This window comes from Vombatus ursinus, unplaced genomic scaffold (genome assembly GCF_900497805.2).
Source record: "Vombatus ursinus unplaced genomic scaffold, bare-nosed wombat genome assembly UNPS02014793.1, whole genome shotgun sequence".
NCBI lineage: Eukaryota > Metazoa > Chordata > Mammalia > Diprotodontia > Vombatidae > Vombatus > Vombatus ursinus.
In genome coordinates, this window is record NW_020954571.1 from 1,612,484 (window position 1) to 1,900,841 (window position 288,358).

At 40.0% G+C, this 288,358-nt stretch overlaps 8 protein-coding genes and 2 long non-coding RNA genes across 28 annotated transcripts in view; 4 read left to right on the forward strand and 6 right to left on the reverse strand.

The window, feature by feature from the left end:
- The window catches only part of GPSM1 (G protein signaling modulator 1), a 142,610-nt gene extending 116,159 nt beyond the window's left edge, over nucleotides 1–26,451 (forward strand). For both annotated transcript variants that reach the window (XM_027869690.1, XM_027869689.1), the window contains exons 12-14: nucleotides 12,208–12,364; nucleotides 14,087–14,295; nucleotides 22,863–26,451. In XM_027869690.1, the coding sequence (XP_027725491.1) occupies nucleotides 12,208–12,364; nucleotides 14,087–14,295; nucleotides 22,863–23,072 (576 nt within the window). In that variant the 3' untranslated portion in view covers nucleotides 23,073–26,451. The remainder of the gene's footprint in view (nucleotides 1–12,207; nucleotides 12,365–14,086; nucleotides 14,296–22,862) is intronic.
- Nucleotides 26,452–48,920: 22,469 nt separating this feature from the next.
- Nucleotides 48,921–53,980, reverse strand: DNLZ (DNL-type zinc finger). Its single transcript, XM_027869564.1, has 3 exons — nucleotides 53,723–53,980; nucleotides 51,654–51,793; nucleotides 48,921–49,686 (listed from the first exon to the last, which is right to left on the reverse strand). The coding sequence occupies exons 1-3, from the start codon at nucleotides 53,963–53,965 to the stop codon at nucleotides 49,518–49,520; spliced, it is 552 nt and encodes a 183-aa protein (XP_027725365.1). The 5' UTR covers nucleotides 53,966–53,980; the 3' UTR covers nucleotides 48,921–49,517.
- A 7,419-nt stretch (nucleotides 53,981–61,399) lies between these two features.
- CARD9 (caspase recruitment domain family member 9) lies at nucleotides 61,400–97,135 on the reverse strand. Of its 7 annotated transcripts, none has more exons than XM_027869499.1 (15): nucleotides 96,762–96,991; nucleotides 95,171–95,235; nucleotides 90,765–90,918; nucleotides 84,605–84,828; nucleotides 84,133–84,270; nucleotides 82,415–82,719; nucleotides 81,593–81,772; nucleotides 78,007–78,150; nucleotides 76,109–76,234; nucleotides 74,571–74,762; nucleotides 69,954–69,995; nucleotides 68,587–68,635; nucleotides 63,467–63,540; nucleotides 62,389–62,465; nucleotides 61,400–62,122 (listed from the first exon to the last, which is right to left on the reverse strand). In XM_027869499.1, exons 4-15 carry the CDS (start codon nucleotides 84,786–84,788, stop codon nucleotides 62,023–62,025), a joined length of 1,611 nt encoding a protein of 536 aa, XP_027725300.1. In that variant the 5' UTR covers nucleotides 84,789–84,828; nucleotides 90,765–90,918; nucleotides 95,171–95,235; nucleotides 96,762–96,991; the 3' UTR covers nucleotides 61,400–62,022. The 7 variants fall into 7 exon arrangements, with proteins under 7 accessions (XP_027725300.1, XP_027725299.1, XP_027725301.1 ...); XM_027869498.1 differs by having other exon boundaries at nucleotides 84,605–84,862; XM_027869500.1 differs by lacking the exon at nucleotides 78,007–78,150 and having other exon boundaries at nucleotides 84,605–84,862.
- On the forward strand, nucleotides 97,133–131,513 carry LOC114048525. Its single transcript, XR_003569773.1, has 3 exons — nucleotides 97,133–97,212; nucleotides 128,134–128,332; nucleotides 131,430–131,513. It is a non-coding gene; the product is annotated as an uncharacterized LOC114048525 (long non-coding RNA).
- Nucleotides 97,159–146,122, reverse strand: SNAPC4 (small nuclear RNA activating complex polypeptide 4). Of its 4 annotated transcripts, none has more exons than XM_027869495.1 (24): nucleotides 145,881–146,122; nucleotides 140,244–140,391; nucleotides 137,670–137,710; nucleotides 135,816–135,980; nucleotides 134,510–134,635; nucleotides 133,819–133,897; nucleotides 132,988–133,069; nucleotides 131,466–131,570; nucleotides 131,299–131,371; nucleotides 129,640–129,804; nucleotides 125,599–125,746; nucleotides 125,193–125,299; nucleotides 124,563–124,657; nucleotides 121,969–122,063; nucleotides 121,113–121,192; nucleotides 120,156–120,611; nucleotides 119,674–119,766; nucleotides 118,581–118,827; nucleotides 116,515–116,585; nucleotides 112,653–112,760; nucleotides 112,087–112,114; nucleotides 108,651–110,671; nucleotides 103,785–103,909; nucleotides 97,159–97,232 (listed from the first exon to the last, which is right to left on the reverse strand). In XM_027869495.1, exons 1-23 carry the CDS (start codon nucleotides 146,007–146,009, stop codon nucleotides 103,799–103,801), a joined length of 4,773 nt encoding a protein of 1,590 aa, XP_027725296.1. In that variant the 5' UTR covers nucleotides 146,010–146,122; the 3' UTR covers nucleotides 97,159–97,232; nucleotides 103,785–103,798. The 4 variants fall into 4 exon arrangements, with proteins under 4 accessions (XP_027725296.1, XP_027725297.1, XP_027725295.1 ...); XM_027869496.1 differs by lacking the exon at nucleotides 97,159–97,232 and adding an exon at nucleotides 100,257–100,314; XM_027869494.1 differs by lacking the exon at nucleotides 97,159–97,232 and adding an exon at nucleotides 102,487–103,340.
- Nucleotides 146,123–148,620: 2,498 nt separating this feature from the next.
- On the reverse strand, nucleotides 148,621–158,840 carry ENTR1 (endosome associated trafficking regulator 1). The gene is made up of 8 exons (XM_027869505.1): nucleotides 158,609–158,840; nucleotides 156,253–156,368; nucleotides 155,472–155,882; nucleotides 155,000–155,073; nucleotides 153,698–153,809; nucleotides 151,484–151,546; nucleotides 150,256–150,395; nucleotides 148,621–149,718 (listed from the first exon to the last, which is right to left on the reverse strand). The coding sequence occupies exons 1-8, from the start codon at nucleotides 158,676–158,678 to the stop codon at nucleotides 149,628–149,630; spliced, it is 1,077 nt and encodes a 358-aa protein (XP_027725306.1). The 5' UTR covers nucleotides 158,679–158,840; the 3' UTR covers nucleotides 148,621–149,627.
- A 132-nt stretch (nucleotides 158,841–158,972) lies between these two features.
- PMPCA (peptidase, mitochondrial processing alpha subunit) lies at nucleotides 158,973–178,402 on the forward strand. 3 transcript variants are annotated; one of them, XM_027869462.1, is made up of 13 exons: nucleotides 158,973–159,073; nucleotides 164,292–164,494; nucleotides 164,730–164,809; nucleotides 166,000–166,082; nucleotides 167,197–167,291; nucleotides 168,592–168,692; nucleotides 169,575–169,838; nucleotides 170,655–170,747; nucleotides 170,838–170,956; nucleotides 171,130–171,220; nucleotides 171,774–171,836; nucleotides 176,393–176,537; nucleotides 177,298–178,402. In XM_027869462.1, the coding sequence occupies exons 1-13, from the start codon at nucleotides 158,988–158,990 to the stop codon at nucleotides 177,465–177,467; spliced, it is 1,593 nt and encodes a 530-aa protein (XP_027725263.1). In that variant the 5' UTR covers nucleotides 158,973–158,987; the 3' UTR covers nucleotides 177,468–178,402. The 3 variants fall into 3 exon arrangements, with proteins under 3 accessions (XP_027725263.1, XP_027725264.1, XP_027725262.1); XM_027869463.1 differs by lacking the exon at nucleotides 158,973–159,073 and having other exon boundaries at nucleotides 164,402–164,494; nucleotides 166,000–166,086; XM_027869461.1 differs by lacking the exons at nucleotides 158,973–159,073; nucleotides 167,197–167,291 and having other exon boundaries at nucleotides 164,402–164,494.
- A 7,011-nt stretch (nucleotides 178,403–185,413) lies between these two features.
- INPP5E (inositol polyphosphate-5-phosphatase E) lies at nucleotides 185,414–204,993 on the reverse strand. 2 transcript variants are annotated; one of them, XM_027869814.1, is made up of 11 exons: nucleotides 204,916–204,993; nucleotides 201,520–202,613; nucleotides 198,496–198,619; nucleotides 196,952–197,049; nucleotides 195,647–195,771; nucleotides 194,620–194,739; nucleotides 192,181–192,288; nucleotides 190,979–191,140; nucleotides 190,719–190,834; nucleotides 187,700–187,836; nucleotides 185,414–185,888 (listed from the first exon to the last, which is right to left on the reverse strand). In XM_027869814.1, the coding sequence occupies exons 2-11, from the start codon at nucleotides 202,368–202,370 to the stop codon at nucleotides 185,756–185,758; spliced, it is 1,974 nt and encodes a 657-aa protein (XP_027725615.1). In that variant the 5' UTR covers nucleotides 202,371–202,613; nucleotides 204,916–204,993; the 3' UTR covers nucleotides 185,414–185,755. The 2 variants fall into 2 exon arrangements, with proteins under 2 accessions (XP_027725615.1, XP_027725616.1); XM_027869815.1 differs by lacking the exon at nucleotides 204,916–204,993 and adding an exon at nucleotides 204,424–204,511.
- A 1,386-nt stretch (nucleotides 204,994–206,379) lies between these two features.
- On the reverse strand, nucleotides 206,380–255,036 carry SEC16A (SEC16 homolog A, endoplasmic reticulum export factor). 6 transcript variants are annotated; one of them, XM_027869343.1, is made up of 33 exons: nucleotides 254,932–255,035; nucleotides 244,616–247,189; nucleotides 243,413–243,832; nucleotides 241,586–241,722; nucleotides 238,156–238,253; nucleotides 234,252–234,378; nucleotides 232,804–232,996; nucleotides 232,115–232,289; nucleotides 231,057–231,199; nucleotides 230,543–230,604; nucleotides 230,286–230,424; nucleotides 229,528–229,773; nucleotides 228,452–228,549; nucleotides 227,068–227,149; nucleotides 226,768–226,885; nucleotides 226,460–226,571; nucleotides 226,040–226,145; nucleotides 224,519–224,659; nucleotides 223,399–223,512; nucleotides 222,906–223,098; nucleotides 220,328–220,591; nucleotides 219,340–219,422; nucleotides 216,822–216,869; nucleotides 216,490–216,642; nucleotides 215,784–215,864; nucleotides 215,215–215,271; nucleotides 213,558–213,672; nucleotides 212,383–212,529; nucleotides 211,936–212,021; nucleotides 211,448–211,522; nucleotides 210,775–210,834; nucleotides 209,770–209,844; nucleotides 206,380–208,039 (listed from the first exon to the last, which is right to left on the reverse strand). In XM_027869343.1, exons 2-33 carry the CDS (start codon nucleotides 247,112–247,114, stop codon nucleotides 207,971–207,973), a joined length of 6,516 nt encoding a protein of 2,171 aa, XP_027725144.1. In that variant the 5' UTR covers nucleotides 247,115–247,189; nucleotides 254,932–255,035; the 3' UTR covers nucleotides 206,380–207,970. The 6 variants fall into 6 exon arrangements, with proteins under 6 accessions (XP_027725144.1, XP_027725140.1, XP_027725139.1 ...); XM_027869339.1 differs by having other exon boundaries at nucleotides 212,383–212,526; nucleotides 243,413–247,189; nucleotides 254,932–255,036; XM_027869338.1 differs by having other exon boundaries at nucleotides 243,413–247,189; nucleotides 254,932–255,036.
- A 206-nt stretch (nucleotides 255,037–255,242) lies between these two features.
- Nucleotides 255,243–263,340, forward strand: LOC114048419. The gene is made up of 3 exons (XR_003569757.1): nucleotides 255,243–255,313; nucleotides 259,693–259,818; nucleotides 263,128–263,340. It is a non-coding gene; the product is annotated as an uncharacterized LOC114048419 (long non-coding RNA).
- The last annotated feature ends 25,018 nt before the right edge of the window (nucleotides 263,341–288,358 follow it).

Here is a 288,358-nt window from a genome sequence, read left to right on the forward strand (position 1 = left end):
TTCAGAGACAAGATCTGGGCCAAGGGAAATAAAGGTGATCAATGTGTCAATTCTCATATCACTGAAATCAGTTCATTTTCAGAACAATAAAACAGCTCATTGTTATATAGGGTTTTAGGGTTTACAGAGCTCTTTCCTCACAACAACCCTGTGATATAAGGAGTACAAGTTTTATTATTCCCATTTTACAGATGATGAAGCAGGTTCTGAGGGGAACAGTGACTTCCATATGGACACAAAGCTATTGAGTGTCTGAGGCAGGATTTAAATCCAGGTCACCTTAATTTAAGTCTAGCGTGATAGCTCTCCACATCAACACCCTCTTCCATGCTGCTCAGTCTCAATTTAGGGTATGAAAATACTAAACCCTACAGCTACACCAGGCCTGGTGACTACCACCATCAGTTCTTTCCTTTGCCTTCTTTTAATAAGGAAATACAGTATTTTCAAATATACTGAATTTGACCAGTCAGAACAGTAGGTGGGAGCCTGGGGTCCAACAAAGACTACAAGCTTGGTTTGAAATAATAAGGTTCATTAGTAGTCTTCCTTTCATCCCAGTGAGCTTCAGTTTCTCCATTTGTACAAACGGCCTGACTAGATGGTATGCAAATTACCTTCTAAGTCCATACAGTTTCTATAAGAGCCAATCAAGTCTCCCCACTGTTTCAAAGCACCCCTTTCAATAAAAGGTTGAGATAACTAGAGGGTTTAGCCTGTCCCCCCCACCTCAGCTTTTTTTTAAAATAAAATTTTACTAACATATTTTGGTTTTATATCACTTAAAATGCTCATTGTATACCCTTTCCGTTTTCCTTACCAGAGCTATGCCTTATAACAAAGGTTTTGTTTTGTTTTTTTTGCAAAAAGACAAGAGACAGAGAAAAAAATCTGCAAAATAGATCAACACTTAGAAAAAAAATTTGATAGTAAATGCAACGTTACACACCCGTGGACCCCCTCCTCCCCAGAAGTGTGAGGAGGTATTGCTCTCATATCTCTTCTTTGGGCCCAGGTTTGTTCTTTTCACTACCCAAGGGCAGGACGGGATTTTATATTTCCTAGAACTCAGGATAGGTGGGGTGGGGCTTTTGGAGGGAAAAGAAGTCCATCTCAGATCCATTTTGCTGTTGGAGTGAGGGTGGCAAGCAAAGAAACCAAAGGATGCCTCCAGCTCTAACACGCGGGTCCCGGAGGGGCTAGGGTAGGGGTTGGTGGAGGTTCGGCTCAGTCTCTGTGTCCAGAGGGCTGAGCCCCTGCTGCATTTGAGGAGATCATCCTTTTGAATCGGTTTTGAATCGGTTTGTAAGGGGTCTGTGTGCGCGTGGAGAAGGTGGGCGGAGAGCTTTGGAGTGGGAGGGACCCCGCGCAGTCCCAGCTCCGAGCGCCTGTAAAAAGCAGAGAATACAATTCCCTGGCTCCGGGAGAGCTCGGCTGTGTCTTTAAGCTTCTGGCGGCAGCGTTGGCGGTGCCCGTGGCGGCTGCACCCCCCCGGCAGCCGCGAGTGAATCTTGGCACAGGGGTCGCCTTTCACATGGCTGGGGCGCTCCAGCTGCCTGTGCCCTCGCCGCGGCTGCCGCACGAGATGGGCTGTCCAGCGGCGAGGAGCGCTAACTAACCCAAGATCAGCCGAGCACTGCCTTGCGCCCGGAGTCCGGCCCCAGCTTTGGCCCTCGGCGGACTACAGAAAGAAGCAATTGGAGATTCTGAGTGAGTGGCCCGGGGTCCCTGGGAAGGTGAGAACGCTGACAGATGGAGACGTGGGGGGGGAGGGGCATTGTTCCTTTTGTTATGTAGAATTCGGTCCCTGTAGAATATGCCCCCCTCCCGGGGAAATTCCAAAACTCCTCTGCCCGCGGAAAACTTTGTCGGACAGTTCTCGCTAGGTGGAATAATAATGACCTCGCCTTTCCCTGGGGAGGGGGGAACCAGGGACTGGGGACGTTTGTACTGTCTGTGGGGTGCTGCGTTATCCTTCCAGCCGTATGTGTATTTAATCAACTGGGGCTGTGCGTGCGCTGAAAGGTCAGAGCTTACAAGAAAAGTGCCCCAAAGCCAGTCTCCCTCCCTTTTGTCAGGAAAGACATTTGCATCTGAGTGAGTGCCCATTATCTGCTGTTTTTACCCTGCAGTTGAAGAGTTAGATTCTCTGAGCCTGGTTGGTATGGCTAAGGAATCTGGCTGTTTGAGGAGCAGGGCGGGGGAGAAGTGGAGGGAATTTGTAGTCTACAAAGTTTAAGAGAGTTTGCATTTTCCCCAGGTTCCCTCGGGATCTATACCTGCTGTTAGAGAGGAGGGCTGGGCAGGGGGTGGGAAAGAGAGAGAAAAAGACTGCCACCTAAAAGACACTAGGATTGTTTAGTCAGAAGAGGAGGGGGCTGTGGGGTGATTCTCTTCTAAGACTTGAATGCAGCAAAGAGCTTGTGTGAGAGGGCTGCTAGGCAGTTTATACATGGGATGGAGGGGGAGCTTGTATGAAAGGGATGCTAGACACTTTACCCAGGAAGGGAGGTGGGGATGGGGAGAGAATGGGGAGCAGCTCAAATTCAAGCAAGAGAGATTTGAATAACACCTTAAGGAAGAACTTCATGACCATTTGGGTTTAGCCCTAAGCATCATAGAGCTGAGAGGGAAGGGACCTTAAAGACCGTCTTCTCCAGATCCTCTATTTTACAGATGATGAAATGAGGCCCAGAGGGGTTAAATGACTTGCCCAAAGTCACCCAGGTAACTGAGTTGGGATTTGAATCCTGGTCTTCTTACTCCAAATCTGTGCTCATTCCTCTGTACCATGTAGGTGATTTACATAGTCACCCACCTGTAGGCAGTGAGGCTAAAATAGATGAGCTCTCAAAGTCCCTTCGGACTCTCAAATTCTCAGATTTTCATGAGAAACTCGCAGTCACCCAAGCATGCCACTGATTGTTCCTCAAGATACAGACATGTTAAATTTTGTATGTTCCTCATGTAAAGGATGTTGGAGAGGGAGGGGTTTCAAGTCAGAGACTGGGGCTGGGGGTGGGGATAAGAGATTTCAGTGCCAGGTGCCGTCTCCACAATATTTTTGCTTGCATCTGGCCATGGCGTCATCAACAGTAGCTGAACAGCATCTTTGATCCCGGAATGGAAGCAGAACCAAGGGAAGTGATCCTCACTGTTAGGTTTAGAAACTTGGTGAAATAATAAACAACTTTAGCAAAGTTGCAGGTTATAAAATAAACCCATACAAATCATCAGCATTTCTATATATTACCAACAAAGCCCAACAGCAAGAGATAGAGAAATTCCATTTAAAGTTACTGTGGACATTATAAAATATTTAGGAGTCTACCTGCCGAAACAAACCCTGGAACTATATGAACACAATTACAAAAATAAAGTCGTATCTAAATAATTGGAAAAACATCAGTTGCTCATGGGTAGGCTGAGCTAATATAATAAAAATGACAATTCTACGTGTTAATTATTCAGCCCCATACCAGTCAAACTACCCAAAAAAATGTTGTATAGAGCTAGAAAAATAATAGAACAAAAGGTCCAGAATATCAAAGGAACTAATGAAAAGAAATGCTAGGGAAAGTGGCCTAGCCGTTCCAGATCTTAAATTGTATTATAAAGCAGCATTCATCAAAACTACTTAATACTGGCTAAGAAACAGAGGTGGTGGATCAGTGAAATAGGTTAGGTAAGCAAGACACAGTAGTCAATGACTATAGTAATCTACTGTTTGATAAACCCAGAGACCCCAGCTTCTGGGATAAAAACTCACTATTTGACAACAACTGCTGGGAAAACTGGAAAAGGGTATGGCAGAAACTAGGCATAGACCAAAATCTTACACCATATACCAAAATAAAGTCAAAATGGGTTCAGAAACTTGGAAATTGGAAGTATTTGATTCTAACCCTGTTTTTCTCACTAACGTTTTGGGGCCATAGAATTTAAACCTATGAGGGTCTGGGATGCACAGTCTATTTTCCTCCGTAGCTTTTCAGGAGGCAAGAGTAGACCTTCTGGATCAACTGAAGGAAGAGAACTCTTTCATTTTTTCCAAGAGAGAACTCTTTCTTAGCTGTTACTGAGCACTGAGGGAAAATATCATACATCCTCCCTTCCCCCACCATGATCCTGCAGAAAGACTCCCTTCACAGGTTCATAATGGCCTGTCTTTCATCAATGAGGCATGGAACTGTGGGCATTTTGGCTTATAGAATGAGGGGTCAGGATATGAATATTTTGACACTTCTATCCGAAACAAGTAGTATAAATTGAGACCTATTCATGCCTTCTCATTCTGTGCTATTCTTGTTGATAACCTTGTGAGGAAGAAAAGAAAGAAGGAAGGAAGGAAAGATGGATTGATTAAATGCCTACTATATGACCAAGTACTTTATAGATAAGATTTCATTTGATCTTCACAACAACTTTGTGAGGTAGGTGCTGTTAATGATCCCCATTTTATAGTTGAGGAGACTGAGGCAGACAGAGATTAATTGACTCACCCAGGATCACAAAGCTAATTAAGTCTCTGAGCCTAGATTTGAGTTCAGGTCTTCCAGACTTCAGGCCTAGCCAGCTGTACCACTTAGCTAGGAATTTCCTTAAGTTGGTCTTTTAACATTTTGGGGATACCAGGACAATAATCAGTCTATCTATATGTGATCTCTTGCTTTTGCTACATGACCTGTGTACCTCTTTTACCAATAATATATCTCCTTGATGATATACGATATGCTGTTTTTCACATGTAAATTGTCATTAGTAATATACAGGGTCCTACTTTCCACAATGTGTCTTTCTGGTACTGTTTGAGTCATCTGTAATTTTATTTCTTTTTTTAAAAATCCTCCTATTGATGTTCTTTTTTACATGGCTGTCACTTCCCAATGACTCTCCTCCACCCCCACCTCCTCCCACTCCACATAGAAGAACCCTCATTTGTAAAAAATACAATTTTGATTTTTCTGAGCTATGGTATTGTATGGTTTGTAGACTTCAACAACACTAGAGGAAAAAATATTAGTGCTAAGGATATGGGCTAATACTAATAAATCACATTTCCATAGAACAAGCTAATAAGCAGGTGATCATTAGGGTTATTATTGCCATTTTGTCTGTGAGAAAACTGAGGCTCACAGGGATTAGGTGATTTACCCATGACTACACAGCTAATAAGTAACTGATCTAGAATTTACAGCCAAGGTGAGTAGCTTTCTTTCTACTACTTCAGAAACACCCTAGCTATATGTTTTCTTGATTCAAAATCAGGACAGCATCAGTTCTTTGGTGTGTGAGTGAGTACACCTGTCTCTTTATCCTTCTGCCTAATGGGTCAAATTTCTGCTCAACTCCTAAGCCTGCCTGGGATGAAAGTGGACATAACTAAGTAACTAGAGTCATTAGTTGTTAGTAAATTGCACTGGTAGCTGGGATAGGGATATGGATTGACCTTAGAAATGTGTAGAGACCTTGTGTGTGCTCTAAAATGTTAACATTCTGTGTGTAACCTTGTCTATGTTTAGAAAGGAACCTTGACTCAGCCTCACTGATAGAAAGATATCCAGGTCTGGGCAGTGGAGGATGGGGAGGAGGGATGGTTTTTGAGAAAGACACAAATACCAGATGGAAGGGAAGCTCCCTCAGGTCTACTGTGAGTAAACATTCTATAACTTGCAGCTGGCTCAGGACCAACTTTACCTCTGGTGAGGACCACAGGACATCCTGAAAATGAATCCCCAGCTTCATTTAGTCTGAGTGATGAATGGGTGAAAGACTCCAAGGCCAGGCAGAGTTGGGACACCCACAACTGAGTCTCCCCTGGCGTTTCCATAAGAGAAAATATCTTGGTCTGAGGAATCTTAGATCTCTCTGAAGGGCATCTTGGGTGCTATTAGATATAGAAAACACCACAATCTCACAGTCAGAAAAGGAAGAAAAAGGGAATTACCCAGGGCAGATTTGGGAATGGGGGTGGAGGGGAGTGAGATTGGAGCCTGAAACACTGAGCAGCCCAGACTACAATGGGAATGGAGCGGACTAAACATCTTGCCTGGCCTCTTCCTGGAAGGTGCCATCCTAACATCAGCTCAGTCCTTTGGCACTTCTTGCTTTACCAAGATTCCTTCAGTATATGGAACAGGTGTCATTTTTGTCCTGTACCTCCTATTCAGGAAACCCCCAGAACTGGGAGTTCAAATCCTAGGTTTATAGGATCTAGTAAAAATCCTGCACCCATCCTGAAGCTTGTATACAGATTCTAATAAGAAACTGAAAGGTCTGTGTGCTGTGCCAGAAACTCCCCAGGAGTGGAAAAATTGGAAAGGGAATATGCCTCTCCAATCCTGAGGTCTGGTCAAAGCACACCCATCAACCCATCAGAAGTGAGATGGAGCCTGCTCTAGGCTCCACCTCACTACTGCCTGCTTCTTCCAGGTCTGCTGGTGACAAAACAGTGAAAATTCCCCCTGAGGCAGCTAAGGCCTCTTTAGCATCTTATCCTGGGCCAAGTGCCCAGGAAAAACAAACTGTTCAATGGCCACCTGGTCTCCTCCCAGGTCAGCACCATTCTCTGTCCCCCAAAGATTTTAAACACAGTCCTTAACCCTAACTCTCAAGGAGAAAGTGGGTGGGAGAACTCCTGCCATTACCAAGAATGCCAGAGAGATGTGATGGAAAAGAGTGATGTCAGCAAGGTTTGTCTTCTGGGCCTCCCCTGCCTCTCTGTACCGTTTTTTGAATTGCATTTCCCACCACTGGGCACCCCCTTCATCGAAGGTCCTTGGTGCTCTCAAACTGTTTCAGTCTTCTTTCTGTCAAAGAAGCAAGGTAACATCTGAAACTCAGTCGCCCTTTTGGTGTTACAGCCTTGGGCATGTGCTCTTTTCCAGGGGATTTGGATTTTCAAGGAATTGAAAGAGCAGTGCATAAGAAATGAACCTCCAATTGTAGAATCCAGGAAATGCAGTCCTCTGAGTGTCAGAGGGATTTGGAGCTGCCACAAACCTAAAAATGTGAAGACACATCCCTGATTCCACATTTCCTTTGGTGACCATGGTCAGTTCTCAATTTTAGAGGCAGAAAGATGGCAGAGTGTGCTAGGCCTGGAGTCAGGGAGACCAGAGTTCAAATCCAGCCTCAAATACTAGCTGTGTGACCCTGGGCAAGTCTCTTAACCTCTGTCTTCCTCAGTTTCCTCAACTTGGGAATCATGTGTAGGGTTGTGTGAAGCACAAATGATATAATATTTGTAAAGTGCTTAGCATAGTGCCTGGAACATAATAGGTGCTTAATAAATACTTACTCCCTCACTCCCTAAATGCTCATACCTCTTCCTCTATCCTTTCCATTCCAAGGGCTACAGGAAATTTTGCCGATTGGGATCTAAACCTAAGTTTGGAAGGGTCCAAGTCAGTCAGATTGAGCCATAGATAGGTTGGGGGTGGGGGGAGGGGGGGGAATAAGCTAGTGGAATAGCCAGTGTGACTTTGGGCTAAACACCCTCTTTAATGGTCAGAAAAAATACACTTCTACTCCTCCTTGACCTTCACTGCAAAAATAGATGGTCCTCTCAATAGTTCCGTTTCCCTCTAGGCCACTATCTGCTTGGGTCAGGGACAAATATTTCTGTTTCTGGTACAGTCCCTCCCCTGGGATTAGTTGCACCGGGAGTTTCCTGGTACCTCCAGAAGAGTGGTTGTGGGTCAGGAGATTTGGGGCTTGTGGAGGTGGCCCCACCCTTCACCCCAGAGGGAAGGAAACATTTGGGGATTACTTGGATATGGAGAACTGGAGATCCTCAGGATGTGGGTAACACCCTGTGGGGTCAGCCTCACCCTCCCTCCAAGCCAAGTTCCTGACTCCACCTAAAGGGCAATTTGTAGTAAGCTGGGATCACCACCTGATACCATCACACATGTTAGGGACATCCCCAAACATCCCTAACTTTCATTATAACCTGCCATGAATCTGTCATCCAGGGATTTACCTAAACCGTCTGGAGCCTGTTTACACTCCCCTTCTGTTTCACCTCTTGGGGAACTAGTTTCCTAAGTTTCTTCCTTGCTGAGTAAAAGCAGGACATCCTATGTGGTTGGTTTTAAAACTGCCTCCTTCAGGTTGCAAGGGGCTCCTAATTCTCCTAAGACCGGGTCCCTTTCCCTGTAGCTTGGAAGGAGCCAAGTCTGGCAGCTAGGTGGTACAGTGGATAGAGGGCTTGGCCTTAGATCAGGAAAACTAATCCTGCCTCAGATACTTACTAGCTGTGTGATCCTGAGCAAGTCACTTAACCTCCCTGTGCCTCAGTTTCCTCAACTGTAAAATGGGGATAAGTACAGTACTGATGTACTCGTGAGGATCTAATGAAATATCTGCAAAGTTAGTGCAGTGCCAAGCACATAGTAAGTGCTTAATAAATGCTTATTCCCTTCCCCTTCCCTAATCTCTAGATTTCGCTCTTAGCCTTTCTCAGTTGATACCTCTTCAGATTGAAGAAGCTTCACCTAGTCTTTCCTCTTGAGGAGAAGTAGAATCCTGGAGTGTTATATATAATCTTAAAATCTCAAAATCACGAATCGGGACAGAATATGCTGGAGCCAGAGAAGACCTTAATGAACACCTAGTCCAAAAATCTCATTTTGCTGAGGAGAGACCTGATGCCCAGAGAGAGGAAGGCTGGTCACACAGTAGATTCGTAACAGAAAAGAGACTAGAACCCAAGTGTCCTAATTCCCAGTCTCTGAGACTCTAAAACGCTGTGATCTTTAAAAAAAAAAATCCAGAATAATCCCCCAATCAGGATGTACCCTAAAAGTCCAGCTTGTTCCTGCTTCTGTCTCCAACTCCCTGTTCCATCTAGCCTGTGTTCTCTTTCTTCAAGCAGCCCCCTCCACCCTTAACTTGAGGAGCCTCAGAAATGCTCTGTTTATAGACTCAGTCAGGATGATGGCTGAGAGCACTTAGAAAAGGGATCTCCAGAAACAGCAGAAGCAGCAGCAGCTCTCTTCTGAATCTGCTTTCCTGTTCTCCTCTCTCATCTTCCCTTTCCCACCCTCTGCCCCAGATATAGATTTTAGGGGAAGAACAAGTGATATTTTCTCAGTGTTGGCATCCAAAACTGGGAGCAGAGTGGTGTGACCCTGAGAATCAGACCAGGAGACATTGCTTTCTACTTCTGTTAAATTAGATGGAACACCTGGAGTGGGGGGCAGGTGGCTAAGGAGGGAAACCTGAGGACTTGACTCTTTGGCTTGTCCTGAGGTTGGGGGCTGGGTAATGAGCTCCTAGCAAGTCTTTTTGGTAATGATCATAAGATCATAGAGAGCTGAAAAGAACCTTGTTGCTCATTCATTTCAGTTGTGTCTGACTCTTTCTGACCCTGTTTGGGGTTCTCTTGGCAAAGATATTGGAGTGATTTGCCATTTGGAAACTGAGGCAAACAGAGTTAAGTGACTTACCCAGGGTCACATAGCTAGTAAGTGTCTGAAACCAGATTTGAACTCAGGAAGATGAGTTTTCCTGACTCCAGACCCAGCATTCTATCTACTGCACCACCCAGCTGCCCCAAAAGAGACCTTAGACGCCATCATTTCCAATCCTCTCATTTTATGGATGAGGAAAGTGAGTCACAGAAAGACATAAGTTACTCAGGGTCACACAACTATTAAGTGCCTAAGGTCTTCCCAACTCTAATACAAGAAAAGGACCCTGGTTCTAGTCCTATCCTGGCCACATGTCCTTAGACAAGTCATTTCTTCCTTCTAGACTCTACTTTCCTCATTTGTAAAACAGGAATAGTAATCCTTCAAAACACTCATCCATCATCTATGAGCATTTATTAATTGACTACCATGTGCTAGGCACTAAAGATATAAAGGCAAAAAGGAAACTGCCTATACTTTCATGGAACTTACTTTCAACATAGCAGACAAAATATATATATGGAAATATGCAAAATAAATCATAAGTAATTGGAGAGAGTGGGGGAGGGAGAGAAGCATTAGCAGCTGGAAGGATGAAGAGAAGCCTCACGGAGGAGACATCATTTGAGCAGAGTTTTGAGGGAAGCTTTGGAAAATACGGTTTTTCACACTGGTGAGTGAGTATTATTCTAACGACAACCCAAAGGTGCTCCGTCAGATGGTAGGAAGGAAGATAACTTGCAGGAGAAGGGAGTGCTCTTCTCAGGGCTTCGGAGCCCCCGGAATGCTTCTCTGTGGTCAGGGTGGGCTGGCTTCTGAGGCTCCAAAACCCTGATCCGTCCAGTTTGGTCAAGCTGGCAGCTGTGGCTTTTCCGGGGGCCCAGACTAAATATATGATAGTAGTCATTTAGGACTCCCTTACAGAAGCCTTCAAACCTACAATTTGGTGCCAGTGAGTCTGATGTTTGTAACCGGTGGGACAGGAGTTTGGGGGAAGGGTAGTTCCTCAGAGGAATGGCACCCAGCAGTCAGATTCTCCGGAGAAGGCTCTGGATCATAGTTTCTGCCCTGGACTCTATTGTCTGCAATGGGTAGCTAGCCAGAGAAGGAATCAAACATAGGGAGAGCCCTACATTAGATTTGGGGATCCCAGTCAGTATCCATTTCACAGACAGTGCATGCACATGGCTATTCCCCATCTTCTTTTTTTCCTTTTTCAACCCTTTAATACTCTCCTCTTCAGTTACTGAGAACAATTTCCACCCACCCACACCCACACCCCCTTGCAGACCCTTTATGAAGCCTGTTATAGGCAACACGGGATGGTGGCTAGACAGTTGGCTTCCAAGCCAGGAAGGCCTGGATACAAGGGCAGCCTCTGACACTTGCTACTGTGGGACCCAGGGTGAGTCACAATCTCTCAATGCTATTGAAGGAAGGAGTCTTCTGTACTATGGAAATTACTATCCGATCTCTTTTTCACCATCCTGCTTTCATCACTTGTCCTATTACAGTCTTTATGCAGAAGTATGTACTGAGAGTATCTGGTTAAACCTGGACCAAATTTAGAGAATAGTATAGTGCTGTTCAAAACCTTTAGAATCTTTAGGTCCAGCACAGGATAAACAAGATAAACCCTCACCTAGGTAGAACTAGACAGATTGGTTTTCTTTACTTTTCAGACTCAACCAAAGAAGTGTTTTAAAAGCTTCTTGCTTTCAGGCACTTGAAAACAATTGAAAAACCAATTGTTTGTTCTGCTTATCACAAGTTAGAGGCAACTTGGCCTTCACATTGTACTCCATCAGCTCTCTTTCCAAGAATGTTGGTATGATACTCTGATTGATTCTGAATGACCATAAATGGCTGCCTGACTTGAGAAGGCTGGGCCTGAGCTATCTGCATATTGTCCCAATGGAGTTTTCTCCTCCATTTGGTGCTCAATAAATGTTTGAATGAATTTTGGGCATAACATACAGATGCATAGATTTATGCTGCCTTAGGAGTCAAGCAAGAAAATAAAGAATTAACTTTAGCTCACATTCCTGAGGTCATCCAGGATGGTACTGAATTATTGGGGAGATTTGATTTACACCAGTCACCGATTACTGCCTTCGCTTCCCACAACCCAATTTTGGTCCACAACACTGAACAAGGATAGAGGAGCATAAAGGCATAGGGGACATGGTAGGGGGCTGGGCCTAGAAGTAAAAAAAAAAAAAAAGCATCAGGGACTTCAAGACCAACACTCTTCTCCCCACATCACTTATTTGCTGTCTACTGGCATAAAATCTTCAATGAATTAAATGAATTGGCTTTTCGGGTGATGACCCACCCATGACCTGGTCTGACTTGAAGTCAGGGGCCATATCTTTATTTCAGTTTATCTCCCTACATTGAACAATGGTGTTCTATTTATAAACAACTCTAAATAGATTAACCAGTAGATATTTACTGAATACCTACTACTTGAGTCCTAATATGTTCCAAGTGCTGAGAGAGACGACGATGACAACAAAAAAGACAAGAGAGTCACTCTGGAAAAGATTGAGGTGTACTTGACTGTCCCAGAAAGAGGACCATAGGATTATAGCAACAGAAGAAGAACTAAGCCTGGTTTCATTAGCCTATACTCCAGTCATTGAGCTGACTCTATCTAGAGCCCAAGTGAGAGACAGCGAAGAGATGGAGGAAAGAATAGCTTTCTTCAGGATATAAATTTATTCCCCTTCCTCTTTTACCATTTTGACTTCTCTTCCTTCTTTTTTTTTCATCTCTCCTTTCTTTCCAGAAAATCCCACGGGCCCCATCTGATGAGGAATGTTTCTTTGACCTACTGAGTAAGTTTCAGAGCAACCGGATGGATGACCAACGCTGCCCCCTGGAAGAGGGCCAAGCTGGGGCAGCTGAGGCTAACATCCCTACTTCCACCCTGGAGGAAAGAATATGTAAGTAGGAAATCAGGCTGAGGGAGGAATTAGGGTCGTGGAACCATAGGATCTAGAGTTACAGAATGTTGGAGCTGTCAGAGACCTGAAGCGTCATCAGACCCCTCATTTTACAGATGGGGAAACAGAGGCCAAAATTCCAGAACTGGATTGCCAAGGTGACAGATTTATTCAGTGAAAGATCTAGAACTAAAACTCAAGTTTCTTCATTTCTAGTCTGTTGTTTATTCCACTAATCTGGGCTGTTTCTCAATCCATTATTTCATTTCTGGGCAGAAGTATTTCTGCCCCAAAGATATCAGAATCTTCTCTCAGTGAGTCTAATTTGAACTGGACCAAACTGGGAAGCTTACCTGGGGGACTGGATTCAAAGGCTCCTGGCCTCAACCACAACAACATAGATGTTTTCATCCATGTGGATGGAGGCAGCATCAGCACCAGAGATTCTGAGACGGGGGATTAAAGAGCTAGGGAAAGGGCAGGCAGATGGGTGAATCATGCAATCTTGCTTTTCCCTTTGCTGATTAGAGGACTATAATTACAACTGGTTCCTTGTAATCATTGGGTGTCTGTTAACCAGGTTGTGTATGTGCAGAACAGAAAGCTGCTCGATTTGCAAAGAAAGAACCCATGCAAATCAATTGCAAAGGGCTTTTTGAAAGTAATATCACATCCCTCCCCCACCCCCAACCCATCCCCCATATCCTAAAGTTAGGCTTAATAATGGGGAAAAGCATGTAATTACCTTGTTCCCTACCCCCCCAGCCTTGCTGGCACACTCCTACAATCAGGGCACAGGAGACATATCCCTGGAGCATGTGTGGGAGGAGAAAGGCCATCCCTCTCTGTCACCTTCTGACAGGCTAAGGAGCTGGGGCCAGGGGACACACAGATGTGCTGAGATTCCCAGTGAACCCAGATGGAAAAGCAACTCTGGTTTTGCACACACAGTTGCAAGGGAAATTATCACTATTTCAACAGCTGTAGGGAATATCCTTTGTCCATGCATTCACGTGAGTGTGAGGAGAACAGAATAAAGCTAACTGGCCCACTCTGGGATTGAACTCATGACCTTCACTTTATGTCTGCTGCCCTTTTCCTCCCCTCCTCACTAACCATTGAAGAAACCTTAGTTGACACTTGAAAATTCTGCAGCAGGTCATGAAGGTACCTGTCTCAAAGAGGCCTTTGAACCCAGCCCCCTCGGTTCCCAATTCTGAAACTCCTGTGGGGAGTAGAGCCAATATGACTGAGACAAGAAGATTGACCGAGTTCAGGAGAGATACCAGGGTGAGACTCCTGACACCTGCCTGGGCCCTCTCTGTGGCAGAGGCACTGATCCTGGGAGATCAATGGGGTGATAGGATAATGCCTGTTTGGCAAATATTCTTGTGCTATCTAGATTTCCCTAAAACTGAGCCTTTTTGGATGGCATAATGGAAAGAACATTTGGCCGGGATTCAGGAAACCTAGGTCATAGACCCATCTGTTCTACTGATTTGAATAAGCCCCTCCTCCCCTCTGTTTCTCAGTTTCCCAATCTGTAAAATTGAGACAGTGATCTTAGCCCTGCCTACTTCAGAAGGTTCTGGTGACTCCAAGTGAAGCCAAGAATACGAAAGTACTTGAGAAAAGTTTAGAGTTGGAAGCTCCAGGAAGGGTCCAGCCAGGGCGGAGCCTTCCCTGCTTCATTCACTTCTTACGGTTGTATCTCTCCACCAGCTCAGTCATCCTTGATGGCCTCCCCTCAGACAGAGGAGTTCTTTGACCTCATTGCCAGCTCCCAGAGCCGTCGGCTGGATGACCAGCGTGCCAGTGTGGGCAGCCTGCCGGGCCTTCGGATCACCCATAACAACTTGGGCCACCTTCGTGGGGAGGGGGATGCTCAGGAGCCCGGAGATGAATTCTTCAACATGCTTATCAAGTGCCAGGTAGGATCATAAGATAATAAATAGATTTAGAACCAAACAGGGCTTTAGAGATATCTAGACCAGGGACTCTTAACTTTTTCTGTGTCATAGATCCCTTTGGCTATTCAGAAAAATGTACTTGCCCCTCTGGAAATAACATTTTTATTTAATTATTTTTAAATTAATAGTTTTTTCCAATTACATGTAAAAACAATTCTTTAACATTAGCTATTTTTTTTTTAAATTTTGAGTTCTAAATTTTCTCCCTCCCTCCCTCCCTTTTCTCTCCCCTTCTTAAGAAGGCAGACAATTTGATATAGGTTATACATGTGCAGTCATGCAAAACATATTTCCATATTAGCCATCTTACCAAAAAAAAAAAAAAAACCACAAGAGGCAGCTAGGTGGCACAGTAGATAGAGCACTGGCCCTGGAGTCAGAAGACCTGAGTTCAAATCTGGCCTCAGACACTTGACATTTACCAGCTGTGTGATCCTGGGCAAGTCACTTAACCTAGATTGCCTCACCAAAAAAAAAAAAAAAAACCACACACAAAAAACCACAAATAAACAAAAAAAAGAGAAAGAAAGGAAAATAAAAAGTATGCTTCAATCTACACTCAAACTCTATCAGTTCTTTCTCTGGAGGTGGATAGCATTTTCCATCATAGGTTCTTCAGAATTGTCTTGGATCATTTTATTGCTGAGAATAGCTAAGTCATTCACAATTGATCATCATACAATATTGCTGTTACTGTGTACAATGTTTTCCTGGTTCTACTCACTTCATTTTGCATCAGTTCATGTAAGTCTTCCAGGTTTTTCTGAAGTCCACCTGCTCATCATTTCTTATAGCACAATAGTATTCCATCATAATCATATACCATACACAACTTGTTCAACCATCTACCAATTGATAGGCATCCCTTCAGTTTCCAATTCTTTGCCCCATAAAAAGAGCTGCTATATTTTTGTACATATAGGTCATTTTCCATTTTTTTCCCCAATCTTTGGGATACAAACCTAATAGTGATATTGCTGGCTCAAAGGGTATATGCCCTTTGGGCATAGTTCCAAATTGCTGTCCAGAATGGTTGAATCAGTTCACAATTCTACCAACGGAGAATTAGTGTCTCAATTTTCCCACATCCCCTTTAACATTTATCATTTTCCTTTTCTGTCATGTTAGCCAATATGATGGGTGTGGAGTGGTACCTCAGAATTGTTTTAATTTGCATTTCTCTGATAATAGTGATTTAGAGCATTTTTCATATGACTATAGATAGCTTTGATTACTTCATCTAAAAACCTTCTGTTCATATGCTTTGACCATTTATCAATTGGGGAAAGACTTGTGTTCTTTTCCTTGTGTGTGTTTGTTTTTGTTTTTGGTTTTGTTTTGTTTTTTGTATGTGTGAGGCAATTGAGGTTAAGTGACTTGTCCAGAGTCACACAGCTAGTGAGTGTTATGTGTCGGGGGCTGGATTTGAACTCAGGTCCTCCTTACTCCAGGGCCAGTGCTAAGACTTGTGTTCTTTTAAATTTGACTCCATTCTCTATATATTGGAGAAGTGAGGCATTTATCAGAGCAACTTGCTGTAAAAATTTTTCACAATTATGATTACTGTGTGTTTCACTCTATCCCATTCCCCGCCCCTGTTTTTCCTACTGTCTCTCTCCTGTCACCCTATCTTCAAAAGTGGTTTGCTTTTGACTGGCACTTCACCAACCTACCCTCCCTTCTATCAGCCCTTCCCCTTCTCTTACCCCTTTCCCCTCCTACTTTCCTATATGGTAAGATGGATTTCTATACCCAACTCTGTGTGTGTGTGGTATTCCCTCTTTGAGCCATTTCCAGTGAGGGTAAGCTTCAAGTGCCTCTCCTCCCCCTGCCTCCTCCATCTTCTCCTCCACTGTAGAAACTCTTTCATGTCCCTTTTATGTGAGATAATTTACCTTATTCTACCTCTCCCTTCCCTCTTCTCCCACTGCATTCCTCTTTCTTACCCCTTAATTTAATTTTTTTAGCTATCATTCCATCATATTCAATTCACACCTGTGCTTTCTATGTATACTCCTTTTAACTGCCCTAATAATGATAAAGTTCTTAGGAATTATAAGTATCATCTTCCCATGTAGGAATATAAACAGTTTAGTCTTATTGTATTCCTTGTGATTTCTCTTTACTATTTACTTTTTTACGCTTCTCTTGAGTCTTGTATTTGAAAGTCAGATTTTCTATTCAGCTTTGGTCTTTTCATCAGGAATGTTTGAAAGTCCTCCAGTTCATTGAATGTCTGCTTTTCCCCCCCCCAAGGGATTATACTCAGTTTTGCTGGGTAGGTGATTTCTTGGTTGTAACCCTAGATTCTTTGCTTCCTGGAATATCATATTTTAAGCTCTCTAGTCCTTTCACGTGAAAGCTGCTAAATTTTGTATTAACTGTCTCTGGCCCCACAACATTTGAATTGTTTCTTTTAGGCTGCTAGCAATATTTTTTCCTCAATCTGGGAGCTCTGGAATTTAGCTATAATATTCCTGGGAGTTTTCATTTTGAGATGTCTTTCAGGGGGTGATCAGTGGATTTTTTCCATTTCTATTTTACAGTCTTGTTCTAGAATATCAGGGCAGTTTTCCTTGATAATTTCTTGAAAGACAGTGTCTAGGCTCTTTCTTTGATCATGGCTTTCTGTTATCTCCCCTTGATCTATTTTACAAGTCAGTTCTTTTTTCCAATGAGATATTTCACATTTTCTTCTATTTTTTTTTTCATTTTTGTGATTTTGTTTTATTGTTTCTTGATGTCTCATGGAGTCATAAGCTTCCACTTGCCCAATTCTAATTTTTAAGAAATTATGTTTTTCAATGAGTTTTTGTACCTCCTTTTCCACTTGGCCAATTCTACTTTTTAAGGAGTTCTTTTCTTAAGTGAATTTTTGTACATCTTTTCCCACATGGCCAATTTTGCTTTTTAAGGAGTTCTCTTCATTGAATTTTTGTGTGTCCTTTACCATTTGACCTATTCGGTTTTTTAAAATGTTTTCTTCAGTATTTTTTGTGCCTCCTTTCCTGTTGACTCTTTTTTTCATTACTTTCTTGTATCACTCATTTCTTTTCCCAATTTTTTCTCTACCTCCTTATTTGAATTTTAAAATCCTTTTTCAGCTCTTCCAGGAATTCTTTTTGGGCCTGAGACAGTTCACATTTTTCTTTGAGGCTTTATGTTGTAGCAGTTTTGTTGTCTTCTTCTGAGTTTGTGTTTTGCTCTTCCCTGTCACCATAGTAACTTTCAATGGTCAGATTCTTTTTTTCTTGTTTGCTCATTTTCCCAACCAATTTCTTGACTTTTCACTTTATATTAAAGTTTGGGTTCTGCCCCTTGGATGGAGGGAATACTGTCCCAAGTTTTAGGGTTTTTGTGCATCTGTTGTCAGAGCTAATTATGGATGTTTGTAAGTTTTCAGTTCTTCCAAGATGGTATGATTTAAGGAGAGGTGTATTTACTACTCTCCTGGCCTGTGCTCTGGTCTATGAGTGACCACATGCTGTGTTTTCCACCCTAGAACTATGAACAGGTCTCTGCTTCCTTATGGCCAAAAACTCGGGTGCGCTAGTGCTTCTTCTTACTCTGAGACTGTGACCCTGGTCCATATATGGGCAATGCAACAGAGTCCTGCACCCAGTGCCAGCAGAGGAACCCCTCAGTTGTCCAGTCCCCTTACTGTCTGTGGTCTGAGAGCTTTGGAAGCAACTGCTGCTGATTCAGTTACCCCCAAGGCCTGCTGCTGGCTTGCCAGGGTGTTCCATGCACCTATGTAGCAGACCTTTCCTGCCAACCTTCTAGGTTGTCTTGGACTGGAAAATTATTTCACCCCATCCTTTTGTCGGTTCTGCTGCTCTAGAATTCATTTTAAAGAATTATTTTAAAGTTGTTTGGAGGGGAATTTGGGAGAGCTCAGGCAAGTCCCTGCCTTCTCTCTGACATCTTGGGTCTGCCCTCTAGAATAACATTTTTAAATGTGTAGAACTACAAAGAATACCAATTATACTGAAATATAATTTTAAAAACATTTAAAAAGCAAGTTCATGAACTCCAGGTTATGAATCCCTTGATCTAGTCCAATACTTACTCATCTGAAAGATAAGGAAACTGCAGTTAAGTTACTTGTCTGGGGTCAAACAGCTAGTAAGTCTCTGATGGCCAGATTTGAACTCAGATCTGACTCTAGCGCTAATCTACTGCACCACCAGCTTCATGGGATTCATATTTGGGTCCCCCAATTCCAGTTCTAACAGTCCCCTGTACTATGCAGCAGTGTAAAGAGGTCCTGGAAGCTAGCTGGAAGAACCCTTTGCCCCACTTCTCCCTTCTTCCTCTTATCCCATAGGTCTTGGATAAAGGGACTCATTCACAACAGCTAGTGTACATTGGCAAGAGGATCTTGAACAAGCAGAGAACAGGGTAGGCAAGATAAAGATATAGGAGGTAAATCAATCAATCAGCATTTAGGCAGTATCTTTGCTGCTAGTTACATGACCTTGAGTATGTCTTTACCCTTCTCAGCATCAGTTCTACTATATTTAAAATGAAAAATTGGGGCTAGATGAGCTTTAAAATCCCTTTCTATGATCCTATGGACCATCTCCAATTATGACGTTACATGCTTAAAATGGAAACAGCCCTATTATGGGTAGTGTGGCTTGCCATCCTATGGGCCATCAAGGCAGAAAGTGATTTTAGAGGTCATTTGATCCCACTTCCTCATTTTAAATATGGAGTGTGTTATAGGAGCGATAGTCATGCATTCTTAACTTCCCAGGATTGTTCTGATTTCTAGAAAAGAAAGTGTACTTTTACGAGGCTTTGAGAAAGGAATGTCCTTGTCAGACAGTGTGTTTGGAAAAAATGATCTCCATAGCCCTCGTGGATTAATCCATTCTGGCTCACAGGAAAATAAGAACTTAGAATTGGAAGGGACCATAGAAACCATCTAGTTCAGGTGTTCTTAGCTTTTTTGTGTGTGACATGGACCCCTTTGGCACTCCAGTGAGATCTATGGATCCTTTCTCAGAATGGTTTTAAATGCATAAAATAAAATACATAGTGTTACAAAAGAAACTAAGTATACTGAAATATGGTTATAAAAATATATTTTTTAGAAAGTTCATGAACCCCAGGTTAGATCCCTTATTCTAGTCCAACCACATCATTTTGTAGAGGAGGAAATTGAGGCCCAGAGATAGCAAGGGACTTGGCTAGTTACCCATTCAACAAGCATTTACTAGCACCTGCTGTGTTCTTGGTTCTGCAACAAATTATGTTTTGGGGAAGACAAAGAAGGAGGAGACACAATGCTTCCCCTTGTAGAACTCATAGTCTCATTGGGGAGATGAGAGACACACATGGAAAATTCGAAAGACAGGCCAAGAGCACAGGAGAGACTACAAGGCAGGCTGTGCTAAAAACCCCAAGTCGAAGTCCAAGCAAGTCCACAGAGAGACGTCCTTGTCCCAGCCTGTTCTCTGAAAAGCCACAGAGCGAAAAGGTCTGTTAGGATAAATAGAAGCAATAAATGCTTTAGGAACTCAGAGGAGCAAATGGTTCCAGGTATATTAAAATTCCTGCCCCTATGAAATTTACAGTCTCCCTAGGAAAGATAAAGTTAACGTACTTAGAATAATCAGAGAGCAATAAAGATAGTCCATAATGATTTGCCAAACTTCCCTAAGAGCTCAAGGAAAAGAATCATTGCGGGTTAGAACAGTTAAGGCAGGCTTCATGGGGCAGAAGCAAATTTTCCCAAGTGCCTTTTATGTGCCTAGCCCCCATGTTAGATGCAGTAGAAGATACAAAGATGAGTAAGCCACAGTGTTTCCCCTTACGTGATTCAATTAGGTAGGATTCGGATAGTTGGAGAGGGAGGAAGAAGAAAGCTGTCCCAGGCAAGGAGAACAGCAGAAACCAGGAAAGAACAGCTGCGGAGATAGGAATCATAGGTTTAGACCCAGAAGGAAAAGAAATGGGGAAGAAAGGAAGGTTCTACTACATTTGGCTTTCTGAAAAAGATTGTGACATGTCAGGGTCTGCTGGCTTAAGCTGGCAATTATGGAGGGCAGGGCTATGTTCCACCAGGCACAGAATTCATTCATTTCAACAGAAAATAAACAAACTAATAAAATACAAGTTTCAGCAAGCCAACAGAGGAACCCCTGTGGCCCAAACTTATTTCAGAAAAAAAAAAGAGGGGAGGAAAAAAAATAGAAAAAAAAATTCTAGAAACAAAGAAACCCAGATGCGTTGAATCATGAAATCTACATATGTAAATGCTGCCTACTTAAATTTTCCTCATCATACTAAGTCAATATGAGGCCCCCTGGGATCCTTATGCAGGGGTTAGGGGCCTCCATTTCTATTTGCTTGACACCACTCCATCCACTGAACCACACTGCCTCATTGTCAAAGTTGCACATTAAGATAGATGCAGTAAGTTAGTTTAGTCAGGACTAGAACCCTGGTCCTCTGAATGTCCTTGGACTCAAGTCTGGTGTGCCATGTAGCTTTGGGGGTGATCCCCCTCATACCTGGCTGCCCCACCGCCATTTGGACGTCAGTGAAGTGTGAGCACTACCTTTTTCCATCATGGACAATTTATGCTGAGGTTGCAGGAGGCCCCAGGGCGGGAGCTGTCCATAAATTATGCTTAGGGAGAGCCAAGCTAAGCCCAGAGGACAAGCAAAGCCCCTCATCTCCAGCTGTCAGGTTTGGGCTCTGGGATGAAACACCATCAATCCTGTCCCTGATGCAGCTCTCTCAAACCGGATAAATGGGGTTAGATAAATGAGGAGTTCTCTTCCTGAAACCCTGGCTCCATTCTTCTCTCGATGTTTATTTCTTTCACTGTCTAGCTGCTCTCCAGTTATGACGTTACATGCTCAAACAGCCCTATTATGGGTAGTGTGGCTTGTGGGAAGTTTTAGCTCTGGTAATATAGTTTATATTGGCTGGACCCCCTCTGGTGACTGTGTGGAAGGATGTTTTTGAGAATGCCCAGGTACTCCTAATTGTGTAAGATGATGGATCCATTTAAAATAGTAACAAACTTCACTGGCCCCTGTGATTTAAAGGACACACAAAGGAGGGGAAGACCCACCCCACCTACATCTGGGTTCCTAAAGTTCCACCATTAAGAGATTCATTTTACTAAGTGTTGAAAATGTTTAAGCATACCTGGTAAAACTTCCCCGGGGAAGGGTAATACCATCCACCATTATGAGCCACTAATTTAATTAATTCCTCAAGAGGAATTTTGACATGACAGAGATGAGAGAGAGGCATGTAGGTGCTAGGGAGGGGAAGAAGGAGACAGGAGTATCGGTATGGCAGGAGTCCCAAAACAAGAGGTGGAAAGTACCAAAGATGAACTTTGCCAACTTCACAATTTTGCTCAGGACTAGCCCTTATGCCTTCTAGAGTCTAAAAACAGTTCCTATTGTTTGCTACCCACAATGGTCCATGAATTGACTGCCCTTCTCATTCTGAGCTACAAAATTTGGAGTATTGCAATTTTGTCACAAGAAGATAAGGGACATAGAACCCTACTGTATAAATGACAATCTAATTAGAACAGATTACAATAATTAAAATACCTTACACTTATAAAGAAAGGGCTTTGTAAATCTGTATATGCTATACATATGTTAGTAGTTGTTGCCATTATTATCAGATTGGTTGACAGTCACCTAGCAGAGAGCAAGGTTTCTAAGGGGAATGGGAAATGGAAGGGTGAATTTTGATAGGGAGAATGGGGCTCAACAAAGACCTGAACCTATCAGGGGAACCCAGCCCAAACTGTGTACAGTAGTTTTGTTTTGTTTTATTTTGTTTTGATGACCCCAGCTTCATAATAGCGAAAAAGAGAAGTAGAGTGAGTGACCACTGGAGTCCAGAACCATGATTCAAGATTGGTTTCTGATGTTTCCTCTACTGATGAAGACCACAAATTGAATATAAATTAAATATTAAGTTAATTAATAATTAAATATTAAGCAGAGAGGTAGCACAGTGGATAGGGCACTGGGCCTGGAGTCAGAAAGACCTGAATGCAAATCCAGCCTTAGACACTTACTAGCTGTGTGACCCTGGGCAAGTTACTTAACCTTTGTCTACCTCAGTTTCCTCAACTGGGAATAATATTTAAACATTAAATCAAGTTAAATATTAGATTGCCCACAACTTGAATCCAAGGCACCTCTGGGGAAGGAATGTGAATGTTCTTGCCATATTTCATGTGAGAAGAAAGGCAGGAAAGCTGGTCAATTCATGAGGCACACACTACCTTGCTCTGTGTTTTCTCTGCATTCATGACTCAGTATAAATATACATGTGCTTAAAGGTCAGCCTCAGAGAGAATTCTATTAGGTTATTACTGAGTATTAGTCATCTGTGTGGCACAAAAGGAAGAGGAGCCCTGGACACCAGAAACAAACAAAAAAAACCCAAGTTTTACCAGCACCTGCCCGAGTGTAAAGTGTGTGTGCCCAGGTGAGGAGTGTCTTTAACTGTGCCTTTATTTCCTTGCTTTGGTACAGTCCTCCAGAATAGATGACCAGCGCTGTGCCCCACCTGACACGGTGCCCCGTGGCCCCACCATGCCAGATGAAGACTTCTTCAGCCTCATACAGAGGGTACAGGCCAAGCGGATGGATGAGCAGCGAGTGGATCTTGCCTCTGGCCAAGAGGAGGAAGCGGCCAGCATGCGGTCAGATACCCCACAGCAATGCCGGCCCAGTGCCAGCTAAGGCCCTCCATTGGAGGACACCCCAGGACAGGTGCAGCTGGAACACACCTGTGCATCCCTGAGCCCTCACCTAGGATCTGGGGAAAGAGAGACCTTCTTACTTTCTTCCGCCTGTCTCCAGGCACTAGGGGAAACCACCAACCATGTGCAGATCCTCTTGTCCCAGGAGAGGCCAAGAAACTCCAGTGGACATATGGCTGAGCTTGACAAGGTGATGGCTAGTCACTGGAACCCCAAATAGATGTGAACAGCTGGCTCTTCTTACCATAGCCTCAGAGGGCATTTCCTGGGGTCAAGGGTAGATGTCTCGGGAGACAGCATATGCTAGAATCTTACAAGGGAGTGACTAGTCCTCTCCTTCACCCTGTTGAGCCCAAAAATCCCAGACTAAGTATGGTGAAGGATGGGCCCCTCCCTGTGCAGATGGCCCTGTCCCTGCTGCTTTCCCTGACCTGGTATATGAGTAGCAAGAGGCAGGCAGAAGCTGCCTTGACAAAGCAGCCAAGCTGGCCCTAGCTCTCTGCCCAGCTAATCCCCTTTTGCCGCTCGTCCCCTCGGCCCAACCTCCAACCATCCCACCGAGACCAGAAACCAGAAACCTGACAAAGTGCAATATAGTATCAGCCCCCTCTGAGCCATCTGTGCCCCTCAGCTCACCAGGTTCCTCTCCTGTCCCTGAGTAAGTGTGAACCCACTGGGCATGCCAACAGTGGAGATTCACCAGAGGATTCCCGTATCATAACGAAAATCTTCTCCCAAGGAGCCTCAGGACTAAGGTGTGGAAGACATTTCTGTCCAGTTCATAGTCCACGTGCTAGGTGTGTACCCACTGAGGGTCATTGGCTAAGTGATGGTGCAACCCTCAGGCATCCATTCCAGGTCTGAATCAACAGCCAAAGGACTGTCCGCAGCTTCAAGCCTGGACTCCTTCCTCCCATCTCCTCTGTGGTTGTCAGTTTTCCCAGCATCCATTTGAACTCCCCAGGAGCCAAGAGCAGCAAAAAGAGGGTCCCCCACCAACAGGGCATTATTGGTATTGCCAAGATAGTGGACAGGAAAAGATGGGGACAGAGGAGAGACATCCCCACCAGCAGCCTAGCAGTACTGCCAGTTCAGCCATAGAACTGTAAACCCCTAGAGTGGGTGGTGGGATGTGGATTGATAGGGCCTGGGTAGGTGTCATGTGACAGTCATGGGGGCAGGAGGCAAAGACCAGTGCACCATGCCTTTCCAGGTTATTAGGATGCCTTCATGAGTCTCCTTCCACCAGCTAGGGTCCACTGTCCTAGCATTGGTCAGGACTGCTTCCTTACCCACTGCCCCTGAGTCTTATTCCCCAGGAGTGTGGAGCTGAGTGGTCCAAGTAGCCTGGACCTGTAAGGACTTAGTTCTTCAGCTCCTAAAGCAAGAGTGGAACATGAAGGCACTGCTGGAGGAAGGGCTGCTTCTGGCTTCAATTTTTTTTTTAAGCTTGGAAAAGGAGCCCACATCAACATCCATCCAGTTTAAACACTGGACTGTGATAAATCCAGGCAGTGTTTTCAAAGCCCAGGAATGCAAACGCAGCTGGTACTCTGTTTATCCATTACCCCTGGTGTTTGTGGGTTCCTCTGACTTTCAAAGATATTCATCTGTTGCCCAAACTCTTGGAAGGTCTAGTTGGGGCGCAGAAGACTAACCGTGAACTTGGGCTTAAAAGGCTGCTGGCAGATTGAATCTCCACCCGCTCTGTCCTGAGCTCCCAGATCCTCTAGGAAGGTGAATTTAGGCTGAGTTAACTTAGCTCTCCCACAGCAACCCTGGCCCTCCACTCTTCCTAAATCAGCAAGGTCAAGGAAGGGATATGAAATGTGCTCATCCTCTGTGTCTCAATTCCTGTAGTTTTTAAAGGGCATTCTAATTTTCACCCTTGGTTGACTTCGGGGTAAGCATAGAAGTTCTTCATCCTACCAACTTAAAAAAAAAATGAGTCAACTTCCCCTCCGGCTAAATCCCAAGAGGAAAACTGTTGGGTAGAAACAGAGGGAGGATGATTTGGAGTCATAGGGAGAGGAGTTGACTTGTGACCCTGAACCTTCCCACGTGCTCTTCAAAAGGACAGTTTGGGATTTTGACAGCAACTCAGCACTTGCTCCTCAGAGATAACAACAGCTGCAGTTGGTTATTGGCCAAGGCCAGTTCCTTATGCTCCGGGACTTTTTTTTTGCAAATAGCCCCTCCCACTGCTTGGCTCCCAGCGGGAGTGTTTACCTTGACACAGAGATTCTATAAAACAAGAATTCACCCAGGATTTTAAGAAAGCGGCTGACTGGCTCTAGCTGCCCTGGATCAGTTGGGAAAGGCTAGAATGGGCTTTCCTCAGCTGACTTGCAGAGATCTTCCCAGTGACTGAGACATGTAGTTCTTAAAAGGGCAGTGGCCCAGAAATAGGGTCTCCCCACTGGGAATAAGAAATCTGGGTTAGAGCAATTGTGGGAGATGGAGCTCAGGGCCAAGATTTCCCTTGCTGTATTTCAATTCACCACATCCCACTTCCACCCACACCTACCCCTCCAGATTTCAATCTCTTAGGCCACATCCTACTATTCAAAGCTTGGGGAGATGAGAAAATGAGACAGAAGAGGAAAGCACAGTCCTTTCTCTCACAAAGCTGACAGTCCAGTATCTGTCTTTGCTTTTCTGGTTTCATCTCAAGGTCCTAGATGAACGGTTAGATGGGCTTCTGAGTTATCCTAAAGAGATATAGTAACAATAAAGATGGTAAAACATCAATTTCACAATCATTGTGTTATTTGATTGTCACAAAAGCCCTGGGAAGTTGGTAAGACAGGCCCCAAAATGAAAGAATTAAAAGAAAATGGCCCAAGGTCATGCAGCAAGTTCATAGAGTTTGAACCCACATTTGCTGATTGACAATCCATTCCCCTCTCTGCTATCCTGGGCCCAAGAGAATAGGTTCAGATGATACCTAAGACTGGGCCTGACTTATTTGCAATCAAACCATGAATGAAAAGGAACCTTTTTCCAGGCACCAAAGGACAAAATCTAAGAGTCTGGGCCAAAGTAGGACATAGCTCCACCTAAGCAAAAAAGAAGCGGAACTAGAGAGACTGGCTTTCCAAAAAAAAAGGGGGGGGGGAATTATAATAAAAAAAAAACAAGCAAAACATTAGTAATTACCATATACTTGAATGTTTAAGCTTATTTATTTTTTACATCTGCGTTGGTTGTGTTGTAAGTGGGTCATTCCCAATCCTGGAGGTACATTTTGTTTTCTCTAAAAATAAATAATAAGATCTGCCAAATGAATTAATATATGTGTAAGTATGTAATTAAAGCCTTTGGGGTTTTGTGCATAATAAAAGATTTTTGTGGTTTAACCTGCATTCGACAAGACTCAGTTCCCTTCTGAACCAATGTGACTGTTCCTACCTGTCAGGCACCTGGTTTGAGAGGACATTAGGACACATGGAGTACATCCAATCCTTGGGGCTGCTCAGTCTTCTTCATCAGACTGACCTGGTTTGACCTCGCATACTAGAACTCCCTCTATATCAAGCGGCAAGGTCAGTTTGAACTGCTGACAAGTCTGAATTGCAGAATTTTTTTCAATTTTACAGAAATGAAGCTTGTTCCTTTTCAAACACATGAAGAAACCAGAGCTATCTTGGTAGAGCTTCTTAAAAGATCTGCTTTAATGAACAGATGAGGAATGTATTCATGTATTAATTGTATCAGATGGGTGCTTGAAACATTCCCTTAAATGGGTTCTATAATGCTGTAATTTTGTTGCCTATGTTAATTTACTTAGTAAGTCATGTATTTATTGAAGCAACACAAAGGAAATTTTAGTTTTTCCCTTGCCTGTAAAAAACGCCAAATTCTGAATTGATGAATATTTAGTGTATTAGGAGCAGCATGGAACAAAACTGAGGACCGGAACTTATAAAAGGGAAGAAGTTATCATTTTATGAGGTTCTGATAGCCCCTGGGAGAAGCAATTTAATGAGATAATTTGATTCTGAAGTTGCAGGAAGACCCATATCCACTATTAACTACCAGTGTTCAAGGTAGTATGAGTTTATAGGGCCTCCCTAATAGTTATCATTAAAATCCAAGCAATTTATGTAGTGACCTTAGTTGGAACTCTTTTGTTATCCAACCCTATAGTAGCCAAGAGTCTGCCTTAACTTTATCAGTTCATCCTATAGGTGTATTAGCAGATAAAGAACAGCACACTGGAGATCAGGAGATACTTGGGTTCTAGACTTACGCACAGATAACTTTACTGTATTGGGAAAATCACTTCTCAGTTAACTCATCTGTAAAATGGGGATGATACTAATTTCCAAAGGATTCCTTGAGAAATAAAAAAAAATTTTGAGGAATAGATGCAAAAATAAAAGCTCTGAGTGGTAAGGAAAGCTATACCAATGTACTCTTTTTTTTAAGCAGCATCATTTATGAAATTTATTTTCTTACAATTATGTATCTCTCTGGACAGATAGCCTTTACCTTACTGCACTAATAGTACATCCGCAATACCAAGCTACAAGACATTTTAACGAGAGTTTGTATTCTTCAACATAGCTCTTGTATACCAGGCACTCTGGAGAGGCTAGGGATGGGGAAGCTACCAGTTTCCCCTAACGGGATCTTCTGGGAAGAGGGAAAGGATGCCTTTGTAACAGAACTCCCAGGAAGGGCAACATGCAAAGCTCACAAAAGAACTCTAGGGAAGAACTGGGAGGGCATGTTAAAAAGCTGACAAACCCAATGCACCCTGCAGCTCAGCTCCACTTGTTCTGGAAATTTAACTCTGATGGAAGCAGGGCCTTATCTCTGAAGTCACCCTGGCCTAATTGTGTGCTTTAAAGTGGTGGGTGAGCTACAGTTGTCAGAATTAGCAATTAAAAATATGTCATATACTGACTAAGGTGGATTCTATCCTGTGCCACAGAACATAGGTGGGAAATGAAAGCCATGTATGTCCCAGTGATTTGTGCCAGATCAAGGGCTAGGGCTGCTTTGGTGGCAGTCCCAAATCGAGCTTGGATCTGAAGCTGCTTATTAGGCACAGAGGTCCCTTGGACTACACTCACAGTGTGAACAAATAGAAAACTCTGGTGTTTGGTCACCATTGGTCAAAGCTGTAATGAGACAGTACAGTAGAAGCAGAGTGAAGGGGACCCCTGGGTTGAATGGGGGAGGACCACAGGAATGCTCTGAGGGGCAACACGCAGTGATTGAAACATGATTGGGCTCTCCTTGCAGATGGAGATTCTAGGTGGGGTGGGGAGGCTGGCAGGGACAAGGTTCTGGGAAAATTGCTAGCCCCTGGAGCTCCCTTTATTCCCTATTTGATGTACATTCAGGACAAACTGATCTTATACTCCAAAGAACATTCTAGACACAGGGGTGGAAAGAGCAAGGGAAAGCAGTGATTTGGTATGGAGTGCTGCACCAAGTTAGGCCTTCATGAGGGCAGGTGCCACAGCTTTGGCATTAAGGCCACACAGGTAACTATAAGGCTGGCCAGTCCCAACAAAGACAATGAGTTTGCTTGTGATGTATGTCATAGAAATGGCAATACCCATCTTGTCATCAGTGGTATCGGATTTGGTCAGAACAATGACATCAATGAGCCGGGGTGTTTGAACCATAGAATGATCAACCAGAACTTTGTTGGATTTTACCAGCTGATTCACAACCTCATTTCCCACCAACACCTCCCCAACAAACATCACCGTGTGAGGCGTGTTGACAGGAATGAGTTTAGCCAGAGTATACCAGTGTGGACAGCTAAGTGGCCCAGTAATTAGAATACTGGGCTTGGAATCAGGAAGACTCATCTTAATAAGTTCAAATCTAGCCTTAGACACTCACTAGCTGTGTGACCTGGGCAAGTCATTTAACCTTGTTTGCCTCGGTTCTTCATCTGTAAAACTCATTTGGGGTTTTCTTGGCAAAGATACTGAAGTGGTTTGCCATTTTCTTCTCTAGCTCATATTACAGATAAGGCAGACAGGGTTAAGTGACTTGCCCAGAGTCACACAGCTAGTAAGTGTCTGAGCCTAGTTGAATTCAGGTCCTCCTGACTCTAGGCCTAGCACTCTATCCACTGTGCCACCTACCTGCCCACCTTACACCATGCTGCTTCTCAAAAACCTGAGACTTGCCTACGCTTACCCAGCTAGAAAATGGACTCATAGTATACCACTCCATTCACTGTGCCCGTCCAGACTGTTTAAGTCTGGGAGAAACTAACACTGTTTTTATCAGAAAGCTTGGTCACATCTTACTCCAACAGATGAGAAACCAACATGAGGTCTCATCCAGAGGATGTGGGGAATAGAGAAGGACCTGCCCCAGGTTTTATTACCAAACCTCTATTGAGCATCTACTATATTTAGTGGACTTTGAAGGAAATAATGATAAGGTGGGGGAAAGGACTAATTAAGAAAAATGTATAGGAAGGGTCAGGACTTTAAAAAAAAAAAAAAAAGGTTCCATGGTCTCCAGTCCCCAGGCCGAGTGGGAGAGAACATTTCTGGGCCAAAGGTTTGCCCTTCCTCTCTGGTTCCCAGAGCAGGACAGTGTGAAGTACTGAAAAAGCTGGGCAGGGGCTGCAAATAGGACAAAGAACTGTGCCCTTCCGGGCTCCTTCTCCCAACCCCAGAATGGTACCTACTGGGGATTCAGAAGAAGGGGTGCCCTGATTAATATTCATGAGATCTCATTCATAATTTGGCAAGTCAGTCATCTCTTCCTTCAGTGCATGATCTTTCCCTTTACAACTGTGGAAGGCCAGGCTGGGCTGCTACTTCTGCTACTCCTGCCCCCTCCCCCCAATACTGAAAGAGGTTTGGAGGGTGGAGGAGAATCTGCCACTTGACAAGGCAGGAGGATGAAGAGTCAGAGAAGCAGCTGGCCCCACTAAAGTAGTGGGCTCTGCCTTTTGACCAAAGAACTGTGGGCCAGGGCTCTGAATCTTCTACCAATTTAGAATATTTCAGGAACTTGGTAACAGCTCAGGGCCTGGGTTGCTGCAGATCAACTAGACGTTGAACAAGGAGATGATAATAGGAAGGATTAATGAAACTCCTGTCTTTGATGGAAGTAACTAGATCATGCTGCCCTATAAAAAGGATGATGGAGGGCGGAGTCAAGATGGTGGAGTAAAAGCAGTGACTTGTTTGAACTCTCCCCCAAACCCCTCCAAATACTTGTTAAAAAATGGCTCTAAACAAATTCTAGAGCAGCAGAACCCACAAAAAGACAGAGTGAAACAAATTGCCAGCCCAAGACAACCTGGATGGTTGATTGGAAAGGTCTATCGTGCTGGGCTGGGAGAGGAAAGCAGTTCAGCATGGGTTCGAGCACAGGCAAAGATCAGGCCTCAGCAAACCTGGAGCAGGCCTCAGGGGACTGAATCACAGGCAACTGTGGCAGTTTCCAGACTTCTCAACCCACAAATGCCAAAGACAACTTAGAAGGTCAGTAGGAAAAGTCTGTGACCACGATGAGAGAGAAGCTCTGTCCTAACCCCAATCCCGGCATGGCCCTGGGATTATATTATATGTACACATAAAATATATTAATATAATATATTAATTAATATAATATATATTAAATTACATGTATAGATAGAGGGTACGGGGTGAGTTGAAGATGAAGGGGTGATATCTGGAGAATAAAATTAAGGGGTGAGAGGATTATACTGGGAGAAGGAGAAAGGGAGAGGTAGAATGGGGTAAATTATCTCACATAAAACAGACAAGAAAAGACTTTTACAAACTGGAGGGGAAGTGGGGGAAGGTGAGAAGAAATGAGTGAATCTTATTGGATTTAGCTTAAGGATTTACACTCAATTGGGTATGGAAATCTATCTTACCCTACAGGAAAATAGTGGGGAAGGGGATGGGGGGAATGATAGAGGGGAGAGCAGATTGGGGGGAGGGCATAATCAGAAGCAACCACTTCTGAGGAGGGACAGGGTCAAAAGATGGAATAGAATAAACAGGTGACAGGATAGGATGAAGGGAAATATAGTTAGTTTTTCATAACATGACTACTATGTAAGTGTTTTGCATGACTACACATGTATAACCTGTGTCGAGTTGCTTGCCTTCTCAATGAGGGTGGGTGGGGAGGGAGGAAGGGAGAAAATTTGGAACCCAAAGTTTTAAAAACAAATGTTAAAAATTGTTTTCACATGCAACTGGGAAATAAGATACAGGCAATGGGGTATAGAAATCTATCCTGCCCTACAGGAAAATAGAAGAGGAAGGGGATAAGGGAAGGGATGGGGGGAGATAGAAGGGAAGGCAGATTAGGGGAAGGGGTCTTCAGAATGCATGCAGTATTGGGGTGAGGGGAGGGGCAAAATGGGGAGAAAATTTGGAACTCAAAATCTTGTGGAAGTGAATGTTGAAAACTAAAAATAAATAAATTTTAAAATTAAAAAAAAAAAGGGATGATGAATATGACAGCCACTGTGGCAAAGAACAGTCACAGGCAGTGAGGATGATCTGTAATTTAAAGACAGGTTCAAAATTGCTCGCCTCTCTGAAAAGCGGGGCAAAATTCAAGAACATTTCTACCTCTTAGAAGGTTGAAAGGCAGCAGGTGGCTAGTGGATAGAGTATTGGACCTGGAGTTGGGAAAACCTGAGTTCAAATCCAGCCTCAGAGACTTATTAGCTGTGTAACTCTGAACAAGTCACTTAATCTCTGTTTGACTCAGTTTCCTTTGTTTGACCTTGAATTTAACCTCTATTTGCCTCAGTTTTCTCAACTGTGAAAATGGGAATAATAATAGCACCTACTTCATAAGCTTATTGTGAGGATCAAATGGGATATTCCTAAAAAGTAATTAGTACAGTGTTTGGCACATAGTAGGTCCTTTATAAATGATTTTTCCTTTCCCTCTTTGAGATGGACAGTAGTCTAACTTTCGCATCTCAGAATGGGCTCTATCTTTCTTCTGTCCATATCACTGGGTGTTTCTTATACCAAAGGTTGGTGGACAGTTGAGATTTTATATGCTGAGTGTGCATGTCCGGGGATGGGCAGCTTGAAGAATTAAAAGTGAAGTATGAGCACCAGCTATCAATGTGATTGTACTTTATATCCAGCCTCTCCCTCAACCCCCAAACCAAAGCATCTTCAGCCAGCTTTCTTTAACCACTACTCCATCTCTTCTTTCAGTCATTTAAAAAATTCTAGTTTGCTTTTTTTGAATGTATTTAAATTTATTATTTACTTATTTTAAACATTCTCTTTTTTGAGTTCCAAATTCTCTCTCCCTCCAGCCTGTACCCCACCCTTTGAAAAAGCAAGTAATAATGATATCAGTTATACATTTGAAATCATGCAAAACATATTTCCATATTAGCCATGTTGCAAAAAAAAAGTAAAAAAAAAAACAGAAATAAAGATAGCAAGAAAATTATACTTCAATGTGCACTCAGATTTCATCAGTTCTCTCTCTGGAGGTGAAGGGCATTTTTTATCATAAGTCCTTCAGAAATATCTTGGATCAAGAGTTCCTTGGAATTGTCTTGAATCGTTGTATTGCTAAGAAGAGCTAAGTCATTCATAATGGATCATCATACAATGTTGCTGTTACTGTATACAATGTTCTCCTGGTTCTATCACTTCACTTTGCATCAGTTCATATAAGGCTTTCTAGGTTTTTTCTGAAATCCTCCTGCTCATCATTTTTTATAGCACAATAGTATCCCATTACATTCACATACCACAACTTGTTTAGCCATTTCTCATTTGATGGGCATCCCCTCAATTTCCAGTTCTTTGCCACCACGAAAAAGAGCTGCTATAAATATTTTTGTACATGTAGGTCCTTTCCCTTTTTCTTTGATCTCTTTGGAATACAGAACTAGTAGTGGTCTTCTAGTTTCCTTTTAATTTTAATTCTGCATTCTATCCACTAAGCTGCTTTCCCTCAGCTCCGCGTTGACACTTGTTAACACTTTGGGGTCTGTTACCATCACTGGCTTAGAAAAATGTGCCTAGAAGGGAGTACTTCTTTTAGGCCAAAGGTCACACAGGGTTGGAGAAGGACTACCTTGCATAGAAGGGAGTGGGAGGTGAATATGGTTTGGGAATGAACAAGACAGTAGAGTTTCCTAGCCTTTTTATTATACTTTCAATGTTTGGCTCATCTGTGAGACACTGCATTATTAAAAAGTAGATGTATTGGGTTTTGTGCTGTCATGCTTTCCCCCACACCTGCTCAGTGTCCACAAGAGTCTAGAAGGAGTCCTCTGCTACTTGAGACACCTTTGCAATGATTGGCACTTCCAAGTTCCTGAATTTAGTCTAGACCCAAGGAAAGCCCCCAGGCTCTGTTGGCTGCCTCTGAGAACATAACCATAAGAGGTGAATTTTTCTAGGCTACAGTTTTGTGAGTTATCACCAGGTCATTTGTTGACTTAGTGGGAACCTCTTACCTTGGAATAAGATGTAGGTTATGATCTTATCACTTCACATTCAGTCGAAAAGCCCCAATCCAGAAACAAGAAAGGGGAAGTAAAACTGATAAGTCCTTGTGGTCACATTGGCTTCTGAAAGGGGAAATGAACTGTGCCTGGGGTGGTGGGTTTAGTAGAGGAGGAATTGTTGTTTTTTCTGGTTGTAGAAACTGGTGAAGATTTTCTTATTTCCTAAGATATACTCCCACCCCTCTGTAAATATGGCCCTTCCCTAAGTATGTCATTCATCTTCTACAAAAATGGCCCCGATGAAAATGGAAGCAGGTGTAGAGCCTGGAATCCCACTTTCAAGGGTTTTTGTTGTTGTGTCATTTTTTACTCTTCGTGACCCTATTTAGGGTTTTCTTGGCAAAGACACTAGAGTTGTTTGCTATTTCCTTCTCCAGCTCATTTTATAGGTGAGGAAACTGAGGCAAACAGGGTTAAGTGACTTGCCCAGGGTCACACAGATAGTAAGTGTCTGAGGCCAGATTTGAAGGAAGTTGAGGCTTCCTTACCCCCGGTTCAGCACTCTATCATCACACCACCTAGCTGCCAAGGGTGGGAAGCTACTAACATCACCTTTGCTGGTTCAGAGAGGGAAAAGTGTCTCTTCCATGATGTTTCTGGGGCAGCTAAATGTTTTCATTTCTTCTTCTAGTGCCTCCCTTTTCTGATCTGATGGAGATGGCCCAGAAACGGGGCTAATCTTTCTTTGGCTAATAAGCCTCCTCTGGCCAATCAAGGGCAAAATAAATATAGACAGAAAATTTATCTTTGTTTTTTTAAAAATTTATTATTTATATATATATATATATATATATTTTTTAATTATTGCTTGAACATTTTTTCCTTTGAAAATAGGAAAATTAGGGGCAGCTAGGTGGCGCAGTGGATAGATTACTGGCCCTGGATTCAGGAGGACCTGAGTTCAAATCTGGCCTCAGACACATAACATTTACTAGCTGTGTGACCCTGGGCAAGTCACTTAACCCCATTGCCTAGCCAAAAAAAAAAAAAAAGAAAAGAAAAGAAAATAGGAAAATTGAAGTCATAAAATCAGCAGGAATTTTGTGTGTATGTTTTTTTTTCCCCACCATCTGCCTTATCCTAGTGTTTTAAAATAAGGCAAAGCCCAAGCCACTTTTTGAATAAAAAAAACTTCAAAAAATTAAAAGGACAAATGTTTAGCCCAATACAAATGCCAAGCTGACTGTTTTGACTTTGTAACCCCAGCATTTAGTGTAGTGCCTTGCACATTACAAATTCTTAAACATTTAGTGGATTGAACTGGGTCTCTTCTGTGACCCCTTTTAGGAGCAGTAAAGGTAATTCTCAGTTGTTATATATGGAATGGGTTCCTGAAATTGTCAAGGGTCTCTTAACTGCACAAATGCAGAAGAGCAAGAAGTGGTAGAGAACAGCCCAGATGTGTAGGTCACAGCAACCCCATGCCTTTTCAGAAGTCTGTGTCCTCTCTGCAGTGGGTGAAGGGTATCTCATAAGTTGTGTGGATGCGGCTGGAGTACAAAGGCTGTCCCTCTATTTTCTAGGTGGCAGCTAGGTGGTGCAGTGGAGAGAGTTCAAGGCCTAGAGTCAGGGAGACTCCTCTTCCTGAGTTCAAATCTGGCCTCAGACACATAACACTTACTAGCTGTGTGACCCTGGGCAAGTCACTTAACCCTGTTTGCCTCAGTTTCCTCATCTGTAAAATAAGCTGGAGAAAGTACTGGCAAATCACTCCAGTATTTTTGCCAAGAAAACCCCAAATGGGGTCATGAAGAGCTGGATACAACAACAAACAGCTCTATTTTCTATCTTGATCCATGACTGGTTCCGCCTCTTCTTCTGCTCGTATATCCACTTGACGCAATCCTGAGAATGCTATCCTCATCAATGGTAGAAACAGTAGAGTGAAACAAAACAAAACACAGTCCTGGGTAGAAGAAGCTGATGCAATAGAAACAGCATTGTTCAGAGTGTCCTCAAAGTCTGCACTATGACTTTGGGGCTACCCTGTTGAACCAGAGTTCAAATCCCAGCTATGTCAGTTACTGCCTGGATGACCTTAAACAAATTGCTTAATTTCTCTAGGTCTCAGTTTCCTCATTTGTAAAGTGAGAGGATTAGATTACATGACCTATAAGATCCTTTCCAGTTCTGCATTTTTGATCCTAGAGTATAAAAGGAAAGAAATCTGGACTCAGTCAGTCAGTCAGTCAGTCAATAAGCATTTGTTATGTGCCTACTATGTGCTAAGTTATGAGCTCGAGTCCCACTGGCCCCTCTTGAGCTCCATTCTGTGAATCCCCTGTTACAAGGTAAGGTCCTTTACAGTAGAAATAGTTTCATTCATTGCTGTTGTATCCCCAGAACTTAGTCGATTGTCTGGTACAGAGTAGGGCTTAATAAATGCTTGTTTGCTTGCTTGCTTAATTGGGCAAGTCACTTAATCTTCTGAGCCTGTTCTGTAAAACAAGGATAATACCACTCTGCCTACCTTACAGAATGTCAGATTAAGGACAATGGATGAGGAGGTGCTTTGTAAACTATAAAATGCTATACAAATATATGATATTATTATCATCCGACACCAAGTGGGGTTTGTAAGACATGCTGCTTTAAATTTCATGAGGCTGTAGAGAAACCACATGGTGAAGATAGAAACTGGTCTTCTATGAATCAGCCAAGGTAATTCCCATGGCAAAGCCCTTGTGTGTAGGCTTGGAGTTGGGTCCATTTCATTAAACCCTGGATAATTAACTCCATGTAACCTAAAGGTCAATGGAAAAATGTGTGTGATGGCCATGAATAAGCTGTAGCAAATTATTTACCAATGAGGAATTATACACCAAAGACCACGGGAAGGATGGCATCTAGCATCAATGAGGATCAGGAAAGGCCGCTGGTGGAAGGTGGCTTTTCAGCTGAGGTTTGAATGAAACTAGAGGTTCTGAAGGGTGGAGATGAAGAAGTGTACTTCAGGAAGGAGAGGTAGCAATTAACTCTGAGTCTGAGCTTGGGCAGGTCTCTTTTCCTTCTCAGGGGCTCAGTTTCCCACCTGCAAAATGAGATGGTTAGACTAGATGATCTTTACAATGTCTTCCTTACCTCTGACATTCTAGGAACCAGTGCAAAGGAAGGCTGCTGAACCCAAAGCCACACCAAGAAGGTGATGGCTGAACTAGTCCTGGAACCCAGGAAACCCACAGGCTCCCAGTCCTGTGTTCTCTCCACCATTTGTCTCATGCTGGAATGAAGCACAGAACGTGAATACAGTTACCCCTTCCACACTGCAACTTTCCCCATCATGGTTTCAATATATCACGGATCAGCATATGAAATTAAATGAAAATTTGGGGGGAGTTTTGAGGAAGCCACAGATAATGTGAAGGCCAACAGAAAAAGTTTAAAAATTCAGAAATGCATAAAACATGTGTATAGTATTGCAGAACATCCACATATTTTATCTTTTAATACCATAATAATTCAGACTTCTTCTCTGGTACAAAGAGAGGGCCAAAAAATTTTACGAGGATTTTCCAGATCATGGGGCCATCTTGCCTCTAAGCCCATTGATCGGGAAGGGATAACTGTAATGTGTTAGGAGGTGGGGAAAGGAGGAAGAAGGGAAAGATGGGAAGCCTAGAGCTTAGCTGAGCTAACTGGAGTCTTTGGGAGCTCCAGCAGATGGAATGAGGGCGCTGAAAACAAACTTTGATGACTTACCATCTCTGCGCTTGGTTCGCCTAGGTTACCAAGGCTACTTGGGCCCTATGAGTCCAAGTGAGTCAGTGGTGCGACATGAGAGCCAACAGAGCAAATCCGACCTTAGGCTACATTAATAAAAGTCTGGTGTCCAGGACAAAGGAGGCTGGAGTTCCATTCTCTGCCTCCATCAGACAGACAGACAGACGGACTGAATGTACAGCGGTGTGTCTATTTAGCTGGCCCATTTTAGGAAGGTATCCTAGTCCCTAACAGCAGTTATGAGACCACAGAGGAGGTTCCATAAAAGAAACAGGCAGAACAACACTATAAAAATAATAATAGCTAGCATTGATCTAGAGCCTTAAGGTTTGCAAAGTAATTTACAAGCAATGTCTCTAACCCTGGGAGGTAAGTGCTGTTATTATCCCCATTATACAGATGAGGAAACTAAAGTTAAGTAACTTACCCAGAGTCACACAGCTAGCAAGTAGCTGAGGCCATGTCTGAATTAAGGTATTCCCATCTACTGCACGACTTTCCTGCCATTATAAAGAAGAGATTTTTTAATCATGCATGTTAATACATGGGGAAGTTCAAGGTGTAACAAAAAATATGGAGTGTGTATGTGTGTGTGTGTGTGAGTGTGTGTGTGTGTAGCCAGGGAAGAGTTACAGAGGAGGGGTAATGTGAGAAGAAAGGCTTACAGCAAAGAATATTACTGGGTCTCCAAAGTGGTTGATCACCAGAGCTTCAGGTGCAATGGTTTTTTGGCCATGTCAGGAAGGGGATAAAGAGGGTTGGATCACTAATAAATCACCCTTGGCTTCGATCCACCTAGCTCTGTCAAGCTCTCCATCAGTCCTTCTAATCAATGCGTGATGTCTATGTGAAATCAGTATAGGATATATAGGAGTCTTGGTATATGCCCTATATGATTCCTATGACACTGTACTAGTGTAAACAGCCCACAGACTCTCATGTGATGCCTTCCTTGAGCCTACAGAAGGCCAGGTGTCACTTTGTTAATTATCTAACAAGGGAGTGCAACATCTGGGCTGTCCAAAAGATGGTACCATACTCAAGCCACCAGTCAAGTGATCTTTTCAGAATTGCTCTGGCCCCTGCTTAGAATAGCCTTCCCTGAAAATTACAATATCCCCACTGACCACCAAAGAGTATTAGACTTGCAAGTGTTATTTCACATGGCTTCTCATTTAGGTTCTGAATTTTGAGTAGTAAATGACGAAATATTCATACTAACTGCTAGCATTGATTAAAGAGCTTTAAGGCTTGTAAAGTATTTACAAATAGTACCTCATTTTATAACAACCTTGGGAGTTAGGTGCTATTTTGATTCCCCATTGTACAGGTGAGGAAACCAAGGCAGACAAAAGGTTAAGTGACTTGCCCAGGGTCACACAGCTCTTACATATCTATGGGCTCACTTCCACCATTCACTGTCTTTGCCCAGTGGCTCTTCCAAACCTTTTCATCCTTCTTCAAATCTTCCGTGGCTCTCCTTCCACTCTCTCAGCTGAGAACCTTACCTCAGATTTTAGAGAAAAAATTGTGAGTTCCCCCTTCTCTCTCCTTCATCTCAGATGTCTTCTGACACTTTCTCCTCCTTCACACCTGTCTCACATGATGAGTTTGCCTTACTCCTGACCAAGGCTAACCCCTCTACCTGGTTCAAGCTATCCCATTACATCCAATCTCCTCCAACAGATCAAATCCTCTGTCATCCCCTCTTGGCTTCAGTCTCTTCCTGTCTACTGGCTCATTTCCTACTGCTTATGACCATGCCCATATCTCTCCCATCAGGAAAAAAACCTCACTTGATTCTTCTATCCCTGCTAATTATAGTCCTATATGTTTTCTGCTCTTTCTAGCTTTATTGTTTAAAACTGTCCTAAGATTTTTAGGACATCCTGTATATACAGTGTAGACTAAATACACAATGTAGACTTAAAACCCATCCACACCCTCTAATCCTATACAATTGATGTTCATATCTTTCCATAAATCTTCCCTAGAAAAGCTGCCCAGTGCGCTAGAGGCCTCCCTCTGATTCTTTTAATATTTTGCAGACACCAGTGGAATTCTTGGGCTGCTCTATCTGTCATCCCTCATTCTAGATATATGAGCAGCCCTCTCCTGGTCATACATATGACTAGAATCAGGATTGTGGACTTAGAAGTGGAAGGGGCCCTTTGAAGTCATCTGGTTCGATCCCCCCAATTTATAGGTAGAGTCAGAAGAACGGCTGGTCTGTGAGGACAACCCTTGGAGAACGTGTGGATGTTCACTGCCTGATTTCAGTCCAAGAGACCAGGTGGATGATTTGTAATGAAGGATTTATAATGTAGAGTGATAAAAAATCTTCTAATTGTCTGTAGAACTGGAATAACTGATGACCCATGGGTTTGTTGAGCCAGGACTGAATGGGCATACAAAGGGGCAATCTGCCCCTTCATTGTTTTCATTCCCTGGTGACTACGAGAAGGCAACTTAAAGCTGGTCCTGAGAACTGGACGAGGAAAAGGCAGCAGCTCTATTTCCCACCTGGCACATGTTTACCCTTTATCTTTTGTGTTTGCTTCCTTGATTAGGTGATTGAACAGCAACCTTGAGCGATAGATGATGAACATACATAGGCAGCAATCTTATGAGCATTGCAAAAGCTGGAGAGCCTGCAGGAAAACAGCTGGTATCTTTCCTTTCCCAGACACATGAGCAGAAGGTGAGGAGAGAAAACCAGCAATAGCCAAGTGACCTAGCGCATTACACCAAAGTGGCCTGGCTGAACCACAGATTGGCCCAGTCCATCCAGCAGAGATGCCACACTCTTAGAAAATCTGGCCCAGCTGATCAACAGAGTAACTTATCCATCACTGATACCATGAACCACAGCAAACTTCATGAGGGCTCCACGAGGAAAAAAGGACTTCTAGACCCAGGAGTCTAGAGATATTCTTTTGCCACACAATTTTTTCTCTCCATGTGTCTGACTACCACAGTGCTTTAAGTTAATCCCTATTCTCCCCAGTAGTCTGTGCGTATGCCTCAAACTCTTAAGAGGAATGTTTCAACTGTTCTTGCTATACTTTCTCAGTAAATAAGTCTGATTGTGGATGATTGTGGATGGAGTGGGGCACCACTGGGGACTCAGCAACAATAGTATTGGAACTATAGCCATTTGTGGTGGCCTGCTCTAAGACTATTAGAGTATGAGTAGCACTTCCCTGAGGTACACAACTGCTAGTGGAAGTACATGCTGGAGGACTAACTCCAAAGGAGGTGCTACATATTTACATAGAAACTGAAACCCAGAGAAATGAAGTGACCTGACCAAGGTCATATGGTCACAGTTTGAAATGTTCTGACTCCAAATCTAGCATTCTTTACACTGTGCCGTTCATTGTAGGGCTTGGATGGGTGAGAGGTAACTAATCTGGAAGTAAGAGAGAACATGTTAATAATACCAAACCCCAATGTGGTCTAAAAAAAGAAGAAACATACCCAGAAGGGTACCTCAGGTGACAAGGGTCCAGGAGAGGAGGAAAGCAGGAGGAAATTTAAAAGAGGTGAGAATTTTTGTTTTGGAGATTTAAAATTCAGAAGGGATATTCCTGGGGTATCTCAGATAAAGGTTTCGACTGAGAAAAGGGATCACCAGACCCAGAACCAAAAGATCTAGAGTCAAATCCTGATTTTGCCATTTATTACTTCTGGCAATAAGAGTGATAATAATAATAAGTAATAATAAAAGAAAGCACCTTCAGTCTCGAAATTCAGTGGCTATTGACCTGTGTTTTCCAGCCTCTGTGCTTCTTCCTGCACTCCTTACCTTTCCATCTCTCTTCCCTATCTCTTCCAAAAGCAACATCACCCTTCTAATTATCTAGGATTATAACATTAGTTGACTCTTCCCCTCTCTATTCTTCCCCAACCCCACCCAGATCAGCTGCCAAGTCCAGTTGATTCTATCTCCACAACATCTCTTACATCTGTCCCTTTCTCTCCGCTCATAGTACCACCAACCTAGTTAAAGCCATCATCACCTCTTGCCTGATTTCACTAGAATCTCCTCCCAACTGGATTCCCTGCTTCTATCTCTACTCTCTCCAATTCATCAGCCACACAGCTGCCAAATTAGGTCTGCCCTGGTCACTCTCCTATACTCAAAAAATGTTCAGTGGCTCCCTAGTGCTTCTGGAATAAAACACAAATACCTCAGGATGGCATTTAAAGCCCTCCATTTTCTGGTTAAGAATGACTCCAGACCACATGCCAGTGGAGGCACTTTCTGTACCAGGGCAGACCTCAGGACAGACCTGTTCCTTCTGCTTCCCCTCTGCTGGATCCTGGGCTGCCACTACCCCCCTCCCAGATCCTAAGTCCCTCCCATCTATTTCCCTAGACTGGCTGTTTTTTCACCAGGGTGGGGTAGACTGACTTGTTTTCTGGTCTGAGCAACCATTCCAGGTGGTGATGCAAGGGACCAGCAGAAAAGGGCTCTGGCTGTTTTCTCCTTACCTTGCCCCCTTTCAAGTAAAACCAGCACTAGTTATCCCTTGTCCCTGTCCTCCTTTGCCTTCTATTTCCACTATGTCCTTTGGATACCTCCCCTACTGTAGAGGAATGGAAAGATCTCTGCACTTGACAGTGGAGGATCTGAGATCAAATCCTGACTCACTCTGCTACTTATTAGTTATATGACCTTTCAAAAGTCACTTCCTCTCTCTCTGAGCCTCAATTTCCTCTTCTTTAAAATGAGGGAGCTGAACTTTATGATCTTTCTGTCATCCTATGATCCTAGATACTTCCTGTCACATTCCTTCTATCTTCTGGTAATTAAGCTTTTTCCTGAAGATGCCATATTTCTAATTTCTCCAAGACCAACTGCTCCTTTTCTCATACCCTCCGGCACAGAGGGCACAGTGGAAAAGTTGATGTATTCCTCTTTATCTAACTACCCCAAGGACATTCTCCCTTCTTTCTCAATGAGTTCAGTACCGGGCTCATAACCTCCCTCTCCCCCAACTCTGCCTCATACTAAGGGATTTAATATCCATGGTGATATTCCCTCAAATACCCTAACTTTCCACTTCTTTTATCTACTTACCTCCCATGACCTACTCTCCTGCTCTACCTTACCTACACATGCGTGAGTGCAAGCACACACACACACACACACACACACACACGCACAGTCATAACCTAATTCTTGCCATCACCCACAAACGTTCCACCTCCATGTTCAATAATTCTGAAATTCCTTTATCTAATTATAATCTTTTATCATTTTATTTCTGTTAAGCCTTATTACTCTTAAACCCATTCTTCATTCTCACAATGACTTCCAGTCCTTCCACACCATAGTACTTTCTTAGCCATCAACCCTTCCTAACTCCCCTGCAGGTCTTCTCTCATGTATATTGTCTTCTCTCATTAAAATGTAAGCTCCTTTGAGGGCAGACACTTTCTTGCTTGCTTGCTTGTATTTGTATCTGCTCTGATGCTTAGCACAGTACCTGGAATAATAATTGTACCTATGCATTAATATTTATTCAGCACTTCAAGGTTTGTAAAATATCGTATATATGTTATCTCATTTGAACTTCACAACTACCCTGCAAGGTAGGGGTTATTATTATCCCCATTTTATAGATGAGAAAACTAAGGCTGAGAGAGCTTAAGTGTCACCCAGGATCATGAAGCTATTAAATATCTGAGGCAGGATTTAAACTCAAATTTTCCTGAAGCCAAGTCCAACATTCTATCTACTGCACCACCTAGCTGCCTACTTAATATATGTTGTATCTATCTATAATTATCAAAATTCACATTTATGTAACAATAATGAGATTAGATTAAAAGCACTTTACATATATTATCCCATTTGATCCTCATATAGCCTTTCAAAGTAGGTAATGCAAGTATTTTTACCCCCTACTTTACTGATGATGAAATTAAGGCCTAGAAAAGTCAAACAATCTGCCAAAGATCTCTGCGCTCTTAAGTGGCAGAGCAAGTGTCTGTCCCAATTCTGGGGCTCTTGTTACGGCACATTGCCTTCTTGCTTTAAGAGCTAATTTAATTTAACAAATGTTTATTAAGTATCTATTAAGTGAAATGGTCTGTGTTCAGAACTGAGGGTCAGAGAGGGCAGAAACAAAATACAAAACTCTGACCTCAGAGGGATCATTGTCTAGCCCAGAAATCATGTTTGCACACAAAAAGTATAGTACAAGGCACAATTCAAGGTCGAAATGAGTGACAGGGATAGGAAAATCTTACAGAAGTTCAGAAGAGGCTCCCACTTGTCAAAGGTCCAAAGGGAGAGAGTCTGGGCTGGCTGGCTCTGTACAATCTAACCCCAACCTAAAATTTCTGCGTCTACTAGGCTTCGCCTTCACTGAAGGAGAGGTAGCTCTTTAGCTATAGCCAGGTCTTCAATTAAGTTTAAAAAATATTTATTAAGCATCTACTATGTCCCAGGCACTGGGGATACAAAGTAAAAGACCAAAGAGTCCCTGCCCTCAAGGAGTTTACATTCTCCTCACAGAAGGGCACATACACAAATAAGTAAATACAAAGTAACTCCAAGAGGGAGACAGCACTAACAGTTCCAAAGATCAAGAAAGGCTTCGATAGGAGGGAACAGGTGAGCAGAGCCTTGAAGGAAGGATGCTGAGAGGAAAACGTGAGGGGGAATTGCACCCAAGGTGAAGAACTGAATTAGAGCGACCCCGGGAGGAATCGTGGGCTTGCACTTTCTCTAGTACGTGCTCCATGGACTCTCTGCCACGTAGGCATGGGAGACATCCTGTGGAGCTATTCAATTCAATATGCATATGTTTAGTACCTGCCATGAACCTGCCCTCAAAGAGCTTATAGTCCATTTATATTTGACTGTGGCTGTGATGTAAGTAGAGCCATAACTAGGAATTGCAGCTCGGGCCTCTCTCTCCAGTTCACCTCAAACCCTCACAGGTGTATTTGTTCCTTGCATCTTCCCATTCCCAGTTTGCTTCATTTGAATGAAAAAGTTTTTATCAAGAACTTACTGTGTACTAACCACCAGGCTAAGGACTGTATATATAAATAGAAAAGTGAGATAGTAACTGATCTCAGGGAGTTCATACCCCAATTGAGGTATGAGTGCCAGAAAACTTGGGAGCATTGAATGAATATTGTAGTGAGGAAACCAAGGATTGATCTCAGAGATCCTGGCCCCTTGTTAACCCCAGAGTAGGACCAGAAGCGTTGATTCTTCCTACTGACCAAGTAGCCACAGGGAGTTGGATTTGCTGGCATTTCCTCAAGCTCTCTGGTTACCCACCCCTAAAATTCTAGATCCTCCTCAAAAACAAAAGCTTTCCTAAATCGTTGGCTCCTGTTGGAGCCTTCCATGATCATTCAGTTTTGAGATCTCAGCTATGTGGGGTAACTCAAGACACAAGGTTCTGAAGATTACCTTGTCACCTTAGTACTGACTAGACAACTAAAACAGAACAGCCCAAGTCTAAAATAAATGGGTTCAGGCTTAGTATCACTTAAAAAAATAGAGACATTGTCTCCCTTCTCACCCAAGTGGTATGAGCAGCTATGGTGCTTTCCATCCCGGTAACCATAGGTCATCTCCTGGTATTTTAAGGAACATATTGTTGTTCGGTCATTTCAGTCACATCCAACTCTGTGACCCCATTTGGGGTTTTCTTGGCAAAGATACTGGAGCAGTTTGCCATTTTTTTTTCCTCCAGTTGATTAAGGCAAACAGAGGTTAAGTGACTTGCCCCCTCCCAATCCCATGATCCTAAGACTCAATAACTAGATCGACAAGGAGGGCATGGAACCAAGTAAAGGATTAAGAGTGAGGTCATGTCCAGACTCCAGATCCTAAAGTCCAGAATAAGGTTGTTGAGGCAAAGTCAATAGGCAAGCTTGTTATTCCACTCCAACTATCTTCCTGCCAAGCACCCTTTAGCTGCTGTTTTACCCTGAGACACAGAGACCATACCCTGTAATTGATAGCTCAAACAGAAATTAGAAAGCATTAATGAGACTATTGTGGGAGAAATATCTCCTCTCTGAGTTCATACGGTGTGTAACTGCTGCCAAAATATATTTACTACCATGCAGAAATGATAGAGACAAAAACCTAGGTTTTATTATGTTCAAGCATAGGTTTAGCCCTCAGAGAAAACCTAAACAATCAATAGGATTCAGACAAGGTCTCTTACAGGCAAAATTATGCCATTGACAGAGGAATAATTTGTCTACATATTGCAGTCTTGTACATTCCTTTTAGGCCATAAAATCTAAAGAAAAAATAAATTCATAATAGCATACTTCCTTCAGTGTCATAAAAGTTGAACAAACAGTTAAGCAGAGTCATAATCTCACACATCCCCTAAGGAAACACACTTTATTAAACAAACCCTATGGGTAAACTAAGTTAGGTTACAGATTAAACTACATTTAGAGGGGTCACAAATAGGTTGACTGAAGAGAAAGATTTACATGTGGCCAAGGAGTCAGAGATAGCTGAGATTCTTCTCCAGGCTTTTTAACTAAGGAATGTTGAAGGCTTTAAGTACATTTTCACACCCCACGAGACAGGTTTTGGGTCAACTCAACAACCTTTCAATTAGGAGAAATGGCCTTGACCTTCCCTTAACATTATTATTCCATGAGTCAGGTTTTGGTCAGGCAAGGTTAATATTAACAGAAGACAGATTATTAGTTAAACAAAATTTGCAGGAGGAATGGCCCAGAGTCCCAAATAATAAAAGGAAATACAGAGACACTAATCCCCAGAATTAATAAACGAATTTGCTTTCCTCATTAGACAATTGGCCTAATTTGCTTCTTTTTCTTTCTTTCCTTTTTTTTTTTTTTTTAAAATAGGGGATGGAGGCTTGGAACTCTTACCTGAAGTTATGCTGTCTCAACTGGTGAGTTCTCACAAAGCCAACTCTATCTAGGCAGCCACAGACCACAGACAATACTTCATTCCACCAACCTTCTGGCTATCCTGCCATTCACATTATGCCTTTGCCCCCTTTACATCTCTTGATCAGAGAAGAGTAGTAAAATTAACACTATTCACTGCTTCTGGAAAGGGTTTGTAATAGCTTTCTCTATGGCTCCGCTATCCCTGTGACTTCCCAGAACAAAACACCCTTCCTGGCCACCATTCACCCTATATCTGTTGTCTCTCCCACCAGAATGGAAACTCCTTGAAGGGAAGGGCTATTCATCTTTTTTATTTGTATCCCTAATATTCAGCATGGTGCCTGCCTTAATAAATGCTTTTTTCATTCACGATTCAAAGTAACATGCCCCATCCAACCTCTTTTACCTCATCTAGAGGAGTCTATTTCTGGATCTATCAACTTGGGAAAGACAAGACCTTTAGAAAACAGCTAGAAGGAATAAACAATATTGAATTTTAAGTCAGAAGTCCTGGGTTCAAATCACATCTCTGCTATGTGACCTGCATGACCTTGGGCAAACCATTTTACTTATCTGGGCCTCAATTTTTCATCTGTACAATTAAAAGGTTGAACTAGATGATCTCTGACGTGCGCCTATAAACATGAGGTTGGCAGTTGATGACATAGGAATTGCTCAGCTTCAGGAAGAAAAGAGCAAAGGACATGATAATAGACTTCCTACCCCCACTACCCCAAACCTCCCATCTGGCTAAAGGTTACCATCGAGGGAAATAATAGCTAGTTGTTCACCAAGGGAAGGACAGGGGGGTAATAGATACCAAGTACAACTCCCCCCAAAACACACAGAGAACAATGGAGAACCATTATTCTGCCTCCCACCCGTGGCACTACACCTCCCTCCCCCAGGCCTATTCCCGGGCAAGAATAATTGCCTAGGCATTCTGGGACCACTGTGTTTATTTAAATTGCTAATTCTCCAGCTCAGTGACTTCAGTAGAGTGAAAATCTGTAGGAGAGTGCTCTCGGTAATTAATGCTGAAGGGCACACGTCCCAGGGCACTTGTGGAAATAAATACATTTTCAGCATCTTGTAAAGCCAGGGAGACAGAGATGCATTCAAGAAGATGGTTTACTTACATAGTCTAGCAGAAAGAGTACTGGACTAGCCCTGGATTGGAAGTTAGATCTGGGTTTGAGCCCAGGCTCTGCTATTTATTGGGTGACCCTGGGGGAGTCACTTTACCCTTCTAAATGTGTCTCCTCATCTATGGAAAAGGGATACCGACCCTTGCCTTGCTCACTTCATAGGGTCTTTATGAGGATCAAATGACACAAAAGTGTCTAAAATACCTTTTGATTGTAAAGTGTGATAATCACATGTAAGTTGCAAATGGAGTTTCCTAAAGCAAGATATGGCTGCATCTTGAGTGGGAAAACAGGGAGCCAGCCCTGTGTCATGTGGAGAGCACTGCCCTGGGACACACAGCCCCTCAACCCAGGAGCATGGCACAGTTAATATTAGACTTGAGGGAGGAAAAACGCCAACAAAATCCTGTCTGAAGCTCACTACCAGCATGACCACCAGAAGGACAACCTCCCTGAGTCTGCTTCCAAATTCATGTTGATGTTCCCATCTGGTCAAGCTACTTTGTTGTTCAGACTCAATTTCCTCATTTGTAAACAATGGCTCACATTTATATGGCATTATACAGTTTGCAAAGCACTTCTAATCCAGTGTCCCAAAACTCGTAGTTCAGTTTCAAGCTTTAATATGCTTAAAATTTACATGTAAGCTTTAATAAGTGTAAAACTGGGACAGCTAAATGGTACAGTGAATAGTGTACCAGCCCTGATCAGGAAGCCCTAAATTCAAATCTGGCCTCAGATACGTACTTGCTGCATGACACTGGGCAAGTCACTTAACCCTGTTTGCCTCAGTTTCCGCCATCTACAAAATGAGCTGGAGAAGGAAATGGCAATCCACTATCTTTGCCAAGAAAACTACAAAAAGGTTCATGAAAAGTCAGACATGACTGAAAAACAATTAAAAAAGTGCAAAACTTCAGTAAGACTTTGGGGACACCCCTGTAGATGGTCTCCTTTGATCCTCACAACTTCACTAACTGATTAGGAGGCCAGTGCATCAAAATGCTTTATCATTATTGTCATTCTGCTACTACTTCCAGCATCTTTAGTAGGGATAGCCCCATAGTAGATGGTACCTTTGAGCTGTGTGGTTGGAAACATTCATTCCCTGGTTGGCCGGCCATCCCTGGGATGAAGAAGAACCTCTTCACATCTTCACATCTGGCCTGGGCCAGTCCTTGGATGCCTCCTGGCACCTCCATGCCACAAAGCAGCTCTGAACAAAATTATATAGTGGATGACTACTCCACGGCACTCCAAGCCTTACCATCTGCCTTGCCCTTATGGCTTGTAAATCTCTAGGACTTACATGGTAATTTGACTTGCTGATATAACCTAAGGGTCTTTAGGCCTTGCCATGGGCCCCAGTACAGCTCCCTCGGGACTTCTTCCCATCCCTGCACCTGAGTTTTCTTTTAGGTATGGTCTCTCCAAATTAGAATGTCTGATGAGGTCTCACTTTGAGAATGAGAATTGGGGGTCAACTTTTTCTGTTCCTATCCCCAGCACTAGCACTGGGCCTCACACACAATAAGCACTTAATAAAGGCTTATTTATTTTTGGTAGATGATAACAATGAACGAGGATACTTGTTAAACCAAATCCCTGGCTTAACTGGTGGAAACAGGTAATGCAAGAAATAAAAAAGGGGACAGAGAAGTTTTAAACAAAATCACTCAGACTGAGACCTCAGCTCCCTCTGGATGTGTGACCACTACACACACACTAACCTCCCATTGCCTGAAATACAGGGGTCAGGCCAGACCGCCTCCCACCCACACAGCCACTTTTGGCAAGCTGCTATTTCCTGAACTATACAAATGTATCACAACATTATTCTGATTATTGTGAAGAAGGCATATGTCTATGACTTGAGTACCCTGGGGCCCATACAGGCCAGTGTGGAGGGTACCCAAGGCCTAAGAATATTCCCAGAGTTCTGATTTTTCTCAGAGTTCTAATACCTGAATCCAAATGGCTTATGAAATCTCAAAACTGACACTGTACACTGAAATTTGAAGGTGATTAATTTTTGTTTATAAAAACAAAGGCAACACCAAGCAAAGATCGCTTTCTTTTCCAGCATAAAATAAAATGGAGAAAATGGAAAAAAGCCAACATTTCCTCTGAATCAGGTTGGGTCCTTTCTTGTGGCATCTGTAGGGTCTGAGACACTATCCCCCTCGGAGGGCGAAGCAGATTTTGGTCCATCCTCAGCCTCTGAAACAATTTCAAGAATCTCCTCACCCGTCACATGCCTCACCTTCTCTCCTCGAGCTGCCAGGATTTCTTCAATGTTCCTAAAGGCAAAATACCCCAACGTGAGGCTGTGGTTGTCAGCTTTCCTTCATGGTCAACTAGAATTACACATGAAATCTGCACCTGAAGATTGAAGCTTCAGCTACTAGCTGCAAATGCATCACCCTATTCCTGCTGACTCTCTAGAAGGCAGTAACTGCCAGGTCTCTGCCTGCTTTGCCACCTCTCTCTCTCCAAGAGTGCACAAATACAGGAAGTGCTAAAAGGGTTTTTGTTAAATGAACAAGCAAATCAAATTAACACCCTGAATGCCTGGATCTGCAAACAGGGAGCCATGTAGTACCAGAAGGAAGAGAAGATGGAAGTATTTAATCACTCTTTCCTAAGCTCAGGGCTAGCCCTGAGCAAAATTTTCAAATAGGGAAAGTTAATTTCATATTCTCCTACATCTCTTCCCGCACACCTCTCTCACTAACTAGGGAACCTTCTATCCAGGCTCCTGGGCCCTTGGTGTGCCCATGAAGCCTTAAGCATGCAGGTTTACCATCTCAAAATAGGATTAACTTGAGCAAAGGCAAAGAGCTCCAAATTCCAAAACACCTTTTTAGGCCGCTTGATGGCACAGTGGATAGGGTGCTGGACCAGCAGTCAGGAAGACCTGAGTTCAAATCCAGCCTCGGACACTTACTAGCTTTGTGACCCTGTCAAGTTACTTAACCGCTATCCGCCTCAGTTTCTTCAATTGTAAAAATGGGGATAATAATAGCACCTACCTCCCAGGGATGATAAGGGACAACAGGCACTTTATCAATGCTTTGTTCTCTACCTCCCCACCTCTACTTCCCTTAATCAAAAACAGTCATTCCTTAAGTGGAGCTGTCAAAAATAAGTGCCTAGAGAAAACCTAGCTGCCTGAACTAATTCTCACTAAAGTATAACTTACTGACATCCTCTTAAATCTCAAAAGGCAGGACATTCATTTTTTAACATGATGCTCATTGAACCAAATCATCTGTAGTTGTCGGCTTTCCAGGAAGCTTAACAAAGGAAGTGAAAAACTCGGGGGAGGTGGCAGGCAGAGGCACAACACTCTCAGGGAGAGGGGCCACCCCACAGGAAAGCAGCCATGCCAGGAATCCGCCCCTCGTGTGAGCAGGTCTACCAATAAGTTCCGGCTTTTCACAATGCCAATCAGTGGAAGGAGCCCTGGCATGGAGTCCGTCCTGGCAGTGACAGCTGTCTGGACCTACAACACATCTTCTGGGTGGTTGGATAGTGAGGGTCCTCTGTATGGCCAACTGCAGAATAACAAGATAGCTTTTTTTCTTTTAAAGAAAAACTTTGATATTTTATTTTTTTTCCAATTACATTTTTAAAAATTCTTTAAAAAAATTTTTTTGAGTTCCAAATTCTCTCCTTTACTCTCTTCCCAGCCCCTCATTGAGAAGGCAAGAAATCTGAAATAGGAATAACAAGTTATCTTAATTTTTTTTTTCTTATAATGATTTTAATTGGTTTCTGAGTATTTCAAATGGTATAGGTGTTACTGTGGGGGAAATAAACAAAGTTCACACTCCATTTGGGGAAGACAGCATACTAGAGTGGGTGTCAGGAGACCCAGGTTCCAGCCAGAACTGCCATTTACCAGCTGTTTAACTGTGGCCAAGTCACTTGACTTTTCTAGTCAAGCCTCAGTTTTCTTTAAAATGGGGATAATACTTGCACTGCCTACCTCTCATGATTACTATGAAGAAAACACTTGGTAACCCTTTAAAAGGTTAAAGAAATGGCAATTATTATCATTATTAAGTGCATCTGTTTTTAACACAAACATGAATGTTTTGCTATCAGAATTCTGGCTACTGATGAGTCTGTGAATCAGGATTCCATGTGACAAGCTTCCTCCTGAAAAACCAAAAAGAACTCATTTCTGGATTATCACTGGGACTGATTCCAACACTTATACCCAAAGGGACTTAATCGATTTTCATGAAAACTGAACACTCACTTCTTCCCATCCAGGTCTGAAAACCAGCCCAGGTTGTCAGCAATGACATGATGGTTCTGACAGCTGGGACATGTCACAATCACCACGCCATTATGGTAGGCAAGCTTGGAGATCCTTTTAGTTGACCTCATCCAACAGACCTGAGGGAGAGAGCAGCACTGTCAACCGGTCACCATCACTAACTCCCACTACATATCCCCACAACATTCTGCCCCTGAAACAGCATGGCCTCAGCCCGATTACCCTCTACGGGGAGAACTATGCACTAAGAGAGAGGGGGCATGATGTAGTCAGTGGAAACAATACTGGACTTGGTGTTGAGACCTGGATTCTAATCTGGTGCTGCTGTTGTGTGACCCTGGGAAAATTTCCTTGCTGAAACTGAGCTTCAATTTCCTCACCTGTAAAATGGGTATAATACTTACACTACCTCCCTCTGGGGTTGTGATGAAAGTGCTATGTAAAATGTAAAGGACTAGATAAATTCAAACAGTTTTATTATTATTACTTCTCCTTTGGATGCCTTGGTCAGGGTGCTTCCAAAATTCACCTAATGCTTTATGAGCATCCTAGGTCAACAAAGACCTCCTTATACTTACCCATATCCCTCCTGCCCAGTGCTGTCTCACCTCACCCCTAATCTTCCCATCTCTGTCTTGCAGGCCAGTCACACAGCCTGTCCCTGCTCTTCCACCATTAGTCATGACAAATAATAGTAACACCTCACATTTACAGTGCTTTTAAAGTTTACAAAGACTCCCCCCACACCCACCCAGTAACCTGGTAGGTAGATGGTACAAGTACTGTTTCCATTCTACAGATGGGTAAACTAAAAATCAGAGGGAAGAAGAGGCTTGCCCACCTCCACCTGTGCCGTGGACCCCACTAACTGTTCCACATCCTTAGCCCCATTACTCACTCTTACTTTCTTCCTAATACCCATTCTTATTGTGCTTCCACTACTAATAATAGCTAATATTTATATTATGTGCCAAGCATTGTGCTAAGTGTTCCAAGGAGGGAAAGAGTCCCATTCCTTCCCTCTTATTCACCTTTCATCCCTCAATCCCGTGTGCCCCGAGCTACACCTTCCCGTATATTCAAGTCAAATCAAATAAGCATTTATTAAGCACCTATTATATGCCAAGCACTGTGCCAAACTATTTCCCCAAATCTCTCAGTCCCACTTCTCTGCTTCCTCTTATCTCCCGGCCCTCTTATTCAGCCATGGGCCTGCCCCACAAGCCCCAATCTCTACATCCCCTGGTCCTGTAGGTCTTCTTCCCCCCACTTAAAGACCTATACCTCTCTTCCCTTCCCCTAGACCAAAGGACTTTGATACCTTTAAAGCGATAGAAATGAGGGTTATCACTGAGCCTTTTTCCCTGAGCCCTTAGCCCAAGTCTTCCCTTCCCTAGAGGCAGCTAGATGGTGCAGTGGAGTCGGGAAGACCTGAGTTCAGATCCAACCTCAGACCCTTATTAGTTGTGTGACCCTAGGCAAGTCATTTAAACTTGTTTGCCTCAATTTCCTCATCTGTAAAATGGGGATAACAATAGCATCTACCTTCCAGGGTTGTTGTGAGAATGAGATAATAATTGTCAAACACTTAGTACAATACCTGGCACATAGTGACATAGAAATGTTAGCTACTATTATTAACAGAACGAAATGGAAATGCCCTAAGCCTAGGTCGGCGGCTCTCCTACTGCGGCGCGGGAATCCTGGAAGGTCACAGCTATTTCCCTAATACTCCTACGGCGCTTTGGAGGCCATCGCGGCAGAGCGCGCAGACAGAGGCCCAGGCCAGGCTCTCGGAGGCTGCTCCGGCTCGGCGGGGGCGGGGGCGCAGCAGCTCCGGGCCCCGCCCCCTCGGCGGCGGCGGCGGGGAGGGGGGGTCTTCGGGGAGGAGGGGGGTTCGTCAGTTTCACGCCCGCACCGCTTCCGCTCCGCTGTCCACGAGGTTCGAACGCCCCGCGGCCTAACGTTCCGCGCCCCGCCCCACTCAGGTTCCAGAAACCGCCCCCCTCCACAAACCTAGCCTCCGCCTCTGTAGGCCAGGGGCCCACCTTGCAGGTGTAGACCAGCTGGTAGTGAGAGGCCTGTACCCGGCCCAGCGCAGCGGCAGGCAGGGGCCCCGAGTCTGGCCCGGAACTCAGCGGGCGCCGCCAGCACCGCAGCCCGCCCGTCGGACCGGGCCACGGCTGCCTCTTCCCGATGCCGTCTCGGATGCATCCCTGACGAGAGCCAGAAGCAGTGCCAGGGACCGAGGCTCGCGCCAGCCGCCAGCCCCACGCCGCGGCCCGCTGCATACTTCCGCCTACTCCCGCATGGGCAGACGAAGCCGTGCCGCCGCCATCTTGGAGTTGGGCAACGCCGTCGCCTATGGCAACGCCAGCCTGGAGAGCTGACCTCCAGCTGCTCTGCCCCCTGCCGGCATGAGCGGCTCACTGCAGCGCCCTCCTGGGGCAAAGGGCCAGAAAGTCCAGCTCCAGTCTTCAAAGTTCTGGGCGTTCTAGTTTAAGGATACTGACAGCCTGGAAAATGTCCAGAGGACAGCAGCCAGGATGGAGAAGGGCTTTGAGTCCGTTGTCTTAAGAGGATTTGTTGAAGGAGAGTAGACTGCAGGGGAGTCAAACCTGGTAGCAGTCTTCATGCATTTGAAGGGCTGCCCTGTGGAGGACACAGACTTGTTTCTATCAAGCCCCAGAGGGCAGAGCCAGGAACTATGGGTAGAAGTTGCAAAGTGGCTAATTTCAGCTTGTTAGGAAAAACTTGCTAATACTTAAAACTGGCCAGAAGTAGAATGCGTTCCCTCCGGAGGTGGTGGGGTCCCCTCCCCCTTGGAATCAGAGGCTGGGTGATCACTTTGTCACATGTGTTATAGTGCAGATTTCTTTTATATATGGATTGGGCTAAATGGCTGATGAGATCAATCAAACGCTTCCATTCAAACTTTCCAATGCTGTGACAGGACCATAGACTAGAAAAGATCATAAGATGATAGCTTTAGAGCTGGGAGGGACCTCAGAGGCCAGCTATTCCAACCCTCTCCTTTTACAAATGAGGGAACTGAGGCTCAGGGAGGTAAGGTTACTTGCCCAAGGTCACACAGGTAGGAAGCATCAGAAATGAGACTTTGAACCCGGGTCCTCTAACTCCAGAGTCAGAGCTTATTTTGGTATACTCCACCACTTCTCTGTGCCTCAGTTTCCACATCTATAAAATGAGGTTGCACTAGACGCTCCTAGGGTCCCTTACAGCTCTAGAGCGTATCGTCTTTCCAGCTTGCTTCCCATAGCTCTCTTGTGACCAGCATTCATGAGACAGTTTGTGACAGGGGTTATGACTTCCTCTTAGAGCTGGAAGCATTGGGATCTGCTCGAGAGGAGTAACAACTCTTGTTTTGATGGTTTTTAAGTGCCTACTCTGATCTAGACACAGCAGAAAAGATACACTGCTCAGTCATTGCCCTCGGAGCACCACACCTTGATCAAGAAGAAAAGTCCAACGAGGACCTCTCTGACCTATCATTTCCCTCCAGGTGACACAACACCCTCTGAAGTCTGAATCTCCAACACCCACCCAGGGAAGGCAGGTGTTTGGGATTTGTCCACTCTGCTGGCTTAACAACTGCAGATAGGGTGAGAGCATCATAGGATCATCGGAAGATCTAGGCTGTAGGAAGGCAACAATTCAGGTGCATATTATCAACCAAACAACAAGCATTTATAGCAAGCACCTACTATGTGCTAGGCACTTTGCTAGGCACTGGGGATACAAAGACAAAGTGAAAACAGTCTCTCCCCTCTAGGAGCATACAGTTAAGGCTGGAGAGACGTGTCCATATTTAGGTAAGATACAAAATTGATACAAGGGAATTTTGAGGGGAAGGCATTAGTAGTCAGGTGCATCAGGTAAGGCATCATGTAGAAGGTGGCAATTGAGCTAAGCCTTGAAGGAAGCCAACGATTCTGAGAGAAAAAGATGGAGAGGGAGTAGCTTCCCAGGTATGGAAGACAGCTGTGCAAAGAAAGGCATGGAACCAGGAGACAGTATCATAGGATGAGGAAGTAAGATGGCCTGTTCAACAAGAGTACAGTGTGAGGGGCAGCTAGGTGGTGCAGTACATAGAGCTCCAACCTTGGAATCAGGAGGACCTGAGTTCAAATCTAGCCTCAGACACTTGACACTTAGTAGCTGTGTGACCCTGGGCAAGTCACTTAACCCTGATTGCTTCACCAAAAAGCAAAAAAAGTGTGCACAAAGAAATAATCTTCAAAAAAGATGGCAAGGGAAACCATAACAAGGTTGTGGAGGGCTTTAAAGACCAAACAGAAGAGCTTAGGTTTGATCCTGGAGGTAACAGGGAACCTTGTACTCTTCCTTAACTATCTGGAAAATAAGCACTGGACATCAAGAAACTGAGTGCTGCAGGAGTCCCAGTGAAGCAGGACAGGACTTGACATGATGTGGTTCTGGGGTTAACAGCTGCTCATTCACAGAAGCCTTCCACTTGTTTCTTATTTGAAATAAGCATTTGTTAAGTTCTTTCAGGAGCTGGTTGAAAAGGTGCAGACATTTCTTCCATTAGGGCATAAGCCTGTCACATTCCTTCATTTTTTTTTTTTTTTGTAAGCATTCAAAGTACCTTTTCCCAAAGTGTTCAGGGTAAATGGATAAACAAAGTTGTGACCTGCTTTCTAGCCTCACCATTCCTCTGAAACCGTCCTTTCCAGTTACTAATGGTCTCAATAGTCAAATCTAAATGCTTTTTCTCAATTTTCTTTGTTCTTGACTGCTCTGCATCATTTCACTGTTGACCACCTTTCCTTCCTGCATTCTCCTCCCTCACTTCTTCTATCTGATGGACCACTTCTCCTCAGTCTCCTTTGCTGGATTGTCTTCTATATCTCACCTCTTAACTGTGTTTGTACCTCAGAGTTTTGTTCTGGGTTCTTCTCTTTCTCTATATTCTACCTCTTGATGACATCATCAGTTCCCATAAGTTTAATTAACCATTTCGACGCAAATGACTCCCAGACCTATACATCCATCCCTAGTCTGTCTCCTGAGCTCCAGCCCTACAATATCAACTAACTAACCACTGGACATTTTGAATTATAGATTTCTCAAATTTAACCTGTCCAAAACAGAATTCATTATCTTTCTCCAAAAGTTCACCTGTCTTCTGAACTTCTCTCCTTTTGTCAAGGGCATCACCATCTTTCCAGTTATACAAGTTTAGAAACTGGGAGTCATGCCTGACTCCTCACTCTTCCTCCCCCTACCCCATCCACTCACTTTCCATTCTCTCTGCACAGCATTTGTTGCATATGACACCTCTTCACTCACACAGCCACCACTTTAGTTAAGTCCTCAACACAAGGTCCAGTAGCCTCCTAACTGGTTTCCTTGCCTTGAGTCTCTTCCCCTGCTCACCTCCCCCTCTCACAATTCTTTCAAAACTTTGCTCATGTCATTTCCTACCAGAAGCCTTTCCTGATATGACACCTCCCTCCTCCCCCAAATGCTAATACCTCCCCCCCTCAAAAAATTAACTTGTATTTGTTTTGCATACACTTATTTGTATACAGGCAGGGACTGTTCAATTTCTATCTTTGCATCCCAGAACTTACTATAGTAAGAGCTTATTGATTATTAAAGGGTGGTCCTGAAAGCTGCTCATTTGTAAATGAAATGGTGCTGATTATAAAATTTCACAAACCAATACATATCTAAGTAGGAAGAGTTTATCACTGGGGAGCAGAGAGAAGAGCAGGATTTCAAGCCTGGCACGTTTATAAACAGATGCTCTGTCAGTGCCCGATGGCCTATTTCCATACATCAAGATCTTTTACTAATCATTCTCTTCTCCCTCTACACCATTTTATTTAGTGATCTCATCAGCTCCCAAGGATTTAATTAGCATCTCTATGCTGCTGATGCTCAGAACTACTTATCCTGCCCTAATCTCTCTCCTGAGCACCAGTCTCATATTTCTAATTGCCTATTGGGCATCTAGTTAGGTGGTTCAGTGAATAGAGCCCTAGGCCTGGAGTCAGGAAAGCTGAGTTCCAATGCGGCCTCAGACACTAGCTGTATGACTAGCAAGTCACTTAACCTCTGTTTACCTTATGTGGAGAAGGATATGACAAACCACTGGAGTGTCTTTACCAGGAAAATCCCATGGATGGTGTTGGTGTCCATGGAGTTATCAAGAGTTGGATGTGACTGAATGACTAAACAACAGCATTGGACATCTCAAAATGGATTACCTATAGACACCTGTCTACTCCAGGCCCAGCACTCTATCCACTGAGTCACCTATCTGCCTGTTGTATTTATTTTATACACAGATACCTGTAACTCCCCAGTAAAATGTAAGCTCTTTGAAAGTAAGCATAACCTCCTTTCTGTCTTTATATCCCCAGTACAATTACTTGTCTATCATAGATATTTAATAAGATTTGTAAATGGGATTCTTAATACTATAATTGTTTGAACCGGATTTATTATTGCATCATTTTAAGGAACTCTTGTGTAGAAACTGCCTTCTCTGATGCAGAATGGTGACATATCTTTAATTTAGACCATAGAGAATGCTTAGGGCTCTGAGAATGCCCTAGCTCAACTTACCCATGGTGACAGAGCTAGTATGTGTCAGAAGAAAGACTTGTACGAAGGTCTTCCTGCCATAAGGCTGGCCCTCCACCCCCTGAGCCAAGAGTTTTCCAACCTCGTTTTGTGTCATAGACCATAGTGAAACCTATGGACTCCTCAGAATAATGTCAATAATTCCAAAGGAAATTAATTTTATTGAAGTATACTTATCAAAATATTTTTTAAAGTTCACAAACTCCAGGTTAAGAACCTTTGCCTTAAGCTATGTATTACTGATGGTGATTACTGTAATTATGATTGTAATTATTATTATTACCCTAATAGCCTCTTCCTGTGCTTCTTTATGTTGTGGAGGTGATCCTGGGTTACACCAGGAAAGTACAAGCTCTGGAAAGTCCTCCCAAGGTGCAACGGCTGCTCATACACAGGTTGACCAAGAGGTGATGAATTTTATGGCCTCAGTAATTTATGGAACCATTTCCCAAGGCATGGAGGGGCTGGGATCCAAGGGAGAAAATGTCTTCACACCATATGTCCTATCCATCCGTTTCCCTTCGTGTACACTGCCAGTATCCAAATTCAGGCCCCCGTCACCTCTCAACTCTATTGTTATAGTGTTCTAATGGGTCTTTCTCCTTCCAGTTTATCCTCTTCCACAGAGCTGCCAATAGAATCCTCCTAAAGGATAATAAGTAGGACCATGTCACTCCCCCTGATTAAAAATCTTCAGTAGCTCCCTATTGCCTCTTTTTTTTGGTAAATTTTTTTTTTATTTTACACTTAAATACAAAGTGAGAAAAGAAAAAAATTGCCATATACACAGCAGACTGTAAGAGATGATTCAATATAAAACAATTTCCATTTCAAGAAAACCTATATAATAAATACTACACATTGTTTTCAAAGCTGTCCAGCTTTTCTTTGCTTCCTTGTTGGTTTTCCTTTGTCTTCTGCTGTGTACTTTTTCCTTTATTTTTCCCCCTTCCTCCTCCCCCCACCCTGAAGAATGCTACAATTAAGCATGAATCTATATACATATACATAGATATCTATAAACATAGACATATATGTACATAAATATACACATATATGTAAAACTGTACTGTGCTTATTTCTTTTTACTATGTTTCTCTGAAGGTGGATAGCATCTTCCTTCATAAGTCCAAGTCTTTCCATGTTTTCCTAAATCAACCAGGTCATCATTTCCTACACCACAACAATATTCCTTTTTGGATTCAAACAGCATCTTTCCTCATAGGATCTTTAAGGTTAATCTGGGTATCTATAATAATCAGAATGACTTGGTTGATCAAAGGTGTTCTTAAAACAATACTGCTGTTACTCTATACAGCGTTCCCTTGGTTCTGCTCGTTTTGCTCTTCCTTACTCCGTGGAGGTGTCTCCATGCTTTTCTAAAATCATTGAATTCATCATTTCTTAGAGCAGAGTAATATTCCATCATAAACATACACCACAATTTGTTTAACCATTTCCCAATTGATGGGCATCCCCACAATTTCCACTTCTTTGCCACCACAAAGAGAGCTGCTATAAATATTTTAGAACATGTGGGTTCTTTTCCATTTTCACTAATCTTCTTGGGAAACAGACATAATAGTTTTATGGCTGGGTCAAAGGGTAGAGGCAGTTTAACTCTTTGAGCATAATTCCATATCTCCAAAATGATTGGATCAGCTCACAGATCCACCAACAATGAATTAAGGTCCCAATTTTTCCACATCCCCTCCAACATCTGTCATTTTCCCCTTCTATCATTTTAGCCAATCTGATAGGTATAATATGATATCTCAAGGTTGTTTTAATTTGCATTCTTCCTCTTGCCTCTAAGATAGAATACAGAATCCTCAGTTTGGCATTTAAAGCCCTTCATACTCTGGCTTCTACCTATCATTGCATACTGCACAGCATCACACTTCCTGCTCCATGCTTTGGTATAAGCTAATCCGCATGCCTGAAATAAACTCTCTTCTTGTGACTCTTTGGCTTAGGAACCTTAACTTCTTAATAATAATAGCTAGCATCTAGATGGTATTTTGGTTTGCAAAGTACTTTACTTTTCTCATTTGATCCTCACAACTCTCTGAGGCAGATACTATTATCCCCATTTTACAAATGAGGAAACTGAGGCAAACAGGATTAAGTGACTTGCGCAGGGTCACAAACCTAATAAGTATCTGAGGCCAGATCTGAACTCGGGAAGATGAATTTTCCTGTCTCCAGGCCCAGCACTCTATCCACTTCACTATCTTATATTTAATTATCTGTGTATATATTGTATCTCCTCCATAGAATGTAAACTTCTCAAAAGCAGGAATTGTTTCATTTTTGGTTTTGTATCCCCAGCTTCCAGCACAGTCCCTGGCACAGAGTAGATGCTTAATAAATGTTTGTTGAATCAAATCAATGTAATGATAAATCTTTTGAAGTATTCAAGCAGTTCATTAAAAAACATAACTCACATGGATATAACATTTTAAGATTTAAAAAGCATTTTCCTCCCAATTATCCCATGAAGTAGGTAGTACACATATTATTACCCCCATTTTATAGATGAGGAAACAGTTTCAGACACATAAAATAATTTGCCTGGGATTACTTCCCTAATCTCTAGTGCCCACTCCCTACCCCTCAATTTATCCTGTATATCTCGTTTACACATCTTTGTTTGCATGTTGTCTCTTCTGGTAAACTGTAAGCTCTTTGAGGACAGGAACTGTTTTTTTTGCCTTTCTTTGTATCCCTATCGCTTAGCACCAAGTCTAACACATAGTAGGAATTAATTCTAGTTGACTGACTGATTAGTGTCACACAACCATTAAGAGTCAGAATTCAAACTCAGCTTTCTCCTGGCTCAAACTTTAGTGCACTTTCTATAGTCTCACAATTCCAATTATTATTATAAACAATTGATTTCCCTACAACCAGATAAGCAAAGAAATCAGTAGAGCACATCCAGATCTTTTTGCAAGCAAACCAGTAAAGTTGCAGTAAATTTTCAATTATCTGCTTTGTGATTATTAAGAAAATTAGTTATAACACTGTCCGTGGAAGACAGTTTGCTAGTTGCCCTTACTGTTCATTGCTTTTTTAGCACAAATCCATTTCCTTTTAATACATTTTTATTTTTTATTTTGACACAGCACATATGCCAACAAACAAACTCTGTATGTATATGAGCCCCAGATAATTGAGCAAAATGGCTTCAAAGGCTTACAAATCACTTTCTATGTCTTGCAGTTTTCTGTTTGTTAACATAAAGGGTGGCTGGTTGGCTCCTTCAGCTTTAATAATTTGGTACCATTGTTTTCCATCGGATTTGACCCGTTTTGTTGCTGTTTAATGTTGTCTTTATTCACACTGTTATTGTAATTGTTCTTTGCTTCTGTCTTCTTTATCCTATACTGCTTAAATAAGTCTTCTTGTCTTTCTCAGAATTCTTCATATCCGTCCTTCATTATGGCCACAAAATCATTTTAATGCCAATCTACGTTGATCTTAATTCAGATCTTAAAGCCTTGGGTTCAGCAATCCAAAATACATGACTTTCCTTCTGAATCTAAACCACACAGAGATGGTTTTGAGGCTTAAATGATGTTTTTGATCTTTGACATCCCTGTTCAATTCCATCCATATGAGTGATGGTAGATTGACTAGGCCTGTCAGAGAGGTTAAGTAAACTGGCTGGGGGGATTTAGGGCCTTGGGTTCAGCAGGCAAATATAGCCTTAGGAGCCCTCCGTATCTGTGTTGTCACTTCCTGTGGTGTTTTCCCAGTCTACTTCTCCCTGCCGGGTGCTATGGTGAACCTTTCTGTGCGCCCACTTCCTGTGAAAATGAGAAATGGGTACAAGAGTAAGAACACATCTCTGTGATTCATTGAGTCTGAACCACAAATAAAGGACTGATGGTAACTCAACTAGGGGCAAATTATAAGGTAATTTATAACCCAATCCCCTCAATTTACAGATAGGGAAACTGAGGCCCAGAAAGGCATAGTGATTTGCTCAAGGTTATACAGGTGGGAACTTGTTAGGAGCATTAAAAACCCAAATACATGGTACCCTTCTCGCTTTGAACCAGGTCAGTCTTACCTACGATAGTTCTCAAAGCTTTCTTTGATACGGCGCCGTTCCTTCTCTTGTGGATCCCCATTGCTCAGTCCACCTCCCTAGAAAGAAAAAAGAATAAGGTGGAAGGAAGTGCAAGTGAGGTGGGTCTGGGCTAAAAACTGGCACCATTTCAGTGTGTCATGAATGAGGATGATTTGGATTCCTTGTTGTTTCTTTTTTTCTTCCCATCTTCTAGTCCCTCTCCCATGGTCAGTCCTATAGTCTATTACTCCAGCCATGAATCTCTTGTTCAGCTCAGATGAGTTGGTCAGAGAAAGACCTCTGAAGGTTTTTTTTTTTAAACAAGCATTTATTAAGCACCTACTATGTGCCAGGTACTGTGCTAAGCACTTTACAAATACTATCTCATTTGATCTTCACAACAACCCTGGAAGGTAGGTGCTGTCATTATCCCCATTTTACAGATGTGAAAACAGGCAGAGACTTTCCCAGGGTCACACAGATAGTAAATGTGTAGATAGTAAGGCTGGATTTGAACTTAGATTTTCCTGACTCCAAGTCCAGAGCTCTATCCACTGAGCCACTCTACTCTATATAAATTTGAAGGAAGTGAAGGTTGTATTATTATCCTTAGTACATACTTAGGAAGTACTTCCCAGAGTGTGACCCTGTTCATTGGATCATATATTTAGAATTGGAAGGGGCCCTAGAAGCCATCTAGTCAGCCCCCTTATTTTGGGCAAATGACTTGCCCAGGTTCAATCAGATAGTGAGTAGTGGAGCTGGGATAAAAAACTCAGGCCCTTTGACTCCAAATCCAACTCTGCACTAAAGGAGCTTATAATCACAATCATAATTACACACGGGTACAAATGCAAACACAGATCACAAGCATGGACGGAAGTATTTCCAACATACGTCCGTAAAGACACCAAACTGCACACATCAACACACATACACACACACACACACACACAAAAGTATAATCCCACATGTATACTACTGTACACACAAGAATGACGTGTATGAGCTAAGATCTAGCCCAGGGGAAGCTTGCATTTAGTCTCGATCCGTCCTGGGGTCACTCAGTTTCTCTTACATTTTGGGCCAGAAAAAGCTTCTCCTTTGTGGTGGCGAAGGGCTGTTCTAGGAGCCTCTCCTTAGCTGGATGACCTGAAACATATAATTGGTCCCATACTCTCATTAGATCATGGGACCGGGCATGGAATCCAATAAGCCCACTCCACTCCCAGTCTCCTATCAGCAAGCCAGATAGAATATGATGATACTAACAATAGCAAAAATTTATGCAGTGCTTTAAAAATGTTACCTCATTTGATACTTATAAAACCCTTTGGGAATATGTATATTATTTCCATATTACAGATGAGCAAACTGAGCCTTAAAAGAGCACAAGTGATTTACCCAGGGTCAAGTGACTTAGTGTCTGAGGAAGGGTTTGAACTCAGGTCTTCCTGACTCCAAGTCCAGCACTCTATCCACCACACCACATAGGTTCCTCTATTCCCCAAAAGGGTCAAAGACAGAGGGAAAGGATCCCTGTGAATATCTGTAGCAGCACCTTTATTTTGTAATAGCAAAGAACTGGAATCAAGGTGGGGACAAAAAATGGATAAACTCTCCCTCCTCATCTCTACCTCCTGGCTTCTCTGGCTTCTTCCCAAATCCAGCTAAAATCCCATCTTCTACAAAAAGTCTTCCTAATTCCACTTAATAATAGTGCTTTCTTTCTACAGACTACCTCCAATTTATCTGGTTTATGTTTGCACATTGCCTCCTCCATTAGACTGTGAGTTCCTTGAGGGCAGGGACTGTCTTTTGCCTTTCTGCGTATCCCCAGGGCTTAGCATAGTGCCTACCATAGTAGGCATTTAATAAATGCTTGTTGACTGATAGACTGACATGAAGGGAATAGAATATTGCCATGCCAATATAAATGAGAGCAGCATTATGGGTAGAAAGCAACCCTTGGAGTCAGAAGAGACCTGGGTTTCAGTCCAGCTTCTGACACATAAAAGCTGTGGGACCAAAGGCTAGGCATGGCCTCTTTGTGCTCATGCAACTCTGTGAGACTCTCAGTCACCAAGCAGCTGCCAATCTGCAATGGTCAGAGAGAGTTTCCCCACTGGGAATTATTTATACCAATGGAATCACAGGTCTGGTTAAAAAAAAAAAAAGAAGAAGAAGAAAATGACAAATTCAGCAAGCTGTACTGAAGATATAAAATGAAATGTGTACATTTGCTGACATAGTCAACAGGTTGACTTGTCTTGCTTGACTTTATTTGTTACAAGGAAGGTTTCAGGAGGTGAGGAGTTAGTGGGAAGAGACAGATACACACAAAAAAAAGAAAATACTATCAATAACATTAAAAATAAAGAGAAAAATCAAAAAATCAAAAAATAAAACTATACAGAAGGAACAAACAGAAGTTCAGAAAGGGACACAAACAGTATAGTTTTATGACTACTTTGCTCAATTTAATCTGTCCTTTCTGACAATGAGCTAGGCACTGGATAGATTGCTGGGATGGGCTCAAAATCCCGAGTTCAAATCTAGCCTCAAACACTTACTAGTTGTGGGACCCTGGGCAAGTCACTTAATCTCTGTTTGCCTCAGCTTTTTCAATTGTAAAAATGGGGATAATGATAGCAACTACCCTTCAGGGTTGCTGTGAAGATCAGATAAGATATTCAGAAAGAGTGCTTAGCATAGTGCCTGGCATATAGCAAGTGCTAGGTAAATGTGTGGGTTTTTTTCTTTTTAAAATTATACAGCTCATTGCTTCACACACAATTCTCTTTTTTATTCTTTATATAATGGAATGTTTGTTGAAGGCTGTTATATTCATAATGAAAAAGAACTTTTTTTTTTTTTACAAAAGGGAAAAAAACCCAAAACATTGTGTCTGGCAAGATCCAAAAGCAAAAATATCCCCTTATTATCACACTCCCTGTAGTGGCTGTTCCAAATTTCTTTTTGACTAAGGTTCTCTCTACCATTGGTTCTTCCTACCCTTTCGATAGAATACCTCACCTCCTATTTTACTGAGAAAACAAGATCCATCCATCTTTCTCTTCTACTTCACACCTCAAAACCTTTCTACATTTTCCATTTCCTCTTCCTTTGTCCCAGTCTTTGAAGAGGTGACCCTCCTCCTTGTCAATGCCAACCTCTCTGTTTATGCCCTTGATTCTCTCTCTTCTCTCATCCAGAAGCTTACTGATTCAATCATTCCTTTTCTTTCTTTCTCTCATTTTCAACTTCTTTTTTTATTGGTTCTTTCCATGCTCCCTACAAACCCATGCCCATGTCTCCTTCATTCTTAAAAAACAAAACAAAACAAAACAAAAAACCTCATTCGACCCTGCCATCTTCTCAAGGCACTATATAAAATGATACTTTCTCCCTTCCATAATCAAACTCCAAGAAAAAAGTGATCTACACTTGTTACTTCCACCTCCTTACCTCCCACTCATGCCTTGCAATCTGACTATTGGCCCTACAATTCAACTGGACATTTATCTCTATCCAATCAAGTTTTGTAGGTTTTACCTCTATAACATCCATGGCACCCTTCCTCTCCTTTCCACTCACATGGCCATCACTCTGTAGTTCAGGACCTTACCACCTTTTGCCTGAGCTATTGAAACACTCTTTCTTTCAGCCTCTTCCTTTTTCTAATTCATCCCCTATACAGCTGCCAAAATATTTTAAGTCTGTGCATGTCTACTTTTTGCCCCAAGAGCTTCAATGGCTCCCAATTTCCTGTAGGACAAAATTCAGAGTCTTCATCTGTTCATTTGCAGACCTCCATGATCTGGCTCCAATTTGCCTTCCCTGACTTATTTCATTCTATTCCCCAAAATACTTTCTTCATTTCAGCCAAACTTGAATGCTAGCTATTCCGCTCTCTAGGCTGTTGTCCCCCATGCCTAGAATGCACTGAGTACCTCATCTCTGCCCCCAGAATCCCCAACTTCCCTCAAGGTTTAGCTCTGGCACCCTGGTAGTACCCACTCCCTCCTCAAATGGCTTTATCTTTACTTACCTCTTACAACTTGTTTCCTCCTCACCCCCAATCCCACCCACAGTGGAATAGGTGCTCTTTGAGGGCAAGGACCATTTCACTTTTCATCTTTGTATCCCCAACACCTAACATAGTCCCTTGCACATAGTAGGCATTTACTGAATGCTTGTTGAATTGAACTGAATTGGGTATAATTTAACCATCTTCAGACATTTTCTGATAACATTGGTCTCTTCCCTACTGGTTGCCATTTTTTTTTAGTAAAGATGTTAATAAATTTGTGTGTTTAGAGGAAGATGAACAAAGTGGTAAGGAAACTAGAGATTAACCAATCAACCAATTTAATAAACATATATTACACACCTATTATGTGCCAGGCAATCTTAGGCTCTGGATACAAAGATGAAAAAAAAAAACCCAAAAAACCAAAACAATCTCTGCCCTAAGGGAACTTATTTTCTATGGGAGGTGGATTCTATGACAATGTATACAAACAAAATAGACACAAATACAAATAATTTTGGAGGGCACTAGTAACTGGGAACATCGAGGAAGGCTTCATGTAGGAGGTGATACCTGAGCTGAGCTCTGAAGGGAACGAGGGATTTCAAGTAGAGGTGAGTTCATTTAAGTATAAGGGGTAGCTTGTGCAAAAACACCTGAAGATCATGCTGTCTGAGGACTGGTGGAGGGAATGGGGGCTGTTTTGCCCCAAGAAGACTTAGGAGGGGACATAATCACTGCTTCTAAGTATTAAAAGTCCATCATTTGGAAGAGCAATTAGACTTGTTCTCCTTGGCCCCAGAGAACAGAGCAAGGGACATCTGGCGGAACTTACAACATGATTACATTAAGCTAAATGTCAGGAAAAACGTTGTAACAACGAGAGCTGCCCTAAAGAGAAAGGGGCTTCTTCCAGTCTCCGGAGGTTCTCAAGTAAAAGGTTGGATGACCGCTTCCTGGGGAAGAGGCAGAGGTGGCAGGAACATCCAGATCTATAGGAGTGGGTTGAATTAGATGAGTCTCTGAGGTCCCATCCCACTGTGAGATCGTGATCATGTCCCCTCTTTCCTTAGGTCCCCTCATAGTATGCTTTCTCCTAGCAGGAGATCACCTTTTAGAAGGAGCTGCGCATGCTGGAAGGACTGAGAAGTCCATACCACAAGCTACCTTCCCTGGACCGTGGCCCCCGGGGCTCAGATCTGCAGCCTTCTCAGAGCCCTGCCAAACAAGAAGTCACCCTCAGAAGGGGTATTCCTCCAGGCCAAAGATGCTATTTCCTCCTGCCCTAGGACATACATCTCCCAGGCTACGCTGGTCAACTCTGTGCCTGCTTTCATTCTTCCTCAAACCCTCCTGCTCTGACCAGAATAGTCCAGCTATTGTAGGAAGAAGTAAAACTCAATTCCTTTCTGGTTCCCCTCCTGGACACAGCTGAGTAACAGCTGATCAGCCAGTTATCCTCCACATGGGCGTTTCTCTTTTTGACACCTTCACTCTGCATGGTGGGGGAAATGTGAATGGTTCCCCTTTTAACTCCTCTGTCTTTAGAAATCAGAGTCGATGTCACGCATGGACAGATATGTGAAATGGGGGAAACTGTTCACAGGCCTTTGCTACTTCCCCCCACCACCCACCCCCAGTTGCTGCCAAGATGGAAAGAATGTGTCAGAAATCATACTAAAAGTGAAAGTGACTGACAGTCATGACTTAGCAACTTCTCTCTCCTTGGGGTAATTAATTACAATTGAACCAGGCTTTCACTGTCTTAACCCAAAGAAGTGACTCTAATGGTAGTATTTTAGGCATCAGCGACAGGCTGATAGTGGGGTGAGAAGGAAGCCTAGGACCTCTCAGTTCATACCACATTACCAGTTCTACCTATATATAAGTCAGGCTCTCCCAGTCTCCCAAGGTGGTTGCTTAATCACATAGGACGGCCACAGGATTTAAGGTGAAAGAGACCTTAGACAGAGATCAGTTAGCCCAACTCTCTCATTTCACTCATTAAGGAAACCAGTCCCAGGGAGACTGAATTACTTGCCCAAAGACAAACAGGTAGTAGACATCAGAGTGGGATTTGAACACCCAGGTCCTCGGACTACAGAGTTAGCGCCCTTTCCACTGTACCACACTGCTGGGGAATTGAAGTGTAGAGGCGCGCTCACTTTTGTTGGAAAGCTGGGCATTCTCCTCCAGGTCCCTGGGAAGAGTTAACTTTGGGAAAAAGACAAATAGCCTAGTTTAGACTTCAATACTGGTCCTCACCCATAACCACTGAAACTGGGTTTCAATCATTTCCACCAACTTTGTCCCCTTTCAGACTCTCTCCAAGGTACACCTCCCACCAAATCTATTGATACATTTGAGACTCTCCAAAACGTGATGTAACAAGACCCCAGGAATGTGAAACAGGTATACCCAGAGGGAAGTGAGGGCCTGCTGGTCCTTCACTCCTCCTCTTATCTCATGTTCAATAGACCTTTTGGGACAGTGCTAAACTCCCTTTCTCCTCCCCTATTCCCGTCACCCTTGACATCCAATGGACCACCATGATAGAGAGTTTTTCTTTTTTTGTGCCTGTGACTGAACCATAACCTCTCTGAGTTATAAATCCAGCAGCTTGTCCCTTCTACATTTCTACCAGCCTGGCCCAACCTCTAAACTTCCCACTGGCTTAATACTTTCTCCTTTGAAAAGTGCTTTCTTTTCTTTTCTTTTCTTTTTTTTTTGGTGAGGCAATTGGGGTTAAGTGACATGCCCAGAGTCACACAGCTAGTGAGTGTTATGTGTCTGAGGCCGGATTTGAACTCAAGTCCTCCTGACTCCAGGGCCAGTGCTCTATCCACTGTGCCACCTAGCTGCCCCCTAAAAAGTGCTTTCTCACATGACTTTCCTCAATTCCCCCAACATCCCCAGGAGGCAAAGAGTACCAAAACTTAGAGATAATGGAGAGGGTTTTAGACTTGGAGCCAGCAGAGAACTGGGTTCTAATTCTGGTTTTGACATTTATAGTGGTGTCTTATAAACAACAGACCCTTAAATCTTTGTTAAATCGAACTGAATTACGAGCTGTATGATCATGAAGAAGACATTTCACCTCTCTAATCCTCAATTTCCTGATTTGGAAAATGGGAATAATAATATTTCTACTACCCACCTCACAGGCAAGGCTTTATAAACCTTAAAGTGCTATGGAAATGTGTTGCAGCTATTATTTTGAAGGAAGAATGGAAGCTCCAAAGTGGAGTGATTTACCCATGGTCTTCCAGCTATTAGATGGCAGAGTTGGGACCAGAATTTAGGTCTTCTTCTGACTCTAAAGTCCTTGCTTTTTATATGACAGCCATTGCCCTGTCCTTCTGGGCCAATAGTTAGACACTGGATAATCCATCAACAAATCTCTTTAGAGCCTGACCCCAGCAATGAGGAAGAAGAAAGGTGGCTCCCAACTAGGTCCTGCTCTAGGCAAAGCTATGGGTCTGGTGAGGAAGCAAAGGGTAATACTCAGAATTAAACAAATCATGACACTCACCTCCTGAGAATTCCTGGGTGAGCTGTCATCTAAGTCCGAACTCTGGGTCACAAGAAAAGAGAGAAAACTTGTCAGGGCCTTTATCCCTCCTGGATATACCTTCAGAGTGTGAGGAGGGGGTGGTAGAGAAGAGAATTGGCTTGGAACAGTAGATAGCACAATGGGGCTTGGGATACAATTCACAGACATTTTCAAAAACCATTTAAAAAAATAAGGAAGGAAAGAAGAAAGAAAATACTGCCCATGTAGTATTCCTAATTCTGTAGTTAGGAGTTCTTAACCTGGGGACCATGAACTTGGCTTTTAAAAAATATTTTGGGGGCAGCTAGGTGGCACAGTGGATAGAGCACTGGCCCTGAAGTCAGGAAGACCTGAGTTCAAATCCAGCCTCAGACCAAACACTTGACACGTACTAGCTGTGTGACCTTGGGCAAGTCACTTAACCCCGACTGCCTTACCAAAAAAAAAAAAAAAATTTGATTGGCTTACTTTGTAATCCTATGCATTTTATTTAACACATTCGAAAACTTGTTGCCTTACCTCCCACGATTCATGGTCACATACCTTCCACTCAGCTTACCCTCACCCCTCAACACACACACACACACCAGGCTAATAATACCTGCCTCCTCCTGCCCTAATTCATGCCATTCCCCTGACTTTCCTATTCTGTCCCCCCACCATACTCCCTGCCTCTCGCTGTTGGACCTTCCCCTCTGCACCTATATTGTACATACCTACTTATATGTTGTCTTCCTCGTTAGAATGTAAGCTCCTTGAAGGCAAGGACTGTTTTTGCTTTTCTTGTATCTCCTAAAATTTAGCACAGAGCTTGGCACATAACAATAAATGCCTGTTGGTTTATTGGTTGCCTATAATTGCCAGCACAGAGCAACTTTGACCTCTTGCTGCCAACCCAATCTTCCAATTGGGATGTGGAGTAATTCTTCTTTGGACTTCAAGCCTCCCATCTCCTGCTATGCCTGTGCTTCGAGAAAAGAGGAGTGACACCCTCCTCTCAATGGTGAACATTCTCACACATGGTCATACCCTTCATATACCAGTGACTGAACTCCCATCGATCATCATCCAAACCCTATTCCACACTACCCACCACCCAATTCTTCATTCCTATCCCCCTCAACCAGCCTACCTCAAAGTTTTAAATTAACTCCACCCAACTCTTCCACTGTGTCTCCTGGAATGCCCATTCCTTAGATAACAAACTTCCCTTAATCTTAAATCTTCTCCTCTTCCATCTACTAGCTCTTGCTGAGACCTGGCTTGCCCCTTATGGCACAGCCTTCCTGACCACCCTTTCCAGTACTAACTACACCTTCTCTCATTTCCCTCTGCTCACTGATCAAGGAAGGAAGTTGGAATGCTCTTGCTCTCCATTGTCACTTCCAGGTTCTCCCCCTTCCTCCATCACTCAGTAATCTCTCCTCCTTTGAGCTTCATGATATTCTTCTGTACCACTCCCCCACCCCGAGTCAAAATCTTGGTAGCTTGATTCCAGACTCCTAGATCACTCTCCTTGCTTTTTCATTGAGTTCAGTACATATACATGGCTTACAATTTTTCTCTCCTCCCCTTGATTGCCCTTATACTAGGACACTTCAATATACATATTGACTCTCTCTCAAATATCCTAACCACTCAGTTCCTCAACCAACTCACTTCCCATGAGCTGCAACTCTACCCCTCCCCAGCCACACACCAAGATGGTCATACCCTCAATCTTGCCATCACCTACAACTGTACCACCTCTATGTTCAAGAATTCTGAAATCCTTTTACTGACCATAATCTATTGGCTTTTCACCTCTTTCTCTGCCTTCCCTTACACAACCCTACTCTTCCTCACCATCACCTCTATTCCCTTGACCCCTCAATTCCCTCCTAGGTCATCTCCTTTTAGTAGCCACCCTCTTCTCCATATCTTGACTCTTTGGTGAACCAATTCAATTCTACACTATCATCCGCTCTTGAATCCCTCTCTGACTGCATCTTCTCTCTCTCTTTTGCTGGACTCTCATCTAGGTCACACCCTCTAATTGTAGGTATCTCTCAGGATTTTGTACTGGGCTTTCTTCTCTTCTTCTTCTATACTACTTCACTTGGATGTCATCAGCTCCCATGGATTTAATTACCATCTCTCTGCTGATGATTCTCAAATCTACCTATCCTGCTCCAAATTCTCTGCTGACCTCCAGTCTCCCATCTCCAATGACCTCTCAGACATCTCAAACTAGATGTTTAGTAGACATCTTATGCTTAACTTGTCCAAAACAAAATTCAATATCTTTCCCCAAAAACTCTTCCCCAACACCAGCCTAACTTCCCTACTACGGTAGAGGGCAACACCATCCAGTCTCTCAGGCTGTCAACCTAGGACACAATCCTGGATTCCTCACTATCTCATCCCCCATATCTAAGGCCTGTTGATTTCATCTTTGCAGCATCTCTTGTATATGCCCCTTTCTCTTCTCTGACATCACCACCACCCTAGTACAGGTCCTCACTACCTCACACCTGGACTACTGCAATAGTGTGCTGGTGGGTCTGTCTGCCTCAAGTCTCTCCCCAGTGCAATCCATTCTCCATTCAGCCACTAGCGATTTTCCCAAAGCACAGGTCTGACTATGTCTCTCTCTTTCTCTCTCTCTCTCATACACACACGCACACACACACACACACACACAGACACACACACACACACACACACACACACAGAGTAAATTCCAGTAGTTCCCTATTGCTTCCAGTATCAAATATAAAATGCTCTATTTGGCGTTCAATGCCCTTCATAACCTAGCCCCCTCCTATCTCTCTAGCCTTCTTATGCCTCGCTCCCCAACAAGTACTTTTTGATCCAATGACATTGGTCTCCTGGCTGTTGCAGGAAAAAGACATTCTATCTCTCATCTCCAGGTATTTTCTCTGTCTGACCCCCATGCCTGGAATACTCTCCTTCCTTTGCTCTGACTACTGGTCTCCTTGGCTTCTATCTTCTACAGGAAGGTAACCATAACCTCTCTTAATTCCAATGTCTTCCCTCTATTAATTATTTTCTATTTATCCTGTATATAGCTTTCTTTGTATATATTTGTTTGCATGCTGTCTCTCCCATTAGACTGCAAGCTCCTTGAGGGCAGAGGACAGTCTTTTGCCACTTCTTGCATCCTCAGGGCTTAGCACAGTGCCTGGCATGTAGTAGGTCTTAATGAATATTGACTGATTGAATATCCTCTTCCCTCTTTTCTATTTACCAATTCCCAATTCTTTCTATCCTTTAAAGCTCCCAGCTTAAGTCCTACCTCTGATTCCTTCCCTAAATTAAATTTAGTACTTAATTACTACTTCCTATTGTTCCCTTATTTTGTTTACACGTTCGCTGACAGCCAGCTTTGTGTGAGGACCCTATATTAGGGATTGTTTCTCTTGTGGGTCAGTCTCATTTCCCCCACTCTATTATAAGTTTCTCCCTTCAGTTTCCCCTTCTCTCTCATCTCCCCTTCAATGACAAACACTGAGCTGGGCTCGCAGAAGGCCCCAGTATGGTTGGTTGAATCATTCATTAAATTGTTGATGAAGTACTTACTATATTCCAAGCTTGAGATACAAAGAAAGGCAAAAGGATGAAAAAAGTCCCTGGCCCAAGGAGTTTACATACTAATGGGAAAGATAACCTGTAAATCAGTAGGTTTCTACAAGAGAAATAAAGAGTAGAAAGACCATAATTTTATAGGAAAAGGGACAGGTAGGTGGGGCGAAGGGGATTGAGGACAGGGAAGACCAGGAAGGCTCCTAATGGTAATATTTGAACTGATTCTTGAAGGAAGCCAGGGATGTCAAGAGGTGAGGAGGGAAAGCTTTCTAGGCAGAGAGGACAGCCAGTGCAAAGGTGGTATCACATGTGAGGAACAGCAAGTAGGCTAATATTACTATGGGTTTGTAGAGAATAAGCAGGGGAGTAAAGTGTGAAAAGACTAGAAAGACAGGACAGGATCAAGTGGTCAAGAGCCTTGAATTCCAAAGAGAGGATTTTATATTTGATTTTGGAGGTAACAGAGATCTGCTGGAATTTATTGAGGAAATATGAGTTACATGATCAGACTTATGGTTTAGGAAGATCACTTTGGCAACTATGTGGTGGATGAATTGGAGTGGAAAAACTGGAGGCAGGGAGTCAAATTAGAAGGCTTTTATAATAGACCAGTCAAGAAGTGATGAGGGCCTGGATGATCTTTGCATCAAAAAGTCTTAGAACATCAGTTGTAGAATGAACTAGACCAACCTTTCCATTTTATAGATAGGGAAACTGAGGCCCCCAGAGGGGCAATGGCTTGCCATGGTCACAGGTGAGTTAGTAGCAGAGCCAGAACTAGAACCTAGGTCCCTGGACCCTCAAAGAAGTGTCCTCAGTCATGACTGACTGATAAAAAGTAGACCACAGAGGTAAGAGAATCCTAGGGTCCCATAATCCATTGCGGGACATGATGAGATAACTGAGCCTACTCCCTGGCCTTTGGGAAAGACCATAACTACATCCACCAGGTCTGGAGAGGAGAGTTCTGGGAGCTCTGATGCTACCATTCCCCCAGTAAAAACATACCAGAATGGGTGTCTCCGACTGCAGCCTCTTTAGCTTGCTCTCCATAGACAGTAACTGCCCCTCTTTCTTAAACAGCTGTAACTGCAACTCATCATACTTTTCACCCAGCTCCCGGATCTGCTTCCGGAGCTCATCCTTCTCCTTCAGACTATTCGAATACTGCAGGTGGAATTCCTCCCTTGTCATGATGGCCTGGTGGGGGGAGGAAGGGTCGCACAAACAGAAGCTGGGTTGAAGCCCCTCAGGAAGAGATGTCCCGGTACCCCAGTGCCCAGAATACAGTCCTTACTCCCGCAGGAGGCACCGTGACTGCCCAAACGTATCCTGAACTCTGGACAGAAACAGGCATCAGGGACTGACTTCCCCAGTGACAACACTGCGGCCAAATTTTGTTGCTGTTGTTTCAGTTGTATCAGACTCTTCCTGACCCCTTTTGAGGTTTTCTTAGCAAAGACACTAGAGTGGATTGCCATTTCCTTCTCCAACTCATTTTACAGATGAGGAAACTGAGGCAAACGGTTATGTGACTTGCTCAGGGTCACACAGCTGGTAAGTATCTGAGGCTGGATTTGAACTCATGTAGAGGAGTCTTCCTGACTCCAGGCCTGATGCACTGAACCACCCTGGCCGTCCTGTCGCCAAATAGCAGGGTTCATTATATGGGAGGTAGTGTAGAAAGAGCACAAGCTCCGGAGTCCAAGGACCAAGGTTCGAATCCTGCCTCTGGCACTTATAGCTATGTGACCATGGACATGTCACAACCTCCCTTGACCTCAGTTTCTCCATATGTACAATGAGGGAGTTGAACTAGATGTCCTCTAAGGTCCCTTCCAGTTCTAGATCTGTTATGAAAATAGCTTTTTTTAAAAACAGATATAGGATACCAGCGCCGGAAGGAAGGCCAATAATTTCAGCCCCTTCATCATATACATGGAGAAACTAGACCAGAAGAGGGGAAATGACTTTCCTAAGGCCATAAAGCCTGAGTGATACCAGAACCCAGGTCCCCTGAATCAACATCCATTGTTATTTCTATTGCCCCTCCTTCCCTTTCTCATGAGGCAGAACATTTTCCCAACCTCAGACAGATGAGAAAAGTCCTAGAATCACAGAATGAGAGCTGGAAGGGACTTCAGAGGTCATCTCATCTCCACCCACCATACTGAGGAAACTAACTCGCCCAAACTCACACAGGTGAGTGGCAGACCCAGGGCTTCCCTTCCCCTTTCACTATATGACTCTCCCAGTGATCAAAGGCCTCTGCACATTGAAGGCTGCAGGGTGGGGAAGAATTGGGCACAACACCACTGCCTCTACTCTGCCTGGGAGAACTCCACTGTCCCCTGCCAGAAATGGGGTGCTCTTGCAAAGGAGACCGCATGCCTCACTCGTTTCACTGAGAAATCAGCTTAACCTCCCACTGGTATTTCTCTGATCACGATGTGCAGGTGCCTGGGAACGCCAACTTCATTTCTTCTGTCAGCACTTTCAGGTGCTGGCTGCCGAGAGACGGGCCTGGGTGGCCTGCCTGCACATACCTGGTCCCTTTCTATAGCTACTTCCTCCATCTGCTGCAAGATAGCTTCGATGCGTTCTTTGTACATCTTCGAATCCTTGCGCAGGGCCATGCCCTGTAGCTCAAACATCTCCTTCTCTTCTATGCTCTAAGGAGAAAAGGGAAGTCATTGGAGTCAGTAAGTTTCTGGCCCCACTTCTTCCCTCAACTTCTCTGAGCATAGCGCAAGGATCATCTAACGTCTAAACCAAGCTTTTCCCTCTTCTTCACCCCTCGCCCCCAGCCCAACAATTCTGTAAGAAGGTAGGTGGCATCATTCCCAGAAGCAGCGTGACAGATCAGATTAAGGAAGGGAAAATAGGAAGTAAGAACAGGAAAAGGAGGGTGTGGGGGCAGGAGGGAACAAAACTGTATGAAAATGAGCTTGCTGTGTATGAAGAGGGCTTCTTCTTATGAATATGTATACATATACATATAGCTGGAGGAGGTAGCCCTCTCACCTACTTTTTATTGATTTGAAGGCCTCATACCCACAAGGATCTCCCTACCTCAGCCTGTCCCAGTACCTGAAGCCCCCAATTATTGCTTCATTCCATGGGCATTCAGTACTGCCCTCTTCTGACTTCTCTTCTAAGACACAAATCCCCCTGGAAAGGATCATATATTCAGTCCCTCATACTTCAGTATGAAGGAGTTTGTGAGGGGTGAGGGGGAAAGGAAGAAAAAAAGAGAGCTGAAAGGCAGAAGAAAAGTACACAGACATGAATTTTACAGGAACCAAAGACAAGTATTGGGTATAAAAGTGCTTTGAAGAGTTAAAAAGAATCAATATAAATTATATTTTATATTTATATTTTTTTAATATTATTAAACATACTAAACATATATTAGCCATGTAAGATATTTATATTTACTTGATAAATTATATTTAAATATATACAAATAGAAATATTTTGTTTTATATTTATATTAAAATTATTAAACATATAATAATGTATTATAAAATATATTAAGCATATAATATGGTAAATATATTATTAGATATTTATATATTTATATTTACTTGATAAGTTCTATTATATTTAAATACAAAAATTATTTTGTTTTATATTTATATTTTATTAAATATATTAAGCATGTAATATGTTAAATATATTACTAACTATATATTTATGTTTCCTCAATGAATTCTATTATATTTAAATACACACAGACATAAACTGTTTTATTATTTTGCCTAGTGTCTCCTGGCTGTTGGCAAAGTAAACCAATGAGTTAGACTTGAATAGGTCAGAGACATGCAACCGATGGTATGTGAATAAATAAAAAAGGAAAGAGAAGAGCCGGCCAGAGCTCGCTCACTCGCTCACTCGCTCCCTCCCTACCTCCTCAGGAGAAGGTGAAGACATCTCTTCTCCAAGCACCTCCCTCTCTCCCAAGGTGCAGCTCCTCACAAAACCTCAGAGTCGGAAGGAATCTCACAGCCGTCCAATTCAACCAACACTCCTTTGGTTGACTCTTCTAGGATATTCCCAACAAATGCCCATCAAGCCTCCACTCCAAACCCTCCAACAAGAGAGAACCTCCTTCCCGAGTGGCTGATGGGGCCTTGGACAGCTCTATTTGTTACGAAGCTTTTCCTTACATCAATTCTAAATCTGTCTCTTCAACCTCCAAGCCTTTCCTCCCCATTCTGGGGCCAACCTCCTATCTGAGAAGGGTCCAATGCGGGACATGGAGCTCAGGAGGCCCTGACTACCTGGCTGACCCCAGGACTGGCCAGAGCGGTCAGTGTCTGTGTCCAGAGTTAGCACAGCTGAGCTCTGGGTTGGCTAGTTTCAGGACAAGTGACCAAGCTGTAGAGGTGACCCTGCTCTGAGGAGGACATAGCCTGATTCTCCAAGGCCTCAGTCAGCCCACCTTGTTCCGGAGTGCCTCGGCTTGCCGCAGATCCTTTCGTAGGTGGAAAATTATGTTTTCCTTTTCCTGGTGATCCTTCAGAGTCTGTCTCCAGTCTTCCTCCAGAATCTGGATGTAAGCATTATTCTTGTCCCGCTTTCCTTTCTGAATGATGTGGGGGCCAGGAGGGAGGTAACAGCTTAATAATCATAATCATTTGCATTTCAACAAACCCTTTGATGTAACTAGCATAAATATTATCCCCATTTTATAGATAAGAAAACTGAGGCAGAAAGAAGGCAAATTACTTGTCTGAGGTCATATAGACAGTAGTCAAGCTAGGACATGACCCAGGTCATAAGAATCAAGGATCTCAGATTTACAGGCAGAAGGGACATTGGAAATCATCCAATCCAACCCCTTCATTTTACAAAGAAGGAGACTGAGGCCCAAAGAGATTACATGACTTATCCAAGGTCACACAGATAGTAAGTGGCAGAGCCAGGATTTGAACCCAGGTCCTCTGACTCTATCAGTAACTCCTTCCACTGAATTATGCTGCTTGATCCCAAAACAAGTAGATAGGTCTGCCACTTAAAAATATCTCCCTATACCCACCTATCCCAGTGCATGAAATCCTACCATTCATGATTAATTTTTTTTCTGAATCTTTCTGCTATACCAACAGTGGCCTTCAAGTCTGGAGTGGTCTGTAGGACAAAGGAGACATTAGGAGAGACTGAGGTAGTTAGGGGCAGGGGAGGGGTGGACCAGGTTGAGGGGAAGGGAGGAGACTTTCCCTCAGAAGACAATGGAAAATGTGTCCCGAAAGGAGGCAAGGAGGAACCCTCCCCTGATGGCCCTTTCTTGAACAAGGTAAGTGAGAGGGGTGCAGCACATTCAAGGAAGGCCCCCAGGCCAACCATCTCCTCATTTCCCATCTGGTTACTCTGTTGGACTTTCCCATCATGCCTCAGAGCTGGTACCTTCTCTTCCTCTTTCCCTTTGTAGCTTCTTCTCCCAGTAGATTGTAAGTTCTTTGAGGGCAGGATTTTTTTTTTAAGTATTTGTATCCTGGCGCTTTCTGAGCCTTTTCCCTTTCCCGTCTTCTTCCCTGCTGTGGCTTTTAGGAATGGCTTCTTTCTGTGACTGGCCTTTCAATAAATTCTCTCTCTGATCCCAGAGAAGCTGGTCTGTACCTCTCTCTCTCTCTCTCTCCTCATCTTCTTTTTCTCTTTCCTCCCCAATCTCTTTCCCCATTCCATTTCTTTTCCTCCTCTATTTTCATCTGCCTGCCACCCTCCCCTTTCCATCCTCCCCTCCTGGCTACCTTTGTTCTACTGGCTTCCTCATGATGCTCATTTGTCATTAAAAAAAACCGGGGAACTTTTAGGTGTTAGAGGAAGACTTTGGTCAGGAAGACTCACCTTTCTGAGTTCAAATCTGGCCTCAGACACTTACTAGCTGTGTAACCCTGGGCAAGCCACTTAACCCTGTTTGCCTCAGTTTCCTCATCTGTAAATTGGACTGGAGAAGAAAACCATACCATTATGTTTGCTAAGAAAACCCCAGATGGGGTCATGAAGACTCAGATACAGCTAAAAAACAAAACAGAACAAAACAAAAACAGAAAAAGTTTCCCCAGCATTTAGCACAGTGCCTTACACACAGTAGGATCTTAGTAAATGTTTATTGGCTGACTGACTGCTGTCCAGTGAGTGGATTGGTTTCCTGGAGATCAGAGGGTTTAGAGATGAAAGAACTGTTTGAAGCAGGGAGGGCATTTCTGTAGTCCAGGGCTGTGTTTCTCAATCTTGAAAAAGGTCAATTTGTGAAAAGTGAACCTTGCCTCTTCTTCAGTGCCAGAAATCCACTAGAATTCGGAGCAATGGCAGCAGAGAAGGGAAGGACCCCAATGACTGATTTTGCCAACTTCACATATTCATTATGGGGGTGGCTCTGGGCAGTACATCCTCTACCTTTCTGATTTTACACTGCCAAAAGAACACCCAGGAACCCAAGATACCATTCATTTGATAAACATTTATTAAGCACTTACTGTGTGCCGGGCACTGTGCTAAGCACTGGGGATACAAAAAGAGGCAAAAGATAGTCCCTGTCCTCAAGAAGCTTACAATCTAATATTCTGAAGAGTCATCTATTCATTTATTTATTTTAAGATATATTTGTTGAGCAGCTAAAGCACTAAACTTGGGTTGCAGAAGATCTGGCTTTGAATAGTGACTTTTCCTAGCTGCGTGACCCTGAGCAAGTCACATCACATTTCTGAGTTTCATTTTCCTCATCTGCAAAAAATGGGGCTAATAATACTTGTACTACCTACATGACAGGCATTTGAGGAAACTGCTTAGCCAACTTTAAAGCACCATCAAAATGTGAGTCAGTAAGTTAATACCATTATTACTATTATTTGTCTATTTAAGTCTACTCTGATGTCTCCTCATGGCTTAGACTTCCCCCTGGGTTCCTGAAAGCGACGCCAGAAGGATGCAAGCTCTGGTGGGTTGTGTGAAACTGGAGAGGCTTCCAGTAAAGGCTCAGTAAGGGAATATACACCTGTTCAAGACTCATCACCAGAAGGCTGGCAGTACATTTTGGGGGGGGCAGGGAAGGGAAGGAAAAGGGGTTTTAAGAACTCTCAAAACCATCTTCAAAGTCACAGAGAGGCTATGAGCTACATTAGCAGGTGGGGGCTGCAAGAAGTTAGGGTTAGGGCCACGAAATCAAAAATCTTTGACATCAAAATAGGATGTAATAATAATAACAATGACTATTATTATTAATATTATCAGGAAAAGTGTGGGAAATATAAAGACATATAAGATATGGGTCCTACCCTCAGAAGGCCTGTGATCTGGTTCACCTATTTGTGACATGGGTCTTTGAGCTTTCAGGGGGATCCCAAACCTATAATATTCTTTCTGCCTTTTTAAAAAAATTCAATTTTATTTCATTTTTAGGTCTTCATTCTTTCTGTTCTGTCTCCCCCCCACTACCACCAAAACTGAGAAAGCAAAAAAAAAAAAAAAAAACCCTGTTCCAAAAATACGCAGTCAAGCAAAACAAATTGCCGCATTTGCCATGTCCCAAAAAATATGTTTCAATCTATGCTCTGAATCTATCACTTCTCTATCAGGAAGTGAATAGCATGTTTTCATCATGAGTATTTTGGAATTATGGCTAGTCATTTGTTGATCAGAATTCCTAAGTCTGTCTTTGTAAAGACAGAATTGTTTGTCTTTGCAATATCGTTGTTATATAAATGGTTCCAGTTCTTCTCACTTCACTTTGCATCAGTTCATACAAGTCTTCCCAAGCTTCTCTGAAACCATGTCCTTCATCATTTCTTATAGCATGATAGTATTCCATCACATTCACGTATCAAAACTTGTTCAGCCATCCTCCAATTGATTGGTACTCCCTCAGTTTCCAATTCTTTGTCATCACAAAAAGAGCTTCTAGAAATACTTTGTACATATGAATATTCCCTCTGCCTTGAAGATCATTCCCCAAAGATACCCCCATGGCATTCTCCTAATTCTCCTCAGAATAAGACTCCAACCTCGGAGCCAGGTGGCTGACCTACCTTCATGGAGCTCTCCAGTTCTTGGATCTTTGCTTGAAGAAGATCCTTCTCCTGCTGGATCTCCCACATGACCTCCTGACTCGGCCTCTGCTCCATAGCATGCCTGAGTTTCATTGTGTGCTTCCTCTCTACCTTGCAGTCATCCTCAGCCTTCATCAGGTTGTGCCTTAGTCGGTCTATCTGCAAGAAGACCGTTCACCCCCATGAGATTCTTCCCATACCCTCTAGGACACTCCGTTCTTGCTGGTTTTGCCTCTGCTCCCTGAGAGGTCAAAGAGGAAAAGATTCTCACTCACCTTGCAAATTGTTACATCTGCTCCCACCTTGGCTTTTACCCAGAAACAATTGCCATGGTGCCTCTGTTAAGCCTAGAAGGCTATTTGATGAGAGCGTGTGAATGGCATTACTGGGATGAAAGTTACCAATTGGCTAGGGAGCTACTCTAGTTTCAAAGTGTCAGAGAGGATCAAACCCCACCCCCTGTAGACCATCCTGACAACTAGGAAAAATGGAAGACCAACAAAGACATATACACATTAAATCAAGATAGGCTCAGAGTCTGAGATATAGACACCAATAAATGAACCTAGATTCAGAGGCAGACAAAAGGATAGAGACAGACCTATAGATCCAGAAGCAGACCCAGAGATGGACATAGGAACGGATCTAGGCCCAGAGACAGAAATAAACCCCAACCTAGAGTTAGACAAACAGAAGCGCAAGAATTGACATTGAGAGACACAGAGCCAGAGGGAGACCTAGAGACGGATAAATCTCACCCCAGAGACAGCCAGAACATGCAGGGGGCAGGAGATGGCGCACCTCAAGCTGAAGATCACGGTTCCTCATAAGCGCAGCGTTTTTTTCCTCACTCTGCCTGGCGTAGAGCATGGCCAAGTCATAGTTCTCATCCTTGCACCTCTTGAGCTCCCGGCTAAATGCCTCACAATCATCCTTCATCTTCTGTACCCGTTCCTGGTGCTTACGCAGCATGCTGTCCTTCACCCGCATTTCCTTGATAAAGTCATCTTTGGCACTCAGCATCACGTTCAGATCTTGCACTTTCTTCTGCAGCTTCATGACTTCATTCATGAGCAGCTGTGTCAGGCCTGACTCCCCAGAAGCATCTGTCCAGCCACAGGGATTGTCAAACACACAGTTATGTCCCTCTTGGCCCAAGTCCATCTTCCCACCCCACTCTACCCCCGATTTTTCTGTCAACAGAGGCTCATACGTGTATCCATTATTCATAATTGTATACAGTTAATAACTTTTGCTGCTTCAGAGAAAACAAAGGCATAACACCCTCCTCAGGAGGCCAGGTAGAAGTTTAAGAATCAAGACCATTTTGGTTCCATCTCCTCCCTCATGAAAAATCACAAATACAACAGCTTTCAAATCCTCCTAGGAGATGATTTAACACTTTCAATGGCTATACTGCCCATTTCAGAGATGGGAAAACCAAGGCCCTGCATTATCATCTCTATGATTTGATTTAGTAAGTATATGTCATTACCCTTCTCCAATATGCTCAGAGTACTAAAAATGCAGTATTAGTTTAATGATCAGAAGACCTGAGTCCAAACCTCAGCTCTAACAATGATTAGCTATGTGAATATGGACATCCCAACCTCTTTGAACTACAATTTCTTCATCTGTAAAATGGGGATGGTATTACTCAGGGTCTATCTACCTTACATAGTTGTTGTAAGAAAAGTGCTTTAATATGACAAACATGGAAAAATGTTTTGCATGACTTCACATGTAAAATGGGTATCATATTGCTTGTCTTCTTAATGGGTGGAGGAGGGGTGGGAGGGAAAGAATTTGAAACTCAAAAATTTTTAAATGAATTTTTTTTAGAGAAAGAAAAGTGCTTTATAAATCTTAAAGAACTGGAGAAATGGGGGCCATTAACATTGCCTGTTTTCGTTCATTAACAACAAAAAAAAAGGACCCAAGATTCTTATGTGAGGCAGCATTCATCTTCCAAACACCCCTACCCAAGGCAAGGTCCAAGATACTTAAATACATTTTACTGATAAGAAAACTCAAGCAAGGAAGGATTGGATGATATGGTTGAGAATGGAACTCTTGTCCATCTGATCAACTTTCTAAATGGCTGCTAAATAAGGCCCACTCCCACCCCACCCTAAATAACCTAAAGGAAACATTACTTTGTAGAAAACTCTCTGGATTATTCATGTCCTCAGACTCTTTCATTAGCATGGACAAATGAAGATCAGTTAAAAGTACCAATTGTGTACTCTTGTATAGAACCTTTAACATCTCAGAATGTTTTTACCTCCATTAACTCACATGATATTCACAATAGTGCTGGGAGGTAGGCAGGGATTATAATCTCCATTTTACAGAGTGGGAAATTGAAACCCTGAGAGTTTAGATTATTTGGCCAAGCTCACAGAAAGTCAGCAGCAGAGATAAGATTGGAACTCAAGACTCCTGGCTAACCTTAAACCATCGCTCCTTCTACTATTCCAAGCTGAGTCAGTTCTCCTTACTCTCTGAATCAACCTTACCTATTATCATGGAGAAGACCCTGGTGGGCTCCTTCCCAGTGACTTTCTTATATAGCTGTGGGTAATAAAGTTCTAGACTCTCCAGGAAGGCCACATACCCCTTATGACCAGTCCTTTGGAGGATGTCCAAAAGAACACCTAAAAAACAGAGAGAATAAAAAAAAAACAAAAACAAAAACAGAGAGAAATAGAAGTAAAACCAGAGACAATTTTCCTAAAACATGTTCCCCTTGGACAGGGCTGAGCTGTGTTCTTAAATGCTTGGTTTGGGCCAGAAACTGTCCAAGTCTGGGCACTTGAAGCCCACAGTACATTAACTATCTTCTAGGAATGCTTCATGGCCAAATGTCTACATATATGTGTAGTAAATTTTCAAGGGAAGCTGCTGCTTGGCACAGCTGATCTGTGCCAATGAATCCCAAGTTGGAATGGGGGTGGATAGGGACGGTTAGAGAAGGAGGGCAATACTGACCCACTTTCCTTTTTCGAATGACCAGGTTGGGATCATTGAGAACTTGTTCTTCATCATCAAGGTTAATGACCTTACACTGTCGGAGGTATGGTGTGATCCTAGAAGGGTCGATGATGGAGATAAGCTTCACCCGAAAGCTCTCGAGCATATTCCAACACTCCTCATCATTTTCATAGTCTGACATGGCGGAGAGAAGACGATTTTCTGGGAAACACCCACTGCCACTGGAGAGAGCCAAACAGAAGGTGGACAAAGCACCTGTGGGCAGGTATAAAGAACTTCAGATACTTCATTACACTGTCCATTCCTCAAAGACCACAGAGGTGTAAGGACTTAGAGTGATGAAGGACCAGAGAGAAAATCTAACCAGCCTGTCCTCCCACTTTGCAGACAAGGAAAACTGAGACAGATACTGCCAAAAGGTACTTGAAGATTGGTATGTATCAGCAGAGCATAACTAAGAATTCTGGCTTCTGGAGCATATTTAGTTAAAGGAGTAGGGTCTTAGATGTAATGATTCCTGCGCATGGTTAGGGTAACCTGGAAACACAGGTCATGGGAGGGAAGGAGGTTGAAGACATAGAAAGCCAAGATGCTGGGGGGGGGGGGGGGGGGGACGGGGCAGGGCAGGGCAGGAAGGGAAGGGAATGACCCTGAGCCAGGTACTGAACTTACTGGGAGTGGGAGTGAATGAGCATATGGGTCCCTAAATGGCAACAAAAGGGTCTGGATAGGATACAATGAACTTTAAAGAAAGAGCATAGGGGCAGCTAGATGGTGAAGTGGATAGAGCATCTGCCCTGGATTCAGGAAGACCTGAGTTCAAATCTGGCCTCAGACATTTGACACGTACTAGTTGTATGACCCTGGGCAAGTCACTTGACTCCACTGTCTCGACAGAAAAAAAGGGGGGATGGAGAAAGAGTGCAGAGGTGGGAAAGGTGATTGCTTAGTAACAATGGCAGAGGAAGAGTCAGAAAATAAGGGTGGAGAAGAAAGATGAGGGCATCTTTTCTTCTTGGTCCCTGGTTATCTAGGGGCAAGAAGAAAGGAGTATCTGGCCTTGAAAATGGCACCAAGAGATGTGGTGTCTTCAGAAGAAAGCTACTCCTGGTAATGAGTAGCAGGAGAAGGAAGTTTGAGAGGAGGACCCCTGGAATGAAGGGTAGTTTGTTAACAATAAAAGACAATTCTAGAGGGCACAATGGGAAGGGAGGACAGAGGATGCATGGGGACTGAGGGCTAGGGCTGGCTGAGTTTACTAAGTGGGGATGGAGAGGCCCATCTGATGCTCCTCCTTCCCCCCACTCCTGCATCTGTTTGGTACTGGCTCCAGGTCAGGCCACACCATAGGGAAAATCCGTCCAGATGGGAATGTGGGCCCCAGAAGACAGACTTGACAGTTATTCGAACCTGAGGATGAGCGTACATCTACACAGAGGCTGGTCATGGGATTAGATTGGCAAGCTGGTGTTCTGCTAGGCAGGAGGAAGCTCATTATCTTACATGATGGTACGTGGGGCAAAATTGCCTGTGCTAGTTCCAGCTCTGGGGAGTCAGACACAGAAATGCAAAAAGGAGTGCTAAAGAGCTTCAGAAGGCCTTTATTGGAAGGCCCGTATGCACTTAAAATGGAAAACTTGTCCATTAACAATGTATGAATGTATAAGGCCCTTGGATAATCACCATGGGGATATAGTGAGTATGGAGGATCTTTAAAGCATGTCAATCAGTCAGTAAACATTGCTAATCAATTGCCCTTATATTGCACTAAGGAGAAGGTTTTGAAGAACTGGCTGAAAGAATAGTCCCTCAACTGTTAATATCTGTTGGTTGACCCACAGATCCCATTACCAGGCATATATCCCAAAAAAGTCAAAGGCAGAAAGAAAGTTCCTGTATATCCAAAAATATTTATAGAAAGACTTTTTGTGGTTCCAACCAACAAAAACAACAAAAAGGTAAACAGAATAGTATTGTGCCATAAGAAACAATGAACATGAGGAAATTCAGAGATGGGATTTGAAGTGATGCAGACTGAAGTAAGCAGATCCAAAAAAACACTATCTAAAATGCCTACAATGATGTAAGCAAAAAGAACATTAAAATAAAGTCAAACACTTGTAATTATAGTGCCCAATCTTGGCCCTATAGAAGAGATTTGGAAAAATTCCCTCTACTTTTATTAGAGATATGAGAAGCTATGGAGGTGGATTGTATGTACATATGCTGGGAGATGTGGTCACCACGTTGGTTAGTTTTGCTTAATTATTTTTCTTTGCTCCAATAGACATCACTGAAATGGAAGGTGGAGGAGAAGTATATTTGGAAATGACTCGTAAAAACTGAAAGTATCACTAAAATTTACTTTAGAAAAACAAAGCATAGTTCTGTCAGTTCAATTCTTTTCTTTCAGTTTCGTTAATTTTTTATGTCCAGAATTTCCATTGTCATGTTGAGTTCATTCATTCCTCTCCATGATGTGCTCCTGACTCCCTGAACTATACTTTCTCTACCATGCCATAGAAACTTCTCCACCCAGGCAAGCTCACTCCACCTTTGCACACTTCACACTTGGAAGGGTCCCTGCACCTTCTATTTGGCTGATTCCTCCTAGAACCTTTATTTTAAGAAGATCACCCAGGGCCAACTATGTCTTTATTCCTTTCTAAGCTGCACTCCTGACTCTTCTAGACTTTCTCTAGCTTAATACCTTTATCTCTTCTCTACCCTGATGCTTTTCAGTTTGGTAGACTGTGAGTTCCTTGAGAGCAGGGACTATCTTTCTGCATGTATTTGTATTCACAGTGCTTAGCACAGTGCCTGGCATATAGTAAATAAACACTTACTAAATGCTTGTTGACTTGACTAGGGTTTTTTTCTTTTCATTTGTTGATACTCTAGTTTTGTTTTGTTTTTTAGTTGCATGTCCAATTTGTTTATTTCTTCTTTCTCTCTTTTGTTGAGGTTTAGTGATATAAAAGGATTCCTTTGGCCACATCCCCCCAATTTTGGTATGTTGTCTAATTATTGCCATTTACTCTGATGAAATTATGTGTTGTTTCTCTGATTTGTTCTTTGACCCACAAATTCTTCAAGCTTAAGTTATTTAGTCATCATTGAAGTTTGAATCCTTTCATGAAAGGCTCTCTGTTAATTATAATTTTTATTGTGGTATGGTTGAATCAAGGATGTTTTTTATTATTTTTGCTTTTCTGCATTTGTTTCTGAAGTTTCTAATGCCTTAGCACAAGGACAATGATTATGAAAGTGCCAGTCATAGCTGAGAACATTTTAAATTCCTTCCTATTGCTATTCACTACCAAAGATCTATCATATGGTACCTCATTTTTCTAAAGTCCTTAACTCTTTTCTTGTTATCTTTTTTCGTTAAATCTGTCTTTGTTTGAGAGTACACTGAAGTTCCCAAAATGACTTTTGCTGTCTATTTCTTCTAGTAATCCTATTTAACTTTGGTTTTTGTTTTTTTTTTAAGATGCTGGGATATTTAGTACACATTATATTAAGTACTGATGTTGCTTCATTATCTATAATGCTTTTAATCATAATGTAGTTTCTTTGTTTATTTCTTTGGAGCACCTGAAGCATCATATTAGCTTGTGTTTACATAATACTTTATGTACACATGCCCATGTATGTGTTTTCAATCCTCCTTTGTCCAGTTCAGATGAAAGTGAGCTTCACGTAATGCTCACTTTCCTTTCCTTTTCCTCTATGTTTCTATGCTCTTCTCAAAGCACCCCAATCATGGGTCATAGATAAGAAGATCACTAATGCCTCTCTTTGAGTTGGTAATTTTTGATATGGTGCCCTTTTTGGATCATTGCTAGGGTATGTGTGGGAGAGTTGGGCCTCCTCTGTGCCCTTTCATGATGCTGGTCTCTCCTCTTACCTGTCTAACACTTCTCAGTCTCCTTTGCTGGATCATCATCCATGTCCTGTTCTCTAACTCTGAGAAAAGATAACCCCACTCTTCAAGTTGCTGAAATTTCCGTTCATTGTTCCTTCTCCTAGTCAAGCAGGACAATGCCATAATACCTATTTTATGACTTCCTTTAGATTCTTGAATGCAGTGATTTTGTCTGTCCTAAGATTTTTCTTCTCTGCTAAATGTCCTCAGCATCTTGTATGCTGCAAGTAGAATGTACCACCTTGAGGGTACTACCAGTACCCCACACAATGCCTTGCATACAGTAGGCACTTAATAAATGTTTGCTAAATAGAATTCAACCAAATCTTGCACGGCATGGTGATCCTCTAACCCTACTCTGGATTCTCTCCAATTTGCCAGTGGGCTTCTTAAAATGTAGAGCATAGGACTAAATGCAAAAATCTCACTCTTGGTCTGACCAAGCAGAGGACTGTAGGACTATCCTGTCTCTCTGAAAGCTGCTTTAGAGGATCAGTTTCAGAGTTGGGAGGAGGAGGAGGGTTGATAAAAAATGTTTTTAAAGTGGGTAAAATGGAAGGGTCTGGATGCTTCTGTGCTTTCCCAGCCCAAAGAGGCAATGTGAGTATAGCATTGGGACATACCCTTTCATAATGGACCCCCAGAAAAGCAATCTCCGGTTCAAGGAATTCCATTGTTCCATATTCACTCATGATCATAGCCTAGGAGTCTCTACCAGAAGACACAATTAGTTGAAAGTAAAGATGGCTAACGAAATAGAAGAAAAGAAGAAGAAGAGAAAGGGGAAGAGGAAGAGAAGAGGAGATTCCTTCTCTGGAAACTTTGTGGTTTAATCTCCTAAAAATATCTTACCATTAGTGGGAAGAGTGGATATGCATGGGGGACATTCATTGTCTGGCCAGGACATCTGATTCTTCCCATTGGACTTTGTGTCATATATACCTGCCAATTTCGGTCTCTTGGCTTGCCAGTTCTTTTACATGTCAAATAAGTTTCTCCCTCACCTTCAGTCTATCCACACAGGGCTTTGACTAGTCTCCCAGGTATCTGTCCTTGCCGTTTCTTCCTCATCCAAGCCTTTGGGGAAAGGAATTAGAGGAAACCGCTGATCTAATTGTCTAACACACAGTTGGGGAATGTGATTAGATTAGCCAGAATCCAGAGTTGGAGAGAAAAGTGGTTGGGGAAAGGTTTCCCCAGAGGGCAATGGGAACACTCTGCCCCCTTAGCACTTTGGGAGCAGGGGTGAGAAAAACAAAGGGAACTTCTTTGGTGAACAATGCTAGTGAGTGCAGAATTTGAAGTCAGAAGATGGGAGGGCATGAAGAAAACCAATTGTCACAGAATTTTAATAGTCAAAGACTGATTTATGGGGAGGATACCCTTTCCTCTGACAACTTAGAATAATCTAACAGGACTGGTCAACAAGGGGTCAATCCTGGGTGCATGCCAACGGTGAGATTACTTCTGGAAGTACTTGATAATACATAATAGAGGGGTCCAGTTCTTCACTTTTAAGCATATGCTGCTATTCTAGGACTGCTTCCTGACCAATTATTGTGTGGCCAAAAAAAAAAAAAAGATGGATTGTGTGGTTGGCTGCTGTGCTGGAACTGGATATGTGTGTCTATAAAAGGTTCCAGCAACTAGACGTTTTGCATTTTTCCACCTTAGCTGCATTTAGGTGAGGAGGACAAACTGCTGTGCTGTTCTCCCACCCTCTCTCCTCCACCATGCTCCTAGGGCTCCCCATTACAATAATAACAATAGCACACATGCATACATAGCCCTTTAAAGTTGCTTTTACCCTAGCATTCGCCAGATCTAGCAAGGATAGTCACTAATACCCAAGGCTGCAGCTTTGGTCTCAATAGAATACTTCACATTTCTATGGTGCCATCCCCTTATATGTTCTTGCTAGTAAAGAGACCAAGCAACATGCATGCTTTCTGGGCCTGGCTAGTCTAAGGGATTAATGTCTTTCCACTGCCCCTCTAAGTTCTCTGGAATACCTACTCTTCCTCTTCTTCTTCCCCTGTCCTGAGGTGGGTGTAAAAGGTTGCAATACAGGAAGTGGTAAAGCATTGTAGAGGACTAAATGACTGATGGAAGGATTCAGGGTAGATAGAAGGAAGAGCTTCCTGAGAGTGTGACTTATTGTGAGACTCAGGGAGTCTCCGTCTTCAGAAAATTGTGCAATTGGGGAGAGCAATTCCTGGAGGGCCTTACCCCTTGTGGTCACATGGAATCAGATCAGCCTCGGAATGGTGGAAGAGGGCCTCTCCTGGTTTGCGGGTGTGGGCCTTGGAGGCTGAATTTTGGCAGGAAGGGAGAAGGCTGGTTACCCCAGGCCTGTTCTTGACCAGTCCTGCCTCTTGGGTTCCTACAGAACAAGAATTGGTTCCAGCTCAGTAAGAATAGTCCTTGGTCCTGATATAGGAATGGCACTGGTCTCTTGAGGAATCCACAGGGATATGGAAAACATGATTTTGCTAAAGCTCAGGGTTGGCCATGTCATTTCCCTGCTCAATAAGCTTCAGTGGATCCTTACTGGCTTTAGGATAAAATGGAGAATCATCTGTGTGATAGTTAAAGCTCTTCACAATGTGGCTCCAACCTCACTTTCCAAGCTTACTCCAGACTCCCCTTCATACACACTATAGTCTAGCCCAGGGGTGGGGAACCTGCAGCCTCAAGGCCACATGTGGCCTTCTAGGTCTTTGGGTGTGGCCTTTTGACTGAGTCCAAGTTTTATAGAACAAATCCTTTTATTAAGGAGATTTGTTCTGTGAAGTTTGGATTCAAAGGACTGCACTTGAGGACCTAGAGGGCCACATGTGGCCTCAAGGCTGCAGGCTCTCCACCCCTGGTGAGCCAAACTGGCTCCACACTTTTGCACTGACTGTTCCCCATGCCTAGAATTCCCTCTTTCTTTACCTCTGCCTCTTGGGATCCCTTTTTCCTGTGAAACTTAGTTCTATGCAGAGCCCTTCACAATCTTCTCAGCTACTGGATGGGATGGCATCCCCCAACAGAATCACCTAGTATTCATTTTGTATAAATGTACATGTTGTCTCCTCCACAGAATGTAAACTCCAGAATAATTTCCTAGCCTAGCACAGTGCTTGGCACATTTTTGTTGTTTAGTCATTTCAGTCATGTCGGACTCTCTGTAACTCCATTTGAAGTTTTCTTGGCAGAGATACTAGAGCGGTTTGCCATTTCCTTCTCCAGCTCATTTTACAGATGAGGAACTGAGGCCAACAGGGTTAAATGACTTACCCAGGGTCACACAGCTAGTAAGTGTCTGAGGCTGGATTTGAACTCAGGCCCAGCAGTTAGTCTACACTTTATGCATACTTATGGACTGATTGATTAAGCCATGCAACAGTCTTAATGTGCTTTCTTGAGATGAGGTAAGAGAGAAAAGAGAAACAACTTCAAATTGTGGTCCTATTATTTTCTACCTCTGTAATCTTGGGAAAGTTTCTTAACCTTTCATCACCTATAAAATGAAGGGGTTCCATTAAATCAGAGGCCACAATGGGGCTGGTAACATTTCCAAGTGCTGCCAAACCAGATTAAAAAGTACCTCAGAAATATTTAACAAAATAAATACAAATACAAGAGAACATAAATAATGTTAATATATGGTTTTCTAAGTCAATTTTCACCTGTGGAGATCCTTATGTACAGTTTGGTGGTCCCTGTTTCTATTTGAGTTTAACATTACGGGACCAGTTAACATTACTGGACCTCAAATTCTCTCCTAGCATTGAATTTATAATCCCGTATTCGGATGGACATGTGGGCACCACGACCTTGTACGTTTTCTTCATTTAACCTTCATAACTACTCCCCCTTACGCTCCCCCTCTCTGCAAACACATACTCAGGTTCTACCTCCTAGGCTCCTCTTTAATTTACACCTGTCTGCACGCACCTGCTGGACTGAGACCCAGCGGGGACATGCAAGCATATTTAAAAGCAGATGCCCAGTAGGAGAACACCAATCAAACCACCATGACCACCATCTTCTCGCAAACTCCTCTGGGGTGGTGGAGAGAGTATTAATTCTGGAGTCTGAAGCCCTGGGTTCAACTTGCCCCTGATGTTTAGTATCTGTGTGACCCTGGACCTCAGTTTCCTCATCTATAAAATGGCCTCTGAGGTCCCTTCCAGCCCTATAATCCTTGATAAACTTTGGTTTCCTGCTGAATTACAAAATCTGACCCATTTACTTAGTTACTGATTCCAGACTCCAGATAAAAAAAGAACCAAGCTATCACCTTTAGATGATCCCAAGCTAGGAGTTGACATTGCTCTCAGGCAAGTCTTTGTTTAAGCCAGAGTGTGTCCCAGACTCAGTAAGAGCTACCTGCACAGTCAGGTGTGGGGTGGAGATTCCAGATGTGTCAGGGGCTGTTTAGGGAAAAGATTCAAAGAGAGGTGCCTTCTGTAAGGCAGAAGGGCTTGCTGCCTGGAATGCCCACTCTGATTTCCCTTTGCTCAGCCTAGTTCTACTGATTAGTTAGGTTGCATTCCAACTCATTTAATTAAATATTAAAAAAAGAATAAGCATCTACTGAGTACAGAGCTGTAACTGGGAATTCCAACATCTCAGGCAAATTTTATTGTAAGGATTGGGGGCAGAGCAAGGGAGAGAGAGAGAGAGACTTCCATTAGATTGTAAGCTCCTTGAGGGCAAGGACTATCTTTTGCCTCTTGTTTCCTGAGTGTTTAGCATGTTGCATGGCACACAGTAGTGTGTAATAAATGTTTATTGATTAATTAACTGGACAGCACAAGACCTTGTGGGGTCATCATTGCAACTTGTTCCACCACTGATGCTGGTCATTACCTATGACACGAGTCCCCCAGTCCAGGTAGTTTGGGAGCTATCTGCCCCAGCTGGGTATAATGATACCGACTTGGTGGGGAGAGGGGGAATGGACTAGAAGAGGAAGATGATAGCAACAGGTCTCTTGGGGTGGAGGGTTTGGGGCTTGGAGGGGTGGATGTACTTCTTTCAGAGTACCAACATCCAACCAAGATGGGTTTCTTCCCTGGGGTGATCCTTAATAGGATCCTTAGGACTGGCAGTCTACCCCCCTCTCCCCAAGGGGAAGAAGGATGTGCCCTTGGATGTTAGCACCCTGCAATAAGAAAACATCTTTTCCTGTACTAGTGACCCTTCGTCCCACTAGTTACAGCTTTGTGTGTATCTGAAACAGTTTGCTAGGTGCTGGGGGAGACACAAAAATTAACATGATCCCTGATTCTAGTTCACAGTCCAGTAGGGACATCTCCAGTCCAAGGATGACACAAACACATGCTTAGAAAACACAATCTTCCGTGATTTCGTGTTGAGGAAGCACTATGTGAGGGCTGAGCAAAGAAGCCTTCTCCAACCTCACTGACCTCAGGCTTCCCTGTACTCCCTGGGGCTCGTATTCTCTATGCCACACAATCTGTTTTGCACTGTTCCATTCACTTTAAATGTCTCCCCAACAAGATCTTAAGCATTGGGCATGTGGTAGGTGCATGGATAAATACTAGCCAGATTGATTTCTCTTTGCCAAACCTGTTGTCCTGTGGGAACTGGGGAGCCTTCCACATTTTGAAAGCAACCTTCCCACTATTTACAGCTGATAAAGCAAATTAGCTGCACCAGGCAACTTCCTCATGAGTGAGGCAGTGACCCTGCTATCTCTGGTCTCTGATTTACAGCAAACTCACTTCCTCTAATTCTTTTCCATTGCATTTTTCCATTCTTGTTGCCTGGCTATGGAGTGATGAAATATTTCTTTTTATGGTCCCTGTTACCCAAGAAGTCAGGTCATTAAGACTGGCCCTTCAGCAGAAAGAAAGTGTGCTGGATGAGTATTAAATATAGATATTCAGACACTCATTTCCCCTAATCTGCTTTTTTATAGAGCTAGCCTAATTTCTCTCTAAAAAAAAAAAAAGACTTCAGAAGCACATGGCATGTCCACCCTGCTGGTCTGTTAAAGAGATAGCACAGTGTATTAGAAGGGAAACTGGACTCAACTCCAGAAGACCTGGGATCATGTTCTGGTTCTGCCACTTAAGAGCTATGGCCAAGTCACGTAACCTCACAGGGCCATTGTGCTCTCATCTATAAAATAAGGTGATTCATTGGATTAGATTATCTCTAAGATTCTAATTCCAGCTGTAATAGTCTATGGTTCTGGTGACTTTTTCCTGTTCTGAACTTTACCTTTATAGAATCCAGTGAAAATACTAACTTAATCACTTACCCCAAACTATGTAGTAGCAGACTTTGTTGCAATTGTGGGCAGTTTTGTGAAAATTATTATTTTTTAAAATTGTTACCTTTTGTTTTTATACCACAATTATTTTTTCTTAATCTGTCTCTTCCCTGCCCACCCCCAACCAATAACGCTAACATTTCAGCAGAGTCAACAAGCAAAGTATCTCATTTCATGGCATTATCACATCCCTCATCTATGGTCTCCTTACCCCTTTACTTGAGAGGAAGGTATGTTTCATGAGCAATTTTCCAGTACTGAGATTGTTTTCATAAATTCATCATCATTTTTAGAATGCTATTTCTGTTATTATTACAAGCTGTGTAAATTCTTCTCCACTCACCAGGGAAGTTGAAGATCTTCACCAGCTGAGTGACTCAAGAGGAGAATCTTTGCAAAGGCTATAGACTGTAAAAACAGAGACTTTCATTAGATTTTAAGCTCCCTCAGAGCAGGGATTGCCTTTTGCCTCTTTTTCTGTCCCCAGTGCTTAGCACAGTGCCTGACATTGTGAACCAGTGACTTTGCTTAACCCAGGTGAAACCTTGGCTTTTGTGTGCATCAACCTGCTGGCCTCCAGAGCAGATTTTTGGCTCAAGTTATCTATTTACCCTTGAAAACCCTCCCCAGGCAGCTTTGGCTGACTGAATCTGCAAATGGCCTCTATCTTAGTTTCTTAATTTTCACCTATGCTTCCTTTTCATATGGGACTTCAGTCAAAAATGAGATATGATTCTTACAATCAATGAGAAACAAGCACAGAGAACTTTCTAGCTCTTTCTGTCAAAGGGACTTGCTAGATGAACCTTCTCATTCTTCTTGATGGACTAAAATCCAAATGCATTACACTCAACTTTGTGACATTTCATTTGATTCAAGGTACCAAGAAGATATTGAACATCTGAAATCCAGCATTCTAATCAGGTGTGAGAGGAGTAAGCAGAAGATATGGGTCCTGCCTGGGAATGACTAGCTTGGCTGGTTCCCTGGGGACATGACACATAGGGTCAACTGCTTGGAAAAGGAAGGACAAAAATTGATTGAAGAAAATGACTTCTTAAAAAGTACAATTGGCTGAATGGAAAAGGAGGTACAAAAATACACTGAGGAAAAGAATTCCTTAAAAAGTAGAACTGGTCAAATGGAAAAGGAGGTGTAAAAGCTAACTGAAGAAAACAATTGGTTAAAAATTATAATTGAGCAAGTGAAAGCTAACGACTCTGAGACATCAAGAATCGCCAAACAAAATCAGAAGAATGAAAAAATAGAGGACAATGTAAAATATCTCATTGGAAAAATGACTGACCAGGAAAATAGATCCAGGAGAGATAATTTAAGAATTATTGAAAGTCACAATAAAAAAAAAAAGAGCCTGGACAGCATCTTTCAAGAAATTATCAAGGAAAACTGCCCCAATGTCCTAGAACCAGAGGGTAAAATAGTCATTGAAAGAATCCACCGATCACCTCCTGAAAGAGATCCCAAAATCAAAACACTAAGGAATATTGTAGCCAAATTCCGGAATTATTAGGTCAAGGAATAAATACTGTAAGCAGCCAGAATGAAACAATTTAAATATCATAGGATCCTAGAGAGAGCCTTAGAGGTAGAAGGGATTTCAGAAATCATCTAGTCCAACCCCATATTACATATGAGGAAACTGAGGACCAAGAGACATGGCCAAAGTCACACAGGTAGAAAGTTTCAGAAGCAGGATTTGAACTCCATTCCTCTGGCTTGAGAGGCATTGCTTTTTCCACTATGCCAAACTGCCTATCCATAAGTGGCCATCTATACTATGAGACTACTCAGGGAGAGGTTAGTGACCCTTCCTTGCTTTGAGTTAATTCCTTCCGGCCAAACATCCCTCCTCCACTTCCCCCACTTATCCACACTCTCCCATACTCTCCCTTAGGATATCAAAGCCCTCATACCTCTCAGTTTGCTCTTGGAGCTCCCAGCTTGGCTCTAACTCCGTCTTCCATGTGCTGAAGCCAGCTCATTTCCTTGGTCCTGAGAACTTGATAGGAAACCCTACTGGCTACGCAGGAACTTGAGGGAGGGGAGAGTCAGCTGGGAAAACTTCTGCTGTGAAGCACTTCCTGACGGGCCTACGGCCAAGACATTTCTTGATGATATTTCTTCTGATTGGTCCATCAGAGTTCTGGGAGGGAGAAACGGGGAGGGCGGAGTATAGGAAAGGAGAAGTAACCTCTTTCTGGGGAGAACTTGAGGCCGATGGCATCTTAACAGCCTCTGGCATACCATTTTGCATAATCAGCACTTCTGGGCTCCTCAGGTGTGTCACCATGGCTCAGTGGGAATTGATACCCACACAGAAACACTGTATTCTGGCTTGGCATCATAACACGCATAACACGCAAGGTAAGTGTCCTGCCATGTACCTAGATAGAGCAAGTATTAATAAGAATAACCAGCCATCTGTGCTGCTGTCTGGAGGATTCAGGCATTAACAAGTGTCTTCAGTAGGAAGGACAGATGCACCTGGGCTGTCCTGTCCCTTTTATAAACAATAATCGTAACTTGGGTAGGATAATCAGGGCTTTACTTCAGAGCACCAACATTTTGTGGCTAAGGAGAAGATCCTCTTCCTTCTCTCTTCTCTCTTTCTCCTTCTCCTCCAGAGACCCCCACCCCACTATCTCACACCTCAAGGGCTTTGGCTGGCTTGTGCAACCTTGCTTCCTCACCAGGTTCTGTCACCAGCGTGTTCCTTGTCTGGAGCTATCCCAAAGGGGGCATAGACAGTATTTCCTGTCTCCTCTCCCAGTACAACTGGTCTGATGGGCAAACTGTTGCCTGAGCTGTCACTGCCACCCCCAATTCCCCTGGTCAGACCATCCTTTATGTGACTCTACCTTTAGCATTCCTCCCCCACCTCACACAACTCCCTGAATTGCTTTTGTCCCAGGTAAAAGAATTTCTAGTTACAACTCTGGTTAAGGAATAGCCAGGGAAAAAAGAACAAAGCCAAAACCACACACAAAATTAAACCCTGACCATGGCCTTGTTAGCACCACATTTTACTTTATTTTTTTTTAGGCAATTGGGGTTAAGTGACTTGCCCAGGGTCACACAGGTAGTGTCAAGCGCTTGGTCTGAGGCTGGATTTGAACTGAGGTCCTCCTGACTTCAGGGTTGGTGCTCTACCTACTGTGCCACCTAGCACCACATTTTAACTAGCCATTGGTGCATTTGTGTGTGTGTGTGTGGCATTATCAATAAACCTGCCAATGCCATAAGTCATGGCAGACCTAGAGGTTAGCAACTTATGGTTTACTTAGGTGCCAAAGATGGCCCGCATGCTGATTTTCATCAGCGCATAGGCACATAGGTTTCTGTGATTATACCCTTACCACCTCCTGATATCTGAAAGAGCCATAGGTGGCCTCAAATTGACAGCTGACATACATTCAAAGATAGAATTTCCCCTCAGGCTTTGCTCAAAAGCTGCCAGCAGCCGTAACTTCCCCGTCCTACCTTGCAGGTCAGAAGGAAGAGTTGGAATCCTAGGACTATAGATTGAGAGAATGCTTAGAGTTTACCTAGTCCAGCTTCCCCTTTATGAATGAGGAAACTGAGGCCCAAAGAGGTTTAAGGGACTTGTCAAAGTAGTAAATGGTAGTAATAGTGGTATCAGGATTCAAACCCCGGTCTTTTGATTCCAAAATCAGTTCATGGGGCACACTACTATCTGGGACAAGTGGAATGGAATGTACCCTAAAATCACCTTTGTAATGACGTGGAAATACTAGAAATAACGAAGAGAAATTCAGCTGAGTGGGAGGGTGAACTTGTTGCTTCAGTGCCTTTGGAAGGGACCCCAGAGGTGATCTGGTTCAGCCTATGAGATCTAAAGCCCCACACTCTCTATTCCATCAGAATAGGCCTTGGGGAGGTTCCTTGTCACATATCCTGAAGGAGAGAAAGTAACACCAGGGCTCCTTACTCAACCTTGATTAGGGACGGAGGGGGTCAGAAATGTCATGACAGTAAAGGTTGGTCCCTTTGGAAGAAAGGTGACGGCCTGAAGAGAGGACGGGGTAGGGATGAAGGAGATTTTTTTTTTTTAAGAGACAGGAGACAGGTATAGAGCAAAGAAGCTTTGGTCTCTGTCCCCATAACTGCCGAGAATCCTAACCACCTCTTCACCATTCCCTGGCTAGCTCTTGAGATCCCATCCCTTCTAGTCAGCTGAAGTTAATTTTTCATCAATCTGCTAACTTTTTCACTGTCTGCATATTCTACGCAAGTGCAAAAGCTCAGCTTCACCTTTCCCACTGCAGCACGCTGCCTGCCTTGGCAGACTACTTTTAAGGCACATGTGACCTCTCGGCTCCTATGTGAGCCAACATAATTTACAACTCCAATAGTCCTAGCCATCTTACACTGATTTGGAAGCCTTTCCTGATCCTCTCAACTCCCTCCCTCTCAAACTATCTTGAATTTAACTACTTTGTATTTGTATTTATTCACTTTATACAGGGTGTACTTTCGGGAGAACCTGTAATTATGCTGTATTTTTAGTTATTTGTTTTCTCCCCCATTATAAGTAAGTTCCTGGAGAGCAGGGATTGTTTCATTCTTGTATCCCTAGTAATTAACACAGTTATCTGGCACATAGTAGGGAATTACTAAATACTTGTTGATTTTCTAGGAATTCTGTGGAGGGCAACAGAAGAGTATGGGGCAAGAATGCCCAAATATGGTATTTCAGGGCAGCTAGGTGGCACAGTGGATGGTGCACTGGCCCTGGAATCAGGAGGCCCTGAGTTCAAATGTGGCCTCAGACACATAACACTCACTAGCTGTGTGACCCTGCGCAAGTCACTTAACCCCATTGCCTGACCAAGAAAAAAAAAAAGACAATCAAATATGGTGTTTCTTTATGCAGCAATGGTGAATGACAGAATTTGGGACAGGTATGTAGCGTGAATATCTATCAACTATTGAGCTGACATTGGTTGGACATTGCAGTATCTCAAACAAGGAAGAGTAGGACCCAAAAGTCCATTAATATTAATGCCTAGTTAACCCAGTTAAACTAAACTCCTCCTCTTAGACATTTTCCTAGCTAATGTAGGCTAACATGAAAGGGAGTGGATATGGTGTTCAGGGGAGGGAGAAGTAGAAGCTACAGTCATGATGTAAGACTTTTTTACCTGGTCCCACCCTAAGACAATTTTACCTCTCACCTAGTTGTTTTCCAGTCTGTTTCCTTGAACAAGCTTCTTGGAGGAATTGCCCTTGGAACTTTTGCTTGTGGGCCTTCAATTGCTATTAATAAGATACATGGGAATGTTCTGTATATCTATACAGAGGAGTTACCCTCAGTTGTGAATCGTCTGCAACATCCTGGGTTTCCCCACATTCCAGCTGCTGTAAATGAAAGGGCAGGCTTGAAAAGGACTGGAAGGGGATGTTTCAAGGTAAGAGACCAAAAATGGGCAAAGATTTGTAGGGATTCTGTAGGTAGAGAAAAGAGCAGAGAAGTGATAATAAATGAAGATAAAAAAAAAATGCTAATAGTGAAGCATCAATGACTCTCTATTCCCCCAACTCCATTTGCTTCTCCAGGCAATGATTTAGCCATTGCAAAACAAGGCTCTTTAGACAATAGCAAAATACCTGCCCTACTCACCTCACAGGAATGTGAATGCAACTTAAGAAACAAAAACAATTATAATAGTTTATCAGAGCCAACAGAACCAGGAAGACCTGAGCTCGTCTTGCCTCTGTTATTAGTTGTTTTACCGTAATTACATCTTCTCAGTGCCCCTCCTAACTCTTTAAAAGGTCCACATGAATTGGTCTGCATCAGTGAAGAGAGTTTCCTTATGGAGATTAAATCACAAGACCACACAAAAACAAATCACCAGGTATTATTTTTATCGAGGGAAAACTAAAAGATAAGAGTTCTGTTATCCTAAGTTTGGTCAGGTGTCCAAAGAAAAGCAACCTAAGCATGATTTACCAAGCGGGCAACAAAAAGAAAATGTGAGAATGATTTAGCTTTGAAAATCATCAGTCTTCCAGGGGTGTCATGTTTCAGCAATGTGAGTCAACACCTGGAGTGGCTTAAAGTACCCTGGTGTCATTCTGTTGTACAGAATCACACTGTACCAAAACCTAGCTACCCTAAGATTCTAAGAAAACAGGAATGATGTCAGTCTGTGTGGTCTGGAGAGGAGAAGGAAATGGAGACATCTTCCTCTTTGTTGTATAGTGAACTGGGAGGACGGCATTTGAGCCCTCTTCAAGGGATGCCTTAACTTCATGTCCCACTTAGCCTGGTCTCATGCCTTGATTTCTATCCAGAGGCACTTGGCTACTTTCTCAAAAATTTCTAGCCTTGGGGCAGCTAGGTGGCTCAGTGGATAGAACTCTGCCCCTAGAGTCAGGAGGACCTGAGTTCAAATCTGGCCTCAGACACTTGACATTTGCTAGCTGTGTGACCCTGGGCAAGTCACTTAAGCCCAACTGCCTCACTAAAAAAGAGCAAAAAAAAAATTTTTTTCTAGCCTATTAGAACACCCCAGTTTTTGACAATAATAACAAAATCAACATGCTTCCACCTTTTCCCTAACAAAAACAAAAAAACTCAAAAGTTCAGAATGGCTAGTCACTTATGTATATGAAGACAAGGACCCAGACCAGATTTTAGGGTTACAGGATTGAGAGCTAGAAGATACTTTGGAGATTGAGTCCAGTGGTGTCAAACTAATCCATACACAAAGACCCCATAACTTAATTTTAAAATGTAATCTATGTTTTATTATATTTTTATTTATTTTGTTAAATATTCCTAATCACATTTTTATCTGACTGGAACTGCACCTGGTAGAGTTATGGGCAACATATTTGACACCTCTGATCTAGTCTAACACCCTTATTTTATAGATAATTAATAACTGGCATTTATATAGTTATAAAGTTTACAAAACATTTTCCCTACATAAGCCCTGTGAGGTAGGCAGTGCGAGTATTATTCTTCCCCATTCTTAACATATGAAAAAACGGAGGCCCAGAGTCATTAAATGTCTTGTAAGAGATCAGAGCCATAACAAGGGTAAGGTAACCGAAGCTTTGTACCAGGTCTCTAACAGGGGACAGAGGGAAGGCATGATCCGCCATGTATGTTCCTTTCCCAGGGCTCATTATTACCACCAAACCCTTCAGAGACAGTGGCAGGACTCAAGAGGGCTGGACTGTCCTTTATGCACATAACCCACCCACTGTCTGCTAGACTGTTTTCTCTGTACCAGTATTACTGTCCAACCCTGTCAGACTGATACTCATGGTGTACCTCTCTCCTCCACCTTCCCAATCTCCCACTCCTAACTGGTTTGGCTTCAGAAGATAAAATTCCCGGTTACAGCTCTACTCAAGATTCCACAGCTAGGAAATGACAGAGCCAAGATTCATACCCATGACCCTTTGGGGCCCATTCTAACTTTCAGATTTAGCCATTTCACATGTATGTGATTGACTGGAAAGTATGGCAGACCTTTAGCATCAACCTAAGGCCTTTATGTACAGTTTCATCTTGACAAGGGTGGGGCTGAACCTGAGAGAGTGTATGTATATTTATAGTGTGCCCTTGAGAAAATAAAGCTAAAGGTTTTTTTGTTTTGTTTTTTAATGAAAAATAGAACATCTAGCATCTATACACAGACACATAAATATTTATATCTTTCCCTCCAAACATTTAGACTTGTTATTTGCATAAAAAAATAAACCCTCCAGTTAAAGAAGTGTTATCACTTCAAAGCAGCCAAGGGACCATTCATTACCAACATCACTGAAGGTGGAATGACTGAGAATCCCAGTCACCTCTTCTGATCCAGAATCAAGCGATCACACAAAATAAAGCTTTGACAGCAAAAATAAATAACTTTCTATTTCTCTCTTCCTCCTCCTCCCTATCCCGTAGCCCCCCCCAGGTTCTCTCCTCCCCTCGTTCTAGTGCAACAAAGCAGTGGCATGAGCCTCTTGCAGAAGAGTCCAATTTCCAGGGTTTACAGTACAAGTGATAATCCAGGGTGGTTAGTGTGATAATTGGTCTTCAGTGAGGAGCTATGTGAGAAGTGTTGACTCAATACTGTCTGTACAGAGGAAGCCTTTATGACAAAGAGGCTTTCTTATCCTTCATGGTTTCTTGACTTTTTTTTTTAAAATTTTTGCAAGGTCAGTTGGTTTTAAGCAAGTTTTCCTTGGCTCCAGAGGCAGTTTTCATGGCCAGGAATCCTGCAATAGAAGAACATGCAGGGGTTCCCAAGGATGCTTTCATCCAGCTGTTTCCACACCTTTAGACAATGCCTTCAGCAAAAGTCAAGGTCTATAAATGCAGAAGACAATCAAGCTGACAGAATGGAGGATGGCGAGATGCACTGCTAGGGACTTTGTTATGTAGACAGCTCCAGACAAATTGGTTGTCCAAAAAGCTTCCTGAAAGCCAGTGGTTCTTAACCTTTTTTGTGTCTTGGACCTCTCTAGCAATCAGATGAAGCCAGAATAATGTTTTTATTTAAGTAAAATATGTAGAATTGAAAAGGAAATAAATTATGTTGAAATACAACTGTCAAAATATCAAAAACCAATTTCAAAGACCCAAAATTAAGAGCCTGTGCCCTCGGGGTTTACAAATAAGTGCAAGAGAACAGAGAACTGCTTCTGAGAGCAGAGCAGTGAATGGGGCCTCAGGCCTTCTCTTCCTCATCTGTATGAAAAGAGCAGTGGGATTTTCTTGTTATTTGGGAGCAGAACTTGTCTGCTCCCAAAATCAAATGGCAAAGTGATTTCAGGGGAAGGGACAAGGAGGAGAAGGGAGGTGCGAAGGAGGACAAGTGTACAAAATCCCCTGGCAGGCTGTAAGATACCAGTGTGACATTATTTCTGTGTCCAGGGCCGTTCAACCTCATGTGCAATCATCTTACCTCCAGCCTCCTCCTCACACCTTCCTTCGCTTCCTGGCATGCGTGGCATTTCTGGTCTTCAACACATTGAAGTCTTCAGCATCTAGGGTACTGGATATGGCGTGTGGGACAGGATGGGGAGAGCCCTAAAGCAAGGTCCAAAAGAGAAATAACAGTGATCAGAGATCTGAGAATGACAAGGGGGAAAGTAGAGGGAAAGGAATTCCCCTTTCAAGGCTAGAAGAAAGACAAGATCTGGCCCAATGGCCTGCTAGTCCCCTGTTCCCTAGCCCCAAACACAGGGAATGTTTAAAGAAATTTCTACAAATAGAATCTAGAGCTGCAGGTTCACCTCACATTTAGCTTTGGTGGTTGGGAGCAGCTAGTGACGATGGACAGAAGACTAGAGGAAGAGAGAAAGGCATCTTCCCTTCTCTTGTGCTCAGGTATGTCATGGTCTGAAAAGAGCTTAGCAATGCTGACCTAAGGAGACAGGTTTTCAAGGAGCAGTCCTTTTTTATTGGTGGTGGTTTAAAAAAAATTTTTTAATTAATCTTTAGGGGTTATATTACTTATATTTTACAATTTATTCTAACCTCCTTTTCCACGCTGAGAGTCATCCTTTACAACAACAAATAAAGAGGAAAGAGACCAGTTAGCTAAACTAACCAACATAATGAAAAAGTCTGACACTATATGCAGCACTCCTCCCCGACAGTCCCTACTTTTGCAAAAGAAGGGGAGGTGACCGGAGGAGTATTTCTGAAAGAGGTTCTTTCTAATTGCTTGTTGCCTCCCCCACAATATCTTAAAAACCTCAAAGAGAGTAGATAGGCAAGTTCTTGTTCCTGCCTTTTCCTTCCACAAAAGCCCTGAGAGAGCAGGAGGCCATCGAACTCTATGACTCATGTGAGTAGTGTTTGCCCACATTCTTCAGAACATCCCTGATATAGTACAATGAGCTGCTTTTGCTCTGACCACCTAAGAAAATGCTAAGGGAGGAAGTCTCTATGGTAAAAATGTCATTTCCAAAACAACTACCTCTGGGAAAAATTATCATTCTGGGGATGGGAACTAGGAAGGTATGTCTAATCTCAAGGTGAAAACTATGATTAAGACAAACATGGAATTCTGATTAAACATCACCAATAAAACAGGACTAGATACTGGAAAAACACATTATCTGGAGTTCTCTCGAGATAGTGATCAAACAAGACACTGTGCTTGGAAAGCAGGAATTACATTAAAATACTAACACAATTTATAACTGAAAAGAACCTTAGTGATCATTTAGTCTAACCCAGGGGTGGAGAACCTCTGCCTCGAGGCCACATGTGGTCCTCTAGGTCCTTGGATGCGGCCTTTCGACCGAGCCCAAGTTTTACAGAAGAAATCCTTTTATTAAGGAGATTTGTTCTGTGAAGTTAGGATTCAGTCAAAGGGTGACACTTGAGGACTTGGAGGGCCACATGTGGCCTTGAGGCCACAGTTTCCCCACCCCTGGAGCCCCTTTATTTTCTAGTTAGAACAGAAAGACACCTTGGCTTGTCCAAGATCACCTAGTGAGCCTGTGACGGCTGGTCAGGTCTCTTGGTGTCAATCTAGTAATCATTACACCATTACATTGCCTCACACTGAGACTCTGTTCCTCTATCAAAACACAAGTTATGCAACTTATACTTCTGAAGTTTAAGCATATTACTTCCTACTGATAGGGAGCAACCACAATAAGAAAAAGGGGAAACTTTGGTTTGAACAAATGACTACAGCTGTCAGTTGATATTTAAACACGAACACTTATATATCTATATCTATTTATCTATAGCTACTACAAGCACAAAGTTCAAGACTGCAAGAGCTAGAAAAGACCTTAATAGGGGGCAGCTAGGTGGCACAGTGGATAGAGCACCGGCCCTGAAGTCAGGAGGACCTGAGCTCAAATCCGGTCTCAAACTCATAACACTCACTAGCTGTGTGACTCTGGGCAAGTCACTTAACCCCAAATGCCTCATATAATAATAATTAAAAAAATAATAATAGAAAAGACTTAATGATCTCTTGAAGCAAAGGTTCTGAACACAGTGTCCATGAACTTTTTTGTTAGTGTGGTAATAACTATTTCAATGTAATTGGTTTGTTTTGTGATCCTATGTATTTTATTTTATGTATTTAAAAACACTGTTCTAAGAGGGGTCTACAGGCTTCACCAGACCCAGAGAGGAGTCCAAGATACTGGAAAGTTAAGAATCCCTGATCTAGAGTCATTTTATAGATGAGCCCAGGAGGCTGACTTACACAAGGTTATAATCAATAAGTCACTCAACAAGCATTTGTTAAGCACTTACTACATATCATGCACTGCCAATCATACAAAACTTAAAAGAAAACAGCCTCTGCTGTCAAGGAGCATACATTTTGTTAGGGGAAAAAATTACACATATACAAGTAAATATAAAAAAATATACACAGTAACTTTGCATCTGAGCCCCTAGGGGCTCAGGTAAGGCCTTGTGAAGATGGTAGCACTTGAGTTGGGCTGTGATAGAAGCCAAGGATTCTAAGAAGTAGGGCATTGGAGGAAGTGGAAAGAGGTGCATTTTAGATAGGATCATAGCCGGTCCAATGCTATATTACAACAAGTGGGTCAATTTGGCTGTAATGCAAGAAGGGGAGTAGGATGTAACAAGCCTGGAAAAATAGGCTGAGGCCAGGTTGTGAAGGTCTTTAAATGCCAAAAAAGAGGAGCTTTTATTTTATCCTACAAACAATAAAGAGCCACTGAATCTCTCTGGGCAGAAGAGGGACATGATCCAACAAACTTGTGCTTTTGGAGTACCCCTTTGGCAGTTGTGTGGGGGATGGACTAGAGAGGGGAAAGAAGACTAGAGGCTGAGAGGTCAAGTAAGAGGCTATTTTCATAGTTCCAGTGAGAGGTAAGAAGGTCCCGAACTAGGGTAGTGACAATGTGAGTGAAGAGAAGCACAGACGCAAGAGATGTTGTGGAAGCAAAACTGACAAGACTTGGCAACTGCTTGGATATGAGGGAGTGAAAGAGAGTCAAGAGTCTTGGATAATTCTGAGGCTTCAAACTTGGGTGACTTGAAGGACACAGTGCCCTTGACAGCAACAACTGAGAAAGAAGTGTAAGTTTTAGGGGATAAAAAACAAGTTCTGTTACGGACACATTAAGTCTGAGGTGCCTATGGGACGTCCATTTGGAAACATCTAATGGGCAGTTGTGGACATGAGACTGGAGCTCAGTAAACAGACTAGGGATGACTATATAAATCTGGGAGTCATCTACATAGAGATGATAACCAAATTCCTGGGAGCCAATGAGATCACTAAGACAGAGACAGAAGAAGTCTCAGGACAGAGATGTGGGGCATACTCATAAAAGGAGACTGAAGAGTGGACATCCAGATAGGCAGGAGAAATAAGGGAGAGTGATGTTATGAAAACCAAGAGGGGTGAGAGTATTCAAGAGGAGAGGGTGAATCAACCATGTCAATTACTGCAGAGGAGTCAGGAAGGATGAAGAGTCAGAAAAGGCTATTACCTAGGTGGCACAGTGGATAGAGTGGATAGATACCGGCCTTGGAGTCAGGAGAACCTGAGTTCAAATCTGGCCTCAGACACCCAACACTTACTAGCTGTGTGATCCTGGGCAAGTCACTTAACCCCACTGCCTAGCAAAAAAAAAAAAAAGAAAGAAAAAAGAGAAAGAAAAGGCCATTAGATCTGATAATTAAAGAGACCTTTGGTAACTTGGGAGACAATAGTTTAATGATGAGATCATATAGAATTCAAGGGATTAAGAAGAAAGGAAAAGGAGAAGTGGTCAAGAAGCACAGGAACACAAATACTTTTTATAGGCACCTGGCTGTAATGAGGAGATATATAGGACAGAAGAAGCAAGATAAGGTTTGTTTTTTTAAAGGATGCAAAACCTGGACATTTTTGTAGGTAGCAGCAGGGAAAGGGAGTCAGTAGGTAGTGAAATATTAAAGAATAGAGAGACAGAGAGGATGATCGTATGGAAAATCTCCTGAAGTCGACAGAAGGGATGGTGTTACAAGTACAAGTAAAGAGGTTGACCGTGGCAAAAGGGAGTCACCTTTTAATCAAAGAATGGAACAAAGGAGAAGGACTGAGAGTAACAGACCTAGGACCTGAACACAGATCTTCACTTCTAAGTCCAGTGTTATCATTTCCTTAATACTAGAGAAATTATTATAAACAATACACCTAAACTATAAGACTTCATCTAAAGAAAAGGGGGAAAATGGACCTACTACTGCCAAAGAAATAATTCAGAAGTCAAGAACAGTCAAGAATAAAGTGTTGCAGAAAAAAAATCTTCAAATTATGCGCTGTATTTCTATTTTAGGGAAAAAAAAGAGTCCTTTCTCTAAAAAAAATTTTTTCTTGGAAAACAAGGCTAGCAAAGATTGTTAAAGACCCTAATGTGGCTTTCTGTTCTGCACAGGCAGAGCAGCACTCACTCATCTTTAAATCCTCGATGAATTCTGGAGGCAATGCTTACACAAATTTAGGTGGGTTTGGAACAGGCTGCTTTTTCTTCAAAAGAAATGAAATCACAGACACGTGCTAAATGAAAGCAGTATTCAAACAAGGCTGTTTCCCATTCCTGGCCACCTCTTTGTAGCTCTGGGTCAAAGTTGAGCTCTGGTCTGTGTAGATGGTAAACAAAACTGGGCAAAGATGTTGGAAAAATATTTTTGCCCTCCCTAATCTAATGTGATTATCAGGATGGCAGCCAGGAATCCACTAAGGTTTAAAGAAATGGAATTCTTCCTCTTCAGATCCCCATGTCCTTCCTCACCTCCCTGGACAGCAGACTCCCTCTCCAGTTATTGACCTTACCTGGAAAGAGGATGTGATCTCTGGGGTGGACTGGGTATCTCCAGCTGTGTTTGCCAGCTGTTCGTTCCCAGCACAATCGCTGTCTTTGGACCTTGTCTCTGACTGTGAGCACTCCTCCTCTGGCTCTTCCTCTTTTTCCTCCTCACTCCCACTGTATCTGTCCATGGTCTGTGAAAGGGTGGTTGAGACCCTAGGTGGGGGAAGAGTGGCAAGAAAAGCTGGAAGGGCAAAAGCTGCCAAAAACCTGGCTTTCAGGAGGAGGTATGCAGGGTTCTCCTTAAGTTGCTGTTGCACCAGATACCGAGCTGCCTGAATGTCCTGTGTGGATACGTCATTCTTGTCCTGGACTCCTCCCTGTGCCACTATGGTAGCGGCTCTTTGCTCCAGGGATTTCTTTTGGAGCAGAAGCCCTGATAGGGTCTTTAAATTGCACAGAAAGGGAGGCAGGTAGGGCAGTGTGCTCTGAAGTGGGGGCAAGCAGACGCCCTGCTTCCCTTTGAGCCACTCCCTTACAGAAGCCTCGTTCTCCAATGAGAGGAGACTCAGGTCCAGAATGCTTTTCCCAGGCTCCAGGGCTTTGGGCTGATTGTCTTGGGCTGCCATCCCTTCTTGTGGCTGGGTAATGGGCTTAGGTGTCCCTGTTGGGGTGGGAAATGATTTCTCAGGACTGCCATTCTGAACAGGAAGATTGTCTTTTGTCTCCACAGGATCTTGGCCTCCTGTATTCACTCGAGCTGGGCTCTCTGCTTCTGGGGTGGGTGCATCCCTTGGTTGGCTTGTGGGGTTCTCGGTCTGGGACTGTGTTTCAGGCTGGGGAGAGGGTGCAGATATCTCTCCAGCTGTCCTCACTTCTCTGGGAGAAGGTTCATCTCCAGGAAGACTGGTTTTTTCTGAGTGATTTCCTGTATCTGATGAAGCTGTGGTGGGAAGATGTGTTGGAAGGCTTGCTCCAGCTGTCCCTGAGGCCAGATCTCCTTTAAGAGTTTTATTGGCAATAAGTGGCCTTTTGGCTAAAGTAGGGCTTGGTTCAGGGGCCCTGGGGCTCTGCTTGACTGCTGATGAAGGCAACAGCCTCAGAGTGGTCTGACTCCTGGCCACTCCCCCAAGGATGGGGAGCACAGGGGTTCCAGCTGGCTTGCCTGGTCCAGGGAGGCCTACAAAGGTTGACATGGACATAGGGACAAGCCCTTGTGCAGTAACAACCCATGTGATAGGCAAAATGTTGCTGGACATAACTTGTGGGCCACAGGTAGGAACTGAAAGGGTAGGCACCAGGCTAATGGGTTTGGGCTGCTGCATAGAGACTTGAGCTGGAGCAAGAAAAGGAGGTACCTTGGGCAGTTCCTGCTTCCCTGAGGTGGTAGTGACTTGAGCAGACAGGAGGCTAGCTGGCCCTGAGCTGGTGGAAATCTGGCTTACTCCAAGGGCTGGATTAGCTGCTCTTCCAGGGACTGGGCTCTCACTAGAAGTAGAGTGCCCTTCAGCCCCCATCAATGAAGAAGATTGGCCTGAGGCAAGCACCCCAACCTGGGGGGCAGAGGACCCATCTGTTCTATTTACTTTCTCTTCAACAATGACCTCATTCCCCTGGGAGGAGCCAGAGTTATTGGTGATAGAATTTTTTTCAGGGGACTTGGTGGAAGCTATGATGGGGGAAGGTGTTTGGAATGTGGCTGCTGGGCTTGAAGCCATGGCAACTGGTTTTCCAGCTGACCCTGATCCCAGTGGCTGGGCCGTGGCAAGTGTGGAAGGGAGAAATGGTTGCAGAGGTTGCTGAAGGATCACAGGTGGGGTGACTAGCACCTGAGGGGCAAGGATCACTGTGTTCTCCAAGGCCTTACTGGCTCGGGATTCCCTTAGCCGCTTCTCCCTCAGGAGTTCTGAGACGGTCTTTGGTTTTGGTTTGGGGCCTAAAGAAGTCGGTAACACCACTGGCCCTGGCTGGCCAGCCTCTGGCAAATTTTTCATCTTAGAGGCAGTAGATTTCCTTTGGGCTTCTTTGCCCTTCATCAGCAGGCAGCCTGCAAGAGAGAGACACACACACACACATACACACACACAATAAATATGCAGACAGGGCAGACCAACCATAATCCAATCTCAGAAGCCTCTGGCTATACAAAACTTGCACCTCTCAAGAAGTGCTTATTATGCACCTAGAGTATGCTCAGCCCTATGTCACGTACTGTGAGACAGATAAGAGGCAGGAGAGAATCTTTGTTCTTTTTGTTTTTGGTGAGGCAATCAGGGTTAAGTGACTTGCCCAGGGTCACACACCTAGTAAGTGTCAAGTGTCTGAGGCCAAATTTGAACTCAGGTCCTCCTGACTCCAAGGTTGGAGCTCTATTCACTTCACCACCTAGTTGCCCCTAGAATCTTTTTTCTTAAGGAGTTTAGAGTCTAGTTATGGGAGAAGGCAGCTTCGTTATACACTGCGCTGAGCTTCAGAGCTGGGCCAGAATGGGGCAAATGTGAAAGGGACCATATCTTAACAAGTGTGGGATCGTGCCTGAAAAAATGGAGAGTAACCATGATTCAAGGCCAGAAAAGAATTTAATGGTAGGTATATCTGGCAGATGCTTATACTTTTCCCTCTGTACCAGAAACTTTACTTATTATCTTTAGGTACTACATAAACTCCAAAAACACAGCTGTTTTATAATCAGCTCAAAGTTTTTCTTTTTGTTTTTTTGGCAGGGGTGGTATGGGGGGGGAGTGGGCGCAGATGTTTAGGTCAAATATGCCTATCTAGTTTTTAAAACTAACTTCTGAATATCCAAATATTGGCTATCAAATTCAAATGTTTATTCCCAGACTGGCTTCCCTGCATATTCAGCATGCTTCTCGGGCTTTGTGTCCCAGAGTTAGTCAGCATGGATTCAAAGAACAGAAATTCACTTTAATCTTAGCCTGAGCCAAGTGTGAGCAAAGTAAATCCTTTACCTCAAAAAATAATTTCACCAAGCATCCCAAAGACAAATTACTCTGAGATTATACGAAACAGGGTCCCCTTCCACTATCATGGAAAAGTGACTAATGACGAACACAGCTAATGCAGGATCCCAAACTCCATTCTCATTTTGCTAAAACAAGCAGTGTTGGGAGTGCTAGAGTTTTCCTTCTCTGGGTCAAAAGGAGGAGACCAGGAGGTAACGAATGACAAGCTGTGTTGAGGAGATCTCAGCAGATGCTGTGTGGATGACTGCTGTTTCCATTTAAGAGAATCAATACAACCTTGTTGAAGTCTAGCACTCGGCTCTGCTGATTTGAGACAACATAACCAGGAGCTGGTTGCCAGGGTGGAAAGAAGGCAGGGAAAGGAATCACACATTGGGAGGCATTAAGCCACAGTGCTCAGTGAGAAATCCAAACTCTATTTGTGGAAATTCCTCTGCAGGATGTGAATGACAAAAAGCAAGTAGAAATGCAACTGTACCTGAAGATTTCTGTAAACTGGAGGATGCCTAGAAAAATAGGAGAGATGCAAACTAATTAACAATGTTAATTATCAAGGCATTTCTAGGCTTACAGCTTACAAAAAAATTCTTTCAAGTTATAGACTGACAAGAAAAGCATGATCATTTATGAGGTACTCAGATATAGTCATATTCACTGGGATGACAGGCAGGATAGCACAAAGGTACCAACTGTCAAACTGCCATCCTCTGCCAACCTCCCCCCCCATCCAATTAGTATGAAGTGGAATTCATAAATTGTGTGATTTAGATTGGGGAGAAAACGTCAGGTGATAATCTGGTCTGGCCACCTGCTTGCAGGCAAGTAGGTAAGGTTCTCTATTTCACCAACAAGGCAAATGATGCCCAGAGGTTCACTGACCCATCCAAGGTCCATTCCACCACAGCCCACATCCTGATTCACTCAGTTGGTTATAGCCATGCCCAATTTTAAAGGACAGTACAGGTAAGTAAGATGTGCAGACAAAGCACTTAGCCCCAAGTTTTAAAAAATAAAACTCAAGTATTCCATTCTCCGCTCCTCTACCTGCTGAGGTCGCCGTGGATTTCCGCTAATAGCCAAGAGCAGCTCTGACTGCTTGGACTTCCTTTCTCCAATCACCTTCATGCAGCCATCAGTATCAATCTGAAACAACTAAAGGCAGAACACATTAGTTAGTGTGTAAAAGAAGGGAGAAGATACTCTTCTGAACACCTGTGACTTGGTAACCGAAGCCTGCCAAAAGGCTAAGATCATGATGTAGACCTGCTAGGGTTTACACAACACTCAGAACACTCAAAACCAGCAGAATGTCAGTGGGTGGGCATTTCAGTTTCAGGCCTTCCTGAAATGCTTAAGGGACCAGGGACTTAAAAGTAAGTTCAAGTGAGACTAAACAAGGTCCACAAGAGTAATGCAAAAAAGTGGGGAGACTAACCAGGAGAATGGGGTAGCAGTATAGCCCAGCTCCTCCAACAATTACTCCAACAAAAATCTGAGAATGCCAGACTGAGCAGTGATAGGAAATCTATGGAGAAACCAGTGGATCATCTTTCTAGCAAAGGTCACAAATTTTACCACAGGCAAATGACCAGAGCAGGCACCGTGGAAGAGAGGTGGGCTGGGATCACAGAGTCAGACCCAGAGAGCAGAAGAGGGCTCCAGCATTGTCTCTCTGACCCTAGAGAGGAGACTGAGATCTCAGACTTAGTTCTTGGATGCAGGGACTGAGGTGCTGCTTCTAGCCAGACTTTGGGTGCAGAAGATGGCCAAAGCACTATTGCTTGAACCCAAGAAAGGAGATCTTGAAGTCAGACCCTGGAAACAGAAGAGGGCCAAAATGCTATTGTTCTGATGCCAACAGGAGGACATCAGATAAGATGGGCCAAGGCAATAAAGGGCAATGCCAGTTCCACCAGAAGTTTGGAAGGCCCAGCCTTAACACAAAATCCAAATCCAAGAAGAAAGGATGGAAGAATGAGTTTAAAAAAAAAAAAAAAAGGTAGGGTACTATTATGATGTCAGGAGGAATGGTCAAGAAACAAACCCAAAAGAATAACTCCAAAACACCTATGAGCAAAGCTTCAAAGAAAAACACAAAATGAAGAATTAAAAAATATTATAAATGAAACAAGGCCTCTAGAGGAAAGGATAGAAAAAATAAATAACTATGGAAGCAAGACTTGAAAAGAGAATTAACAGCTTTGCAAAAGAGGTACAAAATCTCATCTAAGTAACAGACTGTCCGAAAATTAGAATGTACTAAAGAAAAGTTAATGACTTCATGAGACAACAAGAAATATTAAAACAAAGTCAAAGACTAAAAAAATAGAAGAAAATATAAGGTATTTCATATCATTGTTTTTGGATTGTGATTTTGGATTTGTCATTGTGATCTAGAATTTAAGCAACACTGAATTATCTGAAAGCCATGATCAAAGAGCCTATACATCATATTTCAAGAAACTGTGAAAGAAAAATGCCTGGACATATTAGAATAATAGGATAAAGTGAAAGTTCCAAAAGATATAGGTACCTATATCCCAGAACAACCTACCACTTAAAATTGAATATAATGCTATGGGGGGCAAGGAGAGAACATAAAACTTTAATGAAACAGAGAACATGTGAGCATTACTGATGAAAAGACCAGAGCTGGGTAGAAACTTCAAATATGAATCAAGAAAAACATAAATGGGGTAGCTAGGCGGCACAGTGGATAGAGCTCTGGCCTTGGAGTCAGGAGGACCTGAGTTCAAATCCGGCCTCAGACACTTTGACACTTAACTAGCTGTGTGACCTAGAGCAAGTCACTTAACCCCGATTGCCTAGCCAAAAAAAAAAAAAAGAAAGAAAGAAAGAAAGAAAAAGATAAACATAAAACAAGTGAGCCACTGGATAAGACTTTATGAGGATGAAGTGTCTGCATTCTAATGGGGAAATGGGGTCATACAAGCATCTCCTGAGAAACTGTAACGTCAGTAGGGGTCAGAAAGGCAGTCAAGGACATGAGAGTGGTTTTGATTTATTTTGATGAGCTTAAAACAAGAAAGGAAAAGGAAGGAAAAAAGGATATATTAGGGGAAAAGGGGGAGGGAAAGAAAGGGAAACTCATCTCCCATTATCAGGATGTGCAAGTAGAAGTTTATACAAATGAGGAAGAGGTGGGGGGAGCAGATGATACTTGCATCTCCCTTTCATTTAAACTGGTCAAAGGGGAATAGAACACACACATACACAAAGAATTTGGTGTAAATACAAACAGGAGAAGAATGGGGAAAGGGGAGAAGAAGGGAACAAGAAGGCAGTAGTCATAAACAAAACAAATTTTAAGCTGGAGGAAGAGATCATGAAGAGAGGTTTACATGACCAAGGTGAGAATGTTTTGCTTGACTACACTTACATGTTATAAGAGTTTTTTCTTCCAAGTTTTTTTGGGGAGTGGGAGGAGGGATATGGTGAGAAAAAAAATTGATGACTGAAGAGTTAATTAAAAAAAAGTTTGCAAAAGCAAACAAAATTGTCTTACAGTTTGCCTTCATTTTTATACAAAAGAGTGACCCAATTAAATTCATTACAAAAAAAATTTAAGTTCCTACTCTTGGCAAGGCAAAATGCTAGGTGCACAGGACAAAAATAAAACAGGATCTGCGCTGAAGGAGTTTATATTTGGGAACCACTCACCTTTCATTGAGGAAGGGGCTAACACAATCAAACCTGCACCTCAGTAAGACAATTTTGGCAGTTTTATGTCGAATGAATAAGAGAGAAGAGACTGGATTCAAGGAGACCAATTAGGAAGCTACTACAACAGTCTCGAAGAGAGACAAAGCTCAGGAAGGTCAATTAAGCTGACCATGGTCACACAGCTGCTCGGTGTCAGAGGTAGGATTTGAACCTAACTCTTCATGATTCCAAGTTGAGCACTCTATGCACTATGCCATACTACCTCAGAGAAAGAAGAACTGAAGATGAGTTTAAAGTGATGCACTTGGGTAACAGGAAAGGAGAATGGAATTCTCAACAGGAAGAGGAAGGTTTAGAGGAAGGGTGGGTGTGGGGAGATGATGAGTTTAGTTTTTGTACATGTTAAATTTGAAATTCTGAAATATCCAAATGGAGACGTCTTCAAGTGAAAATGAAGTTCAGGATAAAGATTAAGTCTGAATGTACAGATCTGGGAGTCACCTGAATAGGGATGATAAATGAAACCAAAGGAACATATGAGATTATAAAGGAATATGGAAAGAAGACAGAAAGAGATCCAGGCCAAAAGCCTGAGGGATACCCATGCTTAGGGAGCAGAAGATAATGGATGACCCAGCAAAACAGACCAAAGAATGTTCAGACAGGAAGATGAACCAGGAGAAAGTGGTGCTAGGAAGCCAAGAGAGGAGAAAGTATCCAAAGTGAGGAGAACCCAAAGTCACCAAGAGTCCCTGGGTGTAATGCTCCTACATTTCACAGATGCTCCACTGTATCCAACTTGGATTTAGATCCCTGACTTCAAGGGATGGGCTTAATTATTCATCTTTGCTTTCAGTTTCATTTACATTTTCATGGTATTTAGACAGGAATCCTAGGGACATCACTTCTGACAATTTCTGGTGGTAGCATCCTACTAGTACAAGATCCATGAACTACTATTTCCCTCCCTTCCTTTTATTTTCCCCTTGTCTTTCGATATTATGCCTTAGCTTGTCTGGGCTCCCTATAGGCAATCCTTACTCGACAGTGGATTGGGAACTACAGAAGTTGCTCACCCTGCACTGAGGCATTAAATGGTAAGAGTGGTGGGACCTCAGAATTTTCAGCTATGCATCAGATCACTTTTAAAAGCAGTTCCTTTAGAGAACAGATTTAGTGTAAACTTCAAAAGCTCACAGGAGCAAAGTCAACCTCTGCTTACCTGAATAAACAATGTAAACACAGGTGTACTTGTCAGATGGACAGTCTGCAACTTTGTCATGATGGTTTCTGCTGTGGAAAGGAAAAAGTCTAATATAAAAAATAACTCTAACACAAAGCCTCTCTCCTTCAACAATCCCAAGGGGCTCCTTGGATTGTAAACTAAGGCAGGAAGTGCCAGGTACAGGAGACACAAAGAAAGAGACAAAGTCTCTACCCTTGAGGAAGTTAATTCTAGTTAAAACAACCATTGACAGGCCCCTGTTCTGTGATATTCATTTTATGTTTTTATTTTTATTTATTCTTTTTTTTTTTTTTGCAAGGCAATTGGGATTAAATGACTTGCTCAGAGTCACAGAGCTAGCGAGTATCATGTGCCTGAGGGTGGATTTGAACTCAGGTCCTCCTGACTCCAGGGCTGGTGCTCTATCCACTGCGCCACCTACCTGCCCACATTTTATATTTTTAAAAAAATAAATTGACTGCTACACTAAGCAGCACCATCAGAACACTGGGCCTATTTCCATCCCAGTCCCTGTAGCCATCATCCAGAGAATCAACCTGGATCAATCAACTACAGCAACAGCTTCTGCAAAGGTTGTAGCCACTGCCTCCTCAGCAGCCACAGTGACTGAAGGCCTTTAAAAGAAAGTTCTCCTGACCAAAGTCCTTGGCTATGTCAAAGGCTAAACATCAGAAAGGAAAGTTTTTATATATAACATATGTATAACATAAATATAACACAAAAGAAGAGGCTTTATGATATGCTTTGCTGCTGCACTCTAAGAACCACAGGGCCTTCTACCAGACCAAATGCTGAAGCTTCGTTTGTTTGCTATGCCCCCGTCCTGGCCCAATCAGAATATCCATGAGTGACTATCTTGCTTTCTTACTTAAACCTCAGTGCTCAGCACCTCAGTGGTTACTAAATGTTTCTTCTTTTATTCTTTCTGGTATGTATACAGTATAGAACAGGATCACAGGCTTTAGAGCCAATGAAACAAATATTTGAAAGACCATACTGTCTTCTCCAAGTTCCCATTCCAATGAAATAGGATGCACAAAGAACCAGTCTTTTAGTGTGAGGATACCTTAGAAGCCATTAAGTCCAGCCTCCCACCTAGTGTCAGAATACACTCTGTATGAAAATACCTGATAGCTGGTTTAGCTAGCTCCTCTTTTTTTCAACCCTCCTAGTGACTGGAATTTCTACTTCACAAAGGAGTTTGCTCCATTTTTGGACAGTTAAGTTTCTTCCTTATATTGAACTAAAATCTGCTTCCCTGGGTCTTCTACCCACCAGTCCCATTCTGTTCTCTGAAACTATCCTGTCTTCCATGTGACAGTTCTTCAAAATTTTAAAGGCAACTACTAAGTATATTTTACATCACCATACAATTTTCTTCTCTTTCAGTCTAAACACATCCAATTTCACCTACTTACTAGCTGTTTTATGTTAGGTCAGTCACTTAACATCTCTGGGATTCACTTTCCTAGCTCTAAAATGAAGAGATTGGACTAGATCAGCAGATCTCAAATTTTTAGGTCACAGGACCCTTTCACACTCTTAAAAACTGAGGACATGCCCCCTCCCCCAAACTTGGGGAGATGTTTTCATTAGTATTATTATGAAAATAGTTTTGGCTTTGTGGAGCCCCTGAGAAGGATTTGGGGACCAAATTCAGAGAACCTCTACACTAGATATTCTCTATGTTGTTCCCTCCACTCCTACCCCCTACCCCCACTCCAAATCCCATTACCCTTTAAACATTCTGCACGTATGATTTCATGCATATTCACTACTCCGGTCACCTAGGAACTTAATGCGTTTTTTTCCTCTTTCATGTTTTGGGGCTTTCCCCCAAAATTTTAATTTTCTTAAAACATTTTTGGAACATTAGAAAAATGTGTATTCTCTTAAAAATGGTTATCTCCTCAGATCACCTAATTCACTAATCCTCTGATTTCTGCGAGCACCAGTCCAAAAGATATATACCATTTGACTCCATCTAGACCCAGAAAAGGAAACCCCTGACTGCCCCCTGCTCCCTTACCCCTATGTGGTACCTCGAGTCAGGACTGTTACAGCCTTCCTGGAACTCCAACAAGGGATGAGGACATCACCCACCCAGGGAGTCACAGCCATCAAGAGCTTGCGGTCCAGCCTCTTCCTCTGTATGCCAATCTTCTGTTGCCGCTGTCTATTCAGAAAAGTTTTGTGCCATACCTGCACCACTTTTTCGATGGCCATTCCACCGTCAATTTTGGATACCAGAGATGAGGTGAACAGATGGGTCTTCTTCAGCCTCTCTTTCTATGAAGCAGGAAATGGGGGGGAGGGGTTCTTAGATGTATTTTTTTTTTCCCCACTCAATTACTGCTATTTTAATGGGTAATGCAAACAACAAGAAATTATTAGAACGCTGAAGAGTTTCTCATCATAGCATGTTAGACCCAGAATGGATGTATATCTTAGGCTTATCTTAAAATACCACAGCGCTCCTTAGAAGTACTGTTTGGACACATACCATATAAGACATTTCCCCCAAACTTCCTGTGTGATTCTTTTATTTGGGGTAAGTTCCAAACATGGACTTGAATCAAAGTCAGGAGAATCAGGTGGGGAGTTGGTTCCCACTTTACTCTGGTCACCCTCAATTCGGTCAGCGGACACCTACCCTGTAGCCATCTACTCTCAGCTGCCAGAAACAGAGACTTGGCCAGAACAAAGGGAATGGTATTGATGAGAAATGCTGGGGTTGGAGGAGAGATAGTAGCCTATGGTAGAACACGTGCCTCTAGGCCCAGGTGATGATAGTGGTGTTTGCTTTCCAAAAGTCACCTTTCACTCTCAATTCCTGCTCTCCTCATCCGTTTCCCTATTATATCACAAAGTGGCCTTACTGCCCACTCCATCTTTCTTATACAAATTGGAACCCCCTGGGAAAAAAATCTGTCCAAGCACAGAATAGATCCAAAATGAAAAAGAGTCTTTAAAGGACACTCAAATGGAGGCAAAGCAACAAAGCCAACATAGGTTATATATTCTTTGTCACGGTTATGACTAGGAAGAAAGGTGAAGCTGGTCGAAATTGAGCAATATGAAGATTGGATGTCCTTAGGAAAAGTAAGAAAAATCAAACTACACTAAGGGCCTTACCAGTTTCTGGTATTCCAAACAGGTATTGATCCTTATCACTTTCTTCACATCATTCAGGGCAACTTTTAGGACACGCTTTCCAGTTGTGGAGGCCTGGTCCATAAAGCAAATGAACATGATGAGGAGAAAAAAACTGTAGCTAGCTCTATTTACCAACTGTAGAAAAACCCTTCATTCACTGTATTGCAATGAATACTTTTTTCTTCCCAGAAAGGTAAGACTTTCCCAGGTACTGCTGTACTATATACATAAAATCTGCATTATACTTCTGAAGTTTGTACTCCATACCCAGAAGGATACACTGGCTGCTTTCTCTACCAAGCTACAAGAAGAGTATCAGATTCAGTAAATACTGAGTCTAAACTCAAGGGTCAGTAACTGTCAAGGAATATGAAAAGCCCTTTCTCACTTCTACACACAATGAAATCCCTTGTTTTGGACAGTATACACTGCTACATCTGAAGGCTGGTCAAATGGCTTACCTCTTCTAATCCTTCCTGTGACTTCTCCAGACCAACATCAGCTGAATGTGTGCACTCTGTGTCCATGGGGACAGTGCCGCGGTCCAAAGTGTTCTTGTCCCAGTGGGAGTCCTTTCTCATTGCCATGGCTACATTTGGAATTGTCTTGCTCCCTTCTTTGGAGGCTACTCTGGAGGACCCAGATGCTTTGGAAAGGCAAGGGGAAATAGTGGAGAGTCTGGGATAGCCCCTTCTTGGATCCTTCCACAGCTCAGCGTGACTCTGTCTGGTGGGGACCCACATGTCTATGCTGGGCACTGTGTACTGGCATGCCTCTGTTGCCCCTTTGGCATCTCTCTCTTTCTCCAGGTCATTATGCCACTCCAGTTCAGCATCCTCACTGCTGCTGCTGCTACTGCTAGAGGAGCTGGAGCTGTACTTCTTCCTGGACTTCTGCCGTTTTCGGGGCTTCTTTTTCTGTGGGGAAGGAAATGGTTGGCTTCTACCTTTTTCCGGTCTCTATTCCTCCCTCATTTTTTAAGAAACAACAGTAAAGTCCAATTCTACAAATGGCTCTAACAAAAGGAGACTTCAAGGAGTAGAGGATTTCCTCAGAGGAGACTTCATCAGGATTGGCACTGGACAGACAGCCCCTTTTACAAAGCAACAACGTCAGTGCTATGTTACTTGGGGCTTGTGCAGAGACACAACAGCACATCCTAGCTCAAAGCCAAGCTAAAAACCCCAAAGGGGTTTTGGCTTAGGCAAACACTCTTTTGCTTATGAATCAACAGGGTTAAGAAGCCTTGTTTCTGCAAGGAAAAGCTCCTTGACTAAAGACTCTCCACCATTCCTTCCTGGACGTTGCCTTCCAGCTCTAAAGACAATAGACTTCTCTGTCAGATGATGTGCTCCGAGGTCTTGGAAAAGGAAGATATTTGTTTGAAAACCAAAAAGCAAAAAACTCCCACACCTTACCCTAATCAAGGCTTTCCATTTGCTCAGACATTGGGAGCCTGTCCGATGAGGCAACTCAGAGGCTATCTTTGCCCAGTGACCTAACGACATCAAAAAAAAAACAACAGAAAATCTTTCTTGAGGGACTGGGGCTTACAGACCAGAGCAAAAAAATCTATACTTGAAGCTTAACTTTCTAGTGAGTGGCTTTATGCTTTCTGAAACTTTAGAAAGTGGCTATTTTAGAGCCTCTCATGGAACAGCTATGCCATGCTCCTTCAGTTATATGTGCAACAATTTGATTGGAAAAGCTCAAGTGAATTAGAGACCAGATTTAGTGACCAATCTACTGGGGGACAGAAGGGGAATCTTCTCCCTTAACAATTTTACCCTTCACCCAAGTTCTGGCAATTACATAATTAGGGAGAAGAAAACAACTCCCTACATCACTCATGAATTTCATTTGTAGCCTGGAAGTGATTTCTGTACACCTGCTGCAACCACTATTTTCAGATCTAGAATTCCCTACCTCTTTCCCATGATAACCTTCCCAGGAGATCATAAAGTGGGACAGCAAGGATTATGTCTATGTTCATCTCTGTATCCCCTAGTGAATAACACAAAGCTTGCAGAAAGCAGAATTTGCTGAATTTAACTGAATTGATTTGAAATTACATGCCTAATATTTGAACCTCCATCTTCTACTAGGAAATGAGAATTGCAGCATGTAAAATGACAAAGAAGACATGCTGCAGACTGTGACATGTTTCTCGATTCAAAGCTGTCACTACTATAACTTTTCCCAACCTTTTAATACAAATGGAAATGAATTCAAACTTGTTAGATAATGAAAGAGAATACATGAGTACTAACTTACCAGCACCATATTTTTCTATTAATTCAATTAACTTTTCTTCTTCCTTTGCATTCCACCTTCCTTTCTTCAAGCTAAAATGTAATCTTCTTAGATATCTAAAAGTAAAAGACAGATAATGGACATTTTAGAAGCTGAGATAGCTGTTTGCTCCTGCTCCTCATTTTCTACAAGCTAGTTATGTCTTAAAGAAGTACAAGTTCTATTTTCTTCCTTTATTCTCTCTTAGGATTATATTTTTCTTTGTTGCATTATTCTTAGTTATAATTTCTTCACTAAAAATCTAGACTCCAGGAAGTAAGATCTACCTGACGCTACCTTTCCTGACCCACCATAAGCAATCTTTTAAAAGTATTGCCACAGCAAAAGAAACAGATTTGAATGACCCATCTGCATTCTCTCATTCTGCATGTGATCAGCAGCGCATGGGAGAAAATTTGATGAGATCAGGCATTCAGCTCCGGGGCTGGGTTTAAGTCACAACTTGGGGGAAAGGAGAAAAATTAACTAGAACATAATGATCATCACTACCATGTTCCAAGCAACTGTGAGAGAGAGCCTAAAAAGAGATTCATCTATAAGAACAAGACAAAAACTGCACTCTGCTCTCTGAAACAGGCTATTACAATAGCCCAAGCATGAAGTGATGACAGCCTGCACCAGAGTGGTGGCACTATCAAGAGGAGAGAAGGGGGCATAATGGAGAGATGTTACAAAGGTGAAATCTTCAGGCCTTGGCAACAGCTTGGATATGGGGGATGAGAGTGAGGAATCTATGATGATCCCTAAGCTGTGAGTCTAAGAGACTAGGAAAATGCATCGCCCTCAACTATAACAGGGAAGGTTAGGAAGAAAGATAATGAGTTCTGTTTTGGACACGTCAAATTTAAGACGACTACTGGAAAGCCGATCTGATTTGTCTGAAAAGAAGTTAGAAATGCAAAATCGGAGTTCAGCACTATCATCACAATATGATAAGTGAACAAGGACTCAAGAAAAGAAGACAGGACAGAGTTGAACTGGTTCACCAAGGGGTTAAGACAGCAAAAAGAGGAAAGAGTGGCTAGGGCAGGGGACAAGGCCTAGGGAAGAAATAAGATGTCAGGCTGTGAATGAAGAGTAGGGTTTGGTAAGGTAAGGCAGTGGAAGAGATGAAAAGCCCACAGAGTATGGTCAGATAAGGGAGATGGCGTATTTGTGGGTGATCGCAACATCACGGATATGACCGTCACTGCACGTGGCTGAGGTGAGGTGGAGATCATGGAAAGAGTGGTGAGAGTATTTAAGGGACAGTCAACACATATGCTGAAGTGCCCAGGTATGAGAACAACAGTTGGGGAGGAGAGAAAAATTATGAGTCAGGTACCAGACTCGTTGAGGAAGGAAAGGGAGTCACCTGGGGGTCTCGAGACAACAGTTCCCAGCACCTACTATGTGCCAAGTATTGCATTTAGAGTCAGAGGTACTAAGACAAACATACAATAATCTCTGTCTTCAAGAAGCTTACATTCATTTTATTGTGGAAGGGGAAAGAAAACACATACATAGAGAATTAAGCAAAACACATACAAAGTAATTACCAGGAGGTGATCACCAGCAACTGGGACAGATTAAATTAGGCTTCCTGTAAGAGGCAACATTTGAGCTTAGCTTTGAAGGAATCTAGGGATTCTAAGTGAGGAAGAATATATTCTAGGCATGGTAGGGACAGCCTGTGCAAAAACACAAAGAAGAAAGATGCAGTGCTGCATACTGTGAGCAGCAAGCAGGCTAGTTTGGAACAAACTGCACGGTGATGAAGAATAATGGATGTATGTCACATCAAATTTCTATGGACTGATGAAAAGGAAAGAAGACCATGAACAACTTGGGTTTAAAAAGTTAACTCCTTTGGAGAAACTTAAAGCAGTTTCAGATAGATTACCTCATTTGCTCTGACAAGGGGGAGAGCAAGGCATGATTACTCAATTTTCATGTGGGAAAATATAGGAGAGATAGCTGTTCTAGGGTCATTGTGCTCAATGCTGAGAATACACTGCCAAGTTAGCTTTAAATACTGTTCTCAATCCAATTAAGAACAGTGCACTTTGCCCAAAAATCATTCCATCAAAAAAAATGACCTCTTCAGTCAGTCGGTGACCTTAGCAAACAGAGTTGAGCCAAGAAGGTTGGTGTTCTGAGGTGAGACAGAAAGCTGTCCCTTAGTTGGCTCTATATCTAGTTCCAAGAAGGCAAGTTAAATGAAAATAAATAGCAATGGCTACTTTTATGAATGCCATCTGACCAACTTTTCATGTCACGACCTTGTGCCTCCAATGGCAGCCATCTTCCCGTAACACTATCAAGAAATCACTTTGCTAATCTGGCCTCAGATGCTTGACACTTACTAGCTGTGTGACACTGGGCAAGTCACTTAACCCTGACTGCCTCACCAAAAAGGAAAAAAACAAACAAACCCTATACAAGAAATTACTTTGCTACAAACAACCACAGGCCCTCTACTTCACATTGGATAAATCTTCCTACTCTCTTGAAACATTTTTAAATTAAACAAAAACAGGTAGATTGAATTTGCTACAGAGCTCAGTCCAACTCACCGATCTCGACACTGGGCATCACTCCTACCTGGCACCTCTTCCCTAATTTTAAACCAATCACGTTCTCCATATTTGGCAACAGCTTGGAGTAATTTCTGTAAACAGGAATACACAAATCAACAAGCAAATTCCCAATTTACCCAATTCAGTTTTCAAATCAATGGAAAGTGGTTTAGAAAAGACCTAAAAAGCCAGAAACAGCAGCAAAGACAGAATTAACTACTTAGACCAATGGTGTCATACTCAAATAGAAACAGCCCAATAACAGGATCCCTGCACACACTGACTTAGAAAATCACATATAAACATTATCTATGTTTTATTGTGTTGCTATTTATTTTGTTAAATATGTCCCAATTACATTTTAATCTGGTTTGGGCTGCACTCAAGTGTGTTGTGAGCCACATATAGCCCACAGGCAATGTTTCTGACATCTCTGACTTACACAACACTCTAAGCAGAACTTTATGGAGGACAATCAAGCTTTGCCACAAAAAGGCCCCTGGAATCACGGATGGAATCAGCATATTGGCCTAAATAATTTTTCTGGCACAGATGCATACATGTATAGCTGAAACATGAGGAGGGGATAGGTACAGACAATAGAGAACAGAGTATAGGCAAACTTACAGCATCTTCTTCTGGGGTCCAGAATCCTTTTTTCAAATTGGGATTTAGGCTCTTGGTCCAACGATAGATCAACTGCATTGAATCTCTACCCTCCATGTAGTAGACAACTAGGAAACAAGAGTCTTTTGAAACAAATTCTGAAAAGCATATTTCTAGACTGACAGCTAAATGCAATTATCATGACTTATTAAAATATGTAAGTTTTGCTTATGCACATTTTTCATTTATTTATTAGAACTCCCTTAATAAAAGAACAATATTCATAAGGAACATTTTATGTCAAATAAAGGAGGCATTAGACTATGTCAGGATGCAACATTTAAGACTCCCCCTAACCACAGACATTCGACAGCAGAGTGTTACCTCGAGAAGTAGAATAGGAGGACCTGAGAAGTAACAGACTTACTTTTCCGATAAGGGATGTGGCTTCCAACTCTCATTTCCTCAACTAGTTGTGTGAGCATGTGGTCTTCTTCTTTTGTCCATTCCTTCCGCTTCAAGTCTTTGTTATACTGTTGGTACATCTGCAGACACTGGAAGGCACTTCGGTTGGTCTTTTGAAGGAACCCAAATAAAAAATGAAGAGGAAATTATTCTACTCTTTGAGTTGAAGAGGAAAGAGTATATAGCATCCCCCTCTTAAATTGCTTGCGCCAATTCTCAAGAGCCCTTAACACTAAGTTTGGTGTGACTGACAACGCAGCTGTATGAGGAGAGACGACTAAGTGAAGGAATAGTAATTACTCAGATCCAGATACACAGAAATGGTGAACAACTTCCTGAGAAGTCATACAGTAACTTATATACATCAAATCATATTTAATCAGTGATTGCCATTTTAAAACTGGAGATGTATTCCCAGGGGAAAAAATGCTGTGCGTAAGAATTGGGGGGGAAGGGGAGGGAGCACACAGGGAAACAACAACAAAAAAAAATCACTTAAGAATGTAGTATATTTTAAATTGCATCTAGGAAAAAGTTCTCTGATGCCTCCTCCTCGTTGAAGTGATTCTGGGTTCTTGAAAGCTGGCCAGCAGGGGGCACAAGCTCTGATGGCTTCCACCAAGCTTTGAGCATGGTCCTGGTAACAGACTGAGAACTAGTACAAGTACAAAGCCTCATCACCAGGAGGGTGGTGACTACTTCGGCTGTGTTCACTTTTGAAATTTCTGATAAAATATTAACTAATATTCAATAGGTCACAAAAGACCAATACCATACCACAAATTAAAAGAGTAAAAACCTTAACACTTCTAGGCTAAAACTAGAGGAGATTAGACACCCATGATGTATGTTATATGACCCTTTAAAAGCAATCTAAAACTTTATTTCTTTCCAAAGTAAATAATCTCAAACTTTCAGCTGATACCACAAGCTCCTTAATAAGTATCTAATTTGTTTAATAGTTCTTGTGTCTGATACCTAGCAGTTATAAGCACCTCTGAAGAGGATTTGTTTAATATCCCTTTGTATATTATTTGCATCCTATCTTTTGGGTTTAGGCCTTTCTGGTTCAGCTGTAATTTCCATTTTTGTAGTCTGTGAGCACCAGAATGCAATTATAATGAACTATTTTTTTTAACAAACCTGATAAATGAATGTAAGGATGCTTCCTTAAAATTGATTACTTCCTAACTTCTGCACGCCTTTCCTTTCAGGGAGCAAATCTTCAATGCAAAGCATTTTTCTGCCCCTACATACCTCTGCATAGATCTTAAGAATTTTTTAAGGAATGTCTAATATTACTGGCATCTATATTTTTTTTTTTGCAAACCACCTAACCCAGAGAAGAACAATGTGTTTATCTAAGTTTGTTGCAATTTTTACAGGTACGCTACTCAGTACTCCTCAAGAACTCCACGTCAGGAGTTGAAAATAGATTGTCTTAAGTTCTTTGAATAACAGAAATTAATAACTCAATCATTTATACTGAGCTATTATTCTTCCTACTGCAAGCTTTTACTAACTCCTACTACCTAACAACACTTTGAACCTTGTACATATCCACATATTTAATACAAACTCCTCTGTTCAGCATTTGCAGCCCTCCTCAGTCTGGCTCCAGTCTCTACCCTTCCAGGCTGATCACACAGTATCATGCCTCTCAAGTACTCTATGCTTTCACCAAACTGGTTAACTGCTGTTTCCTTTACATGACATTCCATCATCTCCAGCATCAGTGCCTGTGCAGGCTGGGAATGTGTTCTCATTTTCACCTCCTGGAACCTCCAGCTCCCTTTAAGAGGTCCTTACTGATTCTCATCAGTTTCACCCTCCAAGCCCCTGCCAAAATCAATATGTATTTATTTCCTATATTTACATATGTGTTTATATTCTGTGTTTGCTTATCTGTTAACATGTAGTATCCCTGCAGTAGACTGTAAGTTTCTTGAGGGCAGGAGCTGTCTCATTTTTGTATCTGTATTCCCAGTAGTTGGCCTAATAAATGCTTGCTGACTGACTGAAAAATAATACTGTAGATGAAATGAATACTATCTCTCCACCTGGAAGTGTTTCACTTCTAAGTGTAGACAACCCCTTGACTACTAGAGAAAAAAATTACTCCTACTACTCAGTAAGTTTAAACCTACTAGTTCATAATCATCAGCTAAATATTCCACAGCCAAACTGCCCTTAAATCAAACCACATATGTGGGCTGCCCTCTAACAGTAAAAATATAAACTGTTGGAGTCAAAGTTTGCCAGAAGAAACCCATCTCTTCTCATGAAAAGAGGGATTTAAGGAGCTGAGAAGGAGAAAGGGAAGTTTGCAAAGCGGAAATGAGCCTCCCCCCAACCCCTTAGCAAAGGCTTTTAAAAGATCAAGCAATTTGGGCAGTTTCAGGTTAGACACAGAAGTTAATTGTTCCAACTACTTCATTTTATAGATGTACAGAACCAGAAGTCATTCATCTTAATTTTTAAAAATATTCTTCTACAGATAACAAATATTAAGTTCCATTTTGCCTGAGGGCCATAGCTGTGGTGACCAAAGTGAGAACTTCTACATGAGAGAATAACTTTCATGGAACCAAAGGACTGCTGGATCTTTGTATTTGCTCTTTCTTTCCTACAACCCTGAGCAGCGCACGGCTCTAACCCTGTAATGAGTGATTCCCTGAAGATCACAAATTTTTAAGGTAAGAAAGTCATTATAACCTTCCCTGATGTTGCATTTAGTGTTCTGCACAATTCTTAGCACAAACATCTTCCTAATGTTTAACCTAAATCATCCTGGTACAATTTTAGGCCATTGACTCTTTTTCTGTCCTTACTGAATGAGAGCTCCTCCTTCCTGGGCCATTGCATTTCAAGAACAGAAGAAATAATTAAGGCAGGGTGGCTGGCCTCAGATAGTATTATAGAAATCATTCAAAGACAAAGGATTCTTTCCAAGTTGATATGGCCCTGTGCTTGCATGGATAGCATCTAACACTGAAGTCTAGCTAGCATGCTGAAGACATTTCTCACATTCAAAACACAATGCTGGCTTTAACAATTTGAAATTATGCCCAAGTAGTAAATAAACTGTGAATACCCTTTGACCTACTGATATCACTGTATATCCCATAGAGATCAAAGAAAGAGGAAAAGGGCTCAGATCTACAAAACTATTTACAAGTAGCTCTTTTTGTAGTAACAAAGAATTACAAACTAAGGTGATGCCCATCAACTGGAAAACAGCTAGATAAATACAAATGATCATACAATGACCACGATTGTAGAGAACTGATGATGAACCGTGTTATTAACTTTCCACCAGAGAGGTGATGGACTCAGGGTGCAAAATGAGACATTTAAAAAAATATTTAATATATTTATATTGGATATTTTGGATATATTGGATATATTTATATTGGATATTTTTTTAAAAAAATTTGTTTTGGCCTTTCTTTGTATCCCCAGCATTTAGCACAGTGCCTGGCACATGGTAGGTGCTTAACAAATGCTAGTTTACTTACTGACTGCACACGGCAAATGTGGGAATTTGTTTTGCATAACTATGAATATTTTGTTATTAAGAGTTTTTCCCCCAATGATGGGAAGGGTGTAAGAGAAAATTATTTTTGTTAATTAAAAAAAAAACCCTCTGGTTTTAAGAAAAAACATAAAGAGTATAAAATTTCCCTAAGGGCAAAGTGGCTTGTGCCCTGCATCAGTGTCTGAGAGCAGAAGACCTATACATTTCCCATAGTGAAGAGAACAGCATATGCACTGCCCCCATATGCACTGCCTCTTATGACCACACTAGCTTTGGGGAAATTTTTCTGTTCCAATGGAAGGTCCCTGTCCTAGCAACCTAGAAGACAGAGTAAGTCAGCAATACAGTAGAAAGTCAGTAGTATGGTGGAAAGCTTCCTTCCCTCTAATGACCAGCCCTCTTAATTCTCCAGAGAAGTAACAATGGCAGCCTAGTCTGCTAGGACCACGATGTCAAGAGCCTTACCCCCAGCTCTGCTGCAATCTTCTGCCACTCCAAATAATTGTACTTCGCTGCAATCTCTTTCAGACGCTTGGTCTCTTCCTCAACCCATGCTTGCTTGTTGATGCTTGGGTGTTCACAGTTCTGCCAGAACTTCCTAATCTCATCAGCACTTCGGCTGCCTTCAAACTTCACCAAAACAAAACATGGCCAAATTAATTTTTATGCCATTAACACTTGTGCACATGGTACTTGGAATAATACAAAGAGGGTTAATATAGACATGGTTTTCGTTTTTCAGAGGACTTCAATAGCAGTCTTCTGCATGGTAGTAATAAAGCAGGTGTCTGTTGCAGAGTTAATCACTATAAATTGTTTAGTTCAGCACAGAGAAAAATCTAGGTTTCATTCCAATAACACAGACAGAAAATGTGGTTCTATATAGTTATTTAATAAATGTACGTTATGGGTCAAGAAACAGACTAGGCAAAAGGCCAGAACTAAAGAGAAAATTTGACCTTCAAAGCATAAAAAGGTAAACATGAAAGAGAATCATAAGGTACTCAATACAGTTAAAATGTATGCCATTCTATAGGAGAAGATGATACATGTATCTTCTAAGACTTTTATCATTATTAGCGCAGTTAGAATGATTCTATATAGAAAGAAGGTATGGGAGTCTAATTATGTTGAGATGATGTGAGAAAAAATTGGATAAGAAAGAAAGAGGGATGCCCCTGGAGGGGAAAGGAAGAAAAAGAATGGGAAAATTACCTCATACAAAAGAAGCACAAAAGGAAGAGAGTAAGGGAAAACATATAGTGTAAGGGAAAATGGGAAGGAAAAGGTGCAGGCAATGCTTGAACCTCACTCACAACTAAATTGGTTCTAAAAGGGAAAATATATATACATATTCATAATAAGACTCATCTTCCTGAGTTCAAATCTGGCCTCAAACACTTACTTGCTCTGTGACCCTGAGCAAGTCACTTAACCCTGTTTATTCAGTTCTTCATCTGTAAAATGAGCTAGAGAAGGAAGTGGCAAAACACTCCAGTATCTTTGCCAAGAAAAACCCAAATGGGGTTCTCCAAAGAGTTAGACATGACTGAAAAATGACTCAATATGAAAATGTTTTGCATGACCTCACATGTATAATCAAAATCAAACTGTTTGCCTTCTCAAGGAGGAGGGAAGGTTGGAAGAGAGAAAATTTGGAACTCAAAAACAAAATTAAATTTTTTTTTTACATGTAATAGGGAAATATTTAATGAAATGATTTTTTCTTTTGGGGGGGGTGGAGGCAATTGGGGTTAAGTGACTTGCCCAGGGTCACACAGCTAGTAAGCCTCAAGTGTCTGAGGCCAGATTTGAACTCAGGTCCTTCTGACTCCAGCGTTGGTTCTCTATTCACTGTGCTACCTAGTTGCCCCCGAAATGAAAATAATTAAAAAAAAAAAAAGAGATACTAGGCAAGGGAAGATGTCATCCCCACTATTGAAGACAAAATTAAAAGCTCATATTCTAGTGACACTGGGTCAGGACTTTCACATATGCAAATAAGACAGCATATTTTCACAGTCTGAATCCACCAATAGCAACACTGCCAAATTTCCCTAGTTCTCCATGACACAGTGCTATTTTTTAACCTGGGGTGGCTTAAATTACATCATATCTACTCACATTAATGTTGGAGATCTTCTCCCAATCTCGCTCATCCAGTCTATCCCCCAACAAAGACTCTTCTGGTAGCTGACTAGAACAGGGGACAAAAGCAACACTATTAATTCTGGCATATCTATTACTATTTACAGGTAAAGAAATTAAGGCAGAGTAAAGTTTCATCTCACTTGATGTCCTCGATTTCCTTCTCCGTGTTCTTTATTTGCTTCTCCAAGATCTGCTTCTCCATTGAATTACTGACTTTTTCAAGTTTTTGATTTAAGTATTCAAGCCTGTTGAAGAAGTAGACAATATGATGAAGTGGGATTAAAATGAAGGAGTTGGCAAGCTATGTTGTAACCTCTCTGGTGGTGCTTTGTGGAATCATGTGATCTCCAAGTTGGAAGGGATCTCACACACCATCTAGTCCAAGTGTTCCCAAAGTATGGTCCCCAAGACATTTTCAGGAGGCTTGTGAGGTCAAAACTATTTTCATAGTAATACTAAGATGTTATTTGCTGATTAAAATACGCCTCCTTTTTCTAATACATATCTGTGTGAGGCCAGATTTTCTTCAGATACTTCAATCAAAACAACATACTGTAAAAGACTGAATGCAAAAGCAGATATGCTAAATCTAGCTGTCTTCTGTTATGCCAGATATTAGAGAGATTTGTAAAAATATGTAAAACAATACTACTCTTTTCATTAAATTTTTTCAGTTTTGGAAACCAGTTTTTTTATACAAAAAATATTATTTATGTCAACATGTAATGGATTTATTATTGTTATTTTTAGATGAATTAACTATTTTAAAAATTTGTGAGTTTCAATTTCTAATATGGTAGCTATGATAGATAAAACACATAAATGAAAGCTCTTTAAGGTCTTCAATATTTTTAAAAGATTAAAGGGTCCTTAGACTAAAAAGTCTGAGAACCATTAATCTAGTCTAATACATATCTGAAGCAGGAATGGCCTCCCCTACATCCACTAGCCTCTGTGTCCCAATGATTAAACAAGGTCATAGAGTCCTTCCAGGTCAGGGTAGTGAGAGGGCTACTTTTTGAAAATCTGCAGCTGCTTAGTGAAGTAAACTATAATTTTCAATTCAAAACAAGTAAGAGATGCCAGAACTAAGTCCTCTCCACTACCATATTTCAACAGTTAACTTTTGACTGAAGCTAGGATGTCAGTCTTCTAACTTGGACTCCAACTTCCAAATTAGACTGAAAAGACATCTATCCATCATTTTATTTTTCTGATCCCAAACGTTGAATAAAGCATTGCATAGAGTAAAAACTTACACTTCTAACAATTGCTCAAATGCTACAGAACATATAGTCTTTAATAGTTGGCTAGGTCTGTGTGCACAGGACCAAAGAACCAAGCTAGTCATCTCAGCTAGTTAAAAACATGGCCTTTACAGAGTATGAGTTTATGGTGTGACACATGAGATTTTTCTCTTTTCCCAAGCACTACACTTATCTAACACTTAACCAATTTCCCATATTTACACTGATCACAAACATTTCTTCAAAAGAGTAGTTATATCAAGTCATCCAAAACCACTATGGGACAAGAAGTATGAATCAGATAATCAAAAATTTCCCTGTGTCCTTTAGAGACCAGCAAAGGGAAGAGATAAGGTAAATTAGACTAGGTAATCCAATATTAGCTGGAAACTAAACAAACACATAAACATCTTACTTTAACAATTTGGGCTGCAGCAAACGTTGCAGATGGTCACTCATCACTGACTTCCTAAGTAAAGTCTTTTCCCAAGTTTTCCCTGGGGGAAAAAAAAAACCACAAGTATTATGTGTTTGGGCAATGACTTTGAAAAAGGTGAGGAGGTCCCACCCCAGCTCTTTACCATTTATAGCATGAGGCCAGTCTCAACAAATTATGCTTTCTTGAAGTATAAATTTCCCTCACCAAAGCAGGAAGAGACTAACTGAAAATAAAAGGAGAAAGCAGGAATAATACTAGCACCACACTACTTTATTTCTCCCAGGTCCTACCACAAATCCATTATCACAAGGACTTCAGTAATTATAGAGGTTAGTAAAAAATGTGACTGGGCAGCTAGGTGGTGCAGTAGATAGAATGCTAGGCCTAAAGGCAGAAGACTTACCCAGTTCAAATCTGGTCTCAGACACTTATCAGCTGTGTGACCCTGGGCAAGTCACTTAACCCTGTTTGCCTCAGTTTCCTCATCTGTAAAATGAGCTGGAGAAGGAAATGGCAAACCACTCCAATATCTTTGCCAAGAAAACCCCAAATGGGGTCTGAAGAGTTGGACACGACTGAAAACAACTGAACAGAACAACAAAAATGTGACTGGGCCAAGAGTACCTGCACAGCTACAAGTAAAAGTATGTCTACAACTGCAGTGGTCTCCTGTGAGGGTTACATCACCAATCAGCTTGAGCCAAAGCTCCAAAGAAAAACTTCAGGGAAGAGAACTAGCAGTATTGGTCTATTGGTGAAAGTAAAAGTTAAGCTCAGTTCAGTCCCCAAGTAACCCCAAGCTCTTACATTTGGTCACAATCAGTTCTTCAAAAGACTTGATGCCCTGTGTTGCCTTTTCCCGAGTATCTTCATTGGCTGGAGGTCCCTGATGAAAAATATAGTGGAGGTCAGTGCTAACCTAAGGATTCAACACAGGCACATCTCAGGATCCCAAGCTAATAGTCAGTTTCCCTTCATTTGGAATGTCATAGGAGATAACAGTAACTGCTTTTCTTAAAAGCAAACATACAGTTTAACTTTCCCTAGCCATTGGCGGTACCTCCACTATTTAGCCTCACCTAAGTAACACAGAGCATTTGGATTGGATTAGCTAAACCATCCCCACATAGCCCAACTAAGTTGTGGTTTGTCTTTTTTAATGAAAATACTGACTCCAGGTTACTAAAATTCCCAGACTCCAGACAACCCACTCACCACCGTGATTGAATTTTCTAGCAGGAACAAGATCTAGGCAAGTTATTCACACACAGTAGGTTCTAAAGTTGCATTAACATTAGGAAGACTTGGCTACTTCAAGGTGACTTAAAACACATACGTATAACATTTTTAAGGTGAGATGAAGAGTTACACTGAATTTCAACACGCTCATTAACAGAAACGAATGAAAGGATATCCACATAAAACAGTGATATTAAAAGAAAGAATTTACAAAATCCATATTCTTTTCACAGCCACACAAGAGGCACAAGTCACTCACAATTCCTGTGACTTTATCCTTGAAGTACGGTTTCATAAAATGACCCACAAAAACATTTGAAGGGAGGCTCTTTCCATCTTTGGTCTTTGGAGTTTTAGAACCAGCCAGATCCCACATGACTTCTTCCTGTGACATAGACATAGATGGAAATTACTCAAAGTAGTTAATATGAAATCATTGGGACCAATCAAAACTGCTCTTGGGACCTAAAAGAAATTCAATCAGTATTTATTTAGCATTTACTCCATGCCAGGTACCGGGGATACAAATACAATGAAACAATTCCTGCTCTTCAGGAGCTTACATTCTAACAGGGGAGATGACAATTATATAAATAAGTATCCAGGAAATAAATATAAGGCGACTGAATACAAATAAATACAAAGTAGCTCAATACAAGGTGGTTTGGGAGGGAGGGCAGCACTAGAGTTGAGGAGATAAATAAAAAAGGCTTAGTTAGAAGATGATGCTTGATCTGAGCTTTGAAGAGAAGGATTCAACATGGTAGTGGTAATGAGGTAGTTGCATTCCAGGAATGAAGACAGGAGATGGGACAGTGTGAAGGACAGAAAGGCCATTTTGGCTGGATTGCAGAGTGGATATAACAAGGCTGGATATAATGGTATGATGATCATAAGGCCAAGTTGTGAAGGGCTTTAATAGAGGAGTTTACAGTTGATCCTAGAGGAAATAGGAAGCCACTGGAATTTATTGAGCAAGGGAGAGATATGGTCAGAAAATCATTTTGGCAGTAGTGAGAAAGATGAACTGAAACAGGGAGAGACATGAAGCAAGGTGACCAATTAGGAGGCAGTTACGATAACCTAGGCAAGAGGTAATAAGAGTCTAAACTAAGGTGGTAACTGTATGGGTATAGAGAAGGGGTGAGAACTGAAACATGTCACAGAAGCAGAAACAGCAAGATGATACCTAACTGGATGTGAGGAATCAAAGAAAACATCAAGATTATGAACTGGGGAAAGGGAAAAATGGTGATGCCTTTGACAGAAAGTCTAAAAGATAAGTGGGTTTGGGCAGAAAGGTAATAAGTTCTGTTTTGCACATATAGTTTAAAAAAAAAACCAATAGACAACTAACTGGTAATACAGGATTGAAGCTTGGGAAACAGATCGAGATTGGACAGTGCTGGGCATCACTGGCATGCAGAGATCTTTTTTAAGTCACATGACTGGTACCATCAGATACAACTGCATTGGTAAGTATGGAAAAGACTGGAGAAGGTTTCACTTGGTTTAAAACTATCTGCAAAGTCAAGAATATATCCACCCATCAACAGCAGCCATACCTGTTGCTGTTTATTCTGAGCCAGCAGTAAGTCAATTTCTGCTATTTTCTCCTGAAGGACTTCCTGATATACCATGTTCAACTGTAAACAGGTCTCTGGGTCTTTGGGAAGGGCTTGGTCCTTTGAGTCATCATCTTCATCGCTTTCTGCCCAGCTTTCTTCCTCCTGATTAAAAGCAGAAAATCATGTGCAAGAAAATGAAACATATTCCCCCTCTGAACTCTCTAGTCCCAACTTCTGACAAGCTCCTCTTCCTGAATCAAATTAATACCCTATCTTTCCTTCTGTGGTTGCTTTTGTTAACGGGATTTTACAGAGCCAGTCTTTAACCTGAGAATGGCGAAACAGCAGGCCAGAGACAGAGTGCCAGTATTTAGGTAGCCATTTAATTAATTAGTTTTGTTATGAGGAACAGATATGCAAACCGGAAATTCTCCTGATCAGAATTCCACCTTGCTGAAGTGAACACACAGATTGTATACATAAATCGCAAGTGGGAAGGGAAAGGGGAGGGTGGATGACAATCATTTCCACGGCTTGAGCAGTTTCCCATGACAAGCCCCCAAGCGGAAGACAATACAACAATTGCGAAGCCCTGTAGGAGCAATATTGCTTGAGAGGTTGGGGGTTGTTTCTTGGTGGGCCACAGGACCAGAGTTCTGTGACAGGAACAGGTTCTACAGTTTGATTTGCTTCACTTAAGGTACTACACAGGCACAAGAATGAGAACACTGTCAAGGTTTGATTGATTATTTCAAGCTAAATTGTAACTCTGACTCACAAGAGAGGCAATTCTGAAAAATCTAGTCTATTAGTACATTCATTACACACATATCGATTATTATAAAAATCTAATTCCCTTCACACTTTCTATAACTGTTTTATAGAGCAGTACCTTTAAGATATGTCTCATACTGAATATTTTCAGCCCACTCTTAAAGAATCACAAAATCTTAGAACTGGAAGTGATCTCAGATGTCATCTAATTCAATCCCCACCCAAAGCATGAATCCTTTCCATAATGTATGTTACAAGTGACCATCTAATTTCTATCTGAACATCTCCAAAATGCTTCCTCCTCCCAAGGAAGTTACTATATTAACTTCCCAGTAGCTGTCATACAAAACAGGTTTTCCTTATAATTCCAGCTCTGGTTCCTTCACTACACGAAGGCTTTCTTCAACCAGGGGCCTATATACCCAGCAGGAAGATTAGAAAGTAGATTCCAGATGGTAATATGAATTCCAACAGATTTCAATATACTCTCATCATAGAAGGTCACCTAGTCTAACCCCTAACAGGTACACTAATCCAAATTTTAAATGGGCTAGAAGCAAAGACCTTAGTGTAGCATTCGAGCCAAACAATAGCTACATTTTTTGGTTAAGTTATGTTTGTTATCACCTGTACCACAGGTTGCCAAATATAAACTTGGAATTAGTTCACACACTACCCAAATTTTTAAAGGACACAAAAGCAACTTAACAAGTTGTTGTATGCATCTTAATAAATTGAATTGAACAAGAGACAACAAAAATATGGAAGTTGAAAAATACTGCCCACTTCTGGAATGAATGGGTATTTATAGTGAGACATAGGACACTTTGGTCATCCTGGGAAAATACTGGAGTCCTAAGTATTTTAAAGATGCAGACTTACTGAAATCTGAAGATTCTTTCTCCTATTTCATTCATCCCATGATCTCTATCTCTCAAAAGCATTTACATCTGCACAAACTCTCCCTCCCTGAAGATTCCTGACAAGCTCAAGCTGATCCCAGAACACTCTGCCTCTTTCCTCTCTAATGACCCAGAGGACATCATCATTTGATAATGGGTAAGGCAGTTAGATTACCATAGGAACGTGTTCATCCCAGTTGTCATCTCCCAGGGAATCTGTCAGGAATGCAAGTAAAGAGCTTAGGTGAATGAACAGTAAAAACATGACATACTGTAAAGTAATATGCCTTACTTGGATAAGCTGTTTTTCTACGCCCTCTACTCATGCATTTTTTAAAAAATTAATACATATATTAGAATCACATTATGATTACAGACATAGTTAAGTCTTTAAGGGCAGGGATGTATCTGATTTATCTTATGAATCCCCAGTGCATAGCAAGTGCTCTGTATTATAATAGGTACCTAATACAAGTTTGGGGGTAGCAAAGTGGTGCAGTGGATAGAGTACTGAGCCTGGAGTCAGGAAGACTCATCTTCCTGAATTCAAATCTGGCCTCAGACACTTCTAGCCAAGTCACTTAATCCCCTTTGCCACAGTTTCCTCATCTGTAAAATGAGCTAGAGAAGGAAATGGCAAGCCACGGCAAGCCACTCCAGTATTTTTGCCAAGAATACCCCAAAATGGGGTCTTGGAAAGTTGAACTGAAACAACTGAGCGACAACAAAATATAAATTTAATCAATCAACTAACAAGCAATTAGTAAAACAAGCACTTACAATATTCCAGGAACTGTGCAAAATGCTGGGGATACAAAGACAAATGTTAAAGAGTCCCTGTTCTCAAGAAACTTCCATTCCTTTAGGGAAAATATACAAAATGAATACAAAATAGTATGGGGAGTCACTAGCAGGTAGCTGGGCAGGAAGAAAGGAAGAGAAATCAGGAAAGGACTCATGAAATGGACGCCTCAGTTGAATCTTAAAGGAAACCAAGGATTCCAAGAGGTACAAATAAGGAGGAAATGTATTCTAAGCATAGAGGAAAGTGAGTTGTAAAGGTGTGGAGACAGGAAGTGAAGCATCATGGGTACAGAGTACAGTGTAGGCCAATAATATCTGGATTACAGAGTACATATTGAGGAGTAGAGTGAGTGAGTGAGTGAGTGAGTGAGTGAGTGAGTGAGTGAGTGTGTGTGTGTGTGTGTGTGTGTGTGTGTGTGTGTAAGACTAGAAAACTAGGAATGAGCCAGGCTGTAAAGAGCTTTCAATATCGGGAATTTATAGTTGATCCTAGAGGTAAAAGGAAACTTCTGGAGTTGATTGTGTAGAAAGAGTGACATGATGAGACCTGTGCTTTAGCAAATCATTTTGGTAGCTGTGATAGATTGGAGGGGAGAACACATGAAACAAGAAGACCACCCAGAAGACCACTGTAACAGTCCAGGCATGAGGTGATAAGGGTCTGAAATGAAGTGGTAGCTTTCAAGTACAAAGAAAGGGACATAGTCAAGGGACGTTGTAAAGAGAAATGACAAGATTCAGCAACTGACTGGATATGTCCAATAGTGAGAATGAGCTGGCATTTATTTATATAGTGCTTTAAAGTTTGCAAAGCACTTTTACTCATGTTATCTCATTTGACCATCACAATAACCCCATGAGGTAAGTGCTATTATTATTCCAGTTTTACAGAGGAGAAAACTGAGGCCAAGGAACATTAAGTGAACAACTTGTCCAAGGTCACAGTTATTAAGCACCTGAGGTAGGACTTGAACTCAAGTCTTCCTGACTTCCAAGTCCAATATTCTATCTACTAAACCTATGTTTCGCACATGGTGAATCAAATTACAAACTTCTGGAATCAGCAAAGGTCTTATGTTTTAGAGCTCATTCTTGTGACAGGTGGTACGAGGGTTTGCTCACAGCAGGCACTCAACACACAGGCTATCTGACATGCAAAACCTCCATGATTTTCTATTATCCTTTAAGGTTAAGGGACCTGCTCAATGAAGACAGCTTAGGCACAGAACTATCTTATTAACCATGAACGTAGGTTCAAGCCCTAAAGCCTTCTAGGTGCAAACAATGATCAATAATCTCACTCCTAAGGAAAGAGGAACAGTTTCTCTTTCCTTTCCCCCCACTTTGGTTAAAGGATGTGGTCACAGTAAACAGAAATGGCCACTAAATTTGAAAACATCTGAATCTTGAAACATGGTCTTGTTATCAAGGTCATCTTAGCCAAAGCATGTGATTTTTTTTTAAGTAAAAAAAGCTCTAAAGCTACACAATCATAGTTTAAAAGCAATCTGTCCAAAAGTAATCATAAAGACAGACCTATCTGAAAGCCCAAAGGAAGCCCTCAACTTTGTACCTTGAAGGAGAGTATCACTGTGGTACTATAGATTGGTATAGATAGTCTTTAAGGTTCTTCAAAATTCTAAATCTATAAGCCTATGCTCTATGACAGGCAGCTAGGCGGCACAGTGTCAGGTCTGGAATCAGGAAGATTCCTCTTCCCGAGTTCAAATCTGGCCTCAGACACTTACTACCTGTGTGACCCTGGGCAAAGTCATTTAATCCTATTTGCCTCAGTTTCCTCATCTGCAAAATGAGCTGGAGTAGGACACGGTAAACCACTCCAGTATCTTTGCCAAGAAAACCCCAAATAGGGGTCCAACATGACCAAAACCACTGAACAACAACAGATAATCTATGGCAAAAAGAAAGTCAGATATAAACTCACCTGCTTCTGAATTAGAATCAAGATTCGAATCGGAGACAACGACCTCAATTGTTGCAATGTTAGGATCCAAAATCCTTTCTAGATTCTTGATTTGTTTTGTGATTTTCTCTGTTTCTGCGTCTAAATCCATGTCTGACATAACTTTGGCCTGCCCCAAAAATATAAAAGACATTAATATTAACACAAATCCCAATTAATTTCTTAATCTGAGATGAATGCGGCTAAAATATATTTTTAGATGGGACAACTTTACCTTAACAATGACTCTCCATTAACTTTCATAAAAAAAATTAAAATTAATTTAGTATAACACCATTACCAACAAATTGTAACAATGTGGTCCCTGTCTACTTTGAACTTAATTCACTACTTTAAGGATTTATTAATTTCATCAGTGTGGGTATTCCCTCCAGTCACACAGATCACAACCCCTCTGTGAGAGCAGATAGTCTTTGAAAATTGCAGCCCACTAATGCCCTGTTTAGTTTTGAACTGATCCAACCAGCAGTTTAGAACTGTGTTCAATGTGCATGGGCACATTTGACCCAGTGATACGACTACTAGGCTTAGTAAGAGGTCAAAGAAAGAAAAAGACTCATGGCTATAAAAAATATTTATAGTAGTTCATTTTTTAGATGTAAAAACTGGAAACTAAAGGAGGTCCCATCGCCTGGAGAATGGCTAAACAAATAATGGCATATGAATGTAATGGAATGTTATTGTGCCATGAGGATGAAATGGATAGTTTCAAAAGTCCTATATGAACTAATTCAAAATGAAGTGAGCAGAATGAGGACAATAACTACTTTATAAAGAAAAATCACTCTGAAAGACTTGAGAACACTGATCAATACAATGACAAACCACACTTTTCTAGAGGACTGAAGATGAGCTTGCTCTCCTTCTCCTGCCAGAGCCCAGAGATGGGCTCAAGGTGTAGAATGAGACATATATTTTTGGACATGGGCAACACAGGAATTGGCTTTGCTTGAGTATGCATATTTGTTGGGAGAATTTTCTTTTTCTTCCTCTAAAAAAAGATGTAGGAGATTAAGAGGAAGAAAAAACAAATACTTCTGAAATGAACAAAATAATAAAGTTATAATCATCATGTGGCCAGCCCAGGGATGAGCCACTCCAAACTTATTCCTCTCAGGTTAATCTCTCACTTCTAATCTCAACACCATGCTGCCCACTCAAGCCTTGACTAAGACCACCACCCTCTAAGCCTCCTTTCCCCTCTAACAAATTCCTACCATAGTCTTCCTTGATAGACGGCAGAAACCGAACTTTTGGGGCTCACTCCACTTTGTTATCTGCTGCTCTGCCTGGTTTCAACTTGAGCCAACAAGATGCCCCAAGCTGGGTACCAACTCCATTGTGTCCTCCTTCCTACTTTTCCCGCCTCCTTTTGTGTGCTGTATCCCCCCATTATATTGTAAGCCCTTTGAAGGCAGGGAATGTCTTTTCTTTTTATTATATCCCCAGCACTTAACACAGTGCTTGGCACATAGTTCAAGCTTAATAAATATTGAATTGGATTAGAAAAGAAATGATCAATTGAATACAATCCATTATGAGTTCTGTCACAAAAAGCAACTTCTCTTAATGACATATTTCACTTGGTCTCTCTCCAAGTTCTTCTAACTTCAACAGGATGAATACATAGACTTTAAACTCTTTTAAGGTATGGATTATATCTTATTTCATTTTTATCTTCCGATGTCACATGAACAAAAAGAATTTAATAAACTTCTACCGAAAAGACCCACCCTCCGTTTTCCCAAGGAACAGAAAGAACATTGCCAACCATAATCAGTGCTACCAGGGTCCCAATATCCTGCAAGGACTCACAACAGGGGCTTGGACCTCTGTTATTACCCCTAGATCTTACACAGTACTTTTTTGTACCTCTCCTAAGGACTGTTTTTTGGATTAGACTTGTGATTTCACCAATACAGGAAACTCCAAGTGAAAAAACTCACTCTACCAATGCAGATGGGAAGCTGGTCTGCAATTTATACTCTTAAAAATCTCTCTGGGATACAGAGAGGTTAAGTGATTTTGCCCAGTATCACATAGCTAGTAACATATCAGAAGTGGGACTTGAACCCTGGTCTTCCTGACTCCTGGGTTAGCTCTCTATCCACTAAGCCAAGTTACCTTCCAAGGACTTATTCTGTCCAATATCATATTACGTGTATTTGTGAGTCTAATCTACCCTACTGGACTATAAGTAAGCTCCATGAGCAAAGGACATTAGGGTAAAAAATAAGAAAGTCTAGTCACTGCCCTAATAATGATAACAATGAAACAGAGAACAACAACAAATGACTTACTCTAGTAGAGTGATAGGAGGATGGGACTTAGGAGTCAGATGTGTATTCCTGTGCCAACTCTAACGAGTGGTAGTAGTGTGACCTTGGACAAATTGTCCAAGGCCTTCTCCCTCTTGGCCTCAGTTTCACTGTTCCCCAAAAGGGGTAACATTTATACTCTTTGACCTCCCAGGTTGGTAAAGTGAGATAAGAGACATAAGCACGCTTTGTAACTGTAAGGTACCTCGTAAATGAGCTATAGGGGCAGCTAGGTGGCGAAGTGGATAGAGCACCAGCCCTGAAGTCTGGAAGACCTGAGTTCAAATCCAGCCTCCGACCAAACACTTGACACTTACAAGCTGTGTGACCCTGGACAAGTCACTTAACCTCAATTGCCTAAAAAATAAATAAATAAATGAGCTATTAATTTGCATTTGCTATAAACTTTTAAAATACACTTATAATAATTTTTTAAAAACTTAAGCTGGAAGTATTTCCTTGTGGAAAATATCATAGAACTAATTTAAACATTATATAGATGTTTCTATGTTCATTAAATATTTTTTTTTTAATGAAAAGGTTTCATGGTCCATTCACTTCCTTAAGAGCAGGGACTGTTACATTTTTGTATTTTTAACTTCAGCACCTACCACAGGGCCTGGCACATAGTAAGTAGGTGCTCAAAAACGCTTCTTGATTGAATTGGGGGGGAAAAAGTACGTGGACCAATCCTCTCAGGCTACACATTGTGGTGAGCTACTGTTGAGAAGGGAACAAGTGTAACTACAAGAACTGTATTCTAGGAGTCCGAGACACTAGTACTGATTCTCTGATTTTAGACAAGTCACTACTCCAACATGGGTCTGGGTTAAGCTACATAAAATGGAAATAGTCCTGGGACCTCTTCTCTCCCTTTGTACTTTTTCTCTTGGTGAACTCACTAGCACCCAGAGATGTAATGATCAACTCTATGCAAATAAGACCTATTCATGCAACCCTGATCTCTCTCCTGACCTCCATTCTCACATCTTCAACTGCCTATTGGACATCTCAAAATGGATATCCTGTAGACAGGCTCTCAACTCGTCCATCCCAAAGTGAACTCATTTCTTTTCCCCCAAAAGATCTGCCTTTTCCTAACTTTATTATTACTATCCTTTACTATTATTGTGGAGAGCATCATTATCTTACTAGTCACCAAGGCTCACAATCTAGATGTCGTCACTCCTCTTACTTCCCATAACCAACCTACTGCCAAGTCCTCTGACACTGCCACCAGACTGGTGCAGCCCCTCATTATCTCATGCCTGGAACTGCAGTAGCCTTCTGGGTGATCAGCCTGCCACAAGTCTCTCATCACTCCAGTCCATCTGCCACTTAGCTGTCAAAGTGATCTTCCTAAAGTGCAGGTCTAACTATCACCACTTCTCCCCTCCTCTCTATTCAATAAACAACAGTGGCTCTCAATTACAGGATCAAATATAAAATCCTGTTTGGCTTTTAAAGCCCTTCCTACCTCTCCAGTTTCCTTACTCCTCCTACTTTACTATCTAATGACACTGGCCTTGTTATTTCTTGAACAAGACATTTCATCTTTTTACTCCTGGAATTTTCAATGATGGCTCCCCATACCTGGAATTCTCTCCCTTTTCAACTCAGCCTTCCTTCAAGTGTGAACCAAAATCCTACCTTCTGCAAGAAGCCCAGGCTGATTTTGCTTAACGCTACCGCCATTCTTCTAGTTGATTATCTCTGAGTTATCCTGTATATTTCATTTATACACAGCTGTTTTCTGCCCCGTTAAAATGTGAGCTTTTTGAAGGAAGGGCAGGGACAGTGTTTGCCTTTCGTTGTATCCCTAGTGCTTGGCATACAGTAGACGTTTATAAATGCTTGTTGATTTTACTTGATTTGTTAACTTAAATCAAGGTAGCGGGTCATGCCACACTTCATGTTCCTTGCCCAAGAAAATGACAACGTAACTCACAGTTGTCTAGCACCTTAAGGTTTATAAAATGCTTTCTTCTCAACCCCTCGAGGTAGGTAGTACAAATATCTCCATTCTGCTGCTGAGGAAACTGAGGGTCAGAGAAAAGTGACTAGCCCATGGTCACGTTAGGAAAGACAGATGAACCATAAGGAATCTTGGGTTCGAGTTCTGGCTTTGTTACTTGCACGTGCCTTGGGGCAAATCTCTCCCCTCGAAGCATTTTATTCTGCTGCAAACTGCCCCCAACCTCCATCTCAGGCCTCCTTCCTCCTCTCCGCCTGCGCCTCCCCCTCTTCACTTCGCAATTCACCCACCCCAAACATTTATTCCGCTTTGGTTGCCTTCCCGCCTCGCCCCAAGGTCCTCTTCCCCCTTCCCCTCGCCCCCATCCAGTCCCGCCACCTTGGAGCGTCGCTGCTCACCTTCCAGCGCCAGGGGAGCCCGAGGAAGGAGCCTGCTTAACTGTCTTCCGGCTTTGAGCGGAAGTCGCTCCACGCCCCCCCGCCCCCCTCCCCGCCGTACCGGAAGGCCCGCCCCCGGCTGCGGAGGGGCTGGGCTAAGGTCCGCGCTGCCGAGGGACGCCGGGGCAGAGGAGGAGGGGAAGGAAACTCGGAAGCCGAGAGCTGGTGGGGACCCAAGGCGACCCTCCCCCAAAGTAGAGCCTTTCTGTTCCCCGAGGAAGGCCCAGGCCCCGGGCAGTCGCAGCTCACATCCCCCGCCCGGCCCAGGACGGCCGCTTCCCATCTCCACGGGGATGGCGCCGAGTGAATCGCCGGTGCTTGGGAGGTCGCGCGTGTCCTCGTGCCTGCTGCACTGGTCACTTGAAGAGGCCGCCTCGGGCGGGCAGCGGAGAGCTGGCCTCAAGTCCATGAGATTTTTCAGCACGGCACCTCCCCTTTCCCTGCTTAGGGCTCCAGGTTCTGGAGCAAATGCTGACTTAATTGGTCCAGGGCTTTTCCCCCCGGGCGCTCTCCCCGAACCCCTGAAATCACAATCCAGGCCTTATGCCCTGAATGTGAGGGGGGCTTCTTCACAAGCCCGTGAGATCGGGAAGCAGCGCTTCCTTTAATACTGCTGAAGAAAAGCCCTAGCCCTCAGCCAGTGCTGCGGGCAGCCCTCGAAAGCCAAAGCCTCCCAAAGCACCCGCCTGGCTAATCTTAGGCTTCAGAGTCCCGTGGAATTGGGGCGGGGTGGGGGGGCAGTCTAACACCTAAATACTTAAAGAACTGTAATTTCAGTAGTTTGGGTACTATTCCTTCAGCAACAAAGGGTGTAACCATTATATAATTCAGTAGTCTTGGGAAACTTCTGTGGCTGAAAATTATTCACCCTGCGGCCATTCTTGTCCATGAGCTTCTCCAAACTGAACTGGATTGGTGCTGGAACCGGAGACCTGTAGTCCATCAATGGGCCCGTATCCCCAACACTTTCCAGCTTGATGAAATCGCTGCCACTCATGACACAGCTTTCAAGAACTCAGGATCACTTCCATGCTATCCATTTTGAGTCGTTAGAGTAGGACTTAAGTGGAGAGAAAGGAAAATGTGTAAAGGTTAACAAATAAAATGTGAGTAGGCTTGGAGTGTTGAAAAAATATTAATACTAATACTATGAGACTTAGGTTTAAGTCTTCTAGAAATAATTTAATTCAACATTAATCTGTATCTGAGCATTTTTTAGTTTGGAGAAATATCCAATCTGGCATAGTCCCCAACATCCTCAAACAGAACTGCCGCAAGATTTCAAATAACATAGGAATCTTGTACTTGGAAAAGAGATCTTAAAATACGTCCTGGGTTAACATTCCAGAATCAGGTAAACAAGTTTACTATCCCATTCCTCCTGGACCACTGTCCTTTTTGTTCAATCATGTCTGACTCTTTGTGACTCCATTTGGGGTTTTCTTGGCAAAGATACTTGGAGTAGTTTGCCATTTCCTTCTCTTAAATCATTTTACAAATGCGGAAACTGAGGCAAACAAGGTTAAATGACTTGCTCAGGGTCACACAGCTAGTGTCTGAGGCTAGATTTGAACTCAGGTCTTTCTGACTCCAGGCCAGGCACTCTATCCACCTAGCTGCCCAACCACAGCCCTTACTCCTGGAATTAAACTAAGTGACCTTTTCCTTTCCATAGATAATAGAATCCTTTCCAAATGAAGATTGGGTACTAACCAGCATATCACACAGGTCAAGAGGAGACTGCCCATAGATGAGTCAGTGATCAAAATACTTCAGGGGGAGGGAAGGCAATAATTGTAAAGATTAGCATCTATTCTTTGTTTAAAAGATTTGGTACCACCTTTAGTCCATTTCCCTAGGAAAACGTAGTTCATTCTGATCTATCATCCATCTTTCCAAGGGCCTTTTTTCTGGAATCTGGAAAGGGAAATAGTACTTTTTGACATTTTCAACTTTACTATAGACAAAGTTTTAGATACGTTTCTACAGGGGTCAAATTCTTTTGGGATTGGAATGATGAGGTTCCTGGGAAAGAAGGGAAATCTACCAGAAACACAGAATGTCAAAGCTAATCAGGACCCTAAAGAGGCAGCCTGGCCATAGTGGATATACTTGGGAGCCTGAAAGACCTGGTTTCAGATTCCAACTCTGACGCTTTGATAACAGAATTTATCACTTAACTAGTAAGTAGCAGAGCTAAGTTGGAATCCAAGCCCTCTAACTCCAAATCAAGCATTTCCTTCCTTAATAGTTTCCTAGCTGATATTCCTAGAAGTTTACAACAGGTCCTTCTGGTTGTTCCTACAGGATGTGGCCAGAAGCTACCTCAACAGTTTTCAAGTGGTGCTTAATAAATACTTGATTGACTAACAATGGTGGTAGTTTGTCTCTGAAATCAGCTGACTGCTTGGGAGTTGGGGTTCAAGAGGAAAGGGGAAATTAGTATTTGGTGTTGATGGGGCCCAGTTAAAAAACAATTCTATATTTACCCTAACTACTCATCTTTTGTTAAATGTATCCTGGTAATTCCTGCCAACTGCTAAATGAAAGCCTGTGAGCCTGAAGGTATGTCTTTGAAGTAAGATAACTGAAGAGAAGAGACATCCCATTACCATTATACTGCAGGACATTCTTAGAAAAAACTGTCTGATTAGAAGCAGTATGTGGCAACCATATGATAAATACTTACTTTGTAGCCTTAGCCCTTTCACACGGTCTCATTCTCATTCTATCAGTAAGGGGACTTAGCTTAGGTACTATACTCTTTTACAAATGGGCAAAGAGTCCAAGAAGTTAAAAGTATATCATCTTAGATGGAACTGCTTAGAACTCAAGTCTCCTAGACTCTGGTTCAGTGCTTTTCCTACTAGAACACACTGTCAGAGACAGAAGTCCACTTTGATAACAGAAACATTATATTTTAACAGCTGTATCCATCATGTTAGGTAGTCTATACTCTGTATTCAGCAGTCAGTGTACTTTGACTACCATTTCTGTAAGCCAGAATTATAATGCCTAGCAGTAGTGGGTATGTATACTGTGTATTTTACACACTGTTGTTTGAAATCCAATTTCTTTACTTCAGTAAAACCAATCTGATCTGCAAGAATCAAAAGTGCAAAAAGTTGGATACAGCACAGTGCTAATAAGGCCACCGTCATGGGTTAGACATTCCCATGTGGATCAGTTAGCTTCACTATTCTTTTTTCTGTGAATGTTTAGTTTTTTTTCCCCTCTATCAATTTATTTATTTTTAGTTTTCAACATTCACTTCCACAAGATTTTGAGTTCCAAATTTTCTCCCCATCTCGTCCCTCCCCCCACCCCAAGATGGCGTGCATTCTGAATAAGCTTCACTATTTGATAACCAGACTGTATTTCTAGTCCCAACCAGCTGTCTTGCAGATTCACCTTGCTGGTCCCAAGCATCAGACAAAGTCACAGTTAGTAAAAAATCAATCAATCAATCAATTTGTGAATCAACAAAGTAAATGCCCTTCTGGTGATGAAGTAGTAACATAATGTTTGAACATGAAGGGCAGCTGGTTTTGTAAGAAACGAAGTTGCAAACACATCGTAATTTAGCAAATATCAAAGCTGTCACGTTATACAGGTGGAAAAAAACTACAATTTATTTAAAAAAAATTCACATCAAACAGCAAAAGACCTGTAGAATTTTAGTGCCCTTATCCACATCATAGAAAAGTTGTGGAAAGGCGCAGGATAGAATGTTCCCATGCCAACCTGGAAAGGTCTTAAAACCCTTGCATCCTAAATTTTGTTGTATAAAATGTCATTTAAAAAGTTTAGCAATACACCACAGCAGAAGAGTTGGTATTTAAATATTAAGAAACCTGGTAAAAGAGTACACTTAGAGTTCAACATTATGGAATATTAACTGAACAATTCCTGCAGCAAACTTAGAAGAGCAGCACATTGGTGCTTAGCAGGTCTGTTACTACTTGTAGCACTTTAATTGGTAACTGGTACTTATAGCCTGCATATATGTATATAACTATGTTTTTAAATTATATTTTTTGAAGGCACAAGTGTGAACCCTCAAGTTTTTAGAAACATTGGGAGATATTTAAGAGGCACAGATACCCTAGGCAAAATTCAGTAGTCTCTATTATGTACATTTTGTGTTATGATTTTTATTGTTTTTTTTTTCTTTAAAGGAGTGTTAACAAAAGACACTCAAGTTAGGCTCATCTTGCATTAAAAATTAATATCCAGGAAATACTATAACAGACAGTAAAAAGTAATACTTATTCCAGAACTCATTTTCATGTTTAGAAAATTCCCTAGAAACAGATTAATATTCCCCTTTCTCAACTGTTGGTAAGAGACTCTTTGTTTATCAGTATTTGTGAAATATGACAGTTCACTTAAAAGAGTTAATATAAACTGTAGACCCACCTCAAGTCCAACAATTGCCACCCAATTGAGTTTTAAGGCTAATAACCCTGTTTTAGGTCATGAAATCTGTATTTCATGATGAGTACTGAGCAAGATGACTGTATATTTAAAGACACAATTGTATTCCCCAAGCAAAGCAAAAAGTGATTTCAGCATTTAAGTAGAACTTTAAGCTAAAAGACATTTCAGCAGTTTGTCAAGGCTCTTCTTTAATTTCGGAAATTCTGTCTATGGATTTAAGGATTTCAGCAACAAGATTCAATGTTTCAGCTCCAGAAAGCAACTGCCTAGAACAAAAACATAAAAAGATGTAAAATGTACAATTTTCTCTCCTTATTTGATTGTAAGCTCCTTGGGGCAAATCTCATTCATCTTTACTTCTTCCACCCTGGCAGAGCCCTGTACATAGTAGGCATGCAATAAATATTTGCAAAGTTAATCCATGTATGTCATTTACAGTGCCCAACTGTAATAAGAAAGACATTAAAAGCAAGGCAGAGAATTCTAGAATCCAAGAAAAAGATCAAATAAAATAGAAAAAATTTAGATTAGCTCATGTTTTTTAAAAAACTAACAAGATGGATTAATGAGCTCCCTCAAAAGATGACAATTATACTATTCCTATTTTCCTATGACTAAAAAAAATCACCAATTCCATTTTATCTATCTTTGAGTACATCAGAGGTGACATAGGAAGAGCAGTATATTTCTTATTCCCATTAAGCTTGCTCACCATATCAGCTGTCCTAGGAAGACTTTTTTTTAAAAAAACTGAACGTCCCCACCATTGCAGCAATGTTCCATATACCATATAGAAAACTTACTTTATCGAACTATGTGCATTGTTCATGACCACTCGGAGATTTTGCAAGGCAACATCTGTGTTTTGTTTAACTACTGTCAAATCGGCACACTGACCGGATCGCAGGGCTTCATTGTCTCTCTTATAATTAGTAAGCTGAGCCTTTAGAAGAAATATGATAGGGTTTAATTAAGATTAGTTAGGACAATTAAGACATATGATACAAAGTAAAATACTGGGCAAAACAGCAGGCCTATGGTATCTTTCTCATTAGAAACCTCAAAATAGAGCGATCCAGACTTTGTCATTCAGAGTAGTTATGCAATTTTGCTAGCTGACAGCTAGTTCATAAACTTGTTACTTTATTGTTCCATTGTCATAACTAGCTTGGCTCGTGAGATATGTGGAACAGCTTACGTTTTTTTCTTGGCCAGAGTCATTAGGCTCAATGTCTGCCACCTATCCAATCAAATCTATATGTTAAAAATATTTTCCACATGTATATGTAGCTAATATGAGAAGCTAAAATTAGGTCCCCAATTCTCGCATTCTCACTTTGAGTGATCTTTTTCCCATTTGAACTCTTAGGCACATCCACATTCTACCTGTGTACATATCTTATTACCTCTACTAATTTTTTTAAGTTTTTTGTGGGCAGGGACTACCTTAGTCATCTTTAAAGCAGTACGATATAATGACAAGAGCACTGAACTTAGGTTCAGAAGATATAAGTTAATCCCACCTGCCACTTACTATCTGTGTGACAGTTAGCAAGTTATTTGCCCAGAGTAGGGACTTTATATGTCATTGATTTGAACCTCTCCAGATCTGTTTCCTCCTCTGCAAAATGGGAATGATTATACCTGCTCTATTAACCTCATAGGGCTGATAAAAGAACCAAATGAGGATGTATATGAAAGTAATCTGTAAATTGCTGTACAAATGTGAGAGTATTAGTGTTATTATTTGTATTCTCTTCCCTATCTAGCACAGTATCTTATACATATTAGGTGCTTTGTAAGTGTTGGTAGAAGTGAATTTGCTGAAGTAAAAATGAATCCTTCATAGTTATGGAATCTTAAATTCTAGGACTTATCCCCAATTCCTTTGAACTTAGTCCAACTGAGGAAAAAAGGAAGGAGGAAATATTATTAAAGGTCCACTTCCATGTTTCCTTTCTTGCACTGATTTGTAGCATATTGTAGTGACACATGATATACCTTCAGGGAGAAAATACAAATGTATTTTACCTGGAGCATATTTATTTCCTGCTTCAGTTTTGTAACTTGGTTTTCTGCTTTCATTGCCCGCTTCTGTTATAAGAAAACCACTGACATTACAACAGTAAATTCTGAAAGCCATTTAAAACATATGGTTATTAATTTACATTTAAAACATATGGTTATTAATTTATTCATCCAACAAGCATTTATTAAGTGCCTACTATACTGCCAAATGCTGAAGATACCAATATAAAAACAACATGTTCTCCACACCCAAGGAACTTAACATTCTACTGAGGGAAGTAAGATTCACATTAAAAAGTTAAATATAAAATATATACACAGCAATTTCCAGGAGGAATCATTAGCAACTAGGGGAGGTTAAGCTCCTAGGTGTGGCATTTAAGCTAGGCTTTGAATGAAATCAGGGCTTTCTAGAGATGGAGATAGAGATGGAGGAGGGAAGCCCAGGTATAGAGGACAGAGCCTGTGCAAAGGCACAAAGAGGGGAGATAGAATGTCATATCTGAGGATTAGCAAGCAGGCTAATTTGGCTGGAATGCTGAGAGTGTAAAGGACAGGAATATACAATCAATCTCAAAATATATAGGCTAGAGCGAGATTGTGAGGGGCTTTAAAAGTCAAATGGAAAAGTCTGTATTTTACCATGAGGCAAAAGCGGGGCCCTGGAGCTTCTTAAGCAGGAAAAATGTTATGGTCAAACTTGTACTTTAGGAATAGCACTTTGGCAACTATATAAAGGACAGATTGAGAAAGGGAGAGGATAGAGGCAGGCAGACCAATTAGGACACTATTTTAATAGCACAAACAAGAAAATGATGAAGGCCTGAACTAGAATGGTGGCTATGTGACTGGAGAGAAGGGGTATATGGAAAATACACTGTGGAGATAAAATCAATAAGACTTGACCAACGATTGGATGTGAAGAGTGAGTGAGAAGGAAGAGTAGATGTTGTTAATATGAAAAGATGTGATAATGCTAGTCATGCGAATTTGGTGAAGTTTCCTGATAATTTAATATGGTTTCTCCTTAAATACCCACACAGTTAGCTATATCTTTAAGGAAATGGAGACCTGCTATTTTACAACTGGTTACCAGATGACCTGCATGAATATTCTTAATCTAATTTTGAAAAAGTTCAATTTGAAAGCTTTTTATCCAGGAAATAAGTTGCCTGAGAGATAATCTCAACTCTCAAAGAAAGGTATTATAGGTCTTTGAAAGCAAAGGCCTTGTCTTTTATGTTATCCAGAATCTTGATGCTTAAAAAATACTTGTTGAATTGAATCACATTCAATTGTCATTAGCATCTACCACAACAGAAGTACTTAAGCATTAAAATAATGTATGTTGCAGGTAAATCCCAACAGCAAGTTTACTAATTTTCAAACTAAAATAGTAAAGTTAAGTGAAATTGATATTTTACCCAAGAAACCCACCAAAACAAGTTTACACACTTAAAATCTGGTTAGACCATAAAATTTTCTAATTATTAACTTAGAAGGGACCTTAGAACTCCTTTCTAAACTGCCTGTCTACAGTAGGAGTAATTTTTACAACATTCCAAATAGGTATTTATCACTGTCTAAAAACTTCCGAATGACAGGATATTCATTTCCTTACCATTCCATTCTACAATAGCTTGGATTGTTAGAAAATCCTAACTTTTATCAAGCTGAAATTTTTAAATTTTTACCAATTGATCCTACTCCTGCCCTGCTGAGCTTACACAGAATAAGCCAACTCTTTTGTATTCCATAGCCATTTTGGAAGGTCAAAAGCAGCTCTCCTATCTCTTTCCCCAAAAGTCAGCTTTATAAGATCTTATTTTTAACCCTATTTTACATAGATATTGTGAGTCAAGTGAACAAAAAAACCCCAGGAGTACCTGGCACTTTTTGCAGTGACTAAATCTCTAATTTCATGGGTATAGGGAACTTCTAGTAAGGAAACATCCACAACCAGGCCAGATAAGACACCCCCTCAGCAACTTAACCACTATAAACGACTGTCTGGAGCATTATGATGTAAAGTGATTTGCCTAGGGATACTTACAACACTAGCTATATTACTGCTCAACAAAAAGCACAAAATACTGAGATGATGCTAGATCCACCTTCTAGCCAACAGATAATAATTCATTCTCCAAAGGAATTTTCCTGACATACACATACACCTTATAGTCTCCCACAAATTCAAAGAAAATTAAAAATTTTTACAGTCATCAATTCAAGATTCTGTTCCACTTGTTGCACCACCGATTCAAGATCATGATAGTCGCTTTCTTCTTTTATCATTTTTGCTTCCAATTTCCGCTCAAGTGTTTTTACCCTTATTGGGACAAGGAAAAAGACAGGTTATTTTAATGACCATGGTTCCTTCAAAGTAGGTTGCTCAATAAACCTAAACTGTTTTTCAAAGAGGATTTAACATAATAGGGAACAGTTGTAACATAACTACTGCTTGGGTCACAAATAACTTGTTAGCATCTTTCAGTTAACTTTTTTTAAAGGTAGCTGATTACTATTTTAAGAGTTCAAATCTCTTTACATACATTATCTCATAGCTTCTCATACCAACTTTGTGATCCCTATTTTACAGATGAGAAAACTGAGGCTCAGAGAGCTTAAGGGCCTTGCTCAGCATGACACTGTACCCAAGACAGGATTTGAAAAAGATAAATTATATCTAGTCAAAGGACTTGAGTTCAATTCTTGGCTCTGCCACTTACCTCCTATATAACCTTGGGCAAGTCATGTAACCTCTTGGGGCCTCAATTTCCTCATCTGTAAAAAGAGGACGTTAAGACTAGATGCCTTCTGACTAATGTGGAAATATGTTTAATATGACTGTATATGTAAACCTATATCAGATTGCATGCCTTCTTGGGGAGGCAAAGAAGGGGAGAAAATTTAGAACTCAAAATCTTATAGAAGTGAATGTTGAAAACTAGAAATAAATAAAAATATACATTTTAAAAAAGACTAGATGCCTTCTAAAGTACCTTCCAGCTCTAACTTAATGACCCCGAAATCACTCGAGTCCAAATCCATTGTCTCTCCACTCTGCATAATGCCTCTTGTTTGGTCAGTTTGTCTTTTCAATTTTATTATTTAAGGAGTGAAACGTTCATTTCAAATAACAGCTGACATGTATGTACAGCTTTTAAAGTTTGTAACACACTTTATACATTCTCATTTGGCCATCAGAAGAGGAAACTGAGGCTCTGAAAGGTCACCCAGGTAACGGCAAAGGTAGGATGAGAACTCCTACATTCTTAACCCTAAGGTTAGCACTTTATCCTCTCTGCCATGCTGCAACTCATATAGTAGCTCTAGTATATAACTCAACAAAAAATTGGATGAAGAATTCCACAGGAAATCTTAAACAGAAAGGAGATTTATCATATGTCATCTCTTAGAATGTGGAATATAACAGCAAAGCTGTTACCCTCTATTTACATAAATCAATCCTTTGGAAAGAGAAATGAAACTCATATTTCTGGATATAAGTGTACATACATTTCTGTCTGAGATTCAGAGAAGTTCTGAATCTCATTAATTTTTCTTCTTAGCTTAGAGTTTTCTTCTTTAAGCTGCAGAAAAAGAAAATTAAAATTAGAAATTCAAGATTCTAAACTGGTAAATAGCCTGCATATAATTAGTCATAAAATTTCTTATTTGTAAAGGTAAAGAAATCTAAGACAATGGATAAAGATGTTTAGATTTCTAAGATGTTTTATCTAGCAATGACACAAGTGTTCTATTGTACTCACATCTCCTGTACTTGCATTCATTACACAGTACTGTTTAAAGCAGCTGCATTCATATCTGTGAGCAATGCCAAAATAACTAACACAAGCTGCAGTAGCACATTAGGACTGATTGTGTCCTTTGCTCCAAAGGCATAGAGGCCATTAGAAAAGCAAGATCACTAGTTTTTTTCCATGAGAAACTTCCCAAGGTAGGTGAAGAACATTCCATCCACACTTACTGCTTCATAGCTTATCTGCAGCGACCGAAAATGCCTATCTCCCAAGTATTCTCCATGAGCAGCAAATTCTTTGTTTGTGTTATTCACTTGAGATTTAGGAGAAACACATGAGTCACTATCATTTAAGGTCCATGGAGCAAGAGACTCGATGCCTGACAGTTCAGATGTGTTGGAAAAAAAGGAAATATATGTACTCCGTGGTGACCCACTAGTAGCAACTCTGGAAGCATGAGTTTGTTCCAGGGCAGATGGCCGATAAGTCCCACTCCAGTCATCATCTTCGTCTTCATCCAACAAATCTCCAGCACCAGTTGGATCTTGGAAAAAAGGTTCCTCATAGTCTAAACCATACCCTACAGTTTTAGAAGTTGGGGAATTATTTTCTAGTCCTAATGTATGTCTTGTAGATTCCTAAAGAAGAAGAAAGTCAAAAGTTACACTGAAGAGTTTCTTTATTAGTCTAGGTTAATAATACCAGTTTAGTAATTTTTTATAGTCTTATGTTCAGTGTGTTTTTGATTTCAGAATTATAACAAAACACTACCATTTAAAAGAGGTAAGCTGAGAAGATAGATGGAACACTGTAAGGATAAATCATCTGCATGTGGCATCACTGTAAAACTTATCCATCTAAAATAAGTTATATGATTTGATTTTATGACAACACTGATACCAAACTCTTCCATGATTAACACTAAGGGAAAATGTAAAGCAGTAGCAAAAATTCATTGAGATTTTTTTCTCCCCTTATTGAACTTAACTGCAAATTCCTTTAAGTTACCTTAGTGTAAATTCTAGTATTAGTTGTCTCCTCTTTGGACAGGCCAAGGTTCTTGGTTTTCAAAAATTCTTTAAAGGAAAATGGATTTGCCTCATCCAGATCTTCAAGATTATCATCTAAAATAAGAAAAGCATATTTCATAAATGCTTAAAAGTGATTCAGATTTATTAGAAGGGAACTTTCCTTCTAGTTTTTCTTATAAGCAATATCATCTAATCCAGATTTAGGAACACCAAGCCCCACACTGACCCAGAATAACTGATTTTAAGAAAATAAGGGCTGAACTAAAGTGAACTGAGGTGCCATTAAGACACAAGAAACTTAACACTTACTAGCAACATGACACCTCTACATGTTAAGTCCATTTTAAATTCTCTCATTCTTTTTCCTTTACCTCAGAGGACTTTACTTGGCAACTGTCTCAAGTTTCCATACATACTCTATGACTTGCTTTACTTTTCTACTTCTTTACTTCTTTCAGCCTCCCATATATAGTTAACTGCACTATCCAGAACCTCCTAAGCCATGCTGCCTTTTCAGACCTTCCTTCTAGCCCTTTCACGCATTTTTATCAGTTGCCACATATCTCCAATCTTCTTGCTTTTCTCATCCCTCAGTTTCCTTCTACCCCAAGATCCAAGATCTCATTTTCAACTCTTATTGTTAGTTAAGAGTCCAGCTCCATCCCACTCTCAACCTAGGGTATCCTCCCCCTCCCCAAACTCTGCTGAAGACTCATTTATTCACTATCTCCACCTGCTTTGTGTGTTCCCACCTCCATACCTTTGCCCATGCCTTTCTCCTCCCCCTTATCTGGGCCTAATCCTACCTATATTTCAAGGCTCAACTCTAATCTCCCTTTACCCATCCCAGACCTCACCACCTTATAACAATCTCTCCTTGACATGAATCCCATTCACACATACATATGAGAAAGTATAGAGTGTGTTTAATGTTCTGAATCTCATTAATTTTTCTTCTTAGCTTTTTACTTCATATGTACTATGTACATAGTGCAGTACTAGGTGCTCAAGAGGATAAATAAGGAAAAGACACAGTCCCAAGGGTTTAGTTGGGGGAATAAGACATGTCCAAGTAAAAAGGTAAAGAATGTAACAGGTCAGCAAGTGCTTCAGGATTAATGCTATGTAAATAATAGGGGCAATAAATGCTTTTAGATTTTATGTTCCTTGACAACAGAGGCAGCATCTTTCCCAGAGTAGCCTCTCCTAAGGTAAATATTTGAGCAACAAGTCATAGCTGCAGTCCTGGAAGTACTTACAATCTATACAATCATATGGTATACATAAAAGATTAAATAATTACAAAAGATGTCATAAAGCAACACCAGAGAAGCCAAATGGGCCATTTAAGTGTTCTATCCCTTCTTAAGCTACGGGAAGCATATGGCACACAAAAGGAACTCAAATGACTACAATATAAGACACAATTCAGTTTGAACATTTGAATACTCCCATCTGAAAGATTCCAATACACAAATGTGATGGGGATAAAAAGATAACGCTGGACTGGGAAACTATTGAGTTTAACATAGTTCTGTCACCAACTACTTACGTGCTCCTGTCTTTTCCCATCCTATCAGTGAGAGGAGCTGGGTCTAGAATCTAGATTTTTCTTTTAGTGGGTGATTTTATGGCACAGTATGGACCATAAAGGGTACCAGGCTGAGCACAACCAAATGCAATGCCCTTGGGGGGGCTACATTATAGCTTCAGAGAAGGGGCTCCCTGGAGAAGCTCCAACTAATAACAATCTGGGCAAGACCTTTGCCTCTTCTGGGCTTCCTTTCCCCATCTGTACAATGATTGAGTCTTTCGGGCTGGGTGACTGTGATTCAAGACTCAGCTGCAAAATTAAGGGACGAAGGGAAATCATAGGAGTTCAGAGAAATGTCTTTAAGAAGGGTCCCAAATCTGGCCAGCCTAGTTCCCCTTACCAGTTGTTTCCTTCTCTATAAAACAGGCAGCCACGAACATTGGGTGTCTAAAATAATTTGCAATTTAAGTGACTCCCTCTCTCCCCCCCTTCCCCTCCTCCTGGGTGAACTTCTCATACAGATAATCAGAGGATAGAGTTAGATCAGGCTTGGTGCTAAGAGCCTGGAAGGCTCCCTGGAGGCGGAAGAAGTCTAAGCAAGCCTCCTTGGAGGAGGCGCGTCCCCCATCTGGGCCAATCTTGGACCTCAATTTCCACTTCGGTACTCTGAGCGGATTGCCTAGGAGATGTCTAAGGGAGCAGCCTTCCTTCCAGCTCGAGCGCCTAAGGCAGAGCAGCTATGCCAGTCAGGAGGTGGGGCGGGAGGGCGGCTGTGCCAGGATCGGTCGCTAGGTCTCACCGTGCTGGATGACAAGGCTCCGGGCTCGGGACAGCGGGGTGAGCCCCGTGCGGCGAGTGTAGCCGGACATCCCCGCACAGCCTCGATTCTGCCCGCGGAGGGGGCCGGACCTCCACTACCTGGTCTCCATAGCCTCAGCTCAGCCAGTCTCGGCTCACCTCAGCTCGCCTCGGCCTGGCTCCGCCCGCTTCAGCTCCTCTCCGGTCTTCCGGTCCCCTCCCTCCTCCTTCCCCTCCGCGGTTCCTCGCGAGGCCGCTTCCGCTTCGCCCACCGGGCGCCGGAAGCGCGATCTCTCGCCCCGCGAGAGCACCGCGGGGGCGTGGCCGGGCTGGGGCGAGGAAGCGGAAGTGACCGCAGAAGCGCTGGGCGGAGGCGCAAGATGGCGGCGGCGGCGGTGGCTGTAACGGGGGCGGCGGGAGCTGCTGTGCTGCGCGGACCAGGCGTCTGGGGCCGCTCTCGCATGAGGTGAGAGGGGTGAGGCTGGACGCCTGACTGACGGGCAGAGAGAAGGAGGGACCGGGGCCAAGTGTGGGGGAAGGCCAGGACTGCCCGGCCCTGCCCCTAGCCCCTCGGGCGGGACTCCGACGGAGTCTCCGAGGGGCCCTGCCAGTGACTGCAGCCTCGCCCCCGGCCCTCGCGGCGCCGCCCTCGGCAATCTTCATCCTTTGGAGCCCGCCGGAGGTTATTTCGTCTGCTCCCCTGCTTCGGGCAGGCCAATCAGAGCTGTTTCCACCTGGAAGTGGGCACGTGGGAAAACAGGACCTTTCTGTGTGACCATGTGTAAGCCGCTTAGATTTAGGACTGGGAGAACTGTAAAGACCAAATAGTTCAACATTTCCTCTCCCCCCATTTAACGGAGGAAAAAACTGAGGCACGTGTGTCTCAAGTGACTTGCCCAGGGGCAGCTAGGTGGTGCAGTGGATAGAGCACCGGCCCTGGAGTCAGTAGGACCTGAATTCAAATCCGGCCTCAGACCAGACACTTAACACTTGGTAGCTATGTGACCCTGGGCAAGTCACTTAACCCCAATTGCCGAAAAAGTAAATAAATGAAGTGACTTGCCCAAAGTCTCTATTTGGTAAAATTTAACGCCTCTATTTAGTTTCCCTTAAGATTAAACTTCCCCGAAGACATGCAGTTCTCGACCAATATGTTGCTTATCTTTTCCCATTAAAAACCTCGGTGAGTCCAAAAGGTCCCTAGCCCGGTTCAGATACAAAGATAAGACACAGTACCCTATGCTTACAGCAGTGTTTTCTCAGTACATCCTGTGTTTTCCCATCCCATTGCCGTTAGTTATGTAGTTACTTCAGCCTAGAATGTCCTTCCTATAATCTCCTTCAGAAGAAATGGTAATACTGTTTTGCATGCAGTCCTCTATAAACGACTTCTGTTCCCCTACCTTTATGACTTAAAATTCTCTAAGCTTGAAATAGCCTCCTTCCAACTTCCAGATTGGGCATGAACCCATCTTCCTAAAATTCAGCTCAAAAGTTATCTCCTCCATGAAGCTCTTCCTTCATTCTCCTCAGATGGTAGTGATTTCACACGTGGGACTTCATTTAGTATATTGTTCTGTACCTTTCCTGGTTTTTTTTCCAGATAATGTGCATTATTGTTATTGATATATGTGACTTATTTATTACTTATATGTAAACTATGTGTTATAGATCCTGTGATATTTAAACTTTGTATCTCACATCACCTGGTTTAATATTATACACACAGTAGGTGGTTAATAAATGCATGTTGAATTAAACTGGACTTACCAGAGTTGGACTAGATGATTCCTTCCAGCTATAGAAGGCTATGATTTCTTCTGTGTCAATTAGAGTAAATGACAGAGCTGGACCTAACAATTCATGGTTATGTTTAACTATGCAAAATACTTTCTCCACACAACTCTGTGAAAGAGGTAGTGTGAATGTATTCCCCTTTCGCATATGAGGAAAACTGAGATTGTCAGGTGCTCATGCTCATCTTTTAAATATCACAGCCAGGATTAAAACTTGGTTCTTCTGACTATTACTGGCTGCTCCCTATTTTCTACTGCTTGTCATAGAATTTAAGCTGACTACAAATTTTTGTCATAAAAGTCTTCCTATTTCTTCCGTGTCATACCCATCAGTGTTTTGTGTCCTACCTTACTTATGCTCACAGATGCTATTCCTACTGTTACTTATGAGGATTGTGTCCTCATAAGGCTGGAGAGCCAGTTGATTGATTAGTAGTTTTGTTTTGTTTTTTGGCTAGGCAATGGGGTTAAGTGACTTGCCCAGGGCCACGCAGCTAGTAAGTGTTATTTGTCTGAGGCTGGATTTGAATTCGGATCCTCTTGAATCCAGGGCTGGTACTCTACCCAGTAGACCACCTACCTGTCTCTGATTAATAGTTTTTTTTTACCCTTGTACTTGTGCTGTGTAGTCTCTCTAAATGAGTCATTGTTCACTCCTATACTTTATGACTTAGATCAAGAACTGCATTCCTTGTTCTAGTTCTGTAAGCCTTCTCTGATGCCTCCTGTATGCCAAAAACTTTCAGATGCAGTCACTTTTCCGTGAGACTGTGCTGGTAACTAAGATAAAGAGAGCCAACTGCCAGAGTTGATTGCTCTTCATCCATCAGGTTAAGCAACTTCTTTGGCAGGTAGGTTGGATTGCCCTCTTCTCCTTCAGGAAAGTAAAAGTCAAGATCTCTAGGCAAACCCGTAAGAACATTGAACTAGAAACAACCCTAGAGAGCTCCTTGCCCAATGCCCTCACTTTTACAGAGGAAGAACCTGAGGTGTTAAGTGATGACAACATAGCAAATTGTCAAAACTGTGACTTGAATCTAAGATTTCTGACGTCTAAACTATTGTTCTTTTCACTGTGCTACTTTCACCCTCAGGAATATCAGTTGACTTGAACTTAATCATAGGGACTAGTGACTTAAATATTGGGGAAGAATTCTCACTACGTGTTGTGGGAGGAGAATGCGGTATAATTTGGTTCCAGAATGCCTTTGATTTTTTCATTGTACATAATTCCAGGATGTGGTCAGAATGGTTATTTGAAATGATAGGATCATAGCCGTAGAACTGGAAATGACTTCAGAGCCTGTCTAGGCCAGCTCCCTTATTTTACAGATGGAAGAAACTGAGATCTGAGGAAGTTAGTGACTTACCCAAGGCTACAGCTTGTAAATGCCAAATGTGGTATCTAAACTGCTGTCCACCAACTCTAGAACCAGTGCTTTTTCTAACATTCTAAGTTGCTTCAGTTTCTAGAGTGACCATAGCTGCCGCTCCTGAGCAGCCCTTCCATGATTTAGAGAAGACTAAACTCCTAATCATGGCAACATCTGTTTTATACATTGTATAAAAAACTTTGCCTTATTTCATCACAAATTTTTCTTTAACAAGGTCTCACTGAGACTTTGTACAAACATGTCTAGAACTACATTTTTAAAATATACTTCAGTCTTTCAAGGATCAGTCATTTTGTCAATTTGGGAGCTCTCTCCACTGACCCTCTCAATTCCTCACAATTCTTTGATTTAATAGATTCTGTTCTTTGATTGTTACTACGGCCAGAAAAATCACATTACAGTCCCTATGGTGATGAGCTTTTCCAAATTTAGGTAAGCACATGACAGTATATACACACACATATATACATATATATACACACATATATACATATACATACACACACACACACACAGAGTCCATTATCAGGCCCACGAAGTTTTTTCAGTTTGGTAGAATGTGTCTGAGCTTTCACTTTGTTGACGTTAACTGTTGAGAGCATCAGGTCACCACTACTCATGATTAAGCTTTCGTGTAGAACTCAAAATAGTGGTTTTAGAACATATATACTGTAACTATTGAGGTAAATAGGAGTGCTAGACCCTCTAAGTTACAAATGGAGAAATCGAGACTAATAAATGAATTGTCTACTGTCACATGGTTAGTCATTAAAACAGCAAGAATTAGAATTTGGATTTCTTAACTCCCATTCTGATATTTTTTTCATAGGATTTGGACCTAAAGGAGATCTTCAAGGTCATCTAGTTCAACATCATTTTGCAAATGAGGAAAATTAAGTCCAGAAAGGAAAGGGATATAAGTAGTATGTGTCTTGGGCAAGGAGTGATAAACATGGAATCTCAGAGCTGAAAACAACATCCAAAATCATCTGGTCAGTCTCGACCTACATAAGAATCCTCTCTACAGGATGTCAGTCTAGCACAGATTAAGTATTTACTCTGTGCAGACACTGTGCTTTTCACTGGGAATGCAAAAACAAAAGGAAAATGGTTTCTGCCCTCTTGGAGCTTACATTCTTTCACAGGAAACAAGCTATGCCCATAATAGTAGATGCAAATATATACAAAGTAAATAAATATAAACTTAGGAGAGTGGGGTTGGATCAGGATAGTACTAGCAAATCTTCAGGACTTGTGAGAGGATAAAATCAGGAAAAGCTTCATATAGAAGGTGGTGCTTGAGTTGAACTTTGAAGGATGCTAGGGATTCTAAGAGGTGAGGAAGGAGTACATTCCTGGCATAGGACAGCCTGTGCAAAGACCCAATAATCAGAAATTTAATGTTGTATGTAAAAAAACAGGAAGCAGGCCAGTTTAGGTGGGATGGTGAATTCATAAAGGAGAGTAATGTGAAATAAGGCTGGAAAGGTACAATAGAGCCAGGTTGTAACAGACTTAAAAGCCAAATTGAGCCAAAATCCACTGGAGCTTCAGCAGGGTAGTGACTTGGTCACAGGGCAGCTAGATGACACAGTGGATAGAGTGCCAGGCCTAGAGCCAGGAAGACTCATCTTGTTGAGTTCAAATCTGGCCTCAGACACTTACTAGCTGTGTGACCCGAGGTAAGTCCTTTTACCCTGTTTGCTTCAGTTCCTCATCTATAAAATGAGCTGGTGAAAGAAATGGCAAACCATTCCAGTTTCTTTGCCAAGAAAATCCCAAATGGGGGTCGGGAAGAGTTGGACATGGCTGAAAACAAGTCAACAGAACAATGAAAATGTTATTTTCAGCTCTGAGATTCCATGTTTATCACTTCTTGCCCAGACACATACTACTTGTGTCCCTTTCTTTTCTGGACTTAATTTTCCTCATCTGCAAAATGAGGAGGTTGGACTAGACGACCTTGAAGATCTCCTTCAGTTCCAAATCTTGGTCAGGTAAGAAATAGGGTTTCCCTACTTCTGTTCTCTCTCCACTACAATCTGTACTCCATACAGCTGCCAGAGTGACAGTTCTAAAGCAGAACTGTGACCTTGTCTGTTGTTGTTCAGCTGTGTCTGACTCGTGACCCCATTTGGGGTTTTCTTGACAAAGCTACTGGAGTGGTTTGCCATTTAAAAAGCGCTTTCTCTACAAAGCACTGAGGTAATTTGTACAGACACCATCCCTTTATATGGGTGAGGAAACTCAAGTTTAGGGATGTGGACTGACTTGCTCGTGGTCATATTCTTAAGTGCTAGAACTGGGATTTAAAATGAGGTTTCCTGATTCCTGGCCTAAACCTCATTCCCTTAGGATACAGGATGTTTGTAATATCCTTTAGAAAGGAAAATCTTTGTCTTGCATATATTATCTGCATAAAGGTGACTATCACTGGTTATTTGTAATATCATAAGTGACTACTGTTTTAATTGAGCATGCATCCCTGCTTTAGATTTGGACTGACTGCATACAGAAGGTTTAGTAGTGGCAGTGCGTACCCCAACATTCCTCTCTCTTCTCCCCTACCTGGAGTGCCCAAACCTGTTTTTGCAACAGTTGATGGACAGGAAAAATTTGAAACCAAAGTCACAACACTGGAGGATGGACTTCGTGTGGCATCTCAAAATAAATTTGGACAATTTTGTACAGTAGGAAGTAAGTATATTTGCTGATCAATGGCCAATTATTTGTCTCATTTAATTTGTACATAAGTGTCTTCAAATTAACAGTTAATTGTATAGAGGATATCCCTTATTTACTGGACATAGTAAAAATGGAAAGGGTTATTTGATTTAGTCATAGTTAAAGTCATTAATTAGGAAATTTTTTTCTTTTATTCTTTCTATAAATTGTAGTTTAACTTGTTAATTTTTTCTTTTTTTGCTATCAGTTCTGATTAATTCAGGATCAAGACATGAAGCAAAATATGTTGGTGGAATTGCTCACTTTTTGGAAAAACTGGCATTTTCGGTCAGTATATGGCTTGTAATTTGGGAGAATGTGCTTGTAGAGGGTTACTGAATAGAAAGTCTGGCTATCAAGGCCTCTTCACCTCTTGCCTTGATTATTGCAATAGCTTCTTAACTGTTGTTCGTGCTTTAAGTCTCTTCTCTCTCTAGTCCCTCCTAAATACAGCTGCCGAAATGATCTTCCTAAAGTATAAGTCTGATTATATCATTTCCCTACTCAATAAATTCCAGTGAACCCCTGTTGCCTCAAATATAGGTTCATCTATTTGGCTTTTAAAACTCTTCACAACATGGACCCTGACCTACTTTTCTTATCTTAACAAACATTATTCTCCTTTCCACATTCTGTAGGCCATCCAAACTGGCTTTGCTGTGCCTCAGACATAACATATTATCTCCTGTGTCTGTGCCTCTGCACTCACTGTCCCCTGTGCCTGTAATCTACTTTCTCTTTATGTTGGCCTCTTAGAATTCTTGGTTTCAAGAGCAGCTAGGTGGCGCAGTGGATAGAGCACCGGCCCTGAAGTCAGGAGGACCTGAGTTCAAATGTGACCTCAGATCAAACACTTGACACTTACTAGCTGTGTGACCTTGGGCAAGTCACTTAACCCTAATTGCCTTTAAAAAAAAAAAAGAATTCTTGGTTTCAATTAAAAACTGCTCAAGTACTACATTCTACATGAAGCTTTCCTTGGTTACTCCCAGCTGCTAGTTCTCCCCAGCCTTCCAAAATTATCTAGTATTCATTTTCTATGTTGTTTGGATATACTTAAGTATGTTCTTGTTGTCTTCCTTAGTAAAATTTGAGGGCAGGAACTTTCATTTTTTTCTTTGTATCCTTGAGGCCTGCTACAAAGCTTACCATGTAGTAGGCTTAGTAAACGGTTACTGTTTGGTTGATTATCAAGCCAAACTCTAATAACAGTAAAGAGCAGATGTTGATCGCTATAAACAACTTTGGTGAAGTAGGAAGGATATATTTGGACATAATTTTCATCTCAGCAAAGAAAGCCAAAGAAAAGCAGTAAAGAAGCCAAATTAGATCACTAGATTAATACAAAAAAAAGATGAAGCAGTTTAGCTGGAGATACTTATTTTTATTCCTGGAGGTTTCATTATTTTTATGTGCTTTGAAATTAAAAGTAGATTGTTTTTAAAAATATGAACTCACAAGGAATGTTTTTTCTCTAGTCTACTGCCAGGTTTGGCAGCAAAGATGAAATTCTTCTTACTTTGGAAAAGCATGGGGGAATTTGTGACTGCCAGACATCAAGGTATGTCAGCTACAGCCTAAAATAATTTTTTAAAAGAATTTCTTTTCAACACAGCTTGTTTTTTTGTTTTTTTGTTTTTGTAAACATAATTAACACTTCCCAAGTGCTCCCTAGATAAACATTCCCTTCAAAGCACTTTCCCTGAAAGCTACTAAGCAGAACTGCCTAGTAGCAGGTCGTATGTCTCTTTACTTTTGTAGTTTACTAATTATTAATAGAAAGGTCCGCTGCTTTAAATAATGCTTAGTTTCATATTAGACAATGATCAGATGACCATAGATTTAGAGCCAGATGGGACTGCAAGAGGTTGCGACTGTGATCATCACTCAAAACCACATAGAAGGCTCTTCCTTTTGTAGAACTCTTGAAGATACCACAAAGTTTTCAGAGTGATATGGGGTAGACACTGCCTGAGTTGCAAGTTATGTGGGGTAGGAGAGAGCAAATAATAATACCATACATCAGTGTGGAGGAATAGATCTATAGAATGTTATGGACTAGTGAGCACAGAGTACAAGAGAGAAAGTTATAAAGTGATTATCAGTGTGTCACAATCAGTTTTTCTTGACTCATACCTTCAGGAACTCCCAGCTGCCTGCATGATAAAATTTATACGCAAAACTGAGCACTCATATTCAAGTCCTTTCAAAATTTGGCTTCCTCCATTCCAGCTTCACTTATTTCTGCATTGTAACGTGAACTTTATACTCAGCCAGATTTGTCAGTTCACCATCTCCTCAGCCACTCCAGGTTCCTTCGTTGCTATGGCTTGCATTTTTCTCTGTCCCCTCCACTTAGCACCTAGTACATGTTCTTCATAAATTTTAACCAGTGAATTTTTAAGGTACAGAATGAAAACGTCTTTGTTGATAGAAGGAAATATAATGTGCCAGTGTTCTTAAAAATACTATCGATATTTATTGACTCCTTTCAGTTTTGACCTAATAAATAGTAACTTTATTGCGAAGAATGAGACTGCTTCCGCAGAAATAACTGATTTCCTCTAGGATGTTTCATCCTAAGTGACAGAACCTAAAAAGCTAAACATCACCATCCAAATCCAAGTCATTTTCTGATCACAAATTCCATGCAAAAATAATTTGTGATTTTTCAGGGATACTACCATGTATGCTGTGTCTGCTGATACAAAAGGACTGGATACCGTAGTTGGCTTATTAGCTGAGGTAGTGTTGCAACCAAAGTTATCAGGTATGATTCTCTCGTACTTCTGGAAGAGCCAAACAACATCAATTTGTATTGGGTGTCTGCTATTATGTAGCATAGTATGAAAAAAGCCATTATTTTATAGAGAAGGGAGCAATATAGGAGTGCCTTTATGCAAAAATTGCAAGCAAACCAGATGAAAAAAATTGATTTGTGGTGTGATTATGGTGAGTAATGGAGTAGTTCCTTACGTTTTATTAATTAATAAATAGATCTATTTGTTGGTTTTTAGTGAAATCTAACTTTTTTATTTAAAAAGCTATTGAGGCTGTTTTTACATACTATGATTGAGGTGTGACCACAAGATTCAATTTGATCTTGGCTTTAAAACCTTTCTTAAGACTTCTCTTCCTATGTACACAATAACAGCCACGTTGTACGATGACTAATAGTGATAAATTTAACTCTTCCCAGCAATACAAGAATCTAAGATATTTCCAGAGGCCTTGTGATGGAAAATGCTATCCACGTCCAAAGAAAGAACTATGGAAGTTGAATTGCTATTTTTTTCTCATCTGTTGAGTTTTGTTTCCTCTTTCTGATGGTTCCTTCTATTGGTTTTAATTTTTACTTACAACATCACTAATGTGAAAATATGTTTAATAGGAATGTAAATGTATAGCCTATATCAGATTGTGTGCCCTCTTGGGGAGGGTAGTGGGGAGGAAGGGGGAGAAAAATTTTAAACTCAAAAGCATATGGAAGTGATTATTGATAAATCAAAATAAATTAATAAAAAAAAAGTGACATAAAAAAAAAGACTTCTCTTCCTGGTTGTAGATAGATCCTGATCATTTTTGGTGGAAGAGGTTCCCACAGCCCTGAAACTATAGATCCTTGATATGTTGACAAGATTGATCCTGTTGCTGCTATTACTTAATTATGCACAGCACTTTAAAGGACTTTCCCGTTTATCATTTCACTTAAGTCTTCAATAATCTGATGAGGTAGGCTATATAGGTAATATCATGACATTACAAATGAGGAAAGTGAGGTAGGAAGAGGTTGACTTGCTCATGGTCATACAGATAGGTAGGGACAGAGCTAGAAGTAGAATCTGCCCCAGTTCACTGATATTCCTCTGATACTACAGGAAGTACTTTCTGCTAATCTGTGTCTGGAGCACATAGGAACATAGTTGGAGAACCCAGAAATTAAATAACGTGTCATTTGACTACTCTTAATACTATGTTTCTTTGTATAAATGAGTCAGTTTCTTACACTTAGCCTTTTCTTGGATCTAGGATAGTGGCTCTTATGCTGTGGATTCTTTGTGTTTTTGTAGATGAAGAAATTGATATGACTCGAATGGCTGTCCAGTTTGAATTAGAGGACCTAAATATGAGGCCTGATCCAGAGCCACTTCTCACAGAGATGATTCATGAAGTAAGATAAGCCACAGTGGGTTAGACCTATCATCTATATGGCCTGTACTCTTTCCTATTGTTAGCACCAAAGAACAGTTTGATAGTTTATGCCTGTGATTTCATCCATACAGGTTAACCCATTACAGATCTATTATCTACATAAGTAATCAAAACTTCCTTGGAATTAAGTTATACAACTTCTTGTATAAAGAGGTTAAAGACTTCCCTTTATATGTCCTTAAAACAACTTCCTTCAAAAACATTTTAACATTTTCATCTGGAGAGGTAGATTCAATCATTATATTGATAACACATGCTTCTACCAAAGACCAACTCAGATGCCTTATCGTGGTATGAAAATGGAGTTTTCAGAAATTATTGCAGTTAAGTACAAGCTTTGAAAGATTCTTCGAAGCTAAAAGGGCTTCAAATACAGGCCTTCTGGTAGAATGTGTGTATGTCTGTCGTGTAAGGACCAGCCTATCTAGCCTCAGAGAATGTCATCACCTGAAGGTTGATCACTAGGTGATCAGTGTTTTTTGGCCACAAAAACCTGTGAAGACTGTCTCCTGTCTTATCATGCCATACCTTAGAATGGAAGGGTTATGATTTACATAGATAAAGGAGTCTTATACCGTCATGGATTCTTGAAATATTAACTGTACATAAGTAGGTGATTATTCTTTGTTAGGTAGACTTGAAAAACTCTTCTAAATATATCTGATATACTAGAAATAGCCAGAGGATGCTACACATATAATGTAATGTATTATAATGATAAATGCATTGTAATGCATTGTAATGATAAAAGTCAGAAAAGGGGTAAAGTTTATTTTGACATTTTGGCAGACAAAAAGCTCTGATTCCTATTCAGTTCCTCATGCCTCTCTTCTCTTATCAGGCTGCATACAGAGAAAATACAGTGGGCCTCCACCGTTTCTGTCCAGCAGAAAATATTCCCAAAATTGATCGAAAAGTACTCCATTCATACCTGAGAAACTACTACACTCCTGACCGGATGGTACTGGCTGGTGTAGGGGTAGAACATGAGCAATTAGTGGAGTGTGCCAGAAAATATCTCCTTGGAATAAATCCAGTTTGGAGTAGTGGGCAGACCAAGGATGTTGACAGATCTGTTGCACAGTATACTGGAGGGATTATCAAGGTAATGCCAAAGTGAATGATCAACTATTTTGTGGCATCACAAAACCTTTAAATTGCATTCTGATCTAAGTTACTTTTTACGGTTTATTGCTAAGGGTTTGAAAAGTAAGAGGTAGTGAACTATAAGGACAGACTGTTGCATGCATTCTTAGACTCAGTCACTGCTGAATATTATAACTATTATTTTGCTAAACTTTTTCTTGATTATAGGAGATGGTTTAATTCTGAGGAAGGAGATAGGAAGAAGTAGATCCAGAAATAGCTGTAACATAAAAACAAAAGGTATCAGTAAAACTTAGGACATTTTGTCAAAGGAATTAAAAATTAGATGTCACCTTTGGAAGGGAATTTTACTCAGTATTGAAATTGGTTACAGACACTTGGAAAAGAGTTTCCATGCAGTATTGATGGCTGAACTACCATTGCTACTTACATATATATGTAGCACTTTACGAAGGACTTCCATGTTTGTCATAAACCTGTGATGTGGACAGGGTTTTACAAATGAGGAAACTGAGGTTGGACAGCTGTTCAGTGTTTAGGTGACCTTAGAACCTGGGTCTTTTGATTTGTAATTCAGGATTTTTTCCATCATACTATTATATTGCCTATAAATCTTTAAAAGTTTTAAAGTTTAACCTAGATGCATTTACTGAAATTGGAGGAGTCAGCTGCAGTATCATGGCTAAAAAACCATTTCAACTTGGGTCTATTTAAAGTGGCTCAGATGATGAACATTGTCTTCACCACCTTTTGTTTGTAAGACCTAGTTGTTATTGAGGCATACTTCATTCATTTGTACTTGTGTTCCTCACAGATAGAAAGAGACATGTCAGATGTGAGTCTAGGGCCCACACCAATCCCTGAACTCACACATATCATGATAGGACTTGAGAGCTGTTCTTTTTTGGTAAGTGTTAAGAAAGACTATGCCTGAATTTGTGTTGCCGAATGTTTAATCCACTCACTAATTTGATTCTTTTTCTCAAATCTCCTGCAGGAGGAAGATTTCATCCCTTTTGCAGTGCTAAACATGATGATGGGAGGAGGAGGTTCTTTTTCAGCTGGTGGACCAGGAAAGGGAATGTTTACCAGACTCTATCTCAATGTGCTAAACAGGTTGGTGGGAATCTTAGAAAAAGTTTTTCTCAGAGTTATTAAGCCAAAGTGATTGATTACATTTTAGGACACTGATTTTTTTTTACCTTGTAGGTTTTATTTTCTTCACATGTACATTTTGTGTTTGACAAGAAAAGCAGCACTCACATTAAAATTTGGGTTTCTGTTTATAGGCACCATTGGATGTATAATGCAACCTCTTATCACCACAGTTATGAAGATACAGGCCTCTTATGTATTCATGCTAGTGCTGATCCTAGACAGGTAAATGAGGTGGCTTATTTTTCATTTCTAAAGCTTAATAAAGCCTCTGAGGTTCAATGTTTTACTAATTTTTATTAGTTTAATTTAGTCAGCCACAGTCATTATAATATTAGAGTACATTATTTAGTACTTATATGACCTACCTGCCGCTCTCCGAGGGAGTCCCTTAGAAATACAGCAAATCATCTGTGTTGTAAGGGAATGACCACTGGACTTGGAAATTAAAAGACTTACACTTAATTCTCAGCTCCACCATTTATTAGCTTTGTGACCTTGGACAAATTACTTAACTTCATGGTGCTTTATTATCTTCATATGTGAGATGAAGTTGATAATATATGGAGAGTATATATGTGTTTGTGTATGTGCGCACACATATCTTATAGGGTAGATTGATTATCATATGAGATGTATTTTGGCAAAGTGCTTTGTAAACTGTGAAGTACTGTACAAATGTTAGTTATACAGTGAAAAGTTAAACTATTAGATTGCATTTAGAGATGTTATTAAGATTATTTAACTACTTAAGAATAAATATCACATTCTTTTTTAGGTTCGAGAAATGGTAGAAATCATTACAAGGGAATTTATTTTAATGGGTGGATCTGTGGGTGAGGTAAGTTATGCTTTTCTCTATATCCTCTGATTGGAGGAGTCAGCTACAACATCATGGCTATTAGAATAACACTGAAGGCAAAGAAACGGTTCTCACTACTCAAACACATATTGCTCATTTTTAATATTAAATGTAAATAAGGTATAGGTAGCAAAGAGGATGAAGTACAATTAGAATAGAGATTCATGGTTATATGTAATTTGGGGTTAGAAAATAAAATTCACCTTACTAGAATTTATTTTTAACTCAGTTTATTTGCTTAAAACTGAAAAATAGAATGCCTCTTTATACATAATCTCACTGAAACATAAACTAGAAAACATGATTTTACTTGTGAAAATTCATAGAACAGAAAATCAATAAAAAACAGCTGTAGTATATTGAACTACTGTTTTTCTTAGGATTTTGACAGCTTCCTGAGAGAGTCTTTTCTAACCTGTCTCCTTTCTTATGTCCCGAATTGCCTACCTGAAGCTTTTATATTAAAGAAAGAAAGCTTTTAAATCCCTCTGAAAAGATGATATAAATATGCACATTGTAGTCATAAAAGGGACCATCCTTGATATTTCGTAACTTGTCATAGACTCAAGATATTAAGCAATCTTGAACCTAATTTTACTTCTAACAGAAAAGCTAGAAATTGAAGACAGTAAGTCAGCTCTGTGCCCCCATCATTTAACCACCTTCCTTTTATCCCCATAGTGCACCTTGATCTCAGACACTTAGGAAAACAGCATAGAGAAAACAAGACAAATTTTGCGTCTGATAAATGAAAGTTTGCCCCCTCACTTGCCTATTTGGGAAAAAACCTTCATGGTTACATGAGTTCTTTGAAAGGTAATGATCCAGCTGTTTTCGAGTAACTCAACCTAATAAATATCCATTAAGAACTTATATACAAGCATTATGATAGGCACTTCGGATACAAGTACAAAATAAAAATGGTCCCTGTCTTTGGTGAACCTTCGTTCTACTAAGGAAATGTAACACGTAAATATATAAGTAAATAAGGTGACTTCAGGAGGGAGAGCACTAACAGTTGGGGGATAAGGAAAGGCTTCACATAGGAGGGAGGCATGTAAGATGATCTCAAAGAGGTGGAGTTAAGATGTGAGTGCACTCTAGTCATAGAGGATGGACAGTCTGTTCAAAGATGGAGACAGGAGATAGACTGTGAGAGAACTGCTAGTTTACCTGGAGCATAAAAGTGTGTGAAGGAGAGTAATATGAAAGGTAGATTGGGCTTTAAATGCCATAGACAATGAAGTAATATCAGTACTTAAACATGTAGGCACCAAATGGCTTAGGATCCATATTTTCAAAGGAAAAGTTAAGTAAGTTATAGGAGAAAATAGAAATAGACAGTAAAACTATACTAGTGGAGGACCTCGAAATTACCTTCTCAGAACTAGATAAATCTAACCATAAAATAATCAAAAAAAGTTAAGGAAATAAAAAATTTTTAGAAATGTTAGATATGATAGACCTCTGGAGAAAACTGAGTTAGAAAAAAATAACAGTTCATTTGGAAGAACAAATGGTCAGGAATTTCAAAGAAACTAGGGAGAAAAGATATAAAGGAAGAAGATTCAACAGTACAGACCTTAAACTATATTATAAGGCGAGAGCGTTGTTGAAGTGTAAAATTAATAATTTTGATTATTTTAAATTAAAAATTTCTTGTATAAATAAAAACTAATATAGCCAGGAATAGAAGGAATGCAGAAAGTTGGGAAAAGAACCTTAATAGACAGTCTCCCAGATAGGATGTTATTGTGTTGGAATATTGCTAGGGTGTAGGAAATGATGAGTTGGTTGATTTATCCCACCTGAGGTCGAGACCCCCCAGTTTGGGAAGCGCTGAAGGGATCGAGAGTGGAGGAGGTTTAAGAAGCTGTGAGAGAAACCTGAAGGAAGATGCTATCCACCTTCAGAGAAAGAGATGACAAGTGGAAATATGCATAATACGGTCTTACATAAATGTGTATGAGTGTATATGTGTATATATGTGTATGCATATAGATATCTGTGTGTATATGTATACATACATACCTTTAATTGTAGCTTTCTTTAGGGTGTGGGGTGGGGGTGGGGAGTAGGAAAAAAAAAAGCACAGTAGAGAACAAAAGAAAACCTGGATTGAGGCAAAGAAAAACTGGATAGCTTTGAAAACAATGTGTATAGTATTTATTATATAGGTTTTCTTGAAATGAAAATTTATTGTTTTACATTGAATCCTCTTATATTCTGCTGTATGCATGGAATTTTTTTTTCCTTTTTTAGTTTTGTTTTAAGTTTAAAATGAATAAAAAATTTACAAAGAAAAAGAAAAAAATTTTCCATGTAATTGAGAAAAAAATTAAATTAAAAATTTTTTTTAATAGTCCAGATCAAAGGTGATGAGGATCATAGCTAGGGGACCCTGTGTGAATTGAGGGAAGGAGACAAATGAGAAGCTTATTATTCAGGGAGAATTGACCAGACATGGCAGCTAATTGGATATATAGAGAATGAAAGAGAGAAAAGAGTTGAATCAAATAACTTTTGAGGTTGTAAATTTGGGTGACTGGGAGAATGGTGATATTCTCAACTCAGGATAGCCAAGTTTTGAAGATGGTAACAGGTTTGGGGGGAAGATAATTTACTTAGATTTTAGATGTGTTGTATGTGAGATGCCGCTAGGACATCAAGTATAGATATCTAGCAATTAACTGGTAAGGTTGGACTACAGTTACAGAGAGTAGGGCTGGATGTATAGATTTGAGAGTCATCTGCCGCTGGATGACAGTTGAAACTATGAGTGAGGTCTGATGGATTACTAAGAGGAAGAAAAAGAGGGACTAGGGTAGAGGTGCCCACGTTTAGTAGATGGAACACAAATGATGACCTAGCCATGAAGCCATGCAGGAGTAGTCAAAGAGGGAGGAAAGAGCAGTGGTATGGAAGTCAAGGGAGGAGAGAGTGTCTCGGAGCTGAGGATGGTCAGCAGCAACAAAAACCATGCAGGGAATCAAGAGGGAAGAGGACTACGAAAAGCCATCATATTTAGCCATTGAGATCATACATAACCTTGGAGATAGAAGTTTCAGTACAATGGTATGGTTGAAAACCAGATTACAAGGGGTCAAGAAGTGAGTAGGAGGTGAAGACATCAAGACAAGATGAGTTTAAAACACTATTTGTAGGAAATTAGCTGTGAAAGTAAAAAGTGGTATAATATCTTGAGGGGATGACAGGGTCAAGTGAAAGGCTTTTAAAGGTTGAGAGAGACCTAGATGAATATGTTTGTATAGCAGCAGGGAAGGAGACAGTAGAAATGGGGAGATTGAAGATGAGATGGATTCTTTTAAGTGGAAGGGAAACAAGGGGGATGAGATCTAAGGTTTAGGATTATTGATTTAGAGCTGGAAAGAACAACAGGCTGTGTAGTCCCATCCTCTTATCTTATAGATGAGAAAATGAGAACCTGGGCAGGTTGAGGAATTTGCCCACTTTGACACAGGAAGGAAATATCAGAGATGGGATTGTATCCTAGGTCCTCTAGTTCCAGAGCAAGTATTTTTTCCACTATACCTCACTAGCACAAGAGGATGAGCTGGTGGGTGGCCTTTGCACAGAAAAGGGACTTTGTCAGAGACTGAGACAAAATAAGAGAGAATATGAGGATTTTGAGGAGTAAAATAGAAAAGAGGGGGGTCATGTATTCATTTTTCTTCTCAAAGTAGAAGGTGAGGTCTTGTCTCACCTCTTGGAGGAGAAAAAAAGGAACTGCCATTACTGTTGCTTATGTCAGTGCCATAGACAACGATGGAAGATTAAAAGGAAGGCCTTCCAGCACTAAGGACTTAATTGACGTTAGGTAACAAATTTTACTTTCTGTAGTCTTTCAGCAGGTCATGAATACCAGTAGGAGTAAGAGTTAGAGATACTAGGATTCAGGATAGTGTGTATGGTTGAGCTGGTCAGCTGTAGGGTCAGGATTGTGAAGGGAGCAGAGTCAAGGCAGAGCAAACATGATAGATTAGAAAAACAGGAAAAGGTAAAAGGATTTGAGGACAAAATGAGAGAACAGATTTGGGGAGGAATGAAGCACAGAGGGAGATAGAAAAGTAGGAATTAATGGTCAGAGGAAGAAATTTCAGAGTTCAGGATTATTATGGAGGCATTTTGGTATGGGTAATAATGAGAATTAAGATATGGCAATATTTGATGTGGAGTAAGTTAAAAGTTGTAGGAATTGAGACCATGATATTTGAGGAATTATCAGTGTCATAGTTCAAATGGACAAATATTACCAGAATTTGTTAAGGTGGGCTGGAGAGATCCTGTCTTGATTTTGCAAACATGGGCATTGGTGAAATCAAATCAATTCCATGTTTTCCTGATTTTCAACTCTGGAAAACATTCCCATTTTCTGAAGACTTTGCAATCCTTGTATATTCTCAATTGTAGACATAAATGAATAGACAAAGTTGATTGTATTCAATATTGTTGATAAACTTTCATATGGCTAATATATTCATAAAATCTTGTGAAATGGTAATTTAAACATCTAGGTGGAGCTTGAGAGAGCCAAGACACAACTTATGTCCATGCTCATGATGAACCTAGAATCCAGACCTGTAATTTTTGAGGATGTAGGGAGGCAGGTGCTGGCAACAAACTCCAGAAAACTACCTCATGAATTGTGTGCTCTTATTCGTAAGTATTACATCTATAGTTGTATGTTATAGTTGTAGCTATGCTAGCCCAAAGGATTATAACAGAGCCATTTTTGTCATACTCATTTCTCATTTGGCCTTCAAAAAAGGTACTTGTATGATTTTTCATCCTAACCCTCTAACATAAAACATTAGTGGAGCACCCACTATATGCAGAACTCATTGCCAGAGATCTTTATATCCTTTAAGTAGTTTATTAAGGAGACTGTTATCAGCCCATTTGTCACTGAAGGCATTGAAGGTTGTTGCTTCAAGATGTTAAAAAACTTCCTAAAGTATGTTTTGGCTTGATGCTAGGAATGGGATAGATGTGGTTGTTGAGTCATTTCAGGGCAACCAGGATTAAGTGATTTGCTTGGAGTCAAACAGCTAGTAAGAGTCTGAAGCCAGATTTGAAGTCAGGAAGATGAGTCTGTCTTCCTGACTTCAGGCCTGGCACTGTATCAGGCCTAGCTGACATGGGGTAGGGGTAGGGTATTTTAATTAGAGCAGATACCAAGCCACCAAGAAAGAGCTCAAGCTGTCCCAACTGGCCTAACCCTTCCTTACGATTCCCTCTAGCACAAACAACTTTTAACTGCCTCTTAAATTCTCTCTTCTAGTTAGGTCTTTGTGAACTCTCTCTTAATTTGTTTATTGTCCTCAAAATGAATTTAATTTTTAAAATAGCAGCTCTAGTTTAAGCAAAAGTACATTCAGAGCAAAGTAGTTTTCAAAATTCCTGTTTTCCTCTGTCCTAGGTAATGTGAAATCAGATGATATCAAGAGGGTGGCTACTAAAATGCTTCGGGGGAATCCTTCAGTAGCAGCTCTGGGAGACTTGACAGACCTGCCAACATATGAGCACATTCAAGCAGCACTAGCCAGTAAAGATGGACGACTGCCCAGAATGTATAGGCTTTTCCGATAAGGAACTGATAAAGCTTAAACCACCCTGAGAATCTGGGGGAGCATGTTTTTTATGTATTATTCTTGAGATTGTTGTAATTTAGTGCAAAAAAAAGATGTTTAATTATATGGAATAAAACATATGGGACTCTTCTCCAGAATTAAATGAACTCTTAACTTAAACCTTTCCAGACCACACAACTCCATTTTAACTCCCTCAAGTATGATGGCCACTGGAATACATGTTTAACCACCTAAGTGCATAATGCTTCCTCTCTTTAAAGCAAAGAAGAGGTTGCTAACAACTAAATAATCTCCAGTGTTAGAGATGGATCTTGTTCTTTTAAATGGTATGCAGGATCCATTTTTGAGATTGATGTCCTAAATCAGGTAAGAAGAATGTGGGTTTTGTTCATTCTAATGGATCTATGTAATGATAATATGAAGTAGTTTTTCCTTCCACCTCACTGGGGATCCATACATACCTTTGATACTTACATGCATAATATACCAACAAATCCTGCTTACTTGACTTGAAGTTCCCAAAGATAATACTAAATTAAACGCGTACTCAGATCTTATTTTGAACTGGATAGCAAGTTCAAAATTACATGGGAAACGTTCACTTGTTCCTTCTAAATAAAGTATTGTTTTAAGTAAAGTAAGTATACTTTTTCCTTGCACCCTTCCACATTCATTAGATTTGCCCGTTGCTAGGAAAGACGTCTTCCCTTGGAGGCAGCTAACCCAGAAGAGCACATAGCTTTCCTAGGAGTTAGTAGGTAGTGAGTAAGTGAAGACTTTCTCCTTCAAGTCTCCTTGAAACTGCCCTGCTTGACCCAAGCATTAGTAAATATGTTCTAGATAATTTAAGCCTGGATAGAATAACAGTATCAGGGTTTGTTAAAAAAAAAAAAAAAGACTTGGGGAGCTGTAGGAATAATTTGTTATATATTACCAGGAGTAAGAAAGATGTAAATGTTTGTGTAAACTTTACATGTGAAATATCTTAAGCCAGAGTGGCTGATTGAAACAGCAATCACTGTTGTGTGCTAATCCCTCATACACACACCCCGCAAAATGAAATGGGGATCCCCATTTCTATTGTTCCATGGAAAGGTGTGGATCCTCAAACCTTTATTAATAATTACAAACCAGTCCTCTTTGAAAGGTTTCTGAACTGAAATAGCCATACTGCTATCATTTGTGGGTGACATTTCAAGGAAATCAAATAAAGATTTTTTTAAATGACTAATGCTAGGTATTTCATATTTTGTTAGAAATTATCCTTTGAGTCACACATTCTAGTTATCCCACTTACCCCTTAAGAAAAGGGTACAGATTGCTTATATCTATATAAAATTCTAACTTACATACATTAAAACTTAGTAGTGTTCTCTCTATATTGGGTTTTATGCTGCACATAATAGGAAGCAAAACTTTAAATCAAATAGTAGATACCCACAATGTGTGGATTTCACAGTTGCTAGAAATGTTTGTATATATAATTAGACTTGATTTAAAAAAAAAAAAAAACGGATTGTTTTTGTTCTTTACTGTGAGTTTGCCCTTTTGATTATTCATTATCATCTGGCTCCTCCATGGTTACAAATATATCCAGCCAAGACTTTCTTACCTAAAAAATTTCCACTTGATCATGCTATCCACTCAAGCTATCATTCTGTAGCTTAATTTTTTATTTACTTTTTCTTTTTAAGGCAATTAGGGTTAAGTGGCTTTCCCAGGGTCACAAAGCTAGTAAGTGTCAAGTTTCTGAGGTCATATTTGAATTCAGGTCCTCCTGACTCCAAGGCCAGAGCTCTATTCACTGTCCACCTAGCTGCCCCCGGCATTGTTATTCTTAATATTGACTCCTTCCCCCACCCCAAACTGAGGTAAAAGGGGGGAAAATTCTTATAATAAACATAGTCAAGCAAAGTTAATCTATAGTGGCCATATCTAAAAATGTCACTTTCTGTACCTTGAGATCATTACCTGTCACATTCATACACCTCAATTTGTTCAGCCTTTTCCCAGTTTTCTAAGAGACAGTCTAAGATGCCCCCTTGATTTTTATCCCTAAGTCCCCGCCCCCATTTCTAATCTCTTAGGATCAAGAAGTTTGTTTTGCTTCTGACTATTGCCTCTCCAGTATTATCCTCCCTCTTAGTTTAACTCCCACCCCCAGCTTGTTTTCTCTGTTAAACAATTTGGTGTATTTCTACATCAAACTTTTGTGTTCAACCATCCTTAAACCTTTTCAGAAAAGTGAGGATCATCTGATGCCCACTCTCCCCATACCTTCCTCTGTTTATTCTCATGCACCTCAATTATGAAAAATAAGTTCTATCACACATCCCCCTTTCCTCATTATTACACTAATATATTCCTCCTTTTACTGCCTCCCACCCCTTCTCTTTCCCCTTTTCAAACCCTTACAATCAGTCTACCTCCAGGACCCTTATCACAACCCTTTGATTTGATTTGATTTTTTTTGGTGAGGCAATTGGGGTTAAGTGACTTGCCCAGAGTCACACAAGCTAGTAAGTGTCAAGTGTCTGAGGTCACATTTGAACTCAGGTCCTCCTGACTCCAAGGCCAGAGCTCTGTCCACTGTGCCACCTAGCTGCCCCCTAATCACTGTCCTTTGAGGACAGAGAGGTTCTCTCCTGTTAGAATGTTGACACTGTATCAGATAGCTCCTTCTAATTGGATCTTCAGGGCCCTCTCTGGTGGTGCCTTGGGCTAGAACATTAGGGACCTCAGCGCCCCTAGGTCTGGGCTGCCTCAGTCCTAGCACTGTGGTGCTGCCTTGGTCTGCACATTGCTCACTGCCTGCTACCCTTGGGGTTTAGAAGCTCACCCCCATGGGGCTTTATCAAGGGAGCCTTCCACTCTTGGTGCTTCTGGACACAGAGGCTTATAGGCAACATGTCCCATAGGGGATTGCCTATGGGCTTCTGGCTGACTATGCATTTCTGGTGTGGAAGAAATTACTTAATGGATTTTCATTGGATTTCTTTATCATTCAGTAGGGAGTGAACTTAGGGTTTTGCTGAAGTATGTGGAGCTGGGTTGCCTGCCTCTCTCATTCAGGTAGGCATCTTAGCAGGAAGTCCAAATTATATCTTCTTTCTTCTGCTCATAGCTAAAATCCTAAGAAAAGTGGTCTACAGTCATTTTGCTGTCATTTTTTCACCTTCAACTCACTTCCTAACCCCTTGCAACATGGCTTCCAACCCACCACTGGAATGAAATTTCTATTTCCAAAGTTATAAATGATCTCAACTATTAAACCTGATGGCCTTTTCTCAGATCCTCCTTCCCTCTTGATCTCTCTGAAGCTTGTGATACTGTTCACCATCTTCTGCTCCTATCTACCCTCTCCTTCCTTGGTATCTGTGCCACTGCTTTTATCCTCCTACATGTGGCAACATGGCTTCCTTAGATCATCATTCACCTACCCTCTTAAGCATGGAAGTACCTAAGACTGACCTCTTCTCTGTACTTATAGTGATCTCAACAGCATGAATGACTTTATCATCTGGCTACAGATAATACCCAGATCTATATGTCCAGCCCTACTCTTTGGAATTCCAGTCCCATACCAATAACTGTTGGGCTTCTTCAACTGTTAGCCTATTCAAAATGTCCAAAATGGAATTTATTTCCCCCAAAATCCTATTCCCCTCCTCAAAACTTACCTGTTTCAGTTGAGACAACCATCCTTCTGGTTACTCAGGTTCACAAACGGAGTCAGTCTCCATTCTTTCCTATCCCTTACACCCCTACTGCCAATCAATTGTGGAGTCTAGTCAATTGTACTTTCACATTTTTTATTGGTCCTACGCACATTCCTTCCTACTTTAGGCACTCAGCACCTTTGGCCAGCCTCCTAAATGGCTTTGTTTCCAGTCTGCCCTTTTTCAATACAGCCTTTCATGCAGCTGCCAAATTATTTCTAAGTCACAGTTCTCCGTCACCAGGTTACTAAAAAAAAAATTATAAGAAAAGATACAAACTCTAAAGCTTGACATTTAAGTTCCTCACAATTTGGTCTCAACCTACCTTTCCAGACCTCTTTTCATATTATTCCTCTTCATACTACTTTCCAATTGAACAGGCCTGCTAGTGGTCCCTACACTTAACATTCCAAATCCTGCATTCCTGCTTTTTGCACAGCTTGGAATGCACTCCTTCCTCATGTTTGACTCTCTTTCTTCTTTAAAGGTTCATCTCAAGCCTTTCCTGATCTCAACTGATGTTTTCTCTTCAAATTACTGCATATATGTACAAGTTATGTCTCCTTGGTAGAATCTTTGCTTGGCAGCAAAAATTTTCTATATTCACTGCTTAGCCCATGGTGGGTATTTGATTGACCTCAATATAGATTAAGTCTCTAGTATGTACAAGGAACACGCTAATGCTGAATATTAGATTTACTAGACAGCTTAGGAAAGAATAGTTCAGAAGCTTAAGCATCTACTATGTGTCTTAATAAATTTCTGGGCTCAGATTCTTATAATCTAGCCAATAGCTCACTAATGTTCAGACTCCTTAAGAGTCTGCCCACTATGATGAATGTTCTAATAAACCTTGTCTTTGGCTGAAAAAAAAAATAAATTTCTGATGTTAAGATGGAGTATTTCATAAAGAAAACAAAATGTTCTTAGCTTTGTGTAGACCCCTTATGTCACATTCACAAGTCAGTTCTTGATGTAATAGAGGCTTCTGTGCAGTTTTGGCATGCTTGCTTAATTAGCATCCACCTTTCTGAAAACTTCTTTTGAAAATTACAGTACCTTACTAGCAATCTACTTGAAATCCAAAGAGAAGCAATTGATGAATGGTCAAATGTTCTAAACACTAATAATTATAGAAATGCAAATTAAAATAACTCTCAAGTTTCATTTCATACCTAACAGATTAACCAACTTAACGAAAAAAGGAAACGGGTTGGAGGGGCTGCAGGAAAACAGGCACATTGATGCACTGTAGCATCTACAATGCTATAAACTCCGGCCAATCTGGAAAGGAATTTGGCACCATGCCCCAAAAGTTATTAAACTGTGCATATATATTGAGCCAGAGATAGGACTACTAGGCCAGTGCCCCAAAGAGATCAAAGAAGGAAGTAAGGAACTCATATACACAAGTATTTATAGCAGCTCTTTTTGTAGTGGTACAGAATTGGAAACTGAGGGGGGAGTGCCCATCAATTAGGGAATGGTTGAACAAATTATGGTATATGAATAAAATAGAATACAACCGTACTGTAAGAAATGAAAGGGATAGTTTCAATGAATTCTTGGAAAGCCTATATAAACTATTAACAGAGTGAAATAGAACAATTGATACAATAACATTATAAAGACAAACAACCTTGAAATACTTAAGAAATCGGATTACTACAGGGACCAACCAGAGGACCTGTGATGCAGCATGCTATCTTAACTTCATGACAAAGAAGTGATAAATTCAAGATGCAAATCAGACTTACTTTTTTGGGTATATTCAATGTGGGAATCTCTTCAGCTTGACTATGAATATTTTTTTAGTAGCATTTTGAAGGATTTTTTTGGGGAGGGAAGATAAATGGGAAGGCTGAAGGGAAACAAAGGAGATTTTTGTTAATTGGGAAAAAAATAACAAGAGAAGATTAGGAAACCACAGACCACATTTTGGGTTTGTTTCTTGGCAATTTAGTTTTAATTGTGTAAGTCCAAAAAAATGTATAGCTTAAGTAAAAGTAAATCAAGATGAAAACAATTTATCAGAGACCTGAACACAAAAATCTTTTAAATAAGCAACTCAGACTAATCAAACCAAAATTTTAAGCAGATTTGATTACTGCTTGGGAAATTGCAAATAATTTACTTTTCATAATTTTTACAATTCTAATTTGTGCTCCATCAAAATTACTTTAACTAAAATTTTCCAGGAATGAATTAATTTCATAAAGAATCTGAATGTAAGGGGCAGCTAGGTGGCGCTGCGGATAGAACACCAGGCCTGGAGTCAGGAGGACCTGAGTTCAAATGTGACCTCAGACCAAACACTTGATACTTACTAGCTGTGTGACCCTAGGCAAGTCACTTAATCCCAATTGCCTAAAAAAAACAAAAAAGAATCTGAATGTTCATGGTTAAGTAATTTACTCAACACAGAATTAGTGATTTTAAAAATCAGATTTATATAGAAGTCGGGACGCCGACCACTCAGGGATCCCAAGTTCTTAATCACAAACTAAGTGAATTCATGTATTAATTACTTGAAGAAAGAAAATTATTCCTCCTCATTTGGGAATAAAAAAAACATTTTTGGATTTAATCTGTAAAAATTTGCTCAGGTCAAATTTTATTACAACAAAAATCAACATAATGATTTTTAAGTGAAATATATGGCCCACTTACTTATTTAAGCAATATTTTATACAACATTCCAGTAAAATGAAACAAATTGAACAGCTTCTTGGAATTCTTCCTAATAGCATCTTACCTATAAGACAAAATAGCATTTCTATAAATGTCTTAAAGGCTGAATTTTGTTTTTAAAATGTTCTTTGTTGACTCAAACACAAGTTTATATCTGGAAATTCAAATTTTGTAGTCTGTTCCTATGGCAGAAATTAGGAGCCTCCTTAAATGTGCTCAATTTTCTGATGTATTTGCAATAAATTTTACTTATAGAAAATAGAAATCATGTAATTGAAATTCAGAAAGATTCTGGTCAGTTGTTTTTTAGTCTTAACTTTTCAACTTCCAATGTTACATATACATATATTTTTTCCGTTAGAACTCTAAAGTCACTAAGGAAACACACCTATAAATTTTAATATATATTTATTTTAAAATATAAATAAGAAAAATAAATATTAATTTAGACATCTAGATTGAATCCACTTTGCCACATATTCAAGGCATAATATTTTTTGGATATAAGACAAGAACGAAAACACCAGTAATGAGTTATAAACCCTCTTAAAAATCTGTAGTTGTTTCTCCAGGATTAGTGCAAAATAATAACACTCCAAATATCCAGACCATTAGGCAAGTAAATGAAAAGGATTTTAAATGATGCTATTCTGTGGCTGATTCTTAAAAAAAAAAAAAAAAAAAGCAAATGACCTGAAGAGAACAAAACACGACCATCTGTAAATGTAGCCTTTCTACAATGTTTCCTTGTTTCTCAAAAATCTTGGAACTAGTTCCATAAAATGACACTTGGGGATGACCTCCACAGGAATCTGTGTAGCTGATAAAATTCTTAAGGATGAATGATGAAGTTCTGTGATAACACTGAATGTATTGCATCAATCCTGGAGAATCACCTCATGCACTCCCCCTCCCTGGTGTCAAGTTGACTTTCGGTCATTTCTCACATTGGTAAGGACAACCAGATTGTTCGACACGGCCTCTTTTCCTCTTAATGGTGACTCTTGGGTTTAGGGTTCATATCCCAAGGACAACGCTAAGTGTACTTAAGCCACAAGGTTAGTCTTTAAAACTTCCCCAAGCACAACTGACAAACTACCTACTCTACTCCCATGACCTAATGCCCTGGGTGAGGGAGACGTGGGCCATTAATAGTAACTAGGGGAATGATGTATACAGGAAAGGGTATACATTTATATATGGGGGTTGGATATATCTTTGGAGGCTAAATGTAGGAAAAACAAAGATGTACCTACAAGAGTTAAGATGCACTAGCTATGGGGCATATGGTCAAATATTTTTTTTTAAAGTGAAATTTAGTCAGGTATTAAAGGGCTCTTTGACAGAAAATATTAAGGAAATAAAATACTGCCTTAGATCATATAAGCTGTTCAGAGCAAACTGTACAGGTGTTTGCCAAAACACAGTGCCAATGATTGTTATTAATATACTACTGGAGGAACACAATGGAGGAACTCTGAAAAAGGCTAGAATTACCTGAAATGTCAATAAGGATAATTTGCCTTGCTCATAATGGAAGCACTGCAAATAGAAGAGTGATTTATTTATTTACAAGAAATCCAAATGGTTCTCAGGATACTGTCCTTCCTGGGACAATAATAATTTAGGTACTACACCATTATTGAATTTTCACAGCCAGTGTGTTACAGTTTTTTTTTGTAAGATACAGAGAACAGAAGAGTTCTTTTAAGGTAGTCTTTGTGGGTTGTTAAAGATGGAATAGGTGATTACACACAAAACCACTTTAGTCTTTTTCAGTGAGTTCTCTTCATACACAGAGTGGAGTATTCATTTGGCCTGCTGGGGTGATCTTCCCTTAACGATGGCTCGTCAGGTTCTTGCAAGGCCAGCTTTCTCAGGAAACAGTACAAATCATACTGGATTTTTGATCTTTAAGTGCTTGCTGTTTCTGAAGTTCCCTTGAAATGCGTCTTTTAATTCCTAATAAATAGAGGTCTCGATCAAATTTGCCAGCAGCTAGAGGAATGCTGTAAAGGAAAAACAAACTGTGATACAGATATTGCTTCTTAACTGCAAAACCAAGCAACAATTTGGACTGTGTAAGAGCTACAACAAAGTGAGATTTCTTTCCCTTTGGCACATGCATACAGTTTGTCGGTGTCTTTATAAAGGACTCTTTGTGGCTGAGAATAAGAGTGGCTTTGGGCAGTGGTCTCCAAACACCTCCAACTAGGTATGTATATTTACTTATTATATACATGTACTGCTATACTAATAATTATGTATACCATAAAACTTACATGAAAATAGAAATTAAAAAGGATAAAATAAAGATGAAATAACCTTTGTTATTGTGGATGTAATTGGGGGCCTCTGGAATTTAATGAGAACCCAACTGATATTGCCAGTTGTGTGGAAGAAGGGAGAGGCCTGAGGGAAGGCAACCTATAAAGAGGCCTTTATTATAATACAGCATGCGAGAGGTTTTAAGGACCTTAACCAGAGTTGTGGTAGTGTAAGTAGAGAAAAGGTGACAGAAACGAAAAACGTGTAGGTAGAAATAAGATTCAGGAAATAACTGGATCTGTTTGTGTGATGAGGGAAAGTGAGGAGTCTTGTGAACCTGGATGACTAGAAGACTGGTGGTACCCTTAATAGTAATAGGGAAGTTTGGGAAAAGGAATGATATTGAGGGGAAAAATAACGTAATGAGATCTTTTATTCAGTTTTCAATCCATCTGCGTCTGCTTGTTCTGTGCAACCACTATGTCCCACTCAAAATACAAAACCAGGAGGCAGGGCTCTTACATACTGGTCACTGTCATGGAATGTAGAGCCTACTTTCCAAGGGGAAACTTAGAGCCACAAGGTGATGTTGGGGCAGGGGACAGGTACATTGTTTTTGTTTTTTTCAGAGTCAATTGGGATTATGTGACCTGCTCAGGGTCACATAGCTAGTAAGTATCTGAGTCTGTATTTGAACTCAGGTCCTCCTGACTCTAGGTATCCACTATGCCACCTAGCTACCTTGGATTTGAGTATATTGAAACAAGATGGGTTGATTACATACCTCAAAGAGGCCCCAGTTTGGAGACCAGTGTCTTGGAGAACACACCAAGAGCTTTTCTTTTTGGTCTTAGCTACTCTAACTTTCTAATGTTCAAGGAAAGCCTGATTCATCAAAATGTTTATTAAGTGTATACTGTGTTCAAGGCATTAGATATACAAAACCAAAAGAACAGCCCCCAATCTAAAGATTATATTCTCCTGACTCAAAAGTTGATTTGCCATCTAACTTTGAATGTCCCACTCAGATCTGTATCAAAAAACTTGTTTTTAAGAGGAAAAACAATATGAAAGCAAGCTTTAAATTGGGCCTATTTTCAATGAGTTATCTCAGAGATGATTTTTAAGTTGACCTTTTGCCCTCCTGAGATAAAAATGAAGATCACACACACACATATATTCTTAGAAAATTATAATCCATCAGATTCAAATGCAACTTAGAATTTAAAAAAAAAAACAAGACTTCTGAGTGGAACAAAAAAAAAAGATCTGCATTTTTTTTTGGCGGGGAGGGGTATTACACAAATACAATTCAAACAAATCAATACAAAATAATCACTTTAAGGTGAGCTATTGGCCCATGGTACTGGTATCTCTGATTTATACAGCTCCAAAATGTGAAGATATGAGGTTGAACTTAAATCAAGTCAAATTCCAAATTCAAACACCACCACCTCAGCACCTGACAAGAATCAGTGAACTCTGGAAGTCCTAACCCTAAGATGAGCTGATGTGACCCTTGTAAAAAGAGATGCATGAATGGGACACTAACTTGTCTCTCCCAGGTCTCACTTTTACTCGGAACAGACCATACACTGGGCGATGATCAGAAGTCTTGATTCCAGGACAGGAAGAATACTTGACTGGATAGATGTCATCTTTTTGACGGCTTTTATATACAACTCGGTCCTATAGGGAGAGATTACAAAAGGCAGGGAAATTAAGCTGAATTCCACAGGAACACACGGTCTGCTCACCTTTCATTTCTTTTTAAAAATTTTCATAGATTTTTTTTTACTTCACCTACATTCCCCAATACATCATTCTTCCTCACCTTCCTAGCCAGCTATCCTTCGACAAATAAGAGGAAAAAAACAGTTCAGCACATCAACTAAGTCTGACATTATATGCAATATTCCACATCTATAGTGTTTCCACCTCTATAAAGAAGGGAGTGGGGTGCATTCTTCTATCTTTTCTTCAGGACTAAGCTGGATCATTATAATTTCACAGCATTCAGTTTTTATTGTTTGTTCTTCTTCTTTACATTTACATTGTTGTGGTCACTGTGTTACACTGGTTTCCTGGTTTTTTTTTTTTTAACTTCACTTTACATCAGTTCATATAAGTCTTCCTATGCTTCTCTGTATTCATATTTTCTTATACTACTGTAATATTCCATTATGCTCATGGATTTTAACTTGTTTAGCAATTCTCCAATCAATGGATATATATTTTGTTCCTAGCTCTTTGCTACTATAAAAAGTGCTAAAAGTAATATTTTTATATATATGGGAACTTTCTTTTTTTTTTATCTCCTTGGGGTATATATACCTAGTTGTGACATCTGTCATTGAAAAAGCATGGACATTTTAGTCATTTCCTTACTATATTCTAAACTGCTTTCCAGAATGATTGCATTAACCGTCCATTGGTGTGCCTCTCTTTCCACAACCTTTCCAACACTGACTATTATCACCTTTTATCATCTTTGTCAGTAATTAAGTTTGAGATGAAACCTCAGAGTTGTTCTGATTTGCAAGTCTCTATCAGTGATTTTGGAGTGATCTTTGCTATGATTGTTAATATTTTAACAATTTTTTCAAATGTTGTTTATACCCTTTGACTACTTATACAAAGGAAATGGATTTTGGTCTTATAATAAATTTGTATCAGGTTCCCTATATACCTTTATTAGAGATAATTGCTGCAAAGATTTTTTTTGCCCAATCAATCACTTCCCCTTCTTATCCTAGTTAAGCTGATTTGGCTTGTGCAAAAGTATCAATTTCACATAACTGAAATGATCTATTTTATCTTTTGTGATCATTTTTTTGTTTGTCTGGTTAAGAATTTCCCTCCTATAATACTACTAGGTCTTTATCCCAAAAGAGATAAAAGAGAAAAAAGAAAAGGACTTATATGTACAAAAATATTTATAGAAGCCCTTTTCGGGAAGTAAAGAATTGGAAATTGAGAGGATGACCATCAGTTGGGCGATGTCTGAAGAAGTTGTGGTATATGATTATGACGGGATAATATTGTACTGTAAGAAATGATGAGCAGGATGCTCTCAGAAAAACCTGGAAAAGGTTTGCATGGGCTGATGCAAAGTGAAATGTGCTGTGTACAAAGTAACACCAATAGTGTGAGAGATGATCAACCGTGATGACTTAGCTATTCTGAGCAATACAACGATCCAAGACAACTCTGAAGCACTTATGATGAAAAAATGTTACCCATCTCCAGAGAAAGAACTGACGGCGTCTGAATATAGATTGAAGCATACTTTTTTTTTACTTTCTTTATTGAGGTTTTTTTTGTCTATGTTTTCTTTCACAACATGACTATTATGGATATGTTTTGCATGACTACACATGTATAACCTATATCAAATTGCTTGCCTTCTCAATGCAGGGGAGAAGGAGGGAGGAAGGGAGAGAATTTGGAACTCAAAGTTTTAAAAACAAATAAATGTTAGAGGCTGTTTTTAACCTGTAACTGGGGAAAAATAAAATACTAAATAATACTGATCTGGTTCTTTTCTAATTTTGTTATTCCCCTTTCACTTCTTATGTTCTACTGTTTAAAACAAATTATCACTCATCTCAACCCATTTCAGGACTCGCTTCACTTCGAAAACTCATTTCATTTGAAAATTATCTGTGCTCACAGCTGTTTGTTTTTTTTGGGGGGGGAGGGTGGGATTGTATTCAAAGATTATTTAGGACATTAGACTATAGAGCTGTCTTAAAGTATACCTTAGAATAAAAAAACATCCATTTCTTTACGAATGTTCATTGGTGACTCTATTCAATGAATCCTTGACAAGTAGGATGCGTATTTTCTCATGTGTTACGAAAGTAATAAGAAGATAGCTAAATGCACAGAATCTATGTGTTCCATTACCTAAGCTTTCGTAGTATACAATACATCCATTGGTTTCTTAACCTTTGCCCTCTCAAGAAGCATTACCACTATGAGGGAGAGTTTGACAGCAAACTCACAACATAGGAAGGAAAGGTCCTAAAGCTGAGGTAGAATGGGAGCCTCAGGAAATATGTGGGATTCTTCTCTTAGTATTTACAGCTAACAGTTATAATTAATCAGATGATATATTCTTTATCATAACATTACCCCCTTCCCCAAAGTCCATTGAAATCAAATCTGATTCTATGGCATCAATAAAAAATATCACTAACTCTGGTTAGTGTAGAAACTGTAGGCAGTTTCTACATAGTGGCATTTTTTCTTATAATGACTGTGACAACCAAGAGTCCACGTGTACAAATTTTCCAGCTGGATATCAATTTTGGAATTAAATGGGCTAAGCAAGGTCCGGGTTTCTTCAAACAATAAGTATTTGTTTTGGCAGATGGCCCTAGGTAGTGAGATCCAATGTGTCATGCGCAGAAAGAAGACTACGTCAATGAAGATGCACGTATAGCCATGCACAACAGGAACTTTGCGAGCTGCAGCTACGCTCTCAGGAAAACGTGAGCCTACACCTCAAAATGGAGAAAAAGGCACTGCCTCCCTACTAGGAAAGGGAAGGAATGAAGACCTCTTACTGTATAAGAAGGCGTCCTCTGCTTGGAAGTGCTGTCATAGCTGTCCTTTCCAACATCAAATTTATATGAAGGGAAAAAGTGAATGTCTGCTTCCCTGAACCCCTTGAAGATAGATCCTGCAAGGCAGAAAGACAAAGCAAGGATGATGAGGATTCTCTGTCCCAACGTTCCACCTCTGTTTTCACAAAGTCCATCGGGCTAAAATAACTCAGCCTTCCAAAATTTAAAAATGAGTAAGAAAAAATAGCAATACCACTTACCTTTCTTCATTTCTTTAATAAGCTGGTCATGCTGAAGTAGCTCTGACATGTTCATCTCCAGATTCTGTTTCAGGATTGATTCTACTGCCATCCGTCCACCATTCAGTCGAAAATTGAAATCTCCAAACCAGAACACTTCATCAAACCGACTTGTGACATCCACTGAAGCAAATGTCAGAAGGTTCATTAGTGTCATATTTCCTAGTTGAGCACCATAACACAAGCAGTTTCAGATCCTGGCTTTTAGCTATGGATTAAAAACAAAACTAGTAGTGATACACACTGTATATAAAGCCCTGAAGAGCCTAGCAAAGACTCTCAACAGGTACTCATTAAATTCTGAGGACTGGCTATCTAGACAAAAAGAAGACCAGTTCTGGAATAGACAGAGAAGCTTGTCTAGATCTGTAGCAAAGTGGTAAGGAGGAACATTTGCTTAGCTATGCAATGGCCCACTATTTTGTAGAGTTCTCTTGAAATTCAAATGCAAAGAAAAATTCACACTAATAAAAAGACAAGGGTTATGAAGAGACAGTTTCAAAACAGAAAACATAAGTTTCTAATAATCAAGTAAAACATTATTTTTAACAAATATTCAAAAAGATGCAAATTAAGATAATTTTGAGATATCACACCTCATACCCATTACGTTAGCAAAAATAATTAAAAGCAACAAAAATAAATGCTGGTAGGGTTGTGAAGGAACAAGCATAATCATTCAAGCTAAATGTTGTTTTTAGAATGGCGAGTTTATGTGAATGAGACTAGTTAGCCAGAAGTTATTTCTACAGTTTTTTAAAATTTTTACAGTTGTTGATCTTGAATTTACCTCCCCATGTGCTCCTCCTTGTTCTGCACATATATATATGTAATATAATATTACATTATATAATAGTATATAGAAATATTACTATTACCCCTTGTGCCCACAGTAGACTCTAAGGGCAGGAACCATGACTCATATAAACTATGTATCACTTCTGGAGCCCTGCAAAAGGCTATGCACACAACAGACAGTTAATAAATGCTTACTGTATTGTATTTTAATTAAAATTTTTTAATCTTTCTATAACATAACTCCCTAAGGCATAACAGAAAATATGCTTTCTGTTGAAGCGACTAAGTAATTCATTACAAATTATAGAGAAAAATGTCTATGTCAGTATTTTTTTTAAAATGTGCATTTAGATTTGAATACTCACAAGAACTAGAATGATATGGGTTTGTATCTGGGACATTCTTAGGAAGTGTAAGTGCTTGGATAGTTTTACTGTAGTCTAACAGTCGATCAGATACTTTCCCATCACCAGCTGAAATAAAAGAAAGAATTAAAGAATGTCTGTGACACATAAATTTATACATTCAAACAAGTCTAGATACTCTTTGGGCATTTCAAGTATGATGCACTTAAAGAAGACAAAAACTCCTGGGTCACAATGATTCTATTTTCAGAATTCGATCTAATTTAGCCAAATGTACAAAGTTTGGGGATTTAAACCAGAACATATTCCCTATCTCCCCTGAAAAAATTAATTGTCCACTGTGCAGAATTGACCACTGAGTTTAAACTAACAGACTCAAATCTGGGGTCCAGTATTTGACTCTTGTTTTACAAGTCTGCAGAAACTTTGATACAAGTCATAAAATCACAGAATTTCAGATGTGTCACAAATTAAAGACATTATTTATGAAGGGTCTAAACCCCTCATTTTACGTATGAAGAAACTAAGGCCAAAAAGGCAAGTGATTCATCTAAGGTCATAAGTGGCAGAGCTGAGGACATAATCCAAATCATGTGACTCTCATACTTTGGTGTTCTTTCTGCTATAGTTGTCTTGTGCCATTCAACTATATTGAGAAGATTGTCTTCACCAAAGTTATCGTTTTATCTTCAAAGACACCAAAAACAAAACTCCAGACCAGGGGAGAGGAACCTGTGGCCTTGAGGCCACATGTGGACTTCTAGGTTCTTCGATTCAGCCTTTTGACTGAATCCAACAGAACAAATCCTTTTATTAAGGGGACTTGTTATGTGAAGTTTGGATTTAGTCAAAAGGCCTCACTTGAGGATCTAGAGGGCCATATATGGCCTAGAGGCTGCAGGTTCCCCACCCCTGCTCCAGAACTTCCCTTATGCAAGCATTTACCGAGTGATGTTTCAGGTGAATGGAAGGAGACAGAAGAAGAAGATTATGAAGGGTTGAGCTTTGATGGTTTACACATCCCAATTATTTAATTTTTTGGAAAATAGCACAATTTCTTTAAGGTCTTAAGAAGCCAAAATTATTATTTATAGCTTTCTGAAGGGTTAAAAAAAATTAGTGATGCAAGGAAGTTTCAACAAAGATCCCCGCTATGCTATGCTACGCTATAGTGTATTAGGTAACCATTCAAAAAATTCAGTCCTTACTACTCTGGTCCCTCAAGAACTAGTTTCCCAAATCTAGAGAAAACTGATAGCTTAGATTGAGTTGCCAAGTGTACACAAAAGTTAATATGATTTTTTTTGGGGGGGTGGGGTGGTGAGGAGGAGGGAGGAAAGGTAATGTCTGTTCTAAAAAGCTAAGTTGCACAGTATATGGAGTGTCAAGCCTGTAGTCAGGAAGACTTGAATTCAAATCCTACCTTAGACACTTACTAGCTGTGTGACCCTAGACAAGTCATAACTTCTGTCTGTTTCAGTTTCTTCATGTGTAAAATGGAGTAAAAACAGAATCTATCTCACAGGGTTGTTGTGAGGATAAAGTAACAAAATATTTATAAAGTGCTTTATAATGCTATACAAATGCTAGCTATTATTAAATTATCAAACTTTGTAAATTTAGCTATATTAGATCTAATACTGAAGATGAAATCACTATTATGACACAGTAATTCACATCCACTTTAAGTCCATCACACTTTACTTTAAAAAGTATCTAGAACTGGTCTGAATAAGAAAGTTAAGGTTTCTTCTCATTCCCTACCATGGGGCCCTCTAGGCATTATATACTTTTGGCAGTGAGAGTAGAAGGAAAATCTTAGTTCTCTTCCTCACGTTGAAAAAAAAAAAAGATATATCTGAAATATGGAGTCTGGAACAATTATAATATGTTGCACAAATTAACTGTATGCATTTTTACATATTTGGAGTTAGGCTTTTATGAATTCATAAGCCGCATTTATTCAGTTTATGAAGTTTCTACTATGTGTGAGGCACAATGCCAAGATCTGAGGATACAAAAACAAAACACGTTCACTCCTCAAAGAGTTGACAAATACATTACGTATTTAAACAAGTAAATATGACTTCTCTGCAGGGTCAGGAGATCATCAACCACTGAGGGATCAGAAAGGCTTTGTAATGTATTGAAGATGGTGCCTAAGCCACTCCTTGAAGGAGGCGTCTTCATTTAATGACTGAGGAATCCATTGATTAATATAAAAACATCCAGTAGTTTTATGAATATCAAGCATGAATAACTAAGTGGTACTTTACATAAGTTACATAAGTATGTATTATACATAATAAGTATATCTATGTATGTGTGTGTGTATATATATATATACACACATATTTTTTTTTAACCTAAGTATAGAGATGAAAGCAGTGAGAAGTTTTTTAAAATAGAACAATTTAATTCGGAAAGTAAGTGACTTACAAGTGAAGTGAGATGTGATGAAGAGAAAGGAGGTGCCAAAAAAGGTGAAGCTGACTCCCAATGACCCTTTGGTTTTTATCTGAGACACAATTCGAGTTGTTACTGTTGAATATTCTACTTCTGTATGTGGGAAGGAGAAAAAAAGAACACAGAATTACTTTCCTACTTAGACTTATTTAGTTTATAATACTGTTGCCTTTTCAATCTTTTCCAAACAGGCATGTCTAACAAGTTTATCAGAAGAGATTTACTTCTTCTTTCCAGGGGGCAGGGGCTATCTGCCCCAACACTAAATCACCATAGATTGCTATGTTTGATAATTGTGTTTACTTTTTAGAATTCTCCTGCCTCTATCCTCATTGGCAGGATATCACTTACTGGGATTCCCTCCTTTAAGAGCCTCCCCCACAAACATAATTTGCTGTATCCATGCCACTTTTACTTAGGCAAGGAGAACACTGAGCAAGCCAAGATTTTCTGTGAAATAAACTTAGGGTTTCAATAAGTAGACTGAGTGACGTCCCCAGGACCTCTCTTTTAGACTAAAGTATGTCAATTTCAGTTACTGCCATTTTGGCAAATTAGGGGCTTTTTTTGCTTTAGTTTCCACAACTATGTTTCCAAATGGCTGAAGCTGCCCCAAATCTGACCACTAAAGAACTAGGACATTATTGCAAAAACAACATAAAGTTAAGTATTTAAGGGACCTCTAAAGTAGTAACCTGGGATGAAAATCTGTAATAGGTATTGACTTTTCTTATATGACCTTGTTTTTCTAAATGAAATCCCTTCTGGGGCCTAATAGTAAAAGAAATTAATCTGTTACACTCCTGTGTTTCTATGTTTAAGCAATCCATTATAAACAGATGTACTGTAACAAGAACAAGTATATAAATGCTGTCCTTTAATGTTAACAAAAAGGTCAGTTGTTTTTAGAGGTACTGTTGTTATTTTCAATTCTACTAATAGTAGTATTACTACTCCTACCTTCTGTAATTCCTATCTTCTTTCACCACATATTTCATACCTGAACAGAACCAGATGAGGTCCCTTCTTATAAATACTGACATGTATAGTACACCGTGGGCAGCTGAGTACAGCATTACATAGTGGGGTCCCAATGTTTCCTGTAGCCGGATCTCCCACTCCCGCCTGTGGGAAAGAAAACAAAAGAAACAAATCTACACTTCAGCTCTGAAATGACATGAACAAAACAGCTAAAGATGAGACTTTACATTCTGTTTTCATGATAGGAGAACAAACTGGCAAAATACTGGCAAAGTTAAGAATCAAACTACTGAGTTTCTTCATCAAGTCATTGTGGGAGAAAAAAAAATCGAAGAAAAACAATAACAACAAAATCTAAGCTATTTTTAACCAAAGGAAAACACGGCAACTAAAATCCTAGTAATAAACATGTTGTGATACATTTAATGAGCCATTTTGAGTCTCATGAAAAGGTCAAAGCAGCTTCCTATTATAAAACAAAAAGGATTAACCTTCTGTGAAAAGGATGGCCCATGATAAAAAAGAAGGATCTCTGTTCTAGGGCCTTCTGTGTACGGAGATTACCAATTTCTAAACTCTTCTTTGATGACATAGTAACCTGGCAAAAATGTCAACAATCAGGAAAATACAATAAAAAAATCTAAGTCTACCCAAACCAGATAGACTTCTCAGTCGATCTTAAAATGAATGCATCAGGATCTGACACATATCCGTAACAGAGTACTTATCTACATAACATGAAAACTTCAACCCAGAAACGAGACAAATATCTGGAAATTACACAGGAAAATCAAGAATAAAGTTCAGAAATCAAAAGTCAAAAGTTGAGAAACGACACACTAGGGCTTCTAATTGAATACTCAATATATTTTCCCTTTAGCCCTTAGTAATTTTTAAAAAATTATTTAATAATTACTTCCTTAAGAAAAAATGGGAGGGGAAGGAAGTAGAACAAGAACAATTTGCTTTTAATATCAGTTTGGCCATTACAGAAAAGGAAGTAAAACTGGATATGCCCAGCACCTAACACAGAACCTTTCACATAGTAGATGCCCTCCCAAATTCTTGTTGATGATAATAATTTCCATTAGTGGCATCTATGTACTATCTCAGATAGTATTAGGTGCAGACAGAAAGGTTGAGCTTAAAGCAAGATCTTTTAGTTGTAGGAATCTGTTTGTAACTAACAGTTCTGGCTTTTATTTTGGCAAATACAAAATATGGTGAGAACTGGAAAAGTGAGAAGAAAAAAATGTGGGAAGAGGAGAAGCACATGAAATAAAGATATAATTTAACAAGGTCTTATTTACACTGGCTATAATACCTGTCTGAACAGCCTTCTTGCACTCCTAAAACATACATGTCCTGGACATAGTCAGCTTCAGAAGGTAATAAAAAGTCATCCAGGTTATTTGGAAGTTCCTGTGCAAAAGTTGAACAAACTGGTTAGATCAAAGGATAAGATGACAAGCAGCAACATACAGACTTGTAAAATATAAACAAGACAATCAGAAACGCAGAGTAAGGTACAAGAAGTATATAACAACACAATTTACCTTTCATTAGAAGATCACAAACACCCCATTTCTATTGAGATGTGAGTACTGGGATATCCTATTTATTTTTAGCCAAAGGTGGCCCCAAGAAGATAAATGACTTGTTCCAGGTCAAAGAGCAAATGCTTAGTGAAGCTTATAAAATAATATAATTTTATCTTTCTAAATATTCAATTACATTTAATCAAGCAAATTTCCAGCTGGGGGCCTCAGTTCCCTCACCTGTGAAACAAGGGAGGGGTTTGGACTAATCTACAAGGTCTCTTTATGCTCTAACATTCTATGTTCTATGTTTTCAAACATAGGCAATGCGTTCCACAAGTTTTCAGGGTAATCACTTTAAACTAAACCTTGTGAAGAGAAAATGTGCTAACTACAACTGTGTACCTGGCAAATAGCAATACCACCATTGCTGCTCTCTCAAAACTGTTCTTTTCAACTTACTTATGGAAATATTTACTATATTTCTGACCTGAATTGGATTTAGGTAGTAAGGGTAATCCTGGCTTACAAACGTCATGGTCATAGCCAGCTGAACAGAAGGTAGATCTGTTTCAGTGAGAGCCATCAGACCTCTCATTTTTAAGGTATAAACCATTCTGAGATTAAGTACTATTACAATAGACCCTGCTTTAACAAAGGAGACCCCTGCATTGATGCAAGTCATTCATTTCAGAAGGAAACGTGTGGGACAACAAACTCTAAAAAACACCGTATCAAAAAAAAAAGAAGAAGAAAAAATTTTCATGTACAAAACTACCAAACTGCCTCCTGCTTTCTGAAAATGTTTTGTTCCTGGTGGGAAATTGATCTAGATGATAAGTGGTTTTACCAAGTCTCATAATGAAACTTTAGAATAAAATATTTTTCCAATTGGATTAAATCTGTGACAGTAGCAAATTTTCTGTCATTGATCTGTTACAAATGGATATGATAGGGAAAATAATACTTTCTTTGTTCTACTTTACACAAGCCAGCACTTTTGTTATTTATTAACACTAAATCATCAATCCCTGCAGCACGCTACCTAGGTAAATGTCCAGGCTGCTAGTACACTATTCATTTTCCATGTAGGGCTAACTAATTAAAAAGACAACAGGATTCCATTACACCATATTGCTTACCCATGGTAGAGTAATCAAGTAGCAGGTCATAGAGAGAATTAACAAATTTCCACTTGTAGTCACATTCTATAACTGTAATTCTACCCAACAAAAGAGTTCACTATGTATGGATATTCCTTCTGTTCTGATCTTCCCCCCACCACTTGTACAAGCTGCAAAATCCCTGAGATCAAATACAGTTATCCAACCTTCTGGCCCTGCATGTTCCATGTGGCCACAAAGAGTCCCAAGTTTCCATCTGGAAAGTATCGGGTTAGTTCATCCGCTCCCAACAAGGCACCACTAGCTAAGAGGCTTCCTTCCATATAGCTCCTATAAAAAGAATAAAATAGACTAGGTTCAAAATAATAGTGAATTCCAGAATCAGGCTACCAAGTACTTAGAAATGGTACAGGTCTTCAAAAGAGAAATACAGCAAAAGCATCCAACTATGTATACTCTCTGAAGAGATGTAGCCAAACTATTAGCTAAGATAAACTCAGACTAATATAATTTCTTCTGAAAAGGATTAAAAAGCTTTAATATTAAGACACCAATTTTCTTTCTTTTTTTTTCCTTTTTTTGGTGAGGCAATCAGGGTTAAGTGACTTGCCCAAGGTCACACAGCTAGTAAGTGTTAAGTGTCTGAGATTGGATTTGAACTCAGGTCCTCCTGACTCCAAGGCCAGAGCTCTATTCACTGAGCCACCTAGCTGCCCCCACCAATTTTCTTGAATCAAATCTGTTAATGGAAACTGCCTACAAAATAGGAGTCACTAGACACTGATCTGAAAAAGAATTGGCATAATTTTTTTCCACTTTCAGCTTTTAGTCACCATACTATGACTAATAAATACGGATTTGTCCTGACTTTATGAAAATCTCATATCTAAAGCTCTAAATTTAACACAATATATGCTAGCAAATGATTTTTTGCACATTACAAAATTCTTCACTTTACCAAATAATTCACCACAATGTTCCTTTGAATATTCTGTTCCTTTTGTAAATTTAAAATAAGATTTGATTTCCAAAAAAAATCAACTCACCTTCAAAGTTTTTTTTTCCTCTCAAAGTAAGGCCTACTATATAAAACTTGTTTCTTGAGTCATTTTTTAGACAACCAGAAAACAATAGTTTAGTAAGCATCACTATACTACTCTCTCACATCAATCCTCCTGACATGTCCTTCGTACATTTCTGCCACCCAAAGGCACTTTCCAAATCTAACTCTGTAAGCCTGGTCACAGATAAAAGATTGCTTTTGACGTCTAAGATATAAGATAAAAAAGCTGTTCAATTCCCCTTTATTTTAAAGCACAGGGGAAGACCCATGATAATTCATTCTTGGGTATTTCTTTTGCTTGTTACTTTGTGGCTTATGTCAGTAAGGTGGGAAGAGCACTGGCCTGGGAGTCATGTTCTAGTCCTAGTTCTGCTACTAATTCACTGAGTGACCTTCAGCCAGTCACAGTCAACAAGCATTTATTTAAGTGCTTATTCTCTGTTACGCACTGTGCTAAACATTGGGGAAATGAAAGGAAAAAAAACAAAACCTGGTGCCTGCCCTCAAGGATCTCACATTCTAATGGAGTTTACATTCTACTGTGGCAATTCAATTTAGATAAGACCTTTCTGATCACTAGGCTTCAGTTTACAATGGGATGTTTAGACTAGCTTTCTCTAAGATCCCTACTCGTTCTAAGTTTCAAAGATGTGATAGAATTTCCTGGGAAACTAATACAATACCTAAACACAAAAGGTTCTTTAACTCTGACAGAGGGAATGGAATGGAATCATTGAGTAAAGGGGAACTAGTTTTCAGTTTTTAATTCACACATCAACATAGTTTTTCCTCACTGCTTTGGTTCTGCAGGTGAAATTCCAACGAGGACAAAGATAATTCAATGCGGTGCTTATCAAATGCCTGATATATTTAATTTCATTCAAAAAAAAATAGACTTCTTGAGAGCAGGGTCTTTTATTTTTGTCCTTGTATCCCTAACACCTGGCACATAGTAGGCACTTAATAAAAACTGTCTGCTGGGTTGATTGAAACAGCAGCTAAAGGGAAAACCCTGTAATTCACCTAAGGGCAAATTACATAATATGCAATGTTGGCATTATTAGTCCTTAGCTAATTCTTTTCACTGAGGAAAAAAGCAGACACATTTGTAGGTATAACTTTTTGAGATGATTATTCATCCTGGAACCTCTAGCCAAGGAAAACATTAACCACCCTGTCTTCAGCTTCTCTCACGCTTACTAATTATATCTCTTTTAATTCACAACAAATAGAAAAGGACCCAATTTAATCATAGTTGCCTGTCGTAGTTCTATAAAAATTAAAATAAACGAAAATTTTTTCAACCAGTCTTCTCTTGAGGGAAAAAAAAAAGAATTTAATCTAGATGTTTTTGCTTAACTGTTATGAGAGAGTTCAATCTAGGGGGAATGAAATGACTATAAAATAAAGACAAAAGTATTTTATTGATAAAAGATTTAAACTATTAAACTAAGGTTTCTGCTAAAAACAACGTAGGAATTCTCGTAATTTTTAAATCACTCCATTGTAAGGTGACATGCTAATTTTAAATGATAAATGGCCTATAAAATGTCCTGGCAGGGAACCATTATACATACTGGAGGCACGCTCCAGTCCTCTGGAGAATCCTCTCAGGTCATAAAAAGTCAATATTAATTAAATATTAAAGCTACATCCTGCCAAACTATGGGAAATCATTACCCCTTAAAAGCATTTTTTAATGTAAAGATAACTTGCACCCAGCCCAGTATTCTGCAGTAAAACTAACAGAGCTGGTAGCTCACATAGTCTGTGTAAAGATGAAGAATCAGTAATAGCAGTTATCTTCAAGAAACTGTGATGTCATCTGTCTGGGCAACCCTCCACTGATACAGATTTCAACCTTTCTGCAATTTAGTAGATGGTGTTTGAAAGCTCCTGGTGCAAAAAAATAAAAAATAAAAAATTATCACTTCATGGTCAACCTAGTGACAAGGTTCTCCAAATTTTGCAAGGTTAGGTCCTTGGACCACAGATAGAAAAACTGTCATTAGGCCTATAATCTTTGTATGCTTTCTAAGTAAATAAAACATGACAACACAACATTCTAACCTCATCTATCTTTGGCCCACCTCTCCCCAGAGAAATGGGATTCCAGCTGTCACTTACATAAAATCAACAGGATGAAATTTCAAAGCAGGGCACCTACCTGCTTCTGACATTCTTTGAGTGAATGGGTGTAAGAAGGCTGAATGAGGACTTCAAAGAGGTTGTGGAACAGTTATCACAAACCATACAGCTTTGTAATCTACCATCACTCAGGCTACTATCAGGCCGGAGCAATTTACTTTGAGTGTGATGCTTATAATTTACATAATCTGGGTCAATTTTATTAGTTGTCCTTAGGGTTTCAGATGCTACATTCAATTCCAAAGGGGGAAGTGCTAATGGTGGCGATACTTTGGAAAGTCTAAGTTTGTTCCATGAAGCTGTAACCCCATGCAGAAGCTCCAGGGAACCACTTGTCACAGTAGGAGGAATAATTTCCAAGGAGGAAGGGGGATCTGTACTATTTCCTATGTCTCCTGGTTCAGGAATATCCTGCAAAGAGGTGCTCTGTAGGCTGTTGAAATTGTGAGGAGTATGACTGCCATCATGAGCTAATGTAGTCAAAGTTGGAGGACTTGTAGTCACCTCCCGCAGGGAGCCAGATGATGAACCTGTCTCATTAGGGTCTGTCAGGCTTTCTTGGCTTGTTTTCAAACGCCTTCTCCTCCAGCCTTTCTCATCTAAGGAAAATGTTCGCTCCAGCTTTGGTTTTCTGGGTGGTTTGGGGGTGATGGATTTGACCTTCATGTTAAATTTCATTTCCTCCGTTGTAAGTCTTAAGAGTCTATTGAAAGGAAACTCTGAGGTGTTCCCACAAGGCTCATTCCTTTCAGGCAACTCATTCTTCAGCCCTGCTTCTTTTAGCATTGTATCAGATTGTGGACTCACACAGGCTACTGGCTGCTGGGAAACTGAATGCTTAGGATCCATTATCACTGGCTTGGTTGGCATCTTCTGAGAGTGTCCATACCCCCACCAAGCCTGGGAGCTTGATCTTCCTGAGAAAACTCACCTTGTTAATTCACCACTTATCCCTTTGAATATACTGGATATGCATTTGGGTTTGGAAAGCCCAAATACCAAAGTCAAAGACCCTATAGATACCTTACTTTGGGGCCTGGGACAGTATAAAATGGTCACAGTCAACTGGTGCATGGTTGGAAATCTTGAAGTCATGGAGCCACACAGAAATTTCTGAATGGAAGGGAAATAACATATCATTAGAATTTATTAAATTATACTAATTAATGTCAAATTTAACACAAAGGATTTTATAAAGATACAAGGGCATAGCATATAGTCACCAAATGCATGGGCAATGCTATGGTACCTATGTATAACTATATTTGTAACTAGCTTTTGTAAATATATATGTTTAGATACATACATACATGCATACATATGTATATGTATATACATATACACATATATTTGTAAACAGCACTACACTAAAGTGTAAGATAAGACCCCATGTTACTACCACTTTAATGACAGCCCAACGCCACCACTGAATGAGCTGGTTGTATCACTTGGCATGCTGAGGGCAAAAGAGATAAAAATTCACAAGTTGACTTTTCAAACCTGCTCTCAAGTTACACTCTGCTCTGACAGTACCCACCTAAGGAGCTAGATGGCTTAGTGGATAGATTGCTGGATATGGAGGCAGGAAGGCTTCAGTTCAAATCCTTTTTCAGACACTTACTAACTGTGGGGTACTGGACAAGTCACTTATACTCTCTCAGTCTTAGATTCTTCAACTCTACAACAGGGATAATAATAGCACCCACCTCCCAGAGTTGTTGTGAGGACCAAATGAGGTAACAGATGTAAATTGTTTTGCAAAGCTTTAAGTACTATATAAAATGCCACTTATTATTATTCAATGTCAACTACTATACCTAAATACGAAGAGTAGAATTTACATATAAATCTGAAATCTTAATTTTCTCCTTCTTGATTATGCAAGTGACCAAAATGTCCGTATCCTTCGATTCTAAGATTCTATTGTTGAGCATATACCCCAAGGAAATCACTAACAAAAAGGTTCCATGTACACCAAAATATTTATAGCAGCACTTTTTGTGGTAGTAAAGAAAGAATTGGAAACAAATTGGTTGTTCGTTGATTGAAAAATGGTCAAACTGTGGTACATGAATGTAATGGATTATTACTGTCATAAGAAGTGACAAAAATGACTATGGGTAGAAATGGGAAGACTTCATGGACTAATGTAAAATGAAGTAAAGCAGAGCCAGGAAAACAACATACACAAAAATTATAAAAATGGAAATGAAAATAGAACCACTACCTTATAGATTGAATGTTATGAAGTGATAAAGAATAAGTTTATTATCAAAGAAGAGATATGACACCTCCTTCCATTCCTTCACAGAGGATAAGGCCAGCAGGCATGAAACTCTGCATCTAATATCAGATTTTTTGAATGTATGGATTGTTTTAGAAAATTTCTCTTCCTTTCCTTTAAAAAAAAAAATCCAATTCTTGCTCTTTGCTCATCAATAATTATTTCGAGCTCCTACTCTAATTCTCTATCTCTATCCTTCCCGTGGCCTTAAAACCAGTGGTATTCTCTATCTCAGGGAATCCACACATAAAGCAGAGGAGATCACGGGAGATGCTCCCGTGTGAGAGACACTGCTCCAGACAGGGACTGCGGAAGCAAGGGCAAGTTTCCATCCCATGGTCTTTGCGTGATATCCCGTAAGCCACTGACCCTTTCTGGGCCCAGGGCGATGACTTTCTCCTACTTCTTGGCCTGACAGAAATATTGGGAGTCCACATGCACCCACAAAAGTGAGCCAGAAAAGGCCCAAGTTTAAAAAAAAAAAAGCAGTAGTGGATAAGAAGGGAAAAGATCACAGCGACCTTGACACTGTGGGCATGATAACCCAAATGCGCAAATGTAATACTCTGCTGACTATAAATCACGATTACCCTCACACGTTTCCTCTTTCCCCGAATTCAATTGCCCAGACATACTTACCCCCTCACGAATACTGCTTAGATTAAGGGAGGGAGCAAGGAAGGAGGGGACGATGATGGGGCTGGGGGATCATGGGGGGAGAAGCAGGAAGAAGCGGGGGGGCGGCCGGGGCGAGGACAAGGGTGGCCCCAGGGCGCTGGGGACCCACGGATGCCGGGGTGGGGAAGGGAGAGAGATCCTGGAGGTGTCCTGGAGGGAGGGAGGGAGAAAGGAGAGGGGCTGGGGAGGTTACGACACGGGGCGCGAGGGGAAGGTCGAGGAGAAGGAGGAAGAGGAGGAGAAGGAGGAAGAGGAGACCGGGAATGGGCTAGGAGGGAGGCTGGAGGGGATGAAGAGGAGGGCGGTGTCGGGGCAGGACGTGGAAGGGACAGGCGGGGGGGGGCGGGTCAAGGAGGGGACAACTGGGGAGACCTCGAGCGATTCGCCGATGGGGCCCGGAGGGAACCCCGCCGAGGCTGTGGAAGGGCCGATTCAGGAAGCGTCGGCGCTCACCTGCCCGGACCCCGCGCCGGGGCCTCGCTCCCCGGGCCGCGCTCCCAGCTCAGCTTCTTAGCAACCGCGCCACTGAGGCGGGAGAAAGGCTGGCCCCGGCTGCGGGACGGGGTCGGGGCAGCGCCCCCTGGCGTCTGGAGGACCCGCACCGCCGTGCAGCCGCCTGCCCGCCGGCCGCCCCCTTCCCGCCCCCGCCCGTCCGACCCATCAGTCCAAGGGCAGGATTCCCCAATGAAAGCTTCCTGCATCCCTCCCCTTCCTCCTTTCAGGGCCACGAGTTGGAAAACCAGCCTTTCCTCCCAAGGTGCTGGGGGAGGTTTGCTTTGTGAGCCTCTCGCTGAAGGCTCATGGGCCAGAGGAAGCATTTCAATTTCCTGGGCTCTCTAGGTAATGCTTTGGGTAAAAATCCAACCCTCCTGCCTCCCCCCAGGGGTCGGAAGGGTCCCTGGATCTGACTCAGCCTCCCCAAACCCCAGGGGAAAAAATTTCTTGTGTGCTCCTGACGGGAGTCTGTGAGAGGGGAGAGGGAAGCAGTTAAAGGACAGAGGGCGGTCAGTGGTCAGCCACTGGGCAGCTCCCATTTACTTCTAAAGTTCCAAAGTCCCTGGAGCTCCAAGTCCAAGGGGGAGAGGTCCTGAAAGGTATTAGTGCACTGGAGACCTGGCCCTACATGATAAGTGTCACCTGGGCCTTAGTCTCCTTGTCTGTAAAGTGAAGGGCTCAGAATAAGTTCTTTCTCAAAGTCCCTTCTGGCTCAAAAAGGCCCATGAACCTATAAATTTCCCTTATTCTGAGAAGCAGTCTGACAGCTGTGTTATTTCATAACGCACTGCCTATAAACAAGCATTAGAATACCCCTCATGGTTGCCTTTTAGGTAATCTCAAATAGAATAACTAGGGTTTATATATGGCTTTAAGGTCTGCTAAGCACTTTACATACACTCTCATTTGATCATCATAACAACCATATGAGTAGGTGCTCTTATCCCTATTTTACAGATGAGAAAACTGAGGCTCAGGGGAGTTGTGACTTGCCTAGGGTCACACAGTTACTAAGGGTCTGAGGCAGGATTTGAACTCGAGTACTGATTACAAGTCTAGTGCTCTAGCTTAGGCCACCTAGCTGCCTAAACACTTTGTGTTTTACTTCAGTGCGTAGTAGTTCAAACTGACCAGGGAATTTCAGGAGTCAAGTGATCCCTTGCTTTTTCTTTACCTCCAGTTAAAACATGTTATATGTAGCCTGTGTTTTTTCACAGGATTCAAATGTGTTTTACTATGTATCTCTAATGAATGGCAAAATGTAATTCCTACTTTGGTAATACCCCATAGATTGTAATGAAGGTCTACTCTTTAAAAATTTGGATGTGGTCAAGACTTTTTATACGTTGACATGGAAAACCCATCTATGCCAGGATAATCATTTCACTTAATTTAGTTTGTTACCAATAACGACAAGCAAAGTAAAATATGAAAGTGCTCCAGAGCGCAAAATATTTTATTTAAGAATTTACAGTGTCAAATCTAACACTTTTAGGAAAAATAGCAGCTCCCAGATCAGAGGAAGCCTTCTTGAATTAAAAGGTGTTTGGCAGTCTACGCGGAAAGAACAATCAGCAGCAGGGCTGAACTGTAGGAAGCCAACGATCCAAACAAAGTTTTGAAGACCAAAAAAAATCACATTGACTGCTGATGAGAAAGTCCAGGAGTTAAGATTATGGACCATTAAACAAAAGACTATTTCCACCAGGACTTGCCTTTTTATAAGTTGAAATAAATGAATTCTACATTTAATTGTACAACCCTGCAAAACATTTTGGAATTTAAGTTTCTCTCTCCCATTTAATCCAAATGTTAGCTAGATAAAAAGGAAGGACCAGTGCTAATTCCACATTTACATCATTTCTACTCTTAGAAGTTCAAATACCAAAGTAACAAATTATTCATCTTCCCCCAGCAAAACCTAAAGAAAGTATGACCTATTGATTTTATAAATATTAAATCTTCTCTCTCATTGGGCCTCTTCAGACTTAACCAGTATGAATAGTATTGAAAATATTCTAAATTAAACCTAAAAGATTTTCAAGTTCATTAGGTAGAGGTCTATATTTGCAGTTTAGCATGACTGATATTCAACATATAAGCTACTTAAGACCTTAATATGGAAACTGTTTTGGGGGCAGTAATAACAGATTCCAGGATTTCAGACAGTATTCTATTGTTTAACCATTTTCAAGATGTGACCATTGGAATGAAACTGTGCCAATAGTATGAGAGAAAAAAAAGCAACTTAACCATATTGCACTGTAAAAAAAAAAATCACTCCTCAGAAGAGTACGGCACTGACTATTATACAAGAGCTTTTTTACTATACAATTTCTTTTACAATGAGCCTAAACACAAGCTACATACATACTAGGTAAAATCCAAACCAAATTTATTACAGTCACAGTTTTCATTTCACAATGGTTAATTTGGATCAGCTGTGGCCCCCAAGATCGGTATGCGCCAGTCATAGCTTAAAATACACGTTCTTTTGCTGATGCTCTCTTAATAACTGAACACCCTTCATATATAGACAAACATCACTGTAACTTTATGTGCATTAAAATTAGTCATGGTCCTAGTAAGGCCACAGAGAGTTAAGTAAAAATGAAAACATACTTGCTACAGGAAAGGAAATGCACTTCTGTAACTAGGGCAAAAACTAACTTTGCATTCTTAAATCACTCTACTAGGTTCCAAAATTATGATGAGGGAACTGCCTTTGGTTGCAGATCTGAAGTTGGTATGAGTAACAGACATCAACTATTTCCCTCTAAAGCTTCATAGATTCAGCCTTTCCAACGAGGATCTTAAAGAAAATGTGGAATTATTTTTGACCATAATTCACACATGGACTGCAAGAAAAGGAAACCAGAAGAAAAATCAGTATTAAATTACTGCTATGTCAATTTCAGAACAGAGTAGCTCTACCATGTGCAATAAATCTGAATTATCAGTATATCAGAAGAATTTCAAGTGTTCCAATAACTAATTCAAAAGACAAAACAGTCTACTTCAGTGTTGGATACTTCCTCTGACCAATTCTTCCCAGCCTGGAGCTTCCAGTGATGGCAGATGGCTGAAATGAAATAAATTGCATTAAGTCACAGACTTTACTGTCTCAATTACATGGAGAAGTAAGAAGTTTTCTTGTAATATATAACTACATAGCTTATGGGGCTGGGTGGGGGGCGGGGAAAGAGAGAATGGAGGCATGTTGATAAAAATTAAATAGGCCATTACAACCCAAAGAAAAACAAGTATATTTTTCTAAGTGAATAGAGATTCTTTACTATATAACCACTGTAACTAGTTTAATTGTTGGAATTTTGAAAATTTATAAGGTACCTGATGTCTACTAGAAAAAGTTTAAATTTAAGTGCATTTCTATGGTCAAAAGATATAAAGAGAACATTTTTCAAAAGAGGAAACTCAAATTGTTAACAATTACTAGAAAAGATGTTCAACCTCACTAATAATCAAAGAAGTGCAAATTAAAACTACTTGGAGATACCAACTTGGGACTTGACAAAATGGCAAAAATAATTAAAAGCAACAAAATCCAGCCTCCAGGAGCGGATGTAGGGAAACAAGGAATATTGAATCATTGCTCATGAAATTACAAACTTGTGGAATATTTTTGGAAAGCAATATAGCAGTACACAGTAAAAGTTACCAAAAAATACTGATGGAGATTTAGAGGGAATGATTGAAAAGTTAAGATATTTATTGAACCTAATTTAAATTAAAGACTTAACTAAACAAGATTAACTTGCTGAACTGATTGTTCAATGTTAAATTAGAAAAAGTCATCTAATTTTAAAATTTCATTTCCTTTACAATAGTTGAATTTTCTCTTTCAAAAGCTTTAGGTTTGATTGCCTAACAGTAAAAAACAATTAAGTTTTAATAATCTGATGATGGGGGAGGAATAGAGAGAGCATGTCCTGCAACCAAATCTGTTGCAAATTTAACAAAAATAAATGATATGCTATCAAGGTAAGGCTCTGTATATAAAAAGAAAAGGAAGTTTAAAAATAGTAAAGAAGAAGGGAGAGGGAAGAAGGGAGGGAAAAATGGAGGAAGGGAAGGAGGATTTATTAAGTATTTACTATACACCAGGCACTGTGCTAAGCACTTTATAAACGTTCTTATTTGGTCCTCACAACAACCCTGGGTTGTTGTTGTTGAGTTGTTTCAGTCATGTCTGATTGATCATGACCCCATTTGGGGTTTTCTTGGCAAAGATACTGGAGTGGTTTGCCATTTCCATCTCCAGCCCATTTTACAGATGAGGAAACTAAAGCTAACAGGGTTAAGTGACTTACCCAAGCTTACACAGCTAATAAGTGTCTGAGGATGGATTTGAACTCATGAAGATGAGTCTTCCTGAGTCTAAGCCCAGGGTTCTATCCACTATGCCACCTAGCTGCCCACAATCCTGGGAAACAGCTGCTATTATTATTTCCATTTTATAACTGAGAAAACTGATACATACAGAAGTGAAGTACTTGCTAAGTAACAGAGTTACACAGTTAATAAGTGTCTGAAGCTACATTTGACCTCAGGTCTTTCTAACACCAGGTCTGGCACTTTACTCTATCATACCTAGCTGCCTCTAGATCTAGGTAGTGAAAGCAGAGTTATGCCAAAAAGTAAGAAAAAGATGAAGAACAGATAAGTTGCTCCAAGAATTTTTACTGGTGACGCTTTGGGGGACAGTGGCAGAGAGAATGAAGTACGGGAGGGGAAGAATCATTAAACATATATATCATAAACAACAGTGAAGAAGAAAATTATATCACCTACTTGTGCAAATTGAGAAGGATTATAAAATGGTACTGTTCCCACTGTAGCTCCTCCTGATGATGGCAGATTGGGAGGCTGTAAACCATGAATAATCCACTTCATTAACACCATATTAAACAATAAAATTTACTTTACTCATTTGTAGAATACAGCTATCATTTCAAAAATATATGTAATTTTTAGGGAGAAATGATTACAATCTCACATGGAAACAACAGATCTTAGGCATTTCTTGCAACTCTGGGGTTATTTAATGGCCCACCGAAAATGGTAAAAACATACTGCAGCATGCATAATCAAAAAAGCTTTGAACCAAAGCATGCACAAATTAGGAGAGCCCAGCACCAATACAGTGTTATTAAATTAGTACTCTGTAGCAGCTAGTAGAGCTTATGTTATACAAGACATTAAAAGGGTCCAATAACAACACCATTTTAATATAAATATAAAAAGCCATGACTAACTTTTCTAGTGGCCCCAACATAAACAAAACTTAAGTCTATGATACACATAAAGATGAAGCATTCCTTTACTGCCTAAAAAGGATGGTCATAGGGTTATTATTGTTACTCCCCTCTTTTGCTACAAACACATCTTCATGTCCTCAATCACAGAATCTAACTTGATTTCCAAAGTGTAGCACCTTGTTTTGAGCCTTCTGAATCATACCTCACATTGGTAAAGTGAAACATTTCACTAAATTTAGACATTAAGAAAATGAACCCAAATAATATGCTCCTAAACAATGAATATTTTAAAATAAGTTTTCTCTTTTTTGTATCAGTATATCAAAAATTAAAACCCTTAAGACCAAATTCAGCAAGGAACACTGCATCCTTAGTTAACTTACATTTAGTAAAATAATAGGATGACAAATGTTAGAAAGTGAACACATCCAGACCCCTACCCACCAAACCTTCTCCCCTCCACAAAAAAAGGGGGGAAATGGAATGAAACCAAAAATAAAAGCTTCCATGTTAACTGAAAACTGCCAGCCACATGTACCTGATTAAAATGCTGGCTTACTTCACGTGATAATGAACTCATTGAACTACAGCGCGAAAGCTACAAAATAGCAAGAACACACACAAAACACACACAAATAAAAAAATCATCATGCATGTCACTGCCCCAAGCCATAAATTTTATTTTCAAAAAGTTTTATTTTGCCATTAGAGTCAACCAGATATCAAATTTTAAAAAGCCAGTTAGTTTAAAATTCACTTTTAAATAAGTAATTTTATTTAGTAAGAAATAAATTAGAGTTGATAATAATTAGTTTGGGGAGGAAGGAATTCATTTAACTTAATTAAGCCAGCTTCTCCCCTTTACAGCAGCACTTACTTAAGAGATTAAAAGAATTATTACATGCTAGGATGAAGAAGGAGAAAATAACTAAAACCTAAACTTTAAAACTCTTCATTTTGGAACATTTAAAGACCCATTTAAAATAGAAAAAAGTGTTCCTAACAGAAAAATTAACATACTTGATATTTTTTTTTGCATTTAATTCTTTGTTTTTTAGCCTTTAATTTGTACTTCATAAATCAAAAATATATATATTGAAGACAAAGCTCACTAAACATCCTATTTCAAAAACTCAAACCAATACAAAAGACTTTGAGATATCATTACAGTTCCATTTTTGGGGGGGGGGGAGGGAGAGGGAATATCCTACCTCTCCTGATTGGCGACCATCCATATTCGAAGATGAGTTTTCTGAACCAGGTAGCAATGTGGCAGAGTTTAACAACTAATCAGAAAGAATTAAAAAAAGGTCATGGGTGTTCAGATTAAATGATGTTCAAATCCTTGGTATCAGACAGAACAGCAATGGATGTAGAATGAATTTTCTCCTACTCATAGAAATAATTTTTTTTCTAATAGGTTCCTAAGGTCAAAACTACCTTTGTTTTATTGGTACTATTAACAGAAAATTATCCATTTTAGAATAGAATTTTAAGTGAATTTCCTTTACTTATTATAACTCACTAGGGTAAAATCACTAAATTATGAAACACAAGCACACAATTTCCAACCTTTCTATTCTCACGTTTATGTTAAATGAGAAAAGACAACCTTAAGTATAACTGAATTTTTCAAGAGCTCAGCAAAACATTCATTTCCTAAAGTTAACTGTAAATATTTTTCTACCCCACTATTTACCTGTGGTTCAGTAGCAGGCTCTGGATCAGGTTGGTATGCATCTGGTGTCTGCCCCTCTAGGCCACTGTTTTCCAAAGGCTGCTCCTCTGCATTAGGTTTAAAAAGAGAAAGAGAGAGAGAGAAAGAGAGAGAGAGAGAGAGAGAGAACCATTTTGCCATCATTCAAACTAAAATCTCTTAGGTAAATTAAGTTATAATCACTTAAAAAAATTCATGATGTTCCTTCCAATGGTGGGATCATTCTGAAAGCGATTACAACTATCAAATGTGTAGACGAGACCCTGGCTTTTTAATTTTTTAAAACTTTAAAATCTTTATCAAAGCTCTTTACAGAGAAGCAACAGAGGATTTAACTCTTCTCCCTGTTATCCTTGGGGCAAGAAACAAAAAATCAGAATTTAGAAATAAGGTTTGTGGTTAAGGGCAAGGCTTTCATGGGGGTATTACCTGGCATACCTGAATTTGGTACAAACAAGTTTGAAGGAATAGGAAGTGGTGCTAGTGGAGCAAATAAATCTGAGGGTGCAGGAACAGGTGCACTTTGTTTTGTTCCACTTGGGTTTAAAACATCAACATAACGAGCTCTTGTTTCTGCTGTGAAGAAAGGAATCCTAATTAATTCCAACATAATCAGGCATTTTTTGAATATCAAAAATTCAAACTGTTACGGAAGAAATGACAAGAATGAATTTTAAAGTTGCATGCAGTACCTTTAATATTTTGTATACTCATGTGTACCTCACTTTAGATACTATGTATACTTTTTGTCTAGTTTTTCTTTCTGGGGGGAAAACGGATGGTAAAAAGACTGTCCCACTGCTTTCTATCTACATTATTTTCTCGCGTCCTATTCTGATGCCTCATTGTTTCACAGAGGTGATCCTAATTCTAGAAATAAGGTTTCCAGAGGCCAGAGCAATGCAAATTCTGGCAAGTTCTACCAAGTTTTATAAACTTTGATTTGTAGCTGCTCACAGATGGTGCATCTGCTGGCCAAGTACCAAACTAGCTATGCTCCGAGAGACGAAGCCGGTAGGCTGACTGCAAGGTCACAGATTTTTCGTCACATAGGGAAGATAATTTACTAAGATACAGAGGACTGAGGAGTTGGTTCAGTGCAATATTCAAATCAATGAAATTATATATCCCAGATACTTAAGTTTTTATTCCTTCACATTTTCTATTAATTTTAAATTTCTCTGCACCCAAGCCAGGAAAGTATAGTATCTGACAATTCACAAACAACTTGGAGCCAAAGGATCTATGCCCCAGTCTTGGCCTGAGTTTTCTGACCTGTACATGAGGGAGCTGGACAATACAATCTCTAAGCTCTCTGCCAGCTCTAGATTCTAAGATTCTAAGATCCTACATATACTAAAGGAATTGGGTTTTTCTACACACACACACACACACACACACACACACACACACACACACACACACACACACGCACGCACACACACACACACAGACACTCACACACATTTAAAAGTCTTTTAAAATACTTTTAAAATGAGGTGAAAAACCATTTAATTTGCCAATCATGTTTCACAGTTCTTAGATTCAAAACATTTGTTTAATGAATAAAATTTGTGTTCTTTATTCCAGTTTGACACTGTTACCTGCTTTTCTGGAAAACATGTTAACAGAGGTATTGGGGGAGCCACCAGGACCTGGAGGAGCAGCAACCTGAGAAAACTTAGGAAATGCTGTTGGAGGTGGAGGCGGTGGTTTGTTCTGCAAAGAAAAAAAAATAGCTTACTTCAGGAACAAACTAAAATACAATCTGATAAAAACTGAACATTGCAGTTAGTGAGTTTCTAGAGATGAAGATAAAATTTCCAAATATAGCTAGAAAACAAGCTCTTTTTTGTTCTTACAAAGCCTTTTCCCAATGGGAAAAGAGTTTGGAAGAAATAGGTTTACTTCAACATCTTGCACCACATACCACAAAAAACTCAAAATAAGAAAATGACATGAATTACTAAAGGCTATAGTACAAAGTATTAGAAAAGAAAGAGATGAGGTACCTTTCATGGCTATGGCCAGAGGAGGGGGAATTAATAACCAAAAAAGTATGATGGAGGAAATCCAAAAAATTAAAAAGATAATTTTGATTACATGAAAAGGAAAAGCTTCTGCATTAACAAAACCACAACTAGGGTAAGGTGAGCAGTCCTTTAGGAAAAAAATCTTTGCACATTATCTCTGCTAGAACTAATGAAAATATATTATGCCAAAAGCCATTCTTCCATGAATAAATGATCAAAGGATATGAACCAACAGTTCTCCCAAGAACTGTATCAACTGTTAATTACCATATGAAAGACTGGTCTGACACCACTAAAGAAAGATCAATGCAAATTAAAACTACTCTGAAGTATCATAGCAAATTAATAAAAATGACCAAAAAAATAGAAATAGTCCATGTTGAGAGGCTGTCAAAAGATGGGCACACTGATGAACTGTTAGTGCAGCTGAGAAGTGGTCCAATCATTCCGGAAAGCAAACTGGAATTAAGCTAAGGAAGTAACTAAAATGTCCATATCCCGCTGCTATAAATATACTGTCAAAGAAATAAATGATAAAAAGAAACTTCTCAAAAATACTCTAAAATAACTAAAGCAGCACTTTTTTTTTTGTAGTTGAAAGAATCGAAAATAAAGTAGATGCTAATCTATTGGGGAATAGCTAAACAAACTAGGGTACCTGACTGTAATGGAATATTACTTCACTGCAAGAAATAATCAACATGGTAAATACAGAGAAATACAGAAAGACTTATATGAATTGATGCAAAGTGAAATAAAACTGGGAGACCAATATATACAATGACCACAAGACTATAAATGACAAGAATAGCAGTAAAGAAAACCAAATCGAATTCCATTAAAGTATAAAGATGGAAAAAGTCCTCAAGGGATATAAGAATACACCTCCCTCCCTGCTTTGCAGAGAGGGGTGACTATGGGTGTGGAACAATGCATACAATGTCAGATTTGGTTAACACGTAGGCTAGATTTGAACTTTTGTCCCCCTCTTTCTTTTCTATTCTTTACCTTTTTTTTTTTTTTCAATTTTTATTGCTTTTTGGTGAGGCAATTGGGGTTAGGTGACTTGCCAAGGGTCATACAGCCAGTATATTCTTTATCATAAAGAAAGGCTCTATAGGAGAAGGGAAGGCATATTGGGAAATAAATATGGAAATACAAAAAGGTAATAATAAAAACTAAAAGAGGAAAAAAAGACTCTTCTTTTCTAGTTAAAGCAAATGTTTACCTCTTCTTCTGGCTCATCTAAATTCACCCAGCGCTGTTTCTTTCCATCCCAAACAATCTGTAAAGATTTAAAATTAAAAAAACAGCATAAAGAGGTTAATTTATGACATTTTAATTTTCATAACTGACAGAACTGCTCTTAGAGGATTCCACATCACTGAAATTATTTTATACTTATTTTGTTATTATTTAGTCATGTCCAACTCTTTGTGACCTTGTCAAAAAACTCATGGACCATATCACACTAATGCTGTCCATGGGATTTTCTTGGCAAAGATACAGGAGTAGTTTGTCATTTCCTTCTCCAGTGGATTAATGTAAACAGAGGTTAAGTGACTTTCCCAGGGTCACACAGCTAATAAGTGTCTGAGGCTGGATTAAAATTCAGATCTTTCTGACTAAAGACCCAGTGAACCCTAGTTGCCTCCATTTTACACATATACTTAATATCAACTGTTGATATATTTCTTATTTTTATTAAAACTTCTACACTTCCCTTTAGCCTGGTTTTAAATGTATTTGTGGACTAAAAAAGATATAAGCAAATTAGTTGGTCATATAAACACTTACTGATTTGTTTGTGTCATCTGGCAGATAAGCTTCTGTCTTCTTTTTCCCATGTAGCCAACGAGAAAACCAAGACTCACCACTCTACACATTTAAAAAAAAAGGCAAAATAAAAACAAGTGCTTGTGATGCTTTTCTTCTTCAAAATACCAATAAGCTAATGAAGGTATTATGAATATCATTCCTAAGAATAACCCTATTTTATAAGTTAGGGAGATGAGGAAGAGAGAGCCAGTAACAGGGCCAAAAATACAGAACCATGTGTCCCTTAGTCTTTTTTCTTTTTTTGGAAGGGAGAATGGAGATGAGGTGAGACTGAGTCTCCCTGACTCTGAGACTGCAAGTGCAGAGGCCACTAATGAACCTGATCGATCATCACAGGAACTTTTGACCTGCCCAGTTTCTGACTTAGGCCAGTTCATCCCTTCTTGGGCAACTTGGTGGTCCCCAGCTTTCTGGAGCTTACTACTCCAGCTCATGCCCAGAATTAGTACACTGCAGCAGAGAACCCCCGAACTCTACTGTTCCAACAGCTTCAGTTTTCCCAGGAGCAGGATTTATAAGCATGTGCCACAATGCCAGATTTCATATTCTAAATTTTAAAATATTCTCTCAAATTCCTTATTTATCTTCACATACCAAAGACTTTACACTAGAGTTGATACTGTTTTTTCTAAAAGTCACCCTTAGAGATATCATGTGCTTTTACCTTTTTAGGTTCCTTGGGCTCTTTTTTGACCTCTTTGGTTGGTCTCTTTACTTCAGCAGCAAAAGTTGAAGGGGGAGAAGGCTGCTGCCCAGCAGAATTAGAACGCTCTCGTCCTTTATAGGATTCAGTGTTCTGACACTTTCTGGAATACTCCTATTCCCAAACACGGTGAATACAGGGTTTATATCCATGCTACTTTACATATTAACTTAAAAGAAAGATTAGAAATCACTTCTGTATGAACCCTTAAAAACATTACTGAGATGGCAAAATAACAAAACGATTCAAACAGAAAAAGATGAGATAGTGAAAGCAGCACAGATGTACTATACCATGTGTGCTGAAGACTGGGAGGTAGTTCTGGATCTTCGTCCTGACGCCTGGTTAGATAAAGCGAGCACATGCTTATTAGTAAGCAACTAAATAATGTCTCTTTGCAAATATTAAAGTTTTTGGGTAAACATTTAAATAAATTCTGATGCACAATGAGAAGCATACATTTACTCTCCAATTCTTGCAGAAATGAAAATGCTATTTATTATACTTGTGAATTATGTACTGATTTTAAACAATTTTAATAAAAGTTTCTGTTAAGTTAGACTTTAAATCCCCATTTTTAATTTTTCTAAGGACAAGTTCATTTTAACCCCTTTTCTGTGCCTGAGGCAGCTCTCTCCAGTGTTTCACAACAACCAAGCCCAAGAAGAGCAGCCAGAGTTTCTGGCTTTTGCAGAGATGGTAACAATCTCCATTGGTTTAGAAAAAGTCCCTCACTAGGAGTTCCTACATCTATGAAATCACAGGTCTGGTTTAAAAAAAGTAGGATCAAATCAATTGATAACAATTAAAACTAAGATAGAGCTTACTGTACTTTTAATAAGTGAAAACAATGAAGTTTGTAAACCCAGGGAAGGTATTTGTTATGGACATTTCTTAACTTGGGTAACCGTGTCCCGCTCCCCATTAGTTTAGCCATCATCCCCAAACGATATTTCTAAAGGTATTAAATGCTCATTAACATCTTGCATAGGGAGAGCGAGGCATTTTTTTTTGACAAGAGAAACAAAAGTAACTTATTTCAGCATTTTGCTTGCTTTCTTAAAATTAGCAAGTTTTAGCCTTATAAAGTTTTATATGTGACCAAAGAAACTGCACTTAAATTTGGTCCTCTAAGTTCGTTGAATTTATTCTGCATTTGTACATTATATAAAAACTGTCACAAAGTATTTGTGTTTTCTGTGGTTTATGTTAATGGCACCCTAAATTGGTACATTAAGGTACTGAATTAAAATGCAGTGTCTTAATGGCACCCTAAATTGGTACATTAAGGTACTGAATTAAAATGCAGTGTCTTCCAATTTGGTTTGTGTATTATCAAACTCTTCCAGATTATTTTTTATTCTCTCCCTACCCTCAACACCCTATTTTGGTTATGATGTTCATAATGAACTCCTTCACCTAAGATCAAGCAGAGAAAATACTTCCTCCAACTATCACGTCATACACTACTACATATCCTTGCAGTACTTGGAGTGGTAAGTTTCTTTTGTCTTGTGTTTCTATTATACAGAAAATGATATTTGCTCACAGTTTAAATGGATTTTACTTGTTAAAACGTATAAAAATGGCATTTAAATGGAAACAGATAAAACAATTTGAGTATTTAATCGAGCCATAGCATTACCCTTCCTGTATTAAACTGAATAGAAGAGTTGGCAGCATAATTTCTAATATGTGAAAGCAAAATCAAGATGTGAAAATGTTTGGTATTACAAAGTTTGTTTAGATGAGTACGGCATTTCTTAAAGAAGATGTTATATTAACAGCTCATATAAGAAATTCTGGCTGCTCTTCTTGACTAGTTTGTTGTGAAACACTGAAAATATATATTTCTAAGAAATAAGTCCACATTACTGATGCGAGTGAAGTGAGCAGAACCAGGGGAGCACTGTACACAGTAATAGCACTGTGCGATGATCAACTAAAAATGACTAGGTTCTTCTCAGCAACACAATGATCCAAGACAATTCCAAAAGTCTCATGATGGAAAATGCTATCCAAAACCAGAGAAAGAACTGATGGAGTCTGAATGCAGACCAAAGCATTCTATTTTTACTTTCTTTGTTTTTTTCTACGTTTTTTTCCTTTTTGACTGGTTTCTTCTTTCACAACATGACTAATGTGGAAATATGTTTAACACTGATTGCACAGGTATAAGCAATATCAGATTATTTGCTGTCTTGGGGAAGGGGAGGGGAGGGAGAATAATCTAGAGCTTAAACTCTTATAAAAAATGAATGCTGAAAACTATCTTTATATGTAATTGGAAAAAAATGAAATGCTATTTATATAAAAAAAGGAAAAAAAATAAATCACATTATGGGAAATGTAGTGAAAATTTCAGGGACTCTGAACAGAGCCTCTGGGAAGGCAGGAGTATAAATACTAAAAGCTATGTAATAATGATAAGTATTTATATAAATATCCACATATATGTAAATATAAATCATAAATAAGCAATTTTATATATCTAAGTATTCTTTTACTTAGTTAAGGTAATTGCCTTCATCTCAATATGAAAAGGTCTACCTCTCTTCTCTTTCTCAACTTGCATTAGCCTAAAGGTAATTTATCTTTCTCCCATAACTTTAATCATTTTATTAGGAGTTCCTTTTAAAAAACTAAAGTTTAGGATTGCATCCTCATGTAAGCATTTAAAAGTTGATTTGACACCAAACTCCTTTCTCAACTGCAGTTGTTTTTCTTTCCAAATATAGTGGAAGAAGTATCAACAGTGAATATCATTGGCATAGAGGTGACTATATAAAGAAATACAGGTTGGTTGAGTACCATATTGGCAAATTTCCCACCAAAATCCTCTTCTCTTTGTTCTGAAATAGAGTTCCTAATGGATGATTCTTGTGGCACTCTTCCTATTGATTAAAAAGATAAATATTGGAGTTTTAGTATTGATGAACATTTAATGAAAGCAAATATGAATAACAGTGATATAGTATGCAACTTTAGGAACATACTTAGCCATCTGATGGAGTACTTTCAAAAATCAAGACTTAAGCTTTACCTGAACTATTTTCAACTCACTTTAATGCTGCATTTGAATTTTGACTTAAAAACAAAACAAAACAAAACAAAACAAAAATAAGTCAAACACATATCAGGGCACAGAAATGGCAGGAACTACACAAGATTTAGTTTTTAAATCCATGATACCATTTACTGTGACCTCAGGACAAAAGTGATGATCCTCTAATAATGAGTCTCAAGCGGAAATTCATCAGTTCCATCTAAAAGATGATATCCTAAAGTTACTTTCATAGAAATGTTCACTATTATTTATATTCTGCATTATGATTTAAACTTTACATAAGAGCACTATTCTGATATCTTTTCAGGGTAGAGCTGATCCTGGGTTCTTGAAGGCTAAGACTGAAGAACATAAAAGCAGACAATTCCTGCTACGCTAGAAAGGCTTCCCAAACGCAAGGATGGACTTTCATCTGAGCACTGGCTAGTTTGAAAAGAACGGATGTTTGGCCACCACGTGATGAATCTGCTTTTTGACCACAGCAACTCATAAAGATGGTCTCTCTACTGAGGCACGGAAGGGTTGGGGATATTACGTTTATGAATGTACATACTGGAATCAGCAGAGGAAATCTCCATACTGATAAAATCAGAGATGTCTGAGAAGTACTAAAGTATCTAGTGTTTAACATTCAAGTAATTTTAAACGATCTGCTAAGTTTTCATCATGCCATCTCATTTAAAAAGAAAATCAAACCCTTAAGTTAAACACAAGTTGCTTGAGCAGACCAACCTGTGTCCTGGTTCCTAGACTCTTCTGGCAGCTGATCTGTCAACTGGAGAGGTTGCCCACCTGGTGACACATTAGGCCCTGGATACACAGTTGTATGCTCAGGACCATATGGATCTGAAAACCCAGGTACAGACACTAGTGGTCCATATACAGGGGTATGCCCAATAGGTCCAGGAGGCACTGGATAGAAGGGTACGTTGTCAGGTTTTTCTTGTTGGAAGGAGGCAGGCATACTGCCTGAATTTTCAAGGATAGTCTGAGGAGCTATACAATAAAAGAAGAAAAACATCCTAGATTTTGCATTGCAAAAAATTTAACTTAACAACAGGAAAGTAGTGCATTTTCTACTAAACACAAATCTATTCATGATTGCAATGGATTTTGTTTTTCTTCATATTCTTAATTTAGGGAGGAGGGGGGAAGTGGGAGTTGGGATGGGAGGGTAAGGAGGTAAATCTTAGCTGATTAAAACAAATTTTTTAAAAATTAGGGGGATTAAAATCTATCTAAAGCTGTAGTAAAATGACTGAACCAGAACAATATATACAATATTAACTACAACTTTACTTACTTTTTTTTAAAGAAAAGAAAACAAAAGAAGGAAAACTGAAAGATAAAGGAACATCACTGAAGGCCAGGAAGGGAACATAAAATAAAAGCATTTTTTTTTTTGCTTACTGTTTGGCTAATTTCTTTGGTTCTGACTTGTTATAGGCTAGGGGTTTGATTATATTACCCCTTTTCTGAATGTTTATTTGTTTTTGTTGTGAGGTAAGTTTATCATTAAAAATAAATTTTTAACATGAGATATTTGGTCTATGCCAAAATGAAAAAGAATGAATAAAAGGCATAAAGTGAAATGAACTTGAGGAAAAATAGAGAAGGGAAAAAAACATAAATGGTGGGGGGGAAGTGAGGGATGTAAAGAAAGGATGGAGACAGATTCAAAGTGTCAGAACAATAGGATAAGAGAAAGCCAGGCTCCTCTCAACAACAAACACAAAAGAAAAGAGATAATGAAAACCAAGAAAATAAAAATCTATCAAAATAAAAATGATCAAAGGAAAAGATGTAGTTATGAACACAAATTACAGTAAAATTTCCTCATTAAAATATCAGAAGCAATGGAGACAGAAAAAGAAACTAACCAAGACCTTAATACATGTCCATGATGGATAACAAGCACAACTGACAATGCTAAGAAAATCATAATACAAAGTAAAAAAAGGGCTCGTCTTATTTATCTCCTCTAAGGACTCCCACAGTGCACTGCACAAAGTAAATGCATAATCAATGTTTAATTTTTGGAAGAAATGAATGATGAGTAAGACAGAATGAGTAAGTAGAAAAGTTATCAAAAAAGGTCCTGGTCAAAAATTGAATATCAAGAGGAAATATCACAAAATGAGCACCTGTGACAAGTAAACGAGCTGTACAACCTTACATGGCTCAAAATAAATGAAGATACAACTCTCTTGGAAGAAGCAAAAACTGTACTGACCACCCATATGTAAAGGTTTCAAAGGGAACTATGAAAGTACTTAAAATTTTTTCAACATAATTTCCACTAAAACTACTATTGAACAGCAGGCAGGTTGTATCATTTCAGCTTCTTACAATGTTATAGGAGCAGAAAGCCCTACATGTACTAATCAATGTATAATAATTTTATGCATATCTGTGCTAATGTAAATTACTTTTAATCTTCTTTGCAACAAATAACTGGCAATTCAAAACTCCATACCAAATATGTCTAACTTTCCTTCTTATAGACTTGTGTTAAAATGAGTGATTTGAAATTTGATATTTAGTGATTAAGCAATAAGAAAATTGATGAAAATTGGTAGGGTAGGAGTTTTTTAATTAAAGTAACATGTATTGTAGATCTCCTTAATGGTGCTAGTAGAAGAGTAGAAGAAGAATGTTTGCTTTACAGGTTTTTTTATTTTTATTTTTTTTTGGTGAGGCAATTGAGGTTAAGTGACTTGCCCAGGGTCACCCAGCTAGTACGTGTCAAGTGTCTGAGGCCACATTTGAACTCAGGTCCTCCTGACTCCAAGGATGGAGCTTATCCACTGTGCCACCTAGCTGCCCCAAAAGGTTAATTCGTTTTTTATTTTATTTTATTTTTTTTTGTGAGGTAATCAGGGTTAAGTGACTTGCCCAGAGTCACACAGCTAGTGAGTGTTATGTGTCTGAGGCCAGATTTGAACTCTGGTCCTCCTGATTACAGGGCTGGGGCTCTATCCACTGTGCCACCTAGATGCCCCACTTTACAGGTTTATTGTGGTGAAGAATAGCACTCAATCTATAACATAATCAGATGCAAGGCAAACAAAAGCCATCATGCAAAACGGTTATAATATATTCAGAAACAATTCATAAAAGATCAAAATAGCTCCCTCAAAGTGACGGTAACTGTGTTCATCTTTTCCCTTAATTGCCTGTTATCCCTTTGTTTTCCTGGCATTAAAATTTGAAAAATTCAAAGCTTTCATTTTCAGAACAATTTCTGTTAAGAAATTCCTATTACATATACTATTATTTATTTCTCAAACAGAGAATATAAAGCACTCACCTGAAGGCATAAGGCGAATGTTTTGGTTAGACTGCTCTGTATTAGGCAACAATGATGCTAATAATGGGTTGTCAGTTCCTGGGCCAATTTCTTGACCATGTCCTGTGCCATCATATTGCTCCAGTTCAGAGCTTGGTGTACTTGGGTACTGACGTGGCGTTGCTCTGTCCTGATTCCAAATTATATCACCCTCCTATAGGAGAAATATTTCAGCCATTTTTCAAGAAGGTAAAAATTTCAGGAAGCATAATCTGCATTATAACAACCTGAATCGAGCATAAAATATTAATTATTAGTGCTTCTTATTTACTCTCTCTTCTTCACAAAAGTAACAAAAAATCCAAAGTGCTTCTGTTTTTGTTAATTAGAAATTCTTACAAACAAAATCATTAAACAATTACATCTGAAATCTCCAAGATGTAAATAAATGAGGAAACAACTTTCTCAAACATAAAATCAGCAAACTGTCTTATAATTAAAATGAATTCTATACCTCTATCTGCCTCTTCAATTGCTGGAGCTGTATTAACCAAGTAGGTTCAATAAATGATTCCTGTTCTGGTTTCTCTTTTATTTGAGGATCAAAGAGTCGTAACTGGGAGGCTATCTAGAAAAACATGAAAAAATAAACAGCTGTTACTATTGTAAGATCTGCCAAACTAAAATCACTTTTCAAAACAGTAAAATCTAGAACAACTGCATCTTCAACACTACTATTGAAAGTTTTCAATGAACTCAACAGGTCTTTCAGAAATCTTATTCATTTAAACTTAGTTTACAGCATGGCACAGTAAACAGAGCCAGCCCTGAACCTAATAAAACCTGAGTTCATGTCCCACCTTTTAAATACACTGAATCAATGACCCTGGGCAAGTCACCTCTTAGCACTCTTTCCTCACCAGGGCCTTCTCTATACCAATGAAATCACAGGTCCAGACTTCATCCCTTTCAGGCCTATAATTTGACTAATTTTTAAAAAAATGTATTTAAATTTAATCAAAAAGATTAACAAGTATTTATTTTTTTCTTCCTCCTACCTTACTCTTGTTGATTAAAAAAAGAAAGCTCACAGGAAAAATCAGAGAAAGAAAATTATCATAACAAATATGCATAGTCAAACACGTCACCTGCTTAATTTCAAAAGCTCAACTTAAATTCATCTTTATACATTAGTTACCAGTAATACACAGTAAATATGTAGTTCTGCTTTAAAATATCACTAACACAAGTACATTTATACACAACAAAAACTACTGGGTGGGCAGAGATGCATTTTAAAGTTCCACACTTCATATGAAAGTTATATAATATTTCATTCCAATAAATTAAGTTTTTAATGTGCTGATGAACAAAGGCCATCACTATTTTCAGTGAACTAAGATCATCAATAAATATATGAATCAGCACAAGCCATTATATGAACCACTTTATTAACAGATGAATATTAAAATAATTAAGGGAAGAAAATTTATGGCTATTAATGTTTGCTTAATAATCAGTTATTATAAAAAGGAGGCTTAATTTTTAAAAGTTAGTATTTCATCTCTCTAAACATATCATAATTTTTATGCAATCAGACAACCTGAAGAAGCCTCAGTAAAGACAACAAGTACCTGAATGAGCTGGCTAATCAGCACCGGTGAATACTGGCGCGGTTGTTTGAGAATGGTTTTAGAAATGACTTCACAGTAATGAAAGGCCTGTGCAGCAAGTCCCATTTCAGCCAGTCGACAAGCATAGATGAATTTGAATACCTAAAGGAATCAAATAAGGATGTATTATATGCCTTTCAATTACTATCTGGCCACTGCTCACTAATGTTCATGTTTACTCTATGCTAGAAAGTAATTCATCATATCTGAATTGGTGCATGGTTGCAGGCAGATATCTGGCATTAGTGCACTGGCACTAGTAAGCATAATCCTTTTCAAATTCCTCCCTCCCTACAGAGATATATCAAATACAAAGTCAGACAATACCCATGTACCACAACCCACACCCCCCAAAAAAGACATTCTAATATTTTAGCTTTTGTTTCTTCTTCAGAATAACCTTTGGCTTTGGAATTTTATAATGCTAAAGATGGTCATGACTCACTTAAAAGTGACTGAGATTCAGGAAACTAAGTCTTTAGCTTAGAAACAAACCAGAAGAGTAGGGACTGTTCTAACATAGCTCATTATAACAACAATTACTTGTGCTGTAGTTTAAATTGTGTCCCCTAAACATACTTAAACTCTGATGCAACATTTCCTGTGATGGTACAGAATGAAGGGATTTCATGGCATGATTCATAAACAGATCCAACTTTGAGAAATTAGACATTTTAGGAACTAAAAGGTTTTGAAGATCAAAATACAAATAATTTTGATATCCTTAAAGCAAATTGTTTCTAATTTACAAGAGAAAGCTTTCCTGTAGGATTATTTTCTGTCTCCTACCCATGGCTTAAATCTCTCATGCTGACAATCTACCTTCTACTCAATGGTCAAAATAACATTCCTCAAAGACAAGTCTGGCTATGCCATTCATCTCCATGTTCCCAATGAAGGAAAGTACTCCATTCTCCCCTCTGCCTCTCATCAGAATCCCTAGTTTTCCTTCAAAATTCAATTCAAACACCATCTTCAATATGAGGCCTTTATTTTTCTCCCCACAGATGCTAGTGCTTCCACTCCAAAAAAATTATCTTGTGCAGGATGTCCCAAAAGTCTTAGTACAGTCATCAGCTTTAATACCTTAGTGCAGTTTTAAACTATTAAAGCTTAAAACTGCACTAAGATTTTTGGGACACTGTATGTTTTATTAAAAATATATTTTGGACATACTGATATATGTTCATGTTATATCCCACTATAGAACATAAGCTCCTTGAAGACAGAGGTTATTTCATTTTTGTCTTTGGAAAAGCAAGAACCTAGCATAGTGACTGGCACATAATACAAGTTTAATACAATGCTTGTTGATTGATTCTAAGTATTTCATGTCAAAAATTTCCTTGAAAAGATTGTTTTTTTTTTAAATTTTAATCATTAACTAAAAAACAAGGAAAGACTAACCACAAAAAAATTTCCTCAATTCTAATCACTCAAATTCATAAATTGTAGATTCAAAAATATATCATCAATTCTAACCTGGAAATTAGGCAAGAAGCATGGCTGGGTTCCCAGTGACTGTGCATATTCATAAGCTTCTGTTCTGTGAATAGCTTCATTGGTTGCAAATTTTAAAAATGGCAAACTATTAAGAGAAGGATAATTACATTAATTTGAAAAAAGGAAAGAACTTCTGATCAACAATAGTATGTGACTCAAATACATGCCTAAGGTGAGTCACCTGGAACTTTACTACATATAGGGGAAGACTTTTTTTTACTGGCACAAATATAAAAGTCATTTGATGAAAAAATGATTCTGATTTTACTAAAAGAGCAAACGTTAAGTGAAAAATAACCAGAAACTGCCATCTGAAGCTTTGACCAAAAGGTCAGAGTTTTTCTTCAAAACAAAACAAAACAAAACAAAACAGAACAGTATAATCATTTGCTTCCCTACCTGTGATTTGATCCAATTAGGACAAGTTTTGTAGTTTTCTTAGCATAAACCCCAAATCCAATCTGGGCCATCAGATAGCAAAAGTGTGCAGCATCTAAGAGGCCTTTAGAAGCTAAAGAAACAGAAAGGCAGTCTCAGCTATTATTGATCATTTTTGAAAAGAGGAAAAAGTTACAAGGTTCCTGAAATCTACAGAAGCAAAATAAACAAAACTTTATTGTAAATATTTCTGATAACATTAAGTAAACTTAAAACAACTTGTTTACATTAGACAAATGCTATACTTTTAACCTCAATAACTAACTTACCAAGAGTATCACCCATGGTGGCTATTGTCCTTGACTCTACATCCATATTATTATTCAAGTTGGACAAAACCATAGCAAGATGAGGCCTCCAATCTCCCCATTTCTCATCTCCACAACACTAAAAATAGAAGAATCATTGTAATACATGGGAAAGGAAAGCTATTTTAAATTCTATACAGAACGGTATTAGTAAATACAATAAAGCAATCTAGGTCAGCAAAATGTGAATCCATGAGTAATTCCTAATAAACCAGGTAAGAGTCTGGAGTGCAGCTCCCTCTTCTGAGGGTCAATACTTACTGTGGATGCAGCAGGCATTCTTCCAGACATGAGCTGGTAAACAGTTTGTAAGGGATCATTAATTGGAAGGCTGTTGGCAAACCTGTAATTACGTAAAAACAAAAAGATACAATACAAGCTTAGCTTCTGGGAGATCACAATTAATCAGTCAACTAACAAGTATCTATTCAGTGCCTATTATATGCCAGGTACTGTGCTAGGAAGTTGGGGAAACAAAGACAAAAACAAAACTCTTTCTGCTCTCAAGGGGCTTACATTCTACTCGAAGGCCAACATATTTAAGTACACATGGAAGTAAATACAAAGTATATCCAAGATAATGTCTTTTTTCTTTTTTTTTTGGTGAGGCAACTGGGGCTAAGTGACTTGCCTAGGGTCACACAGCTAGTGTCACGTATCTGAGGCTGAATTTGAACTCAGGTCCTCCTGGCTCCAGCGCCAGTGCTCTATCCACTGCACCAACTAGCTGCCCCTATCCAAGATAATTTCAAGAAGACACAAACAGCCGGAGGGGTGGAAATCAGGAAAGGCCTCATTTTAAAGGGAGCTAGGGATTCTAGGAAGCAGATGTTGGAAGGAAGTATACTATAGGAAAGGAGGGGTGGTGGGGGCAGGATGGTGGTCAAACTACACAAAGGCATGGAGAGACAGAAGATGGAAAGTTGTATATCAGGAAACAGCAAGTGAGCCAACTGGGCTAGAACACAGAATGCATGAAAGAGAGTAATGTTTAATAAGCCTGAAAAGGTAGTCTGAAGTTAAGTCTGTGATGGGCTTTAAATGCCAAAGTTGTATGAATTTTATCTTAGAGGCAACTGAGAAATGCCATGGTCAGACCTTTACTTTAGGAATGCCTTTTTAGTAGTTGCATGGATGACAAATCAGAGAGGAGAGAGATGTGAAAAAGTCTTCCTGCCTCAAATCTCTGTCCTATTTGATCCAACCATAACAATAGCGTAGGTAATAAGTAATGGAAGCCTAAACTAGGATGGCAGTGGAGAGAAGACAACAGATGTGAGAGATGTTACGTACATAGAATATACAAGTCTTGGCAGCTGGCTGGAATATGCAGAGAAGGAGAGTGAAAGGTCTGGATTAGATTTAGCCTGAAGCAACAAAGTACATTTTGATGGAAAAAAATGTGACAAGCATGGATCCTGAGGTGAAATTAAGGAATCCACTAAAGTGTTTTCTGTAAGAATTAACTGAAAGCGTCCAAAAATAAATGCAGTAACAACAACCCTGAAAGAATAGCACAACTCCAGTAGAATTTCCATCAGCACATCATTCCACGAACATAACCTGTTGCTTCAAAAGAGCTAAATGAATAGTGAATTAATTCTAGAAGTACATGAGAAGTCACTCCCAAATTAAAACCCCTTACCTGGTCATAACTCTTGCATGTGTTCGGCTGTCCATTTTACTAGCGAGTAACAGAGCATGTCCCCATAAGCCATGTTTCATAGCAGATTCCAAAGCATCCTATTGACAGTTAAAGCAACCCAAATAAAAAAAAGCCAGCAGAGAAGCAAATTTTTATCTTATATAATACTAAATGTTACAACTTATTAACATACAAACTTAAATAACCATACTCTAATGCATTACATGCAAATTATTTAAAATAGAATGCTTTAATGATGAATCACAAAAACAAACCCCTAATATGTACTACTTTCAAGAATTTAAGTTTCCAATTAGTCTCTTCAATCTTGAAAAAAAAACATGCTTTTTTTCCTAGGATAAAGAATGTAACATCTTAGCAATAAGGCCTACTTTTAAAGAGAGAAGTTTTATCAGCATTCCTAAGCTATTTTCTTTGGACTCTTGGTCGAAAAAAGGGACTAGTCCCACGCTTTTGAATCTTCCAATTAAGGCTAACACCTCTTTCCACAGAATATCCCTCTCACACTCAAATATATATGAACTATAACTCTAGAAAATGATTCATGACTCAAAGATAATCTTTCTGGCTTAGAAGTAGAAATATTCTTTTTTTTTTTTTAAGTAGAAATATTCTTAACAGAAGCAGACACTACTCTGCTAGACAAAGAGCTGATGAATTCATTCACATCAACTGTGTAAGTAAATCATTAACAGTATTATATATCAAATACTAGATCTATTACTAAAGTGTTCCAGGATGTGGTAATACAAAGGAAAACTTGAGCCGGTAACCAAAATTCAGCTCTGACTGAGTTTCCAAGACAAATAAGTCTTCATCACTTGCTGCCCTTAGATGAACTATATACTACTGATAAACATCATGAATATCATTCATTCATCCCTCATCTCATAAGCATCACACCTTAGACCCCGCCTTTACAAGCTGTTACTTTACAACTATTCAACATATAAACCCACTGACCATGTAATACAGCACTCCAGAATGCCAAATATTTCATTTCTTACCAGGATAATGAAATTAGCAACATAATGGATTATCAAGGAACTGCTCACCTTTCTACGCCCATAAAGAAGAAGCTCTCTAAACCTCTCTGTCTCTTTTTCAAGACTATCAATAGTGGTTATCAAACTGTCAGTGAGAAATGAGAGCTGAGCTTCACCAGACTCCTCCTCCTCCACCTGCTCCACAGCCTCATTAGTAAAATCAATCAGGTTTGCCTCATTGGGTGACTTTCCGGGAAGCCATACTGTTTTGTGATCTCGTAGCAAGAGCTCTGCAATGTCTGTTCCCACGACAGTCTGTGGAGGTCATGAGAGAAGAAAAGAGAACTGTAAGATGTTTCAAGAAGCCAATGCTACTCAGCCAGACCAAAATGCCTGACTCACATTTGAGAGACACCAGGCAGTGAGAGAGACTCTCAATATCTAGAAATGAAACAGGCATTTTATGAAAAGGAATGTAAGTAAAAAAAACAATATCAAATTAGTTAGGTGAAGATTCCTTAAAGATCTACTCAGATGAATTTAGGTCAGGACACATTAGTCCATAGTCATTATCAGTCTAGAGCCAGCCAGAAACACCTACAAAATGAGAGGCTGAAATCATGTGTCTAAATTATTCATATCCCTCCTCCCCAAGTCCCCTTCCCCACGCAGCCAAAGGAATTCCTCATCCCATAAGCATCACACCTTAACACTCTTTTCACAAGCTGTTATTTTATGTTACAACAATTCAATGTATAAACTAATGATCAAGGGTTCAAAATTCTTTAAACACTTTTCAAAGTAAAAGCTAACAGAAAGATACATACCCCATTCTGTCTGCATAACAGTACAATAAAATCCCAAAGAAGGCTTGCAGATTCTTTATCAATTAGATTTTCATTCCGCAAACATTCTGTTGCTTTATTCTGTGCAAAATTTATAACATCCACTTTATGGGTATCATCTCTGAGAAAAAACAATAAAAAGTCACTGAGCATAACAGAAATAATAGAATCTGAGGGACCAGGCTTAGTAATTACCATTACATAGAGGCATTATGAAAAAACAATACTAAGATACATACTTAGCAAGAGGTCCAGGGAAGGATCTCATTTCTTCCTGTTCAGAAGTATGCTGCAACATAGTCTAAACCAAAACACATCAAGTAGATATCAGTCTGCTGTCTATATGATGTGGAAATGCATATTTTGAATAAAGATGACATTCATTTTGACTAAAAATATATTTTAATTAAATTGGAAATACTATCTTTTCCTCCACATTTTATTAGTGAGGAAGGTAATACATTATTGCTTTTAGACACAATGTAAAACTGTGACAGAATTAAAAGTAGCATTACATTATTTAGTACAATGGTAAGGAAGAAGAGTACAAGTCCTATCTGGTACCACCTCCCATATTTGTAAATACTTAAAACCAATCTCTAATAGCAAAGGCACAAAGAGCAGAAGATAAAAGTCTAAAAACTGAAGGTGCAGGGAAATATATTTTCCCTAGTTTCCTATTTCATGGCAATAATTCATTGGCTATATTTTTCCTATGATGTGCAGACACCAAATTCTCATGCATGTAGTTACCTCCATGCTGTGTATCTCAACCAAAGCTGGCTGTCCTTCAGAAGGCAAGTTTGGAAGCACTTTAATAAGATGGCCTCCAGGGCCAAACCTTGCACAGACATGAGGCACTGAAAACTTCTCAGGTGTAGTTGGTCTTGATGGAACTGTTTTAAAGAAAAGAAAAAGAAAAATGGGTTTGATAAGCATTTATTTTAATGATTTCTCAACTGGATGGATGAACACTTTATATTTCTAGAGTGAACATACAGTTGAAGTCATTGACACTGAATAAAGCACGATCATGGCCAATTTAATTTCAAATACAATATGGGCAAATAGTTCTAAAAGAAGATCTTATTTAAATGAAATAATATTCAAGTACATCTTTTGAAAAAAATTTTTAAATGATTCTTTTCTGAGAACAGAAAAAATTCACTACTGAAATCATACAGGATATCTCTTAAAAATTTTATATAACTTTCTAAGTATTTTCCTGGTCAGTCATTTTAAAATTCCATAATCTACAGATACCATTTTTCACATACATAATCCATTTTTTCATATGGTTAAAGAATCTAACTAAAATATCAAAAATCATTATTGCCTCAAATAATGAAACAAGTTCTTTTGAATAAAATAATCTTAAAAATAAAGAAGACAATGTGCCCTGATATTATCTTACTATTTTGTTAATGTTTTTCATAGTAAACATCAGCTCCAATGTGAAGTATTAGGAAAGGAAGTTTAGCAGTGCTTCATGTTTAGAAATGCTACAGCTGCAAAGAAACAATAGAGTTGACACCCTCAATTTTAAGTGACATAAGTAGTAATGTACCCTCAACTAAAGTGAAAGGTAGGCAGTTATTATTATTTGATAGCTATTTCCTTCTTGTGAGGGAAGCTTAGCTGGGATGAAATTAAATGCAGCACAAAATACAGATTTTTTTTAAGATAAAAAATTCCAGATATTAATTAATCCAAAAGTTTGAACAAAATGGCAAGGTAGTAGTGTGGTAGAAGGGAGAGATATATACAAAGGGAGTAGTACACTGGTCTAAAAGACAAAGTTTATGACATACCTTGTTCTGAAGTTGGCCATCCTGTTTCTGTAGGGTAGCCATACTCTGTAAAACCCTGTGCACCATTGAAATTATTACCATAAACACCATAGGAATAATCTCCAGGAAGTGAGGCTGGTGCAGCCGGGCGTTCATATGAATTAGCAGTTACATCATTGTTTCTATAAACCTGGCTCTGTTGGATTTTTTTGTTTGTTTTAAAGAGAAGAGGAGAAAAGTATGATGTCACAAAATTTGCGATCAACTATGTATTACTTTTATAAAATAGCATATACTTAGAAATGTTATAAATTACTGGAACTATAATAATAACTGTTCTCAACAAAACTGATATTGTTTCTGTGAGGTCCTTTAAAAATATACATATAGACATACAAATCAGTTCAAAAATCTTGCTGAAAAGTCAAGATTTGTTCAACAGTAGCTAACTTCAGAATGAAATTTTTTTAAAAGGACTTAAATTTGGCAATTCATTATAACTTAGTTACTTTATATATAGGACTACATAGTAAATAATGCCTAAAATTGGAAATATTAAACTTATTGTGATAAGAAATAGGAATGTTTTAGCAGAAAAGAGACATCAAAGGTTCATTCAATGTTAAGCTACATCAGTGGGAACAAATGCTTATGTGCTAAGTTAAGGAGTAACGAAGCTATCAAAACACAAAATCTTAATCAAAACTCACTTGATGAGAACGTGAGCTGAAGCTGCTCTGGCGGCTCTGTAGACTGTGGGTGCTATGGAGACTGTGGGCAGAATGTTCACTGTGGATACTACGCCTATCATCATCATAAGCATCTCTGTGAGGTTCTGGTTCATCATCAAAGCTCCCAGCAAAACGAGGGTCATACCTCCAGTGATCATCATATTTTTCATGTCTGGGGGGAGCAATGAAGTAGCACGTATATCACTTTGAAGCAATGCAAAGTAGATGTTGGAAATTAAAATAAGTCAGGGAGAAGGATCCTATTACAGGAAAAACACCAAAAGAAAGATCTAGGATATCTGAAATATACCAAAATATTCAGAGCAATCAATCAAGCAACAAGAATTTATTAAGCACCTATCTGACATACAATGCTAAGTTCTAGGGATAAAACAACATAAAATCACTTTTTCTGTCACACTGGAAACAAAGTGGATACTTTTTTGGGGGGGGGGATTCTAAGCAACAGGGTTAAATGACTTGCCCAGGATCACACAGCTAGTATGTGTCAAGTGTCTGAGGCTGGATTGAACTCAGGTCCTCCTGACTCCAGGGCTGGTGCTCTATCCACTGCACCACCTAGTTACCCTAAAGTGGATACTTATTGAGTGCGGAATGACTAAACAACTCATGTTATATGAATGTAATGAACATATTCATAGCATAAGAAACAAGGAATATGAAGACTTCAGAGAAACCTGGTAAAACTTATAAGAACTGATGCAGAATGAAGAAAGCAAAAGAACAAAGACAATGACTATAATACTGTAAAAAAAAAAAAAAAAAGGACAGCTGAACTCATCAAATGCAATGATGAATCTTGGTCCCCGAGAAAAGAAGATTAAATATAATTCCTTGCTCTCAGTAGAGGTGGGACATTATAGGTGAGGAATGTTATATATTCTGTCAGAGGTGTATGTGTGTGCAGGTGCGCACATGCTGTCAAACAGTGTCAGTCACTGTAAATCAGTTTGGCTTAACTGCTCTTCTTTGTTACAAGGGAGGGTTCTATTGAGTATACTGGGAAATGATTGGTAAAATACAAAAAACTAACAAAATATTTTTTAAGTACATAAAAGTCTTTAAGATAAAAAGAGAAAGTATGTGACTACTATAGTATGCTGAAGACTACAAAGAACATATTGATATACCCAAATAATCCACAAACTTGTAAGGAAGCATATTTCTTCTATCTAAACTCAAGTTTGAAATAAATACCATCATGACAGCCTCCTGAAGCTGGAAACACTATTAGCAGTAACTGTTTACTTTCTTTCTTCAAACCAATGTTATAACAGCAACCAACTGTTATCTTAAATCCTAAAGACAAGTTTAGCTTTTAAACATATTACAAAAACACTGGAAGAAACAAAACAGATCATTTTTTCTTTTTTTAAACAATGTATATAAAGTTCTATTCCACTGACCTGTCACCATAAGGATATGCTTCTTTCCTGTAATAATCATGTTCAGTATCATACCAATACCTTCGGTCATAGCTCCTGGGGTCTCTAAACCTGTGATCATACTGATACCGTTCCCAGCGATTTGTATCTACATGTACAAAATAAAGATTAGTATAGTAATATGAGCAAGTTATTGATCTATCTATAGCCATTTACAATAAGTATACTAATTAACATCATTTTCATGATTTTTATACAATATATTTTTGCTGTCAGCTTTTATTTTTTTCCTTCTTGCTCGCCACAACCCACAGAGTTTTATAAGACTTTAGATAGAAACAGTAACAAAGAAAAGGGCATATCAACTTTCCTAACAATTCTGAAACCACAGACAAGGAACTAAAGACCTTCAGAGGAGTGCAATTTTCATCACTGCAGTCAGCTGAAAGCAAGTGCTTCAGAAAAGAAAGGCAGATTTGGGAAATGAACAAGGTTTAAGAACAAGATGTCTGAGAACAGGCATTGGAATTCTGGTTGACAGCAAAAGATAGGAGTGACAGGATCTTACGTACCTAATAAGTCAAGTAAAAATATATTTGCCTCAAGTGTTATAGATCTCATGAGAAAGGCTTTGAAAAGCGAAAAGAACTGCCTTTATCCATCCACCCCAAGAGGATAACATAGTAGCTACGATGTAGAAAGAAGAGCAATAAATAGTAAAGATGCTAGAAATTCATAGGAGAAAATGCTTAAGAAAGGAGTCAGCAGCCATGCATATGGCCTCAAATGTCTACATACAAATGAGCATATGGTAACAAATCAACAAGAACTAGAGATACTATCGAAGAGAGAAAATTTGACATTGCTGTGATTTGGTGGAAATGGGGTTGATGACTAGAATATGGTTCCTTAAGGATATATTTCATTCAAAAGGATTAAAATAAGTAAACAAAAAAGGTCGGATAGAATGGTCAGGATAGAAACATTTATTAAGCATCTACTATGTGCCAGACACTGTGCTAGGCATTTTATAATTATCTCATTTAACCCTCACATCAAACCTGGGAGGAAGTATTTTTATTCCCATTTTACAGTTGAGGGAACTGAGCAAAACAAAGGTGAAGTGACTTGCCCAGGGCCATCTAGCTAGTAAGCATGAGACCAAATTTGAATTATGGTTTTCCTGACTCCAGGCCCAGTGAGCTATCCATTGTACCACCAGCTGCCTCTGCTACAGAGTAGCACTGTACATTAAGATGTACTCATGTAAATAAATAAAGAGGGGTAGAACGGATGACTAGACAGGTGGGGAAATGGTACACCCTCCTGACTGGATCTGTAACTCCTATCTTGAAACTGTACCAATTTGAGAGAGCCTAGTTAACTGCCAAGCTCCTGTATATATACTACCAACCTCTACCAAGTCTTGCTTTAGGAAAAGCAATACTACTTTTGCTTCTGAAAAGGATTCAAACTCATCCATGTTCATCATTCTATTATCCCATGGCTCCACTCACAGTCCTAGTGCCTTCAACTACTCCCATGCATGTTGTCTCTCCCTATTAGAATATAAGTTCCTTAGAAGTAGGGACATTATCTCTTTTGTATTTGCATTCCAAATGCTTAGCACAGTGCCTGGCACATAAATGTTAATAGATAACTTTTTCAATAAATTTTGCTATTCTTATCAACACGATGGAAAAATGTGGGCTACAAGATAGTACAGTTAGGCACATTCAAAACTTCTTGAATGTACTTGATCCCAAAAAATAATTATTAATTTCAACTTGGAAAGAAACTTCTACTGGAAAGACTTAAGAGATCTGTGCTTGGCACTGAGCTCTTTAACATTTCTATCAATGACTTAGATAAAGGCACAGATGGCAAGCTTAACAAAATCTCAGATTTTGATACAAGGCTAGGAAGGATAGTTAATGTAATGGATGACAGAGTCAAGATCTAAAGTTATCTAAAGCGGGGGGGGGAATAAGCATTTATATAGAGCCTACTATGTGGCAGGCACTGTGCTAAGCACTTTACATATATTATCTCATTTGATCCTCACAACAACCCTATGAGGTAGGTTTCCCAAACAGGAAAGAAGGTTGGGTCAAATCTAATAAAATTAAACTTAATACTGAGAAATACAAAGACTTAAACCTGGGCTTAAAAAATTAACATTACAAATTTAAAATGATGAAGCCAAAGCTAAATAGCAACTAATCTGAAAAAAGGTCTGGGAATTTTAGTGGACAGCAAGTTGAATATGAATCAGTAAGTGATATATGGCAGCCAAAAAAGCTAATTCTCTATTTATTTGACTAGCTCTGGGATTTCATAAGTATGAGAGTATCTAATAAGGAACTCTCTCTTTCAAATGAAGATCAGTGCCTTCAGTGAAATTTCTAGTCTTAAGAGAGTCACCCTGGCATAGTAAAACCAGAGTCACACAGTCAGCATATGGCAAAGGTGAGACTTGAACCCAGGTTTTTCTGCCTCCAATACTAGTTCTCTATGAACTACACAGACTCTCTCTCAAATTCTATCTTGGGCTGCATTAAAAAAAGGCAAAGTATCTAGGACCAGAGAGGTAACATCCTTCACCCTGCTAGGTCCTGGTCTGATCATTTCTGGAATATTCTGTTCAATTGTGGGCACATCTTAGGAAAGATGTTGGTAAGTGGAGCCTATCCAGAAGATTGCACCTAAGACACTGAAGGGCCTTGAAATCATGCCACATGAAGATCAGATGGAAGAACTAGGAATGTTTAGCCTGAAGAAAAGACTTAAGAAGGACATGATAAATGTCTAAGTATCTCAAGAGATGTCATGAGGAAGAAGAATTAACATGTGTTCTGCTTGCCCTCAAAGAAGATGAATTAGAACAACAGAAGAAAAGGTGCATAAGAATAGATATCAGCTTGATGTAAGTAAAAAACTTCATAACAATTAAAGCTGCACAAAAGTGGAATGGGATACCTAGGAAATGTGTCAAAGATTAAAGGACTACTTATTGGGGTTTTTTTTTGCAGAGTTTATTCTTATTCAGGTATGGGTTGAATTATTTTAAACAGGTGAAATTACTCTGAAATCTTTTCCAATCCTGAAATTCACTGATAGTTTTTTTTTTTAGCATATATATGCATATGTATGTGTGTATGCATGTATGTATGCATGTATTTTCCCCTATAAAACTATACAAAATTAACATTTAAATCCCCCAAACACAATAAACCAACTCCAGATGAGTCTACAGTATTTGGCTGACAGCAAAATATACTAATAATAATAAAAAATCTTTGGGAATCACAGGAAATCCAACCAGAGCTGACTATACTATAGAAGCAATCAAATCTGCAAGTATGAGAGGCATAAGTTAAGAGCCACATCAGCATTTCCCAATGTTTTTAACTGGAACACTCTGAGAACGGATAAACAATTAGGTTTGGGAAAGCAGACGTAAGAGTCCAGAATGTTTACAACTATCAACTGACCACCAAAGATGATTGCTAAAATCACATAAGTACATTAATGCTATATAAAATAAAGTAAAATCATGTATGTGTATATGTTTGTGTGTGTGTGTATGTATAAACCCACACACATTACATATAAAATTTCCCCCATTTTCAGGTAATGAAAGAGGCTTAGCTTGCTGATGGTTATACAATCATTATTTATTACATTCAGGATTTGAACCCAGCCCTTTTCATCACATAACTACTTTCTTCATTTACAAATGTGATTACTTTAAATGAACTCTTCTACTAGATCAAAACCCAAAGAAGAGGATGTAACAAACCGGAAAGTTCCAAACAAAATCATCCCATTAGTATTGCTTAGGATATTATTTATCTTTGGACAATAACTACTCCACCCCCTGCAAAAAGCATCTGTTAAAGACCGTGATAATTTCTAAATATACCTCCATAATCATACTGGCCGGAGTAATAATTTGCATAGTAATCACTATGACTGCTCCATCCACCTTTGGAAGCATAATATCCTTCAGGATACCCCTGTCTGAAAAACATCAAATATGGTACTATTAATATTTTTTTCTTAAAGCATGACAAGATATCAGTTAAAACAACCTGTGCTCACATCAACAAGCCAGAATTATAGCTATTTAAGATGTTAATTATGAAGTAAGGGACAGGAATGCTGATGCAAATTTACTAAATATCCAATACATTACTGATTCAACTTCATCTCAGGTCAAGAATTGTCATGTAACAGCCATTTAATGTGAAAATAATGGTCTTTACCTGTTCTTGGGGCTCACACCATACAAAACAAAGCAAAGACAAGCTCTAACCAGAGTACGTGCTACCAATTCCAGTAAAAGAAAAAAGTAACTGGGCTATTAAAATCAATTTTTAATTACTAAAGATGCCTACTCTTGCTCAAAGTTTAATCATATTTTCAGAGTTTTATCATACTGCTTGCCTTACATCTATGTAAGAGTTATAGCTGTGTTTTATCTTAACCAACTAGATATACAAATCCGAACTTACAAAACAGATAAGACAATTATTTACATCACAAAATAAATCTTGCTTTTCCAAAGATTTTACAACAGCTTTCCTGTAAGTTGTAATTTCCCCTGTTATATTTCTGACAGGATTTAGTTTATCTAAATTTACACAGACCTCTTTAGGACTAAATGTATCCTACCACATAAAAGTGAGTACTCTGGTACATGCAAATACATATGTTGCAGTTAATGTCTAATGTAAACTGAAATGAACAGTTTCATTTAGATTAGATCAAATCATCTAATGAAGGTACATTCACAACCCAAGGTGGTGGTTGAGTTCGGTGCTTGAGTTATAATGAACCTAGAATGCTTCCCAAACTAATATTGGACAGTAATTGTGACATACTCTGTGTGTTTATTTTAAAGAGATGGGGTAAGGGCAGCAGTGGAATCACCCTAAAGAGCTGTCTTCTTCTAGGCTATCACTTAGAAGAATAAGATGAGAGCAAATCACGGTTATAGTTACAAAAGCATTCTACCTTCTCTCACCTTTTCTTTGGCTAGATTGTTTTTTTCAGTGTCATTGCCATCTTCAGCTTCTTGTAATTAATACTTATGTTAATCTGTAGACTGGTAAGCAGAAAGAAAACTGGAAAGGCTAGAAGGACCTTACTTGCCTAACCTTCCTTGTCTCTCCAACCTCTAAGGAATTCAAGAAACAAGTGCTCATTTGCTTCAAATTTCAGCACCCAAGGTTAACCTATGCTTTCTACATGGTAAGGTAGAAATCCATGGAATCTAGAGTACTAATGTCTTAATATTCAAAGCTTCACAAAAAGACTTTTTTTTAAAAGGGAGAATGTAATTGTCATTGTGCTTTATAAAGAATAACTGCCTTTTAAAATATCTAACTGTGTATCTTACAATAACAGATACACAAGGTAGCCAAATAGAGGAAAGGCAAGGAGATAGTTTTTCTCTTCAGAAAAAATATTTAAAAATTCACTATGAAATACATAATTCTGTTGAAATGACTATTAATGCCATTAAAGATTAAGTTTCTCAGCATCATAGAGAACTTTTATAACCAGAAAGCAAAATATAAGTTTAAACACCTTATATAATAATATCTACATGAAGTCCAATAATGTTTCTATTCTGACACTGAACAGTCACAAGTACGGGACTTGACAATGGAAAGACAATTTAAATATAGTTGACAGTATCCATATACTCTTACTACTTTTTTCTCTCTGACCACTAACTATAGTACAAATGAAATAGGAAGAAAAATCGTTCTCCATTTCAAAAGAAACCTGCTCTCTGCAATGTAAAACTGCTTTCATAGATTTTGTAAAATCTAAGTTGAAAAAAATGTGATAAATCACGTAATCCATCCCCCTAATCTTACAGAAGAAGAAGTATCTGGCTTAAAATCTTATTCAGGTGAAAGCATAACAGAGGTAGTTGTAAACAGACACACAATAAAATGTAATAGACTAATGAGATAGATCCTCATTTCAGATTCTATGAGTCTATCCTGATCTCTTGTTATATATAGTGTTACTACCGGATGGCATGGTCCAATCAGCTATCAAAAATTAACAATGCTACTAACTGGCTGAAATCTTATGTCTAATATTCAAGTAAGTTTTCCATAGCCAATGCTACCTTAGTTCAAAAAAGCAAAAGGAGGACTGGCCAGGATGCAGGTTAAATTTATGTGTTAAATGTCGGAAAGAAAGAAAACGGCAAACAAAAAGGCAAAAACAAAAAGGAGCTACAGCAAAGGAAACAAAAGATTCCTCTTTCAAGGACATAATTTCTAAAGGAAATAATTTAAAGAGAAAGATTTTATCTTCTAGTACATATGGGAAGGGGTTTAGAACAGAATCCATGGATGCTATTTTTCCTATGTAAAGTTACAGAATATATATGTGTGTGTATACACACATATGTACAATTACATAATAGGATTTTTGTACTTTTACACTGTCTCAGAGTATGCAAATTAACATTTCATTTTAAGTTGTAACCTTTTTCATAACATATATATAACTAATGTCAACATTATTAGTCTATACAGAGCTACAAGTAATACACAGCAATATTCACTCAGAAAGAATACAACAAAGTCCATGTCCTCAAGAGGGAAATGGAATGGATTACTATAGTTACTAAAATCATTGCCATTTTGAGAAGGAAAGATGTTGGGTTTTTTCTCTATTTAATGTCCCCACCCCACCCCACCCCCCACACAAAAAGGGCTGTAGTTTTCCATACCAACTAAACTTGCTCTTGAGATTTGTTCAGGAGCCCTGGGTGACCAGCTTTGCCAAAAATAAAAGGAAGAGTATTTAAGCACTTCTTTATTTTCTTCCATCATTTTTTCTAAGACTTCTCAACCTTCTCAACTATAGGGGAAATTATTTGCTGGGTTTGTCTGCAACAGGAAGCAGCAGCAGAAGCAATTTCCTTAGTATCTCTCTGAAATGGGGGAAAAAAACCTCTTTAAAAAGAGGGACAGGGGAAGGGAAGTGATAGGAGATTATACACAGATTTCTTCACTGGTCCTGTCCAGGAGCCTGCTCTACCGCAGTTCACAACTTAGAATATGAGGTTAAATTACACTAAAATTGGCCCTACAATTTTTAGTGACTTTTAAGTGAACAGTTAAACATTGTTCTTAACACATTAAAATCAAATATGAGTTAATCCTACAATTTATTTTGAATATTTATAGCAAATTTACATTTGCTGATTTATGACATTTAGACTAGTTGCCTAATGTACATAGTAGACATTGCCCAAATCACTAAATTAGCACCATTTAAAAACAGAATATACTAAACTAGAAGAAATTATATTTCCATACCTGGAAGATGGTCGATCTGAGCAGTGACTAGCTCTGGAACTTGGACGCTCTGGCTCAGCATATCTATAGTTTTCAGCATAAGCAACACTTTTATCATAATGTCTATAACGAGGGTCATATGGGCCATAGGCATCCTCCTAGGAAAGAGGAAGTCTATAAGACTTTTTAAGTTTATAAATTATATTAAATAAATAAATTAGTATGGTTAGTTTGAATAAAAACCTTTTCCTAAAACAGTAGAAGTGAATTTGGTGTTTTGAACAATCACCATAAAAAGTGATACTAATGAAAATATCTAGCAGTAGAACTTTCTCTAATAGCACCAACAACAACTACACATGTTCACTAAATATATAAATCTCGTTCAAAGACCACCAAGAGAAAACACCAATTCTACCTGTGGCTAACTCTGGCATGGAACCATTAGGCCTCTTCCTCAGCTATAAAAGTCTAAGATTCCATGGTTCTAATTATTAGTGACTTCTATTTCACAGACATTCTTCTAGCAATTAAATGAATAATAGTATTTACCTGGATGCTCTAGAACTAAATTAAAAGTTATGAGAGCTGGTTATACATTATTCTGTTCTTATATGGCTTCCTCAAGGCAGGTCAAAGAATCTCAAAGTTCTCTATAAGTAAATCCAATAATAATAACATCTGATTAAGTGTTATAACTCATAGACTGAGGTTCTGAGGCAAGAAAGAAATGAAATGATCTGAAGTGAATCTTAAAGAAAGACCTGTATTAGAAAGTTGGGCTACAAAGAAGTTGGGCCACAAAGACTATTCAACTCAAAAATGCCAAAATCTTCTCTACCTCAAATCCTTTCTTCCTATATAATCAGCCATACATGGTTGTGGAAAGTATACCAGACCATGATCTGAGAAACCTGCATTTGTATTCCAGTCTTGACACCAACTAGCTTTGTGACTTAGAAGTTACTTCATCTGTCTTGAGCTGAGTTTCCTCATCTGTAAAAGGGAAGGTGGGGGAGGAGGAAAAGGGGCTGGTAAAGGAAAAGGTCTTGAACTATATGATCTCTAAGGTCATGGAGCTAAAGTTCTATGATTCTAGGTTTATTTTCTTCATTACGCAAATAAGCTAATTTTTGTGTCTGAACACAAAATCTTCATTACAAATTTCACTTCAGTCTCCACTGAAGGCTAGCTCTAGCACCTCCACAGAAGTAGGCCACAAGTGACCCACAAGGTTCTTGAAGGTTACACTAAGAAAGCGTAAGCTCTGGGTAGGTTTTATTGACCTAGAAAGGCCTCATGTATGCGTCCCCGGGGAACTGTCTAAGAAAAAGAGAAGTCAAGTTCAGAGAAACTTAGCACCATAGTTTTAGCCACTAGGTGAGAAATGTTTTTGACCTTGGCAAATCATCAAGACTACCTACTAAATGTAGAAGAGGCCGTAATCTGCATCCATGGAGAGAACCCACATATGATGAAATCACAGATCTCTGAGGCACTTAAGTAATATTACTAAGCGTAGAAACAGCAATACTTTCTCTTACCTGTTAGTTTTAATTAATATTAAAGAAAAGTTTATACTCATCATTTTTCTTGGCTATGATTCCACTGAGTTTAATAAAATATTTTTCCTAAAGACTTCTACCCTGATGATGTTAAAATGATTCTAAAGTTTCTTACACTGGTCTTTATAGGAAAAATTAGAGCAAAGCTTCATAAGTCTATACATCGGTTATCATCTAATTCAATACAACATATATCTTGATCGTGGATCCAAATATCAAAACAAAAACTATGAACAATAAGATAGTTACGAATACAGATTAGTTAAAAAGCAGTGACACTTACCGGGTAATAAAGGGAAGCTGTTCTAGGATCTGAAGGATAGGGTGGTGGATACTGAGGTTGGTAGGTATCATAAAGATGCCTGTAATAGTAGTAAGCCGACAGGTTCTGAGGCGGACCAAAAGCATTCTGAGGAGTCTGTGATGGTGGCCACTGCTGCTCTTGCTGACTAGCTGGTTGGCTAAAGTGGGCTGAGGTTGCTGGAATACTAGATGACTGTGAGAGCTGTTGCTGCTCCACCTTACCCTGGCTTGGGAGCTGGGGTGAATTTCCTGATGGTAACAAATCAGGTTGCTTTCCAGAGTTTGAAGAATCAGATACTGTCTTGGGCACCTGAGCAGCTGGTGACCCTTGTTGCTGAGGAGGTAAGGCCTCTGGCTGGGATTTATCAAGAGCAATCTGGTGCTGTACATCTTTTGTTACCTGTTGGTAGAAATGTTCTTTATCATGCAATTCAGGCCCAGGCTGACTTTTATGATTAGTGATGGCTTGGTGAGAAAAAGTTGGACCACTAGCATGTGATGTATTATGTGCTTGCACAGAATTGTCTGTACTGTGACTTTCCAGAGTCCGGCTCAGTGTAAAATCAAGTGCTCCAGAGGTTTCCTCCTGATAATTGGTGAGATTTGCTTTATTAGCATGGGGTATTAGGGTGCTGTTCACTGGTGGAACTAACATTACACCGGTGTTTCCAGTAGGGAGATTAGACCCCGGAGAAGCAGACAAATTAACCACTGGTTTAATGGCAAATTCAGAAGGAACACTTTCTGAATTCTGATTTTTTTGATATTCTGGAACCAAGTTAAGTGGCATCTGATGAGATGGTGGTTGAACTAGTAAATTGGGAGATTGATTAGAAACCATTTCAGAAGTGGTACCAGGACTTTGTGAAAAATTAGTATGGGAATGATTGGTAGGTAATGGTGAATTAACAGGAGATGTAGCTTGAGTCCCAGACAAGGGAATGCTTTCCCCAGGTACGCCAACACACAGAGGCTGACTACTTGGGGCAGACTTGTCCCCCACTGCAGGATCTTTGCAAGAACGATTATTTTCATTATGATTTAACTGATTAGACAAGGAAACAGAAAAATTTATGGGCTGGGTCAAATTACAGCTCTGATTAGGCTGGGCAATCAAGATTGGTTGATTTTGTAAAGATTCAGTGGGTGGTGAGGACAATAAACTTGCATAACCAGAACTTGCCTGAGACTGAAGGGCCTCCTCTTCTCCCATTTTGGGAGGGTTCTCAAGATTTTCAGAGGATACATTGCCATCCTGAGGGGTATGCATAGGAATAGAGCCTGGTTTACATGGCTGCAGACTGGATAATCCCTCATCTGGAGGCTGAATAATTTCAGAAGCCTGTGTTTTAGCAGGTACACAAAGTGCAGGAGCAGCTGGTGCGAGGAGGACATTTCCTCCAAAGTTAGGTAGTTCATTCTGTGCCCACAAAGTAGTTGCAGGGCTCTCACACTTTTTAGTGGTAACTTGAGGCCTTGAGGGTCGTTTTTCAGATGCCATGGGCACGTTTTCCAAAAGACCTCCCCCGCCATGAGGAAGCACATTAACAGTTTCATCAGTTGTTGCAAGAGGCAAAGGATGTGCATGTGGGGTAAAGAATGTTTCCATGTTGTCTGGAGGTTGTTCCAGATTACCTGGTGAAGCAGCCGGTACCGTAACAGTTGGTTTACTGTTGTTCCGCTTGGAATGGTTCTTTCTCAGTTCACCTACCACGTTTGCTCGGTCTGCCTCAACAGGTTTTACCCCAACTCCATGGGACCTTACAGGTTCAAAAGAACTATTTGCACTTGTCTGAAATATCCCTGTCGGTTTAGGAGGGCTTGGAGTTGGAGGCTGGGAGAGACTGCTATGATAATTCTTGTTTATATTATCATTTGTCTCTCCTACTAAAGGAGAAGAATCAATCTGCTTAAAGAAACTATCTGAAGTCTCTTCATTAGGCTTCCCAACTTCTTGCTGAATAAATGTGCCCACTGATTCTTGGGGTCTTGTTGAACTAGAAATACTCCTATGACTCACACTACTATAGCTGGAGGATACACTATCAGATCGGACTGGATGAGGTATTGAATCAGGTGCTTCTAGATTTGGTCCTCCTTCAGCATAACTTACAATACTGTGCTTTGAAACAGACTGCCCTGGGAGTGGCCCATATCTGAACTGATCATTTGAAGAGGAAGGATTCAAATTTGGGGGTTCACTTGGTGGAACTTCTTGATTCTGAATGCATTCTAAGTTCTCAACATTTTCATACTGTGAGCCAATGGCACCACAAGTTTTAACAGTACAAGCCTTGTCTTCATTAACATAAATGTCACAGTTTTTAGTGGTTTGTTTATCATGTTGGTTACTTGTAGATTGAGAAAAGTATTGCTGGGCCTCTATTCCCTGTTGAGCAGACTCATTAGCTGAACCTTTATGAACTGATGCCTGAAAAGGGACACTTGCTCCAACCGGCATAGGATGAGGAAGGTGATGGCCTCCATGTCCAGAATCTGGCAGAAAGCCATCAAAGTCAGACTTAACAGTAGTGTCGGCTTTTTCTGAAGAAAGATTTTCCTCATTTTCTGCCTCTTCCCCTTTGAAAAACATTGTGATAGTTCCTGAATTTGCTTCTGGGAGTACATGACTGGTTACAGCCTCAGTTCTATACTGTGGTTGGTTTTCTAAGCTATTTCCCTGAGCAATGGGATTAATTAGAGTAAGGTCTGGTAATTGCTGTTTACTCACTCCTAGATTCTGCCTAAAATCCTGACTGGGCCAACTACTATTAACTCCTGGATTTTGCCTAAACATATTTTCAGGCTGAAAGTTATTTGCTGTGTAGTTGTTACTCTGAGAAGGGACCATCTCATTCCTTTCGTTGCCAACCAAGGGTCCTGATGTAGAAACTAATGGAACATGTTGCTGATGTCCAGGAACTTGATGCATATTTGCTTGAGGAAGAAAATGAGAACTACCAGAAGCAAGAGAAACTGCATTCTGAGAAGGTGGTTCAATGTATGGTGAGTAATTCTGAACTGAAGACTGTGGACTTCCTTGAACTGGTCTCCACTGAACTGGGGTTTGCTGATGAGGTTGAGGAAAGAATGATGCTGTAGTGCCACCATTTGGATCTTGCCGACTTAGTGGCCTACAAGGCAGAGGCACACCACTCTGAAGATGTTCCCCAAAAGAATTTTCAAGTCCTGCTCCAGGATTGTAATGTGAAGGAACAGATGAAGCCTGAATTCCAGGTTCTGCAGTTGGATGAATTTCTGTACTACTATTCATAACATGTCCAGGCAGCACAGCAGGAGCCAATATATTTGTAAACGAGTCAGTATTTACTCCAGGTTGTGATACAGGCCCAGACAAAGATGTATAAGGTCCTTGCGAATTATCCCCTGCATGGGTATGAGGTACATGCATACCAGGTGGCTGAGAAAATATTGGTGGGGAAGGACCTTGCATAACAAGTGAGTTGCCTTTGGACGGATTGCCTAATGCTGTTCCTTGTGGAGTCTGTCTGCCAAATGCGAAAGGATCTGTTACAGGTTGCACTGGGCCAGCTACAGTGGTCACTGGTGCATTAGCCCGCCTGCTAAATGGGCTGTTAGACCAATACATATTACGAGGACCTCCTACCGGAGGTGGTCCACCAGTTCCAGAAGGAACGGTCTGAGGTGGTGGCTGCATCATTCACTTCTTGCCAAGTCAGTCTTGCAAAGTCAGATGCTTTTTGCCCAAAGAAGCTGAAGACAGGTTCTCCTTAAGCTAGAAATAGAAATTTTAAAGAAATACAAAAAGTTAAAATGACTAATGTATATTCAAAGAACACTTTATGAAAAAGTTCTTAAAATTGTTTTAATTCATTTATGGACTTAGAAATACAACAGTGCTAGGAACAAAACTTTTTACACTTGCTTTATTATTATCCCCATACTAGCTTCACGAAAATGACAATCTATTTGACTTGTTTAACAATAGGTTGAGGACCAACAAAACTAAAGTACATCACCATATGGAATGGGATTTTTCTATTTTTAAGAATGATTTTTAAAAGAAATAAACAGAAAACTCTCCATTACTCCAACTTTACAATCAAAAGGAAATGAGGTAAACTTAATTATGTTTTCAACTAAAAGGTCCTTTATACCATGATGTAAAGTGTCTCATTCTCTTAATAACAGCTTTTAACAGCTAGCATTTACACTTTTGCAAATCACTTTACAAATATTATTTCATGTTAACCTTATGACAACCCTAGGAGGAAGGTACTATTTTTTTTTAGGCAATAGGGGTTAAGTGACTTGCGCAGGGTCACACAGCTAGTAAGTGTCAAGTGTTTGGTCTGAGGCTGCATTTGAACTCAGGTCCTCCTGACTTCAGGGCTGGTGCTCTATCCACTTTGCCACCTAGCTGCCCCAAGAAGGTACTATTATTATCCTCATTTTACAAATAAGGAAATAGAAGAAAATTTAGATTAATTAATCTGCCCAAGGTCACACAACTACTAAATCTCTGGGGCATGATTTGAACTCAGGTATTTCTGATGGTAAGTCTAATACACTGTACCATCAGCATAAGTGGATAGCTGATGGTTCTAAATCTACCCTGTAACAAAACAAGCCTTATAATATGTATTGGTCTTAACAGCCAAAATAATTGCAGGCAACACTGCTTAAAATAAAAACCCTTGGCTAAAAAAAAGGTGAAAACTGAACACAATCTTAATGCAGCATCTAAATATCAACCTAAAGTCCCAATTTATAAATTTCCAAAATTGGCAGCATGTCAATAAACTTCCTACAGAAAACAAGAGAGGAGAAAAAAAGTCCATATAATGTGCAACACACTAAGTTCTAACTGGAAGCAATCCATAATTTAAGAAAACTGCTTACATACATAATATTAGTTGCATACTTATCTCAGCTAAGGGTCTTTATTTTTTATTTATTAATTATTAATGCTCTTGTTTTTAAAAAAAAAAACCAGTTTATCTAATCAAATAAATATAGGTACTTTAGTGAAAACCCTCTAAGGAAATATATATATGAAAACCCCCAAACATTATTATTATATAATTTTGACCTTCATAATTTGTCGTACACACTTCAGTCCACGTACTTACTCTACTTTTCCTAAATACTGATTCTGATAAATCCTTTACTCCTTTTATACAGTTCATTTCCCTCCCCCCAGTGTTTAACACTGAGTCTAGCACATAGTAGGAGCTTAATAAATGCCTACTGACTGATTTATTTCAAGGTAAACTAGAACCATATCAAAGCAAATGAGAAAATCGACAACTCGGCTTTATATTGCTTGATGGTAGCACAAACGAAGAACCTTTCTCAGATTTGTGAAATGATGGCTTAGAATTCTATCCAACTCAAACTATAGCCTCATGATTTCAATTAATGAAGATGCATTCCAAAAACAAAATGTGTTAGCAGAAATTTTTGTCAATCAGTCACCTAGCATTTACTAAGTGCCTCCTATGTGCCAGGCACTATGTTTTAAGTGCTGGGGATACAAGGAAAGACAAAACACAACCTTACTCTCAAGGAGCTTACTAGTCTAATTTGTTACTAGAAGTAAATATGACAGAGGGGACAGAGGAAATGTGTTTCGGGACAAGGATTCCCTCACCACCTCTGCCGCTTCAAAACTCTATTCCTATAGTACGGAAGCTAGGGCTTCATCCCACTATCTCTATGCCTAACTTCATTAAGAGGAGCTCTGTCCCCAGAGATTTATTAATCCAAATGAACCATCTGGTGTATCAGAAAGAGCACTAGATTGAAAGTTAAAGACCTGCATTCTATCCTTGTTTCTATCTTAGACCTTCATTTCCCTTCTCTAGGGAGAATAAGGAAGTGAACGGGGGGTGGTTGTCTGAGTCTATAAATCTAAAGATGATCCTCCCTTAAGTTCAGATTCTAAGGTAAGAACCCAAACTATTACCTTATAAAACAAATCTTATCTGAATTCCATTCTGAGGTTTTTATGTTTTCACTTAAATCTTTCCCCTATTTTTAAAAGAAATAAGGGGTCTTCCAAATTTTACAGGCTATGCTAGCTTAGAAATACTTTATAAAGTAAAAAAGAAAACTACTTACCCACAAACGTTTTCCCTCTCAACAGTTTTTTTTTTTAGCACTACGACAGGTGACAATACTCAACTTTACCCCAAACCACCCCCAATTTGAACATTCTACTCTTCTACTGAACATTCCTTCCTCTTTTAAATAGTACAACAATGCACATAAGCATTTAATTTATTACTAATAAGTATGGCACTTTATTTAGTAGGAAATTTTACATTTAATACAATTATTATGCAACTTCAACTCAACTTACCTTTACAAAGGCAAAAAGACTGTTTCAAAGAAACTAACATCTTCTCACAGATAAATTACTCATAAGCTGATCTCTTCAATTAAGCTGAATTATGTCTATGTTAAATACCCTTGCGCTCTATTTTCTGCACAAATGCCTAAACTAAGGCATTCCTTATCACCAAAACTAAGCATTTATAAAATAGGTGCTCTTAAAAATGTTTTAGGCTATGAGAAGCATTTAAATACAAGCGTCAAGGAAACTCCTAAACTCTTACTGTCTGTCTATATCCTACCTTTGTGTTTGTGTGACTACTCTCTTTAAATAACTTCGGCAGTAGGGAAGAATGCAGATATATGGAAACCACACACTAAATTCTACGTTTGGCTGGAAAGAAATCAACCCACCTAAATACGAAAGACTCAAAGATCTTTTTCTATTTCTTTGAAAGGTTTTTACATAGTCAGGGACTAACTTACAAACAACCTTATTTTTAAGGCTTTTCAGTGGAATTTAAAGAAATGCTGTTTATAACACAAAGAATTGCTGAAGTGATTCAGTCAATAATAAAAGACATAAAGCATTACTTTGCCCTCTGACTTCTTTGCAACATGACATTGTCCTCATTACCAAAGATGGAACAATAAAAAATAGTGCACAAAGTCAAGATAAAGTTGGAATGTACAAAAATAATTCTGAAATAATAACCACACACCAAATGACTGTGAGTTGATGTACTTGCTATCCAGCAACATCCCAAGATAAGAAATGTTCTTCCTAACACCCAGGGTCATACATATTTAAAAAGAAAAGTCAACTAGCAACACACATCCAATCTAACAAGCAGTTTAAAATTTTAAAGTATCATACTGCACCAAATGATCTCTAAGTTCAGACACAAAGTTTCTCCTGTAAATGTTTTTGGGAAAAGAGATAACTTAAATTCCTCTTATAATAAACTTGTTAAAAATACAGCTGAAATTTCCCCTGAAGGAATATAATGGCCACCTCTGAAAGGAAAAAAAAACAAAGCACCTGTCATATCCAAGAGTAAATGCCAAAATAAAACCATACCTAAGGAAACCCTTTCTCAAGCAGCAATGGGACAAAACATTCATCTACTGAAGCACCTCAGGGCAGAGACCAAGGAGACTAGAAATCAGAATTCTACAGTTTCTCCTAATAAAAGGTTTCAGGTTTCTTCTAAGAAGTGAATCTAAATCTTTTTTTTTAAAGCAATTTATCAAAAAACTGAATACACAGAAGATTGTCAAAAAGACTACAAGAAATCTTTAGCAAGTTTAACCACTTGTCCAAGAACCTTCAGATACTGTCAATTTAGCCTGTAGCTAAACGAACAGACCAAATTCTTTTAATTTAAACTCAGCTCTGGAGTGTTTTTATGACCGGTGGCCCACATTCAACCAGTCATGACACTACATCTGTTGATGTGAAAAAAATCTCCAGCAGCTCAAACTCCATCAGGCAGTTTGAAAAGTACAAACTATAAGGGTAAGCAAAGTCATGCTAAGATGTACTGTACTAAAATTCCTAAACCTAGTTTTATCTTCAGCAGCACATCCCTCCATTACATGGGCTGGTAATGGAGCCCCCGATATTCAAGTATTGATCCTCAATAATCATGCCAAAATAAAGATCCTAAATGACTTAAAGAAAAATCACCCATCACAGGAATGCTACTGAGTTCCAAGCTTTACACAAAGGAGGTGGGGCAGTTGTAGGGAAGCAATTCAGAATGCATGCCCCGACCCACCCCCCAACCCCTTCCCATCCCTGAAAGAATCTCCCCTTCACTGTTAATAAATTATTGCTAAATTAACTCATACCCCTCCCTCCCTCCCTATTTTTCTTCCCAAAACATTCTCCTCCCTATAATTGTAATCTGCTCCCCACCTCAGTCTGGTGAATTTTCCAACCAGCTACTTCTTCAGTACTATCCTTACCCAAAATGCCTTCCCCTAATTGTTATATCCTAAAGGAACTTTCCTTTGGATCAGCAAAACATCTCAATTCAATTCCACATTTCTTAAGCCCAGAAAGGCACTAAGACAGCAGGCTTCAAAAAAGAACCCTGCGGGGCAGCTAGGTGGTGCGTAGATAGAATACCGGCCCTGGAGTCAGGAGGACCCGAGTTCAAATCTGGCCTCGGACACATAACACTCACTCACCGTGTGACTCTGGGCAAATCACTTAACCCCAACTGCCTCGGTTTAAAAAAAAAAAAAAAAAAAAGCCCTGAACTGGGATTTAGGAGACCTGAGTTCTAGTCTAGGTCTGCTTCTAGCTATGTGACTGTAATTCAATTCAAATTCAGTTCAAATTTGACAGCCAAACATGGCTGTCAAACTCTGAAAATAAATGACCAAAGAGTCACAGGAGTTATGCAACTGCTGTTAACTCTGAGAAATACCAAAGAGCACACAGAGGTAATACCCCAATTGTTAATTCTGAAAAATAAATTAAGTCATTTCAGTTCAAATTCCTTGACCTGGCATTCAAGGTTCTCCATAATTGGGCACCACCTTACTCTTCAGCCCTTATCTCATGTAGTGTGAGCACACGGCCCTCTAACCAAATAAATAGAATCTCTACTAAAATACAGACTTCTCAAGCTTCTATGCAGTTGTTTTATTCCATATACCTAGAATGTGCTCCCTGCCTCTCAACCTCTTAAATTTTTATTCATCCTTTAAAGCTTTCCCTGGTGTCCTAATCAATTACCTCTCTATTTAGTCCTTATTCAGCACTGTTTTGTACCTGTTCATTGTTTATTACCTTATCTGTGCTTGGACTATACTACTACACTATAAATACTATAAATATTATAAGGGCAGGATCCAGGCCTGAACTGTGTATCTTACCTAGGCAACTAGTAGAGTGCTATGTACACAATAGGCTCATCATAGGATTTAGAGTTGTAAGAGATTTTAGGGTCATTAAATGTAATCCCCTCATTTTGGAGAAGAGGAAACCATAAGCCCGGAGTTCCCAAGGGCACATAGTAACAAGTAGCAGGGCCAGTATATCAGCCCAGGTCTTTTTGACTCTAAATCCCCAAAACTCCTTCTCTGGGCTTCAGCTTCCTTATCTTAAAAAAAGAGAATAACATTTGTAGCGCTTCTGGTGGACTTTTTTTGATGAGGCTTGGTTCTCACTCTAAGAAAAGATGAGGGAGGAAAGGGGAGGATAAACCATAATAAAAACTAATAGTAATTAGAAACACTGGAGATAAACCTAGTATAGGAAAATTAAATTAGTGCTGGACTTTTGGAGACCTGAGTCCTGCTTCTGACGCTCACTTACTGTGTGTACATTCTCTCCAATCACACAGTCACCACCCTAGTTACAGGCCTCCATCATCTCTCACCTGACTACTGCAATAGGCTTCTAATTGGCCTCCCTGTTCCAATCCAGCCTCTACTCAGCTGCCAAAAGTGATTTTCCTAAAGCAAATGCACGACCATGTCATACATACCCTCTACTCAATCATTTCCAGTGGCTCCCTCTTACCTTTGAATCAAATTTAAAGTCCTTGGTTGGGCAATCATAGCACTTTACAACCTGGTTCCTTCCTACCTGTCCAGTCTTCTTAAATTTTTCTCCTCTCCTTTCTATGGTCCATCTGCACTGGCCTATTTACATTTCCTTGAACAGGACTCCCTATCTCCTGACTTTGTTCTGGCTGTTTCCCATGTCTTTGCTTCAGCTTCTTAGCTTTCCTGGTTTCCTTCAAGGTTCAGTTTAAACCCCACCTTCTGCAGGAGGCCTTTCGTGGTCCCCCACAGTGCTAAGTACTTTCCTCTGAGATAACATTCCATTTACTCTATTTCTATCTTGTATGTACATAATTATTTGCATGTCATTTCCCTCATTAAAATGTGAGTTCCTTGAGGGAAGGGGCCTTTTTTGTCTTTATTTGTACCCTCAGTGCTTTAGCAGTGTTGGACACAAAGTAAGTGCTTAATTCTTGTTAACCAATGCTGACTGACCATTAGCAAATCTCTTCACCATTGTTTCCTTCTCTTTAAAATGAAGAAACTACAATTTGTACTACCTACTTTAAAGGGTTGTGAAAAAAGCACTTTGTTGTGTTATTAACACTGAGAACTGTGACAACTGTACAGGGAATGAAGATACAAAAAGCATGACTCACTGAAAGAGTAATATTTCGAGAAGAGTAGCATGGGAGTCAAAAGATCTGCATTCTAAACACAGTTCTGTCAGGAATTCTTTGTGACTGTGGGTAAGTCACTTGCTCTCTCAAAGCCTCAGTTCCTCCCTGTCGCAGTAAAATACGAGTTGGTCTGGACGATCTTTGTAGTATTGCAGAATTTGGGAGTTGGAAGGGACCTTACAGATCCCGTATTCCAACCTCCCTCATTTCACAAAAATGGAAACTGAGGCCCCGAGAAAGTACCTTACAAATAGTGTGCACCTATAAATGTTTAATTGAACAAGAACCGACTCAGGGAATACACAGGTGGCAAAAGAACCATGATTCCCACAAAGGTCCTTCTGACTCCAGGATCCAAGGGTCTTTCAACTGCATGAAGCTGCTTCTCCGAAGAAGCGACTCCTCCAGGGTCCCAGAGCTACTGGGTGCTGAGAAAGGGCTGGAATCCAAGCATCCCGGCTGCCCGGCACCCACCGCGCCCCCCTGCCTCCACCGTTGCAAGGACGCTGTTTTCGGGGCTCACGGGGTCGGGGGAAGAAGGAAAGGGGCCCCGAGGGTAGGCAGGGGGAGGGCTTCCCAAGTGTCTCCCGGTTCTAAGGTTAGAATCCTGGAATGTCAATGCTGGAATGCCCCCTAGGAATCATAGGATGTCGAGCTGGAAGGACTCTTGAAGATCATCCAGTTCCAACTCTCTCATTTTACAGACAGAGAAACTGAGGCTCGAAGAGCAGACGAAATTTGCAGAGAGTCCCAGGGCGGATTAACATTCAAGCCACTTAGCTAGAATCAGACCCCTGACCCCAAACCCACTTGAAGGTCCCCTCCGCTCGGCTCTTCCCAAGTCCGGGAAGGCTCCCCACAGGCGGCGGCGCCGGCAGGCTCTGAAGGAAGCGGAGATGCCCGGTGCTCGCGGCGCGTCCCTCCTCCGGGCCGGGGCTGCCCTGTCCCCTCCGGCCCCCATCCTCCACCCGCTGCTTACCTGACAGAGTCCCGGTCAGGCCGGGCTCCCCCGTCCCACAAGCCTTTCGCGGGGAGGCCGCTGCGGCCACACCGCCGTTCCCCGAGCGTTCGCCCGCCCGCTCCTCTCAGCAGCCGCGGGGGAAGGCAGTGGTATTGGCGGTGGCGGTGGTGGCGACAGCGGCTCCGGCTCCCCCCAGCGCAGAGCCCACAGCAGCCGCAGCCATCTTGGCACATCCGGCTCCGGTTGCCTCGGCCGCCGCCGCCGCCGACGTGTCCGACCCTTACGTCACGGCGTGACCCCGCTTCGTCCCGCCCCCCGACGCTGGCGTCCCGGCATTCGCGGAAGTGGGGAGTAATTTCTCGCCGGGGAAAAATTATCCAAGTTCTCTCTGCCGACTGAGGTGCGTGGAGGAGCAAGATTCCTTACCCACAGGTTAATGTGAAAACTCTATCTTGAAGGTTGGGTCCCGTGCCCTTCGCCAGGGAGACTCGGTTATTTCCGTTAATTACGGAGAGAACCGAAGCTGGGGAGGGTTTTAAGTGCGCGTGCGCTGTAGTTCGGCTTTTTTTTTTTTTTTTTTTCCTGTCGAAAGCCGAGGAACTTCTGGACTTAGGAGATGGTGGCCGAATTTTTTGGCACATGCGCAGAACATCCAGCGTCCTAGTCAATAACAATCGAAGGTTTTGGAAACCGAGACTCTCCTAGTTACTTACACAAGCCTGTTATCAGCAGTGTTCGTTTTCCTTGAGTTCAGAAGTTCGAATCCCACTCTCGGGAAACTAGTTTATATTAATTGAATCATAGGTCTGGAGCTATAAGAGACCTCGGAAACCATCTACTCCAAACCTTTATTTTACAGTTTAGGAAATTGAGGAATTTAATTTAAGGGATTTGCCCAATGTCACAGAAGTAGGCAGAGACAGCATTTGAACCCAGGTCTTCTAACTCTAAATGCAGTGCCTCTTGCCTTTAGGATGAGGTCAAGGAGAGCGATAGAACAGATGAAAGGCTATCAAAATAAAATCTGCTCTTGATTTTTGTCAAAGCATTGAAGTGATGCCTTCTATCTATCTTTGCTTTATTATGTTGGACTTAAGAGTTAATGAAGCCATGTGACCTTGATCTAGTACCTTAATCTCTCTAGGCCACAGTGACCTCATGTGTAAAATGAGGGGGTTGGATTAGATGACCTCAGAGGTGCAATGGTCTAGAAAATAGGGATTGAGAAAGGTATGGTAGACTATAACAAGTTCACTGTTGGAGTTTTAGAATAGGAACAGTTTTGCAAGCTGGGCCTCAGTAGGTGATTGCATCACCCACCAAACCTCACATGCTACTAATGCTGTTTAGTTTTTTCTTTAGCAGATTGGCAGAGCACCTCCTACGCTGCAAAAAATGACTCAGAGACCTTGACTGTTGTAAGACATTAAGTGAAAAAAATAGTTTTGTCGTTTGTTCCCCCCTACCCTTTTGAATTAACATGATCAAACAGAACTACTTCACTTCGTTGTGATCTTGAAAGGGGTTTTTCTTGTTTGTTTGTTTTTGGAAAGTTTAAACAGATCTAATGTAGCAAACAGTCATTTCTGGTAAGTTAACATTTACTTTAAGGAATCTTTTCTACTTTAATTCAATAAGTCATTATTTGAACAGGGTGGTGCACAAAACCCTGAGCCAGGTGCCATGAAAACATAGATTAAAAATAAATAGCTCTTTTGTCACAACTTGGGTGAGGTGGACACTGTATTATTATTCCCATTTTACAGATGAGGAAGCTAAGTCTCAAAGTCAAACAGTTAGTAAGTGTGCCAGCACTTGAACCCAAATCTCTTTACTTCTTGCCCAGCCTACTCTTTCCACTATCACAGACTTCTGCTCAGAGATTATGGTCTTGCAAGAGAGGCAAGGCTAACATTCATAGAACAATTTAGATGACAATATAAAACAAAATGTGATATGCTGGCCAGATGTAGTAGGGGGCAATATAAGTACTTTAGAAGTTCAGAGAGGCGAGGAGCAAATGTAAGGAGAAGGCGTCTTGGAGTCCTTGAAGGTAGTGTCAGTTATCAGGAGGTAGCAAACAGAAGTAGAAAACTGATATTGTTTCCTGGTAAAAGCTTCAAGCTTTTGCACAGAATCAAAAATTCTTAGTTTGACAGGGGACTTCCACCTGGTTATAGATCATTCCCAGGTAGATATGAGAATATCTCCTATTGCAGTAACCTTCTGTTTGGTCTCCCTACCTCAGGTCTCTCCCAGCTTCAGTCCAGCCTCCACTCACTTGTTAAATTGATCTTCCTAAAGTACAGATCAGACCTCTCCTTCATCATTCCATTTACTAAACTCAAATGACTCCCTATTTCTTCCCGGATCACATATGAAATTCTCTGTTTGATTCTTAAAACCCTTCATAACATGGCCCTTTCCTGCCTTCCCAGTCGTCTTACAGCTTACCCTCCTCCATGTACTTTACGATCCGTAGACACTGACCTTCTTGCTGTTTCTTACCCATGACACTGAACATTTGAATTGGCTGCCCAGAAAGCTCTCCTTCCTCATCTCTGTCTCCTAGCTTTTCTGCCTTCCTTCAAGTCTCAGCTAAAGCCCTACCTTCTGCAAGAAGCCTTTCCCAGTCCTCCTTAATCTTAGTGCCTATCATCTGAGACTGCCTCCAATTTATCCTATGTATATCTTCTTTGTATATAGTAAGGGCTGTTTTTTTGGGAGGGGGGAGGTGTTGAGGTTGAAGTGGAAGGTTTAGCTTCTTTGTATCCCCAGGGTTAACAATAACAATAACAATAACAATAATAGCTAACATGTAGCACCTGTTATGTTCCAGGCACTGTGCTAAGTGCTTTGCAATTATTATCTCATCCTCACGACAACCTGGGAAGTAGGTACTATTATTATCCCTATTTTACAGATGAAGAAACTGTGGCAAACAGAGGTTAAGTGATTTGTCCAGGGTCACACAGCTAGGAAGTGTCTGAAGCCAGATTTCAGTTCAGGTCTTCCTAACTCCCGGCCTAGTGCTCTATCCATTTTGCCACCTAACACTTAATAGGTACATAGTAAATTCTAGTTGACTTACTACTTGTTTTGAAGGCTCTCCCAAGGGAACTTTGATAATTTATTTACTGTGTAACCTTTGATAAATCACTTCACCTTATCTGGGCCTCATATTCTCCTGTCTCAAAATAAGGGGTTTGGACTAAATGGTTTCCAAGGTCCTTTTCAGCTCTGATTCTATATAGATCTATATTAATTGGTGCTTGAATGAAAGCAGGTTGATTTTCTAATTGAGTATCTAAAGATGACCTCCTACAGTTGCTTTCATGGAACCAGAGTGAGGGGGTGGGAATGAAAGCCATTAGAGACTGACCCTTTTGGTGGAGAGGAATGAAAACCTAGATATAAGCAATAGCCAAGTTGTCTCTGTATGACTTGGTAGCCAAGATACAAGGAGCCCAGGACAGAAGCTTAAAGAGAAAAACCCTCAGTTTATTAAGTTGAAATATCTATTCCTTTATTCCTTAAAAAAAAAAAAAAAAAAGGCAGCTAGGTGGCTCGGTAGATAGAGCACCTGTCAGGAGGACCTGATTTCAAATCTGCCCTCAGATTCTTGACACTTGCTAGCTGCGTGACCCTGGGCAAGTCACTTAAACCCAAGTGCCTCCACCAAAAAAAACAAAAACCTTTTAAACGTGCAAAAAACAAGCTTTGAGTTTGCCATGTCTACCAACAATGAGATCAACTGATTGTTCTCTACCCATGTATATTTGGTAAAGAGTTTAAGATTTCTTTAAATAATCATGACTTTAGAAAAGTATCATGATGTGGTGAATAAAAGACTGCCCTTGAAGCCAGGAAGATCTGGATTCAAGTGCTACTTTTGACTCATACTGGCTGTGCGACCCTGAGCAAGTGACTTAATCTCTCTGTGCCCTAAGGTAGTGGCAGGAAACTCAAATAAAAACAGGGATCACTAAACTGTCCAAAAGGATCCCTGTGAATCAATCAGTGAATCAGTAAACATTTATTAAGTATCTACCAAGTGCCAGGCACTGTGCTAATTGCTGAGGATACAAAAAGAGGCAAAAGACAGTCCCTCCCCTCAATGAGTCTAATTACAGTCTAATGGAGAAGACGTGCAAGTAACTATGTACAAACAAGCTATATATAGGATAAATAGAAAATAATTAAAAGAAAGAAAAGAAAGGAATTAAGAGAGGTTAGGGAAGGCTTCCTACAGAAGGTGGGACTTAAAGGAAGCCAGGGAGGTCAGTGGTTGGACGGGAGAAAGGAGAATGGTCTAGTCTGGGAGGGGGGACAGCCAGAGAGAATGCCCTGAGCCTTGTTCGAGGAACAGAAAGGGGGCTAGTGTCACATATTGACTTAGATAACTACATATTAACATTATCTTTGCTCTGTTGTATTTTTATTCAACTTTGCTAAATAGGTCCCAGTTACGTTTTCATCTGACACAGTCCACATTCAGGAATGTTGCCTCCATGTTTGATCCCTCTGCTCTAAGCCCCTCTCCCAAACCATGAGTTACAGAGAAAATGCAGTATTGTATTGGTAGACTTGGAGTCTCCTCACCCTAGGGTCCCCCTCTTCCAATGCAATCACAGGTCCAGCCCCTATCCCTAATCAAGGTTTTTTTTTTTTGTTGTTGTTGTTGTTGTTGTTCTCAAAGTGTGGGGTCATAGGATTTAGATATAGAGCTGGGAGGGATCCTTGACAGCATCTAGTCTAATTCCCTCATTTTACAAATAGGGAAACCGAGATCTGGAAAGGTTGTGACTTGACCAAGATCACAAAGACAGCAGATGGTGGAACTGAGATTTTACCCTACATGCTCTGATTCCTGTCCAGCACTGGACCAATGTGCATTTGCTTCATGTGAGTCTAGTATATCCATGGGAGTGGGAATACCTTCTGGGAGCTGGGTAATGCTTCAGGCATGAATTGAAATCAGTAACATCTGAGGTCAGTCGATCAACAGGGATTTATTAAACATAGTACCAGGCCCTGAGAATATAGAGAAAAAAATTTAAACAATCTCTGTCATCAAGAACGTTACATATTAGGGGCAGCTAGGTGGCGAAGTGGATAAGACCTAAGTTCAAATCTAGCTTCAGACACTCACTAGCTGTGTGACCTTGGACAAGTCACCAAAAAAAAACCGAGGCAAAGAATGGCCTCTTTTACCTAGTCCTAATATATATATATATATATATATATATATATCAGTCTTGGAGGGGAAGACCCTCAGGGTTCCTGGCCAAAACAGAAACAATTGTTATTTGTACTCACTCTGAGCCATCTGGGCCCAAACAGTGACCAAGTGAGGCTTGGGCTGGAACCTGTTGTTGGCCAATCAGTGAGAGCCAGAGTGATTTGAGTTTACAGCCTGGTCCTTAAGAAAGAAATCTAGCCCATAAACCCCAAGATATCTTGTGAGGGTTCAGCGATCAAAATTTATATTTATTTGGGCAGAGTACCTGCAGGTAAGGGTATGATAACGTCTGTGGACAGAGGGAGAGGAAGGAGGGAGAGAAGGAAGGAAGGAAGGAGCTGTGTTGCCCAACTGGAACTGGCTAGTTGAGTCCCCAGTGGGGCAGCTACTACCACTCACAGGTTTTTGTTTATCCTTCATTCTTGAAGAGGACAATGACATCAAGAAGGTGATGCCATGATTTGCAAGTGGATTGGATTTAAGTGAGGCAGGGCTATGCAAAGTTACCAGCCTCACTTTCTCCTCCAGAGCCATCTGGGTCCAGCGGCTAGATATACATCAGGATGACTGGAGATGGCTCTGATTCAGTGAGAAATCTTGGCCTTTTTAAGCTCAGGTCTTTCCCAGGTCTCAGTTTGTCAGAGGCAATGCCCATTCAGTGAATAAGGCTAGGAAATGACGACTATGACGAATATAGAGAAACTTGGAAAAACTGATATGAACTGATTTAGAGAAGAGCCAAGAAGACAATATAAATCATAACCACAGTAATGCAAATGGACAAAACACCCATCACAAAGCAATAAAAAGTAAATGTTACAAAACTGCAAATAACAGAAGCATGACCCCAAAGAAGAGGAAGGAAAAAGAAGCAAGCTTTTAGAGGAGAGAGCCTCCCCACTCCTTCACAGAGATAGAAAGTCATGGATATGGAACGGTGCATATATTTTCAATCTTTTTATGATGTATTAATTTGTTTTACTGATTTTTTTTTTACTCTTTAAAAAATAATGACTCTCTGGGAGGAAGGAGGGGGAGTAATAATGGGAAAAATTTTGCAATGTAAAAACCAGAAGATCAATAAAAATTTATTTTTTGAGGCAGTTTGGTAATGTAATATATAGCGCATTGAGCCTTGAATCAGGAAGATTCAATTCAGATCTGGCCTCATACTGGTCACTAGCTATTTGACCCTGGGCAAGTTACTTAACCTCTTTGCCTCAGTTTCTTCATCTGTAAAATAGGGATAATAACATAATCCACCATGTAGGGTTGTTGTAAGGATCAAATGAGATAGATCATAAAGCTCTTAGCACAGTGCCTGCCATAAAGTGAATGCTATATAAATTCTAGCTATTGTTATTCGCCAGGTAGCTATTATTATTTTTAAAGTAAAAATTCTAACAGTCAAGGGAAAAAAGACTATCACAGCCCTTTAGACAAGAGGTGATGAAAGTCTGAACTAGGGTGGTAGCTGTGCAAGTGGAGAGAAAAGGGGCAGTTGTGAAGAAAGAATCAACAAAACTTGGCAGCTGACTGGTTATGGGTGGGAAGGGGCTGAGGGAGAATGAGGGATTGAGGATGACACTGAAATTGTGACCCGGGTGACTCAAAAGTTGGTATTGCGTTCATAGAAATAGGGAAATTGAAAAAGGGGATGGATGATGAGGTTTGGATTTGATCAAGTTTGAGATGCCTATAGAACATACTTTTTGAAATGTTTAATTGGTGGTTGATGATGCAAGACTGGTACTCTGGAGAGAGTCTAGAGCTAGGTCTATAGATCTGAGAGTCATCTGCATGGAGATGATAATTAAAATGATGGAAGTTGATGAAATCATCAGGAGAGAAAGAGGAGAGCAGGGCTAAGGACAGAGACCCTTGGGGTATTGGCACAATTAGGGGACATGACATGGAGGATATTCCAGCAAGGGATAAAGAGAAGTGAAACAAGTAGGAGGAGACCCAAGAGAGGTCAGTGTCACAAAAACCTAGAAAAGACAGTGTGCAGGAGGAGAGGGTGGTCAATAGTGTCAAATACTATATAAAGGTCAGGAAGGATAGATTCAGCAATTAAGAAATTATTAGTGCTAGAAGGCTTGCATATAAACAAACATGATAATAACACTGGTGATGGAGCTATAAATTGGGCTGACCATTTTGGAAAGCAGTTTGGAATTATGCCCTGCTAGGCATATACCACTTTTCCCTGCTTCCTGCTCTCCTCTCCCCTCTTCCCCCAAAACCAGGTCATAGAGAGAAAGAAAGGTTCCAGATACACGTAAAATATGTAGAGCAACTTTTGTTGTGGTAGCAAAGAACTGGAAACCAAGAAGATATCCTTCTGCTGGGGCATGACTAAACAAATCATGGTACATAAATATAACAAAACATTACTCTGCTACAAGAGATAGTGAATTTGAAGAATTCAGAAAAGCTTGAGAAAACCTATATGAACTGATATAGAGTGCAGCAAGCAGAACCCCAAAAAAAGTCATACAAAATGACTACAACAATGTAAATGGAAAGAAAAAAAGTGAAATTGAATATTGTACATTCAGCCTGGTCCTAGAGAATAGATGAGAAAATGTACTTCTCTCCCTTCTTTGCAGAGGTGGGGAACTCTGGGTGCAGAACATTGGTTGATGTGTTGGTTAATTTGCTGAAGTTATTTTTTTCTCTTTGCTGCAAGAGATGGCTTGTTGGTCATGGAAAGGAAATATTGTGATGTAAAAACAAAAAATAGCAATGAAAAATTTTTAAATGACAATATAACGAAGTCACTGGTAACTTTGGACAGAGCAATTTCAGTTGGCTGGTAAGGTGGAAGCCAGATTGCAAGTGGTTGAGAATTGAGTATGAGGTTGAGAAGTAGACAGAGAGAAGGGAAATTTTTTTAGGAGTTAGGCTAAGAAAGGAATGGCAGTGTCAACTGAGGGTTTTTTTAATTTTGTTTTGTTTTGTTTTTTAAGATGGAGGACACCTGTGTATGTTTGGAAGCAGCTGGAATTGAGCCATTCTCTTCAGTGTGAGGGATTGCATCAGCCCCTATTACATATGTCTAGGGAATCAGAGATAGAAGATGAGAGGATGAAGGATTAGGAATGAGGTGACAAGATATAGGGTGAAAGGAGGGAATATTGGGGAATAGGGGTTAAGTTATTATCCAAAGAGTCTATAGGTGATGAGAGGCTGATGAGGGGTTGGGGTAGGGTGGGTAGATGAGGATAAGGGAAATGGGTGCATGAAAAATGAGGTTTCTGGGGCACGATGGAGAATTCCAAGCTACTGTAGCCAAGTGGGAAATGAAGGTAGATGTATCTGTTTTACGCTGCCTGGTTTCCACTCCTTGGAAGAAGCTCTTCTATTCTCATCATTATACTGCTGACTCAAGCCTGGATGCCACCTTTCTCAGACTCCTCTCTCTTCTGAATGGAGGGCTGGAGGGTAGAATATGTCCTCTCAAAGCCTTCATTTATGGAGGGCAGAAATTGGATTTTCAAATCACTCCACTTTGCATCAGCTGCTTTGCTGTGTTTCAGTTCCTTGGGACCCGAAGGTTTGTTGGCTCCCCACCCTCTTTCCAGCCTCCTTTATGTTTTGTCTTTTGCCAATAGATTGTAAGCTCCTTGAGGGCAGACACTGTCTTTTTCTTATTTGTATTCCAGTGCCTTGCACATTGCTTGGCACTTTGTAGGCGCTGACCTGGTTATTGAATTGAATTGAATTTCAAAGGAAGGGTACAGCTGGGCTACATTTGGAAGTGACTGATGTAAAATTGAAAGGCATGAATACCACTTTTGAAAGAAAGGACCAAATTCAGGGGCATCCAGCTACTACCATGGCAAGTGAGCTTTAAGTAGCACAGTTGTTAGGCAGGGTAATAATAACCATCCCCATAGAGGAGAATTTGAAAAATAACCCTCAGCACTTGGTGACTGTTATTAAAGCCACATAGATTCAAAGGGCTCAATTTGCTTACCTAAATTATATTATTTGAAGAAAATGAAGCAGTAATGGGAAGTAGATAATCATCATTATCATGTTTGAATGGTCTCACCTAACTTATCCAGGTTTTTCCCCCCGCAAAATTTCCTTTCACTCCTGCCCAGCCAGCAAGGTCTTTTCCACTGTGAGAAATAGCTCATTTTTCATTTCCACAAAAGTCCCACAAAACCTTAGGAATGAAATCTCAGGGTTAGGTGGAAGTTGAACAAAGGAAGTCATAAAGTAGAATAAAAAAATACTATTGGTGAGTGAATAGACTAACCAGCAAAAACCAGTTCTGAATTTAGGTACAGATTTACATATCTGCATACCAAGAAAAGGGGTGTTTGCGCACCCAAATAAGGGCAAAAGAAAATAAGGGCTTGGGTCCCTGAATTGTGGGGAGTGGGAGATAAAAACAGGGGTGGGGATCGTAATAGGGAAATTAGGCGCTTCAGATAGGCTGTAACCTCTGTAGTACCCAGCCAATGGGGAAACAGGGGAGGGAAATTCGAATAGGGAATTGGGAATAAAAAGCTGTGTATCTGGCTTAAATGTGTATGCCCACATGTGGGACATCTGGCCTTGCTAGTCCATTAATAGAAGTTTTTCTGGTTCACCAATAGCTTTGTGGAATTCTTGGTAAGACTTTTTGCTGCTTACAAATAGGCACTTGTCCTCGATCCTGACATTCTGAGTGAGGTACAGCAGTTGCTGATGGACAGGAAGATGCATACCATTGATTTCAATTTTCCCGTATATCCTCGGTGGGTGTCCCAGCTCATGGACTATTTAAGATCCTAGAACCAAGTTAATGAGTCATTGCTGAACCAGGAACAAAAAGGGGAAAGTAGGCAGATGGCAACAAGGCAACCCCGTGCACAGACCAAGGTAAGAAAAGAGGACTATTAAGTATTTGGTGGTTGGGACCAGAATAAGAAAAGAGGACTATTAAGTATTGCTTTGGTGGTACATCTTACTGGGGTCTGGAGACTGAGTGTGTGTGTGTGTGTGAGACTGAGGCCTACTAGAGGAGTACGAAGTGAGTGCAGAGTCCAGATCCACGGTACTGTTGATCCCACGAGGGGCATAGCCAGAGAAGGACAAGCGAGAGTACACTAGAGCACAGGAGGTCTCAGACAAATAAGTAAGATGAGGAATAAGCAAAGGCACCAGGGAAACCAGGGGGAAATAAGGAGACCCCTGTGAATATTCCTTCAGATAGTCCCTTAGGGAGGAGGTGAAAATACTGGGAAGATACAACCTGTACTAGACAGAAAGATAAAAAAAATATCAGCACTGGTGTCACTTCACTAAAGATAGCCCCAAATTATGTTGGCTACAATGGGGTTCTTTTGACTGGTCAAGGTTACTTTATCTTAAAAAACAAACTAAGCCTAAAAAGCCAACAAGAGAATTAGATTCATATGCACTTTGTCTTGTCAAGCTATTTCTGTCTCATGTGTGTGTTTGTAAAATGTTTTATGTTTGTGATGAAGGATTTAAAATGAAGGTTGTAATTAGAAAGAGAACATTGGGAAGGAACTCCCACCCTAGGCTTTCAGTGGGAGATTAAGACTTTTTTTGGGGGGGGGGGTCCCAACACTGGCCAAGTTGGGATACCAGAATAAAGTTAGATAGTGAGTAATGGAATCAAAAAGCAGGGAGAGACTCTCTCAGAAGTTAGTAGAAGGTGCAGCAAGCAGCTTTTACTGATAAGGGTCACAACGCAGCAAGGGCTTAGGGAGGGAAAAGCTAAGGGTTTGAAATCAGGGTTAATGAGATCTCAAAGCTAGAGTTTGTACTTTATATTTAAATTAAATCTAGAGAACTGTCTTTCCATTGTTCTTGCCAATATGTCTGATATCATGGCAATGTGTTTAAAACTGCAAAAATAAGGTTTTTCCTGTCTTTTAAGCATTAACATTATGAAAGTGGCTTGTGAAGGGTATGAGGGAAATACAGTTCTCTTGATTTGTAAGTCATTAGGCATTAACTCCCTCTGGATTCTAACAGGTGAAGAGAAGCAGGACCGAAAGTGGAGTGAGTATAATTTTTTAAATTTGTAATGTAAAGGAAAGTGAAGGTAGTCTGAGTAATGGGTTTGAAAGATTAGGAAAGAGGAATAAAGGTTTGAGCATAAATAGGATAAGTAGGAAAAAAAATGGTTTGGGGGTAGGCGGGGGGGGGGTGAGGTGGTCTGCAGCAAGCTCCTATGCTCTGAGCCCCATCCTTGGATGGTTGTTCTGGGTGCCTTTGTACCAGCTTCAGATGGTTTAAGCATATTGAGAAGATGTGAGGAAGTTTCATTTTGTTTTAAGTAGGATTGAAAATGAAAATTTTGTAGCTTAATTTGAAAACCAATAAGGTTATAGAGGGTTAGAAGACCACCCACTACAGGATAAACCTGTAAGAAGGCCTTGTTAAATCTGACCTTGCATAAATTTTGGCTATGGTAAAGATATTGGTTATTGTAAGTTGAGATTGTTGTATAAAATCTTAAAATGTTTCCCTGTACTGTTCAATTGATTATTGGAACTCTAGAGGTTTTCTGCCTGGGGGAAACTGACCCACCCTGTCAACATTGATTCAAATTCCTCAGGTTGTCTGAGCCAAACTCCTAGCCAACCTGAGTGATTACAGGTAATTTTAAGCCGTTTGTAAAACTTATATGCATCAGCCTGAAACTCCCTGGAAGATGAAATGCTTAGGGTAGTATTTATCTTGATAGGCCTGAAAAAGGAGACTTTTCAGCTCTCTTAAGGAAGTTATCCAGAGCCAGGAATTGTCACCACATATCTTTTTAAGGGAATATATGAATTTGTGGAGAACATTTCCTTTTAAAAGGCCAAGAGTATTGGATTTAAAAACAAAAATGTTTTTAAATGTTCATCATTAGCGATTATAAATCCAGATTTGATTTGATTTAAGTTTGTTTACCTCAGTTTACTGTTCTGTAAAGGGGATAATAGTGGAACCCACTTCCCAGGGATGTTGTAAGGATCACATGATTGTAAAGTGATTGGCATATGGTTGACATGACATTATTATTATCTAATTTAATGTAATTTTTAAAAGTACCAAAAGTAATAAGATCAGTAATTTCTATGTATGATAATTTGAAAATGCAGTTGATGCCATCTGAAGTTTATTGTTTGTGTTTCTAAAATGTATTGTATTTCTAAAACTCTCTTAGATTGTAAAAACTTAAGAGACCCTGATATTTGGGAGAGTTATGCTTATGTAGAAATTTCAAAAGGATGATGTAGCAAGGAAGGATTTTATGACATAGGATAAAGGGGACAAAGGGAATTCTTATGGTTTAAGGATTTAAAGGACAGGTTATGAGGACACATGTTAAAAATTAAAGGACAGGGGGAACATAGGATAAGGGACACAAAAGCAGTTCTTTTGGTGCAGGTTCAAGATAAGGGGGAAAGGACTTTAGGATGCTTTTCAAGTTACAGAATAAGCTGGGGTGACTGGGGAAAGATCCTGGGAAAGTCTTGATGGGAGTGACTGGGAGGTTGAATGGCGTCTAGTCTAGGTAAGATTAAAGATGGGAAGTAACTGGGGGCCACCTGGAGGTAAGACATTAGAGGGCTAGGCCCAAAATTAGAGTAACAAAGAATTAGGAGTTTGGTGAAGGTGATGAGGAAAGGCCAGTTGATAGGATTGTAGCCTCAGGAGACTGCTAGATTTCCTTGACCAGGTAAAAGAGTTGAAGTAAAGTTCAAGGAAGGGTTTTTTTTTTGAGGGGCCTGTCTTGGGGTACCCCATCAGGAGCATGTCTTATTGTGGGGCGACAGCAACTTTGGGGTTAAATTTACTTGAATGGAATAGAAATTGCATTGTTACAGAATTGGGAAAAAAAAAACCCTTGTATTGATAATGGGTTGTTTCAAGTTTTAAATACATTTTAATGTGTAAGGTATCATTACATTTCTAAATTGTGCAATTTGATAAACAATTATATCACCTATTATGTTAGAAAAGCAATTTCTCTTGTAATCCTAATGTTAGATTAAGAATTATACTGTCAAAGAAAAAGAGAAAAATGAATGGGTTAAGAAGCTGTTAGGTCATTCTATCTGATCATGTGTTGTAACATTTTGAAGTACTGTAATTAAGAAATCATAAACTTCCAAGTTTTGTCTATATTTAAAGGGAAGTTTCAGCTAAAATTATTTGGTTCTCCCTTATGAAAGTTAAGATTGTTAACTAAGCTATTTGGAATTATTGTTTAAATCAAGTTTTTTGTGAAAGGAAACTTGGTAATTATGCAGAGAAAGGACCTTGTAAAAATCTCCTTGTAATTAATTTAGTTTGTTATAGTAATAGGATAAATTGTAAGCTGTTTTTAAGAAATAGAAATACTTTTATGAAGTGATTTTTTAGAAGGCCTACTAGATATCCATTTGCAAGCTAATTTATTGCAGTAATAATTGTGATATTGATGACAATTATGTCCAAACCTACTGTGAATTTTGAGTTTGTTTTCCTAGGTTTGAATTTCCTAAGTTTGTTGTGTCCTTGGACTGGGCTTAATGGGTGCTTTCTGAGAAATAAAGTCAGAGTCAGCAGCTCAACGGGAGCAGCGTCAGAGGTACTAATACTAAAGCAATTATTGTAATGAGTTGTAAGTGGGGAAGATCTTGCTCTTTTGATCTGAATTGATTCCATGGCTTAGCAAGGGTTAGAATTAGTGTTTGAACTTCTCACATCTATAAAATTTAATCCCTGAAAGTGTCTCATTCTTTCAGATTAAGTATGGTTAGAGAAGGATAAATAAGTGTGAGAAACAGAGATGCAAGGGCAACTAGGTGGTGCAGTGGATAGAGCACCAGCCCTGAAGTCAGGAGGACCTGAGTTCAAATCCGGCCTCAGACTAAACACTTGACACTTACTGGCTGTGTGACCGTGGGCAAGTCACTTAACCCCAATTGCCTCAAAAAAAAAAAAGCAAACAGATGCAAATCTATTAGAGTAGCAACTTATGATCTTAATGGAAATTTGATTTTACTCATAATGCTATTTAATCAGGAACTGGGACATGTGTAGGAATGCATGTAAACTACTTAGGGCTCACTTTAGAGATGTTCCCTAACTATTGTGAGATTATAGTCACATTTGAAACCCTGATGATGGGAATTTGCTATCCATGATCTTATAGGATTGTTAATGGACTTTTATTCTGAGTCTAACTCCAGGTATGGTTATCATTGATTGAGCTACTGACCTATGATGCCAGCAACCCTGGGGGGGTGGGGAGTGGGGAGCGGTCTATGAGCTGCATCTATGAACTGCAGAGAATGTTCTCATGGGAAGGTTGGGAGAACGAATATTCTACATGAACTAAGGTAGGAGTCTCCTGACTCAATTTCCCCACCATGACATCTGGCAGACTTTAAGCCTGACTCGATGCAGTTGGCCATTATGTAACTTCTGCCTGGAATTGACATGAAGTTAGGGAAGCATTGTTCCCTTACTTTAGTTATGTCCCTGTCTTTTATTTCTATAATCATAAGTTTTGTAAGCGCTATATCAAATCTATTAAGTAGTAGATTGATGCTGAAACATCTGAGGTTATTATAGTAAGATGCAAGTACAAGATTGAGCTATTTGGCCTAGAAATTTAGGATTATGTATTCAGACTTGACATCTGTTATTAGTATATTCCTGTATAAGTTATAGGCCCTTTAATTTCTCATAATGGTATAGGGATAATTAGGCCAAGGGCTTGCGAAACCAGGATATTATTCTGTTACTTAGTTAACATCAAAGTTTTCTCAGTTTGTTACAGTTGGTTAATGTTAAAAGAAGAATGACTTGTGGTCTATCTTGTAAATGCCTTAAAAGAAGCATCCATTTTAATTAAAGGTTATTTATTTGTACATGATCAGAAGTTGGAATTGTTTTATTACTTGATATGTACTGTTTTTAAATTGATTACTCCATGTATGTATGTGTGTATGTATTAGAGTCTGTTATTATTTCCTTAGTGGAATCTCATCCTTCCGATGAGGAAATACGAATAAGAATGAATAATGAATTAATGCAAAGTATAAAAACTGGGTTCTAATTTTTCTGTCACTGCTTTTCTAATTTGAGTTTCTTAAACATGACAATTGGCTGAGGTTCCAATTTTGATCTTATATAATAGAGACATAAGGGTTGAGTTAACTTTCATTATTTGAGCTGGTTATTGGTAAGGTAATTTAAAATTGTATTAAGATGAATCTTGTAGGAGAGTGGACACAAGAAGGAGAATCTCTACAAGAAGACAGTCTGCCGGACACTGCTTGAACAACGCCCGGACCAGAAAACTTCATCAGATGGTGTCCTGAAAACCAGACAGCTGCATGACATGCCTTAAATAGACTATTTATTGTTACTTTTTCCCTTTGGGTCTCTGTGTTGGTACTTACTAAGGGGACTGCCCCTGTTTGATTTGTATAAGTCCCCAAAACTCCTTGATGAAATGTTGCCCAACAACACAGCCCTGGATGGGACCATTACTAAGGCATTGCAAGGTCTAACCACTTTAGCTGAAGAATTGACAGAGAACTCTGGGATAGATAATTCATTGACTGGGTGGTTAGAGTCATAGTTTGGGAAATGGAAAGGAATGGCAGTATCTAGTTTAACTTCCCTAATAGTAGTGGCTGGGTTGTTAACAGTGGTGGATGTTGTGTAATACCCTGAGTATGAGGACTAGTGCAGAGGTTAATAGCAACCGCCATTACCAAACAAATGCCTATACAACATAAGCAGAATCACCTCTACTTACTTGTGGAAGAAAAGGACAAGGAAGAAGACCTATGTGAAAAGGAAAGTGAAAAGGCATTAACCAAATTTGAGGAAGATGTGGAAACAAAATCATGGATGAAAGAAGAGAAGGGAATGTGAACAATAGCTAGTTTTTCATTTCCACAAAAGTCCCATGAAACCTAAGGAATAAAATCTCAGGGTTAGGTGGAAGTTGAACAAAGGGAGCCTTAAAGTAGAATAAGAAAACACTGTTGGTGGGTTGAATAGACTAACCAGCGAAAACCGGTTCTGAATTTAGGTACAGATTAACATATCCGCATACCAAGAAAAGGGGTGTTTGCACACCCAAATAAGGGCAAAAGAAAATAAGGGGCTGGGTCCCTGAATTATGGAGAGTGGGAGATGTAAACAGTCGCAGATCATAATAGGGAAATTAGGCACTTCAGATAGGCTGTAACCTCTGTAGTACCCAGCCAGTGGGGAAACAGGGGAGGGAAATTCGAATAGGGAATTGGGAGTAAAAAGCTGTGTATCTGTCTTAAACGTGTGTGCCACACGTGGGACACCTGGCCTGGCTAGGCCGTTAATAAAAGTTTTTTCTGGTTCACCAATAGCTTTGTGGAATTCTTGGTAAGACTTTTTGCCATTTACACAACTAATCAATAAGAATTTTACTGAACAACTAACAACTATCCATACAAGGCCTTATCCCAGATGTAGGGAAATGAAAGAAAAGCTTCACGGGCCTGAGATTAGTGAGAAGGCAATGAAAGGCCCTGATATTTGAAAGGACCAGGTTTATATGGACAGAAAGCCTGTGGATATTCAGGATGATGTAGTTTTAAGGTTTTATGGTGGTTGATGATTAAAGGATAAGGGAAAATTTATGGCACCAGATGAGAGAGATGGTTATTCACAAGATAAAGAATTTATGACATGGGATGAGGGGAAAAGGACTTTAAGGTGTCCTCAAGTTACAAGAGCTCAAGTTTCAGGATGGTCTTACAGAATGAGCCCTAACACTCCCTCAGGAGAGTCTTCACAAAGTATTAGAAAAGCAACCCTTAATATTCTTTTTAACCCTTAGGACACTGTATGCTATATCCATATCAATAGAGTGCCAGGTCTAGAGTCAAGAAGACCTGAGTTCAAATCAGATAGTCGCTTTGGGCAAATCACTTAGCCTCTGTTTGCCTCAGTTTCCTCATCTGTAAGATGGGTATTACAATAGCACCTACCTCCCAAGATTTTGGTGGTACCTTATGTTTTCCTGTATGGTCCCTGAACTCTAGGGTGGAGTGGTAATGAGTCTGTTAATTTAGAATGAATAACTCCATTTTGTTTTAGGCATTTTCCATGATATGATAAGCAGGTGTGTATAGTTTAGCAATAGCCATGTGTCCCCCAGATTTGATAAACAATTACTAATGACATATTTATCCCCCAAAACTGACAAAGATCTGATAATGATTCATGTGTTCAAATCTGGTAAACAATTAGCCCTTGCAAATGATGTTAGCTTTGGTTAATAGTTTCCTTTCATAACCTTAGGTAATAGATTGATCACCAATTAGAATTTAGATGTAACTTGTACACACCCTTAGCCAGAACCATATAAACTCACCTGAGGCCCTAGTCATAATCCTGCTCCCAGGTGGAGTTCCCAAGTAGGACAGATTTCTTTCCTTTCCATGATCATTTTCAAATTATAAGAACAAAAACGAAAAACCTGTTTCATGATGTATGCCCCAATTAGATTTCAGTTGAAGTTTGTTACTGGCTTAAGGGGAACTCCAGACTGTTAGGGTGAGGCCCTTTCAGGTGTAAATTAAGTATTCTACACCTTGGCCACTATTCTAAGGTTTTGAGTAACTCAGTTCCTAATGAAAAGGGCTGCAAGACAATGCCTCAGGGCACAGACTGCCTTGGTTCTTTTGTCTGTAGTCATTCATTTGCCTTAAGAATTTGAGAAAAGTACTAGGATAGTCACAAAAATATTAGGATGGGCTTCCTCAACTAGGGAGCCCAGTTTTGAACCCACAATAGCAGTTTCTACTTCCTCTGCTAGAGAGGTGACAAGCCTCAGAAGCCACACTCTTAAGAGAGTAGAGCTGAAGATGCTTCTGCCAGTCTTAGGCTCATGACCTTTGCCCTTTCTGGAAAAAAACAAACAAACAGCATTCTAATGGAAAAGCCCAGATGAAAGAGCTTGGTAATATCTAATCAGGCCTGAGGCTGGAGGTGGTAGAGACTGCAGTTGCCCATCGAAGATTGCCCTAGAGACTGGCATCCTGCACAGATGTTTCACACTTTCTGAACAAGCTGACTGATCCAACCCGGCAGCAGCCATGTCCTCTGAGTAGTTAGGTAAGCAATTTACCAGCCCAAATGTATCTAGCAGAGATGCTATGCCCTGTGAGGAGCCAATCCAGTAGCCAAGTGACCCCTCGTGGCAGTGGATTGACTCTGTGAGAAGCAAGTCCAGCTGAGCTACCCATTCAGTGTAGATGCTGCAGTGAACTTCATGAAGACTCTCCAAAAAAAGCACACCCAAGCCCTATAGTTCTAGAGTTTCTTGTGATCCCTGCATGTGTGTCTGTATCACTTCAGTTGCACTTTAAATTTGTTCCCACTGATTTTGGGTGTTTTAATGGGAGAGCATGCCCAAGTTTTGGGGAGATTGCTTTGTAAGTACTGTTCTTACTATACCATATATATATATATGCATATATATATACACACACACACACATGCACACACATATAGGTATATATACACATACATACATACATACATACATATGTATATATATATATATATATATACTATACCATTTAAATAAATGCCTTTTCAAAGAGGTAGTTCAGTCTGTTGGCTGATTGTTCCCAGGAAACCCCCAGGTAGGGGCCTGTGGACTACAGTGTTAGGAATAGTTACCCACAGAGCAACCCCTAGAACCCAGGGTAGCAGTTGCCCCTCTCGAGATCCTATTGATTAGTTTGAGTGTGAGTTGAGAGATGGCCCAATGAGGGAACTACAAGTAAAATTCAATCCAACAAATATTATGATGAGTGATATATTGGATAGGAGAATGAGACGGTACTTTGCCCTTGCAAAGACTGTGGTTTTGATAAGGAGAAATAAAAGAAGCACACAAATATTTGACCACCTTCTATTGCCTAGACTTTGTGAGGCATCCAAATATACCTAAGGCATGATCCCTTCCATCAAAAACTTGGGGAAACAGGCCATATACATATGTGAACAGTTGGTTTTCAATCACCCTGAATATTTATTAAACCCCTAATATGTGTTAAGCTCTGAGGATACAAAGCTAAAATGAAACTGTCCCTGCCCTCCAGGCTGCAGTGATATGCTGGAGCTAGCTCATTGTTAGACATTTACCAGCATGTGTCTGCCCTGAAGAGTTCACATTCTATCCAGGGAGACAGTGTGCGTATAGATAGATAGACACAAGGTAATTTCAAGGGCAGAGAAAACACTAGCCCTGGAGAGAATTTGGAAAGGGGCTTAAATGGAGTCTTGAAGAGTTGGGATCTAAGTGGCAGGATTAGGAGGGAGTACGTTCCTGTACTCTGTGTAAATTCCATGTAAAGAAGTCCAGTTTGACCACAGGCTCCAAGAGGAGGGCTAACTGGTGTGAAACACTAGGAGGCAACATATGATTAAGTGGCAGAATGATTGATGCAAAGATTTTCAGTAGGAAACAGACATCATTTATGGTTCAGTCAGATTTGGGATAGGGCAGGGAATATAGGGGAAGAACCAGATAATTAAGGTAATACATTTAAAATTGGAAGGGACCTTAAGACCATCTAGCTCAACCTCCTTAATTTACAGGGGAAGAAAATAAAGCCCAGAGTTGGCCCAAGTGCCTTGCATAAGGTTATACAGGTAGTTAAGTGACAGAGCAGAGATTTGAACCTGGATCTCCTTATCCCAAATCCAGGGCTCTTTCCTGGCTCTACTAGTATCCAGGTATGTGACTTTGAGGAATTTTACTCCTCATTTCTGGACCTTGGTTTCCCCTAATGTAAAAATAAGGTATTACACTAGATGTTTTTTAAGTTTCTTTCCAGCTCTGACATTCAGAAATTCCTGAGCTGTGAACATGAATTAGAAAATCATCTCTTTCTCAGAGACAAAACACTGCACTGACAGCGCTCTGCCAGCAGGGAGAAGCAAAACCCTGCCAGAGCTATCCGCACTGAGCAGCATTCCTCTGGCCCCAGAGAGTTAGGAAATCTTTCTGCTTCCTTCTCTCATAGTCATGGAATGGGAGTCTGAAGGGACTCTAAGAAAAAATATATTCTCTCTTCCTTCTTAGGAATCCCCTCTCTATCATTCCTCAGGGATGGATCCTGCATCCGCCACCTGAAACTGACTTCCTTAAGGAGCAAATGTTTCTAGGTAGTCCTGATTTTTAGCATGTGTGGAGTTGAAATCTCGCTCCCTGTAACACTCACACGAAAGAGTTGATAAACATGGTGTAGAGGAGAGAACTTGGAATCAGAAGTCCCAGGTTTGAAGCCTGATTGTGTCTGATAGCACTAAATTTCAAATCTTACAGAGATGACATTAATAAGCATTCTACTCATTGGTTCTGATTCTGTCCTCTAGAATCACACAAAACATTAGGTCCCTCTGCATGATAGCTATCACATATTTCAAGACAATCATTATGTACTAGGACACTACTTAAGATCATAGGTTCATAACAGCTGTTAAGTGTCTGAGGCAGAATTTGAACCTAGGCCTTCCTGGTCTTAAGAAAAGAGCTTTATCAGTTGAAGCACTTAGTGGCCTCTAAAGTCCTCTCTTTTCCTAGTTAAACATCTCAAGCTCTTTCGATCTGTCCTCCTATGATATGGTTTTGAGTTCCTTCACAAATCTTTTTTAAAATCTTAATTTTTGAAATTATGAAGTTAATTATCAACAATCACAAACATCCCAGTATATAAAGAACAAAACAAAATTGAATATGAAACTGAGAACTAACTATGATATACTTTGTTTTTAAGCATGTATGCAAGTCAGTAACAAAATTGCCTTGCGTTCTTTTCTGAATACCTTTTTGTTTTCTTCTGTGTATTTTTAATGTTTTATTGATTTCTTTTTCTCAATCTCTGTCACTTCCCACGACCTCACCACACCTCTTCCCATAGAAGACCTCCCTTATAACAAATAAATATAGTCAAGCAAAACAAATCAATACATTGGCTGTGGTTGGCTTTCTCTCTGTTCCTCACACAACACTCCATCTCCCGTCTGTGCCTTTGCATCAGCCACCCCAGGATGCCTGCAATGTCCTCTTTTCTTATTTATGCCTTATAGAATCTACCTCTTCCTTTTAAGATGCAGCTCAAGCACTGTCTTCTGCATGAAGCCTTTTCTGATCCTTCCAAATGCTAGTATCCTCCTTCCCAAACTAACTTGTATTGAACTACTTTGTGTATATTTATATTTATGTACTTCTAATGTGCTTTTTATTTATATACTTTCTGTACATACTTGTCTCCTCCATTAGAATGTTAGTTCATTGTGAATTCTTTGTGAAATTCTTTCTCCTTGTGTCCTCAAGTGCTTACCACAGTGCCTGGAAAATGGTGCTTAAAAAATACTTGTTGATTAATTGATTAATATCTCATTCAGCACCTCTACTTGTATTCACTTGTGTGCCATAAGACAGTAAATATGCTTCATCATTAGTCTTCTGAAGTTACTGTGTTGTTCAGTGTTCTAAAGTCTTTCAAGATGTTTTTCTTTACATTATAGGGGTTATCATATAAATTGTTCTCCTAGTTCTGCTTATTTCACTCTGTATCAGTTCAATTATGTCTTTATATGTTTCTCCTTATTCATATTTCATTGGATTATAGATTTAGAACTGGAAGGGACTTTGATGGCCATTGATTTCAAGCCCCTCATTTTACAGTGAGGAAACTGAGGTTTAGAAAAGTCAAGTCATTTGCCCAGAGTTACACAGGTTTAAGGCAGGATTTGAAAACAAGTCTCCTTGACTCCAAGTTTAATACTGTTACCTCCTGTCCCAGCTAGCTGCCTCAATTGTCATTTATTATGAGCACAGTAATGTTACATTACTTTCATATGCCCCAGTTTATTTAACCATTCTCCACCTGATGGTCGCTCCCTTAATTCCAATTCTGTTTTTACAATAAAAAAGTACTGCTATAAATATTTTTATTTATATGAATCCTATCTGTCTCTGACAAATTTTATGGGATATCCATATAGTCATAGTATTGATGGGTCCTACAGTTTGTCAATGTTCTTCTTAAAATGTAGCACCTTGGATTGGACACCATATTTTAGCTGTTGCCTGAGATGGGTACGTGATAGGATGATTCTGACCTCCCTCATTTTGGACCCCAGGCTTCTAGTAACACGTTCTCAGCTAACACTTATTTAGCTTATATAGAATCCCTACCTTTTTTCAAGGCTTCTTAGCTTGTGTCACCTCTTACTTTAGGCTTTTCTTGATACCCTTCAGTAGTTAGTATTCTTCCTTTTTTTTTTTTCAAAATTACTTTGTATTAACATGACTAATATGGAAATACATTTTACATGATTGCACATATATAGCCTGTATCAAATTGCTTGCTGTTTTAGAGAGGGAGGAAGAGAGGAAAGGAGGGAGAAAATTTGGAACTCAAAAAAATTTTTAAATGAATGTTAAAAATTGTCTTTACATGTAATTGGAAAAAATAAAATACTATTTAAAAATGTAAAACAAAAGTTAATTAATACTAATATATTAATTAAATATTTTAAAAGTTACTTTGTATTTACTTCCAGGTATTTTACTTATCCAGGCACCTGCTCCAGGAGAAAGTAAAGTTCCCAGAGGGCAGGGTCTGTTTTCATTTTTGTCTTTGTTTCTGCTAGTACCTATCAAAGTTCCTGTCCTGTCATCTATTAGGTAAATACTTATTAAATGAAATTAGGAGCTTTGTAAAAACTCAGAATTTTTAAATAAAACCTTAGCAAAGTAGAAAAGGATAGGGTTTTTTTGTTTGTTTGTTTGTTTAATTCTGGAATGCCAGTCATTCAGCCAATAAACATTTATAAGTGCCTACTATGTGCCAGGTGCTGTACTAAGTGCTGGGAACACAAAAAGAGGCAAAAGATAGTTTCTGCCCTCAAGGAACTTACAAGCCAATGAGGAAGACAACAAGCAAACAAATATATACAAACAAGCTATATAGAGGATAAATAGGAAATAATTAAGGGAGGGAAGGCACCAGAATGAAGAGAGATTAGGAAATACTTTTTGTAGAAGATGAGATTTTAGCTGGGTCTTAGCTAGGGAAGCCAGTAGCCAGAGATTTGAAGGGAGAGCATTTCAGACATGGGGGTCAGCCTGTGAAAATAACTGGAGCTGAGAGATGGAGTGTCTTATTTGTGGAACAGCAAAGGAGGACAGTGTCACTGGATCAAAGTGACAGGGAGTAAGGTGTAAGGAGACTAGAAAGGTGAGGTGAACGAGTGGTGCTAGGTTATCATAACCTAGGATTTTGAATGCCAAGTGCCTGATTTTGTGTTTGGTCCTGGAGGCTATAGGGAGCCATCGATGTTCATTGAATTAAGAAATGACGTGGTTGGACCTGCACTTTAGGAAAATCATTTTGGTAGCTAAATGGTAGATGTATTTTGGAGTAGGGAGAAACTTGAGACAGGTAGACTTAGCAGCGGGCTACCGCCATAGTCCAGGTGTAAAGTAAAGAGAACCGGCACCAGAGTGGTGGCACTGTCAGAGGAGAGAAGGGAGCATATTCAAAAGATGTTACAAAGGTGAAATCAACAGGCCTTGGCTAACAGATTGGATGTGAGGGGGGTGAGAGAGAGTGAGGAATTGAGGATGGTAATTCCTCAGTTGTGAGCTTGAGGGACTGGGAGGATGGTGGTGCCCTCTAGAGAAATAGGGAAGGTAGGTAGGGGGAAGGATAATGAGTTCAGTTTTGGATCTGTTGAGTTTAAGATGAATATTGGACATCCATCCAGTTGGAGATGTCTCTCTAATTGTAGATGTGAGATTGGAGGTCAGCACAGAGGGCAAAATAGTTAGATTTGAGAATCTTCAGCATAAAGATGGTAATTAAATCCATGGGAGCTAATGAGATCACTAAGTGAAATAGTATAAATAGGAAAGAGAAGAGAGCCCTGTAAGAACCCATGTAAGTCACGTAAGTTGCAATAAGGAGAATGTCCAGACTTGAAAGTGCATGTAGACAGAAAACAAAATTTACCCTACTTGCTTTATTAACAAAACCAGGCAAAGGTCTCTCAACTTTGAACAAACTTCAGGTGTAAAAATCCAGATTTTCACAAGCGGTAAATTGAGAGAGGGTGATTCCTCCCTTACAAAAGAATTTCTCTAAAATAGGAAGTTCCACTTATTCACATGAAACACAATTTTATTTATAAAAATTCTCCTCATGTCAGTTTTTTAGGAACATAACCAATCTATGAAAGAAAATCCACCTACAGTTTTGTTTTGCTTTTTTAAGTAACTGGCTTTTTGCCCAAGTGGTACCAGGGATTAGCAGAACCAGCCAGCATCTTTTTGATCTCCCAAAATAGATTGGGAAGGGTGTGAACATATCTGTTGCTAATATCACAGTTTTTAGAAGCAGAGGATGAAAGTCTGTGGGCTTTTAAGGAATCTGAGACCCTCCAAAACGCTGCTTTTTCGACTTACTTCAGCACTACAATGCTGAATGCTTTTAAGTCAGCTTTGGAAATACAAAGTTTAGGTAAGACCAGAGCAGGTCCTTCTCTTTACAGAATTCAGTCTGATAACACAGGATAAGGCAAACACACACAAAAAGGACATCAAACAAAAAAATCAAAACAAAATCAAAAGAATATCAAAATAATAACAAAAAACCTCCAAAAGGCAAACATAGGTAATGGTAATATAAAAAAATCACACAGTGAAGACATCAGAAAGGTACAAAATGAAGTGCTACATGAAATGTTGGGGTTGTGGCAGAGGAGAGAGGCTTCATCAAGGTTTTGTTTCAGTTGTATTTTAGAGAATTGGTTGAAATTTAACAGAGAGGGAAAATTAGACCACTCCTGGCTTTAGAGAACAATAGTTTGAACAAATACATGGAAGCAGGAGAGTTCAGGGCTTATTTTAGGAGTTGAGAGAGCACTTTGGCCAAAGCTACACAAATAGTATAGAAAAGAGAGTTCAGAGAGGTGGCCAACTGAGCATTTTGCAAAGGGTTTGAAAGAGAATCCTCTTTGAAAACAAAAGGGGGAAGTTATGCTCGGAGGGATAGTTATGCCCAGGTCTTCTTTATGATTTTGCCATGATAAACACCTTCCATTCAGAATTAGAATGAGAATCCCTGTTCTCCAGGGGGTGATCTTCCAGCCTCTTCCTCCCTGGATGAGGAAACAGAATGTGATGAAAGCTTGGATTTGATCCAGTGAGAAATCACTTTTCTAAAGTCTTTTGTCTTTGCTTCTGAGAGATGTTCCTGAAAAGTGGCTGGAATCACAATCACTTCCTTTATCTCAGTGTCCCTTGAGCAGATATGACTGACACAGGCTGCTTCTTAGAATCTAAGAGTTGGAAAGGACACCAGAGCCCATCTAATCTAACTCACATCTGACCAAGAACCCTTTCTCTAACATAACTACCAAAGTGGCCTTAGAGCCATTGTTTGGCCATTTCTAGGTAAAGGGAATCCATTACCTCCCTGAGAAACACATTACATTTTTAGATAGCTCTAGTAGTTAGACATTTTTTCTTTGCATCAAACTTCAATCAATCTCTTTGCATTTTCCAAATATTCCTTCTATCTCTGCCCTCTGGGGCCAAGAAGAAAAGCCAACTTCCTCTTCCACATGACTGCCCTTCAAATAATTGAAGACATCAAGCATATCCCCTAAATCTTCTTTTCTTCAGTCCGTACATCCCTACTACTTTCAACCTATCGAAGTAGGAGTTAAGATCTTGAGGCTTTTTACTCTTAATCTTGATACTCTCCAGCTTCACAATATCCCTTCCTAAAATGTGGCATCTTGGGGCAGCTAAGGCACAGTGGATAGAGCACTGGCCCTGGATTCAGAAAGACCTGAGTTCAAACCTGACCTCAGACACTTGATACTAGCTGTGTGACCCTGGGCAAGTCACTTCACCCCATTGCCTTGCTAAAAAAAAATAAATAAAAATAAAATGTGGCATCTAAAATTGATTGGATAGGGACTGCATTTATGATTTCATTAATGTAGGGAACTTCTAAATGACAAAACTATCTCTACTACCAATGCCAGACCAACATCTTCTCTTCAAGTTAGAGTCTTAGAGTTTCCTAGAGCACTGAGAGGTTCAGTGACTTACCCCAGGTCACACAGCCAGTATGGGTCAAATGTAGGACTTGAACCCAGGACTTCTTGACTTCAAGGCTATCTCTCTATGTACGGCATTGTGCTGCGTCTCTTTAAGCTGAATATAACTTAGTTAAATTCAACAAGCATTTATTTTTTTTTCCCTTTTTTGGTGAGGCTACTGGGGTTAAGTGACTTGTCCAGGGTCACATAGTCAACCAGCATTTATTAGGTGCCGACTATGTGTCAGGCACAGTGCTAGGCCCTGAGGTTAGACACAAAGATGAAAACAGTAGTCTTTGCCCCTCTACTGAGGGTAGAAGGAACAACATGTGTAAGGATAAACAAATGCAAAATAAATATAAAATAAATTGAGGAAAATCAGTGAAGGCAGTTATAGATGAGCTGAGCTTTGAAATGAAGTTAGGCATTCCATAAACTGGAAGTGAGGAAGGAGAGTATTCCAATCATGAGGGTTATAGCCTGTGAAAAGAAAGGGAAGTGAACCAAATTACTAGTATCAAAAATGAAAAGGGTGAATGCACTACTGATGAGGATAAAACTAAAGCAGTTTTTAGGAGCTATTTTACCCAATTATATGCCAATAAAACTGATCATCTTTAGTGAAATGGGTGAATATTTACAATAATATAAATTGCTCAGATTAACAGAAGAGAAAATGGAATACCTAAATAACCCTATCTTAGAAAAAGAAATTGAACAAGTCATAAATGTGTTCCCTAAGAAAAAAATTGACAGGACCAAATAGATTTACAAAGGAATTTTAAAAAAATATTAATTTTAAACTTAAATACAAAATGAGAAAAGAAAAACAAAACCATTCTATGTACACAACAGAACGCGAGAGGCTTCCATATAAAACAATAAATTTCCATTTTGAGAAAACATATAATAAATACTACACATTGTTTGCAAAGCTACCCAGCTTTTCTGTGCTTCTGTATAGGTTTTCTTTTGTTCTCTGCTGTGCACTTTTTATTTTATTTTTTCCCTCCCCCCCCACCCCAGAGAAGGCTGCAATTAAACACAAATTTATATACATATACATACATATCTATAAACACATATACACATATGTAAGATCATGCTATGAATATTTCTATTTGTCAGTTACTTCTCTGGGAGTGGATAGCATCTTCCTTTATAGGTCTAAGTCTTTCTATGTTTTTGTAAATCAACCAACTTATAATTTCTCATATCAAAGTAGTATTCCGTCACAATCAAACACATGGCTCGTTTAGCCATTCCCCAAATGAAGGGCTTCTATCATTTTAGCCAATCTGGTAGGTGTAAGATGAAATCTCAAAGTTGTTTTAATTTGCATTTCTCTAATGAATAAAGATTTAGAGTATTTTTCATATGATTATGTGTAATTTTGATTTCTTCTTTGAAAAACTGCCTGTTCATATCCCTTGACCATTTATCAATTGGGGTATGACTCATATTATTATAAATTTGACAAGATTCTTTATACGTTGTGATATTGAATAATATTGGTGACACATAGTATAGTTGCCATATTTTTCCCTTTTAATTAAATCTATTTTAGCTTTAACTTTGTCTGAGATCATGATTATTACCCCTGCCTTTTTTACATAGTAAATTCTACTCCAGCCCTTTAACTCTATGCATCTCTCTCATTTTTATTGTGTTTTCTGAAAGCAACATATTGTTGAATTCAAATTTTTAATCCATTCTGCTATCCATTTCTGTTTTATGGGTAAATTCATCCCATTCACATTCAAAGTTATAATTACTTCTTTATTTCCCTCCATCCTATTTTTCCTCACTATCCTTCTCTCCTATTTGCCCTACCCCTCCTCACTCTTCTAATTTACTTCTACCCACTAACCTTGTCTACCAATTACTTAATCTACCCACCCCTCTAAGAAAGAATCCCTCCCTTATACTCTCCTCTTACCCTCTACTACCTTAATCTACCTATCTTTCTAAAAGTTTCTCCCTTATCCCCTGACTTTTCTTAATTATTTTTTTCTTGTTTAGGTGAGGCAATTAGGGTTAAGTGACTTGCCTAGAGTCACACAGCTAGTGAGTGTTATGTGTCTGAGGCTGAATTTGAACTCATGTCCTCCTGACTCCAGGGCTGGTGCTCTATCCGTTGCAACACCTAGCTGTCCCGCCTTCTCGTAATTCTTAATCTACACATCCTTCTAAAAGTCCCTCCCTCATCCTATCCCCTTGCCCTCTTATTTCTTTTCTAAATTTAGAAGACTTTCATTCCCTTCTAGATATATATGTTGTTTCCTCTTTAACCTATTTCTGATGAGAGTAAGGTTCCAGCTCTACCAGCCTTCTATCCCCACTTGCTTCTTTTCTTTTGTATCAGTTCTTTCTTTCTTGCCTCATTTGTGTGGGATAACTACTGCTTTTTATCTCTCCCTATGCAGTTTTGTTTTGTAGAATCACCCTATCACACACAGTTTATCCCAAGCCTTTCTTTCAAACTACCCAAATAATGATGACATATGAGTACTGACAACATTTTCACATTTAAGAAGTAAACAGTTTGATCTTATTGAGTCCCTTATGATTGGTCTTTAACATTTACCTTATATTTCTTCTGAATCTTATGTGTCAAATTTTCCATTAAGTTCTGCTCTTTTTGTCACAAGTAGCTGAAAGTCTTTCAATTCCCTAAATATCCATTTTTTTTTTCATTCTGGATTATACTTAACTGTGCTGGATAAATTACCCTTGGTCATAATCCCAGCTCTTTTGTTCTATAAAATATAGTGTTCTAAGATCCACAGTCCTTCAACATAGAAACTACTAGGTCTTGTATGATCCTGATTGTAGCTTTGCAATATTTAAATTGTTTTTTTCTTGTTGCTTGTAATATTTTCTCCTTAACCTGACAGCTTTGAAATTTGGCTGTGATATTCCTGTAAGTTTTCCTTCTGTGATCTCTTTCAGATGGTGATTGGTAGATTTTTTCTATTTCTGCTTTACCTTTTTGTTCTAGAACTTCAAGACAATTTTACTTAATAATTCCTTGTAATATTGTATCAAAATTCTTTTTATTTATTGTAACTTTCAGGTAGTCCAGCTATTCTTATGTGGTCTCTCCTTCATCTGTTCTGCACATCAGTTGTTTTTCTGATGAGATGTTTCACATTCTGTTCTATTTTTTCATTCTTTTGGTTTTCTTTCATTTTTTCTTGTTGTCTTATAACGTCATTAGCTTCCCCTTGCCCAATTCTAGTATTCAAGGAATTATTTTCTTCCTTAAGTTTTTGATTCTCTTTTTCCATTTAGTTGACTTTCTTTTCATAATTTTCTTGATTTTCTTGGATTGCTCTTATTTTTTCCCTAATTTTTCCTTGATCTCTCTTAATTGATTTTTAAAGTCCTTTTTAAGCTTTTTATCTTCCAAAAACTTTTTTTGGGCTTATGACCATTTGTCGTTTCTTATTGAAAAAGAAGTGGCTTTTTTAGCTCCATTATCTTCCTCTGAATTTGAATGCAGATCTTCTCTATCTCCATAGTAGCTGTCTATAGTTGAGTTCTTTCTCCTTTGCATGCTCATTTTGATTTCCATTTTGTTTTAAGTAGCTTATGATTTTAATCAAATTCTAGTCCTAAGGTATGGGGAATTATGACCCAGGCCTCAGGTCCTTATTACTGCTATTTTCTAAGCTCTATCCTAAGGTCCAACCTTGGGCCCTCCTCTCTACTCCTCAGCCATAGCCAGGGCCCCCAGCCACATTGTACAGCAAATGCTCTTGCTCCCTGGTGTCCTTTCAGTGGCTGTAAACTTAACTCTCCTGTTTGTCCTGGAACCAAAACCAAGGTCCGCACCCCTCTGCCGCCACACTCATCAGGCATGTACTAGCTCCTTTTCCCCTGCAGCGGTAGCCTGAGACCGTGTCTGGTCAGCCCAGCTGTACTTGGCATCCTGCGACAGTAGAAGGGCCTTCAGTCTTCTCCTACTCAGTTCAGCACTACCTGTGAAGTGAAAGTTCCTGAGGCTGAGGCTGCCTCCTGACCCAGATACCCCTAGGGCTTGTTTATTGATTTCACTGAATTGGGCCAAACTCCATCCTTGGAGGTCAAGTTTTTCCTGGTGTCCTCGCAGGTTGTCTTAGGAGGACAACTGCCTTACCCCTACTTGTGTTTATTTCTGCTGCCTTACAATAACTTTGAGGCAATGTTCCATCCTTTGTTTTGTGGAGGAAATTTGGAGAGCCCAAAGTCTTCTGACATATTCCACCATCTTCTCAGAATCCTCTCCTACAAATGAATTCTACCAAACATTTAATTTAATTTAATTCCAATATTATATAAACTATTTGGAAAAATTAGGTAAAGGAGGAGTTCTACAAAATTTCTTCTGTGACACAAATATGGTTTTGATATCTAAACCAGAGAGAGAAAAACAGAGAAAGAAAGCTCTAAACCAATTTCCCTAATGACTATTGATGCAAAAAGTTTAAATAAAATAGTAGTAAGGAGATTATAGTAATACATTACAAAGATCATACACTATAACCTTGTGGGATTTATACCAATAAGGCAAGGCTGGTTCAATATCAGGAAAACTATAAGCATAACTGACCATATTAATAATAAAAATAACATAGTTATCTCAATAGATACTGAAAAAGCTTTTGACAATACAAAGCCAATTCCTATTAAAAACACTAGAAAGGAATAAATGGTGCTTTTCTTAAATAATAAATAGTATCAGGGCAGCTAGGTGGTGCAGTGGAGGGGCAGCTAGGTGGCACAGTGGGTAGAGCACCGGCCCTGGATTCAGGAGGACCTGAGTTCAAATCCAGACTCAGACACATAACACTTACTAACTGTGTGACCCTGGGCAAGCCACTTAACTCCATTGCCTAACCAAAAAAAAAAAAAACCAAAAAAATAATAAATAGTATCTAAAAACAAGAGTAATTATTATCTGTAATGGAGATAAACTAGAAGTCTTCCCAATAAGATAGGGGTGAAGCAAGGATGAACATTATCACCATTATTATTCAGTATTATATTAGAAATGCTAGCTATAGGAATAAAGAAGAAGAAATTGACATAAAAATAAAATAAGGAAACAAATTTATCACTCTTTAAAGATGATATGACGGTGTACTTTGTTGTTGTTTAGTCATTTTTCATAAGTCCAATGCTCTGTGACCCCTTTTGGGGTTTTCTTGGCAAAGATACTAAAGTGGTTTGCCATTTTCTTCTCTAGCTGATTTTACAGATGAGAAAACTGAGGCAAACAGGGTTAAGTGACTTTTCCGGAGTCACACAACTAGTAAGTGTTTGACACACTGGGTTTGAACTCGGGTCTCCCAGTGCTCTATCCACTGCGCCACCTAGCTGCCCTGTTGGTATATTTAAAGAACCCTAGAGAATCAACTAAAAAACTAGTTGAAATAATTGACAACTTTAGCAAAGTTGCAGGATATAAAATAAGCTCACATAAACCATCAGGATTGCTATACTACCAACAAAACATAGCAGGAAGAAATAGAAAGAGAAATTCCATTTAAAATAACTGCAGACAATATAAAATACTTGGGAGTCTCCCTAGAGGATATCTCCTACTTTCCACTTATTTTACCAAAGATAAATCTAGGAACTATAGGAACACAATTACAAAATACATTTCACACAAATAAAGACACATCTAAACAAGTAGAGAAATGCTAATTACTCATGGAGAGGCCAAGGCAATATAATAAAAATTACAATTCTACCTAAAATTAATTTAGTTATTCAATGCCATGCCAATCAAACTACTAAAGAATTATTTTATAGATCCTAGAAAAAACAATAACAAAATTCATCTGGAAGAATAAAATGTCAAGAACATCAAAGGAATAGATCAAAAACAAAAACAAAAACATGAAGGAAGGTGACCTTAGCAGTACCAGATTTCAAACTATATTACAAAGTGCTAATCATCAAAACAATCTGGTACTGACTAAGAAATAGAATGGTGAATCGGTGGAATAGATTTGGTAAATAATACATAGTAGGAAATGACCATAGTAAATTAGTGTTTGATAAATACAAAGATCCAAGCTTTTGGGACCAGAACTCACTATTTGGCAAAAATTGCTTGGAAAACTGGAAAGCAGTTTGGCAAAAACTAGGTTAAGACCTACATCTCACATCACAAATGTGGGTATGTGGGTATAAAGAGAGATATCATAAGCAAATTAAAGGAGTATGGAATAGTTTACCTCAACCTATTTATGACCAAAAAAAGATAGAGAGCATTACAGGATTTAATATGGATAATTTTGATTACATTAAATTGAAAAGGCTTTGCACAAACAAAACCAATGCAGCCAAGATTAGAAGGAAAGCAGAAAACTGGGAGGGAGGGGGTGGAATTTACAGCAAGTTTCTCGGATAAAGGCTTCATTTCTCAAATATATAGAGAACTGAGTCAAATTTATAAAAAAAAAATAGGAGCCCAGTTGATAGTCAAAGGATATGAAAATGCATTTTTGAGAAGAAATTAAAGCTGTCTGTAGTCATATGAACAAAATGCTCTAAATCACTATTGGTTAGAAAAACACAAATTAAAATAACTCTGAGGTAACACTTCATACTTACCCAATTGGCTAACATGACAGAAAAAGAAAATAAATGCTGGAGGGGATGTGGAAAAATAGGGATACAAATATACTGTTGGTAAAGTTGTGAACTAGTCCAATAATTCTGGAGAACAATTTGGAACTATGCTCAAAGATCTATAAAACTGTGCATACCGTTTGACCCAGCAATACCACTATTAGGTCTATATCCCAAATTGATCAAAGGAAAAGGAAAAGACTTACATGTACAAAAATATTTATAGCCATTAACTTTGTGGTGGCAAAGAATTGGAAATTGAAGGGATACCCATCAATTGGGGAATGACTGAACAAGTTGTGGTATATAATTGTGATGGAATACTATTGTGCTATAAGAAATGATGAGCAACTTTTTGTGATGGCAAAGAATTGGGAGTTGAGGGGATGCCCATCAATTAGGGAATGGCTGAACAAGTTGTGGTATATGAAT

Coding starts and splice junctions, on each gene's coding strand:
- DNLZ (XM_027869564.1), bottom strand. CDS start 53,965: ATGCAGCGGGCCGCGGCGTGGGGCTGGCGGCTGGCGCGAGCCTCGGTC. Junction 51,794..53,722: donor AGCTGGTCTACACCTGCAAG/GTGGGCCCCTGG, acceptor TCTCTCCCTCAG/GTCTGTTGGATGAGGTCAAC. Junction 49,687..51,653: donor TCAGACCTGGATGGGAAGAA/GTGAGTGTTCAG, acceptor TTTTGCCTTTAG/GAACATTGAAGAAATCCTGG.
- CARD9 (XM_027869499.1), bottom strand. CDS start 84,788: ATGTCAGACTATGAAAATGATGAGGAGTGTTGGAATATGCTCGAGAGC. Junction 81,773..82,414: donor ACCGTGATCTTCAGCTTGAG/GTGCGCCATCTC, acceptor GTCTTCTTGCAG/ATAGACCGACTAAGGCACAA. Junction 62,123..62,388: donor AGCTTTGAGAACTATCGTAG/GTAAGACTGACC, acceptor TCATTTTCACAG/GAAGTGGGCGCACAGAAAGG.
- SNAPC4 (XM_027869495.1), bottom strand. CDS start 146,009: ATGAGTGGCAGCGATTTCATCAAGCTGGAAAGTGTTGGGGATACGGGC. Junction 133,898..134,509: donor AGGATAAAGTCACAGGAATT/GTGAGTGACTTG, acceptor ATTTTTCATCAG/GGACCTCCAGCCAATGAAGA. Junction 125,300..125,598: donor CCACATCCCTTATCGGAAAA/GTAAGTCTGTTA, acceptor CTTGTTTCCTAG/TTGTCTACTACATGGAGGGT.
- ENTR1 (XM_027869505.1), bottom strand. CDS start 158,678: ATGTCCGGCTACACTCGCCGCACGGGGCTCACCCCGCTGTCCCGAGCC. Junction 156,369..158,608: donor GAGCCTTGTCATCCAGCACG/GTGAGACCTAGC, acceptor TTCTTATTTTAG/ATGATAATCTTGAAGATCTG. Junction 155,074..155,471: donor TGCAGATAAGCTATGAAGCA/GTAAGTGTGGAT, acceptor CTTTTTCTGCAG/CTTAAAGAAGAAAACTCTAA.
- PMPCA (XM_027869462.1), top strand. CDS start 158,988: ATGGCGGCGGCGGCGGTGGCTGTAACGGGGGCGGCGGGAGCTGCTGTG. Junction 159,074..164,291: donor TGGGGCCGCTCTCGCATGAG/GTGAGAGGGGTG, acceptor TCCCTGCTTTAG/ATTTGGACTGACTGCATACA. Junction 167,292..168,591: donor GTTGCAACCAAAGTTATCAG/GTATGATTCTCT, acceptor GTGTTTTTGTAG/ATGAAGAAATTGATATGACT.
- INPP5E (XM_027869814.1), bottom strand. CDS start 202,370: ATGCCAACCAAGCCAGTGATAATGGATCCTAAGCATTCAGTTTCCCAG. Junction 198,620..201,519: donor TCAAAGAATGTCAGAAGCAG/GTAGGTGCCCTG, acceptor TTCTTTTTATAG/GAGCTATATGGAAGGAAGCC. Junction 192,289..194,619: donor CATCACATCTCACTTCACTT/GTAAGTCACTTA, acceptor CTTTTATTTCAG/CTGGTGATGGGAAAGTATCT.
- SEC16A (XM_027869338.1), bottom strand. CDS start 247,114: ATGATGCAGCCACCACCTCAGACCGTTCCTTCTGGAACTGGTGGACCA. Junction 227,150..228,451: donor CATGCAAGAGTTATGACCAG/GTAAGGGGTTTT, acceptor ACGTAATTACAG/GTTTGCCAACAGCCTTCCAA. Junction 223,099..223,398: donor AATTGAAGAGGCAGATAGAG/GTATAGAATTCA, acceptor TTTCTCCTATAG/GAGGGTGATATAATTTGGAA.